At 43.2% G+C, this 288,358-nt stretch overlaps 4 protein-coding genes across 9 annotated transcripts in view; 2 read left to right on the forward strand and 2 right to left on the reverse strand.

Moving 5' to 3' along the window:
• The window catches only part of TRNAU1AP (tRNA selenocysteine 1 associated protein 1), a 13,858-nt gene extending 5,536 nt beyond the window's left edge, over nt 1-8,322 (reverse strand). For all 3 annotated transcript variants that reach the window (XM_055000051.1, XM_055000052.1, XM_055000050.1), the window contains exons 1-6: nt 8,106-8,322; nt 5,933-6,030; nt 4,167-4,266; nt 3,138-3,190; nt 2,258-2,389; nt 1,578-1,697 (exon numbers count right to left, since the gene is read on the reverse strand). In XM_055000051.1, the coding sequence (XP_054856026.1) occupies nt 1,578-1,697; nt 2,258-2,389; nt 3,138-3,190; nt 4,167-4,266; nt 5,933-6,030; nt 8,106-8,132 (530 nt within the window). In that variant the 5' untranslated portion in view covers nt 8,133-8,322. The remainder of the gene's footprint in view (nt 1-1,577; nt 1,698-2,257; nt 2,390-3,137; nt 3,191-4,166; nt 4,267-5,932; nt 6,031-8,105) is intronic.
• A 20,572-nt stretch (nt 8,323-28,894) lies between these two features.
• On the forward strand, nt 28,895-43,255 carry LOC129343189 (CCN family member 2-like). The gene is made up of 5 exons (XM_054999271.1): nt 28,895-28,967; nt 36,541-36,754; nt 37,732-37,983; nt 39,257-39,474; nt 40,592-43,255. The coding sequence occupies exons 1-5, from the start codon at nt 28,902-28,904 to the stop codon at nt 40,901-40,903; spliced, it is 1,062 nt and encodes a 353-aa protein (XP_054855246.1). The 5' UTR covers nt 28,895-28,901; the 3' UTR covers nt 40,904-43,255.
• A 16,038-nt stretch (nt 43,256-59,293) lies between these two features.
• Nucleotides 59,294-200,584, forward strand: EPB41 (erythrocyte membrane protein band 4.1). Of its 4 annotated transcripts, XM_054999015.1 has the most exons (28): nt 59,294-59,386; nt 73,938-74,062; nt 96,113-96,607; nt 132,761-133,229; nt 134,523-134,777; nt 138,027-138,131; nt 140,978-141,020; nt 145,013-145,088; nt 146,036-146,254; nt 149,232-149,319; nt 150,015-150,167; nt 151,503-151,600; nt 152,119-152,291; nt 153,203-153,319; nt 154,966-155,079; nt 156,796-156,921; nt 158,776-158,987; nt 163,379-163,435; nt 163,558-163,599; nt 164,301-164,363; nt 169,162-169,341; nt 170,404-170,460; nt 180,502-180,945; nt 182,116-182,244; nt 186,659-186,760; nt 192,785-192,865; nt 193,615-193,730; nt 195,354-200,584. In XM_054999015.1, the coding sequence occupies exons 3-27, from the start codon at nt 96,501-96,503 to the stop codon at nt 193,708-193,710; spliced, it is 3,606 nt and encodes a 1,201-aa protein (XP_054854990.1). In that variant the 5' UTR covers nt 59,294-59,386; nt 73,938-74,062; nt 96,113-96,500; the 3' UTR covers nt 193,711-193,730; nt 195,354-200,584. The 4 variants fall into 4 exon arrangements, with proteins under 4 accessions (XP_054854990.1, XP_054854991.1, XP_054854993.1 ...); XM_054999016.1 differs by lacking the exon at nt 96,113-96,607 and having other exon boundaries at nt 73,938-74,076; nt 193,615-193,726; XM_054999018.1 differs by lacking the exons at nt 59,294-59,386; nt 73,938-74,062; nt 96,113-96,607 and adding an exon at nt 95,820-95,859 and having other exon boundaries at nt 193,615-193,726.
• Nucleotides 200,585-212,434: 11,850 nt separating this feature from the next.
• On the reverse strand, nt 212,435-241,644 carry TMEM200B (transmembrane protein 200B). The gene is made up of 3 exons (XM_054999487.1): nt 241,146-241,644; nt 240,403-240,548; nt 212,435-214,691 (listed from the first exon to the last, which is right to left on the reverse strand). The coding sequence occupies exon 3, from the start codon at nt 214,637-214,639 to the stop codon at nt 213,323-213,325; it is 1,317 nt and encodes a 438-aa protein (XP_054855462.1). The 5' UTR covers nt 214,640-214,691; nt 240,403-240,548; nt 241,146-241,644; the 3' UTR covers nt 212,435-213,322.
• Nucleotides 241,645-288,358: the final 46,714 nt, after the last annotated feature.

The raw sequence follows: 288,358 nt of genomic DNA on the forward strand, positions 1-288,358 counted from the left end.
AGGCCGAGAGAGAATGACAGGCCCTGGGTCACCCCACTGCGTTTCCATGGCACGATCTCCCAAATCCTAGAGCGGCATTGTAATCACTACACTGCATTGGTTGTCTCTTGAACCATTGGCAACTATTACAGTAAGCACCTGTGCTCTTCCTACAGCATTACAGCATCTCACCCCACCAGCCTTGTGAAAGGAGAAAGAGGAATTTGCCAGGAGGGCATTAGCAGTTTTTAAGCCCAGTATTGTATTTATAAAAAAAAAAAAAAAGATTTGTGGCGATTTTCTGCATGGAGCGCAGGCAATCGATGCAGTCTCCTTCACTGATTTCTGTACCAGAGATCCTGTGGGACTGATGAGGGTTCTTCGTAGTGCCTGGCCCCAAAACAACATCTGTTGCTTTAACTGCTTCAGGGCAGCAAAAAGGCTCCTTAACAATTCCCCTGGAGCAGCAGTGGTACGTTTCCTGGCCCTAGTTAATTGTGCTTCATAATAAGCCAGGCAAGTTCTGCCTGCTACAGCAATAGAATGATCTGCAACACAGCAGAGGAAAGCGTTCCTGTCGCTGAACAACAGTTTTCTGCCCTGGAAGTATTAAAGCAACTGACATGATCTCCCGAGAACTAGGCTGGCAATCCGACACAAAAGGCAAGACTCGAAGGCTGTGTTCACACACAATAAACCAAAGCTTATACACTGCAGATTTCTCACATTCCAATCCACTGTGATATCCCGACACAGAATCACTGTTTGTTGGCTGCCGCCAAGATGGCATTTCAAAGGAGAGCTGGTAACCGGTTTGTTAACCATAATTTGTACAAACTGATTTGTTGGGACATACAAATCCCACATAACACAGTTTAATTAATTTATTTAGATATCGACACCCTGGCTTTTCTCCACCATGGGGATGGACCCAAAGCATTCTCCTCTTCTCCATTCTGTCCTCACAACGATCCTGTGAGACAGCTTGGGCTGAAGGAGAGGGAGAGCAACTGACCAAGGTCACCCAGCAACTTTCCGGGGTAGAAGGGGGAATTGAACCTGCGTCTCCTGGCTCCTAGTCTGAAACTCTAACCACAACGCGCAGGGCCCTGACAAAGAGCACTGCCCCTAGCCACAGAGATAGCTGTATATCGGGGATGCCCTCTCTCCTGTTAAGAGGGAAGAGGAGGCAAGAACCGGCAAACTGGGATTTATGCACAAATTGTGGTTTATTTTTATTCTGTGCCAGACAAGCTGCATCAAGAACAGCTTATTAGGGTGTCTGGATGCAGATTAGTGCTAAACAGTTTTCCTAAGCTTCAGGGACATTCTGCCATCTTTCCAAAAAGTTTTCCTCTCTCTGCTCCTTGTTCTTTTAAATAATGACACTCAATTTCAGCACAAATTGCTGAAGTTTATCGATTATTAAAATTGAAAGGAGTCCAGTAGCACCTTTAAGACTAACTTTACTGTAGCATAAGCTTTCGAGAATCACAGTTCTCTTCGTCAGATACGTCAATGATTAAAGACATCTGTATCCCCCCATTCCAAAAAGAATGTCTGAAGCAGCCATACGCTTAAGGTTAATGTCAACTTACGCTTTTGGTATGGCAACGCTCAAGCGTATTGGTTTGGAACCAAGACCCACGGCCCCCTGGCACTCCACCAGCGCTCTTTTCTGTTCCAATTCATCTGAGAATTTCACAAAACCATAGCCCCTAGTCAAAAGTCAGAAACAGTACATTAAAGAAACAGTAAGAAAGCCCCCTTTAAAAGAAGGTATCTATCCTTTCCCCATTCCAGATGGCTGACCTGTTAAAACCTTATTCCTGGCACATTCCTTAAAAAGATAAATAAAAAGAGGACCCACACTGGGTAGTTAAGAATTCAGCTAGGTGGATTAAGGAGGAGAGACTCTGTAGTGAAGCAGACTTCAAGCTTAGCCCTGGGAAAGTGGTGTCATGTTAAAGTTGAATGAGGGGGGGATAGAAAAGAAAGAGTGATGGAGACTAGGACTCAGGCCCACTATATCCAGAGGGCAGCTTGTGTAACCTTCCGGGAGATCTGCAGAAGCCAGTGATATCTAATTTACTATGTTTCTCTCTCTCTCCACATACACAAACACACAAATATGGATTCTACCACTGCTGCAAACTAAAGTTGCATCTTCCTAGATCTCATTTTTCTTTGCTACCTTGTAAAAGAAACAAAAAAAGCCTCCCCCTCTCCTCCCCACAGCAGCTCATACAATTATCAGGTGCAAAAGTAGAATGCTTACTTGGAAACACCTGTCTGGTCCACAACAACCTTGCCACCCCTGCACGATGGGTACACTTTCACAAAGAATTCATATATCATCCCATCATCCACATCTGGGGAAAGATCTCCCACAAACAGCGAATATTCTGGGCTAAAGAAAGAAGGAATAAATTTCAGAGAATTGTAATCACAGACAGTGTGGAGAAAGCCTGGTGTCAATTAGTGAAACGGTGCGCAACTTGAAAGGGTAAGTTCCCTGTGCCCCACTGAATCAGCACTGTACATGTGTGCAGCTTACAGAAAAACTTGCAAGTTTACAGAAAAAATCTGCAAGTTTGGTCATATTTGATTTGGCTTCCAAGTTAGCAATGCACTCCGGAAACTCTTGCTGCAACACCCAGCCTCCCACCAAAGGTTTACTTGCAAAGTAACAGGCAGCACCACACTTCTGGTAACCACTTTAATGCTCATAATGAAAAATTGTGCAGTTGTTAGATGTTGGAACGAAAACGGGGAGACTTCAGTTTAAGCCCCCGCTCACTTATGTATCTTTGTGCGTGACCTTGCGCCTGTTACTCTCTCCATCTAACCTACCTCACAGCATTGCTATAAGGATAAAACAGGCTGAGGGAATTATCCTTAACTAAAAGGAAGAGTAGGGTTTTTTCCCCAGATTTACCTTCAAGAAAAAAAGAAAAGGTATTTTCTTAAATTCACATACAAGTTTCAGATATGTACAACAAAACTTTTTTCTATATAACCTTTTTTTGTGGCGGGGGATTATCTTACATTCACAGTAGTTTTCCTTAGGGGTAAAAATTATGCATACTACCCTGAACTCCGGAAAAGCAGGATAAAGATATAATGTAGAGGCAGACAGATAATATCATTCAGCTTACCTGTTATCTGGTTGCTTTCCATATGTTGCGTAATTTAATTTAAATCGCTTTGTCTGAAACAGGAAAAAAAACAGAAACTGATAGAGATGTCAGCCCCCGCCCCAAGACATTTTTATAATATCATATATCAAATATGGATCAAAAGGTAAAATATACAACTAAATTTAAAAGTCCAAATGCAAATTAAAACCACATCAAATCCAAAAACTAAAGGGTTTTATCTTTCTACCTGTTTTCTGATCTAGGATACATTTTATGGATTTTGTAAGGGTGCTTAATGGCTGTTATACACCATTTTTATGCCCCTTACTGGTTTTGTTTTTACACTGCTTAATTATGATTTTGTGGTACCAGACTGGGGTCTGAGAGACCTAGGTTCAAATCCCCACTCTGCCATGAAAGTTTGCTGGATGACCTAGAGCCATTCATACCCTCTCAGACTCACCTAACTCACAGGGTTGCTATGTTAAAAGGAGTGCAGATTTCCTATTTAAAGCCTTGTAACCCTCCACCCCAGGATAGGGAGGAATCATGGTCAAATACTTTCTATTCTATGACAATTAAACTAAAATTGTTTAATGCTATTTTAACATAAGGAAACATCCTGGAAGCCTGGAGAGAAACAACAGGCTGAATCCCATCAACAATTTCTGTGCATGAAAGGGTTTCCATACACAGAGGCACAACTTTCCTGCCTCCGCCCTCATGCTGCTCCTAGGGGGTCCCTCAGCCCTCATGAGTTTGAATTACTTATAGCTCACACTTTATCCAGTATATGATCATTTAGGACACCTGCTAATTGTGGGTAGGGCAAGATTTTCACCTAATGGGAGTTTCAAGGTTCCTAAATTTTATTTGAAAGCAACTGCTCTGGCTACCTGTCAGAACAAAGATTCATCAGTTTCCTTTCTAGATCATTCACGCCATCCCAAATCCATGCAAATATGATCCTATACGGAGTTCAACAGTACTTGCTCCCCAGTGCGTACAGGATTAGTGCCCCAAGCTTCCATTATTTAATGTACTTACAGGTGTGGCACCAGGAAGAGGTTTGCCGTTGATTTTATGTAAACACTTTTCAGCAGTGGCTAGATCAGCAAATTCCACAAAGCAATAGCCTGCTGGAATCCTGGAAACAGAGAAACATCTTGTAAGATTCAGGCTTAGAATTGACTTACGTAGCAAAAGTTATAGTTGATATTTGCAGAGGTTAAGGCAATCTTCATTGTATTTATTATGTTGTGTTTATTGCATTGTTCTCTAATTTTGTAATCTAGTTTTATTATATTGTTTACTGTATGTGTAATATGTTTCAGTGCATTGTTCTCAAACCTTGTAATCCTGCTTTACTGTCTACATTTAATGCAATGCTCTTTAATTTTGTTGGCTGGATATATTATACAGTTCTCACTGTATTGTTTTCAGCTATAATCCACATTGAATCAGCGAGAAATGGAGACTATAAATGAACTAAAATAAACAGAATACTCTCGTTGCAAATAATGTACCCAAGGGGGAGAGAATGGGGTCAATTTACTTTAGAAATTACCCAAACTCATAGCCCTCTTTTTCTCCCCACAACAAATGATGGGGCTCAGAATGGGTCTGAAATCATTTTATCATCATGTTGGTTGTATTCAGAGACCAACACAATCCAGTGTTCGTTGTTTTGCCTTATTCAGGTGTCACAACAAATTGCAGTTTTGTAACAAACCAGAAAGCCTTCCATTTCCATGCCATACACCATAGAGAGAACACTGGTGAGCCTCAGGACTTCTGGTCTTATCATCATCATGAACAAAAGACTCTTGGATCCTGCTTTTCAATTTGCTGAAAGCTCCAGTATCATTGAGGAATCTTCCAAAAGAAGTACATTTCTTTTGCCACCCAGAACCCCTTTGCAATGCTCTCTATATAATCATGGAAGGAAAAGCATCAAGATATTCTGTAAGGAACTGTAGACCAAGGTTCTCCAATGTGGAGTCCATGGGCACTCACTAGTACTTCCCCTGGCACCTGCCAAGCTTTTCAGAATGTGGGCGGGGCCACTGTAAGGCAGGGCTTGCTACCGACTCCCCTCATTCAAATGAAGGTGCTTTCCATTTCTGAAATAGCAGCTGCAGCCAGAGGAAGATTAGGAGGCCCAGGAAGCACTTAGGCTGTCCTTAATCAGTGTGTGGCTCTATTCCCCCTTCTCTTTCTCTTTTCTTCACATCCCTTTGGACTTTACTTCATTTCTTATTCCCCATCAGAGATTCTTTAGCAAAGCAAGGAGGCAGGTATTGCATTTGGTTCAACCTCCTACAGCACACATTTTGTGTTTGGCTCTGCCTCCTGTGCCCATCTCTGGGGAGGAGTGCTTACTGCCGTCTCCTCTCAAAATTCCAAAAGGTGCCCCACAGGCTCAAAAAGGCTGGAAACGCTGTTGTTTACAATACAGACTACATATACTAAAAGTAAGTTACTCAATCTACGAGGGGACGTCCATGAAGCCAATAAAAACCATGCAGCAGCTTGGAGAGATGCTAATAACAGTTAATTAGAAGATCTGCTAGCACTCCGTAAACTTGCATTGGCATTAACATTTGTTTCACAAGAGCACTGCCAATCACCACTCCTTAAAATGTGGAGACAAGAAGCTCTTGATGAATATTTGTGGATCCACAGAATTGTACCTATATAAGTATTGCATATATTTCATCCCCACCCCTCCGAACATTTTTACTTCAGCAGTTCTGGAAAACATTGCATCTCTAATTAAGTGACTGACAAATACAACAGAAAGAAATCATTACCCTGTCAATCTATTCCGAATTATTTTGACGCTCAGAACCAGCTCCCCCATAGTGGCGAAAGCTCTTGAAATGAAGTTCTCATCCATATATGGCTCCAGCTAAAGAAAAATAAAATAAAATGAAACAGGGAAAGGTAACAGGACCAAGGAGGGGAAGATGTACAGTTACAACAGCTAGGCTTCATTCAAAAGTGATTAGTAGTTGGTGCTAAACCTTCAGGCACCATGGTCTATAAAGCACGCATGAGTACGCCTGCTGAAGTTTGACACTCTGAGGATGACTGGTAAGGCAGGGCAGAAAAGTTGGATGAACTACAGAGGTTTGGCACTCCCAATCACCACAATGTGGCTGCAGGGTAAGTAGAAAAGAGAAAATGGAGCCGTAATGTAAAGCACAAGCAATTTCTATGGTTTCTGGGAAAATGAGAATTCACATGTCACACCAATAAATAAATTACTGGGTATTATGGCCAACAGTGAAATCCTATGCACAGCTACTCCAATCTAAGCCCACTGAAACCAACTCTGCAACTCCGTTTTGCCCTCCTAACAACCGTGAGGTAAGCCAAGATGGGTGAGAGCATGACTGGCCCAATATTACCCAGTGATGTTCATGGCTGACTGAACCTGACTTTCCCAGATCCTAGTCCAACTTTCTGACAACTAGGTAACACTTGTGTTTCTGGACCAGATCAAAATTTCCATTAAAAGTTCCCTTTCTCCCCCACTAGCCAAGTAGATGCTTCCAAAAAGTTCATAACAGAGAATAATTCCAGACATGTCCTTGTGTTCATCTGCAGCAGAAGAAACAAACATGAGGTCAGGGGCACCTTAAAGACTAACAAAATTAAATTCCAGCATAAGCTTCCATAAGTCAGAGCTCACTTCTTCAGGTAAGTGAAGAATACACTTATAGAATCACTGGGGTGGAAAGGACCTCCAGGGTCATCTAGTCCACCCCCCTGCATGGTTCAGGAAATTCAAACTACACCCCCCCACACACACACAGTGACCCCTGCTCCAGGCCCAGATGGCAAAGCACCGTCTGGATCCCTATCCAAACTAGCCTAAGGGTGTAGCACTCGTAGCATATACATTTGTACTCGGTACCACTCCAGTGGTACCTTAAAGACCAATCAGACTTTCAAGGTATAAGCCCTTCTTTGGTGGTATCTTCAGGGTATAAGCTTTTGATTTTCAGTGTATAAGCTGAAGGGAAGAAGGGAGTTAAAACTTCCCTTCTTCAGTGGTATCTTCAAGGTATAATTTTTTGAGGGTCAAAGTTCCCTTCTTCAGTGGCATCTTCAGGGTATAAGCTTTCAAGAGTAAAAATGTCCTTCCAATACCAAGAGAGCTTTGACTCTCGAAAACTTCTACCCTGCAAATCTTGTTGTTCTCTAAGGTACAACACTGGACTCAGATCTCGCTGCTCTACTTCAGACCAACACGGCCACCTACCTAAACGATATTTACACTTAACATGAAAGTGGGAGAACAGGAGGGGGGAACGGACATTAAAGTGGCCAGTAAATAACTAAAATAGAAAAGAGTCCAGTAGCACCTTTAAGACTAACCAACTGTACTGTAGCATAAGCTTTTGAGAATTACAGTTCTCTTCGTCAGAACTGTGATTCTCGAAAGCTTATGCTACAGTACAGTTGGTTAGTCCTAAAGGTGCGACTGGACTCTTTTCTATTTTGCTACTACAGACTAACACGGCTAACTCCTCTGGATCAGTAAATAACCATAAGCGACACACGCATCTGACCAAGCGAACTTTGACTGCCAAATGCACATGTTGCTGGAATTTTTTTTTTTTTGCTAGTCCGTTTCATTCAATAAAGGAGGAAAGAATCCTGCAGGCGTGTGCCTGAAAAGATAAAACAAGGTCAAGGGAGGAAAGCATCAGTCCTCCCCCAGCACAGTGCCCAACACCCGGAAGGTAGACTGCCCCTACACCGGGAGGCTCCGCTCCCCAACTCATAACATCAGGCTGGCCCTCAAGCCCTCCCTCCGAAGCCATGTTGTGGCGGGGAATCCCGTTAGCCAGCTCACTCGAAGGAGAAAGCGAGCGCGACCCCCGACTGACCCCCTCACCCCAGAGCAAGAAGCCCCCAGCCCTGCCGTGCGTGTGTGTCGGGGGTCCCCCCGCCGCCTCCCTCGGCCTCACTCACGTCGCCCATCCACAGGCTGGCGGCCATGCTGCTCCCGCGGGCCCAGGGCGGCGAAGGGAGGGAGCGGGGCGACGGGGAAGCCTCCCTGCTCAGCCCCGCCGCCGCCTCTTCCGCCTCGTCCTCGCGGGGCCCTCCAGCGCCGCGGCCCCCTCGGGCTCCCTTGCGAGGCCGGCGCTTCCCCGCCGGACGGAGCGAGGGAAGGAGAAGGTGGCGTCGGCTGTGGGTAGGCCTCGACGGCGTCCACAGCGACCCCGGCCTGTGCGGAGGAGCAATGGCAGCTTGAGGGAAAGGCGAGGGGGAGAAAGGCGGGAAAAAAGAGACAAAAATGACAGGAGAGAAAGGAAAGGATGAGAAACTGACAGGAGAGGAGGAAAAACGAGGCGCTCCGCCTTTGGCAGCCCTGCTGCCTTGAGGCTCTCTACTTTACCGGCTTTGAGGCGCCAGGCCAAAATGTGTCTTTTTATCCAAGCGTTTAATTAGGGTTTAAAAAAAACTTTCCAGAGATTATATTTCATGCAATTCTAAACAGATTCATCATCATCATCATCATCATCATCATCAATTTATTAGTCCGCCTTTCTCGCTGAGATCCCAGGCAGATCTCACGGTGCAACTGAAAATACAATTTAAATAAACAGCTAGGACATTCACTGAGCAAAGTACAATAATGAGCAACTGTTAGGATATGCAGGGAAACAGATACAATAGGGAATAGTAGCAGAAAAATTTTAAACAAGCATAAAGAGATGAAATCTATCTGAAACAAAGCATAACTTATTTCCGCTTTTCTACACCCATTGACTTCAATGGGCTTAGACTGGAGTAACTGTTTAGGATTGCACTGAAAATCATGTTGTAAGTTACAGACCTACAGGGCAATCCTATGGAGAGTTACTCCAGCTTAAGTCCATTGACTTCAACGGGCTTAGGCTGAAATAATTCACTATAGGATTCTACTGTTGTCCTGAGCCTTGGATGATTGCCATAAATTATTAGGACTTTTCATTGTTGCTGTTCCTGGTTTGCCCTTGAAAAGATCAGTTATCGACATGGACAGTTCCCTGCACAGCTAACAGATATTTATATGATCAAAATGAATTTTGTTTTCAACAGATTCTTTCTCTGTCTTAATACTGTTAGACTACGGAGGAACTGGTTTGCAGCGTAGAAAAAGCCATGGCAGACCCGCTGAGCAGAAGTCAGAGAGGTTTGGAATGATTGCTCACTTCCTCAAAAGAAAACCATGTGCTGAGAATCTGTTTCCAATTACAGTGTATGATGAAATGCCTTAAACTTTTCTCAACTTTCTCCCCCCACCCCCTCTGGTTTATGACAAGAATAATAGTTTGATGGGCCATATAACTGCCAGAATTTTTTGGTTCCTGTGTTTACAAATGACCAGAGACTTGGCATTGTTTTTGGTAGCAGAGTTGCTCCTTCCATTTGTTATTTTCTCCGCCCTTTAGGGAGAGTATTAAAAACAGTGGAGAAAGTTGGTCATCTGCTAACTTCCTTAGTCATTTGATGCCCCAGTTCATTGCGATGGCAGAGTTGCAATGCCTGCTTACGTAGTGGCATCTTCAGAGAGCAGCTGACAGAATCTCAAAGTGGTGGCAAAGTTCCTTCATCCAGTGGTTCTCAACTAGTGGGTATACGTACTACCAGTGGGATACAGAAGTAGTGGGTTTTCATAACAATTGCTAAGAATTTGCTCTGCCTTAATCTCCATGTCCACCTACAAGAGTGGTGTGCCATCTCTTGGCAAACTTACCTACCATAGATTATATATCTATGCAAGCTTTTGTTTTACAGTTACAGCATCAGTATTATTGCAATGTTCAACTGCTAATGCAATTATTTTTGTTTGTGCGCGTTTTAAAGCCATAGCAATAAATTTATGCCCAACAATTATGCCCACAATTTTTATGTACTTGAAACTTGCTTTAAGTGAAAAATACAGTAACAGAACACTTGATACAGATGCCGTTCTTGGAAAAAGTGGGCTTTTTGTTTCTATTGTGGTGGGACTCATGTTCTTTGATTGAGTGATTGGTGGAATGTAAGATATGAATGTCCAAAGCTAGCCCGAGACAGGATGCTGAACTACATGGACTACTGACCTGATCCAGGAGTCTTCTTATGTTCTAGATTTCTGGCTCTGAGTAGTGGGTTGGACTAGATGACCTAGAAAACTCCTTCCCAACTTAATGATCCCCTACCCCACCTCAGCGCTGAGGTCCTTATCTGTTTATTCCCCTCCCTCAACAGCTGATTTTCACAGTGTATATTGGGAATCACAGTCACAAATCCCCAGCGTACCCCATGTTTTGACTTTAAGGCCTGAAGTTCACTGGGTGACCATGAGTCGGTCACTATCTCTCAGCCTAACCTACCTCAAAAGATTGTTGTGGAATAAAATGTAGGTGGCTTGAGCTCCTCAGAAGGAGGGCAGGAGAAACATGTAAAAAACAATTTAAGCAATAGCTGTCTTCAGACTAAATGCTAACTATGTGGCCAGAACAAAGAAGACTGAAAACAGTTTATCTAGAACGGGTTTGTCTGGCCCAGCACTTCAGAGCTGAGGCATCTCTGGCAGAACATAGTGTGATGTTTTTCCACTTAGTTCCTGTCTGAAGGTAAAATCCTACAAAAGTGAAAGTTTGCATTCTGCTTTGCCCTTTCCTTCTGTTCAGTAATAATAAAAAATGACTCCCTCACAGATATTGTGCAATGAGGGACAATAAAATAATACAAGAGCGGATTTTAAGAGTCACACTGATCCCCGGCTGGCATTGCTTTTCAGCCAATTACATCTTTCACAAGCATCCCGTGGAAAGGAATCCTTTCCAGTTTTCATTGAAAACAGATGGCAAGGTGTTTTTCATGCTTTATACGTCTCAGGGCCCTCGGTCTCGATCTGTGGGCCTTGTCTTGCAAACTGATATCTGAGCTGCTTTTACACTGATAATATCCAGATGACAGCAGGATTCGCTTAGCTTTGTGAATTGCTCTAGAGGAGGTTCTACGAAATTCCAGGCCAGTGGCAAGCAGCACAAATACCATCTATTAACCATCAGTGACTCTTCTGAAATCCTTAGGGCCAACTCCACAGACAACATTCACAACATTTTCAGCGCTGTTACTTTTGCCAGACTGAATGTAGTCCACCATCCATACTATAACATAATAATAATAACATTCCATTTATATGCTGCCCTTCAGGACAACTTAAGGCCCATTCAGAATGGTTTACAAAGTATGTTATAATTATCCCCACAACAAACACCCTATGAGGTGGGTGGGGCTGAGAGAGCTCCAGAGAGCTGTGACTGACCCAAGGTCACCCAGCTGGCTTCAAGTGGATTCAAACCTGGCTCTCCAGATTAGAGTCCTGCCGCTCTTAACCACAACGGGCTGTGAACAGGGTTTCATCAGGACCCACACATATCTGAATCTCACATGGCTCAAAGCATCAAAATACCCCCAATGAACTGTCGGTGATTAACCAAACTTCAAGCTCCTTTCCCCCTCACTGATCTTGATACTTTCTAACTAAATAATTTTTCTCCGCTTTGAACATCCTTGGAATAGAAGAAACGTGCATCAACAAGAGAGGAAATTCCTGGAAATGGCAAGAAACCAGACATTCGCTGCTTTGTCGGCTCTGCGGAGGTTTTCATCTAGGCAATTTCATTTTATTGATGGACCCAATGATCCATAGTTTCTACCCTGCTGGACTTTAACAACCCCATTCAGAGCTGTATAATTTTATTTTTTATATTTATTACCAAGAACAGTGAGGATGGACTGAAAAATACAGCCCCAAGGACCTGAATAATTTGAAGCGTTTTCAAAACAAGCTGGAAACCCAGTAGGGATTTTGCCTTATAGAAGTTTCTCACGGTTAGGGCTGGTTGTGTGCCGGCGTTTCCTGTGAACTTTTTTTGAAAATTAGCAAAGAGAAACTCTCAGTGCAGACAGAGTTTGCACTGTTAAATCTCAGGGCTAGGGGAAACCCTCTTGGGTCAGAAGGTTCCTGGGATGGTTGACTTAAGTAAACACATCAGATGCTTGCTGACTAAGTGCACCAAGAGATGCCTTTCACTTGGATTCTGCTAACTGATGCATGATCTTATTGCTATCACAGGGAGCGACTCAAAAACCATTAACCGTTTTCCGAGATACCATGGAGGAGCTATCGGAAAATGCTGACTGCCATCAAAGGTCTTTAGTGGGCAATGATAAATTCCAAAGACCTGCCTTGCCAGGTGACAAATGTCCAGGAGGACTACCTAAAAACAGAGAAGGAACCTCAACCCAGATCTCATTCAACTGGCAAAAAGATGTTCCTGACCTTGTTCCCTGGTTATTAAAGATACATTTCAAGGCCCTTATGGAGCACTGCCTGATGTGCCAAAGATTCATTTCCAGTTTGGCTGAGATACCAGTTGGCATTTGAAGCCTCAACAAATCTACACAAAATCAACAAGTCTACAAATGCACAACAGAGACAGTGTTGTGTAGTGGTTAGAGTGTCAGACCCAGGAAGATCACTGGGTGGCCTTGGCCAGTTATTCTCTCTGCCTAAGAGCCAAGCTACAAGTGACGAATGACATTTGAACGGCAAGTGATCAAGTGGAGTGCAAGTGGAGCGCAAGTGAACTGGGAGGAATACACGTGAGGGCCAAACTACAAGTGATGCCTGAAACAGGTTGGACACTTGTCAGCTTCCCTCAAGTTTTGATGGGAAATGTAGGCAGCTTGGCGGAATGTTGGACAAGTGACAGTTGAAAAGTCCATTGGACAGCAGTCGGAGAGCCAAGCTGCAAGACCAGGAAGCCTACATTTCCCATCAAAACTTGAGGGAAGCTGGCAAGTGTCCAATCTGTGTCATTTGTCACTTGTAGCTTGGCCCTCAGTCCATTCACTTGCCGTTCAAGTGTCATTCGTCACTTATAGCTTGGCCCTAACCTGCACCACAGGTTTGTTGTGAGGATAAATTGGAGGGGAGGAGAATGATGTAAGCTGCTTTGAGTCCCCATTGGGGAGAAAGGCAGGGGATAAAAGAAGTAAAATGTTAAAAAATCTAACTACAGTTGAGATGCCAATCAATGATGCCAGCTTGTAACCCTGAGAACATAACATTTTAATATGAAAGCTGCCAGGGCAGATTATTGTTCAGTCTCTGGGCCATTCTACCCACTCCTGTTCTGGTTCATCTGCTTACCTGCAGAAACTTTAAAGGGACAAGGAGGAGGAACAAGACAGGAGAGAGATTGCCCACATCTTTCTGCAGCTGCAACCCCCCACCAACGAAACATGATCTTCAAATCACCCGATTTCCAGAAGATATTGTCAGGTCTAACCTCTTGTCAGACTGTGGGAGGAAACAGAATTGCAGTGACTTTATTGAAACAGACTCTCCTGCATGGAAGATTGTGTCTGGAAGAAGTTTATTCTCTAAATGCCACACATGGGTTTCAGAAGGCACTAGCATTTCCTACTGCCGAAGATTCCTTCCTGCTTTATCTTTTGAGGCTCCCCCAATGGCCTGTCCTTAGGACTTTTCCTCAATCCCACCTCATTCCATCCAGTGAATTATCATATGTTCTATAGATGCTCTGGGTCCACACACATGACATGAGAGGGAAATGATGGAGCAAAGATCTAGGGGTCTCCCGGGGTTTCTAAAAGTCCCTTCTCTCAAGTTGTATGAAATTGAGAAAACAGACATTTCATGTAGCTCATGAGGAAAGAATGTCTCTAACTGTCCACAACACCTCCCCCCCTTCTGTTATTCCTCACTGCGCAATGGAGACGGAAGGACAAAAATAAAAAATCTCGAGTCTGGAGGAGCGGTCAATACTTTAGTGGATGCATCACATGGTGAATTTGCACATGGGAGCATCACAGCATTGGTGGTGCACTTGATGCTTTGTGCCAGTGTTGTGCAGTATCATGCTATATCTGGGGAGACCCATTCAAATGCCCACTTTCCCAGTGAAACTCAAAGAATGACCTTGGGCTATTCATTCCTCTCAGCCTAGCTTTCCTCAAAAACCCAAATAAATAAACCTGGATATCAGGAGCGCATTTCATTACTGTTGTAAAATACTTTATCCTGTGCCAGAGAGTCATTTGCTAATTGCTGCATTTTGAAGTGCTGTTAAAGAGATGTTACAGGGGCTAGTTCAGAAGCTGGTACAGTAACTATGATTTGCAATTTTATTCCAGGTCCAAGCTGCAGATAGCAGTTACCCCCTCCATACCCCCCCATTCTTAGCAAGGGGATTCTTTTGATGATGAAGAGAATTAAAAAAGAGCAAGATTCGGGTTCAGTAGCACCTTGATTTTTAGGGTATGAGCTTTTGAGAGTCAAAGCTCACTTCACTAGAAAGCTCATACCTTGGAAATCTAGTTGGTCTCTAAAGTGTTACTGGACTCAAATCTTGCTTTTCTAATACAGACCAGCATGGCCACCCACCTGAAACTGAGTTTAAAAGAATCCCTTTGGGGTTCTGGGGAGATGCTGCCTTCTCCTTGTGGCTGGTGATCTTGCTGGGATTCCCCACAAGGCTGCCCATTGACTGCCAACATCTGCCTCGGGGACTGCTGGTAGGCTATTTTTAATCCCTGTTTATTTGGACTAAGCATACAGCTTGCCAGAAATACCTCTCTGACCTCTACAAAGACCACAGCCAGGTTTTCAGGGGTGAGGGGAGGGCTTCCATCTCCACACAAGATGTTTTTGGAAACTTTTGCCTGGGGTTCAGCTCTGCTTGAAGCAACACTGACAGCCTTAAAGCTGATTCACACATGCACGGAAAAGCTTCAGCTGGCCATTTCCACACATGACGCCTGTATTAAAATGACAGGATATTTTTACCCAGGACTGTTTGGCAACCCTTCTTAAGGGCCAAACATATCACAGGAAGGTCCATGGAAGAATCTCCAGCATGGCTGCCTTGTTTTTATTTCTATAAATAGCAGCCATAGGAGGGTTCCATTTGGGTCAGGGAGGGAGGGGGGGTGTAGTGTTAACTCTCTTATGCTTTTGTCCTTCTCTCAAAAGCCCCACCTCCAGCTGGGGAAAAACATACAGGTTACCTGCATGTTTCTTCCAGTAAGTCAAATACCAGGGCCGTTTTCACACTACTAACCTGCTTCTGTAATATTGTGCAACGTTGTGCAAAAAATGCGGAAGGTAGCATCTTCTTGTGAGAGTTTTGTGCAACATTGTGCAAAACTCTCTCAAGAAGACGCTATCTTCCGCGTTTTTTGCACAACGTTGCAGAAGCAGGTTAGTAGTGTGAAAACGGCCCAGTTCTGGGTAGGGAAGTGACTTGAGATAAGGGCAATATTGTAGGGGAAAGGCTTTGATCCTCTCCCTCTGTTGGTTCCTATGTGAATCAGAGACCCTCATAGTTATTTATTATTTATTTATTTATTTTCGATTTTTATTCCACCCTCCCCACATTTCCAGCAGGCTCAGGGTGGATTACAAAATACATAACGGTTAAAATATATACAACAGTTACTATAGTTAACAATTCTAAAAACATCCCATTTACACAGTTAAAATACAATTATAAATATCAACACAGCGGCACAGAATTCCACTGATCAAATTTAAAACAACTTCAGAGCACCTCTGCATTAAAGAGTTTTTAAAAATGGGGGTATTGGTGGTGGGGAGGGCCCAATTCCTCATCAACCGGCCAGGGGGGCTCCACCTAGCACTGCCCATATGCCTGGCAGAACAGCCCCGTCTTGCAGGCCTGGCAAAAGGATAACAAATCTTGCTGGGCCTTAGTCTCTTCAGACAGAGCGTTCCACCAGGCTGGGGCCAAGACTGAAAAGGCCCTGGCCCTGGCTGATGCCAGGTGGGCCTCCCTGGGGCCAGGGACCTTTAACGGATGTTTCTCACTAGAACAGAGAGTCCTCTGGGGTTCATATGGGGAGAGGAGGTCCTGCAGATACGCTGGTCTCAGTCCACGTAGGGCTTTATAGGTTAATACTAAAAACTTGAACCTGATTCGGTACTCCACTGGTAGCCAGTGCAGCTGACGCAGTGCCGGTGTTATATGCTCACACATCAGCAAGCCCGTGATAACACGTGCCGCAGCATTCTGCACCAGCTGTAACCACCGGATCAGGTTCAAGGGAAGCCCTGCATAGAGCGCATTACAGTAGTCTAACCTAGAGGTGACTGTTGCCTGGACCACTGTAGTCAAGTTGCAGGACGAAAGATAGGGGGCAAGCTGCCTGGCCTGTCGAAGATAGAAGAACAAGGACCTGGTGACTGCCGTGATCTGAGCCTCCATTGTCAATGAGGCATCCAAGATCACCCCGAGGCTCCTGACTCTCGGGGCTGGCATAAACACCGCCCCATCGAGTGCAGGAAGCCGGAGTCCCAAATCCACGTTTCTGCGACTCAAGTACAGGATCTCCGTCTTTGCGGGGTTTAGCTTCAGCCAACTTTGTCTCAACCATCCAGCCACGGCTTCAAAAGCATGCTCCAGGACATCTGGGGTAGATCCAGGCCGGCCGTCCATCAGCAGATATAGCTGAGTGTCATCCACATATTGGTGGCACCCAGCCCGAAACTCCGCACCAACTGGGCGAGGGGGCGTATATAGATGTTAAACAGCAAAGGGGAGAGTATCGCCCCCTGCGGCACACCGCATACTAGTGGCTGGCGGGACGATAACTTATCTCCTAGCACCACCCTCTGTCCCTGACCGTGAAGAAAGGAGACAAGCCACTGTAGTGCTGTTCCCTGAATTCTCATGTCGGCGAGGCGGTGAGTCAAAAGATCATAATGGACCGTATCGAACACCGCTGAAAGGTTGCTATTTACAACCCCCTTCCCCCCAAAAACAGTGCACTAGAGATCCAGTTGTGGCTCTCTTGGGTTGGCCCTTTGAATGCAATATAATGCAAGGGAAGGGGGAATGGTATAGCGTAATTTTATTAGAGCACAGAAGATAAGCAGGGGAGGTACCAGTCAGTATTTGGATGAGAGACCACTGAGGAAGGCTGGGGTTGCTATGCAGAGGAAGGCAATGGCAAACTACCTCTGCTCCTCAACAGCTTGAATGTCCCTTGCTGGGGTTGCTGTGAATTGGTTGCAACTTGGTGGCACATGTGTGATTATGCAACAACATAACAAGTTTGTGCTTAAAAATCAACATAGGGACAACATGCCTTTCCCTTTATATCTCCACAATAAAAGGGGCTAGAGATTTTTTAAAATGAAAGTTGAGAATTTAGAGAGCCTGGAATACATTTTTTATATCGCTATAAAGATATTCAGTTGCTAGTTTTTAAAAAGCCCCTCCCCGTTGCGGGGGGACTGCATCAGGGAAAATGATTGCTATTGGCAGCTTTAGAAAGTTTCCAAAGTTTCTCATCCACATGGCAGCCATTCAGACTTTACCATGATCATTCCCAAAACTTCACAGCCAAGTAGGTTTAAAAAAGATGAGGAAAAGCCAGGGAAACGCTGGGAGGTGCATGACTCATGCACCACGATGCTGTATGGAAGCAGGGGAAAAGCTGCTTCCCAAAAGCATTGAACCTGAGGTAAATAATCAGTCTGAAAATGGCCGACCAAATTGTTGGTTGATTGTGCTATGAAACCCTCCTGCTAGGAAAAGTACCAAACATCTCTTGATTTTCCTTTCCAGCTCTGGTAAGAGCAAATTTCATTGAGCGGACCATAGCCATGATGTACCTATTTCAGTCCTCTTAGGCCTGAATCACACTTTCGGATCCCAAATGACCATTTATAGAAGGCATAGTGGTAAACAAGGCCTGTTCAAACATGCTCTGGGGGAGTAAAGGAGAGAAGTTTCTTAATGAGCAAGAATGGTCTTGTTTTTCTTGCACCAGGTCCAACCAAACATATGGATCTCATCTACTAAAATTGCCCTGATTGAGAAATGTGAGTCTAAAGTGTGGGGGTGGGGGGAGGCACTCACTCATCTTCCTCTGTTATCCTTAACGGCTTCTTGCTCTGGGAAACAGACCCCTTGATACGTCCTTTTAATGGCCTAGTATTAAATTGTAGTGTCAGAAGTTTTTGTCCTGTGATGCCGCAACAAAAATTAATGTGGTGGCTCCTCAAAGACTACACAGAGTGGAAGAAATGCTGAAACAGAGCATAAGCAACTTTAAGACTGACATATTAGACAGCACAGAACTATCCAGTAGGATCACACTTAAAGCAACATACAGTACATAGGAGCATATAGTAGTACATTCTATGGTCCCTGTCTCTTTACAGATGCACCTCTTTGAGTGTGGCAGAAACTTTCAAGGACTGGAGCCCAATTCATCTGAGGCATGATGTATGTGTGCTGTAATCCACAAAATGCTTCTGCCACAACAAATCTTGAAAATGCCACAGGTCATTGCTACTTTTACTTATTTATTCATTTAGGTATTAATATACCTTGCATTTTAACTCAGTGGGGACCAGAAGAAACTTACAGCATTGTTCTCTCCACTTTATCCTCACAACAACAACTTTGTGAGAGGGGTTAGGCTCAGAGAGAGAGAGACTGTAGCTGGCCCAAGGTCACCCAGTGAGCTTCCACGGGCCTCCCTGATCCTAGCCTAACATGCTAACCACTACACAAGGCTATCAATGTGAAAGTTGTCCATCTAGATGCACTTTCTATAGTGTTCAAAGGGCTTCCTATGTATTACCATAATAAATCTCACAACAAGCTGGTAATGTAGGCCAGTATTACCACCATCATCACCTTGTTTCAGATGTGGTGGTATCTGAGGGGGGGAATAAGATTAAGTAATATGTATAAGGAGGGCTTTTTTTCAGCAGGAACGCGGTGGAACGGAGTTCCGGCACCTCTTGAAAATGGTCACATGGCCGGTGGCCCCGCCCCCTGATCTCCAGACAGAGGGGAGTTTAGATTGGCCTCCGTGCCAGTGGCCATTTTTGCTGAGGGCGATTTAAATTTAAAAAACTCCCCCCTTGTTCTGGCTGACCCAAAGTGATGTCCTTGTGCAGTCCTGAGTTCCACCACCTCTTTTCCCAGAAAAAAAGCCCTGTGTATAAGAAGTAGGACCGAGCAAGCTAGGAAATAGCCTGGAGTAGAATACAGGCACATATCCAAAACTGGCACATGCAGAGAACATTTTGTTCAGGTACCCCTTCATCTGTTTCAAGCACTGGGGTGAGGCTGGGTCACCACCCTTTTCCTGGAGGTGCTGTGCTTTTAAGAGCTGTGTCACAGCCAGAAATTCAACAGGTGCATTTTCCCTCAACTAAAGATGCACTGAGTCAAATTGTTAAGCCTTGTGGTTCAGTTAAAGGGCAGGGGAAGCCATTTTAGGTATTGTTTTTCGTTCATGTTGCTGCTGCTATGTACAAAGCTGCCCGTTGACTTTCGGGTTCAGCATCAGGAACTGGCATTGTTGGGCCGTTGCTGGAGCGCCAGGTGCCAAGAAGAGCATTTCCTTGAGACCCTCACTGGAGGGGGTGCTCTGTGACCTCCCGTTCCCTTAGAGGAAGCTCTGGGGAAGTGGTGGGGAGGAGGGAAGCTTTGATGGGGCTTAAACAAATGCAAAAGAGTTACAATCCACTCTCTCCTGACAGGTGTGTAAAGTGCATGCATGCAAGCAAGCCAGTTCTCCACTCAAAAGGTAATTAACTTGTGAAACTCACTGCCACAGGCTATACGGACTACAGCTAGTTAAGTAGGTTTTAGAAACTATTAGGAACATTCGTAAAAGAGAAGCCTTTCTATGGCGATTAGCAATAATGAACGAACGGAACGTCCATATTCAGAAGCAATAAGCCTCTAAATACCAGTGCTGATGGACAACGTGTGCTCTGGTTACAGCCTTTTTGGGGTTATCTAGCTGGCTACTGTGTGAAACAGGATGCTCAACTGGATGGTCCATTGGTTGGATCCAGCACAGCTGCACTTACGCTCTGATGTCCTTAAGAGTGGGGGCTTCATACAGGGGACACCGAAGGTCCAAGCTCCTCCAAACCTATAGCTAACCTATTAACTTTAACAACCTTTCTCTGAGGCCCAAGTCATATTTATTTAGTTACTTCTTTTACACTCCATCTTTCTCTCTTGTAGGAACCCAAAGCAGTTGACATTGTTCTCCTCTTGTCCATTTTATCTTCACAACAACCCTATGAAGTAGGTTAGGCCAAGAGTGTGTGACTGGTCCAGGGTCACCCAGCGAACTTCCATGGCAGAGTGGGGATTCGAACTCACGTCTCCCGGATCCTACTACACTACACAGAAATATGACTCTGGTAGGCAAGAACTTAACAGTGCGACGCTGCACATGCTCAGCATCTCCTTCTACTTGGGCCCCTAACTGATGCGCAAGACGCATGTATTGTTAGCACTCCAGAGATTCATAGCCCATGCTGGTATTGGCACTGGTGCGCTAACGTCGCACATTTAGTGGCTGATGGAGCCTTTTGAACAAGACTTTGGACACATGGAGTGTTGTAAAGAGAAGTTCTTCTCAGCCATCAGCATCTTTCCTATTTAAATCAGCCCTGATTCCTGTTTGCTTAAGCAAGAGTTATAACCGGAGCCAAATAAACACTTGTTGCATGCCAATAAATAAAAACAGAAGTCTTGGAACTGCATTCCAAAGCGGAGGAGAAAACTTATTGCTCAAGAAGACTGAACTTTCCAGTAGACTGTAAAGCTGGTTGCCAGAGCACAAACTGGAGAGCGCTTGTTTCTTTAATAGTTCCATGGCTGTGAAAAAGGACGCAGCTGCGTTCTCCCACTCCATTCCTCCTCAGGCCCTGTCACCCTCTCCCCTTCCATCTGCTGTGGGTTACACAGGAGTCCGGCTTTATGCATCAGGTTCAGCGGTGGGGATACGGGGCTTGTGGTGGGATAAAAGAAATCTGCAACCTGTTCCACAACTGCAGAGGTTACAGATCAGAGAGTTCTTTGTGTCCCCTACTTTGGAGCCCTTCTTAACATTTATGTATACATTTTGCTCAAGAATTTTGAGCATTTCTTCCAAAGGTAGGATTCAGACCACTAAAAATCAACAAAGAATGGATCCGGGATCCACTGCGACTGCAAGCAAAATGTAGATCCTGGCTCTGCTCAGGGTGAAGGAACAGCTAGAGATATGAAAAAGATCTGGAAAAATGTGGGTCAGGAGATCCCCCCCCCACAAGGACTTTCCCCCAATTTTCTTATGGAAAAGTTGTAAAATTCAGGGAAGCAAAGAAAAAAACTTCCCATTCAATGTTTTTTTTCTTTGAAATGAGTGAAATGCTCATAAAGTTTTACTTGTGCAAAATGAAAGTCTAGAGGCTTTCCCCCCAATTTTATCAATGGAAATTTTGGAGAATATTAAAGAAAACCCATGAGATCCCCCCCGCCGCATTTGAATAAGTTACCTGCTTTTTCCATATAGCATGAAAAAATCTGAGCTCCCCCACCCCAATTTTCCACTGGAAATTTTGCAGAGCACTGGGAAAAAATCCTGTGTTTTTTTTCTTTTTGAATGAGTGCAATGTGCTAAAATAGCATAGGGTGCAGCATTTTTCAGCTTTCTCTTGCCTTAGCGTTTTCTACAAGTCTGCTTGTAGAAAATGAAGTCGGTTGTACTTTTCAATTCCATATATACACTACCTAATACAGTTTTATGTACCAAGTTATATGTGCTGCATTTTATGTTGTTAAAGAAGCAGAATGAGTTTAGGTTTGATAGGAAAGTAGGTACTGCATATGTTTCAACTATCCACTTCCAGAAAAAATGGGAGGATGTTTTTTGTCCCCTGGCTTTAAAATCTTCAGAAATTTTACATCTCTAGGAACAGCAGGCAATTTTTACAACCACCACCACCACTGTGTTCTTATAGAGTGATTCTGCACACGTTGGATAATGCACTTCCAATCCTCTTTATAGATCATTTGGAACAGATTTTTTTGTGTGCAGAACAAAAAATCCACCTCAAACGATTGATAAAGTGCATTGAAAGTGCATTATCCAATGTGTGCGGAATCAGCCATATACTGCTCTTCTGGACAGATCAGTGCCACGCTCAGAGTGTTAACAAAGTCAGTGTTACCATTAACTACAACAACAACAATTAATTTATATACTGCCCTTCAGGACAACTTAAGGCCCACTCAAAACAGTTGACAAATTGTGTTATTATTATCCCCACAGCAATCAACTTTGTGAGGTAGGTGGGGCTGAGAGAGCTCCGAGAAGTGGTGACTGACCCAAGATCACCCAGCTGGCTTCAAACGGAGGAGTGGGGAATCAAACCCGGTTCTCCAGATTAGAGTCCCGCAGCTCTTCTTAACTACTATACCAAACTGGCTGGCATTATCCCCACAAGACAGCTGTGGAGCTGGGGCTGTGAGGAGTGGCATATCCAAGGCCACCTGCAGAGTTCATGGCAGTAGTGGAAGTCAAACCAGCAGAGTGCTGACTTGCAGCTCAGCCCCTTAACCACTACGTCCTCACGGCTGGGAGGAATGGGTAAAAAAATTAATTGAAGACATTTCTGCCACACATTGCAAAGGTTGTACGAACCCTTAACAAGCCTCCAATGTGATGCTACCTGAGTACAAAGTATGGCACTCTGGCTATGAAATACAAATGGATATAGAAGAAGGAGGATATCTATCTCGGCAGGAGTTCATATGAAGATCTCAGAATGGCTGTCACTCACAAGCTGAACCGATGGGGCTGCAAAAAGGTGAATGTGATTTTAGACTGCTTTTGTAGAAGCCTAATTTCCACCATGAGAAATAAATAGTTCTACTCCACACTAGCTTAGTATTGAGTCCAGCTCAAACATATAGTGCCTAAGCCCGTCCACCCACCCCCCCGTCCAGGGGAGACAGGAAGATGGCATTCATTCTTCTCCCCCATCCCACCCACTCGGCAGAGGCAAGAAGTTTTAATCTTTTTTCTTTCACTCCCCCTCACCAGTCAGGCAAGGCAGGTGGTGGGAAGGAGGAAGAGAGCTCAGCCTGGCCCTATGCCCACCACTGCCTCGCCCTCATCCCAGTGGAGCGAGGAAGGATGGACAGGCAGTCTCCATGCTGGCCACCAACTGGGGCAGGGGGGGCACCTCTTGGGGCAGACTCCAATGCCTGTAAGCAGCTTTTGGATGGGCAGCAGCCAGCCTGCTTGGCGCCCATTCACCTCTGGCTCCATAGGCAACCAGCCCTGTTTGGGCATTGAGCTTTAGAAAAATGTAGACAAAGTTCACCAAGTTCAGAGGACGACAATGAAGATAATCAGCGGACTGGAAAATGGGACAGATTGAGGGAAGTGGCTAGGTTCAGCCTGAGGAAGAGAAGACTGTGGGAAGACTTGAACCTGCTGTTGACATGGCTGAAGGGCTGTTATAGGGAAGAGGGAAAGACTGGTGGCTCCAGAGAGCAAGATTAGATCTAATGGACTTAAGTTACAGGAGGGGAGATGTTGGTCGAGCATTAACAGAACATCCTAATGCCTTCCTCAGGTAAAAAACCACCAGCATGGCAGGGAGAAAGTGCCAACTCTATGCCTCTACGCTTGCAGTGCTGACTTTCTACTTGCAGGGAGTTAGAAATATAGCAGCATAGCCTTAAAAAATAGCCCCTCCCCAGTCTGTAATGATGCATTCTATTTTACCCCCTCTTCTGCCACCTGTATTGACTAGACATAATATTTGGTGCTTCACATGATACTCAAAACAAGTCTGCTTGGCATTATTGTCCCCGGATCTCTGAGGTGGGGCACTCCCTATAAAATCCCAAAATAGACCTTTTTCATAATAGAGGGGGCAGACACACAATGCATTCAACAAAACCCATTAAACTCATGGTGAACCCTAAGCCCAGCTGATAGCTACGATATTTATAGAGCAAGTTCTTCCTGGGAAGAAGAATAGTGTCTCTGTATTGCCCTGCTCCCCCCTTCTCTCCAATGCATGTTCTCAAAGTCCTATTCATTCAAGAATGACCACGAATCAGATCTGACATGATGTACCTGGGAGGAAATGACTCCTTCTGACATCATTTTGGAGTACCAGGAAGGGCTACTAGCAGTTGCTGGCACCCTGGGTGGCCAAAGAGCAGACCAAAGGTTATTGGGAAAGGCACTGAATTTTTTTTTAAGGTTAATAATAGTTGAAGAATATTTCAGTATTCTTCTGTATATATCTACAGTATAACTACATTTGGAATCCTATAGATTCTTCTGGTAACTGTGTTACGAAAAGGACATTGCAGAGTTAGAAAAGGTGTAGGAAAAGGTAACCAAAATGATCAAGGGATCATGCTTTCCCTGTAATGAAAGGTGAAAGGCTTTGCAGTTTAGAAGAAGGCTGACTGGAGCAGATGAGCAATGGCATGTAGGAAGTCCCTCACTTACTCCAGGCTGATGCAGGAATTCAAGTTCTAGGGACTGACCTGAAGTTATTCAGTCTAGCAGCTGTGTGCTTTTCTCATGGCAGTGAAGACAGGCGTTTTATCTGTTTCTGACCTTGCAATCGTTTGATAAAGAAAACTATTGAAACAGGACAAATACCAGATTCCTGTCAGGTGTGCGCATGTGGAAATAGTTATGAAAGCAAGTTTTGTAAACTTCGTATGTAAATACATATATTGTTTGACATTGCACATTTTGTTATTGGTGGTGGAGAGTGCCCTCAAGTCATATCTAACTTATGGTGACCCCTAGCGGGGTTTTCAAGGCAAGGGACTAACAGAGGTGGTTTGTCACTCTCTGTCTCTGCAACCCTGGTCTTTGTTGGAGGTCTCCCATCTAATTACTAACCAAGGCCAACCCTGCTTAGCTTCTGAGATTGGATAAGATCAGGCTCACCTGGGCTATCCAGGTCAGGACCACTCTGTTATTAGGACTCTCTTGTAGATGGCATGAGATTGTATATTTTATACAGTCACTAATTGTTTACACACAGTGCTTATTAGTGTTTATGTAATCTTTCTTCCCTTCTCCACTACTGGCATCTTTTTTGTTGGGCCTCCTCAAGCAATGGCTTGAGTGGCTTGGACAAAGAACCACCCCTGCGTGGACTATTTTCTGTACCAATCTCTGGCTCATGTTCTTTCTAACCTCTTATTCCTCTATTCCGTATGACTTTCCTACAAGCATCAAAGATTCTGTCTCAGAGGCTCTGTTAGAACCAAAGAAGTTCCCTTTACTTCTTTGTTTTTTTCCACTGTGCAATGTTAAATAATGTTTTGCTGTTCTCCACAGCTGAAAAGGAAAGAAAAATTAATAAAGCCCGTTCAGGAGAAAAACTGCTGGCAAGACACAGAGGTCCAATTCAGAAAAGCATTAAAATGTGAATTAAACACACAGCATTCCTTGCTTCAGGGAGATTGTAAGCAGGTTTGACGTCTTTCTCTCTTTCCTCTCTAAAACTGCTCAGGCAAAAAGAAATCGAAAGAAGCCAAGTGCCCCAAACTTGGGCGTTGCCCCTCTTTGATCAGTCAGAGTCACTCAACCTTAATTTTGGCATCTCTTGGCTGGTAACAAGGAAGGGAGGGGCGTTTGATGTGTGACCCCCATTAACCACACCAAGTAGGGCTCCCTTTCGTGATGCCTTAGAAGATCTCCTGTCTCCAAGGAAACCCTGTTGCTTGTTTGCCCTTCTTTTGATGTCCTTGTCCTGCAGCTTGTGCCTGTTGATCTTCTTCCCTGTTTCAGAGAATAGAGACTGAAAGGAAGCCAAATGCTCAAAAGGAATCCCACCCAAAAGGACATTGAAAAAAATTGGAGAAGGCCAAGCTGCTCTTCCTATATGTTGAGCAAGCAAAGAAAATGCTGCTGCTGGAGTGTAATTAACTCATAGGAGGGAAATAAGAAGAGCCCTGCTAGATCAGACAAGTGGACTATCTAGTCCAGCATTCTGTTTCACACCGTGGTTGTCCAGAGAATCTGTGGAGCCAACACACTGGCTGCTGAAGCTACATTTGGTCTATGGTTGTTGTGGGTTTTCCGGGCTGTATTGCCGTGGTCTTGGCGTTGTAGTTCCTGACGTTTCGCCAGCAGCTGTGGCTGGCACAACAACCCACAACAACCATCATTCTCCGGCCGTGAAAGCCTTCGACAATACATTTGGTCTGTTTTGGGCTGTAGAATATTGGTCTTCAATCTTGTTGAGCCTGTTGATATTACAGGAATTTTCAGGGCAAGTGGCGGCCAACATTATAACACCAGTGCCTTGGGGGCTGCAGTCGAACTGAGAGCCAGTTTGGTGTAGTGATTAAGAGCAGCAGGACTCTAATCTGGAGAGCCAGATTTGATTCCCTACGTCTCCGCTTGAAGCCAGCTGGGTGACCTTGGGTCAGTCACAGCTCTCTCAGTTAAGTTGTCCTGAAGGGTGGTATTTAAATCGAATGTTGTTGTTGTTGTTAAAATATCAGAAGGTTTCAAATCAAGCACCCTCCTGTGATGAAGGCAGCTGTTTCCCAAATCGGTGCACTTTGCAGACACAGTGTACCAGTGATCTGGTGGAATGCCAGGATCGGCTGTCTTCTTTGGGGAAGAGAGGATATGCAGGAGAAGGAAGCGGGCAGCAGGAAAGAGATTGGCAGGCACCATGATGCCCAGGGGCACTGGGGATCGTTGCTGTAGAAGGCCATGAGTTAAGCGGCAGATCAGGCATTTAGGAAGAGGTGGCTTAGTGGTTTAGAACATATTTTACATGCAGGAGGTTCCAGGTAAAAGCCTTCAAACAGCAGGTGTTTGAGTGCTAGACTAGATGGAACATTGGAATGGATCCAGCAAGGCTCTTCTTAAGACTGTACAATTTTCTAGTTTCTCTGACTTCCCAGCTTTCATTTTTAAAGTCTCTAGCCCTTTTTATTGCAGAGATAAGAGGAACAGCACAGGCTGTTTTTGTCCAGATTGCCTGGAACAGAATGGGGCAGAGAAGCTGCAAGACAGCCAGAATAGGGTGGGAGTTTACTGCTCGGCTGATCATGTGGACTCTGTTGCCACTGCGAATGCTACTGCAAAAGCAATCTAGAGAATCTTCACTGTGTGGATACAGCCTTGGTGTAATCTACTTCACAGGGTTGTTGTGAGGGTAAATCATAGGAGGGGAGACTGCTGTATGCTGCCCTGAGTTCCTTGGACGGAGGTGGATTAAAAATGTAGTAAATGAATACAGAACAAGAAAAAAAAACACCATAGAGATGATGCTGTCGATATCCTATGGAATCTTCTTAATCTGCAGTGTTGGAAATAGTATTACTGAACATTCCATGGAATGTGCCGCCTAAGCCTACAATTTTCTTGTGGCTTTCACATCATTGTCTACCAAATATTTTAAACTAGCAACCAAGCCTGTTTTTAAAAAATCAGGCACTAGAAAATGGAGCGCCCTCTGAAGGGATAGGCTGCCCCGCCCAGCCTTCCTGCTGTGGCAGCGCCCTCTGGTGGTGCACCAGGATAAAAGGTGAGTCATCACCAATACAGCTTGCCTTTTATATAATAGGATGAGAGATGGCAAGAACTGAACCTGGGACCTTTGGCCATATCAAATATGTGCCCTTCTAGAGAGCCACAGCCCCTCCCCGGAGGAGTCACCAGACACCAGCACCATAACTGTAACTTCTTGAATGGGCTGGATACGGTGATTCAGCCCTTCTGAAACTCAGCTGAAGAACTTACATAAACATGTCCTTAAAAAGGAAGAAAATTGGACCCAAAGAAGAAAAATCTTTTTTTTAAAAAAAGCCTACTGTAAACGTCCTTTTCCCAGTAAGTCTTGTGATTATGAATGCTCTGAACTACCAAACCTTATGCCAGAATCCCAAAAAACTGTTCATCTTTAAGATGCAGCCAGTCTTCTATGCATTTTGGAAAGTCAGACTGTAGAAGGGATTCCCCCTTTCTTTGGTAGAAATTATATTTGTAACCCCTGCATGGGGACATGTAATGGATCAGGAAGTTGTCCCGTCTTCACGATGCACTTTGCTGTGTTGTCTCTGCATTTACCTAGGACTAGGGTTATCGACTTTAATTCCTGGAGATTTGAGGGCAGTACCTGAGTAGGGTAGAATTTGGGGAAGGGATGGAATGCCATAGAGTTGGCGCTCTGAAGCAGCCGTTTCCTCCAGGGGTACTCTGTAGTCTGGAGATTGGTTATAAATTTGGGAGAACTCCAGGCCCCACATGGCAGTTGGTAACTCTACCCAGGACAGGTGATCATACCCTGCAGAAATATTGGCATCTTTGCAGCTTTCACACCCCCTGGGGCATGTGTGTTGATGCACACAGTTGTTTGTGGTACCTAATTGCTTTCCTGGCAGCTGATCTTCCCGTCTCTTCCCTCCTCCAAGTGGGAGAAGGTGCCTTGCATTTCTTTAACAGTATAGCTCTGACAGCCAATAGAATGAATCTCAGGGGAGGTGGGGATAGAAGGGGAGAAAGCCTGCAAAAACCATTCTGCATAACATGTTTTTGAGATGAAAGAAGTAAAAGACACCCTTCTCCCTCCTTTTTAAGAGGCTTGGCTGGCAGTATTGATGTTCCCTATGTAAAAGGTTATATCTGTATCCCAGAATCTACCGCCAGGCCCGCAGGAATTCTGAAGGGGGGTGGGTGGGATTTTTTTTTCTTTCCTCTGGAATCCAGCACATTTTCTGTTGCACCCACTTTTGGGCTGCATTCCAGGTTGTCATTCATGTCAGGCACACCCCTCGGAGGAGGCTATTTAAAGATGAGCCAGTGTGAGCTGCATCCTCGGAAAGACAGAGAAGGAAATATAAGCAAAGCCAAAAGCTCAGGATGTATGACAGCTTTGGGGGAATCTTAACGTCCACCTTATTTCTCGTCATCCTCAAGCCTGGCTGGGTATGTACAGACTGGTACCCCTCTGCTGGCAGCTGATGGCTTGTGTTGAATGAATGGGCTTGGGGGACGCGCTGAGTGAACTGTGCTAAATGCAGCAGAATTACTGGCCCGGCTTGGGTTTTTTTGTGTGTGTGTAAGCAATTTTGTTTTCTGTGTGCACCAACCAGAGAAGCAGGTTGGATGTCCTTTCCCACTCCCCTGGTGCATTTTGTCATCACTGAGAAATTGATAGTGCAAACCTGAACAGAATTGCACCCTTCTAACTCCATTGAAGTAGCTTTGCTTAAGATTAGCACGGTCGGCTTTCATGTCCTTTTTGCTGCAGTCCGAAAACACTTTCCTGGGAGTAAGACTCATGAGACGAAAAAGGGGCTTACTTCGGAGTAGATCTTTTTAGGGTTACTCCCTCTGTCTCTTGCCTTTTCAACTTGTATTTCCTCCAAAGAAGCAAGGATAGCGCCCTGTGGTTCTCCATTTTATCCTCACAACGAGGTGGGTTGGGCAGAAAGAGTGACTGGCTCAAGATCACTGGGTGAGCTTCGTAGTAGAATGAGGATTTGAACTTGGGTCGCTGCAGGCTTACTTGCTCTGGGAGGCAACGATCAGAGAGCCTCTTTTCTACTTCTGTTGTCTTCTAGCCCTGGATGTCTTGTACATGCAAACACCAAAAACCAGAGTGTGAGAGGCACTGTTGTATTTGTATGTGTGGGACAGGGCATACAAAGCCACCGTGGTGCATTGGTGAGAGTGTTGGACTAGGATTTTGGAGAACCAGGTTCAAATCCCTGCTCTACCACTCACTGGGTGACTTTGGGCCAGTCGTACCCTCTCAGCCTAACCCACCTCACAGGGTTCTTGCTGTGAGGATAAAATGGAGGAGGGGTGAACAACATAAACTGCTTTGGGTCCCCATTGGAGAGAGATGTGGGGTATAAACATCTACCCCAAATAAATGCCCTGGCAAGCTTGGGAGAGAAAAGATTGCAACAGATATCCCTATTAGGGAGTGCAGGCAATAAAAATCTGAAGCTCTGGATTGAGACTCGGCACGCCTCATTTGGAGATTTAACTTGTTGAGCCCCTGGGGAGAAGGGGGGAGAGTTGAGCCCTGAAGCTCTAGCTGCTCACATTTAACAATATTTTCACCAAGGCATCCCCTAAATAGGGGCCATCATTTTCCAGGATAGATTCCAAAACGGAGGGATTGTCCTTGCTAAATTGGAACAGCGGAAGCTTGTTGGCTGTTCATTATAAAAATAGCCCTGTGCACTGGAATCCGTTGCTTGTCCTCTTTGCTTGAAGGAGAATATCTTGACTACCCACTTGGAATGACTGAATGACTCATTGATGAGATGTTGTATCCCAAGAGCCTTTTGTCCTCTTTAGAAATAAGTTTCATTTGGGTTCTTTTAATCTGGATCCAGCCAGTTTTTCTACTGAATCTCACCCAGCTCCCTTCTGGACTGCACTCCCTCCATCCTATATGGCTCTTGTCCATCCATGTCCCATAATCTGCAGCTTAACTTTTTGGGTGGTCAAAAGAGACCCTCTCCTCCCTTGTTCACCAGAGGAAAAGATGGTTGGATCCAACCAAAGCCATTTCACACTGCTTACCTTCCCTCAGAACGACCCGGAACATCGCGCCAAAAATGCAGAAGAGCGTGTTTTCTCGCGCGAGATTTGTGCGACGACGCACAAATCTCACGTGAGAAAATGCGATCTTCCACATTTTTTGCGTGATGTTCTGGGTCATTCCGAGGGAAGATAAGCTGTGTGTAAACGGCCCTAATGTGTTGGCCCTCTCAGCTTGCCTTTTCTAGGCTATGCAGGAATTTTCAAGCTTGGAGCAAGAACAGTTTCACTTTTTACTTTAGTTTGGCTCTTCCAAGCAGCCAGTTCAGTACAAGGTTTCCTACTAATGATGTTCTTGTTGATTATGTACCTTCTGAGCAGCCATCTTGGCGTAATCCTTAGCAGAAGGCCCCAGGTTCTATCCCTGGCGTCACCAGTTAAAACGAAAGGCCTCCACCTAAGGAGGCCTTAGACAATATTGACTTTGATGGACCAAATGTCTGATTCAGACAGCTTCATGTGTTCATAAGGCTGACTCACAAATATACTGCTTAGAAAGCTTAGCCAGAGAACCAGCTCTATGTAGGTCTAAAGCAGAAAGAAACTCTGGGTGCTGCTGGCTGACATCAGTCAAAACAATTTGGGGTTTTATAATCTGTAAAATCTACTGAGTGAGAGGATTGTGAGAAGTGCCAGTGAATGACATAGGATTTTAAGCATTGAGAAGGTTATTTTTTTTAGCAGTGTCAGACTGGGCAGAATCAGGCATGGGCATAACTTCTGCTTCCTGCTTTGTGATTTCATGCCAACCTGGATGAATGAAATTCCCTGTAAAATGAAGTATGGCGCAGAAGAACCACAAACAAACATTGCACATTCAGGTTCTCCACCTCTCCCTGTTTACCAGAGACAGTCCCTCTTATTTCTGGTGTCTGTCCTTTATAAAACACTGCCCTCATTGTGTCTTTTGCAGGAGAGACGTTGAAGATAACTTGTTTTAGCATCTGTAGTATAAATGTTCTAGACTTCCTCAGGTTTCAGCCTCAATTCCTGGGCTTCTAGACACTGACTATCTGACTGGGACAGTTATAATACATCAGTTAATATGGGTTATATGAAAGCTGGCGTGGTTATGGTTGTTGTGGATTTTCCGGGCTGTATTGCTGTGGTCTTGGCATTGTAGTTCTTGACGTTTCGCCAGCAGCTGTGACTGGCATCTTCAGAGGTGTAGCACCAAAAGACAGAGATCTCTCAGTGTCACTCTGAAGATGCCAGTCACAGCTGCTGGCGAAACGTCAGGAACTACAATGCCAAGACCACGGCTATACAGCCCGGAAAATCCACAACAACCATTGTTCTCCGGCCGTGAAAGCCTTCGACAATATATCGAACACCTCTACTGGTGTGGTTAGATTGTTGGACTAAGATGTGGGAGACCAAAGTTTGAATCTCCGCCCTGCCATGGAAGCTTGCTGGGTGACCTTGGCTCAGTCGCATGCCCTCAGTCTAGCCTATTCTCAGGGCTGTTGTGAGGTAAAATGTTGTAAGCTACTCTGGGTTCCCATTAGGGAGAAAAGAGGAGTATAAATGAAGTAAATAAAACAAAAAAACACATTTTTACTTGAGAGGGGTGGGGCAGATGCATATAAATGCACAGACTTCAGCATAATAGTTTACTATTTCCCTTCTGTCCTCTCATAACTCTCTACTGGGTTGGATCCAGCCAACTTTTTCATTCAATCTCACCCCATCCCCTCCCTATTGCAGCCCTCGTCTCACTTAGCTTTTGTCCATGCAGGTTCCATGATCCATTCCCCAGCACAGACCTTTACATGGTCAAAAGGGATTCCCCTTGTCCCTTTTTTGCAGTAAAAAAGCTGAGTGGATCCAACCCACTGAGATGGCACAGTTGCCAAATCTACAAATTGCAGCCATTTTGGAACCAGATCTGCCCTGCAATTAAATGCTCTGTTCCACATCCTTGAAGGAGGGGGGTGAGAGAGAAAACTTTTATGATCAGTTTACTAACATCCTGTTTGAGAAGTCGGTGCCAGGACAAACAGTGTCGAAGTCGGCAACTGCAGATGGGGGGGAAAGAGAGGAACTCAGCAAGAGACGCTTTGGTGCAAACACACAGGCACCCCTGTTCCCATCTATGAAAGACTAAAGGGTAATGTGGACAGATTCACTCCATATTGCAAGACGTGCAAGGGGTTTAGCCATTAGAAACAGGCCAGAGCATAAAAATAAACAAGAAGACGACAGAGCATAAAAAAGCACAAACATAAAAGACAATCTTCAGGCTAGAAAAGCTGGCATGGCATAGTGGTTGAAGTGCCAAACTTCGATGCGGAAGACCCAAGTTCAGGTCTCCACTCTACCCTTCAGACTTGCAGGGTGACTTTGGGCAAGTCACATACTCTTCACCTAACCTACTTCGCAAGATTGTTGTGAGGATGCAGTGGAGGAGAGGGGAGCGATGTAAGCCACTTTGGATTCTCACTGGGGAGAAAGGCAGGGTATAAATGAAGCAAAGAAATAAGTAAAGTAAAACAAGACTCTTTGTTATTTTGGCTGTCGCATATGAACAGGAGGTGTGGAGTACCCCTGTGAGCTTTATTATTTTTTTAAATATATATTTTATTAGAAAAATTGTGTTGTGAAAAACTCACTACAGAAGGTGACAGAATTCCAAAATCAAGTTGCATAAAAATATACATCATGTCAGACAAATCTTAATTGTTAACAAAATGTAATTAAAATAACGATGATTGCGAAAGGAATATGGAGAATCTTTGTTCTTTAAAAGTTTTCCCAATACTGGATACCATTTATTCAGGAAATTTGACTCTGACATAGGATACTCCTATGACCTCCTGACAGCTGCTATTTTGTCGAAGATTATATAATCCCACAGGGTTTATATATAATCCCAAAATTATATAATCCCACTCCTTTATCTCTGGTAACTGGAGGGGGGGGGGCTTCCAATGAGAATGTTGAATGTTTTCCCGGATTTAGACATCCCTGATATACGGAAAAATTTAATGGTAATGCTACTATTGGTAGCTTAAAAAGTAATAGCCTCTCATTGGAAGGCCCCCTGTGAGCTTTATAGCTGAGTAGGGATTCGAACCTGGGTCTCCTAGTCTGACATTCTAATCATCACAATCTGATCCTGTATTTTTAAACATCTTTTATTCCATGAACCTCACCCCAGAATCCCAAAGAGTCTTCAAAAAAATGTACTGAGTTTCATAATAGCGCCTCTGCTAATCCCCCTTGAACACATACAATGAGCCCTCCAGCAGCAACCTGATGCTTTTGACATGGCCTGTGTGTGTTAACACTTTCCCGGAGGTGATCGCTTGTGTATGTTAACACTTTCCCCGAGGTGAGTTCGGTGTGGTTCACTGATCAGATTCAAGGCTTTCTTTACAGCTGCGGAGAAGAGAGCTGCCTTCTCTTCCTGCAGGCTTTGGTGTTGGCGAGGGTTATCTGAAGCAGAAGGAACATTTGCTCATTTAATTTCCCAGGTATCTAGGTTCAGCTTGCAGCGCTAGCGGGTTAGAGGAGAGAAAATCTTGTTTTGACTTGTAGATTGGACAGATGGGAACAGGGAGTCATCCAGCATTCGCAGAGAGCCCCAAACAGTGGGGGTTTGTGTGTGTGTGTGCGCATTAGAATGATTTTGGGTTACACCTGCTGCTCAGGGCAGCTGTGCAAATATGTTGTGCAATCCACATATGAACTGACAGTAGGGAAGGAGGGAAAAGCCCGGGCAGGGGAAGCAAGGCCGCTGCCAAGCGTCTCCTTTTCAGATGTTATATCGCACCTACTGGGAGACCACCAACTGCACATAATGGGAGCCCTTGCTGTCTGCAACCCTTCTGATACATGTGTAGTGCATGCATTTACACAAACCCTGAAAAACACAAAGCACAAACACATTCATGGTCAGGGCTTTTTTTCTGGGAAAAGAGGTGATGGAACTCAGTGGGTTGCTCTCGGAGAAAATGGTCACATGGCTGGTGGCCCCGCCCCCTGATCTCCAGACAGAGGGGAGTTTAGATTGCCCTCCGCGCTGCTGTCTGGAGATCAGGGGGCGGGGCCACCAGCCATGTGACCATTTTCAAGAGGTTCCGGAACTCCGTTCCCCCATGTTCCCCCTGAAAAAAAGCCCTGTGCATGGTAAATATTCATGTCACTCCTGTTCACACAAGATGAGGACCATACATATTAGGAGGATTGTAGTTAGTGCACGGTCCCATTACACATGATTGTAACATCTGAAAAGGTCCATACATGTATATGTTAGATGTGTTCTGTGTGAATGGGCTTGCTTCCCAAACCAACCCAGGCTTCAGGCAGAAATAGCCAAGTGCAAGACAGAAACTTCTTCTCCGCTGGTCCTCATTCTGGAGCTGCGGACTTAGGTTCTAACACTCAGCAGAGTCCAGATCTGAACTTTGAAATCAGATATTAAAACAATCTGTGTTTTACAACCTGTTTGTAATGTAATTCGATTCCTTTGTTAGTAAGCCAGGAAACAGGGCAATGGGCCAGATACTCCATCTCCAGTCTAAGAGCCAAGCTACAAGTGATGCCTTACCCAGGTTGGACACTTGTCAGCTTCTCTCAAGTTTTGATGGGAAATGTAGGCATCCTGGTCTTGCAGCTGTAATGGAGAGCCAAGCTGTAAAACCAGGACGCCTACATTTCCCATCAAAACTCGAGATAAGCTGACAAGTGTCCAACCTGTGTCAGGCATCACTTGTAGCTTAGCTCTAAGATAGGATGGAGCTGGGATTCCGCATTTTTCCTATGTGAGGCAATGCTGATCTGGGAAGCAGCCACGGCTCAGTGGCACAGCACACACTTTGCTTACGGAAGGTTTCCACTTCAATCCCCAGTATCTCCAGTTAAAGGTTATCAGGAGCTGGTAAAGGCCTTTCTCTGCCTGTGACCCTGGTGAGATGCTGAGAGTCAGAGAAGACAATATTGAGTTAGAGGAACCACCTGCGTTACAGTCAGAAGGTCCCAGGTTTAATTCCTGGCATATTCAGTTAAAAAGGATCAGAGAAAAGGTGATGTGAAAGATGCTCAGATGATATTTGGAGAGCTGCTGTCAGTCAAAGTGGAGTCCACACTGAACCATTTAGTGAGGCCACGGCTCCATGGTACAATGCTTCATGTACAGACGATCTTATGTTTATGATCATTTTCACACAATTCTGTTTTAATGCTCCACTTCAGGGCAGGCTGCTGTCTTGTTTACAAATTAGTTGCCTATATCATACTGCCTGTCGGTAGGGGGTAGTTATGCCACACATCAGTTCCCGACGTGCAGACAAATGTGGTGGTGGAAAATGCTGACAAGTCACAGCTGACTTATGGCAGCCCCTGGTGGGGTTTTCATGGCAAGAGACTACCAGAGGTGGTTTGCCATTGCCTGCCCCTGAATAGCAATTCTGGTCTTCCTTGGAGGTCTCCCATCCAATTATTAACCCAGGCTGACCCTGCTTAGCTTCTGAGATCTGACGAGATCAGCTTACCAGGGCTATCCAAATCAGGGTGCAGACAAATGTATTATCTGCATGATCCATCCCAGAGTCTCTGGTCAAACAGATCCTTCATAACTTGTTCATGAAGGAAAGAGAGATGAACTTGCTCTCCTGTTGCAGGATGGTGTTGGGGGAGAAGCTGAACTCTAGATTCTCCTCTCTGGCTTCAGTAGGACCTTAAAGACCAACAAGACTTCCAGCTTTCGAGAGTCAAAGTTCCCTTTGTCAAGAAGATCCTTGAGCTCTCCTAACCCAGACAGAAGGTGGGAGGAGTATTGCAAAGAAGGGAGTTAGTATGCAAAGGTACAATGCAAAATGTAATCAAATGGATTAGAAGAGACCAACACGGCTACCCGTTTGAAACCAGTCCTCTCTGGCTGGTTCTGCAAGGGACCCGCTCATGTTTTTTTTGGCAATATTTTTCATTCATTCCGCAGGTGGCATCCCAAGCATGCTCGTACCCATGCCAGTGTTCCTCACAGCCCCTCCAGTGCCCTGCTGGCACCAGCCTATTGCTGGACAGCTGTGGATGCTGCAAGGTGTGCGCCAGGCAGCTTGGCGAGACGTGCTCCCTCCAGAAGCCCTGCGACCACCATAAAGGGCTGTACTGCAACTTCTCCAAAATCCAGAGCGACGGTGGTATCTGCTTAGGTGAGCTGCTCTTCTAGCATGGAGGGGCAACGTATGGGCCAGGGACATCGGCAGGCTTGCCAACTCTGGTTTGGGAACTTCCAGGAGATTTGGGGGCTGTGCCTAGGGAGGGATCTCTGTGGGAATGTGATGGCAGGGAGCCCACCCTCCCAAGCTGCCATTTCCTCCAGGGGACTTGACCCCTGTAGTCCAGAGATCATTTGCAGTTCTAGAAGAACTTCGGGGGCTGGGAAAGGCAGGCAGTCTCCTTGCTCTGGTGCCCACTGCTTCTCTTCTTTCCAGTGGAAGCAAAAATGGGGGTGGGTGGGAAGCAATGTTGTGCAACATCATGACATAATTTCCAGCTGAACCCCGGAAGTGACCTCATGATGTCCACCCCCTGGTTTTTGCACCTGCTGGAGCCAGGAGGCCAGCTGGCAGCCCTGCTCAGGGGGCATCCTAGGCTAGTCAGGTCAGGAGCTTGTGGATTCAATGGACATAGAGATGCCACTGCCCTGGCAGGGGTGGGGGATCCTTTGCTCCCAGCCTCTGCCCCCTGCTGCCACTCACTTGGCCGGTGGGGGGGAAAGGCCCACAGAATGGGCCCAAGAGGGAAAAAGCCTCCTGGCCAGTGAGCAGCAGTTGCGTTCCCAAGTGCACCAAGTGTGACAACGTCATTTCCTCAAGTGATGTTGTTGTGCCTGGTGACGGACACGCTCCTGTGAAGTGCGGCTCCTGTGAAGTGTGGCAGCATGGCCACCGCTGAGTATGATGCCTTCACTTCAGGAAGTGACATCATCATGCCTACTGGCAGCACATGCAGGCGAGAAGATTTTCCTGTAAGTGCCAGGTTCGGCTCCCTCTCACCAAGAGGGTAAGGGGACCTGGCGGCCATTAATGATTGCCATTTTTGCTGAGTCACCTTTTGGCCTCAATGGGTACCATTTTTGCTGAGTGATCTTTTGGCTGCTCACATGCCTCTTTCTTGTGTCTTACAGCTCACGAAGGGGCTACTTGTGATCTGCTGGGGAAAATCTACCTGAATGGCGAGACCTTCCAGCCCAGCTGCAAGTTGCAATGTATCTGCATGGACGGCGCCATTGGCTGCATCCCCCTCTGCTCTGACGGCGTGAGGCTGCCTTCCCCTGACTGCCCATTCCCCCGCCGGGTGAAGGTGCCAGACAAATGTTGTGAAGAGTGGGTTTGCGAAGGGGGCAAACAGAAGGACCACTCTGGAAAGAGTATGGCAGGTGAGACATGCCGATGATGGATGAGGGACAGCTGGGATATGGTGAGGGGGGAGGGATAAAGGATCCCCTCTTTTTTACCTCCAGAGAATAGAGAGATGCTGGATCATGATTGTGGAAGAGAGGCAGCCAATGAATGAACACTGTAATGAATTCCACTATTGTTTAAAAAGAACCAATGCCATTCACTGGGTTGGACCCAGAGTAAATTTTCCACTTAAAAAAGGCACTTCCATCAGTGGGAACAGAACTTTCCTGCCTCCCGCTGTAGTCCACTAATTACATACAAACACTGCTCTGGCCCAAGCAGCAAGAACGGCCCAAGCAGCAAATCAGGGACCTGCAGCAGGAAGAAGAAATTGGTAGGAATTACACCTGCCATTAGCAGAACATTTACTCTGAATGCAACCCAATGCCTTGCATTTTAATACAGCCCTCCTCCCTCCAGCAACCTCCACCATTCTAGAACACATATCTCTCTCAGAGGGAAACTACACGAGACACCCGGGTGCCTGTCAGGTCCTGTAAGTTTCCCTAGGTAATATAGTCTTACAAAGAACAGCCGCTCCATGCGATTCTCTTTTGGCAAGAGAGATAGATGTGATGTGATTCTCCACTGAGGAGAAGAGTAGTAGTGGGGATTCTCTCCTCTCTCTTGCAAAAAGCCACCCTGGATTTCCTGCCTGCTGTTATGTCTACTTCTCCCTGAGCTCCTGGAGGAAAACCCAAGTGGAGGCATTTTGCAAGAGATAGAGAATGAATCCCCCCACCACTCTTCCCCTGGCGGAGAACTGCATGGAGTGGCTGTTCTTTGTAAGACTACATTACCCTTGCAGGACCTGACATATGAAGAACACGTGTCGGGTGTCTCGTGTAGCTTGGCTCTGAGTAACATGCAAAGTGCTGCACACACACTTTGGAGGCAGAAAGCCCCATATGTGCATGGTGCTCTTGAGCTCAGCTATTGTGCACTGTCTCTTGCTGGAAATGGGATTGTGTGTTTGCACATGTGCAGGATTTGTTGCTGGACCCATTCTTTGCAACCCTTGTTAGTGCATTTAATGATCCTGTTAAGGAAGTCACCTTTATTGCTAGCTTGCAGAGCAGAAACTAATGCTCCATGAGAGCCTTGGTTGTGGCTATGTAGGGGTTGGAACTTGTATTCCTTCATTTCTTCTCAGCCTGACACCTACTGAACCCTCCTAAACAGATCCTCTAAGAACCCTCCTGTTTCGGAGTTGTATATCCCACACCAATGTCCCCTTACCTGTCTCAGTTTACAGGGACCATCCATCCCCCAAACCCAATTTCCAGCTCAACAACCTCCAAGAAAACTGCTTGCTGCAAACCACAGAGTGGAGCCCCTGCTCGAAGACCTGTGGGATGGGCATCTCTACACGGGTCACCAATGACAACCCCCAGTGCCGACTGGAAAAGGAGAACAGGCTGTGCATGGTCCGATTCTGCAATGTCCCTTTGGAGAAGAGTGTCAAGGTATTGTATCAGCAGGAGGGTGTGGAAATGTGGGACGCTGGCATATGGCACAGGGTGAGGGGTGCAGTATTGAGACAGACGGGAGGAAGGAAGCCCGTTTTGTAGTTCTTGCTTCAACATACTGAATGGAAGGGAATGAAAGATCCTTGTCAGAGGTCCTAGATCTTGTTTGCCATGATACTGAAACCATAACGTTTTATTTTCTGTTTTTTCCATACTACGGCATATAACATCTTTGTCGGGTCTGATTTAGATTGGGAAAAAAAACACAAGGAAAGGGCCATTCCCCCTTCCTCCAGCACAGTGTTCCAGATTCAAAGCCCCTGCAATCACTACTGATGAAAAATCGGAGAGATGGGAGATTTAGAGCCAAGCTACAAGTGATGCCTGACACAGGTTGGACACTTGTCAGCTTCCCTTAAGTTTTGGTGGGAAATGTAAGCATCCTGGTCTTGTAGCTTGGCTCTCCAATGGCTGCCAATGGACTTTTCAACTGTCACTTGTCCAACATTCCGCCAAGCTGCCTACATGTCCCATCAAAACTTGAGGGAAGCTGACAAGTGTCCAACCTGTGTCAGGCATCACTTATAGTTTGGCTTTCAGTCACAATTCTCCAACATCTTGTGTAGTTCGGTCCTGATTGAGGAGGCAGACATGCATCTGGGCTGCACATTTCCATTTGAAGGCGTGTGCCTCATATGTGTGTATGCATCCTCCCACACAAGAAACTATAGAACTATTCACAAGTTACAGTGAACAGCCGTACAATCCATGTACACTTGATTTTTCTTTATACATGCATTCATTCTCATGTCATATTCAACACATGTACAGATCAGTGCGTGATAAATCCCATATTTATCGAAGGCACTGGTTCCTGGTTTCATTTGTGAGGTGAACATGCATTGTTTCTTTCTTACAAACATGTGTACTCACATACATGTAAGATGTCATGTCAGTGAGATAGATTATGTACTTGCCTCTCTTCCTGACATGCCTGTTTTCTATGTGCAAGGATTATCGTTTGTAGGGAGGAGCCTTCAGTAGTACAGCCCAGTTGCAGATTCACCACTTCGAGAAGAACTGGGTCGCCTACCACTTTGTTCTCTCTTTTCAGAAGGGGAAGAAGTGCGTGAAGAATCCGAAACCCCGCCAAGCGATCCACTTTGAGTTCACAGGTTGTACCAGCACCCGTGCCTACCGGCCCAAGTTCTGCGGTAGCTGTGTGGATGGGCGCTGCTGCACTCCTCATGCAACCAAAACGGTGGAAGTGGAATTCCAGTGCCCGGAGGGGGACTCCTTTGTGCGCAAGATGATGATGATAAAATCCTGCTCTTGTCATTATGATTGCCCTGCGGACAATGATATCTTCCTGGCTGTCTACCACAGGCGAATGATTGGGGACCACACCAAAACAGAGAGGCAATAGGCTCTTCCCATTATGAGAGGACCAGGGTTCATTGGCAGAACATCTGCTCGGCATGCAGAAGGTCCCAGATTCAAACCACAGCATCTCCAGTTAAAAGGATAAGGTAGTCGGTGATGGGAGAGACCTTTCCCTTAAATCCTGGAGAGCCGTCAGTCTGAGTAGACAATAATGATCTTGATGGACCAGTTACCTGATTCACTAAAAGGCAGCTTCCTGGTTCATGTGTATTCATGCTTCTCATTAAGGGAGCCGATGTTTCTTCCGCAGTTGATCCGTTGGACAAAGCCAAGACTATCAAGTTGGTTCTCAAGCACAAAAGCTTTTTAACAAGGACAGTAGATTGGAAGGGTTTGTGCCGTTGTTCACACCCAGTATTTTGTGTTCTAAAACAGAATCTAAGGCACCAGCCAAGACTCAGTGGAAAGCAAAGACCCATACTTGTCAAATGTTCATGAAGCTTGGGATCCAGCTCTATAAATATCTGCAAATCAGTCACTCCACAGGCTTTTGTGTAGTACGGATAACACACCTATCCCCTCACTTCCCATGATCCCACCGCTACTACCACTTGGTGTTTCTACCACAAACTTTATCTAAAGGCTCCACTCCGGAGGCCAAATTTCCATGGACATAGAAATGAGATCCAGTGCCAGCGCAACACGAATACGTATCCAGCTCTCTCACCTCTGACTTCATAATCCATGCTTGGTTTGAGCATAAGACCACTTTGGGATAATTTGCTCCAAACGTCGTGGGCTGCATAAATTGGAAGTATTGTGTGAGTGCTCCCAGAGTTAGTGGCAAAGGGAAATTTGGAAAGACCAGAAGCATAAAGATGGTGGCAAAACATGAGAAATTGTAACATAGAGTTATCAGTTTCTCATGTCTCTGAGTCGTGAGAAATTCCAAGGGTAGCATTTATCTGGGTTGGTTCTTTTTGGAGGGCACTGGAAACTTTGGTGTTTTTGAAATATTTGCTTTATTTACAAATATATAGTTAGAGCACAGGGCAAGAGAGCAGATATGCTACTCCTTGAGGGGTGGAGAGAGAGATCCTGTATCTGGAAGGTGCTACAGCCAACTGTTTCCATGCTTCTTTCTCTCTTTTTTCTTCCAGAATTTAAGCTATTTCTTCACACAGACACACACATCTACACCCTCACCATATAACTCTAAGCTCTAATAGGTGCTTCAACAGAACCGTCTGTGGAACATCTCTTAGTACAGAAGTCCTCAACATTGTTGAGCCTGTGAGCACTTTGTGAATGTTGAGAACATTGCGTGGGCATCGTCACAGAACTTCCTACTCTAGGAATAGGCAATCACAAAATGGTTGCCTTGGAGGGCTAAGTCCAGCCAATCACCAAAAATTGGAGGTTCCAAGTCAAGCATCGATAAATAAATCGTATCTTGGCCCCAGTAACCTAATTAAAAGATTCCATGTTTGGGCCATTAGCAGTCTATCGTTTAGCAATGGAAGCATGATTATAGGTTGTGGTAAGTTGGTTCTGCTGGCTGGTGTGTGTGCAGGAGAGAAAATAACAAAGCATAAACTTGCTTGTACTTAGAAAGGAAATAAAAGTTCTTTATTGTAGGAACTCCATACTCTGAGAGGAAAGTAGAGACAGATCCTATCTACCTATCTAGTCTAAGGATGGGCATGGATGCTAGGACAAGTCTTGCATCCATGGTTGCAAAATAGAGTGAGGAGAAGGAGAGAGGTGATGCCTGGAACAAAGCCAGGAACAGAAGAGTGAGAAGGAGGAAGTCAGGAGGAGGAAGTCCTGAGAATAGCAGTCTACATATCAAAAGATAGTCAGAGCATAAACAGAGTGTCCTGACCTCTCTATCTTTCTAACTCTTTGGTTTGTCCCCCTCTGAAACCTTAAGAAAGGGACAGTGCAAAGTCCTCCTCTTCCAACAGCATCCTCCTGTGAACGAGGCAGCTGTTTCTCAATGAGTGCTTCCTGAAGATGCAAAGGTGGGACCTCTGATCTTTTTGAAGCACCTCCTGCTCCAGTGAGTTGGAGGAAAGCCAGGATAGACTTATGCTTTATGGAAGAGAAGCTTTGGAAAAGAAGGAAATGAGCACCAGAAATGCTCTGGTGGGCACCCTGGAACCCATGGGCGCCAGGTTGGGGACCACTGTCCTAGTAATTTGTGCCCGGTCAGAAAATATCTATAGCCATTAAGAAACATTACCATACATAGGCCTGGCTCTCTTCAAATATTCCAGTACAGGGCAACTTGGAGCTGTCCCAGGTAATTGTATTGCAGTTCCACCCAGGGGTCATTTCGTAGAAAAAGAGCTGGAGGAACTCATTAGCATAACTTAAGCATCACTCATTAGCATATGCCATGCCCCTTGACAGCGCCAGAAGTGTGTCATTAGCATAACATTTGCATATGCCACACCCCCTGACATCACCTATCCTGGCTGTTTTGGACCCAATCCTGACCATCCAGGGCCAAAATTGGGCCCAACATGGCAAAAAGGGGCTGAAAATGGCCAAAAAGGGGCCCAAAATGGTCAGCATCAGGCCTGACCATTTTGGGCCCCTTTTCAGCCATTTTCAGCCCCTTTTTGCCATGTTGGGCCCAATTTTGGCCCTGGATGGTCAGGATTGGGTCCAAAACAGCCAGGATAGGTGATGTCAGGGGGTGTGGCATATGCAAATCAGTTATGCTAATGACATAATGAGCGGGAAAGTGATCCACCACCCATGAGAGGCCAATCCAGGCAGAAACAGGCCCCAAATGGCCGAGAGTCAGGTGGGAGGGCCACCTGACATGTGACCTCTTTGGGGAACTGCCAGAACTGCGCTCCTGTTCGTTCCCCCTCAAAATGAGCTCTGGTTCCACCACATCCAGAGAAAGCAGAAGAGCATGGCCACTGGCTGTCTTGTGTCTTGTGCACAGGTGCCACATGGTGCTCTCTCCCCAGATGGCAGTAATGCAAACATCACCAGGAAATATTTGCACCACTCTCCACTCATTTTTCATCTCCCTGCCCCAACAGAAGATCAGAACTACCCCTTTAAGAGAGGAGTTTGGCAATGTGGGTTTCTTGTATTCCAATTTCAACTGTAAATACCCTGGAAATTATTATTATTTTTAAAAGATTTTGTATAGTTACACCATATGCACATTTTGAAAAAGCTGATTAACACAGTGAGCATCTTGCTTATTAAAAAATTGCTTGTTTGTGTGACTTGGCAAAGTCATTTTAAGGCAACATTGCATTGAAAGAAGAGGACAATCTTTATTTTTTAAGGAATTTTTTTTAACACATAGGTTATGTAACAGCATCAAGGATCCCATTGCAAGAGTGTTGGAGATCCACCCAAGTTCAAATCTTCACATTTCCAGTTGAAGATCTCTATTTGCTGGAGTTAAGGAAGGCTCTAAAACATCACAGCCAATTGGAATGCTGACAAAGATGGACCAATCACCTGATTGTGCAGAAGGCAGTTTCATCTATCTAGACTTTTCCATCCACATCTTTTTCGTAGGCCCCTCAAAAATATCACATCAACTGTGAGTAAGTTTGACAGTTCTGCAGAACTCTTATCAGGCTGGATGTTCAGGATAAAAAAAGTGGAGAGGAGGGAAGAAAAAAATGTTTCAGAGCATGATAGGAAATCCTCAGTGTGCAGATTGTACTGTTCTAAAATTTAATTGGATTAGATGGTGGTGAGTATAATACAGGGATGTGTCAAGAACAGAAAAGCAAAACAAAGCCGCTACATTTGTTTTGCTGTACCTTGGTGCTTTCTGGCTGACAAAGAGTTCTGTGCAACTCAAAAACTTGCCACATTATTTTGTGGTATTTTGGTTGATCATAATTAAAAGGGATGACACAATGGTTTCTCCCTCCCGTTTTTTCTCCTCCGTGGACCAACACCGCTGCTGATAACTTTATATAGATTTCACCCATGTTCGGTGTGCTGTATTTAAATGTTATCATGAGTCTATCTAGAATTTCCAGGAACTCGAGTTCCCTGAGGATACTAACCAGTCTCTAACAGCGAGGTAATAAAAACTGTTCCTTGGAGAAGGCTGGTCAAAGAACTTGGTTTAAACTAAAGTTTGTAACTTTCAAGTTCTTTCTTCACAAAATGGGGATAAGAGACCCCGCCAGGAAGAATTATTGTTAAGGATGTACACTTTAAAAATGAGGGAAGACCTATTAACTGTGCTATTAACAGTGGCTGTTGGTGCGTCCAAACTAGATGGTAATTTCTGGACAAAATTTATTTATTTATTTTATTTATGTCATTTATAGTCTGCCTTTCTCACTGAGACTCAAGGCGGATTACACAGTATGAGATTAGTACAATCAGTATCAAGTACATTTCAATACAGTATCAAGGACATTTCCATAAACAATGCCATAGGGTAAATAGATACAAGTTTAAAAGACATAGTATTTGCAAGAATCCAATACAAAGTAGAAGAAAATACTGAAACAACGTAATCACTTCTAGGATTGACATTAAACAACTTAAAGCACAGGTCGTACATACGAGTACATATTTAAAGCAGCAGATAATATGTAAGGCAACATAGTGGTGAAGTCTGTGGTCCCTAACTCATTAGTGAAGCATCTGAGACCCCATCCCTACAATACAGCCCTCCTATTTGAGTTTAAAGCCTTTTTGAATAATTCAGGTTTGCATCGTTTGCGGAAAGCTAGGAGAGTGGGGGGTCTCCAGATCTTCTCAAGCAGGTCATTCCACAGGATAGGGGCCACCACAGAGAAAAATTGTGTATGGGCTGCTGCTGACTTCACCCATGTGCAGCCTGGCACCTGCAGGAGACCCTCTTCAGATGAGCGAAGCTGCATGGGCAGGAACATTCCAGCTGTGTTTCATCCCCCTTGTGGCTAGTGCAGAGAATACATTTGATACCACTAGCTCAACATCTTCTGATTTAAAACGATTTCCGAAACAAGCTCAACAATCTAGGAATGTGTCTGAGGCTGCTTCCCCATGCATTGCTGCTGCATTTGCAGTGGAGATAGAGAATTCGCATGGGGCTTTCCCCTGCGCTTTCACCATGGCGGCCATTCACCCCAACCCACTGGAGGGCCTCGTACTGATTTTTTTTTCATTGATGTAAAAATAGTACACTATTGACAAGAGTGCTGGTTTGATCTGGCAGCCACAGACGTAACCCTGATTGCCTCTCTGGAATTGTTACCCTCTAGAGCAGCAGTCAGCAACCATTTACAATTGGTGAGCCAAACAACATTAACATTCAGAGGAAGGGCCAGTAGAAGAAAGCCCATTTGCATAACTGAAAATAGACGTCTTAAGCATTACTGATAATGGGCATGTAGATTAATACTCCATACAGTTTATGCAGCCCAAAGACTGGTCATTGCAGACTAGGATCTAGGAGACCCAGGTTCAAATCTCTACTCTGCCATGGAATCCCATTTTGGGGGAATGTTTTCCAATGTTAAATATACTTTGCATGTAGAAAATTAAACCGGGCTAACTGGAGCTCCAGGTGGGGCAGCCCCACTCTGACTCCAGCCTTTTGGCGACCATGGAGTCATCTTGCTGTAATATGACCAATGCCATCTGCCAGCACACAGGAAGATTGTGGTCTAGATCAATAAATGTCAGATGCATTTTTGCGTAAGCTGTGTGTGACATCAGGGCTCTGCAACCCAATTCCCTGGATATTTAATTGAAGTTTGGACAATAACCATAGGGTGAATTGGGGTCTGTACAGATTGGGGTAGTGGTGTGATGAATGAGGGACATTCCTCCTCCTCCTCCTCCTCCTCCTCCTCCTCCTCCTCCTCCTCCTCTTGTGCTGTTTTCACAGTTGAAAATGCACTCCCAGGCTGCTGTAAGCCTTGGTGACAAAAAAAAGACCAGCACAATAAAGGATGCCTGTCTTTTTCCCTACATAGACATAAAGCAGTTCAGCAGGGGGCATCTTCAATTGAAGAAACAGTAGAGCAGGGGGAGAATTTATATTCTGCCTCCCCAGCATCACAAAGGGACTCTTTGTCTGGGTGAGGGGCTGTGGTAGCTCTCTGCAGTCCTGGAGAAACTGAACCCAGAAAAACCATGGATTTGCAACACAGTGTAGCAGTCAAAGTGTCAGACTAAGCTCCGGGAGAGCCAGATTCGAATCTCCGTTCTGCCATGGAAACTTGCTAAATAATCTTGGGCCAGTCGTGCACGCTCTGTCTCAGCCTAACCCTAGCTCACGTTGTTGCTGTGAAGATAAGAGAAGGGGAGAATGATGCATGTTGTAAGCTACTTTGGATCCCTGTTCGAGAAAACAGTGGTATATAAAGCAAAGCAAAGTAGAAATGAAATGAAACAAGAAGGTTCCTTAAGAAGCCTGTAACTTGACCACAAAAAGGTATTTTTTCTGTCCCTGCTCTACTGGAATTGGCCACTAGGTGACAGTAGGCACCACTCTAACCAAACCAACAGAGCAGGGAAACTGCTAGAAGTCTTGGGCCAGTTTAAAAACCAATACAAAACTTTTAAAAACAAGGGTCTGAGAACCCCTGGCTGGTTTCAGGGTGATTGTCATATAAGGACAGGGTGTGAGTGCCTTCTCCTGCTCTTTTCTTTTACATTAACAAGGAGCCCAGGCTGGGGTTCTGCAGCCCAAGCAGAAGTAGACAGACTGCTTCCTTATCTTTCAAAGCATGAGGAGCAAAATAAATACACTTGCCCTGCCCACAGTCATCCAGCTTCCAGATGTCTTCAGAGAATGGGCCAAAACAAACACACTGCCCAGTCCCTGGGAATTCAGTAGTTCATCCCTAGGAACCCCAATTGGCTGAATGTTGCCAAGGAACTAGTCTTAATGGGGGTATCTTAGTTTCTTCCAATAAAAACTGGTTTTCTACTCTATTTTCCAGTGCAAAGGATTTCAGCAGTGAGACTGGGGAGAGAGTGGCTATTCTGCATTCATAGGCAATAATAACCAATGGCGTTTTTCAACTGAATACTGGAAATTCTGGTTCTGAACACATGAAATTGCTTCTGCTAAGTCAGATGTTTAATCTATCAAGGTCAGCATGGTCTACTCTGACTGTCAGTGGCTTTCCAGGATCTTTCACATTATTTCCTATCCAAGTCCTTAACTGGAGATTAGACTTGAGACAGGCAAAACAGGCACTCTAGTGCTACAGTCTGAGAATGGCTGCGTCATATAACTCCTGTGTTTATCCCCTTAACTCTGCCCTTCGACATACATTTTGTGCTAACAGATATTGCAAGAATGCAATCTGCTGGGAATCCCTGGCTCTGTTGACACCCCCAGTACAGTTCTTTCTCTCTGCCCTGCCACGAAGCAGCTGTTCCCCATCCTTCATCTGCTCTGACACCCACATTTATTCTCCCTGCTCCAGGCACATTTGCTACCCTGGAAGGATTTCGCATGGGACATGTTCTCAGTCTATGCAAGCTGTGATCAGGACATTTGCCTTCCCAACATTTCTCACTATAGGGACCTCATTATAAACAGCTGTATCACTCAATCCCAGACCATTCTTGGCCTGTGTGCATTTGACTGATAGGGCTGGGGCTGGGTGTGTCAGCTTGGCCTCAGCTGCTGCTGCAAGGATAAGAGAACCCAAGAGAGGTTCCTGGTAGTTCCCATTGGGCTCCTGCTTGAGAAAAAAAAGGCAGCACCACTGAGTCCCTGGAATGGTTTCTTGCCTCACAAGTAAAACGGTTTATCAACCATTCCCAGCTACTTCTAAAGGAGAAAAGGGTTTTCAGGTGTACTCCACAACTCTCCCGAGCTGGAAAGAGACAAAAGTTTCTCTGTCCTCTCAACAGACTTCGAAGGACGGGACTGTTCGACACACTTTGGAGGCTGCTCCCCTTAGGAAACACAGGAATGTTCCTAGGCCCCGTAGGGAAGACTTATCTCCGCTCCAGACCTGAATCTCGGCTACTGAGAAGAAATAAAGTCTCAGTAATACCAAAAGGACAAAATTTATTGTAATTAGCTATGACTTCGTGTTTTTTTAAAATTTATTTATTGAAAATTTCCAATTATTTACACGAAGGAGCAGTACAATAATACTGCAAAGTAATATTCTTGTATAACTTGATTATACATCCGATTTAATAACTAATGTAAGTTTCATGATATGGTATACTTGGTTGTCAGGTTCAGCCTGTCATATACATCTTTCCATCTGTCTATAAAGGTTTTGTTATTTTCTAAATTCATAATTGAGGTAAGTCTGTCCATTTCTATACAATATAACAGCTTCTCTATTAATTTTTTCTCATCAGGTACACTTTTTTGTTTCCAGACCTGTGCATATATCAGTCTTGCAGCGGTAATAATATGTTGCAATAAGTATTTTTGTTCCTTTGGAAAGTTACTATCAAACATAGACAGTAAAAATATCGTGGGATCTAGGGTAATATGCAAATCTAGCGTTTTCTTTATGAACAGTGAGACCATATTCCAGAAATCCTTAGCTTTTTTACATGTCCACCAAGAATGGAAGAAGGTACCTCTTTCTACACCACGGCTGATTCCGCACACATTGGATAATGCGCTTTCAATGCACTTTATCAATCGTTTGAGGTAGATTTTTTGTTCCGCACCCAACAAAATCCGTTCCAAATGATCTATAAAGAGGATTGGAAGTGCATTATCCAACATGTGCGGAATCACTCAACGGCTGTTTTCACACGGCCACGCATGCGGAACATCATGTGAAACTCAAAGCATAAAAGCATCTTCCTAGTGCAATTTCCCAGCACGATCCCATTTAACGGCACTTTTTCTGATGTCATTGGGTCATTAAAGGGGATTGTGCCAGGAGATCGTGCTAGGAAGATGCTTCATGCCATGAGTTTGTGCAATCTCCCGGGGCATGTGTGAAAACGGCCAACATTGACTTGGTTCACTGCTCTGAGTAGGGCACTAATCTGTCTAGAAGAGCAATATATAAATGCAGTTGTTATTATTAATATAATAATAATATGCAATAATATAATTATTGTAATTGTTATATTATTATTATTATATTGATATTATTGATAATATAATATTAATAATGGTAGAAGTAGTAGTTCCTCCCCTCCTTGTACAAGTTTCCTGATACGATGATCCTGCCAATGGATTTGCCATTTCGGACTTGTTGTGTTCCAGATGGACACGAGGTTTGTTATGAAACACCCTGAGTTTTGCAACAAGACCTGTGGTATCCTTGACTGCTATGGTGTTAGGCACTACTAGAAGATACCTTGCAAACTGTGCGATAGCAGCTGTTGGTGTGAGAAATAAACAGAAAGTGCTTGGAACAGGAACAGAAGTTGCACATTTTCCTGCAAATTAAAACAACCAACCAAACTGACAGTTAATTCTGTGCAATTAAATGTTGCTAACTTGATTATCTTTTTATTCTTCTCTACATCCAAGGAGTGCAGGCTGGCTTGGCATCCATAGCTCTCCTTTTCCCTTTACCCTCCTAACAATCCTATTAGGCTAATTTATAAGGGAAGGTAAGTTGTGTGTACTCTGGTAGTGCTCCCCCCGTTCCCGCAATGCCAGCACCCAGAGGGGCTGTCCAATGTGCTTCTCCTTACATCCAGCCCTAAGCATGATTTTTTAAAATTTTGCTGCTACAGACTAACACAGCAACCCATTTGGAATGATCACCATGAAAGTGGAGTGGAAATCCATCAACCACATGGAAAAAATCTTGCACAGAAAATGCCCCCCTTCCTTCTGTTGTCTGCAGCATTGATCTTAAATACATTGATTTAATGGTAGATGAAGCAAGATCTGACTCATGCAAGCTGATACCAGAATAAATCGTGCTAGTCTTTAAGGTCGTGCTGGACTCCTGTTTTATTTTGCTGCTATAAAAGAGCTACCCATCAGGAATTACAGATGCTAACAGAAAACCTTTCCAGAGTAGAAAAGATGTCATTTACTGGAGACATCATCTTCTCTTTCAGCATTGCCTTATGTCTGCTGCATCTAATTTCTGCAGATATTTTAAGTCTATTAACTTATTAATTGTAAATGTCTCAAATTTTAATCACGCCTGCAAAGATGCGGGTGTTGGCCTGTTTATTTAAAGCTGCTCCCCATTAAAAGTGATATCAGTGAGTTAATAGTGTATGTTTTTCAGTGCAATCCTAAACAGAGTTACCCTTTTCTAAGCTCATCAGAGTCAATGGGTTTAACAGGGTGTAACTCTGCTTAGGATTGTACTGCTAGCTGGTTAATTGATTACATCTGCATGCATTTGCATAGGAGAAGAGGCATTCCTTCCTGTGTGTGACAGAAGGGGGGAATGCTTCTGAGATGATACTTATACACATTCCATGTGAATACAAAGTACATCTTCTTTTCCAAACTCTTTTTCTCCTATACAGATGGATGCAGATATATTAATTTTAAAAATTGTTATTAAAAGGCAGATAGCTTTCAGAGCAGTACTTTCCCCGTGAGAAAGAGAGGCAGAAGTGGCTCCACCAGACGTCTGCAATTTATACAAGAATATGTATTAATGCATTTTAAAATTCTGCACTCCAGTTAATTAGGGGCACCTTTTTTTCAGTTGACGAACCTAAAATGTTTTTCACGGATTAACTCGAATGATTCATTAAACATTGCTACTCACTACAAGGCATCCCTTTGTTTATCAGTTCCACGCATTCTGAAATGTTTAAATACGATCACTTCCGCAAAATGCCCCAGTGATTTCTTAATAGAGGGCAATAAAAATAGCATCCCCCCTGTCCGACTTGTACTTTCAGAGGCCCAGGTACAGCAGGGGATGAGAGCGCCTGTAGGTCTTTTCATATGAACTTTGCACATGATCTTTTCAATCTCCCGCAGGCATGTGGGGGCCCCATCTTTGGTCACTTTCTGCCATCTCTATTTTGGGATCTAGGAGGGACGAGTGTTGAAGGACAGCATTCCAGGTAAGGGCAGGCCTCTGCTGAATTTAGACAGGCCTGATTTAGCACAGCAGTCGGTGTCCACTCATAAATTAGCAACCTTCCAAGAGCGTTGTGTGTTTGTTGAATTTAATGTGCTGCTCATCTGAGCGCCTTTCATTCCCAGCTGTGCTTCCAACAGCTACACAGATTGCCATAGATCCATTTGTCATCCAAGCTATACTTTCCTAAACAATATTTGTTGGGTGCAACCCCCTGCCCCTCCACATTATTTAGCAACGGTGTGCTGTCTTTTGGAAACCACTCTGTCTTTTTGAAATAGCATCTCTCTAGGGGCAGATCGAAGATGGGAAAACCATACAAAGGGATGGCTAAAGCCCATCTCCATGCACAGTGTAGTCCTGATACGAACTGGGCATCAGTTGAGGAGAGCCTTCAACTTATACCTGTTACGTAGCATGAGGACTACAGATCAAATGTGTGTACTCTGTAATGTGTGAGTGGGAAGTGTGTTGGGTTCAGATTCTCACTCAGCTGTGAGGCTCCCTAGCAAATTATAATGATATAAATAATAATAACATCAACTGTGCTTATGTACTGTTCTTCTAGACAGAAGAGTGCCTCACTCAGAGCTGTGAACAAGGTCAGTGTTATTATTATCCTCACAATACAGCTGGGGATCTGGGACAGATAGGAGCAGCTTACCCAAGGGCTCCTTCTGAGTTCATGCCAGCAGTGGGTTTCAAACCAGCACAGTACTGATTTGCAGCCCAACCACTTAATCACTGTGCTACAGCAGCAGATCTGAGGACAGTTACTCTTTCTCAGCCTAGTCCACCTCACAGGGATAAAACGAAGGCTGGGAGAACAACGTACGAGCTGCTTGGGGGGACAAATAGGTCAGAACTGTGACAGAAAACTCGACCACAATCCTAGGAGCCAAGAAATGCTATCAATCGTGGATTTTTGCAGCCTAACAGTTGTTTCATTGGATCATCCTGTTCTTCTATAACCCTGTCCCGCAGCCCAGTAGCTGTCAGAACAATTACACGGCTTGGTTCAAAGTAGCCAGAAATGCTGACCTATTGATCTGCAGCTTGAGTGGCATGGCCTAGGGGTACAGCCCTCTCTCTCAGGCTCACATACTTGACCATTCTGCGGAGGCTGCATTTGTTTTTGGAAGGAGCCTTTTCAGCACCCTGTCACTGGAAGAGGTGTGACTCAGCTCATCTCAAAGTGCATGCATGTGGCCGATAAGGTCTGAGGGGGTGCCCCCCCCATCAGCACAAGGCGAGCTTCACTTTCACAAATGCAGCCGGCTTCTGCAGGCAGCATGTCCAGGTCTGCTTTGAAAAGGGCACATGGTGGGGCTTCACCCCTCAAAGAGGAAGCAAGACTGAACTTTGTCTCTCTCCAGGACAGCTTGACTGAGTCTCTCTCTACACAAGACATCGGAGAGTCCTTGTACACGAGATGCCTCAGCGCATGTTTCTCAAGTGTCGTGAGATGCAATGTTAGTCAGGAAGCATAATTTAAAAAGGCAGAGCCTGCGGAAATCACTCCTCAGAAGGTTTGTTAATTTCATCTTCACCTCCCCAAAGGGAGGTCTGTCAATTTCACCTCTCCAGTCTAAAACTGTGTGGGATCGCAACTAGAGGGCAGCCAGGAAAGGAAATGGTCTGGAGCTGCCTTCCAGAGCCAAGCTTGGATCTGGAGAGGTTATAATGGGCTGAAGTTTCCCCGCCATCGGCTCTGTCTTTTTAAACTACCCTTCCCAGCTACCATTGCATCTCCAATGTCTTGTGTAGAGAGACTCTCCCATGAGTAGGATTGTGTGAAAGATCTTACACTTGTTCTCCCATTATGGATACACATACAGTGCTAGGGAGACATAGTACACTTGAATATAAGACCATACAGAATGTCACTTGAGCGTCCCCGTGCAAGATGTCTTGTGTAAAGAGACTCTGAGACCTGCAAGGTTTGTAGCCTCACAAATGGGGATGGGATGACACTAAAGAACAAGAGACAGTGTTTGCTTTGGTCTGGAGATGGGGTCTGCAATCATTTACACTTCAAGAGCCAAAATTCAAAATTCAGAGCAAAAGATCCCAAAAGGGGATGCCCATTTGCATCACTGAAAGTAATCAGTTTAAACATTACTGATAATTGCTATGTAGATTAATAATCCATAAAGGTTCCGCAGCCTGAACACTGGTCATTGCGAGTCCTTTATTAGGAAGTGGTACTCACTAAGTAATATATACAGGAGCATCTTGCACAATTTTTTCAGTGCATTGTGATAAATCTTCACATACAGTCCCTCAGTGGAACAGGCTTCCTCGGGAGGTGGTGGGCTCTCCTTCTTTGGAGGTTTTTAAGCAGAGGCTAGATGGCCATCTAACAGCAATACTGATTCTGTGAATCTAGGCAGATCGTGAGAGGGAGGGCAGGAAGGGTTACATCCAGGGCTTTTTTTCAGTTGGAACGCAGTGGAACGGAGTTCTGGCACCTCTTGAAAATGGTCACATGGTTGGTGGCCCTGCCCCCTGATCTCCAGACAGAGGGGAGTTTAGATTGCCCTCCATGCCGCATGGAGGGCAATCTAAACTCCCCTCTGTCTGGAGATCAGGGGGCGGGGCCACCAGCCATGTGATCATTTTTGCTGAGGGCAATTTAATCTTTAAAAAACTCCTCCCTTGTTCCAGCTGACCCAAAGTGACATCACTGTGTGGTCCTGGGAGTGTGCACGCACTTTGCGCATGCGCATGTGGTACCAGGGGCACTACTTCCCACCAAGAGTTGCCCCCTGTGCTGGCAACCCACTCAGTTCCACCACCTCTTTTCCCAGAAAAAAAGCCCTGGTTACATCAGTACTTAGTTCTCATGGCCCCTTCTTACATGCCCATGGTAAGGCTTGGAGTCAGGTAGCAATTTTCCCCAGGTCAGTTTGGCTAGGGATCCTGGTGGTTTTTGCCATCTTCTGGGCATGGAGCAAGAGTCACTGGGTGTGTGCATGCGGAGGGGGGGGGGTGTATTTGTGAATTTCCTGCATTGAGCAGGGGGTTGGACTGGATGACCTTGGAGGTCCCTTCCAACCCTATAATACTATGATTCTATAAGTCTACATATGTCGCACTTGATTTCTCAGCAACTCTTCATCTCTATCAATTCCCTTTCTGAAAAGCATTTTTCAGAAGCGCTGTAGTCCAATGGAAACCTTTGCCGCCTGTGCCCTTCACCTCCTGGTTATTTTAGCATCACACCTACCCCTTCAATATACCTTAACTTAAAGATTTTATTTTCTTTTTAAAAGAGCCATATTTGGTTCCATGTGGAACCACATTTGGGTCTGGAGCTGTACGCTGTAGACCGCTGGTGGAAAGGAAAGATGCTCCCCGAAGTAGCAACGCCCTTGCATCAATTGCCTGCCCTGCAAGGACAGGTGCCAAGACTTCCTTAGGATATGGATTGGGGGCAGAGCACAGGAGAAAATGACTTCAGACTAGAACTTGGAAGACCTGAGTTCAAATCCCCACTCAGGCATGAAGCTTGCTGGGTGACCTTAGACCAATCACACCTTTTTAGCCTTATTCGTTTATTTCAAACATTTATATGCTTCTTCATCCCTTCACACTCAGCTAAAAATTCACCAACAGGCTGCAAGGACCCCAAACGGTCCTTTTTAAATGCACAAAGAACAGGTTTTTAAAAATGCACAGAATTACAAGAGGTACGTAATAAAAATCACAGGCAAAAGGTACACAGTAGCAGAGGTAACAATGCAAAAAAAAAAAGTCCTGGAGAGTGTGTGAATAAATATTATTAATCACTGAAAGTAATAAAAAATTAAACAAAATAAACAGAAATAGATACCAAGATTATAATAAACAATTTTCTTTGTTTAACTTATGTCACTGTATATGATATGTATATGTTTATTACACAGTCAAACTACTGAAATGGTTTACCCTCCACTATTTATTTATATAAACCTAGCCTACCTTGCAGGGTGTGTGTGGGGATAAAAGTGAGGAGGGGAGAACCTTGAGCAACACTTCTTGGAGGATCGGTGAGGATAAAAACACACTAAACAAGGAGTTAAGCCCAGCGATGAGTCCCTGATCTGTATCATATTCTCCCCCGGAGGCTTTTTAGAAGCCACTTGCGCAACTGTCGTTCCTATCATGGAAATCTGGCATCACATGCAGTGCTGCTCTCATTGAATTCCTTTTGCAACCCGGCTTCTCTGCAGAGCTGCTGGGTTGGCTTTTGTGCCTGCAATTAAATATTCTTTCAGAAGGTTCCTGCTGACTGACATAACGTCCTGATGGCGCCACAGGGCAGTTTGGGACGGTTCAACAGGTATTTGCCCGGTGTAATGTACATACTTAAGTGATTCTCTGGGCTGCAAATCGGGCCTGGCTTCTTTCTTCCTGCTAGGTCTGCAATGGAGATAAAAAGAGGCATTATACAAGGGTGGGACCTGGCTAGTAAACTTCAAAGCTCTGTGGTCAGTTTCTGGCTCTTTGATTGCTATCCATTCTACATAATAATGGGAATTTCTCCCACTAATTTTGCATGACTTTCCTGTGATCCTGTCTCATCCTACTGATTGCATTGACTTCCACTGTGTAATCTGCCTTGCGGACTATAAAGTATGCAAATAAATAACTAATACCTAAAAGGCAGAGCGGGGATTTGAACTTGAGCCCTTAGAACCAGTGCTAATGCCACGCAGTGACTATGAGAGCCACCCTTCTGGAATCTGTCACAATATAGCGTCCCAATATAGTGTCACTCAATGACACATAACACACATTCCTAGTACATTGCTCTAACCACTACACTACACTGGTTCTTTAAAGAGGCAAACAGCTGTTGTGCAGGGCTTTGATTCACCCTATTTGCTCTTCTTCGATCAGCAAGCACTGTAGCACCATGGGGGACTCTTGCATGGCTTTGCTAATAATTTCTGACCACTCCTTAGCATTGTTATTAACTGTTGACAGGGGAAGAACAGATAAGGTGTCTGGTTTTTCCCACTTTCCATGTTAGTCCTGCAGAAAAGCAATACATTATGACCACTTGACTAACACTTTTAAAAGATGGATGTGAGCTTTTGAGTTATACAACATTCTGCTTCAGCTGACCGTGTTCTAAACCAAAAAGTATACATTCAAAACTGCAAAAATAGAATCATCCACTCAAATAGAATATTCTCTAAATACAAAACAGCTGTTAATTGAAACAGAGATTACCCCCCAGTGCAGTCTTGCCCCACCACCGTGTGTGCTCTCTCCCACCTTGTGCACTAGGTCCCCACAGCAAGGGCTCTCAGACAGAGCCTCTGGCCCCATCCATACATATCTGGGTTCCTGGGCGCCCCATCCAGAAGCTAAGTAGGGTTAGTGGGGGACTGATTGGTCGCTAGGGAGGGGCTTGGCCATCGTGGGTGCACGAGCTGATTGGTTGCCATGGTAGTCGGCATTCTGTGCTCCATTAGGTCGCTTGGACAGGGCAGGGCATGGAGTTTCCCCCTACAATGGGCACCTATGGGCTATGCTGTCATTTTTCGTGGTGTAACTTTCCGCCGCTGCAGGCTAAGGGAGCAGACTGACTTGTGTCCTGACCCAGTCCGGTCCCCTGGCCTACTGGTGCAGGGATTTACGCCTGGTTATGCCTGTGCCCAGTCGCCGTGGCTGGGCACAAATGGAGGATCTGAGTGGAGCAGCGCTAGGCCGCTACACCATCGGGGTGGGTGGGTGTTACAATGGCACAAGTCCGGGATACGCCAACATAACTCCTAGTCAGCTTCCAGGGCACTTTTGCAAGCCCCCCCCCCAGGACTGCACTGCCCATCAGATCACAAATGCTTATTTTTAGCTAAAAGGACCAGGTTATGGAGCAGCATCTTTCCCAATAACTCTTTAAATTTATTTGATGTAAATATGGTTATGTCCAGGGCTTTTTTTCTGGGAAAAGCGGTGGTGGAACTCAGTGGGTTGCCCTAGGAGAAAATGGTCACATGGCTGGTGGCCCCGCCCCCTGATCTCCAGACAGAGGAGAGTTGAGATTGCCCTCTGCGCTGCTTGGCCTGCCTGCCTGGCCACTCTGCCTGGAGATCAGGGGGCGGGGCCACCAGCCATGTGACCATTTTCAAGAAGTTCCGGAACTCCGTTCCACTGCGTTCCAGCTGAAAAAAAGCCCTGGTTATGTCTGAAAATAGTTCTGTGTCCCTTACAGTATTTCATTGGATGGGTCCAGCAAAAAAAAAAAATCCTGACTTGCGATGTCTACATCTTATTAACAAAAAAACCTATCATCTCAAAGAACATTCTACATATTCTCTTCTGTTATCTCTTCCAGAAAACTTTTCCTAACCAATCACTCTATACAGAAATCACCCTGGCAAACTTCACAGCACTGGTTACACAGAATAAAAATAAGCAGCCAGGAGGAGTTTTGTCTTCTCTTGGCAAGGACAAAGTTCTATTTGTCTAAAGCAAATACACCGTCTCACAACAGCCTGGTGAACCATAAACCCGGGAGCAAGGGATAATCACACATCCTTTGGTGAAACCGGATTTGATCTCAAGGTAACGGGAAAAAATTCAGTGGTGCTACAACCTTTTCTTTTATTGGTGCTCGAGGAAGCCTTGAGTTTAAAGCTGAGCAATGAAGCTCCCATGCAGAAAAGTTCTGGAAAGCACTGTGTACTGGGGTTGCCAACCTCCAGATGTGACCTGGAGATCTCCCAAAATTACAACTGATCTCAGGTGACAAAGATCAGTTCTCCTGGAGAAAATGGCTGCTTCACAGGATGGATTCTATGACATTATACCCCAACTGGGATCACTCCCATCCAATCCCCACCTTCCCCAGGTCCCATCCCCCAAATCTCCAAGAATTTCTCCACCCAGAGTTGACAACCCTAGGCACTAGGATAGCTCATGATGTCATGGCAGTGCCCTGTACTCTGAGCTCCTGTTACATCATGATCCTTCTGAGCCAATCAGAACCCGGAATTATTTAGTCTCCCTCTGTTCATATTTTTGCACAGTGCGCATGTATGCATACATATATGTATACATACATGTATATGTATTTGCATGCATGAACCATTCAGTTTGCAAGACTTGAGCAAATCTCTCAATGTCAGGACGTTTGGGAGGTCGTTAATTCATAGGGTCGCCCTTGGAAGCGACGACGGCAAATAGGACCCACAACCCCGCTTCACCTTTTCAACCACACACAAAAAATTCTTTCCCCCCTGTCCTCTATGACGTCACAGCGCCACCTGCCAGTCAGCCCCTCCCCCGTTTGCAGCCACTCTTTCCCAGGACTTGTCCCTGAGGACGTGATAGGCGGGGCAGGCAGCCAGTGGCCGCCGCGCACGGGAGACGGGGGCGTGGTCTAAGGGACGTCAAAAGGGGCGGGCCAATAGCTCGTGCAGGTGGAAAGGGGAAGGCGAGGAGCGCCTTAAAGGGCGAGGGCGCTTTAACTCTCCCGGGAGCCGCAGGGAGCTTCCTGGCCGGGGCTGCGGAAGGGACTGGCTTAGGTAAGGCTAGGAGGGAGCAATGGGGGGCCAGGAAGAGGGACTCTTGCACCCCTAAAAAAGAAGCTGCCTGGTCTATGGGGTTGTCCGGCAGTGGAGGTTGGAAGGGACCAGTGGCTTGCGTTGGCAAGCCCTTGCGCCCTAAGGAGGCCAGTGGAGGAGCTCCCTCTCCCCAGGCTCCCGAGTCAGTTTGCACGGAAGGGCACAGAAGCCTCTGCAGTGGAGCCGATCACTTTGGGAGGAAGCGGTCTGTGCACGCGCTCGCCCTGCTTCTCCTAAACAAGATCTCCTCTCGGCAGTTGCTTTAGTAGCATAGCTGGGGGAGGGGGGGAGGGAAGGGTCATTTGGGGCGCTTTCTCGACTTGTTGCGTTTGAGCCTGGAACGAGGCTGAGATTTGTTTTTATTTCATGTTTTTGTAGCGCTGGGGCTGGGATGACTTGGCATTTCTGGGCTGGGGCTGCTGGTGACGTTTTGGGCATTACTCAGCAGACACACACAGAGGGAGGCTGTCTGGGAACTAACTTCCTTGCAAGCCTCCTTCTCTTCCCGGCTCCGCTTGCAAAAGACTTCCCGGTTGGGCGAACTTCTCGGGCTGCGTGCGCTCCGAGGGCGGCTGGGCAGCGTGGCGCACGCCTTTCTTGCCCTTGCTGCTTCTCTCGCTCGGGTTTCGTTTGCAAGATGTGCTTCGCTCCCCCGTATTGCAGTTTGGGAAGCGCCTTGGAAGACCGCAGTCCCTTCCCCGACGAGGCTTGAGGATCTCGCAGAGCTGCGAGCCAAAGATCGGCGGAGTTTTGTGCCAGGGGAGAGGCACTGCGGAATTCGTCGTGGCTGTCTCTCCTGGACAGCGGCCACGCTCCTCTCGGCTTGCCAAGCTGCACGCGTTCCCCTGGAATTCGAAGGGCGGACCAGGGCAGCGTGGCATTGCAAACTTTTCCTGCCCGGCCATAAGCTTCCAAGAGGGGAGGAAAATGCGTTGTCTTTAGCTCGTGTTAAGCTTCGGCTAACTTCTCATCAACTGTACAGTAGAATTTGAGTGCAGTGGCACCTTCGAGACTCACTAAATCGTCAGGGTATAAGTTAGCCCAGGTGAGCCTGATCTCGTCAGAGCCCAGAAGCTAAGCAGGGTCAGCCTTGGTTCGTAACTGGATGGGAGAGTTGCGGAGCAGGCAATGGCAAACCACCTCTGTTATCCTCTTGCCGTGAAAACCCCACCAGGGGTCACCATAAGTCAGCTATGACTTGTGGGCATTCTCCACTACCAAGCTTTCGATCGCCCTGAAAATCTTGTTGGTCTCAAAGGTGCCACCGCACTCAAATTCTGCTGTTCTATTGCAGACTAACACAGCTATTAGACAAAATAACAACACACATGGCATCTCATCAGTTGTGGAAACAAGTGGGGATTTGTGTGTGTGTGTGTGGGGGACTTCCAGAGGCTAGAGGGGACAGCAGCTCTGTAGGTGGGTGAAGGGCTTCCATAGCCTGAAAGAGGAAAAGATGCAGCCACTGGCCATGGAGAGCTCTACCAAGTTAGGTGGGGAGGGAGGATGAAGGTTGTTCTTAGAACAGTAGCATTTTGGAGAGTTTAAGGCACTTTGTGTTGCAGGAAACCTTGTCTGTAACCCTGTAAAGTAGGCCAATGTTAGCACGCTCCATACTGGGGAACACCTGAGGCTCACTGTAGGCCCCTGATTGACCATCATGGTAGAGGGAAGGCTTCAACCTCCTGGATACCATGAAGCTGCCTTATACTGAATTCGTCTGTTAGTCTATTAAGATCAGTCTTATTCGACTGGCAGTGGCTCCGTAGGGTCTCAGATGGAGGACTTACTCATCAGCTGCTACCTGGTACTTTAACTGGAGATGTCGGGGATTGAATTTGGGATCTTCTGCATGCCAAGCAGATGCTCTGCCACTGAGCCACAACCCCTCCCCTTAACAAGAACACATGAAGTTTATATATGCTGAGTCACTCCCCTGGTCTATTAAGGTCAGTATGGTCTACTGGCTGGCAGCGGCTCTCAAGAGTCTTAAAACATGATATTTTAAATTGGAGATGCTGGGAATAGAACCCAGGACATACCACACACAAAGCAGCTACCTGACCACTGAGCCACAGCCCCATCCCAGCTCTTCATCCCTCTGCTACATGTTGGGTAGGCGAGTGTGGGACAAGAAGTGGGTCTCTAGGAGGTGATGTGCTGATAACCATTGCAAGAATTAAGCAGTGCAATGGAGTGAAAAGTGCATGTCTTTAACTGCAGTCCCTGTTTGACAGTAAATCACCGCCTCGGATTCAAGAATCTGGTGTTGAAAGATGTGGTTTTGTACAGGTCATCAAACCAATGGGATCCATGGAAAATCGGTGAAGGAATGTGCCTTTAAAAATCAACGTTGAAGCAACCTGTTCTTCCTTCTCTGGCCACACCTCTGTTTTGTTTTAGGGGTGGTGGAGAAGGAACTCTGTGGAATGTGGTATACTAAGTATATTATACTAGGGATGCTTATTGCTGCAGGTGGAGTATTCCATACATGTGGAGAGTTTTGGGATAGACTTTCTGAGAGTAATTATTTCACTGAGAAATTTGAGAGCCCTTCCCACCTAATCCACCCTAATGGCTTGGGTGTGGGTAAAGCAGACCAGTTATTGTTGGCCAACAGTATGCACGGTTTAACGATCCAGTTAATAATTTGCCCTCGTTCCTTACGCAATTGTGTTCACTGGGCAAAATAAAATAAATGTGCACTGAGAGAAACGAAATCCTTATCTGCCACTCCCCTGCCTCTCAAAATTTGCCACAAGTACAACATGGATAACAAAATGGAGGGTTTGTTTGTTTGTTTTAAAAAACACTTGTTAAATGATGAAATGATGGTATACAGGGCTTTTTTTCAGCGGGAACGCGGTGGAACGGAGTTCCAGAACCTCTTGAAAATGGTCACATGGCTGGTGGGCAATCTAAACTCCCCTCTGTCTGGAGATCAGGGGGGCGGGGCCACCAGCCATGTGACCATTTTCTCCGAGGGCAACCCACTGAGTTCCACCACCTCTTTTCCCAGAAAAAAAGCCCTGATGGTATATAAATCTGCCATCAAGTCCTAGCCTTTGAAAATACTTTCTTTCCTTCATTTATACCCTGCCTTTTCCTCCACGGGAACCGAGAGTGGCTTGCATCATTCTCCTGTCCTCCATTTATCCTCAAAACAACCCTGTGAGGTTGGTGAGGCTGAGAGTGTGTGACTGGCCGAAGACCACCCAACAAGCTTCAGTGGCAAAGTGGGGATTCAAACCTTGGTCCCCCAGATCTTAGTCTGACACTCTGTATCCAGTACAGTTCCCTGGCTGTCAGTGATCCATGGAGGATAGGCTACTTCAGAGACAAGAAAGTTAGAGGAATACGCCCCCCCTCCAGTCATAAAGGAAACATATGAGATGGGGACAACTTAGGTTGAGTTGGAGGGCACTCTTGGAATTTTGATAAAGGGCGGCAATCACAGAATGTTGAGAGGTTCCAAGCCGTGCATTCTCCTATAATGGGAGGCAGCTGTTTCTGAATAGGAGCTCCCTGCATAGCCACAGGTTATGCCCTACTCACCACCGGCCATTTCCACACACATTGAATGATGCACTTTCGATGCACTTTAGCAATCCTTTGGAAGTGGATTTTTTGTTCCACACGTGGGCTAATTCCGCACACGTTGGATAATGCACTTTCAATGCACTTCGTCCATCGTTTGAGGTGGATTTTTTGTTCCGCACACAAAAAAATCTGTTCCAAATGATCTATAAAGAGGATTGGAAGTGCATTACCCAACGTGTGTGGAATCACTCATGGAAAAGAAGTTCCAAATGTTCGCTGAAGAGTATTGAAAATGGATTATCCAACGTGTGTGGAAGCAGTCACCCTGTGTCTTTGAATCACCTCCTGTTCCAGCCAAGTGGAGGAAAGCTCTTTGCTTTGGAGAAAAGGCACTATGGAGAATAAGCAATTGGGCACCGGGAATATCATGCTGAGAATCGTGAATCTAAGTGAATGTTGTACGTAGTCAGCATGTCAGGGCATCCGGATCCATGGACTGGGGCCAAGCCATGGAGCTGGAGCTAAAGATCTTTTTCCCAGGAATGATTCTGTGGTTTGGATCCAATCCCATAAGAGCTGGCAGATTTTGCAGGGAAAACAAAGGAAAGGGGAAAAAAGAAAGTAGGTGGAAGGTGTGATTAAATATTTCATAGGTGGAGCGTTTTTAACGATGAACAAAAGAATCATAATCCATTGTGGTGTAGTCTAGGCTTGCCAACTCCAGGGGAACTGATCTCTGTGGCCTGGAGATCAGTTGTAATTCCAGAGGATCCCCAGCCACCATCTGGAGGTTTAGGCTTCCCTCTTTCTTTCTGCTTAACCTACCTCTCAGGGCTGTTGTGAAAATAAAATAGAGGTGGGGAGAACCCTGTCTGCTGTCCTGAGGTCCTTGAAGGAAGGGTAGGATTCAGTGTTTGGTAATTGACGATATCATTTCCTATATTAAAAGAAGCTGAAGAAAATGAGATCTACCATTATAGTCTGTCCTGTTATGACCACTTAAAAATGGTCACTATGAATTCTAGTATCTGCTCAGGGATTTTGAAACCACGGATTGCAGAACGGTGTTGAATAACAGGCTCAGTTGATGAACTCGGAAGTCCACAGCCTGAACTGTGACGTGGCCAAGATCCTAGTTTGTGATGAGTGCCATAGAAGCTCATGCCTGGAGCCACAAGTGTGAAGTGAAGCACTTATGCAGTCAGTCTTCCTCCTAGGGGAACAGTGCATGCTGACCTCAGTGGAGCAGCTCCAAAAGCACTTTTCCCCATTGCATACAGAGCTGAAGCTCTGCTTAGCTGTTAGGCCGCATTTTGAGCTCCCTTCTGTTCCAGCGACTGATAGAAATATAAATATAGGCCGTTTTTGGAGCTGACTTGAAGGTGGTTTCAAATTCTCAGCTTCTGCAATAGCCAATATCACATAACCCCATAGCCTGGCAATGCAAAAAACACTGAAATGGTTTCCCAGAAATGCATCTGCTTGGCCATAAAGATGTGCATCCAATGAAATGGGTCTCACTCCATGGAAGCATATGCTAGAATAAAAACACATCTGTTTGAGATGCCCTATGCATGTCGGGGTATGTGGAGCTCACATTTCAAGTCTGTAGAATTTGCTAAAACCCAAATCACTTGCAAAAATAGAAAACAAGAAACATTAGGCCAAAGTGAGAATTGGCCCGTGCAGTCAGTATGGGATGTAGAACATAAATATGACTAGAAGAGTAAGAATTGGAGCAAAACTGTTTCACAATGACAGCTCAATGCCATGGCCAGTTTGGCAGGGCAGAGCAACAGACCTAATTCATGTATTATTTATTTAAAATATTTATATTTCTGCCTTTCTCACAGGAATCCTGGGACCCAAGGTAGGAAACAACAGCATAATAAATAAATCAATAAAATCAAGTTATGCCATAACCAGCTGGCCATTCCCCCATTGCCCAGATTCAAGCACCCCCTCCTCCCTCCAGAACTCTTCAGAATGGCTCTGTTTTGCAGCGTCGCCAGAAGGCCAGGAAAAAAGGAGCCACTCTCGCGTCTTCTGGAAGTCTGTTCCAGAAGCATTAATATATTACCTTTCATTTTCTCAGCTGCTGCTGTATGTAAAACTATTTTAATGCCACCCCAGATGCTGAAAGATCTACGGACAGATCTCCAGTAGGTTTGTTATTAATTAGTGGAGACTGGGAGGTGTGGCATTCGTGGACTCGGTGTAGGTGGAGGGGAAACAACCTGTCCCTGCCCCTCCCATTGTGCCGTTTTACTAACTTCAAGCATCATTCCATCTGATTGCCTGCAAATAGTTGCTCGTAGGTAGGGTTGCCAGCCTCCAGGAGATCTCCCGCAATTACAACTGATCTCCAGACCACAGGGATCAGTTCCCCTGGGGAAAAATGGCTGTTTTGGAAGGTGGACTCCATGGTGTTATAACCTGTTGAGCACCAGGCCCTCCCCAAACCACTCCCTCCCCAGGCTCTACCCTCAAAATCTGGTATTTCCCAACACGGAGCTGGCATCCCTTTTGCTCAAGGATTAGGAAAGTAGTGGAAGAGGAAAAAGTTGCCCTCTTTCCCCTGTGCCGCAGCTCCTAACCTGAGGTTTAGTAGCTGTTGTTTTTCAATGAAAAAATATACTGGAATCTAAACATGGATTTTCTAACATCTCATGGAGCTGTTTTATCAGTATAAAGCAGATTGTTGGTCTCTCAAGGCCAGTATTGTCTACAGCAGTTCTCGAGGCTCTCATAACTTTTCCATTATCTCCTACCGATCCTTGGAGATGCCAAGGATTAGACCTTTGACCATCTGCATGCAAAGCAGATAGGGTTGCCAGCTCCAGGTTGGGGAATTCCTGGAGATTTTGGGGGTAGAGCCTGGAGAAGGCAGGGTTTGAGGAGGGGAGATCAGCAGGGTATAATGCCGTAGTGCCCTTCTTCAGGGGATCTGATCTCTGTAGCCTGGTAATCAGCTGTAATTTCGGGCGATCTCCTTCCGCCACCTGGAGACTGGCAACCCTGGAAACATGCTCTTCTTCTGAGCCACGACTCTCCCCCAGTTCTAGCAGCTTTGATCTTTGTGTTCATCCGCATCTGCCAGTAAAAATAACGTGGAACTCTTAAGGGATCAATAGCTAGGGCCCTTATATAGAGCGAAAGAGAGTGTGTAATCTCAGTTTTGTCTGCAGGTATATCAGTGCTGATGGGCAGGGACGCCAAAGCATTGATTCTCTAAGCATGCTGATGGTGTAGTTTGAAACACGGACTTCCTTGGGACGAAGCGAGGGATTGAAGAGGATATTTTTTGTGCAGGTTTTTAAAACTCTTGGTTATGTGGCCGTACAATTATTGTCCTGCCTGCTTGCCACTTAGAACTGAGGTCGTCAACCAATAGTTTGGGACCCTCCAGTGGGTGGCCTGCTGGATCATAAATCCTGCTGAAACCACTTTTATTTGCTGCCTTTTGGACAGTCCTACTTAAAGTGGGCGGCCGTAGAGAGCAAGTGGTGCCCATTTGCACGTTCCCTGAAAGGCGAAGCAGCAGGACAGTAAGCCTGGTGCTTTATTTATTTATTGACTTCATTTATGGTCATCCCAGTGGGAACCCAAAGTGGCTGAGTGCCACTGGTGCAGAGTGCTTAGACCTACTTGGCTGGCCCTTTGCCCCAATCGCAAAGCCACTTCCTCTGCCTTGCTTGGAGCAGTTTTTCAAGTGTCATATAGTGACTGGGAAATGTGCTAAACCTGTTCCTAGTGTATTAATCTTTAGGACTCAGGTTACCAGGTACCAGGGCTCATTTCGAGGGGGAACGCGCTGGAACACAGTTCCAGCAGTTCCCCAAAGAGGTCACATGTCAGGTGGCCCCACCCACCTGACTCTCGGCCATTTTGGGCCTTTTCCAGCCTGGATTGGGGCCGAAACGGCCCAGATTGGGCCTCTGACGGGTGGTGGATCACTCTTCCACTCAGCAGTGGCCCGATCCTAACCATTTTGGGCCCCTTTTCAGCCATTTTAAGCCCCTTTTTGCCATTTTGCACCCAATTTTGGCCCTGAATGGCCAGGATTGGGTCCAAAACAGCCAGGATAGGTGATGTCAGGGGGTGTGGCATATGCAAATCAGTTATGCTAATGACACACTTTCGGTAATGTCAAGGGGCGTGGCATATGCTAATACATTATGCTAATAAGTTCCTCCAGCTCTTTTTCTGTGAAATGACCCCTGCCAGGTATTGTTCTCAGTTTCTTTCCTGTGTGTATGAAACAATCTTCGGTTATGGGAAGGAAGGGAGTGTAAATGGTGAGGGTGCCACAAACTCTCACTGGCATTCTGTCAGTGCTGTAGGGAACCAACTGTGTCCTAAATGGATCTGCCTGCAGCTTCTGGTATGGTTGGCACCTCTTGAATTGGGCATTGGCTGTTATTGTGCCTGCGTGGGAAAGCTAGCCATGACGGGAAGAAGTCTGTCTCCCCTATCCAGATAGGACTGGCCGAGCGGATTTAGCATGTTTGTCTTTGGGCCACTGGAGGGACCTCTGTTGTCTCTTAGAGTGGTTGGTGCTGTCCTGCTCCACCACATTAAGGGAAGAGAATTCTAGCTAATTCAAGAGAGGGGCGATTGGATGTAGAGTTTAAGATGCCCGCAGTGCAGGAGAAAACTCTACGTCGTACCTTTTATTAGGGCCAACCAAGTTGACACAAAACATTGTGCAAGTTTTTGAGGCGGCTTAGGTTTGCCAGGTCTGGGTTGTGAAATTTCTGGAGATTTGGGGAGTGGAGCCTGGAGATGGTGCAGTTTGGGGAGGGGAGGGGCCTCAGTGGGGTATAATGCCATAGACTGCACCCTCCAAAGCAGCCGTTTTCTCCAGGGGAACTGATAGCTATCACCTGGAGATCAGTTGTAATTCCAGGAGATTTCCAGTCACCACCTGGAGGCTGGCAACCCTATTTTGAGCTCACTAGAACTCTTCATCAGGTTGGCTGTTATAACATTTCAAAAGAATGTGTGGTTGGAAGCAGATTTTTCAATGATGTAACAACGAGATCTTGCCAGTATCCTCTGTGAAACATGTACAGGCACAACACTTAACTTTATTGCTGGTGTTAGGTTATAGCACATTATCTGGAAAGAAGTGTTCTGTTGGCACCTGCTTTTTTCCACGTTTTGGAAATACAACAGGCAGCAATCCTTTTTCAGGGTTGTGGATCACAGGGTCCGACAGAGCTCTGATCCGTCAGTGGAACAAATGGAAGTTTCCGGAGGAATAGGCTGAAATGGGAGAAGTGTTTTGCTGGGGCTGGGGTGGGCAAAGGAACACAGAGCATGCCTAAGATGCCAGTTAAAGGCTAGGCCAAAGTTAGAACTAGGTCCCGAGAGCTTATGTTTAGATCCCAGCAAGAGGTTCATTGCTGCACTCTCATTTCTACATTTCAGTCGCATCTTTGGCAAGATTAACATTTTCTTGTAAACAGAATATCACAGAAGGAAGAAACAGGTTGCAATAGGGAAGACGGATCACGGTCCCAAGATCTTGTAGGTTAGTTAGCTTGCCCAGTGAGTTCCACTATAGCATTTTGGGTTTAGATCCAGCTGTGATTGAAGAGTTCCAGCTCAAACCAGCAACCGTTGGTAAACTCTGGAATTGGTAAAGTTCTGGTTAATGTGGGAGAACTTGAATGTGATTCACCGTGGTGGCTGACAGGGCAGGGAAGAGCAAGGGAACATGTTGCAACTGAAGCCACGATTTTCGATGTGCTCCCTAGGGAGATTACATCCTAGAGATTTTAAATGAGACTTGCTTCCAAGAAAACATGCGTAGGATCGGGGTGCCAGTGCCAATTGCAAAATGTAAGGATCGTGAAACTTGTGTGAAACGATATAACCAGAATGTGTGGTCACAGCTGAGCTGATTTGGCGTAATGGCTAAGAGACTACAAAACAGGTAGTACTGGGTTTGAGTTTTCCTTCTGATGTGAACTCTAGCTGGCCTGTCTCTTTCGGCCTCGGCCTTCCTTCTGTATTAGTGGCCTTCTATAAAGGGCTCTTGCAAAGAGGACAACAAGATAACGTGTCTGAAATGCATTGGACTCTGAAAGTGTTCTGTGAATATTAAGCATTGTGAACAGGGCTTTGGTATCGTGATTTGAATTTGTTCTGTTTATTCACAGTGGATGGCGCCCTTAGCCTTAAGAATATGGAAGACTAGAGAAACTTCAAATCTGTAAAAATGTTACCTGGCATTAGTTTTTTTCTGATTCATTCTTTTGGGGGCTTGTGAATATATCCCTAAAATAAATGGTATTAAGTCAGGCTTTAGTTCAAGACAGTAAAGTGACTTCTCTGTTTGTAAAAACTGGTTCAGTTTAGAGGTATAGATTTTCAAATAATGATTAAAGTTTTGATCGGTTTGGGGTGTGTTTAATGCCTTTTCCTTTGGCTTCATGTTTAATGCCTTGTCCTTTGGCTCAGTGATTGTACATGGGTGGTTTGTAAAATTGTTTTGTTGTGATCTGAGAATCTGAAGAGATTGCTAGTGACATGTCTTTAAGGAAAGTGGATTGTGAATGTTCCTAAGAGTTACTAGAGCTTCCCCAATACAGAGACATTTTTGGTGTGAGCTGTGCATTTATTGCAACAACATAAGAGTCTCTCTACGCGAGACAGCTGACATGTGAAGAATACGTGTCAGGAGATGCAATGGTAGCTGGGAAAGGTAGTTTAAAAAGACAGAGCCGGTGGCAGAGCAAAGGCTTTGCTATACACTGCAGCTATCTGAAGGGACTGTGACATGCCAGAAGGGAAATTTCAGCCCATTATAACTTCTTCAGGTCCAGTCCCAGCTCTGGAAGGCAGCCGCAGCCCATTTCCATTCCTCGCTGCTCTCTGGTTGCAATCCCATGCAGTTTTAGACTGGAGAGGTGAAATTGACAGAGCCTTTGGGGAGGCAAAGATGAAATTAACCAACCCTCTGAGGAGTGATTTCCGCTGGCTCTGTCTTTTTAAACTATGCTTCCCATCTAACATTGTGTCTCCCTACGCTCTGGAATGGGCTCTGGAAGCCGCCCCAGCCCATTTCCATTCTTCGCTGCTCTCTGGGTGCAATCCCACATAGTTTTAGACTGGAGAGATGACTGAGCCTTCTGGGAGTTGAAGATGAAATTAACAAACTCTCTGAGGAGCGATCTCCGCTGGCTCTGTGTTTTAAAACTATGCTTCCCGGCTAACATTGCATTTCCCTACACTTGACGAACACGAAACAAGGTGTCACGTGTAGAGAGACTCATAGTTAAGCACTTTAGATCCAGCCAGAACTTGTGCACCTGCAAATCTGTTTATTTCATAGTCCACTTTTCAAAAGCAGATTACAAAATATAAAAAGAAAGCAATGAAACAGTGTAAAACATACAATAAACAGGTAATGAGACTACATTACATCCATGGGCTATGCACTATAGATTGTGCATGGAAGTATGTGCTGTGCATGCAGCCCCTCCAGCATTTTTGGTATCTTGTTTTCTGGAATATTGTTGCGGGATTCTTTCTTTTTGGGTACTGATTCATCTCAGCAACCTGCAATCTAGTGAGATGGTGGCCACAGTAAAGAAGAATAGTTTAGACTCAGTGGAAGGCTTGGCCATCTGTGGCTACAAATGGCAGCATGTTGTTGCCATTCATGTGTGGAACTAGGATCTGGGAGGCCCAGGTTCGAATCCCCACTTGCCCAAAAGCTTGCTGGATGATCTTGGGCCAGATGCACTCTCTTAGCCCTGCCTGCTTCTCACAGTTGTTGTTGTGAGAATAAAATGGATGTGGGAAGCTGCCTGGGATCCCTGTTGGGGAGAAAAGCAGGGTATAAATATCGAGATAAATAAAATTGTCTTCTAGATGGCAACCAGACACCAAACACCATGTAATTAATCGAGGGAGTTTGCTATAGAAATGTCGCTGCTTTTCCTGCCTGCTGTGCATCACAAACTGGCAGGGCGAACCAACTCCTCTGTCTGAAGTTACTTTCTCTTGTTCTTCCCAGCTGGCCAAAAGCCTCAGCAGCGCGGCCTCTGCCAGCTGGCCGAGGGCGTAAACAGGCTGCCGTTTCATGGTTCACAATGGATTGGGGCTGTTTTACATAATCTAGGACTTGCAGAACTGGCTCGGGAGCTTGGAAAATCGTGTTTGCTATTGTCCACTGTTCAGAGTTAAGTAAACTTCCCGGACTGCTGTCCAACTGTTTCTGGGCTGTGGTGGAGGAGAGACCAGACTTTACCCCTGCCAATGTGTGTGGGTGGCAGTTGGCCTGATTCTCTCCCAAAGAAACTCTTTTTGTGCTTTGCCAGCGGTTCCAAACAGATTGTCAGGGTCTGTTTGGAGCTACAGAGACTTCTGTCCAATTAGGGGAAATAAACAGGAGTCCTGTGGCAACTCAAAATCTCACAAACTGTGGTTGAAGCATAAGTTTCTGTAGAATAGAGCCCACTTTTTCAGATACAATAATTCGGGTTCTGTCTGAATTGAGTTGTTGTCCATAAAAGCTAATATATATATGTATGTGCTGTCAAGTTGCAACTGCCTTATGGCAACCCCAGCAAGGGGCTTTCAGGTGAGGAGCAGAGGGGGTTTGCCATTGCCTTCCTCTGCAGAGCCTTCCTTGGTGGTCCCCCATCCGTGTTTTGACCCTGCTTAGCGCCAGAGATCTGCAAGATAGGGCTATACCATACCATACCATTCCACATCCCATAAAAACAAAGTCTCTTTGCACAAGACACGAGAACGCTCAAGTGTAAAAAGACGCAATGTAGAAATTCCTTTTTCATCGGACTACTAATTTAAGAGAGAGAGTCACAAATTTATAAGCCCTACTAAATGTTGCATTGTTGCTAATTGTATTACTCAGTTATTTAATCTGACTTCTTGTATCTTTTGAAAAACTAAGCAATTTTTATACTGCTAGTATAACTAATCTATCAAGTTTAATAGGAACTGATCACTAATATTGTACTATCACAAAATTAATAATCTGTTATTTTTACTACATTCACCATTTAAATATGTTATGTTTGTTTATGAAAAATTAATAAAAATATTTTTTTTAAAAAGAGATGCAATGTGAGCCGGGAAATGTAGTTTAAAAAGAGACAGCCGAAGGCTGTCAATTTCCCCTTTCTACAGAGCCAGCAAAGATCCTTCCTCCGAGAGTTTGTTAATTTCCTTGCCTCCCCCAAGGCTCTGTTAGACTAAGAGAAAATTAACAGACCCTCTTCGCCAGCTTGGTAGAGAGGTGAAATTGACAGAGCCTTTGGCTCTGTTTTTTAAAACTACACCTCCCAGCTAGTATTGCGTATTCTTGAGCGTTCTTGTGTAAGACGTCTCATGTAGAGAGAATCTAATACTGGGATAAAATAGTAGGTCCCCAATGCTGTTTCAGGTTGGGAGGGCTTAAACTCCTCCTCATGTGCTGTGATTCTGATCTGAAGGAGGCCCTTGCACGTCAAGGAATTAAATTCTGAACACATTTGTTGATGGGACATGGGGGAAGAGAGGACTTCGTAATGTGTGAATTGGTTCTCATGCTAGAATAAAAATCTGTTGGTCCTTAAAGTACAACTGGACTCTAGTTTATTCTTCCTGCAAGGGTCTATCATGGCTATCCCTTTAGAACGAACAGGGGTGATCTGAGCCAATGAGTAACAGGGGTAGCTGCCGCAAGTCCCACACTTGGGCGGGGCCTACTGGTCACAGCCTCACTCTACAAGGGGAGAGGGCGAAGAACAAGAGCTGGCTCCTGCTGCTACTTCACCTGCCCCATCCGGCGCTTGGGCAACTGGCTTGGCCCTGGTGGTGAGATGGCATGACTCTGGGGCCCCATCCTAGACTTCTGTCCAGAGCCCCAGAATCACTAAGACTGCTCATAGAATTAATACTTAATGAAATGCTTAATGAGCATTTTCTAGGGCCTGTTCCCTTTCTATAGTAGCTCTCACCATGTGGAATGGGCACCGTGAGGGGGTGAGGGGGATTCGATCTCTAGAATTTTCAGCAGGTGCTGTGAGAGCATTTCCTGGGGTGCAAGCATCAGGTGTTTTCTTGGGGAGAGGAGTAAATTGAGTTTGGCTATGTGTTATGTCTTTTGAGTTATTGGACTTGTAAGCCACATTAAGCCATAAGGGAAAGGCAGGGTATAAACATTTTAATGGGTTAAGAAAGCAGCACATATCCCAAAGCATAAACCTAAAACAGCAGCAATGTTAAAAGCATAGTAATAAAATTCAGTGGCAATAAAAAGTACAGATAATGTAATAATTGTACCATCAAACAACCCTTATCAAAAAGTCGAGGGATCTAATCAAAAGTTGCGGTTAAAAAAAACTTTAAAAATAATAAAAACATGTTAGCAGATCTTTGGCAGGTCAAGAAGTCAGTCACTAAAGGGATGGAAGTAGGGGTAAAACAGAAGCTGTTGCTCCGGAAGAGAAGTTCATGTGCAAGCTATAGTGATATTGAATGCATTCAAATGTCCTGACGGGCATGGACTTGGCTTGTGATCACGCACTTCCTCTTCCCCTTGTGTGTAGAGTGTGGTTGAAAGCTTCCTGGGTTGCGTAACTGTCAGTTATCAAGCCCCAGCTTAATCCCACAACTTGGGAATTTGAATAGGTATTAAACTGAGTTAGAATCGTCGTCTTCAGGAAACAAACTCAACGCTCCTGCATTAAGATCTCACGACATGTTGGAGTTTGATAGCTTCCTGTATCAGGAATCTTCTGGCGAGTGAAGTGAGAGGAGAGAGGGAGTGTGTGAGCCCAGCAAAGAAATTGCACATGTGCCTGCCGTGGAGGTGCAGAACTTGTCATGATGCTGGAATGTGGCCGTTGCCTTCTCTGATACTGAATCCAGCACTGGAGACGTAGTCGAGTTATTACGTAGCCTCTATGATGGTAACTGTGCTTTTCTTTTTCTCCTCTTTTCTCTGCTACAGATAACGCTTTATTGGGTCTCAGCAAGAATCATGAGTGAAGCTTAGTTAACCAGATGCACAGACTATGAAGAATGTGGCAGACGTATATGCACGAAATTTGATATACACAAGGTGATATACACAAGGTGATATACACAAGGTGAGCACATGAGCCCAAGATCCCCTCTAGCCTTATTCTCAAGGGAGCAAACCACAGTTGCTGTTGTGTTTGAATCAAACCAAGGGCTGTCGAGACAAAAAATCTTGCAGCAAAGCAATTATTTCTTTAACAAGGTACTGACTTCCTTAAAATAAAACCCAGCAGTGGAACCCTAGTCAGGGACACTGAACAAATTGTTGCTACTACCTAGGAGGTAGGCAGTACATGTTGCTATGCTGCTTTTGAATTACCGTTTTCCTTTTCACCATAATATGCCTCGTCCTGCTAAAATAAGACCCATCGTGTGAGATCCGATCAATTTCTCTTCCTCATCTGTCCTGTTGCAAGTGTATGTTCTTGCTGCACAGGAAAGCAACCTCACACACAGGGCCTGAAGAAAATCCTGTTCTTATAAGTGATTTTCAATTTATTTGGGTCGGCCTGTAGATCTGTAATTACTCTTGGCCGCGGATGACCTCGGTCAGATTTGAGCAAGTGGTCTCGAGGAGGAGTGCTGTGTTTCTCCCTACTGCATCTCTGAGCTGCTGCCCACTGCCGGCGCAAAGAGCTGCTCTGAGGCTAGTACCAGAGGCATGTTGGCATGTTTGTGCGTGTTTTTAAAATGGTCAGCGGTGCAGGGACTGTGGAATGGCTCCTCTGCCTGTCGTGAACGGGGATGCAAGCAGGTTGCCAGCCACGTTTTGAGAACCTTGGTAGCATTTGCGGTAATAGGAAATTAGGGCTGCTTCCAAATTTCCTCCCTGAACAATCTGCGTAAAACAACTCGTAAGAAATAGGCAACCTGTAAGGTGGCAGGGATTTGCTCCAAATTGGCTTTCTTCAAATTAGATGAAGGCCATGGTTCTGTGATAATGCTGGTTTCCCTTTTCCCACTCCATTTCCAATACAGGAAGAACTCCTCTTCCAGCAGAGGAGGAAGGCAAAGTGCCTCAGTATTGGAGGTGTTTTTTAAGTATCCTGGTCCCAAACCTTTTCAGGGCTGACAAGCTCAAAACCAGCACTTTGATTTGGACCTGGGGACCCCAAACGAGGGGCATTGGATCAAAATGTCTGTGATGTGGTTCCAGTGGCCACACCCTCCCTCCCACAACCTCATTCAGAACAAGCTTCCAAGAATTTTTCAAAGGCAGTACCATTTAGACTAATACTGTAGTCTAGGCTTGCATGTGAGAGATTTGGGAAGGAGATACATGCCGGCAGGCGTTGGTTCAATGTCAGAACTTTGGACGACCTCCTGGACTTCTGCAGATGCTCCAAGAAGTGACGGCAGGTACACTCATGAGCTTAACTTTTGCAGATTGTTCAGTCACCCGCTTGTGGGGAATGTGGCAGCATTTACTGACCTTCCAAAGCGCTTCTTGGCAGTAGAGGTAATGCATTTTCCATTTCTCAAAGGCATCTTGACTGCTTGATGGGAGCAGTATTGAAACGGACATTGGTCAAGCAATTGGGGAGGCACCATTAGAGGATGAAAAATGATGAGCTAGTGTAGGGGAGCAGCCCTGTGGACACGGGCGGTATGCCTGCTGAACTTTGCCTTGTGATGCTTGAAGACGTGAAGGTGCCTTATACTGGCCCTGTTGGCATATAACAGTGGATACACATTTGGCCTGCATGTATGTGTGCGTACCTGTTTGTAAGAAAGCGCCAATGTACGTTTATTTCACATATGAACTCAGACCCAGCACCTGGATAGATGTGTGATTTCACTCACACATTCAGGCACATGTGCACTGAACGTCACATGAGAATGACTCAATATATTTATAAATAAAAATCAGTTCACAGATTGTGTGTTCAGTGTAACATGAGAACAGGGCTGCTGAGACAAACCTTTACACTGCCAAGAGTCACACCCTTGGAAGTCCATTGAAGTCAACCACTGCAATCTGTCAAGGTAAGCGTCATCGACTCAGCCTGGGAGCAGCTCTCTTCAGAGTCCCGGGGGGAGATTGTTCACATCACCTACTACCTCCCATGGAGATGCTGGGGATTGAACTTGGGACCTTCTGCATGGAAAATTGATGCTCTACCACTGAGCCTTCCCCTGAAGGGGCAGCACTAGTTGATAAGATTCAGGGAGGGGGAAGAATCAGTGACACCTATAGAAAAATCATCAGGAACCATGTGCTTGAGTTGGAGGATGTAAGTTTTGCCTTGTGGCACAATGTGCCTGGACCTCCTAGAAGTTACAGGGCACATTGCACTAGAAGCCCTGTGGAACACTGCAGTGTGTGGTGAGAAATTCTATGATGTTTGTTTACTTTGGGCTAAGCTTCATGTACTGATGGGAGTTTCATGATCCAGTCCCCAGATAGGCTAGCCCTCAGCCCTGATCCATGCCCCCCCCTCAAGAAATCAAGGAGCTGGAGAAAAATGGTCTGAAAATGGCCTTCATAGTAATGCTTTAGGAATTCCCCATGACTCTATGGTCTTTACCATATGGATTAGGGGATATTCCTAGAGCACCACCAGGGAGCGATGTCACATTCTTCATCAGCTCCACCCTCCAAAGGCACTGCCCTCAAAATCTTCCAGCGTTTGCTGAGGCAGTGCTGGTGACCTTGTCTCCAGATGTGTAAACGATCTGCAGAAAGCAGCTGTGCATGTTTCTACTACAAAGACTGCAGAGCGGGGAGAAGGGGGGAATTAACTTCTCCATGTGTTTTTCACGTTAAAAAATAGTCCCGCTGCTTGCTTTCTGTGTGAACAGGAGGACAAAGATCTGGTGTGATGTACGAGTTAGAATATTGGAATAGGACAGTGGTTCTTCAGCCTTTCCAGACCTGGGATCTGCTTTCCCCCCCAGGCAGAACATGGGATGCATGACATCACAGGCACATGACAGGAAGAGGGCGAGCCAGATTCTGAACTTGCCTGTGCTAGAAGGGAATCCTCTCCCCTGCTAAGTGATTCAGCCTCACCATTCCACTGCTCTGTGCATGCGCAGAGAAATGTGGCAGCAGTCTTCTCACTCTCTGCGCATGCGCACTCTCAGCAGATGCTTCCAGAAAGCTGCAAAAATAACAGCTCTGTAGAGATTCTAGCCCCAGCAGGTGGGATTCTGTGACCTACCTGAGGGTCCCGAGCCATGAATGGAAGATCCCTGGACTCTAGGGAACTTGGGTTCAAACCATAAATGGTTACGAAATTGACTGTGTGTGGACTTGGGCCAGTCGTGCTCTATCTGCCTAGCCAACTCTCAAGGTTGTTGTGAAGAAAAAAGAGGAGATGTACTGTCCTGAAGTTCCTTTGCAGGGGATAAAAATGCAGTAACAGACTGATGCCAAAATAAATACCTGTGTGCCTTGTGATCAACTTGGCTTGTGATCTGTTTATAGTGTAGTCGGACCTTGGACAGCTGAAGCATTTTTAAAAATGTAATGTTAAAAGAGAAACTCTAAATCTCATGGAAAGGGATTTACAACCATTTGAAATGCACTTTAAAAAGCTTTTAAAATGGTGCATATGAAACACTTAAGACTGTATTGTAGCTGTGGATGAGAAGCGAGTTATCAGCAGGTGTCCATTGCAGCTAGAGAGCTGTTCGTTGCTGGTTCCACTTCAAGTGTGATTGGTGCAAAGTTGTTGTCATGAACACAAAATACCATTAACGGCACCATCACAAGCCTCCTCCTTTCCACCCACGGTGACACACCAATGCACAGAAACTGTAACTTACAAAGCATTCAAACAAGATTTGCCGTCTTGCTTGGTTAGAGGCTGATTTTTATTCACCGGGTTTGGCAAATGGTAGCTTTGCAATGTGGCTTTGGTTGTGCAGCATTAGCTGCAATCCGGACAAGTGTCGGCATGCTCACGTGGGCATTTAGCAATGCTTGCTGTCCTAAGACTTACAGTGCAATCCTAAGCAGAGTTACTCCAGTCTAAGGCCATTGATTTCAATGGGCTTAGCCCAGAGTAACTCTGCTTAAGATTGCATTCTTAGTGTGGGAATAGTGGCTGAAGTATTAGACTAGGATCAAGAAGGCACAGGTTCAAATCGGGCAGACTGGGAAGTCAAAATGGCCTAGGAGGAAGACGTACTGAATGCCTTCCCCCTGTTACCACTGCATGGAACTACTCTGCTCAGACCTGAACATTGGTTCACCCCAGGGCTTTTTTTCTGGGAAAAGAGGTGGTGGAACTCAGGACCACACAATGATGTCACTTTGGGTCAGCTGGGGAGTTTTTAAAAGTTTAAATCGCCCTTGGCGAAAATGGTCACATGGCTGGTGGCAATCTAAGCTCCCCTCTGTCTGGAGTTCAGGGGGTGGGGCCACCAGCCATGTGACCATTTTCAAGAGGTGCCAGAACTCCATTCCACCACGTTCCCGCTGAAAAAAAGCCCTGGTTCACCCACTATCTCCTCCTACAGACTAGTGGCCATGCACAAGGAGGCAACTGGTGTGCTGATGCCAGTCAACATTGCCACAGAAGAACCCAAACCATGGTCCTTGACATACTGTCAGAGCAACAGATTCGGGAACTCTTTATTTTAGCTTGGTTTTTAATTTGAAAATGTTTTTTAACCATTATCGTAAGCTGCTTTGAACCACATGGAAAGGCGGGACATAAATGTTTTAATAAATAAATACAAACAGGACTTTGGCTGTACTTGTCTGCCCTGGGTTCAGATCTCCACTTTGCTGTAAAGCTTGATCTTGGACAAGCTGTGTCTCCAAGCCTAGCCTACCTCAGAGGGTTGGTGTGAGGGTAAGATGAGGATAGGAAAACCACCAATGCTTTGTGTTGCTTGGGGGAACGGTGGGATGGAAATGCATTAGGTAGATCTATATTGCTTCTTGTTACGGCGTCTCTTATGAAGAGGCACAATATCTGGCATTTTCCGTATTTGCCCAGAAGTGTGTTGGTGCAGGGACCGACGCAGCAAGGTCAAAAAGATCATCTAGCCCGTTGATTCCGCGTGCCAGGAAAACCACTCTACTCCTTGCTGCTATTCGAACCTACTTGGGGGAATCATATGACCAAACTGGCGTGCACACCAGCTTGGCTTGCCACCAAACCCCTGGGTCATAACATCTGGCTTTGGTGGACAAGTGAATGGGGAAGGAGGAGAGTCATGCTGTTCTTACGCGGATGGGACCTGTTATGAAGGGTTGTGTAAACTGGCCCAGCTCTTGCCACCCTCCCCAGCTGCAGAGACGTTCAGTTCTGAGCAGCAGGACTTTCGATTTAGCAAGCGTTTGATCTAGGAGGCCGTGTTCCCTTAAAGGGCTCATCTGCATCCTTTGGGATTGTAACAGAGCGAAACTGCCGCTGGGAAAAAGCAGAATTGCAGTTGAGCATGCACTTGGAGAGCCTTTAGCTAAATGTCAAAAACTGCTGTAAAATGAGTCATGCCTCTATATTCAGGTAATGCTGTTAGAGCACACATTTTCACTCCAGGTTGATAACATGTTAATTTAACTCAATAAAAGAAGCCACAGCCTCTAGTTTGCAAGATCTGAGCAAGTCTGTGAATGATAGGACGTTTTGGAGGTCTTTCACTCATGGGGTCAACATAGGTTGGGGGCAACTTGAGGGCACATCTCACACACACAGAGAGAGAGAGAGAGAGAGAGAGAGCAATGCTAGAAAGGAGATGTAGATAGGGCCGCATGTCATGGTTCTGCGCAAGTGCAGGAAGAGTGCCAAATACGGCAAAGGGAAGAGAATTTAGGATTCTGGGTATCTTTGCATTCTTGCTTTTTCTTTTAAAGGTTGTAGTCCCAATGGCTTCACAGGTAAGTTTGAAAGTGTAGCCTAAGCATTGTCAAACCTGTTACCAGGTGTGTCTGGAAACACATTTGCCTTAGTTGCGTGTCTGTATGAATGGACCCGCATTCCAATTTGGTTCTTTCAAACTGACCATTGTGGCCACAAGAGCTAGAAACTTTTGTTTTTAAAAAAGGCAAAGAAGCAAGAGACTCCCAGGATCCTGAATTCTCCACCTGGGACTGTGTTTTGCACTTACTTCTCCTGCACTTACCTGTGGAATGTACATAGCCCTCCATACACCTTGTTGCTAGCATTGCTGGCATGCCAGTGTATATGCACACCAGTGTTACTATGTGTACTGTAACTGCATTACCTAAGTATAGAAGCATGACTTCACACTAGGGTAAGCTTGAACATAAGGACGAAGATCTTCTGTCCCCTCTCTTATGCCAAAGAGCTGCTGCCTTGGGTGCTGTACACAGCTTAAAGAGATGCACCCAGTTTGGGTATCACAAGAGTCCTTGATGAAATGGTGAGGCTTTTTTGCAAGTTTGGAAGAAATACTGAGAATAATGAAATCAGAGAGGGGAAATAGCACATGCAAGAAGCCACACTAACAACTGGCATATAACAAGAGTACTGAATATTAGAATGCCCATGTTAAGATGCAGGTATTCCAAGTGCCCACAGACAATACTGAGCAACCTGTATCTAAAGAAGGAGCAAGCAAAAGACCAAAAAGAGGTAAATGAGAAAATGAACTACTGGTTTAAAGCTACTTATCTGCAAGGGCAGACATCGAGATTGGACCTCAAAAGATTAATCCAAGGGGGAAGAGCAATGAAGAGGAGGTCCTACGTAATAGGTGGTGCAAACAGACAAACTTTTCTCACTGAACGCGGGGAGGATGGAACCAACAGAAGCAGCCACATTGCGAAAGATTCTGGCTTCAGTTATAGGGTTTGGGGCTTGAATGCTAACGAAAGATTCTTAGTCCCGTGCTTGGATAAAGGGGAGCTAACAGAAGTGCTCCCTAACTGGTCGAAGGTGAGAAGGGGTGCTGGGAGCATTTCCAGCAAGGAACGGGAAGAAGTGCGTTCCTTGAGCTAGGATTTTCAGAGGAAGTTCCCACGGGCCTCTCGGATGGGTCAACGTGAACCGAGAACCTTTTGATCGAGAATGCTAATGCTAGTCTAGGACTTTGTCAGCCGCAATGGTAACACAGTGGGAGCCTTTGTGTCTGAAAAGACCTTGATTGATTTCTTGGGAGGTGCTGCTGGATGGTGCCTGGGGCTAGGCAAAGGGAGAGGCTCGTTTCTGTCTGGGCCTTTGTGTTCATGAGGGTCATGAAATTATACCTGATGCTGCCCCTTCTTTGCGTGCTTGTGAGATGATAGATAGCTGAAAACTTGTTTTCTGGGTCTCATATGACTGGCAGAGAAGAACTAATCTTGATGGCCATGACTTTGCCTGACAGTGACTCACCAGGGTCCTTTCCCAGACCCTAAGGGCCAAGCTACACATGACGAATGACACTTGAACAGCAAGTGTATTTCTCCCTGTTCACTTGCCCTCCACTAAATCCACTTGCCGTTCAAGTGTCATTCGTCATGTGTAGCTTGGCCCTAAGTGGCAACACCAAGGATTGAACCTGGGATCTTGTGCATGCAAAACAGATGTCCACCACCTTCTTAACTAATGCTGCTGTCTACTGGGCCAGTGAAAGAGATTCCTTCAGCTCAGTGGTCTCTGCACAAACTAGCAACATCTTTTCAAGGTTTCAGTCAGTCCCCTTTTATGATTTCCCCCCCCCTTTGGATATGTCAGGGATTGAACCTGGGACTTTAGATACATAAAGTGGGGAGTTTACTGCTAAGCCAGGTTCCCTAACAGGACAGCAAGCAACAGTTTTCAGGAAGTATTTCTAGGAATCCTGGGGTTCTTTGGCAAGGAAATTGGTGATGATGGATAAACTGCTTGAAAGACAATGTGCCGCTCGCTGCTGCCAAGGGGTGTGTTCTAGGACACACACACAGCTTGAGGCCAACTTCCTACTCAAAGTAAGAATACAACATGCAATTTTCTCCTGGATTATTTGCAATGTGCAGGCATTCCTAGCAGACAGATCTATGTCAAAATCATCCCCTGAAGGTACAGAAGTTTGAAATGATTTCTGAAAAGACATGGGGGTGGGGCCACACAGGCAGAAGGTCCAAGATTCACTTGCTGATACGTCTGGTTAAAAAGATCTCAGGTTGCTGGGTTCTGGGAAAGATCTTTCTTTGCCTCAAACCCTGCAGAGTCCCTGTTGGTCAGAGAAGAATGTACTGTACTAGGTGGGACAGTGACAAGCTTCCTACGTTAACAGAGGTTGGTAGCTCACACACATGAAGCTTCCTTATACTAAATTGGACCCTTGGTCCATCAAGGTCAGTATTGTCGTCTCAGACTGGCAGCGGCTGTCCAGGCTCTCTGGCAGAAGTCTTTTGCATCTCCTCCTAACTAATATTTTTAGCTGGAGATACTGGGGTTTGAACCTGGGACTTTCTGCATGTAAAGCAGGGGCTCTTCCACTGAGCTACAGCCTCTTAAGTGGTGGAGCATATGCTTTGTATGCAAAAGGCCCCAGCTTCAGTCCTTGACATCTGGAATTAAAAAGATCTCAGGTATTGGGAAATCCAAATGGAGACAGCCAATCCAAGTAGACAATACTGAATTTGATAGACCAGTGGTCTGATGGGATTAGGCAGTTTCATGTGTTCTTTGACTTTTGGACTTTTAGGTTTGTGATTTACTATTTCCATATGTTATACAGGCCTTGTGTGCATCATGTGCACAGGGGATTTTGTGCCTTCCAGATGCATGGCGGCCCTTTTCTGCTCAGTATCACGGTGCATAGGAAGAAGTGGCATTGTTGTCCCTCTGCATGCTGCTTTAGTGTCCCAAAGTGCCCACAGTTCCACTATTGGCTCCCTTGCAAAAGTACATTGCTTACGTGGCTAATTGTGGCAGAGCTCATATTTGAGTATATGAACAATGTGTGTGTGTGTGTATGGGGGAGGGACAGAAGCTGCTTCTCCTTATGCTCAGCAGCAGCCACAAGCAGGAAGGCGCCAGTGTACATCTTGGAGGCACAGAACTTGCATTGCACATTTGATATAAAGTCTTCATGGTGGACACGGGGATTTTACAATGTGTAGAAAGACCCCTAAGCTAGCTTCTGGGAAACGAAAGAAACATTACCCTGCATGTTCAGGAGGTTAACTTAACTGCTCACCTTGGGGGGGTTAAGTTAACCATTGGCAGAAGCAAAACCTTTTAAATGACTCTCCTGCCATTTATGGACTACCCTTATAAACTCGTAGCACCTTAACTCTTCTTCCTTTCAAAAATTGTTCTCCTGCAGAGAACTTTGGAGAGGAAGCACTCTTTGGCTGATTCCGCACTTGTTGGATAATGCACTTTCAATGCACTTTATCAGTCGTTTGAGTTGGATTTTTTGTTCTGCACACAAAAAAAATCCGTTCCAAATGATCTATAAAGAGGATTGGAAGTGCATTATCCAGCATGTGTGGAATCACTCTTTGTTTGTTTCTAGTTTTTATTCTTATTTTTGGCAGCTTTGATTTTTTTTTTTTTATAATCTGTGTATTTTTCCTATGTTGTAAGCAGCTTTGAGGCCTTCGGCGGGGGGAGCAGGGAGAATTGCAGGGCCTCTTTAAAAATATTAAATAATAAAGGGACGAGAGAGGAAATGAAGGGAAGATTATTTTTCAGAAATGCATTAGGTAGTACTTGAGAGCAATTTGCAAAAGCCCTCTTGATAAAAGGAATGTGGAACAAAATATATAAGTGGAAGAATTAACTGGGAATAGACAGTGTCTTTTTTTTCCAGCCGGTCCTCGTCACTACACAACAGACGAATGCACTAAGAAACCTCTGGGCTTTGAGCACAGAGCATTCTAAATAGTAAATATCTGATTACAATTCCACTCTCCAGTACAAGCGCTGTTAATTACAGCATTAGACCTCGGCGTAAATGAGGGCGAAATGTGACCCACTTGCTTGCTTTCTGCCCCCTACCCCCACCCCGCCACATGGCAGTGGAACGTGACTTTCCTGCAGGGGTGTTGACGTTGTAGGGATTGCACGTGGCTGTAATATAGAATGTAAAACCTCTCGCTGACAGGACTGGATTGCCTTCTTGCCAATCTGCTGGTAGCCTGATTCTTCGGGCTGGCAGATGGGGTCAGAGCTGCTTGGGGATTTCCTGAGATGCAAGATTCGAGCTTTGAATAGAAAAAAGGAGAGGGCTATGCGCGAGGGAGTTGGAATAATCTGCCGCCCACAAGCCCGCTTGTAATTATAGATACGCATGTGGCTCACCTGCTCGGGCACGTGTGTGTGTGTGCATTGTCCTGCGTTCTGATTTGCTGTTCAATCGTGATGCATGAGAGCCGCTACTTTTATTTGGTTGGGAGGGGTGTTGAAAGTTTGTGCAGTACAGGGCTTTTAAAAACTGGGATGTTGTGGAGTCCAGTGACTAACTGCCTGGATACTGTAGCTAGACAGGTGTGGACAGTGGACCTGATAATCCTGTTGGATGAGAAGTTGCTTGGAACCTCATAGACAAGCAGGCTATAATAAAGTATATGTTTAAAAAACCTGAGCTGTTGCTAGAGTTCCTGTTCCCCTGGTGGGAGTGGGGGATCCGCTGCTCCCACCTTTCATCCCCTGCCACCACTTACCTGGCTAGCAGAGGGGAAGGCGGGGAATGGGCCTCCCTGGTGCACTCCCGAGGCTGGCGCACCAATGTCATTGATGTCATTGTGCCATGCAAAGAGCGCTCCTGTGTTTTGTAGCGGGCTGATTTGGGCCCCAGACAGGCAAAATCGGGCCCGTTTGGGGCCCAAATCAGCCCACTGTGAAGCGCATGCACACTCCCCACCTTGCACAATGACATCACTTCCTGGAACTTCCATGGGACTGTGCACACGCAAAGCTCATGTGCAAGGAACAAGCTAGGATAATGCAGAAGGGTAAGGCCTGGGTGTCCCCCCACCTCTCACCAGGAGTGTAAGGGGACCGGGCAACCCTAACCGTTGCTCTGTTTTGGTGTTTAAAAGCAAAGTTATCAAAAGTGGGTCAGTGTAGAGTAGTAGTTCAAGTGCCAGACTGACATCTGGGATTTGAATCCCAGCTCTGCCTTGGAAGCTCGCTAGGTAAACTTTGGCCAGTCTCATGCTCTCAGCCTAAGCTACATTGCAGGATTGTTGGCGAGGATAAAATGGAGGAGAACGATGCATTTTTGGGTCCCCATTGGGAGAAAGGCAGAGAATCAAATAAGTAAGCAAATAAGTTGTACTAACACCAAGGCAAGCAAGAGTTTTTTTGTAAAATGTACGGGGATAAAATAAAAAGGCTAAAAATATAGAAAGGAAGAAAAAGAGGGGATCATATCCTAATAAAATGGGGAAGGTTAATTTGATAAACTGAGAGGACTGAGAGGAGCGCTTACCCTGAGCTCATGGCAGTAGCGGGATTCGAACCAGTAGAGTGCTGATTTGCAGCCCAACCTTATGACACTGGCCTCTGTTGACATAACTTGGAGCTTGTATGTGTTTGAAAAGAGGTGTATAAATTCTAAAAATGGATACTGTGTTGCAAGAAATCTCTTGGATTTTGCTTGAGGCCCTCGCAAGCCAGGCAGAGCCAATTCCTCTATTTTTAGTATGTTTTCCAGTTTTCCTATATAAGTGTTCATTTGGGGTTACAGTGATTCCTTCCTGTGTAGAGATGGATTGGCTTGTTTTGTAGCAGGAACTTCCTATGGGGCTCAGTCCTAGACATGTTTACTCCAACGTAAGACTCGCTGAGTTCTAACAGACAATCGTGCTTGACTTTTCTACCTTCTGTAAATTTGGGGACAGTCTCTATGATTGCCTGTGCCCACTGATTATCCTAATTCGGTATTTCCTCCAGTTGATACCATTTCTAGTTCTAGACCCTAAGCGACATGAAAATTGTGGAACGATCAAGAGCGCAGCACAGCATAATTCCTTATCCGATTTCTGTTTTAGGGCAACCCTTTCTGTTTCGTTTCTGTCGATTTTTCTGAAGCACGCATGATCACCTGTTTTCCAAAGCCGATGGCCCGGTGTCCTTTCAATGAGCTAATACTGAAATCCTCCCACCTACGCACCCCCAGCACCTGCATCAGCAATCCCAGCTGCAGGTCTTTCATTTACACTTGTGCTGCTATCCAGCTCCTCAAGGCTAGTGTCGTCATGCGCTGCATGGCCTGTTCCCTTTTCCCATTCTCTCGAACTCTATTGTTACCACTCTCCTGTTTGTCTAGTGGCACCTTCCTTTTTTTTTTTCTTGCATAGGCGATCAAGGACCTGTTTCTTCAGATGCTATTTTACCTAGAGTGGGTTAATTGACTGACTCAGGATGACACCAGAGGTAAACATCTTGCAAGAAACATGTCTGGGTACCCGTCTCTGGGAGCACCTCTCCCCCTCCCCCTAGCCGGACGAATGAGGCAGTTCATTTGCACAAGCATGTTTAATTCTTTATATGTTATAATCTCTGGAACCATCTGCGTCCCTGCCTAGGCTTGGGAAAGGGTATAAAGCTCTTGGGATTTATTCCAGGAGGTGAATGTAGAAAGGAGTTGTTTATTCACTGGCTGCCCAGATAATGTTCCCAGGTCAAAAGAGGACAGGTGGTTTTTTGTGTGTGTTTGCTTTTAAAATCGGTTGGCTGATCTGCTCTCATCTAGGCAGGGAGGTCTTTGCAGAGTGAGGTACGTTGTGGGGGGGAGAGGGAGGATGCGTCAGTCCACAAATAAGTCTCTCTCTTTTATCATATACTGCGCTGGGCCTGTTCATGAAGTTTCATTATTTAAACTGCATTGATTGAAAAATGCTCTGGACCCACTCTTCCCCCCCTTTGGGACCTAAAGCCTCTTTCGGCAAACCTTTAAACAACAACTCATAAACCAAAAAGCCAGCCACAAATAAAGTGGAGAGCTAAGGGGTGAACCAATTATGATGTTGTCTTTGCAGATAAAGGGTCTTTATAGGAGTAAGAGGGCTGCATGCTGTGGAATCTTTTAACATACTTTGTAGAAGGGGTTTTGCGTGATTTTTTTTACTAAAATGATGCAAGTCTCCTTGAGCCTGTTAGTGGGAAAGGTGGGGAACAAATAGTTTAATATCCGAGGCAGAGCTGCTCCAGTTTAATCCCATAGAAATCTATGGGTTGCATAGGGTCACACTGTAACAGTGCAATCCTAAACAGAGTTATCCCAGTCTAAGCCCACTGAAATCAATGTACTTAGACTGGAGTAACTCTGTTTAGGATTGCACTTAAATTATGCAGCTTCAAATCCCCTCCTGAGTAACTCAAGTACATAAATCCCTTTTCCTCTACTGTATCTTCCCAACAATGCTGCGATGTAGCTGAAGTGGCCAGTTCATTATAATACATTTCTTCTTTTGCAAGATGTTCTCTGTTCTGAAAAATGCTTGTTGCATGTGACACCAGAGATTGCAAATCTCATGTTTTGTCCAAAACAAGAGAAGCCAAGTTTCAAATCAAACAGACAGTGTAGTTGGATAAACAAATGAACTTGCAGTTCTGATCTGCTCTCAAGAGATAAAGAAAACCATGTGATTTATCACTGCCCTTACATCAGGGTTTTTTTGTGTGTGTCTGCAAAGGTATTTAATGTATGCTGGAAGTGTGTAGGGCACCTTAAATCTCATCAGTTTACTTGGCTGATAGTGGGTCCACCGCTGGGAAACTTTATGTGTATGTATATATATATATATATCTCCTTGTGTCTTTCCCTGTGTATCTCTGTCTCTTTGTGAATTTTTGTTTATTCTGAGGTTTTTCACAGATCCCTGTTTTCAAGTTCCTGGGTTAAAGCTGCCATGGCCTAGGTTAGGCTGAGAGGGAGGACATGTTGATTGGCTCAGCGTCACAGAGTGAGCTTCTGGGTTTATTGGAGACTAGAATCTTGGTTTCCCCTGTACTGTTCCGATACTGTAACTATTAATCAATAGTGGTGGTGCTCTTGTTTCATGCAATTCTTTGAAATCTGTGAGGGCCCATGCATTCCTGATGCTCTCAAGGAGTCCATTCCACACTCTGGAGGCAGCCTCTGTTAAAACCCAGTATTGGAAAGTAAACATTTTTGACCAATATTTATGTCAGGTGTAAAAACACCAAAAGAAAACGAGTTACAATAACACATAAACAAATAATAATGCCTGTATTCGGCGTCCAACGGAACTGTGAAGATTGGTACGACTCTTCTCCAATTATGCGTTAACCAGTCCATAAACAGAAAACACCACAATAGTCCTGGTGTAATTTCTTTTGGTGGTGAAAGTTGGATGATGGTCCCCATGTATGCAGGATGAAAGCAAATGATAATGATATCCCAACAGGATTCTGGATACCTTCCTGTTTCACTGCCCTCTTGTTCATGGGAATTATTTCTCCGCAAAAAACATCAAATGCATAACATCTCATACTAACTTCCAGTGCGGCAAGTGCAATGTGTGTAGTTTGGTGGCCACGGGGCCGACCTTTCAGCTCTCCTCATCGGGCCGAGGGATATCTTTAAATCATTTCTCCACCTGCAGCACTAGCGGGGTAGTGTATATCATTGAATGCAGCTGCCCACGGGTTTATGTCGGGCGCACAAGCAGACAGATTAAAGTGCGTATACAAGAGCACATTTCCAGAATTAAAAATTAATGTTTTGATGCACCCCTCACTCAACATTTTGTAGATCATCACAGTACCGAGAGACAATTTAGATTCTCGGTTCTACAGATAATTAAAAAAGATAGATCCAGGGATTACAATAAGAAACTCATAAGAAGGGGGGCGTACTGGACTTTCGAGCTACACTGTTTGGGACCTTTTGGTCTGAACACTCTCATTGACTATTCGGAGTTTGTATAATAACATCATCCTAAGTTATTGCTGGGAGTATCTTGATATTCATACTGTTGTAACACTTGGAGCCGCAGAAATAGGAACATGTAGCTTTAAGATTTCATTTTACGACTTACTTTAAATACTCGGTCTGTAGAGCATTTACACACCAGCTTTCGACCATGCAAGAGATGTGGTTGTGAAATTTGCCAGCTGGAATCGAGTGAGTAATTATGCATTTGGATTTTATGTTGTAAAAAGAGTGGTTAGTATGAGATGTTATGTATTTGATGTTTTTTGCAGAGAAATAATTCCCGTGAACAAGAGGGCAGTGAAACAGGAAGGTATCCAGAATCCTGTTGGGATATCATTATCATTTGCTTTCATCCTGCATACGTGGGGACCATCATCCAACTTTTACCACCAAAAGAAATTACACCAGGACTATTGTGGTGTTTTCTGTTTATGGACTGGTTAACGCATAATTGGAGAAGAGTCGTACCAATCTTCACAGTTCTGTTGGACGCTGAATACAGGCGTTATTATTTCTTTATGTGTTATTGTAACTCGTTTTCTTTTGGTGTTTTTACACTTTACATAAATATTGGTCAAAAACATTTACTTTCCAATATGGGGACGTTTGTCTTTTTCTGGTAACTTTACCCGTATTTGCCCTTCGATCATTTTCTCTGTTAAAACCCAAGCAGATACTGCTTTCACTGACCCAGAATAGAAGAAATGCAAATCCTTTGGGCCCTAGACACCAGGCCGTATCATCAATATAGCTAATTCTCAATGTAGCTAAATCTGTGGATGCTTAAATCTGGTGACTGGAGCCATGAACAGACAAGATGGGTCTTTCTACAAATCTGAAAAATGCCTCAGGTTTGCAGAAAAATCTGAAAACTATTTGGGTTAAAAAATCCCCCCCCCCAATAATAGAAGTAGTGCTTGTAGCTTTAAGAAACAAATGTCTACTTGGGGGCCATTGCTAGACAGCCACAACAGCATTGCCAGCCTTCATGCCTTGGTTTCTGTCAGAAGAGGCAGGAGGAGGGGCGGGGCCCTTTCCAGGGCTGTTTTGGCCTTTGAGGAAGGACTTATGGGGCTAGGCTTGGCAACAACCACTGGTGAATGGATACCACACAACTTGCCTGATTCACCCAGGACTAGTTGCTTGCGCTGTTCACTAGCAGGCACCCAGCAAAAGCAAGTGTTGTATAGTATTTTGTATTTCAGACTATTATGTGGGAGACCTAGGGTCAAATCCTCGCTCTGTTTGGGAGACCTTGGGCCAGTCACACATTCTCAGCCAAACCTACTTGTCATAAGGATAAAATGAAGGAGAGGAGAATGATGTAAGCTGCTTTGAGTCCCCAATGGGGAGAAAGGTAGAGTATAAATGAAGCAAATAAATAATATACATAGCTGAAGATGGGGAGGGGGGCAGATAAAAGGTAGATTGGTTGGTGTGTGGGAAGGAGTGAAAAAGAGGGGAAAGGTGAGAATATGGGGGCTGCCAGGAGGAAGAAAACAGGAAACAGGTGATACAAATCGTTGCAGATTCCCTACAATGTTAACTGGGCCTGGTGGCCACCTCTCTGCAACTTGGCTAGAGTTTTCCTGGACAGAGGCTACAGGGGGGAGGGAAGGAAAGAAAGCTGAAGATGGTACATTGGCTGGTGGGTGGGAAGACGAAAAAGAATCAGGAAAAAGGGGAAAGCTATGGGGGTTACTAGAGAAGGGAAAGAAGTAGTAGTCAGGGAGGGGAGAGAGGGGGAAATGAGATGCTCCCTGCAAGTCTTCAGTGGTCCCACACTTGTATATAGTTGCCTGGGGCTCCAAGATGCTTGGAATTATTTATTTCAACATTTTAACTTTTTTTCTCTTGGAAAGCAGCTTACATAAAATATATATACACACCCACACACAATTTAAACAGCAATGTACAACTAGACAGTTTGGACATCCTTCTGGTAGGTAAAGAGTCATCCTGGGCTGATGCTGGTAGAGTGGCTTGCCCAGGAGCTTTAAGCCAATGCTAACAGTCTTTTGGCTCACACCAAAGGCCTTGGGACAATCTGGGGTTTAAATAAGGGGAAAGGCAGGTGCTCCATCACTTATTACTGCTGATTCAACTGGCTTTGATGTTTCCAGTTCCCTCCCTTCTTCTTTTAACGCCTTTGCTCTTGTCTGTCACCTCTGAGAACTAATTTTTTCCTTTCAAAACAGACTGGGGCTGGTATGGCATTCTGACTAAGGTCCAAAATACACGATACGTGTAACACGAGTCAGGACATAGGTGCCTGACCCAAGCCGTCACACATAGTGTTGTTTTGCATGGCTCCAAATGTTGAGAGGGGGAGAAGGGCCTTCAGGCCAGCTGTATGAAGCAACACAAGGCTTTCAAAATGAGTTACACTGATCCTTTGTGTGGCAATGAGTTGGGTTGGGCAGTCGTGTCCCAACCTGTGTAACATGCATTGTGTATTTTGGTCCTAAACAAGGCAGCTGTGAAGGTTGCTAATTCAAATTGCTTCTCAGTCACGAACTTAGGCATACCATTCTCTCTCTCCCCACTACAACTGCAGTTCTCCATCTGCAATACAGGGTGATTATAGTGGCCTACCCTATAGGGGTGTTTGTAAAGGACTCTTGCAATCAATTTATGTGGAATGCTATAGTTGTTAAAGATCACCGAACCCTAAGGGGGGAAAGCTCTGAATGGCCCGAAAGACAAATGAGAGAAACTTCTTTTAAAAGGTTCAGGGTTGGCTTCTGTGGGTCCATTTTGCAAACTCTTTTCACAATGCTGTGTTCAGTTCTGGTTGCCGTATCTCAGAAAGGGTATTGCAGAGCTGAACAAAGTAAAGAAGAGGGCAACCAAGATGATTAAGACTTCTCAGTTTAGAAAAGACGACTAAGGGAGGAACATTATTATTATTGTTATTGTTAAAAATTTATATTCTGCCCTCCCCATGGACGGGCTCAGGGCGGATTACGACATACAGATAAAAACACATTGATAAAACAGTACATCAAATAATGATAAAAGCCAGATTTAACAGCATAAAAACAAACTCTGCACTATGTTCTGGCTCTGCACTATGTCCCAGGTTCACTTCACCCTTCCCTGCCAACCACAAGGGAAGAGAGGGGTGGAGACGTGAGTTGGTGCGAGATTAGCCACCCTTCCTACATGGGGCAGATGACTCAGTATAGCCTCCCACTAATAAGAGACAGGCAGGGAGGCCAATTGGTGGATGAGTACTGGTCTCAGCCAAATGCCTGGCGGAACATCTCTGTCTTACAGGCCCACTGGAAGGACACAAGGTCTTGGCTGGACCGAGTATCCTCTGACAGAAAGTTCCACCAGGTTGGGGCCAGGACTGAAAACGCTCTAGCCCTGGTTGAGGCCAGTCGAGCCGCCCTAACATAATAGATATGTATAAAATTATGAGGGGTGGAGAAGCAGATAGAGAGAACTTCTTCCTCTCCCATAATACTAGGTGTCAGGGGAACCCAATGAAATTGATTGGCAATAGATTCAGGACACCCTGACCTGGATAGCCCAGGAAAACCTGATCTCGTCAGATCTCAGAAGCTAAGCAGGGTCGGCCTTGGCTAGTAATTGGACGGGAGACCTCCAAGGAAGACCAGGGCTACAGAGGCAGGCCATGGCAAACCACCTCTGTTAGTCTCTTGCCATGACAGCCCCACCAGGGGTCGCCATAAGTCAGCTATGCCTTGAGGGCACTCTCCACCACCAGATTCAGGACAAGCAAAAGGAAAGTGAGTGATTAAATTGTGGCACTCAATGCCAGTGGACATAGTGATGCCCATGAACATAGATGGTTTTAAAAGGGGGCTAATCAGATTTGTGGAGGAGAGGTCCTTCAATGGCTATTAGCCATGGTTATTAAAAGGCAAGTTAATATTGGAACCAGCCAACCTTTGAATACCTGTGCTGGATGGGGAAGTCTCTAGGAAGGTCTTGTCCTCTGTGCCCTTACCCACAATTCAATGCAATATAGCTTGGGATATGGTCTTTCTTTCACTTCCTATCTAGGAGTTATCCAAGACAAGACTTATGGACCATCCAGGGATCTCTGGAGCATGGGTGGAGTGCATACACGCGAGCCACTGTGCCCTGCATGCCATGGCTTGTCTGAGTGGTGCCATCTATGTTAACTCACCTGTGTTTCTAGTTGCTGCTATCACACATGGAGTTTTCTCATTCTACAAAGATTGCTTTCCCCCCAGTCTCATCAGCCAAGGATCTTTCTTGGTTGCCTCCCTCTGAATCCTGGATTGGGTGTGTCTTTTCCAATTAAAGCTTGCGCCTTGCTGGTGAAAAGCACAGTTACGCAACATACATGCCTCACTCCTTGCTGTTTCCATTCCATCTGATGAGGAAGCTGTGCCTCCCCAGCTAAATAAAAATCAAATATTGACCTCGTGGATCATGATTTATGTCTATGCCACCTCAAAATGTTTTAAACAGGGTTGCCTAGGAGAGGCAATGGTGGGTCTAGGAGAGAAACCATTGTGCAGGAGGTGAAAGGGTAATGTGGTTTGAGTATCCATATCCCTGCCCGTTTAAACTGATCCTGCCTTGTAGGGAGGGGTTGGGATTATGGGATGGTGAGAAGTGTTATTTGATATATATTTTACATATATTTTATCTGAAAAAAATCAATACTCTGGGCATTGATTTAGATTCTCTGGCTAATTCTAGTGAAACTCATATACTCTGAATAATTCACACGAGAATTTGGGACATTGATTCACAGATGATAAATGCTGGAGCAGAGGTAACTTGCTCCCCCCCCCCCCAGGTTTATAGGTCTTTCCTTTCCACACAATGCTGTGGCCCAATATTTCTCAACTCTAGCAATTCTCTCTCAACACAGAGCTTTCATGCTGGCCAGACTTAAAGTATTTCCCTCAGCCGTGGTCACCGGCAGATATAAGAGTATTCCTCATGAGGCAAGATTCTGCAGGTGTCTCCACTGTGAACCTGACTCCATTTAGCATATACTTTTATACTGCCCGCTGTTTACCCAGCTGCGCTCATGACTAGACATGGGCACATGACTAGACATGGGCACGAACTCAAAAAGATTAATGAACCAGCGGTTCACGATTTGGTGCCGACAATGATCGCGAACCACAACAAACATTTTCCGTTGCCAAACCGGTTCATGGTTCGTAGGGCGTGAAACGGCCCCCGTGGCACTTAGAGAGCCCATATTCCCGGGGAGTGTTTTGCAAGCTCTCCTACAGCCATCACCCAAGTTTGGACAAGATTGCAAAAGGGATCTTGGAGTTATACCCTCTTCAATCCAAGGCCCCCAGGAAACTCCCACAAAAATCCAAACTGAATTATACTCTCAGTCTCTCTTCCCAAAGACTAGCAAGTGGCAAGCAAGAGCTCTGTCCCACTCCACTGCTCGCTGAGAGTGAAACCCAGCTTGGGAGCCCACGGCTATTTATAAGCACAGGTCCCATTGAGCAATGCAGGAGGTCTGTGTTTGGCCGTCAGAGCTGCCTATCAGGGTTTGCAGGGATGAGATTGGAGTGCCCATGGCTACAGGACACCCCCTTCCCCCTCCCTCCCCTGGGTGTCTTCTCCCAACTTGTAACCACTTTGCAGCTCCGAGGTTGGAAGGAAGACCTGGCGATCAAGTTAAGCTGGGCTTCCATTCGGGTTTCCAGAGCGACAGAAGGAGCGCAGACAAAGTTCAGGCATTCCCCTGGCTCCGTTGCCAGGGGAAGAGATTGCTGGCGCCTGAGTGTCTGCCTTCCCAAACCACGGCCAAATGCACCGAACCAGGCCTCTTCCGAATGCTGGTTCGTTGACCATGGACGATCACGAACCGCCGGATCGCAATCGCGCGATCGCCATTTTCGTGGGGTTTTGAAGTTCGTAATGTGGTTCATGCCCATCTCTACTTATGACTGATTAGCCTTCTTTTTCAAACCCCTAAGATAGAGACTACTAGAGGCGTGGAATTCTTGTTAGCAGACAGATCTCCTGAAATTACTGAACAGGTGGCAGAGTTTCTGGCAAATGTGCTGAGGGTGAGAGAAAAAGAAAAAATTGGTAAAGGGAATAGGAAGGGAGGGGGGAAGCGGGAGGGAGAGGGTTTACTGTGATTCCTGTGATTATTGTTGGGTTCCTGGGGGGAAGGTTTACCGTCATTCTTTTTTTTTAATTAGTAGTTAGAGTTACAACCACCTGTAATTTATTTTGCCCTTATTTCGACAAATTGGCAAATTGTACTGTATTGCCATTGCTTTTTCGACGCTTTTATTATGCCAATAAAGGTTACTGGAACTGGATATATTTTACACCTTTGCTCAAGGTCTCAATCAAAACCCATATGAAATTGTTGGATGAATTCAGATTACTGCCTTTCCACCGCAAGGAGGTTTACATCATATAACCACCTTTAGTATATCCGTACAAAGCAGTAATAAAGGAATCCTGCCATTAATCTCTTTTCCCTTTGCCTCCAGTTTGTTCTTGCTCAGCTAGAGTCTCTGTTATTTCAAACTTGGGTCTCCCTGATCCTAGTCAGGGAGTGTCAACTCTGAACATGATACCGTTCTGCATGCAGTATTTTGCAAAACATGCCGGTTTTTGAAGCATTGAACCTGTGTTAAATTACACGTGATGGACTTTGTGTGAACACAATATACTCAAAACTTGCCAAAGACTTTTATAACCAAGAAATGGTCTAAACTGAACCCCTGGCTGGCTACCCTTTCTGCAGCAAGGTAGACCAACAGATAACCGGGCTTCTTCTAGCAACTGTACCTCCTCAGAAATGCTGTATGAACCTGTATCTTTTTTCAGTGAAATCCTGAGCAGAGTTACTCCAGTCTAAGCCCATCTAAACTTAGACTCTACTTAGGATTTCACTGTTTGTTTATTAAAGGCATTTGTGCTTGTGTGTGTATTTTAAAGGGAAGTGCCTGACTAACCAATGTGTGCTTTCTCATTCTTTTTCCATGTGTTGCTCACGGATGGATTCTGCTGATTTACCTGCGGGCTTCCTCCCACTGACTCCTCTTTTGGTGAGTACGAGCTTCAGGAACATGGCAGAGACTCCCGTATCCTGCTCCCTGGTTCAGTGCATCTGGCTTTATTCTTCAGCACTTCCCTTCAAATGCAACTGAATGACTATTGCTGTTTTTGCTGGGCACTTGTCGCTTGAGACTAGGAGATGGGAGTAAAATGCATGGCGTTTTTGATAGTAGCAAGTATCTTCACTGCAACTGAATTTTTTTTTTTAAAGGACACCATGTTACCGCCCTGAACTCTGTTCAGGATTATGCTTAACCTTTGAGCGGAAGAAGTACTTCCAGCATTTGGCAGGCGGATTAATATTTGATGTCATAGGATGGGGCTGCATGTAGCTCTGTGATCCTTTTAAGAGAAGCCTTCCCCCTCCTTTCCCAGATGGCAGCTGCAACTTCTGGGGGAACAGAAAACAGCTTTTAAACCCCTTTTCCCGTGCCAGTTGCTTCTGAAAAATTGCTGCTTTCCAGCAGATTCTACTTTTACTGCTGTAAAATTTTCTACAATGTGTGTGTCTAGAAACACTTTGAAGATGGTGATTTACTTACCATCTACGCAAAACTGAGGGGCAATACAAGGAAACGTTTGCAGCATGCTTGGTGTTGTGACACGGGAGCTGTTCAGAATGCTTTTGTGAATGAATCAAGGCAGGGATGGACTGGTGATTTGGAGGCCCTACAGCCTGATCCTCTGTGTGTTGACTCAAAAGTCAGTCTTGGATTATTCCGTGCGCTTTACTCCCAGGTAAATATGCACAGGACTGTTGCTCAAGTTCACATGCCTGTTGGAAAACTGACTGCACCTCTATTCTGCAGTCTAGCATGTGGAAGTGTGTGTTTCAAAACTTTATTAAAAAATTGCCTGAGCGTTGTTTCCTCCTCTGCTTCTTCTTTGCTTGCAGTTACAGTGATGCACTTCAAGACCATTGTAATGGCTGTGATTTGTATTCTTGTTATGATCTTGATCAACGATCATGTTACAATCTGATATCTTACGATCTTGGGCAAAAGCAGAGGGGGAAATGAGAAAGGTCTTGGCTGTGTAGCTAAGCAGTAACCATGAAAGCACCTGGCCCGGTGAGAGGGTGCGTTCCAGAAACACGGAAACTTAATATAGAAGACCTTTTCTTGGGTCACCTCTCAAGAACCAAGGAACCAAGAGATGGTCCAGTAATCTAAGTGAACGGAATTTAGGAATCTTCATTCCCCACTTTTTGGCAAGCTTAGGCTCCTTGTCATACTTGAACACACAGGAACCTGCCTTATACTGAATCAGATCAGGTAGTCAGTCAGTTAGCCTTGATTGGCATCAGTTGGCTCAATGTATATAACACAGAAAACATAGAAAAACAAAGTTACTTCTGAAACCACTCCTGATGGAGTTTTATAGCCATAAAGAGAAACATTGCTACATTCTCGGTGGTTTTAGGCAGGGAGTCATTCAGAAGGTGAAAGACCTTTAAGGAATCTGGGAGGCCCCTCATGTTGAGTTTAAGCATTTGAGATGCAGGTCTGCAAATAGTTGGCAATAGAGCAGAACGTGCGAAACTGTCTCAATACTACCGCGATCGCAGTGGCAAACTCTGTCTGCATAGGGAATCTTCTTATATCTACCGAATAAGATTGCAGATGGCATCACGTTGAATCTTGCAAGGGAGAAAGCTCTGCGAAGATGTGCTGCCTATAGGGAAGATAAATATGAAGCCAGGCCTCCTGTCTAAAGGGGAATCTCAAAGCTTAGAGGGGAACAAGTTTTACTGGCTTGGCTAGATAACTCCTGATATTCAGTAGCCAGTATTCTGTGTTCGATTACCCTGTATGCCTCTGGAAATGAAAGTAGGTATAACGAGTCAATGGATATACCTGTGGTAATTATTTTCTTTTCAATATAGGCTAGCTAATTAGACATGTTAGACTCTGCGGTATAATGCAAGTGTAGCCAGTATTTAATCTGAATTAGACCCTTAGTCCATCAAGGTCAGTATTGTCTGGCAGCGGCTCTCCAGGGTCTCAGGTAGAGGTCTTTTAAACTGGAGATGTTGGGGACTGAACTTCGGACCTTCTGCATGGCAAGCAGATGCTCTACCATTGAGCCATGGCCCCAATTTGATGAACTTCTCTCTGAACTAAAAATGGATTACGGTGTGTGTTGAATGCTTTTGCAAGAGTTCTAGGGTTGCTTCGCTGGTTAGAATCTGCTTGCAATCAAGACATTTTCAGTGTGGTGCTCACACTGAGAGTTTGGCCTTTATACTCCGCATATGATCAGTTGGATCCTATATATGTTTGGAAGCAAAAGTCATGAGGACTTATCTTACATAAGTAGGCATAAATATGCACGCTAAGAGATCTAAAAGTGTTAGGAAATCAACTCTCGGAGATTGTTCTGTTAGGAATATTTGACACAATCCAGCCATTGCCAATGTTTCACCGTACCATATCTATTCAAGAAGTGCATAATTATCCCGCTGAAATCCTCTGAAAAACTTACAGCTTCCATCTGGCTTTTGGCACACCTTTGTAACCCTGTGAGCAAGCCAGTTGCTCTGTTTTGTTGTGGTCATTGTGGTGAGAAGGGGGAGGCATGGTCTTATTCTCTGCTGTGACTGTGTGATATATGTAGGGGCTACATAAGAATGCATCTGGGGAGGCAACAGTTGGAGACATCTTATTGAGGCCTGGAATACATGAGTAGTAAGAGAGAGACTTGTGAGGTGAAGTGAAAGAGAAAACACTCAGTTGTAAATTTTAAAAAGTATTTTCAGAGGTGATGGGGTTGTTCTGACGATGAAATGAAGAGGGGAGAACTATGTATGTCTCCTTGTGTTCCTTGGAAGACGGGTGTCATGTTTGAATGTGCCCATTCGTCCATGCCAATATTAAGTGCATGGTCCAGAGTTGCCTTGGTGTTGTACCTGGTCTTATGTACTAACTGATAAGTACATTCCTTAACTTGCAATAACCACTTTCGTTTTCTCAGTCCCATGAAATAGCTGGCAGCTGCGGACAATCTTTCCTATTGATATTGTTTAGACTGACCTTGAGTGTCTGAAGTGTTGCATTACTTGGTATCTTGTCTGTCTAGTGTGTGAACTTCAGAAGTGTTTCCCATACTGAGTCTGTACTTGTGATCTAGGGGGGAGGAGGTTGGGTGATTATATTGTCCTGTAATAGCCTGAAGCTTTATTCCTTTCAATGAGAAGTTACTAGGCTCATCTGCCTTTTACTTCATGTATTCCTATGGACCTGTGTATATGTACAAGATTGAATTCCTGAATAAAGATCATTTAGCCAAGGACATGTGTCATGCTGAAGTGATCCAGGGATCTGCCATAACCTGACATCCATAGTCTGACAACGGGCACGATAAAAATATTCTAGATACATAAATTTTTATCTAACTCTTTCTCTAAGGGGCATGGGACAACATACATAGTTTTCCCATCCTCTTTGTATACCCAGAACAACTCTGTGAGGTAAGTTAGGTTGAGAATGTGTGACTGGCTCAAGGTCATCTAGTTCCTTTCCCATTGTGTGGCTTTGGCCCCTCAGTTTCTGCCTTCTAAGGTGCCAAAAACCTGTCAGAACCCCAGTTCGATCCGGTAAAGGAGGCTGTGTGGCCACTTACAAACATCAGTGTTTCGCTTGGGGTTGTTTTACCTTCTGAAGAGGCAGCTGAATTTCTTTTCCCAGGCGGCACAGCTTCTCGTAATCAAGCCTCACAAATTCAGGGGCCTAATACATAAAAAGTATTTTCAGAGATGGCTCAATAAATGTTAAAGAAAATTGAAGGGAAGGTAATAGCGAGAGTCCAGTGTGGGCTGTACATCAAGGAAAGCCGGGATGACTTTGAAAAGAGTGACATGCTGGGAGATCCTCCTCAGCAGGTTCATTGCGTACATCTTAAGATGGGGATATTGCTGCGACGTGAACAAGGGGTCCGTGGAACCTGCTGCTAACTGTCTCAATTATGTTCTTGCCAAAGGAAATAAATGGAGCTCAGAGGAGTGTTTTAGCTTGGAAGGAGCTGCCTCGGTTAGGAGGATTGTAATACCGTTTCTTACCATGCTGATACCTTTGGGTACCCATAAAAGTCTTTTCAGCTATCCTTTCGGGGGGCTGAAAATTTCCATCCTTGCTCAGTCTTCAAATGTAAATGTCAGTTGTTATTTATAGCCTCAGAATAAAATCCTTTTGCTTTTTGTGTTCAAGACCTCAAGAGGCAGTCAGATTCAGTTCTCATTATTTTCTCATGAGCTCGGTGGTATTTTTCTTCCCCTCCCCACTAGAAAATCCCAGCACCTCTTGACTGATACATAGCACAGTTTGTTATTGTGGGGAAAACAAAAGGCAAATCTGAAAAAAAACGTATCTTTTTCTTTCGCAAAGAAGAAAAACTGGAGACCAACAATGATTAAAGGAGAATAATAATAATAATAATAAAAAAAACATTTCTTGCTCAGTAGCAAGTTGAAACAATCTCTGGTATATAAACTAGTTGCAATTTAATTTCCAGGGATTTAGCCAGTTTGCATCTTGGTATATTGCCAAAGAGCTTTTTTTTGTCAGTTTAAAATTGTCACCCCAGCCTTACAATTTAGAAGGTAAATGAGGACTATAAATCAAAGTTAATGGAATAGAGCACTCTTCTCACAGCTGGCACAATGTGATAGTTAGAGTGTCAGATTAGGATCTGGGTGACCCAGGTTCAAATGCCTACTTTTCCATGGAAGTTTGGGTGACCTTGGGTCAGCCATCCTCTCTCAGCTTAAGCCTACCTCACAGAGTGGTTGTTGAAGATCTGAGAGAAGAAGAGAGAACAATGTTGTGAGTCTATCGGGAAGAAAAACAGAGTGTAATTACCTAAATAAATAGATGCAGATGTAGCACAGTGGTTAAATGGTTGGGATGCAAATCAGCACTCCGCTGGTTCGAATCCCACTACTGCCATGAGCTCAGCAGGTGGTCTTGGGTAAGCCCCTCCTCTCAGCCCCAGTCCCTGAGCTGTATTGTGGGGATAATAATAACACTAACTTGTTCACTGCTCTAGGTCGGGCACTAATCTGTCTAGAAGAGTAGTATATAAGTGCAGTTGTTGTTGTTGTTGTTGTTGTTGTTGTAACTTTAAAAAGTCTCTCGTATATTTCCAAAGAACAGTGTCTTTGTCATTGGTGGTGGTGGTGTGAGTTGTACCATAAACCATATAAAATTCCATATGGACCCAGGCTTGGATTCCCACTCAGCCACAGAATACACTGCATGGCTTTGAACATTCTCATCTTAGCCTGCCTCACAGGGTTGTTGGGAGGGCAAAGTAGAGGCCAGTGAGTCGTTTACGTTGCCCTGAGCTCCTTAAAGGCAGGTTAGGATTTTTTTAAAAAAGATAAATTATGAATTTAATTTATCTTTCTTACCCCATAAACCTATGGGAGATTTTACCACGGTGGGCACTTGCCTGACATTCTGCTGTGTCAGTTATGGCCACTCACATTTTTCCCTCTTTCCTCTAATGTAGGGATGACCTGTATTTTTTTTTTTAAAACCCAGCCTGATGAAGAATTCTGGAGAACTCAGAAGGTTACATGCTGTTTTGTGACACTTTGGTTGGTCCTATTGAAGGGTATTAACTGGTTTTTGGTTTTGGATGTTATGTTGGTGACTTCCTTTACGCCAGCTGATGCTCAGTTCAGCCCTGTGCAGTCTTCTTATTGAGATAATGTCATTTTGGAGACCATTCTCCTCCCCATCTCCTCCTCACAATATTCAGTGTCTGGGAAATTTGCCTTGGTTTCCAACTGGCTTGAATGGTTTCCAAATGCTTGATAGGGGTCCACAATTTAGTGCTGATAGGAGTTTTCGGCAGGGGAGGATACACGGCTGAATCCCTCTAATGAGTCAGGGCCTCACTTCAGCCTGTTTGTAGCAAGCATAATTGAAGTGAACTAAGAAGGCAGATTTTGCTTGTAATGAGGCTGTGTCATTTTAGAACGTGCTAATAGCCACAGTGAAACCATTTGTTTTTTTTACACACCATCTCCCTTGGGTTGGTTGATTTTTAAAAAAAAAAGATTTGGTGGATTGGGCAAATGGTGGTTAAAATATTTTGCAAATGTTAACTTGGTTAGAACAAGAGAAAAACTTTAGGGCTTTTTTTCAGCGGGAACACGGTGGAACACCTCTTGAAAATGGTCACATGGCCAGTGGCCCCGCCCCCTGATCTCCAGGCAGAGGGGAGTTTAGATTGCCCTCTACGCCGCTCGGAGGGCAATCTAAACTCCCCTCTGTCTGGAGATCAGGGGGTGGGGCCACTGGCCATGTGACCACTTTCACCAAGGGCGATTTAAACTTTAAAAAACTCCCCCCTTGTTCCAGCTGACCCAAAGTGACGTCATTGTGCGGTCCTGAGTTCCACCATTTCTTTTCCCAGAAAAAAAGCCCTGGAAGGTTGTAAAACTGTTTAGGATTATACTGTTATAGATGCATCGGCTTCTGTAGGCCAGAACTAATTTCCTTAGATGTATGAAGAAAAACTCTCAGGATGTGGATATATAAGTACACACACACAATAACAATTATTGTGAAACAACTCTCCTCTTAAAAAAAAAGAGTTACAAATTATTATAACTTGAACAAAGCTTCCAGAAAATGTAAATGATTTACTGAACTGTTTCTCTTTGGCTGCCACCGACTTGATTTTTCTGCTCTTTGTTTCATGGAAAATTATTAGACTATGCTCAAATAGGTGGTCATTTAATTAATCAGTAGACCCTGGCCATTTCCACACGACTTAGTGGCCTCTGGAATGTTGTGCAAAACATGTGGAAGATAGCGTCCTCTCGCGCAAAATTGCGCCAGGAAGATGTGATGTTGCACAAAACTCCTGGATGATAGCGTCTTCCTGGCGCAATTTCATGCAAGAAGACGCTATCTTCCGCATGTTTTGCACAATGTTCCGGAGGTTGGTAAGTCGTGTGGAAACGGCCCCTATTTGATCTGTCACTTGAGTGGTATGCTAACCCTACCTCTAGCATGGTTGTAGGCAAATCTGTGCCAGGGGATGGGATATGCCTGTTACATGAGCAGGGAATGCACCCCCAAATTTGGACTGTGCCCTGGTGTGATGTAGGGGACTCAATTATAGTACAGCAGTTAAAACATTGGACTAGAACTGTAGAAACCCAGATTCAAATTCCCACCAAATCATGCAGCTCACTAGATGATTCTGGACTTAGACGTCTTCTCTCTGCCTCGACTAATTGAATAGTTGTGGAGATAAAATGAGAGATAGCATTGTTTTATACGAGACATCTCACACGTGAAGAAAATGTGTTGGGAGATGCAACATTAGCTGGGAAGGGTAGTTTAAAAAGACAGAGCCGGTGGCAGGGCAAAGGCTTTTCTATACACTGGAGCTGTGTGAAGGGGCTGTGAAATGCCAGAAGGGAAACTTCAGCCCATTATAAGCTCTCCAGGCCCAAGTCTGGGTCTGGAAGACAGCTTCAGCCCATTTCCATTCCTCACTGCCCTCCTGTTGCCAGGCCACACAGTTTTAGACTGGAGGGGTGAAACTGACAAAGCCTTGGGGAAGGTGAAGATGAAATTAACAAACCCTTTGAGGAAAGATTTCCACAGGCTCTGTCTTTTTAAACTATGCTTCCTGGCTAACATTGTATCTCCCTACACTTGATGAACACATACTGAGGCATCTCGTGTAAAGAGAGACTCAGAGAGAACCATGTATGCTGGTCTGAGCTGCTTGGATGGAAAAAAAGTGCCTATAATAATAAATGTGCTTATATACTATTCTTCTAGATAGAGTAGTGCCCTACTTAGAGTGGTAAACAAAGTCAGTGTATTATCCCCACAATACAGCTTGGGAACTGGGGCAGAGAAGAGTGGCTTATCCAAGGCCACCTGCTTAGCTCATGGCAGTAGTGGGATTCAAACCAGCAGAGTGCTGACTTGCAGGCTAACCACTTAGCCACTATGCTACAACAACTCAATAGATAAATAGTTTGATGGAGCATGTCAATTACTCAATATAAAACTGGGTGCCACTAAACAGGCATATTATTGGAAATCTTGTAGAGAGCATTTCCATTAAAAATGTACAAAGAAATGAGCAACATAATAAACAAATCGTAAACAATATTGGTAAACCTGTGACCACAGCTTTGAATGTTGCAGAACTTGGCAGTCAGTCATGTAAGTGCCTCACACTTTTGATGGTTTGGTTGCTGCAGTAATGTTAGTTAGAGAAATTGCTTGAGAAACATTTGCAAGTTGGTTGCATGTAGAAAATGTTTGAAGCTTTTCTGAATATGAGGTATTCGAGCATGCAGGTACTACAACATTTGAAGTCGCTCTGATGCTGTAATGGTGCTATCCTGAGAAAAGTTACCCCATTCTAATCCCATGGATTTAGAATGATGTGACTCCGCTTAGGACAGCACCACAAAGGAGTTATCAAAAGAGACATTTAGAAGCACCCTCCCCACAATTATTTCCCTGAATGACAAGTGCTTACTGAAACCATAAACTAACACCATGCAAATCCTGAGGAGAGAAATTGTAACTGTAGTGCTCCTATAGAGAAGGTGATGGTCTTTATACTTGCAAATCTAATAAAGCAAATAAATAAAATGAACAAGGCTACCTATAAGGGCTTCCAGGGAGAATAAGAATTACGAGTAAGCCTGCTCTTAGCGTTCATGTGACTTCAGTGCTACAGAACTGTTTGTGCAAGTGATTGTAAGGGCAGATCTGAGGAGCAGATAGCCATGGCAGATTGAACTGAAATTGAATTATCTGCCAGAACCTGTGAATGCTTCCATCTCTGGCCCGGGGGCTATAATTGGGAGCTGAAGAAGATGCTTTATGCCAAAGGGTGTGTGCATATTTTCTTTGAGGGATATGCAGGCCTAGTTAAGCTTCTACATGTATAGAAAGCCCAGTTTCACTAACAATGACAGCTATTTGTTGTTTTTCCTTTTTTGCCAGCTAGCATCTGATATCTGATCTGAAAGTGAAACACTTTTACAACTTAAAATGTGAACAAAACGTTAGCTCTGTCTTTTTGAGGTCTAAAAATTCATTATTTTATCATCGTAGTTTTGCTGTGCTTAAAAATCCCCCTGATGGTGGCATGAATGCTTATTTTCTTTTCCTGCATTGTTTCCCTTGCAAACCCAATAAACTTCCTTGATCCCTTTGCTTGGCTGCTCTTTCTTTGCCCTGTAATCCCTTCACCTCTCTATCCACTTAGCTAATAGCTGAAGGAGGAATCGCTGCTCTAATCACGTCATTTCAACTCCACTCTTAATGACCAATGTTTGTTTTGGGTTGGATGACAACTTGAAAGAATCAATGATTCAGACGGATCTGCCGATTCAGATGGCCTCCATTCAAGAAACTGTCAAGCCCGGAGCCTTCTTAGTATAGCCAAATGTCTTTATTTTAGGAAATCTTAGAGTAAGCAGCGAGATATTAATATGCATGACCAGAAACATTTTTTTCATAAAAGAGAGTGGGAGGGGGCTGCATCTGTGTGTTTTTCAGCGACACGAGCGGTCTATTGTTGGCAGTCAGCCTCTCCTGCAGCGCTGTCTGTCTCTACTTCAGAGCCCAAGAGAGAACGGGAAATGTGTTTTAAATTCCCTGAACACAGATTTGCAGGCAGCTGGCTCTTGACACACAAATGAAGGTGGAAGGAGGCTCTTCTGGGTTTTGAATGAAGCACTTTCATTCAGTGTCCTTTTCTTTTCCCTCTAGGAAAGATTTGTTTTTAAAGTTCATTTATGTAGACAATTGCAAGACTTTAAAAACAATCCTCATCTTTTGATAATAGAGTATAGACTCCCCACCATGTAATCAAGGTGAGATTCTCTAATTTGACCATACCACGAGGCTAAGTAATTTTCTCCATTAATAGTTTGTATGCATGTGGGGGAAACACACATGGATACGGTCTTTTCTCTAGAGCAGTAATTAATCAGAGTGGAAATGGCAACTGGTCACTTTCACTAAATTATTTATTTGCTTCGTTTATATCCTGCCTCTCTCCAATGGGGACCCCAAGCAGCTTATGTAATTTCCCTCTCCTCCATTTTATCCTCGCAACAGAGTGTATGACTGGCCCAAGGTCACCGAGCAAGCTTCTGTGACAGAGTGGAAATTTGAACCTGGGTCTCTCAGCTCCTAGTCTAATACTCTAACCACTACGCATACCACCCTCTTGCTAAACCAAATAGTGCCCCCCCCTCAAGTGTCTGCTACCTAGCCTGAAGATAGGGCTGGTGCTTTCTAGGAAGTCAAATGCAGAGATCATGATACAGCATTGCTGGGGAAATAGCAAGCATTTTGCTCAGATTTCAGAACCTGAAACCCAAGAGAAGCTTGAATGTTGGATACTGGAACCTGCACTATTCTGCCTTGGAAATACTCCCATCAGCTTGTTTCTCTCAATTTCTTGCTTGCTCTCTCCTTGTGGTGGATGCTTCCTGCTTAGCACTAATTTACAGATATTACTATCAACTGAGGCGGGGGTGGGTTACCCTAATTAGCATCTTTTAAAAATATTTTTTCTGCAAACCTGACTGTCCCTTAATTATTTACAGAGCCCTAAATGGTTGGCCCTATTAAATCTCTCATCCTTCAGTAAAAATAAATTCAAACCCTCCTGGACTTGTAGAAGACAACAAGAGTCAAAGTGTATAGTGGCGCTTTGAAATAACGGTCACAGAGTTGCTTGGAAATGTTTAAATCTTACCGTTTTTGAGCAAACAGTTTTTCTTGTGCTGACTGACTTGTGCTTTTTGAACATAAACGAAGATCAATCCCACAAAATTGCCCATCTCTGCTTGCTTTGAGAACATTATATATCATCTTTGTGACTGGCCCCGTTTAATTCAGCAGGAGCCAAAGTCTTATGAGAGGCTGACAATGACTTCCACTGAAATACTTGGATTGTAACCCACAAACAATTTTTCTGTCATCACTGCTAAACTCAGTATCTATCACTTATTGGAGCAAATCCTCACAAGAGCAGAGTTGCTTCTCAAGTTACATGGTTAGCTAGCGTACCTCACAGACTGCCAAAGGAACTGTTAGAAGCTATGATGTCTCTTTTAGTGTGTATATAATACAGATACATTCAGTACAGAGCAGTGATTGGACATGACTTCAGATTGCATGCATCTGTAGAGCTTGCATGCTTTTGCACAGGCCCAAAGTTTAATTCGTAAGAGCAACCCTTTTAAATACAGAACAGATTTAAATATAAAGCAGCAGTGGGATTCACAGCTGGTATAATTTAGAGGCTAAGAAACTGAGCTACGACTAAGGAAATTGTTGGTTTTATTCTTACATGGTTTTTAGCTCTTTTTGCTGTAAACAAGGGTGGATTTTGGTATCTAGGGATGTTAGATAGGAGGTGCCAATATTTATTTATAATAGCTTTAACCGGTTTGTATGTGCTGTTATATGTTAAAGGTATAACCATCCTATCCACACCCTTTTCCTTAGCTCTAGGAGTAAGAAGAGTTGACCTCGACTTATTATAAGCCCTGCTCTTAAGATTCTAGAAGAGTAACCTCTACCTGCAACTTGGCTCATAAGGATGCTAGCATGTCTCCTGAAATCACTATCAGTACTGCAATTCCTCCTCAATCTTATAAATTGTGGGTATGGTAGATTCCTTTTAATATGACCTGGATGGAAACTATCTACTGTTAAATAGGAATTAGCATCTGTGGGTTTCCTATACACTTCAGTCTGTATAGTGTTACCCACCCTTCTAATTTCAACTTCCAGGAAATGTACTTTATAATAATCATATGTTAATTCAAATTTAATGGTGTTGAATATGATTTAAGTACTGACCAAAATCTATCAAAGATTCTGTGGTCCCCTTCCAAATAAAAAAAATCAAGGACTCTTTTATAGAAAGTAATGTGATCTCTGTACATTTTATTCTGAGAGACATGCTAGCACCCTTATGAGCCAAGTAGCAGATAGAGGTCACTCTTCTAGAATCTTAAAAAGAGCAGGGCTTATAATAAGTCTAGGTCAACTCTTCATACTCCTAGAGCTAAGGAAAAGGGTGTGGATAGGATGATTATACTTTTAGCATATAACAGCACATAAAAACCAGTTAAAGCTACTATAATTTATAAATAAATATTGGCACCTCCTATCTAACATCCCTAGATGCCAAAATCTACCCTTGTTTACAGCAAAAAGAGCTAAAAACTTTAGGGATATCTTGGTTAGAAGTAGGCTTCCTGAGATAAGTGCCACAAGTGATAGTAGATTACCTCAAGATTTTTTTTCATGTGGCCACTGTGCTCTTTGTGCTTTGGCTGAGACTAAGAGATTCTTACATGGGCCACAAACACATAGTGGCTTACCTCGTGGTTCACACTTGCAGGTGGTAGAATAGATTGCAGGTAGAGGATTCCTGCTTCGAACCTTCCTGTGTATAAAATTTTCCATGTAAGTTGAAAAGTAGCATAGCAGGGGAAAAGGTTCTACCTTTCCCCTTTCTTTGCTTGCTACAGTAGTCTTCTTTTAACAGGAGCGTGTAAGTCTAAAATGTGATTCCCTTTGATCCCTCATTTGCAGCAGTGCAGTACATTCTACCAATTTAAACCTCTGTCACTTCATTGCCCTGCATGTGCAAACCAAGACTTTAGCAAGTCACTGAACAGATCATGTCTGAATGCAAGCAAATTTATGTGAAATACTTTGGATGCCCTAAGCAGTATATAAATATTATTAGCTGTTCTGTTCTTTCTGATGTTAGGTGTTGGTCTCTGTTGAAGTAGCAGATGGGATAAAATGTTAGTTGAACAACAGCACTGAAAAGCAGATTCACACACACCACACCATGAGAGCCAGTGTGATATAGTGGTTAGAGTGTTGGATTAAGACCTAGAAGACCAAAGTCTGAATCACCCGTCTACAGTGGAAGTTCACTGGGTGATTTTGGGTCATTCACTCTCAGGCTAACCTACCTCACAGGGCTATTGGAGGATATAGTGGAGGAAAGGAGAATGATGTAAGCTGTTTTGGATCCACATTGGGGAGAAAGGTGGGGTATAAAAGAAGTAAAGATTAGTGATGTAACTTAGTCTTGTATCCTAAAGAGCTTGGGGTACTTGTCAGTTTCTTACATATAATCAAAATAACCCTGCTATTAAACCAACTGGATTTATCTTTACATGAGAAGTTATGGTGTTGTGCTACCTAGGCTGAAGGTGTGCAAATGCTGGTTTAAATGTGAGCAATGCTACAAAGAAGATTTGCTGCTGGGCATATGAATACTTATAATGCCTTCATGTTTGACTCAGAAAAGGATATCCTTGCATGCTTCTTTTCTGCTTTGAAATACTACATTTAAGGCTGTAGCCCTGTATGACCAAGGCAAGCAACTTTTGAACTACTAACAAGTCCGCTACGCATATTTGCCAAATGCCCTTGTGTTTTAACAGAATATATGCTTTTTGATATGCCTTTGGTATAAAGATAAATTTATGCTGCTGCCCTGAGCTCCTTTGGAGGAAAAGTGGGATAAAAATGTACTAAATAAATGAATTTAAGGTTAAGATGTACCGTACTTTTCTGTAGTGGTACCCAGTAATCTTAAAACAATAATTGTGTTGAAGAATTGTAATAAGGAGCTAGTGTATAATCCAGGACAAGACTAGTTTGTCTTGAATACACAAAACTCAACTCACAAAAGAGGATGCTGGAATAATTTTTGTTAGTCTTTAAGGTACCACTGGACTCATGTTTTATTTTGCTGCTACAGCCTAACATCTAACCTATCTAGATTCTGCAAAATTACTTCCTTGCCTGCTTCAAAGGTCCCACTTTACTGGTATGTGCAGTATATATAAAATACACACACCACCTTTAGGCGAACGATTAGAGAACAATTCCCCTTGATTTTAAAGGAAAGATGGTTCTTCTATTGCTATCCAAGTATGCAAACTATCTCCCTTTAATCTCGTTCCCTTTTAAGAAATGTCATGCAGCTTTCACCTATCAAATCAATCACATTCTCAGAGATTTATTACTCTTACGCTGTGGGAGCAATGCCTGTCCCTCCCCCCATCCCCCATTCCATTTGGGAATTAGCATTACTGACTAGAATCTGTGTAGCAGCTGCATCCCGTTGGATTTGGGAAAGAGCCAAGTCTGGAAAAAGAAAGCTGGCCCTGGTTTCAGTGCTGGACAGAGAAAGAAGGGAGGTGCGAGAAAAGTTCCCCCCTCCTCTAACCCATTGTTGGGGCTGGTAGAACCAGAGTTGCTTCTCTAAAGCCATGGAGATGAGTGGAGTAAGTTGAGAAAGGGGGCGTTTGGGTGGGGGGGGGGGAGGTAGAGAGTGAAGCTTGGGAGATGTGGAGGCAGGAGAAGGCTAATGAATAAGAGCTGGACTTCCCTTCCGCCACAGATACAGGTTTCTAACTACTTTTGAATCATGGTAACCTATTGGCCATAATGACTATTGAGTCAAATCAAAAAGGGGATGCTGTGAGCAGTTAAAAACACCATTAGTAAGGATTATGAGTGTCCCATCAACTTCAGCAAAATTTCCTGTTAGCAAAAGAGCTGAATTTTAACCTTTATTTGAACATTAAATGAAGAGCACCTTGCTGCCCAGACCAAAGGTTTACAAATGTCAGTGCCAAGAGTACTGAGTGCTTGCATGAGTGCATGCATTTTTAAAAAAAACTTTATAATGATGCTGCTGAAAAAAGTAAGGGACTTTGCTGGAGCTGACTGCCTGCCTACCCACCCTCCAAGCTCTAGTGCTATATGGGGAAGTGTGTTAAATAGTCGGGCCTTGTGGTTTCTTTTTAAAGTAGGAGAAGACTGGTGCTAGTTTATACATAGGCATCAGGCAATGAAATCAGTTGAGTCAAGACAAGGCAAAAGGAAGCCTTTTCACAAAATTAGGAAATTTATTCTAAAAACGTGTCTTCTCTGCAATCAACAGAGACTGTGACAGCCCCTAGATTAGATAGTAAAGGTTTATGAAATTTTGTAAGATGTGGAGAAAGCAGATAAGATTTCCAGGGTATGAGCTTTCAAGAGTCAAAACTCCCTTCTGAGCTATGTGGAGTGAGGGGATAGTGGTGTGCGAATAATATTGGGGAGATGCAGGTTCAAAGCCCAGCTCTGCCATGAAAGCTCACTGGGTGACTGTGAGCCATCACTCTCCTAGTCTAGTTTATCTCACAGGACAGTTGTGAGAGGAAAACAGCTGTACACTTTGAGTGGGACAAAAATTATATAAACATCGAGGTGGCCATTATGTTAGGCTTAATGGGCAATCCATCTCTTTTTAAAAATGGCAATACAGTGCTTAAATTCTACCATTTTTTTTAAAGGTGCTGTGTGACAGGAATTTGTGACCACCTCTCAGCTTGATTGTACCTGGGGAGGGGGTGGGTTACAGAGAGAGAAGCTTTCCCTTGCTTGAACCTGACACGATTTACAGGAAAAAATATCCCTCGCTTCTCTTTCCCTCCCCTTGACCCAGATGGCGGGCTTTAAGGTCTCTCGCCTCAGCAAGAATCCCTCTGCGCGCGCGCGCGCCCATCGGCCCTCTCTCTCGCGCTTTTCGTGCCCCATCCCCCCTATCCTTTTCGCGTGCCGCGCGCGCGCCGCTCTCCCTCCCCAACCGCCTGTTTCTCTTCGCTTAATGGTTCGCCCGCCAAGCCCGGCTCCGCCCTTCTCCTCTTTCGGCCAATAGAAACTTACTACTATGTTATGGGGCGGGTGGATTAGAAAACAGGCGGGCGGGGGAGAGATTGGAGGGAGTCAGACCCAAGGCCTTCCCCCCCCCCCTTCTGCTCGGCCACTGGCAACCGCCACTAGTACTATCAACCGTAGAGCATCGCTTCGGAGGGGATGCGCGCGCACACGCCTGTGTGAGGGAGCGAGCGCCAGCGGGGCCGGTGAGGCGACGGCAGGATCCCCTCAGCCGCTTCGCTCCTTCTTGTCATTTCGGGCTGCCCGCTTCCCCTTTTCTCCTCTCAGCCCGCGTTGTTCGCGTCTCAGCTCAGCGCGGCGCCCGACGAGGTGAGTGCGTGGAGGGGAAATGAGGCGGCTGGGCTGGCGGCGGCGCAGAGAAGAGCTGCCCCCCACCGCCTGTTGGTTCTCCCTCCCCGCTGGCAGAGACTATGGGGCTTGGCTGGGCGGTGGGAGCGATATGTGGCGCTATATCGCTGCTCCGGTGGTTGTGTATTGGGCTGCCAGGGGTCGGCTGGCCGGGCTGTGCCTCAGGGTGGGCAGCGGTAATCCGCCTCTGAAGCGCGGGGTGGGGGGGGGAGTCCTGCGTTGTGCCAAGTGGGGCACCCATAAGGGCCGTGTGTGGTGCAGGAAAGGGAGGGGGTGGGTGGGAGGTGACTGCCTTGCCTTGGTCCAGCACTCTTTAATCATCTCCCCCTCCCCTTTATTCTGGAGCATTATGGGATGCTGTGACTCTATAAAGCAATCGAATGAGATTGTGGGGGGAGATTGGTGGGATTAGATGGGGAGGTGGTGGATGCGTATCTATTGAATGCTGGGCGCCTTCCTCCTGCTTTCCCTCACATCACTGGCAGGAATTGCAAGCTTTGGTTGTTTGCTCCCTTGCTCTCTTGATATTAACCTGTATTTTGTTATTATCGACTTGAAAAGGAGGGAGAGCATGGTGGTAGGTGGATATGGTGGTGACATCCTTTGAATGGCGGGGCGGGGGCTCAGCAGTTGTGTAAGCGATGGGGGAGAGAGAGGTGGGGTGACGACAATGCTGCTCAGGTAAAAGAAGATGCGCTGCCAGCTGTTGAGATAGAGGGGATGCAGCTGTTGGGGGACTAACCCCCCTTCCTCTGGCATGCTGCCTATGTTGCTGTTGCCCTCTTGAAGGAATAAAGATTTACAAGCATGGAGTTATTTATAAATACCGCTGGTTGATGTTAATTGTAATCGGGTCAGGCTTAGATTGGTTTCTTCCCGGCATGCTTTGCCTTATATAAATCTTCTGTATGTAGTCCAGAAATATTTCATGGTTTAATTTTACTAGATTACACTGTGCATTTAAAGGAAATCATTGCTGAAATTAATTCCAAAGTGATGTACAATATGTGACTTTTAAACATAGAAAAATTAGAGGAATGCTGATTGTTGTATTTGAAGTTAGGTATACATGTCCTGTTTCAGTGTCAACAGGAAAAGAGATGGGTGGTTTCTTTTTTAGATATGTCTGTATTATTTATGTAAACTTTGAAGTTGATGTGATATATGGGACTACAAGTAACCTAAACTATTTTTATCGTTTTTGTACGTTACGTTTACTTCTGCTCCTTTGAACAGAATAATGTTTCACTTCAGTTACTTAAAAAAATGAATAAACTTAATTTCTAAGGCTGCAGACTCCCATTTTTTTAAAAAAACTTCTCTTTCAAGTAAGCCATTCAGTTACAGATGTGCTGAGATGCAATTTGATGCAGCAGTTTAACTGCATCCATATAGTGGCTGGTATGCATAGTAAACTTATATTTGTCTTATAAAAACTGGGTTTTATAAGATATATTCCAGACATGTTGCATTTACATGAAAGGAAGATGACCCTGTGTAAGATGACCTCTCTAAAAATGTTATACACAAAAAAGTATTACTAGATATAGCTGTAATTGTTATACACATGTAAGATGACCTCTTTGATGGCATACTTGGAAAAAAACCCCAGTCTTGCATCAAGTAAATGCAGTATGTTCTACAGACTCACTCTTGTCTCTGTTAATAAAAAATGGCATGCACAAAGATCTGGAACTGTGAACTTACTATAGTTGTAGAATTGCTGATACCTTTAGCACCTTAAGCTTCAAGTATAAACTGGTAATAAGAGCTATGTATAATAAATAACATATTTCTGCCTTGATAAAATACTGCATCATGCCAAGTTGTAAAAGATAGGCTCAAGAGAGAAACGGTTTTACAGAAATAATTCTCCCCCTAGCAATCTAGTATTCATGGCTTTAGCAAATACCCACTTTATCTTGACTCCACTGGCAGCTTTATCAGTTGTGCCGGCTGTCAGAGTTTTGTTTAATGATGTAATCCTGAGTTAATAAGAGAATTCCAGCTGCTGCATGTGTTGAAGAAGTGTGCTGCATGTAGACTGGGAATAGCCTTTTGTAGGCAGTATCAGTCTGTGAGATCTGGAATGTCATATGTGTTTTTTGTAAATGCCTTTTTATCAATTTTGAAGAGGTGCAAAATATACATATATATAAAAAGCCAAGCAATCTATGGACTTGTAGGGGATCCTTCAAGGCAATCTGTTTGTTGTATCAAACTATATTTTATTGCTCCATTCATCCGTGAGAGTGAGTTGAAATGGGTGGGAGCCATGAAAAGGCAGCAAATTATTAGTTAATTAGTTTATTACTACTACTACTATTTTGGCCCCGACAGGATATACCATTAGAGTTTTCTGCCTTAGCTATCAATGGATTTGGGCTCTGTCTACACCACAGTACAAAACATCAATAAAAAGCTAATACCTCTGTAGAGAGTTTAATTGTTGCAAGTTAGACTTTCTTTTCCATGGCTTGCATTAGACATTGAGAAATCTGGACGACTGTTGTCCTGTTGAATCCCTACTTGGTGTTGCTACTTTTTCATGATTCAGACCCAGCGAAACCATTTTCCTGGTCACGAAAACTGTATGCGGGAAGTCTTTTATTCTGTCACAACCAGCGTGTGTTACTTACCTATCTGATAAAGTGGACTGCGACTCATTAAAACTGGTACTAAAATAAATATTGTTAGTCTTTAAGGTGTCACTGGCTCCTTACTTTGCTACAGCAGGCAACCCCTTTGCAGAGTTCCATAGGCCAGTTGCTCTCACAAAGTGTATGGTGGCTTAATTGAAGAAGTTGCCTGGAATATTTTAAAAGACTGAGCTACATAGATTAATATAGCAGTAGTCTATATAATCATGGTACATTTTTGGATGACAAGGGACTTCTGCAGTTTAGAACCATTGATCAGAAAACTTAGTCATTTCTAGTTTTTAATATCCTTTTATTTGGTATTTGCTACTATAGTTTCTGCTTAGTATGATAAGTGATACACAGTATTTTCAAGAAACCAACATGACATTTTGATGTTGGTACTTTGATCCATCCTACTGGAATGTTATTGCAGTTTGCTGAAACATTATTATGACATTGTAGAAGTATTCTTAAAAGGTGGTGGTGATGTGCTAATCTTCTTATAAACTATGCTGTGGTGATATTCCTGTTTAAAAATATACATGTTGCTTTTAATATCCAAAACGTGATTTCTGCAGCTTCATCTAGGGTTATGAAAATACAACACAGATATGTTCAAGCATGCGTTCTTGTGTACCTGCCAAATTATATTATGATTTGTGGAATATAGTAGAATAATAAGAAATTTCCTTTTATTTGTTCTTTGATTAGTTTATATATCACATGCACTGTATATGTATGTTGGCCATTCTTAATGCACATGTAGTGGTTTTCAAAGTATTCTGTGGTTTCTTTGAATTTGTCAGATTCTTCAATAAGAAGATAAGTAATGACAGTTAAACTTTCCTGAAAGACAGCTTGCTTATCACTGCTGTTTTTCTTTTTCACTTCAGTTGTAGAGGTGAGATGGCTATATTCTAGGCCCCACAGTCACTGAGGCTCAACAGCTCTTGCTGTGCATGAGCATAGTGAAGGCTCCCCCTATCCTCTGAAACACGCTGGTTTTCTGAGACAAATGTTCAGGGATTCCTCAATGCATAAGTTAATAAAAAGTTCTGTGAAGGTAAACAATCTGACAACCACTATTGTGTTTCAAATTATGCACCTTTCTGAGTTATTAGGGTTTCTTTATTTGAAGAACAAAGATGATTTATTTAAATTTCTGGATCTGTCAAATCCATAAATGTATTATAATTTATTTTAGTAGATTACAATTGCATTCCCTAGGCAGAGTCATTTGATATGGTTTGATGTGCTACTTTAAAAAAAAAGATCTGCTGAAAAGGTGGATGATATCCTAAGTTACATATATCTTCTTTTTTATATTTGTAGTGAAAGCACATGTACTGCCCTGAACTCCTTGGAGGAAAGGATAAATATGTGCTAACTTCTCTCATCAGTTGTTGGGAAATCAGTATGTGGTGATATTGCTGAAGTTGCTGAAAGAGCTTCTTATAGTTCATATACAGATCCTAATGCTGACTTGAATGGATACAAGAGAGTACCTGTGCATCCGAATAGGGAATGAAATGCATTATCATCTGTTATGGAAAGCATGAAAGTCTGTATTTGAAAGACTAGGTGTATCAGTAAAGTGATTTAGCTGTTGAATCTGTTTTAAAAATGTTACCTTTCTGACTGGAATGGGTTATCAGGTTATGGGATACTGGAAATGGTTTGGGCATTGACTTAATCACTAGTGGGAGGAAAAAACATTTATGTGGATCTTTGTAGCTGTTTGTGTAAATCAGTGTTATTCTGCAGATCATGGAGAACCACATTCACAATTCATATCAACCAAAAGAATGGCATGATCACTGTATACCTCGTGCACCACTCCACACACACGCAATAACATACGAGTATAATACTACCCTTAAAATTACTTGAGTACCTCTGATCGTGTAGAATTGCCTCACCCTAGTTTGCCTAACCTCCTACTATTGAGAGGAGCCCCCGTCTTGCAGAGCGGTAAGCTGCAGTACTTCAGCCCAAGCTCTGCTGAGTTCAATCCTGGTGGAAGCCAGGTTCAAGTAGCTGGCTCAAGGTTGATTCAGCCTTCCATCCTTCTGAGGTTGGTAAAATGAGTACCCAGTTTCCTGGGGGTAAAGTGTAGATGACTGGAGAAGGCAATGGCAAACCACTCCCTAACAAAAAGTCTGCCAAGAAAATGTCGTGATGTGACATCCCCCCATGGGTCAGTAATGACTCGGTACTTGCACAGGGTACTTGCACCTTTACCTTTTACCTTTACTACTATTGAACCTTAGCCAGCCCTTGTTAGCTAGATTGAGGAGATGGGCTTACAAGTAAAACACAAAACAGTATGAAAACATTTGAATTCTCCAGAATTCATAAATGTTTCTCTATTTTAAAAGTTCCCTTCAAGTTTTACTCTAGTTCTTCAGGAGAGGATGTGGCTAGAACCTCTGTCCAAGCTCTGTTTTCTTCTTGCAAGTACTAGCATTCAACAGTGGTATGCCCCATTCCTCCACCACGTTAACTCAGCCTCATACACAGAACTGCTGTGACTACACCGTTTGATGCCATCATGGTGGACAAGTTGTGTTGTGATTTAAAATAAAACTTAATTTTATCTTGGGCCCATAGTAATGATGAAATTATCCAATTTCTAAAGGAATTGCCCTCTTTCCTGGAATCTTGGATGGGGCATGGTTGATGTTGGCTGGAGTGTGTAGAACTTATAGAGGAACAGAGGCAGGCAGGCAGGTCTAGAGAAGGAGGGAACAGAATCATCATGAGCCTAGGAAAACAGGGTGAAGAAGAGATTCAGGAGAACTGGATTTTCTGTATCACATTTCCAAGTTCAAGATAGTTTAAAGCACAACAAATACAATAAAACAAAGTTTTAAAAGCTTATCAGAAAATAATATCTGGATAAAATCTTAATCAAAATAGCTTCATTAGCAATGTAATCCTAAAAAATAAATCCTTGCAAATAAGCCCCATTGAATACACTTCAATACAATTCTGACCTGCTTAGGATTCCACTTTAAATGTCCAAAGCTAACCAAAAGCTTGTTGAAATAAATATTGAACCTGAGAGCAAGTTGACAGCCAGTGCAGGTGGTATAGATTAGAATATGTATGAGCATACTGTGCAATACCAGATATGAACCAAATGGTGATATTCTATAAGCTTCAGGAACAACCCCCATATAGAATGCTTTACATATGTAGAATGAGGGAAAGAAAAGAAGGCCAGAGAGGGAGGCACATTAGGGACAAGAATGGCTAGAAAGAAGAGGTGCACAGTGCCAAGATGTACAAAATAAGGGAAACTGAAATTTGCATGCTGATTTACAATAACAAATCAAAGCTTTGCCTGCAGGCCTCTAGTTCAATGCCATTTTAGCTATTTTGTTTCAGTTAATGATAATTGTTTTGTGCTTGTTTTTGCTCTACTGTTAGAGCATTAACTTGATGAATCATCTTGAGGGTTTGATTAGGGACAAAAGATGGCATATATACTTATAAATAATATTCCATTTTTATAACATTGGCTGGAAAATAGATACTTTTATCTTCAAAATCAAAAGAAGTTTAAATCTTAAACTTCTAGAAATATTTTGACCTCACTAGTTTGATCCAGAATAAATATTCCCCTAGTGGAAGTGGAGTTGTTGTTTTCTGCCAATTACCCCTTTCTTTTACCCCCTAATTTGCCCCTCATGCCATTCTTAGGGTGTGTGTCCCTGCTGTCTCTCAGGAACAGCATTTCAAGGAGATCAGTGATTTGCAGTAGAGACAGGAAAAGTTCAGTTATATTAACAGAAGTGCCTTCCATTACTGGAAAATTTAGTCTGGATCCAACCCTATGCAGAGTTAACTGCTCTCACAATATGGAAATGATTTACTATAACTACAGTAAAATAAACTTTAGTGATCTGGAAAAAAACACATTTCAGATGTTTAAACACTTTACATACTGACTTTTTGCTGCATTTCACTGGTATATAATTCTCTCTTGTACTACTTTATTCTCGGTGACTGTGCCAAGTAAGGCCAGAGCCATATTTTTGGATCTTGGCACTCCCGTCCTAAACATACTTCTTGAATGTGTGCCATTGATTCCAGCGGAATCTATTTCTGAGTAATCAATGTATAGCATACTGAACAGTCTGCTTCTAAGGTCTGTTGCATGAAGCAAAAAAGATGAATAGGATTGGGTGTTTTTGCTCCAGTGCTGTGTTGCAAGCCATCATCTTGCATTCACCAACTGGGACAAGAGAACTATGGTGGTGTTGCTGGGCATTTAAAGCAATCATTTATTAACTTGGACCAGTTGTCCATGTAGCTCAGTACTATATACAATGTACTCCATGGCCTTAAGAGAAGACTTTCCCAGCCCTGTTTCAGGATCCCTTTTAACTGAAGATACAAGGGATTGAACCTGGGGCATTATGCATGCTCAGCATGAGCTCTGCCAATGAGCTGCTCTTCCATCCTGAACAACTGAACAGCTTGTGCATGTAGTTTCTACAGACTGATAGCTTTTTCTAAAAATAAAAAATAGGGACAACAGGTTTTTGGGAAATGGCACCTAGCTCCTCACAATATTTTTTGCTATGTTCAAGGGAAAGCTGGTGAGGGACACCCAGAAGCAACCAGGGTTATAAAGAAACTGAAGGAAGCTATGGGCTGTTCAGTGGTCTGGGGTCCAATAACCATTTTCAGTGAGGGGTCAGTTTAGCTAAGCTTCTAAGTCCTCGCTGCTTGCAGAAAAAAAGTAAGTTTTATTTTCCTTTTGTGTTTCTTCCGCAATGCACTTGTATGCAAGCATCTCCTGAGTTTGGCAGTCCTTCCCCAATTTTTAAATGGAATCCAAGTTGCCTGATTTTGTTATCCATTCTTTAGGAAAGTGTTCTATTGCACAACAGTAATTGAAGGTTCTTGTATGAAAGAGGTTCAGTCCTTTACAATGAAACGCCTGGTGGTTTCAGGAATCCTTACACCATGCAAAAGTTTGTTTGTATCACCTTGGGAGGAGTGGAACCTTGACAGAAGTGTGGTAATGTTACAAATAAGCCACAGAATGCTAGATGCTTATATTGGTGTAAGTGCTGATGCAGCAGCAGCATTATGCAACATTTATATGAGTAGGCATATAATCAATTACTCTTAACTAGGGCTAATGATTTAGAAACTTTACGGTTACTGATATTTCAGAAGTTGTGTTTGATTTGTGCTCAAAATAATCTCCCAGAGTGGTGCTTTGATTTATTTAATTTCTGCCATTATTTTGGATATCGTCATTGTCCGACTATCTGTGAGAACTTGAATTCTGCTTTGACTGTAATTCTTGGCTTCTCTTTTGTTTTAATGGAATTAGTCAAATATTGTTGAATGAGTAATTCATCCTTACAAATGTTACAGCAATTAGTGTGACTTATTTTGCTTAAGTCTGACAAATAATGATGCCTTTTCAGCTTAAGGGAAATGACTATGGATAAAGTTTGCTTCATTCCTGGTTGTCTTGGTGATCCACACAATGTATTACAAAGGCCAATATACAGATTACCCTCTATTTGACAATCTAGACTCCTTACAGAGGCAGGAAATAATTTTCTTTCATTGAGTTTCAGCAAGAAATGGCTATAAATGAAGTCCTTCTGTCCATTTACAAGAATTGTGTGTTAATGCTTCTTGACTCTGGACAGAGGTACCTGTTTTTCCTGCTTTCAAAGGATAAATGGCAAAGAGCCCCCTTCCCCTTGCAACTTGCTTCACCTATTATTAAATCTACACTGTCCTTCTTTCTCAGATTTTCTGGGTGATGAAGATTTATCCTGTTGTTCCCTCTATCATGGAACACTTGTGATAAAGAAATTTGGCAGAAGCAAGCTCTGTTTTTTAAATGTGTGCATATGACATGATCCTCCTTCCCTCCCTTTAAAATTCTTGCTTTTGCAAACAGAGTTGGGATTTACTATGAGACCCCTGTAGTGTCAACCTTGTAGGCAGTCCCTATATGTAAACAGGATGGGATCTATAATTTGGCTAATCATGATGAACTTGAGGTTTTAAAAACTGATTTTTAAAAACAATTACATTGCCATCAAACATGGGAACATATTTAAAGTGCAGGGCAGCTAGTGCAATTTAGGAGTCTACTACCTCATAAAAGCAGTGAGTGTGAGACATTTTAAACTATTTGTGCTGCCTTATCAGGAATGGGTGTGACCTCGTAACAGTGTTATGTCGCAAAGGTCAAGTGTATTTGTGTATTCTATTCTCTTGCTTTATTGTGTATGCTGTGCAGGAATTTAACTATAGGGTCTTCTCATAGGATTTTTAAAATATGGTGATCAAATTTCAAAGTCTGAAACTAGTATTTGGGTATGCAGTGATATTTCCCTGATGCCACATACTTTTTGAAAACCATATATAATTAATTTGGCAAAATGCATTTGATAGTTTAGAAACCAGAGATCATTTTTCTGGGTAATTAGTTGTAATGTGGCTTGTTCTTAGAATGAGTCAGCACGAACTAACCCATGGATGAAGCTACTTTCATTTCTGCTTATCTATAGAAGAATAAGGGAAACGCCATAGCAATAAAATATGTTGCGGCTCACAGCACTTGTAATATAAAGTGCTTCTTGTTTAGATTATGAGATTTTGATTGAGCTATCATTTTCAGAATTTTAAAGCTCTATTTAATAGTGTCAACCTTCTTTAAATGTCCTTTTGACAAGGAATGCCAAATGTATTCTGCCCTCTTCCCCAACAAAATGCAGTTCTACACTGCAATAGTTTTCGTAGGAATGATACCACACTTTTGTACTATACTATTTATGGGAATAATATTTGGAGAAAGGATACAGGTGGAACCTAACAGGGGGGCTGTTAATTTTTATACAGAGAAAATATTCATGTTGGGAGATGAGAAGGTGTAATTATTAGGAAAATGGAACAAATATCTATAACACATGTTTGGAAATTGCTGCTTTTCAAAACAGTACATGGTTTTAACTATTTCTGATAGTTTATTAACAAGTAATCATTTTTTCATGTCTTCTCCTTTTTTACTATTGGGTTACAATAAACCCAAATAGTAACAAAAGATTAATAAAACCAAGAGAAAAATAAATTTGTCTAATAATAATGTTGTCACAGTAAACCCCGCCCCCATACCTGTCCTTTCAATATGTACTGTGCTGCATAGAACAGCACCAACCTGTTCCTACCCAGTTCACAAAGCACTTTGTCCATAAGCTTGTTGGTTTTGCCAGGTCCCAAGTCCAGGAGCCTCCTGAGTTGTTAGAACCATAGGTTTCTTCCAGTGCCTTTTCCAAACAACCTAACTGCAAACAGAAGGTTTACAATCACCAACTTTATAGAAGATGGTCCTCTCACTGAAGTATAATTCACTTGAACAGACAGCAGGTTGCAACCTTTCTTAACAGCATTGTCAGCTTCAGTTATTAAGAGAACTTGTCACCAGTACTTGCAACCTGTTCACAGAAAGAGTAATTAGTGTCTCCTTATGGCTAAGTTATATATCAGAATGCACTTAGTTTGAATTTTACCTCTGCCACAAGCTTAGTTGTTGACCTTAAGGAAGGCACTTTCCCAAAGTCCCTCTCTGCAATTTGGAGATGCCTTACCAATTGTTGCAAGAATTACGGCAAGATAATGCCTGTGCAGGGCATTGAACACTTGAAAACACTTTACAAACCATGATAATAAGGTATCCTATTATTTGTTTGGATATGGATAGACAAGAAAGATCCATGAACATATGAAACTGGCTTATCCCTCCCCTGCACCATTTTCCTAACGTGAAAGGGCTCTGGTGGCATTATTTGCTATTTGGGCGGCTTCATGTATACTGATGGAATATGCATAGGTTTCAGATTGGGAAAACAGTGCACCGGAATATGTCATAACTCGTTGTCCATGTGCTGTGGTTCCAATTTGAATTGAGTTTCCAGTGGGGAGCTTGGAGGCTTCATAACATTTAGTTTGGTGCTGAGGAGGCATGCTCTTGAAATGTAGAGAGTGGTTAAGGGCAGCAGGTTCCGAACAGCTTATAGTTAGCATGTTCTGGAATGGAGAGGGAAATTTATGGATATTTATCAACCTACCTCAAGGCCTCCCAGCTTTTCCAATGTAGTATTGAACTTCATGTTTGATTGTCACCAAGGCAATGAAATGGAACCTCCTATAGACAAAGGAGGGAATGCAGAAAAGAAACAACTCTGTAATTTTTAAAAAAGAAGAAAATTAATCAAAAATGGCATGCTAAAAATTGTGTTCATTGGGCTCCAGGAAGCATGGAATGTTCAGAGCCATTCGGTGTCAGTTAAAATGTAGTATGGGGATGGAGAGGAAAACAAAGAGGAGAGAGGAAATCAATCTAGTCAAGCCCCTAAGAGCATATAGTAGTATTTAGGGAAAAATTGGGTTGGGGAGAAATTTTCCAACCTTTTGTTCGTTCCCTTTTTATTCCTCCTTAAATCTTAGCTTATTCTCTCTAACTTAACAGTGGGACTTAGATTTTAGAAAACATAGGATTGGGCTGTAAAAATTTTAATGAGCTATGTTTATGTCCTGCTGATTTTAATGGGGTTTATATCCTAGGAAGTCAGTTTAGTAAGGATTGAAGTCTTGGTTATTCAGCAGCTGGACAGCTCCTTACTAAAATTAATGCTATAAAACAACATAGAAAAGTAAGAACAGTGGTCTGTGATTATTGCATATTGTATGAATAGATGACAGGCGTTTAGTGGTCAGCCATGCTATATTCGTACAGTTTTAGAACTGGTCCTGACAAATTTTTGTTGGTTCCAGGAGCCAGCTCCAAAACTTAGGAGCCAGACTGATTTTTCAGTCTTCAAAGTTTTGTATATTAATGATCACATTTTCTAATTATCGCCACCACAAAACCTAATCCTAAATTCTCATAATTTTACTAAAGTTATATTTATTTAAAGCGTTTCTACCTTAAAATGTAAAAAATGATATTTAAAATAGTATAAAAATAATTCAAAAAACACAACACCAAGTACAGGGAGGAGGGTCAATAACAGTTATCAGGAGTATGCCAAATGAAACAATAAAGCCTTCAGAAGTGTTTTATTTAAATAAATAAAGGGATGCCCCGGTTATCATTACTCAAAACAAAACGCTACCCCAAATTTCTCCCCTATTTCTGATAATTCCATTAATTCTTTAAAGTCTCCATTTAATTGAATATTGGGTCCATTATAGAATGCAGTTGGTTAAGAAATGAATTCATCAATGAATTCATTCATACAACAGCACATATTCTGATGTGAAATGATAAATAAACTTTACATTCATCATTAAGAGACATTGCAATAAAGCAATTACTATAAATACTAGGTGCCACAGTAAAATTTCATGGCAGCCTGGTGCCTGGGATTTGTCAAGCCCTGTTTTAGAATATCAATACAATGTTTAGTAAAGTGTATTTCTGATTAGACACTATTGTTAATTATTATTAATATATCTAATTTTCATTGTCGCCAAATCAGTGGATACTTAAATCCAGAGAGTGAAGCTATGAACAGACAAGACAGATCTTTCAACAGACCTGAGAAAAGTCCTAGGTTTGTAGAAAAATCTGAAATCTAAAAAACCATACATTGGGTGTTTTAAAAAAACCTCCAAAATAATAGAAGCTTTAAGAAAAGAAGTCCCTCCGTGGCCATTGCTAGACAACAACAGCAGCACTAGCAGTTGAAGCCTTGTTTTCTGTCAATAAGGGGCAGGGGACAGGGCCATTTCTAGAGCTGCTTTTGACCTTTGGAAGAGGACCTGCCAAGGCCAGCAGCAGCCACCAGGCAACTGGATAGCCTGTGACTTGCATGACTCACCTAGGCCCTGCTGCTTACTTCTGTTCAGTAGCAGCTACCCTATGAAAGCCAGCGTGGTATAGCAGTTAGCAGTTTAGACTAGGATCTGGGAGATTCAGTTTTTAATCTCCAACTCTGTCATGGAAACTCAATGAGTGACTTTGGGACAGCTACACACACTCAGTCTAACCAATCTCACAGGTTTGTTGTGAGGATAAAGGACAGGAGAGGTGAATTTTAGGGTCCTCACTGAGGAGAAATGTGGAGTATAAATGAAGTTAATTATATCAGTATAGTTCAGTATGGGGGGCAGATGAAAAGATTGGTAGGTAGGTAGGCAGGAAGGAGGGAAAGACGAGGATATGGTTGGCAGGAAAAATGAAAATGATGTGGGAAAGGGCATACAGGGGAAAGTGAGGTGCCTCCCACAAGTCCTTGCCACTGTGCAACTGGGGCATAGTTTTTCAAGGTAGAGGCTGTAAGAAGGATGGAAGGAGGGAAAGCTGAAAACTGGGTGGGGCAGATAGAGGTAGCTTGGCTGGTGTAACAGAACAAGAAAAGGAAGCAGGAAAGGAAGAGAGGATATGGGGGTTTTCAGGAATGCAAAAAAGGAAGTGGTGGGGGAGGGGAAAATAAGATGCTCCCTGCAAGCCCTTGCACGTCTCCCTCTTGTTCTCTCTACATTTCATTCCATAATAGTTATTTTGTAGAGGTCCTTTTGATCCCTTAGTTCTTACAATAGTTTGTCAAAGAAAATTGCATCTGTTTGATTTTGAGAAAATTGAGGAGGTTGAACATTTTAGAATGTTTTAATTGCATAGGCAGAAAACTGCACATAAGCCATTTATCTGATTGGGACTGAGTGTGATCACAGCCAGCTTTTTGATTCCTTGCTGTGTTTTAGTCCTGGATTCATTTGAAGTGGTTTCCTGACTGGTTTTATCTCTAACAATGATATTGACCATGCTTGCAGAAAAAAGGATTTGTGTGGGTTTTTATTCTTTTATGCTCCATGAATGTGGATTTTTGAAAACAAAATTGTCTTGTTGATTCTGTTGTTGGCTACATACTGAAACTAATAGGTCATTTGTTTGGCATTATGGTTTTAATAATCAAAATGATTTTGGATTGGGATGCATCTCATGATAGCTTGGAGGCCAACACATTTCTACTAGTAATATACATATTACTAGTATATATTACTAGTAGCACAGGTTCTCTAAACTAGTGCAAAATGTAAGGGACAAACTAGGTCTTTCATGGCAGATGCTTGTAACAGTCTCCTTGTGGCTGTATATGTCAGAGAATAAAAAGCAGCCCATCATAGGCTGCAAATTGATCAGAGGAGAAGAGCAAATTATTTCATCACCCTTTCCCAGTAGCCATTTTCCTGATCAGAATTGCTGTCCATAATCTGAAGGTTGGGGAAAAATAGGTTTCGGTTGGAGAAAAAACACCTTGTGGAAAAAGTGTTAAGCAGCTCCTTGTTTGATAATATTTCTGCTGTTCATATGAAAAAGGAAAATAATCAGAAGACTGTTGTATGTGTACATTCAAAGCATTCAAAGCACGGTCTTGTCCTAAGAGGGGTAAGTTTGATCAGTTGAATCAGTGTTTTGCAGTTTATTTGAGTAAGGGACATGGATTGCAGCCTAAGACATGTCATTTAATATGAAAACTGGTAGTTTTGAAAGTTAATTATGCCTTTCTCAGTCTTTAGCATAGATTTCCCATGCAGTTTGCATCAAATGTATCCTATAGAACAGTGGTTCCCAAACTTTTTCGTATGGTAACCCACAAGTCCAAATTTACTTCTTATGGTGACTCCAGGGCCGGATCTACGGTTGCCGGCACCCAGGGCAACTGAGGACCGGCCACTCTCTCGCGCACGCAATACACGTGTGCTCCCGGCGCTGCGTGATGTCATCACTTCTGTGCGCGTGTGCCACCCACCCCGCAGCAAGCTGGCTGTCTTGGTGCACTTTGGAGCTGGCAGCGCGAGTGGCTGGGAGGCTGCCCGTGCCACTCGCCTGCCCCTCTGATGGGATGGCCGGCTTGCCGCACGCCCCCTGTCCTGCGGGGCAGATGAATGGTGCGGGCGGCCTCCCAGCCACCCACACTGCCTTTCGCCTGTCCTGCCGCCTGCATGCTCCTCGGGCTGGCAGCTGCGTCCCTCTTTGGTGGTGCTGGGGGCAGACTACCCCCTGCCCCCCCATTAATCCGGCCCTGGGTGAGTCTAGTTTCTAGAAAAGCCAAACAGATGCTTTCAAGAAACCAAGAACATTGCACAAAAGACACAAGTGCCACCAAGCAAGTGGCATTCCGAAGTACACAGCCTTTGCATTTCAATAGCTTCCACCAATTGTTCAGCCTTTTTTCTCTTCCTTCCAGCTACTACCATAAAGTACTAGTTGCTTGACAGATTTCCTCCTAGCATTAGAGAGGTGGAAGGTGGGAATCTGAGAAGTTGACAAGGAGGATGAGGAGAGAGAGTATGACAACAAGCAGGAACCTTTAGGGAAGTCATTAGGGAGGGCTGGCCTGCAACCCACTTTCAGAGGCTTTTGGGTTCCGACCCACAGGTTGGGAAATACTGCTATAGAGCTTTCTTTATAATACATAATTCCTGTAGCTAGGTTGTTTGAAATTTTAAGGTGCTGGCATCAAAATTTCTGTCATTTGGACACATGTATTTTTACTAAACTTGTGACAATGTAGTTTCTTGGTAGTATTGATAGTTTATTATACCTTTTAGATGCTGTATTGCTCCAAACAAATCTCTAAATTTAGATTTTAAAAACTACAATGGAATAGCTAGTAGCAAATCTCTGGAGATTTATTGAATCTGCAGTCTGTCATCTTCTACAGTCCTGTGTTTTTGGTAAAAAGAAAAAGATATTTCACGCGTTATTTTCATGTGTCTAGTTTCCCCTCCCTTTTTCTCTTCTTGTTTTGTTTTTGCCTTTGATTGCCCTTATCTAAACAATGATGGTTTTCTGGTGTGTTTTAGTTAATGCTTCCTGTTTGTGTTAATATCTTGAGAACAACTTATATATTAAAAAAGAAAATGGCAGATGTCAGGAGATGTGCTGTATTTGGAAATTCAGAGGTGAGTGGGAAAGACATGTTTAAAAATTGCCCCAGATTTCCATACCATATGCCCTCCCTCTATTTATCTGCCTGGCTACATCTGCATTGGAGGTTCTCTTAAATGGAGTCAAGGATAGTAGGCATTTCCCAGTTGAGTGTTTTTAATACAAAATGAAACAGAAGCTTAATAGGGCAGCTGGTGGGGGCCAGTGAGACTTTGGGGAAATCTTTATCAGCTGAGTCTGAACTGGAAGAGGATGTCCTGGAGGGGGAAGAAAATGCAGAATTAATTATAAGAACAAAGAAAAACACGAACAACTATAGGGTGGGCTGGGAAATGATGACTTGCTAGTGAAAGAGCTGAATTACAAAAGTAGTTCAAATACAGATAAACACAAATTAGCTTCATTATTTTAGCGTAAAGGTAGTGTCTGAGTAGATGAGTCTGTTTTGAGTTGATGCAATGTACTGATGTAAAGAATTTGTGTAAATTAAAGACTGAATAATTGAAACTGTAGAAATAAGATTTGATTCTAGATCTGAGTGGTTTTTGTAACCTCTTAATGCACCATGTATGGATGCCATTCACCCTTATCTAATGAATGCTAAGCTGTACTGTTGGAAGCTGTTTTGCCAGCCAGGTGTTAAGCTTGTCAGTGTGGTCTTCAATATTGCTATACTTGGATGGGTGTGTTTTATAGTATTGTCAAATGATGAACAGCTTTTTAGGGTAGCTAAATGTCACCAGAAACTAGAGAACTTGAATGTGATTGACTGTAGTACTGTTTCCAGAATATTGCAGCAGCTGAACCAGGGTTTTTAACACACAACACAAAACTTGAGACTTTTTTTTAAAAGGCAGGACAAGATGAGATATAAAGTCAAAATCAGAGTTGTTGTGTATTCCCTGTAGATATTTACCATAGAACTGATCTTTGCTTGTGACATAGACCTTGGATTTGAACCCAAATGTAAAAATAACCTACTATACTGTGTTGTTTCTTGCTTATTTATACCTACTTACACAGTCATGTACACATCTTCTGTTGAATATCTATAGTCATTCTTCTTGTATGTCCTTGTTACAAAGGAAATAGATGTTCTACTAATGCTCAGCTGTATGGCAGAATGATGTATTACTATACTGAATCAAAAGTTGAATAATCTAGTTTATGGCACATGTGAAAATAAGCACTCCTGCCAACTATAGTATTGCATCTATGTGGACAGGCAGAAGGGGCCAGCATAATTATCTTGCTTGTTGTATGCACTCTATCAAAGAGCATCAGTGGGATGCCTAATGGCTGAATAATTGAAATTCAGGGATCATTTTTCCCCCTAAGCAGAAATGCACAAATGTTAGGAGATTGCTAATCAGACTGATTTACAATGCAATGTATTTCTTCACTTCTTCCTGTGACTTGTTTGATATTTTCTTTTAATTTGAAAAAATGATTACCTATGAGGAAACATTGAACCCCAATATAATCAAGTATAATCTTGTTTTTTACCTGAGTACCTATCAACATCTAATTGTACAGCTAAATTTTGTTCACTAGAAGGCAGCTTGCCTTCATGTATCTCAGATAGGTTGGTTGAAAAATTATAATGTGCAGAAACCACTGAAAGGTACATATTGGATGGATTTGCTGTGACTGTTTTTCATCTTGCTGAGAGGTAATTTTTGTAAAGATTTCATAGCAGTATGAGCCACATGGGAATGGCTGAGTGAAGGATCCATTAGGCATTGTAATAAAGGGCCAAAGTGACTCTAACAAATGAGATCCCCCCCCACCCGCCATGAAACTATTGGAAATTATTCTGTTTTTAAAAAAAAGAGGGACAAGCTTTTAAAGATACAAATCAGCATGTATAAGTGCTCAGCAATTTAAAAGACTGGGTCAAGGGAGTTTTGTTAGTTCTCCTGTAACTGAAAACAAAAACACTAAATATAGGCAACTGAATAGAATTTGAAGTGCAAATGAGCGTACCCATTATTATACTTTGTGTTTCCTTCCAAATAATGAAGAAAAGATAGCTCAGTTGACTGCCTCTATTAGTGGATTTGAATAACTAGTAGTTGTGTGTTACTTTCTGATAGGGAAGTTATGAAGGCGGCCATTCATTGGTGAAGCAGGCTGTAACTTTTGTAGGGTGTTGATCTGGTGATACAAAGGGGTGTTTTTAAAAAGAAAAACTGTAGTTTAATGAGTGAGAGAGTAGTAGTGAAATGAGTGCTAAGGTTTAAGTTTAAGGGTACTTCAGTTAAATGTGTTGATCAACTTGCTTGCTCTGTGGGCTACCTTTACAGCATAAAGCTCAAGCTGGTGGCTTCAGTGTGTGGTCATGCCTTTTGTGTGATCATGCTCTCTTGTGGTTGCTTCTGTGTCACCTTTAAGGTGCCAGGTGAAGTCTGACCTGTTTATCTGAGCTTTTTATAGTAGAGGTTTGTGTATTTCCTCCTCCCCTTGCTATATATTTTTCTATTGTGCTTCTGTATTACTTTGTGTTCCTGGAGATTCCATGTTTATTTACATGAATTTTAAAATAATAAATGAGTAGCATTTTAACATATTTTAATAATGCACCTCATGTTTATTTTAAAAGTATATGTCTGAATGTGAGGTTTCACAAGGCTGGTGGAGTAATGAGATTTCCCCTTAAGTTACATCTTAGGCTTTGTTAGTATATTGTTACAAATTAGTTACATTTTGTTTTTGCTGAATATGAGAAGCAGTATGACCTGAATGTGCCTTTAAATGACTTACATGGTATGAATGTAAGAATAAACCATATATTAACTTGTTATTAAAATCCTTACTAGTGAACTGGGATAAAGTCAGATACAAGCTATCTGCAGAGATTATTACATCAACAGCCATTATCATTTTACAATAAAAATTCAAGATAAGATGAATTTTAGGAATTTATCATTTTAAGAAAGACTTAGTTGAAGTTTGAATTTTTTTTCCAGTGGATTTCCAGTTCGAATTTTTTTTTCCACTTGTGAATCTAGATGAGAGGGAAACACAGTATTACTATTAATATTTTCATTTTAGATGTCATCTTATAAGAAGATCAAGACAGTGTTGGGTAAATAAATTCAATTTTTAGATAGTAAAGTGATCTATGTGATGGAAATTCCTTTCAGGGTAGCTGCTAGCCACTACAGTTGGAAAACCCCTTTTCCTGCTTATGTTGTTAGGATAAAACTGGTGTCATAAGAGGCAAGAGAATGCCATCAAAACCAGCATCCATGTATTACTCCAGTCTCCCCTCTAACTTGTAGTAACACTTCATGACTTAAGAGGACACCATAGTGTTCTTGGTTAATGCAGGGTAATGATAGTAAAGATGAGCCAAAGAAAGGGAATGCTAGTACGTGCTCAGCTCTACATCCTCAACTTTTTGTGCTATGCTTTATTTGGCTGAAGCGACTAGGACATCCTTGTACAAAGTAGAGTTGTGACGTAATTCCAAGGGAGACAGAGGAAAGCGATGGAGACGTTCATCTCCCTGGAACCCCACCTAAGGCGAGGTTTCAAAGCTGCATAGCCTGTGAACACACCAGGCCTTATAAACAAGCAGCTCTGCAAACAGGCTTTGTTATTCTGATTTTAAAATGGGAAATCTCCCCCTTCCTCCCCCTGGGAGTGTCTTATTTACTTTTCTAAAATAACACACAGGGCTCTAGTTATACATAAACCAATCCTGCATTATCATCTTCAAAGTCTTCAGTGGTTTGGAGAGGTTTTGTAAAGCATGATGCTTTTATTTGTATTTTCCCAAGTGTTCAGTGGAAAGCAGGCTGAGTTATGTTTTGGGCAGAATGCCAAAAAACAAAACAATTATTCCTCATTCTCTCCTTGCTGAATGCCAGTCCTGCACTTTGATTAGTAAACTCACAGAATGGTACTATGATGCATCTGTGCTTTAATGGAGACAGTTGCTTTTTAGACAGTATATAATTCAGGGTTTTTAAAAATTAGCTCTCATTATAGTGTTTATCTTGCGTGGGCTATAATTATGAACAAAAACTATTTAAAATATCACACTTTATAATATGATAAACACAATTGGCTACTAATGTAGACAGAGATCTGAATATTTTTCATTTTGGAGAATTGATTCTGACCTTGCATTTTGATTGAATACTGGTTTTTATTATAAGAAGAAATATGGCAAGTGATGCTCTTCCAATTTGAGGAAACCGGTACTGAAATAACAGTAATGCTAAATCTTTCCACAAGTCCCATCTCAAATGTTTTTGAATAGTAAATGAAAGAATCTTCATATTAGCAATTCCAGTATCAGTGATGTGAAGTGGAAAATTATCCACAGAAAATTTCCTGATCTTTATTTTTCTGTAGAAAATTTTCTGCTCTGCATATGTAAATATAATTTATCTACAGTTAGTTGTGGGATGGTTGTGCTAAATGTGCGGTATGAAGCAAGAATAATCCCCAGTGTTTATACATGACATATTTGCCAGCATTATTTAAATATTCAAATTATTTATTTAAATTTGCATCAGAAAATTTTCCAGAAAATTTAGTGATCCAGAAAACTTTCTGATTCAGATTTCCCCAGAAAACACAGTTCACTGTCCACTATAACATTCAAACTGTAGAGGCCGGCAATCATTCATGTTGGTTGTATAGCTTTTTTACCTTGTGTAACTTATTTACTTGTATATACATACTATGAATCAATTGAATAATTTATATCATCCCTTCTAAAGCAGATGTATGTTTTTGCACTTCATATACAGAGCTTGTGTAGTAGAGATTTTGCTAAAACACAAACTGGGAATCAGGAAGTCCATGATTCAAATATCTTATCGGCCACAATCTGACACAAGCCACTGTTTTCCAGCCCTCTGTTTACAATATGGGATGATATTACTAGTCTGTGTTAATAGGTCTGTTGTGGAGATTACATACACTCAGGTAGCAATCCGAAACACGTATACGCATAATCTTATTCAAGTCTTTTTAATGGGTCTCACTCCCAGAATTTTTTTTTACGATTGCCTTGCCAGTAATCAGAGTCTCTTAATCTTGAACCACACTATATAAAAAGTAGTATTACTTAGCTGGCCATAGATAGCAAATGACCTTTTAAATCTTTGTAACTGACTTGCAGTGGTTTCATATTTATATAGAATTGCTTTGCTTATATTTCTATTAACAGATACATCATGACAACTGAAAAGAGTTTAGTGGCAGAGGCTGAGACTCCAAAACAGCAGCCACCAAAAGAGGAGGAGGTAGCTGCTGAAACAGAAAAACAGGAAACCTCATTGGAGAAAGCATCTCATCAAGCACCTGAGGGGGATAATCAATCAAAGAAGAAGCTGAAAGCATCCAATGGTGATACACCCACACGGGAGGACCAGAGCAAGAACAAAGAACGCACTTCCGAAAGTCGGGGCCTGTCACGCCTGTTTTCTTCATTTCTCAAGAGGCCCAAATCTCAGGTCTCCGAAGAAGAAGGGAACGAGGCAGAAACAAAAGAAAGTGGTGAAGGCCAGAAAGAGACAGATATAGGAGATGATCTCAATGAAGAGATTCTGCTGAAAGCGCCAATAGCAGCTCCTGAACCTGAGCTCAGAACTGACCCATCTTTAGACCTTCATTCACTCAGCAGTGCAGAAACACAGGTAAATAATAAATAAGCTAGTTTTTTGTCTATGTGATGGTTAAATGATCAAACATCCCAGAAGATCCTTAGTGTCTTAACTGAGAGCTACAGGCCATATTCTGCCAAGGACAAGTACCATCTTGCTTTCTCTCTGTCCTGACCACTGTTGTGGGGGAGATAGATGAGGAAGTTTGGTTGAACTCTAGCTGGGGTTCTGAAAAATAAAAGGTTGGGGAGGGATTCTTTAAGAGAATACCTAGCAGTCACTTTAAAAAATGAAGTTGTGGAGCTTTTTCTTCATAAAATATAGGTTTTGAGTTTAGGGCTGAACCTTTATCCAATAAAAAATACTTCTCCATGTACTTGTAGACTATCTAAAATGTTGATTTTGTAGAACAGGCTTATGTTAATTACCAAACCCTGAATTAGTTCATAGTTGCGAACAATGAAATTAAATTGTAAACTGTTCTAATCTGTTATTTATAGCTTGCAATTTAATGCAAATGTAAACTTGTATCGTCAAAAGACTACACTTGTTTTTGGCTTTGGTCCTGGAAACACAGGGATAGTCTAAACAGTTGCAAATTTTGTGTAAACAGAGTCAATTTTTAAATGTGATTATAATTATAGTGCAGGGTAGACAATGTCTGCTGCCAAATTAAACTTCTGTGTGTACACAGTCTCCTGCAGGACTGGTGGTCATGGAGTCTCACTCCTGCCTTTGCTATTGGATGACACCATGATGGAATTAAAAATTAAGTTGCAGTCAAATATTGTTGGATAATCAGTGTTCAATTAACAAAATTGACCAGTGAATTGACTGTTACCTCAGCCTACCTGAATATTCATTTGTTTATATTCTGTCCTGTGCCAAAAGCTTAGGCAAAGCTTATTTGACTGCCCAAATGTATGTTAGATCAAAAATGGCTATTTTCTCCGACCCCCTGTCACCCAGAACTTCAGAATGAGATGCTACAAATGACAGACCATGCAAGTTTTAATTATCAGTGTGCCAGGTGGCATTGACATTACTGATAGCTTTTAGTTTCAAAATTAACACTTAGTTGAAATAACATAATTATAGGTTTATATATTTATATTTATATTACAGTTCATTTTGAAGGGTTTTAAAAACTTCCAATGTACAACAAATTTCGTATCTATCAAATTTTGTATCTATGCTATGCTTTTGTGAGCGAATTCACCTTGAACCATGGAAAGAGACAATTGTGTACAATGTATTTATACAAATGTTCAGACTATTGTAGAGCAGTATCTGTTGTTTGGCTAAATTTTTGATTTGTGGTTTCAGCCTGCTCAGGAAGATAGAAGAGAAGATCAGGACCAAGATCAGGATCCCGATCAAGATCCAGAGAACAGAGATTTGGAGATTAAGGAAGAAGAAGAGCAAGGGGAGTGCTGTGATACAGAAGAGAAAAAAGAACACACCAAGGCAAAACCAGACAAAGAAATAAAAGGTGCTCAGAAGACAGCAAGAAGACCCAGAAACAGCATGCACTGCAAGGTTTCTTTGCTGGATGATACCAGTTTTGAGTGTTCTGTGGATGTAAGTGTGTGTCTGTATTTGGAATGACAAAATACTAAGATTCTGATCAGTTTGCTAAGATTAGCGTTTCTATTGAAGTGCGGTTGTGCTGTGCCTGTCATGAAGGAATGAAGGAAAAGTTTTGCATGGCCTTGCCCCTTAACCAGCCTTGTAGAGTGTGGTTAACCTGTGACTAGAACATGAATTGGCGATGGCGGCGGGGGACGACGACGTGTCTGTCATTCACCCCCAGGTTTCAGAAATGAGGCCTCTTGAGAAAGCTTAGTGTGATTAGACAGCTACCCAATCCTTCTTAAAACTGTTGAGAGTTTTCCCCTTGCCTAAACTTTTGCTGTGAACCAAAGTCAGCTTCTTGATAAGACCAAAATTATTACTCCCCCTGCCCCCCACAGAATACATTATTTGTTCTCAATGGTTTATTTTTATGGTTTTTATGTTATATATTATGTTATATATTTTTATTTTTTACTGTTTGTGTTACTCATTGCAATTCTTGGCATTTGTATGCTGTCTGTATTATCACAACTGGAATTTTGACTTTGGTAGGCACTTGATCTTATAGGAAATAAATGGTTGGCACACATTACAAACCTCTTATGACTGGCTAACTTAAAAGGTGCTGGGGTGGGGGCTTTCAATTACAAGCTTGTCCTGCAACTGGGATTTTATTAAACATTATTTTATTAAAATATTTAACACTGCTTTCCTGAGGAGGCAAAGGGATGTTTCTCAGTGGTAAAGCATCTGATTTGCACTCTAGAGGTCCCAGGTTCACTCCCAGATGTGTCTGGTTAAAAGGATCAGATGATAGATGATGAGAAAGACTTGAGACCCCGGAGAATAACTGCCAGTCAGAGAAGTCAGTATTCACCAATGACAGACCAATGATCTGACTCAGTATAAGACAGCATATGAGTGTTCATGTTAGAGTCAAGACAAATGTGTAGTAGCCAAGGCATGTGAGTGGCAAGTAGTGACCTTTTAAAAAGTGGAAGGTCTGCCCCAGTGAAGTGAAGAAAAGAGATCTGGTAAAAGCAATGTAAGTTAATAATTATGCAAGCAAGAAGAGAATTAGGGGAGTAGATTGCTAAAAGAATGAAGACAAACATTTAACATTTTTTAAAATCCTGTGTGAGATAGGATACTGGACTAGATGAACTGCTGATCTGTTCCAGTAGGACTCTTTTTATGTTCTTACAACCTCTATTATACTCTGTCTTGGGTCATTTGCTTTCCCATCATTTTGACCAGCAGAATGCTGGCCATACGTTGCTAGGGTCCCTACTCTTTTATGCCCAGCTGTTGTAATGTGGATGTTTAGTAAAATTTTTACCCCAGCATGTTGGCTATCAGTTAGTCATTTAAACATTTTACTACTAATAACAGAAGAATTAGCAAAAACTGATTAAGAAGTACAAATCACAGTATTTCTATCAGTTACTATAGAAATGCCAAGAAAACTGTAGTAGCAATGCTTTAAAAATGTATAGCCTACCTGGTCTCAAGTAATCACAGTAAAATCCTGTCACTTCTGCTACCCTTACTTGGGTATGTGGTTGTTACTTTAATCAAAAAATGATGTTTCTGTTCCTGAAATCCTCACAAGCTTTCATAAATTTGAAAATGGGAAGGATAACAAAACTAACAATCATCATAAGAAAGAAATTTTAAAAGTAGCATTTTGCAGGGAGAGAAATGGGATGAAGGATTCAGTTGTTTCATAATTTCTAATTTTCATAAAATGATCCCAGTTCACACTTTACTGCTTTATATTGAACTCTGTGTCTGAAACACAAAGCATTTTATCAGTCTGGTGTTTAATATTGTGATTTGCTAGTGCCTTGAACACTCTGGTTTGGTCTGAGTGCATACGGGTGTTCTTGTTAGGTGTCCATGGCTACTCAGCCAAAATGATAACTTGAACTGATTGTGTAATAGTTTGAATAATACATCTATTGTGTTGCTACATTGTTGCATAATGCTAGCTTCTACACTCTAATACAGTAACGGGTCTACATGTGTAACATGTATGTGTAACAAATAATTTAAATCCTGATTTTATGTGCAGAGCAGAGAACTGATCTTGGCTTATGTCACTAAAGTAGCAGAAGTAATAGCTATTGAAAATCTGGTTTATATTGGAGGAGCCATAGTTATTCATTCTTGGTATAAAGAACATTCCTACACTGATTTATGTGTTTTGAGGGCCTAAGGGAAGCCAGTGATTTGACTTTGAGCCAAACTTGCATGTACAGTACAAAGATCCAGAGAAATGCAGTTGGATTAAACAGACTGTAATTTACCATCTGTTACTAGGTTTGTTGAAAAAGCCAGACTATACCAACAGTGAAATCCTAAGAAGAGTTACTCCAGTCTAAGCACACTGAAATCCATGGTCTTAGACTGGAGTAAGGATTTTACTGCAAGTTTCTTATTTTCCCTTACATCAATTACCTTGCAATATAAAACTATGTAAGGAAAATCCAGAGTTTGCTGCCCCATACTTTTCTTGTAAGGCCAGTGTAGAGAGAGGGTGGGATGTCCTTCCAGTGGAGACTTGGCTGGCAGGCACCTTATTTATTTAGAGAACTTCTATGTCACCTCACTGCCTGAGGCAGCTGCCAATTCTTGTCTGCAAATCTTCCCCTCCTCGCCATTTTGAATTCCCTGCCCCCCCAGAGAAAATCAGAGGAGCACGTGAAAGGGAAAATCCATTCTGATCCTCAGCCTCCACATTTCTGTTGCCACAGCAAATGTGGTTTACCACAGCAGAACATCATTTTGGGAGTGTGCATTTGCCACAACATGGAGTACTATCCTCAAAACGGAAAGAATTTGCTTTCATTCCATGCTTAGTACCCACGTCTGGAGCCACCTGCCTGTGTTCCAAGCAGCCTTTTCTTCTGTTTATATAGGTCACCACCAGAAGTCAAAGGGCATTTCCATTGTTGTTTCATCCGCTTTGATTTATGACCAGCAGCTGTCTATTAGAACCCAAGGGAATTTACCAGCCACATCTTACATTGACTCTTTCATTAGGATTGTCCTATCCTAATGGAAAAGTCAGTGTATGAGTAGTTGGTATTAATTCTCTTTCACAGTCGTAGGCCTTCTAAAGAGTAAATGGGCTATGATATCATTGGCCAAGGTTTAAATGGAAGCCACTTCAGTCATTGTATTGGTTATATGAAGCTAAATAGAAAGAGCAGAAGTGACCTCACAATATCATGTTTTTGTGCTTATGTGCAGAAACATGCCAAAGGGCAAGATCTGCTTAAGAAAGTATGTGATCACCTCAATCTATTGGAAGAAGACTATTTTGGTCTGGCCATATGGGATACCCCAACCTCCAAGGTAAGAACAACAATGCAAAAAGGAATGGGATTGTCCTCAGAACTTACTCTTTTTAATGTAGAAAATATATTCCTTTCCAAATATCTCAACTGTACTGACTGTAAGAACTGAAGAAATTTATCTGAAATCTTTTGCATCTGAAGTGGAAGCTAAGGAGTTGTTGCATCCATTTGTAATGAATGTCCTTACTAAGAAGCTGTTTCAGTAAGTTCCTGTACTCTTCTGGCCCCAGGCATGAAACAGGTCCCTGAACAAGAAATGTTTAATGAAGTATGACCTCATTGCCACTCAACTGTAAAACTTGTGTTAAATCTGCTGTCTTCTACAGAAACATGCCACAGGTTCTGATGAACACTATTTCTCTGCATTTTTGCAAAGTATATGTCACTAGCTTCTCTCATATATTATCACACCTTGAAAGGGGATCCCTCAAAGTACTTACAAAGATATTCTAGATTAAGCCCCCCCCCCCCCGGTTTCTACCTACTTTTCCAAGTACCCACTCCCTTTCCTACTGCTAATATTGATAAAATGTTACAGTCTTATATATAAAGAGAAAAGCTTAAGCAGCACAAAGCATTTAGCTAAAAATTGTTTTTATGTGAATAACAGAGGGGGGCACTCAATGCAAGGATTTTAAAAAGGAAATGGAAAACTTATCTAGTTCAGTTTTTATAGAAATTTGCTGAATCTAGAAAGGTGCTACATTATAGAAAACTCATGCAAAAAAAAATCATTTTCACGATAGGATGGCACCATGGCACCATGGATAGCATCTTGTTCTAGTTGGGTGATTTCTGCTATTCTTCCATAGGGAAAAAAACCACTATTGTAAAAAATTACATTATTTGCAGAAAAGACTATCAGAAGCTCTAGGGTAATCATGCTTGTGCTTCTGAAATTAGTATCGTTTGCAAATTTTGGTCCAGTCAGTGGAGAGAGTGGCTTTAACCGTCCCCTCCTTTAATGTATTTAAATGCAAATTGATATGGGGTCATTCTTATGTGTGCTGACACCTTTGTTTTCACCCAGTAAGCATAGTTATATCTAAACATGCATATAGAGAACAGATATGCTCGTGATAGGTAGTTATGGCAGCAGCAGAAGGTGTTTTCCCAAGCTGAACAGCCAGAGAGTGAAAGTTATAACCTATCTGTTGAACACTGAAGAACTTTATGTAGAACTTCATGCTTGCTTGAAATAGTTTTTGTGATTCATGACATAGTGTTAGGATAAAAGTATCAGTTACTCAGTCTCTTCATTGTCTTTCAGATTAGGCACACAGGATCTATTTTATGAATGCATGATTGCATTCTGAGCCAATAAGGCTCTGTTCGGGATGGTTTGTTTCACTGTGGAATGCCAACAGTTGCAACATCAGCATTTGTATTTTTTTAAAGCCTTGCTTGCAAAATTACAGACCTGGCAGCAGTTAACGTAGATGCCTTTGTGTCTAGCTACATGAATTTTATAACATTAGATCAATCAATTAGAATGCATACTTCTAAAGCGCTGTATATTCAACCTAACCATGGATGTACCAACAACCAAGTAGAATGTAGGCTAAGAAAGATGAGCTAAGGCTAAGAAAGAAAGGGATTCAGTAGGTTGTCAGCTGTATGTTCACCTTGGTAAATCTGGATTCCAAATCCCACTTCTGTGAAAATGAAGCCAGTAAACTTATTCTAGTCCCTACTGGGTTGATACTGGTACTAACCATTTCAGGTTTGTCAGAATGAATTTGATTACTAGTTTTGTATAACTGACTATGCCCAGGAAAGCTCCTAAATGGAGTCCTTAGTGTTCTTCCTTCCATGTTTCTCTTACATGCTAAGAAAAAGTGAACTAGTGATAGGCAGAAGAATTAGGATAAAACTGTTTTCTAAAGATAGCAGCTGAAACCAATTTTGGAAGCAAGCTTTTTGTTCATATCTTGCTATTGCATTATGTGAGCCTATGATCAGATAAATGTTAGTGAGTGAGAATATTCCCAGAAGCAAAAATGTGGCAGTAATAAGGGAAATGTCGAGAATTTATTTTAGGAGATGATACTGTATATTTGGTTTTCAAGGGTGGTATACTAAATCTTATGGCAGTAGTCCAGAAAAACCTGGCATGCATGGGGTTGTCAGCCTTAGAATGGCAAGTTGTGTGAATGCACTGGAAACTTTTCCTACATTCCAGCGCTGGCAGTGGAAAGCCATAATTCCAGTTGTCTTCCCATGGAGGCCAGCTTGGCAGCTTCTTAACTGGGGTTACCTTTTGAATTAAAGCTGCTTTTATTTTATCCAGCCTTTGGTTCTGCTGCTTTAATTCTTGTAAGCAGGTGATTTAAGCTCCTTTAAAAAAAATTGTTCCAATATGGAGTTAAATATGCTGCTGGAATCAATGGATTCCAGTGCTCCTCATTCTCTGTGCTTTTATGCAGTGAGCAAAGAAATATTTTAAAACTTACTGCTGTAATTTCTGTAAAAAAGCAGCATAAACATCCAAAATAAATAAATTTGCATGTGATTTGTCTCTGTTAGATTGAAACCTTATAAGCAAGACCAAGAGAAATTTAGCTAGGGCCTAAGTAAAATCGTAAGTGTTCATCCATAGCTGAGGGTGCTTAACCTCATTGATCAAAATCCAAAAAGGTCTGATCTTGATTAATCATTTATGAAGTGGGATTTAAATTTGTTTACAAGCAGTGTACTTGTTAGCTTTGTTCTGCTACTGCATGCTACAGTACCCAAATTGGCTCACAGCAATTGTTGTTAGCTAATGCAGTGGCAATCCATTTTCATATGATGTTATTGGTAATCCTTGTCATACTCTGTATGTTTTCTGCTGTTTTCTTACAGATATGGTTGGATGCTGCCAAAGAGATTAAAAAACAGGTTCACGGTAAGTGGTTTGGGCCTGCCAACTTTAAAAAAAAATGTAGGTATTTATAGCCTTGGCATGAAGTTGCGAGAAGCACCCAGATGTCATTGCATTTCTGGCATCTTATAGTGATGTAACTGGCTGTTATCTGTCTGTTATCTCAGTTTAGGATGATGTTTAAGAAGAAAATTGTTGCTGGCTTTCTGTCACTGAGATCAAATTAAATTGCTGTGATCATAAGTCTTGACCCAAAGCAGTGCCTGTCACGGGCTGGGCTAGCCCAAGCAAGGTGGTTCCAGTCCAAACCTTAAGGCCAAAGTCAAAAGGGAGTTCCAAGAGTGAAAGCCAAGTCAAACCAGTGGTCAGAGCACGAGATAATGTCAGGAGTGAGTCCAAGAGCGAGGTCAGGCGCAATCCAAGGTCAGTCACTGATGGCGTCAGGTCCAAAAGCAGGCACGGGCAAGGTTCACAGAACACGGAGTGGTTGCAGACAGTAGATACGTTGCTTCCACACCTGGCAGTTGCTCCTGACTGGCTTTTATAGCCAGGCGTGGTTTTCAGCCAGCTGCTGGTGCTCCATCCTGATGCTACTCATTGTTGCTCTCCAGCAGTGGGCATCGGCTCAGGAGACGAGCACTGTGCCGTCTCTCCTGCAGTTCCAGTCTCTGGCACTGTCTGCGGCGCTCTCTAGGCGTGGGTGAACCTGGAGGGGTGGAAGCCCCTGGCTGGGCTTCCCCTGTGGTGCTGGCAGTCCCTGACTGAGCTTCCCCTGTGGAAGTTCCTGGTTGAGCTTCCCCTGTGGTATTGGGGCTAGAGGGTGCTGGTGTTGCCGACTTCTGCTGAGTCAGGGCTAGGGCTGGCCACACAGAACTCTTCTTCTCCTGAGGAGTCCTGGCTGGCTACACGAGGCTCCTCTCCTCCAGAGGAGACCTCACTCTCAGACTGGGCCATGACAGCCATTACCTGGAGAGTAGTTGAGCCAGTAGTGCTGCCAGTGCCAACCATTTTTGTTACTGAGGAAGATGCAAGAGTGGAAAGGGGGGAAGGAACCAGGACAAGAAGAATCTGAACACAACTGCTACTAAGCAGCGGGTGCCATTTGAAGGCTGGATTAAATGTTGGTAGGCCATGAAGCTGTCCTATATCAAAGCAGACCTGTTGGTTCACCCAGCTTAGTGTTTATTCCAAATAGCAGCAGCTCTCCAGGAAAGTATTTCCTATTTCTGCTACTTTAGATCCTTTAACTGTTGATCCCTGGGACCTTCTGCAGGTAAAACATGTGTTCTCCTGCTGCACTATAAAGATTCAGATCTTTAATTAAATAGCACTTCAAATTATTGTATTTAAAAATTCCATGCAAAGGTCAAGTTTAATTTCCAGATCTTTAACCGTTGATGTTGCTGAAGAAGAAGCATACCTGTGCCCTGTCTCAAGACCAATTAATAAATAATCCCACTTCAAATGTTTGCAAAATTAAATCCTTCCGTTGTTGCAAAAGGACTGACAAAACTTTTCTAAAATAGGTAACCCAGAATCAGACCTCTTGAACAAATCTCAGTTAGTCCATAATGGGTTTGAGCCTGAATAACTGCCAGGTCTCCTTGCTCCCTCTCTCCCTCATCTCAGACAGTGTGTGGAGTTTGAAGATAGAAGCCTTCAGTGAACCCTAATCAGTTGTGCCATGTGAATGCTGACACTTGCACTGATCGGGGTTAGTTTCCTTCCCAACAACCAAGATTTTTAAACACAGTTAAATCTTGGTTAGGAATTCCTGTTACTTGCAAGGAAACTCCTCAGATATTCCAGGCACTTGCATTTGGGCATCATAAATAACTGGAACTGAAGATTTCCATTGTCAAACTCTGCGTGCTGTGTGTGTGTGGGTAAGGGGCATGCAGGTCTGTCAGTTACCCAGATTTGTGCCAGTTGCAAACTGAAGTTAGTTCATTATGTTTGATTGCTATGTGTTCTGTTACTAAGCTCAGTGACACTGAATGGAAATCAGGATGAAGAAGCAAAAATTTGAGGTGAAGAAACAATAAACAGTTACACAGGAGTGGCATATTGCTTCTAGGTATACAATTCAAATGCAACTTTGAATGTGATTTAACAGTTTTCTTCTTGTGAAATAATGTTGAAAAGATGCATGCACTTGATTGAGTGGAATTGTGGATTTTAGGAAAGCTACACTTGATAATACTTTAAATGTAGAGTAGGTGTGTGCAATTTGAAACACTTTGAAGACCACTTTTCCATTTTTACGAACATTGCTACATTAACAGCAGAAAAACACTTTTGTTACCCAAGTATATTTTAATTGTAAATAGAAATATGCACTGATCTAGTGCTAATCACACTAAAATATACATACGCATGTAATATACATGCACATGTAAATATTCATTCATATTCCATTAATACTAGTGCAGTGGTGTTCACTCCTTGGATCACTGAGAGCCACATTCGTATTTACTATCAACCAAAAGAGACACATGCCCTTGTGCACAACCCAACCAAATACACACATACAACAAAATAAAATATAACTAGTACTATTAACTATAACCCTTTTCTCTCAGCAAGAGACAAAGCAAGCAGTACAGCAAGAGGCAAAGCAATACAGGCAAGAAAGTGAAATGGCTGAAGTGCCTGGAGGAGAGCAAGCCAGCTGTGGAGAAAGGGAAATAAAACCAACATCATCCCACTGTGACCTGCTTGCTCTTTTCCTGTGGTACCTCTGGTGTGGCAGTTTTACTCTCTGGCTAGCTTGCTGTCCTCCTGGCAACCACTTCGGTGCTAGGATAACAATGCAGATGCTGTAGAAGGTTTGGGGGGTGGTTGGAGAGGACAGGATGTTTTCTTCTTTCTCTGGCTTGAGACCTGCAGCTCAGGGCTGTGGCAGCTGTTTCAAGATGAGAACCACTTGCCATGCACATGCTTCACAGAGCATTATTCTTGCTAACCTTCCTGGAACTCAAGGTGGGTACCATGTTGTGCACAGTTCCCAGAAGAGCTACTGGTGGCATGTCAAGGAGCCACATGTGGCTCCCAAGGCACCAAGTATCACTTTTACTAACCATTCCCAATCCAGAACAGAGGTCCTGCACATGGAAGCCTGCTTCTGCATTTGGATTTCTTTCTCTGAATTTGGGGAGAAATGACTTAGTTTCATATGATGCATCCCTACTGATTCATACATCACAAGAACTCTAGTAACTTCAATGTGTCACAAACATTAGAACTTACTTTAAAGGCTAGAGATAGACAAATCTTCCACTTTTTCTCACTTCATTTCATAGATCATTCTATACCTATATTACACCCTCCCTTTTCTGTATAATATGCTCTGTTTTCCTTCTGCATCCCTAGCTTTCACAAATAGCTCTTTTTGTTTCCTCATCCCATACTTTTTCTTCTTCAGTCTCTATTTCAGCCTCATATTCATTCAACTTACATACTGAGGGAAGTTCAGACAAAAGAGGTCCCATACAATCTAGAAGCTTGGCTGCAATAGGCTGGAGTTCTTTTGGTAGTTCCACCTTCCCTCTCTGAATCTAGGGAGCAGAGGACCAGTGCATATGCACTGTTGTAGTTCTTCTGTCAATACCCTACTGCTGATGGGCTGGGTAGGCTGCAGATATTCCTACCGAGTGATGTAAGCTGGCCAGAAGAAAATGGATATTTGGGATTCCAGGAAAATAGTGGTAAAGATCCATGGTTGGATTGCATGTTGTATGTTACAGAGTCCTGCACTAGACAGACAGACAGACAGACAAACCAGGAAACATATAGGGGCAAAAGGAAACTATCTTTCCTAAAACAAGAACTTGTCTTTATGCCACACTCATTTACTTTGTGTTTATTTTTCTGTATCTAAAGGGCAGGGGTGAAGATGCAAATATTAGCAAGCTAATATATATTTCTCCTAGTCATTTTGTGTGGTTATTTCATGTTGCTTGAAAGCAATATTGGTAGTGAGCTTTCACATTACCATCTTCTGTTTTTAATTGCAGGAGGCCCATGGGATTTCACTTTCAATGTTAAGTTTTATCCTCCGGATCCAGCACAACTGACAGAGGATATAACGAGGTTTGCAACATTATTAAGGGAAAATTAACTTGATCAATCAACAATCAAGTAGTAGTATGATCAGGAAAGACAATGAGAGGCAGAATAGAAATGTGACAAGTAATACTTGTAAGATGAAAATACCAGTTAAGCACACAAGCCCAGGATCCAAAGAACTGTATGACTAATTCTGCGGGTGGGCAATTTTTAAATTGTGTTTCTCCAACACCAGGTCTTGGACCTGTTGGCCCAATCGGTTCATTTTCAGCTATATGATACTACAAAAAGACACCTATAAGAACTCACAGGGGAAGGGAAGTCTGATTCCCCCACCACTTTACTCTTTCCCTTCCTTTATACAACTGCCTTCCCCTGTTTGCCTCCCCTCTCTCAATATCCTTGTGTCCTCTTCTTCCTTGATCTGGCTCCCTAGGATGTTCAGCTAGAATTGGGTTTTTTATAAAATATCTACATTTATCTGATGTATTGTCGAAGGCTTTCACGGCCGGAGAACAATGGTTGTTGTGAATTTTCCGGATTGTATAGCTGTGGTCTTGGCGTTGTAGTTCCTGACATTTCGCCAGCAGCTGTGGCTGGCATCTTCAGAGGTGTAGCACCAAAAGACAGAGATCTCTCAGTGTCACAGTGTGGAAAAGAAGTGCCAGCCACAGCTACTGGCGAAACGTCAGGAACTACAACACCAAGACCACGGCTATACAGCCCGGAAAATCCACAACAACCATCTACATTTATCTCTTTATAATTAAGATTTTTCTGCAGTTTGCAGAGCCTTAAATGGTAGCTGTGGCTGGGCCTATTGTGCGTATTTCACTATATGCAAAGGAGTCAGCTGTTGGCTAATAGATCTAGTGATGGTTGAATTGTTACACTAACATCTTAGAATAATGAAATAATTTTGCAATTTCATAATTTAAGCCTTTATGATTTTTCCTTTCTTTCCTTTGCAGGTATTATTTGTGTCTTCAGCTGAGGAAAGACATTGTCACCAGCCGGCTTCCTTGCTCCTTTGCTACACTAGCTTTGCTGGGTTCTTACACAATCCAGTCTGAGCTGGGAGACTATGATCCAGATTTGCATAGCATAGATTATGTCAGTGAATTCAAGCTGGCCCCAAACCAGACAAAGGAACTTGAAGATAAGGTCATGGAACTACACAAGACATATAGGTAAATATTAAATGTCAGAGGTAAACTAAAGCAAGTTTTTTGTAATTTCAGTTGTAATAAAGTCTGCATAGAAAGGAGGAACATGTATATCAGTGTGCAGGGATATAAAATCCCCCAGTTGTAACTGGCACCTAAAATAATGAATCTGATGACTAGCACCTGGGTTGCTGCAGAGATCAAGTAGGATGTCTTGCTGTTAAGTTTAGGGGGTGCGGAATCTGTACCCTTGCTGATACCACTGTGTCTGAAGATGTTAAAGGTGTGATGGTCTATTGTATGGAACAGTTCCTAGCCGCACAGAAAATAAATACTTATTTTGCCTTCTGATATAATGGTTGAATATCACTTGTTCCCTCTCAAGGATTGTTTCTGTTTCACATGCCAAATATCCTTTAATTGTGCTTAAGAATTCTCCACTCTGAATTGTCAAACCTGTTGCGAGTACATTTTCTTTCTTTCATTTGTAGTCCACCTTTCTTACTGAGACTCAAAGTAGATTACAGAGCATGAGATTAGTACAATCAGTATCAGGAACATTTCTATACAGTATCAAGGACATTTCCATACAATGTTAAGGACATTTCTACAACTATGTCATAGGATTTTACAAAGACGTAGCATTAGCAAGGATCCAATACAGAGTTGAAGAATTGCTGAAACAGAACATAATCAATTCTAGGACTGACATTAGATAAACATGAAGTACAGGTAGTATAAGAGTACATATTCAAGCAACAGATAATATGCAAGGCAACACAGTGGTGAAGTCTGTGGTCCCTAACTCATTAGCGAAGCATTTGAGACGCCTCCCTATAATACTTCCCTCCGATCTGAGTAAAAAGCCTTTTTGAATAATTGGTTTTGCATCATTTGCGGAAAGCCAGGAAAGTGGAGGCTCTCCTGACCTCCTCTGGCAGACTGTTCCATAGGGTGGGGGCCACCACAGAGAGAGCCCGTGTACAGGCTGCTGTTGATTTCGCCCATGTGCAGGCCAGCACCTGCAAGAGACCCTGTTCAGATGAGCGAAGCTGCCATGGAGGGACATAAGGAGTGAGGCAATCCCATAGGTATGCTGGGCCAAGGCCATGAAGAGCTTTGTATGTAATAACCAATACCTTGAATTGAGCATGGTAACTGATAGGTAGCCTGTGGTGTGACTGTAGGATGGGAGTGATGTTCATGCTCCTGTTTGCTCTGCTAACAGTCGAGCCACAGCATTTTGCACCAATTGGAGCTTTCTAGTTAATTTAGAGTGTGACTTCAAGTGATTTTCTTTATGTGAAGAACATTAGATTTTTCTCACAAGGTTACCTGGGAAGTGAAGTCCGAGTGATCCTTCCCCTCTCTGTTAGAATCAGTGCCTGAAGAGCCACAAGAGGGCTTCGTTTGGGAGTGGGCAGCTGCTACTTTCTCCCAGGGCATCCTGCGGGCTGCCTGCTCCCGGGGAGCTGCTCTGGAGAAAGTGGCCACGTCAGTGAAGCTTCAGCCACAGTGACAGTGGAAGGATCTACTGCAGATTCTTCTGCTGTTGCTGCGGCTGAAGCTTCACTGATGCTACCACTTCCAGAGCAGAGCTGGCCGCCCCCTGTCCTGCGGGGCAGGCGAAAGGCAGCGTGGGGGGCTGTGAGGCTGCCCGCGCTGCTGCCTGCACCCTCTGGCAGCTGGCAGCTGCTCCCAGCGCCCCCTCCCTGGTGGTGCCGGGGGCAGACTACCCCCCCTGCCTCCCCTCGATCTGGCCCCGCAGACAGATCCAGAAGGAGCAATAAGGAAGCATGGCCTTTGTCTATATTCAGACGGAGATCATCCACTAATGCTACTAGTGCTGTCTCTGTTCCATGCCCTGGTCTGAATCCAGACTGTAAAGGGTCTAGAGCGCTAGAGTTTTCCAAGAAGATCTGTAGTTGGTCAGCGACTGCTCTCTCAATCCCTTTGCCCAGAAAGAGCAGGTTAGAGACTGGACGATAATTGGCCAAATCAGTTTTGTCTAGGGATGGTTTTTTAATTAGTGGACGGATAACTGTTTGAGTGGCGGGGGCCTGTTTGAGTGGCCGGGGGAAGGTGCCCTTAGTGATTGATTTACAATAGATCTCAGAGATTCACTTATGTGATCTTTACTTGATTTTAACAACCAAGAAGGGCAAGGATCAAGCACACAAGTAGTGGCTTTCATAGATGCCAGGATCCTTTTAAGGTCTGTCATTGTAATTGGTTCAAAGCAGTCTAAATGTAGGCCAGGTGATGTATTAAGCATTTCTCCTATCTCGTTTGCATTGCATCTAGCATCTAGATCAGAGAGTATGCATGCTATTTTATCAGCGAAAAACTTAGCAAAGACCTCACAGCTAATTGTCTGTTCTTGGGACTGTAAAGGTTCAGATTTAGGAGTTAGATGGTGTTTAGATATCCTGAACAGTTGGGATGGTCCTGAACTAGCCAATGCAACGGTTACCGAGAAATAACATTTCTTTGCTGCTTTCACTTCTGTTTCGTAGATCATCCGGTGTGTTGGGCTTGGAGGGGTTGACAAGGAGCAATGGTGTCAATAGCTATCTAATAGTTATTTAAGAGCAAAAGATTATATGGACTTCCTCCACTGAGTGTGATTCAGGCTAGCTTCAAAGCATTTTGATACCTTGCAATACTGAATTATAAAATAATTTGATATAGCAGTTCTTATACTTGTTAAGAAAATCTGCAAAACTTAGTATTTTGAAATGCTGATCTCTGTGTTGAACTGTGACTCAATTCTAAATAGACCATATGGCTGGAAGAGAATTTTCATACAATTAGAAGTTTTTGGAATAATTGGTGTACACATATTGACCCTTCTGTTCTATTTTGGATATGCCCCAGGTTGGAAAAATGGGGAAATTCAATACTGAAAGCAAACACTATCTTGGTGTATTACTGAGGTGGAGTTTGCTAGCACAGTCCAAGTGCAATAGCTTAATGTATTCTTTGAATTGTACTTTTATAGATCAATGACTCCAGCTCAAGCTGATCTGGAATTTCTTGAGAATGCCAAAAAGTTATCAATGTATGGAGTTGACCTTCACCAAGCAAAGGTAGAGAAATATTTTAAGGGGTGGGCATTCATATTGCATAACTTGCATTTTTACTGTTCTGTATTAAGGTCTGGGTTTTAATGTTGGTGTTTTTACATTTGAGCCAAATATCCCTAATGAAAACCAAAGCACCAATTTTATGAATAAAGAGTGTTTTCCTTTCCTAGAGTTGTAGAAGAAGGAGAAGCCAAGAAGTTTCTCAGACAGGGAGGCCACATATTGGTGACAGATTTGTATTGATGCAGCTCAGCTAGCATTTCCAATAAATGATTTTACTCGTTATCTTCCAGTTAAGTTTATTTTATTGGGTCAATGATTCTCACTGGTTGTGCCAGGTCCCACAGTGTTCCTGTCTTTACAAGGAGATACTTGGGTGACAGGCAGCACAAAGACGCTCTTAGAGAGCTAAGAGGTATTTATTTGGCTGGAATAAATTAGACAGTTCATGGTTTCTGGCTAGCCTCCATTGTGTTTTCCGGCAAGTCATCCTGCAGTAGTGATCCCTTCTGGAATCTAGCACTGACTGCTTCCTCAGTGAAAATATTAAAAGTGACTAACAGGGAGAAAATTTGGAGGACTGAGTGGAGAGGAGGTGATTTTGAATGTAACCTGTTGGAATGTGGATCTCATAAAATGTGCTCTAATTAGAATGTGGATTCTGTAAAATGTGCTCCAATGTCTGTTCACTTTTACAGGACTTGGAAGGAGTGGATATCACTTTGGGAGTCTGTTCCAGTGGCCTTCTTGTCTATAAAGATAAACTGAGAATCAACCGTTTCCCTTGGCCCAAAGTATTGAAGATTTCTTACAAGCGAAGCAGCTTTTTTATTAAGATTCGACCTGGGGAGGTAGGCTGTAGAATCGAACGTTATTCCGCTCCAGTTTCCTAATGAATGTTCTTCTAGCTCTGTAAGATATTGACTTTGCCAGGGCCCCCCCACCTTTCTGAGGCTGTGGGCACCTTTTGAATTTTTTTGCATACATTCTGCTTCAGAGATCCAGGGAAGATCCTTGTGATGTGGTAGCAGCTGCTGCCAAAGCACTTATAAAAAAACTACACAGCCAATCAGATATGTGATGTCCAGTTAGAAGCCCTATTGGGCAAAATCTCCACCTGGCTCCACTCACTTTCTAAAGATGGGTCCCAGAAAAGGTGTTGAGGGGCACCATCATTTCCATGGTCAACACATTGAGGACCCCTGAACAAAGCAAATTAGCCACTCAGTAAGCAACAGTACCAATCTGTTCACTGCCATACACACTTTGGTAACATACTAGCTTAATTCTTTAAGGTACTTTACATAGTATTATTGGTGAACCTAGTTTCAATCTAGTATGTGATTCAAAATGTTGCTGACCAACTACTAGCTGGCAGGAGCTTCAGGGAGCATATTATATCACATTAAATGAACTTGATTCCTATAAAGCACTAAATGGCCATGGGCTTGGATACTTAAAGTGCCTTCTCCTTCTTGAGCCTCACTCTGCATTCATCCAGAGAGGCTCTGCTTCATACTCCTTTACTGTCAAAAGTAAAACTGGTGACTATAAGAAGCAGCACATTTTTTGAAATGGACCCAGCTTTGTGGAATCTCTGTCCAAAAGAGGCTAGCCCCTAAGATTCAGGTTTTCAGGAGATTGAATAGCCACTTCTGTTTTAGGTGACACAAACTGAAGTATTTCATGACTTAGTCATTACTTGTGGAATTTGGTGTATTCTACCATTGGTAGTCAGAATAACAGATTCATCACCAATAAAGTTTTCACCAATATTGGTGGCTGTTCAGAATTTTTATTTCAGAATATAGGAGAATGATGAGACTGTGTTTGGACACTATGTAATCAGCAGATGCATCTTCGTTGATTTTTACTATTTTGGAAAAGTAGTTGAAAAGTATATGGTAATATTTTTGAACAGTCAGTGGAAATGTTAATGTTATAATGAATGGAGGTACCTGTTCAATAAGACAATGACACCTGTTGAATTCTAATGAGGCATTTCACCATTATCTGTATATGTATGACATCAGCCAGGTGATAGTCTTATCCACTATACTTATGAACACTTATTCCATACTGTTATCTGATGAAGGGAGATTGACTCTCGAGAGCTAATACCCTGGAAACTCTTCGATCTTTAAGGTACTAATGGATTTGAAACCTTATTCTGTTTTTCTCTGTAGCATGAACAATATGAAAGTACAATTGGATTCAAACTTCCTAGTTATCGCGCAGCCAAGAAACTATGGAAAGTCTGTGTTGAACATCACACATTTTTCAGGTATGTCTCTTTTTTCCCAGTGTCTTGTTGAGTTATAAATGATGTATGTTCTTTTAAAGCACTCTGACTTTATACTCCATTGACATTGCGATGTATGCACACATTTAAAACTGACTAGGTAAGTTCCAAAATATAGCAAATAAGTTGAGATCTGTGAAAATTCATGGGGGACAAGACCATATAAGGGAATAAGGCATCTCTGAGTTTACAGTGTATGTTGCACTATCCTCAGGGCCCCTGATGATAGAAACTGGGCTGTTTACTGTTAGTAACATTGGGTGAGTTTTTGCCCTATATTACTGCAAAGTGCAGTGATTTAATTTTTTTCCACACACAAGTGAATGGCACTAGTATAGGAGGAATATTGTGGCACCTGGCCTTTAAGTGGCATAAAGAGTGCTGTTGGCTCCCGTTTTGTAAAACGCTATCATCACAGCATGATGTTGAATTTTATATTGCTTTGCGTTGTTGCATTGTTGGTTGAAAATTAATAAAACTATAACATGTGTGCCGTCTAGGCTAACATCCACTGAAGCAATTCCCAAGAGCAGGTTCCTGGCACTAGGCTCTAAATTCCGCTACAGCGGTCGGACTCAGGCCCAGACAAGGCAGGCTAGTGCTTTGATTGACAGACCTGCACCACAGTTTGAACGGACAGCAAGTAAACGGGCTTCTAGGAGCCTTGATGGGGGTGAGTATCTAAACTTTCTCTACTCTGTTCTGGGATCCTCATCTATACAATACTTATTTGTAAATGTATAGTATGCAGATTCTGCTTAGTGCTTCAAGCTGATTTCAGATACTCATAAAAGTTGTATCTTACCAAGTGATTAATTCCACTGTATCTGACAAGAAGTGCTCCAGCCCTCAAAACCTATACTACAATGAATATATTTATCTTTAAGGTGCTGTGGCTCCTTTCTTTTGTTTTTGCTTCAGCAAACTAATATGGCTACCACCCTAGAAAAATATGGTTATTGAAATTACTTAGTTTCATAAAGGCATATTGTGTGTGTGTAGGGTGTGTGTGCAAAGGAGAGGAAGGTTCAGGAGGGCTGATGCCAATGATGTGAGCTTCTCTGGAATTCTGAAATGATCGTTTTGAAAAAGCTCATATGTTATTTTAAAAATTTTATTCATATCTAAACCTTTGTACTATGAGGAGCTCAAGGTCACTTAACAGCCAATAATTAAAACACAAGCATAGCCTTCATGTTTCTTAGATCGATATAGCATAAAACCAGTATGGAGTCATCACAGTTAAATCATTATCTGTCTAAAAATGCAAGATGATCATTTAAAAAGGGTACTCTGAGTAGTCAACAGGTCCGGTCAGTTTAAACAGAAGCACTAATAGTTGTTACGTATAGGCTGCAATCCAGAATCTCATGTATAGAGGGGTTACCAATTCTCACCCATGGGAAGAAAATCAACCTTTTTATTTAAGACAAAGTTTGACTTTCTTAACTACACAGTTGAAAGTCAGACTTGAAAAACTGGCAGCATAGAGGGCAAACAGTTCTTGTGTCCACACTGAAATCTGTAGCCTCTTTTTATACACTGTATTCTGTACATTCTGTAACATGTGCACAATTTCTTCAGCTAAACGTACCTCTCAAAAAATTGAGTTCATACCCGTAGAGGAAGAGAAGCAGGAGGATGTGGTGTTTGTTGGGGTTCCGAAATCAGAACCTGTGGAACAATTTCGAGAGAAGCCAGGTATCGCTGTGGATAGCTCTGATTCTCGCTCTTGCTCTCCATCTCTCTCTGCCGTGTCTTTTCTGTCCCTTTCATGAGCTGAGACATATCTGATTCTGAAGTGCTTCACATGTTCTGGCCCAGTGTTTCCCTTTTGCAAAGAGATAAAAGCAGAGTCCTAAACCAGAGAGTAGAAAGGTGGCCGCTTCCATACTTTGGTTCTCAAGGCACTTTAGCCAGTAATGGCACTACAGATTTTATCAGCTCAGACCAATGCTTTGAAACTTTAGACTAGTTGTCAAATGGCTACAGTGGAGACATCTAATTAGTTTATATTAGGATGAACTCCCTGTAATGGAAGAGAGAACTTTCTTCTCCCCTAGTGTTCTCTAATTTGAGTGCTTTGTAACTGCTAGGCCAAAAAATAAATTAATGATGAAATCCTAAAATTATCTTCTCTGAATTTATAGGCACGTTTCCTCTTTTTAGGTGTTACTTGTTCATGGCATCTTTTGAATTTTCTTTTCAGGGCTTAAACCTATCTCTAAAAGCATGACTTTTTAAACACTTCCTTTCTGAAATAAGTCCAGAGGAGTTAGCCGTGTTAGTCTGTAGTAGCAAAATCAAAAAGAGTCCAGTAGCACCTTTAAGACTAACCAATTTTATTGTAGCATAAGCTTTCGAGAATCAAGTTCTCTTCGTCAGATGCATAGTACAGAAACTGGTCAAATATAGAAGAGTACAGTATAGAAGAGTACAGTTTCTGTACTATGCATCTGACGAAGAGAACTTGATTCTCGAAAGCTTATGCTACAATAAAATTGGTTAGTCTTAAAGGTGCTACTGGACTCTTTTTGATTTTTCTGAAATAAGTGACACTTAAAAGCTGCACAATATTTCTTTGTGATACCCCTTTCAGAATACATTTATTGTACCCTTAAGGAATCTTGAACTAACTTTAGTCCTCATGTTAACCCTTTTTATGCTGCAGTTCTTAGCAGTTGGATTTACTTGCCTCAAAGGAAGCTCTTATTTATATTCAAATGAAGTATGATCACTGTGTGCTCCAGTTTGCCTGAATCCAGCTTTCCTTCAAAGCCTTGTACTTGAACACTGGTGTGTTAGTGTTGCACACAATAAGGTTGATTGAAGATACTTGACACTGCTGAGCATCCCAGCCCTGGTCAGAATCAGGTTCTTTCCTTTGCAGTACCTAACCGTACAAGACAGTAGAATTATGATCAGTTTTTAAGTTCACAAGGGTCTCAAGAGAAAATTGCAGAGTACTGTCCTTACATTTATGCATTTTTATGGGAAAGTTAAGGCCAACTTTTAACATTTGTATAGCACTTATTTCTTTATTTCATTCATCTCCATTGGAGAACTAAAGCAGCTTACATCTTCCCTCCTTCATTTTATCCTCACAACTATCCTGGGAGGAAGCTTAGGCTGAGAATGTGTGACTTGCCCATAATCACCCATCGAGCTTCCAAGTTAGCATGGGGATTCAAACCTGGGTCTCTCAGACCCCAGTCCTGGGTGCCTTACATAGGGTTAGATTGTAATCCTGCAGGCACGGAGTCTTGATGATTATGTTTCAGCTAACATTATAGAAATGGGTTTTTTTTGCGGCTTTGCTGATAACTTTAACCATACAATTCTTTTAGTAAAAGATGCTCTTCAGGATATTGAGAAGAAGCAAATAGTAATCAAGGAGGAGGTCAGCTTGGAAGTTCCTGTTGCAGAAACAAAATTAGTGGAACCATTAAAAATCCAGCCAGGTACAAGTGTGACTGATGGCCTTCCACTGTAACACTGCTGCTGCTTCTTTACACCATCTCTTGGGTTTCAGCAACACTATATCATAGAATATAGAGGCATTATCCAGTGTAACTTTTTCCCAGTGCTGCTGTAAACTGCATTCAGCCAGAGGAGGCATTACAAATCAAAAGGAAAAAAGTAAACTGCTGATTCATGCTCTGTAGGTGTCAACAACAATACCCATTGCTAGAAGTAACAAACTTTTAAAACAAATTAAGAGAGCCAGAATCCAGGTTTCTACTTCTTTGTGCCAAAAAAGGCATCTGCATGTAGAACAGCTGTTTGTCTTGCACAACGACAGTACAGAATCTCTTAGTCAGAGGAGATTTCTATTTTCATTTTGTGTATTTGTAAATGTTTGTAATATGTAACTAGACCCCAGAATATTAGTGTGTTTTCAAATAAGATCAGAATTTTAACGCAGCATGTTCAAAGAAGAAACTAGTGAAAGGTGATGGCAGGATTAGCAAGTTACAGAAAACAAACACTAATTTATTGCATGATAAGCTTTTGTGAGTCAATCCACTTAGTCAACTGCACGTTTACAAAGTGGGCTCTGGCTCACAAAAGCTTATGCCAGAATATATTTGTAAGTCTTTAAGGTGTCACAAGGTTCTTTCTTTAATGGCAAAAGACTATCATAGCTATCCTACCGGAGTTTATCACAAAAATTATTACTAGACCAGCTTGAATTTCTAAATTGAATCATAATGAAATTCCTTCAACTGCATAGTAGTCTCCTGGAATTTAAAAACCCTTTAAACTGCCAATAGTTTCTATCTGGAGGCTTGTTTGAATGTTACTGATTCACCATCTTTCCCCATGGCAATATTGGAAGAGGTTCCTCAGGTTCGTGTGTGTCCTTTTTTCCTTACTTCCCCAGCCCCAATCCGTGAATAAAAGGTAATACCTGAATCAGGAGTTTCTTCAGTTGTTGCTATGCAGAACTACCTTATGCTGGAGTAGTGAAACCTTATACTCTATCAGTTTTGGTATGCAGTGTGGGAGAAATCCTTTATTCAGATAACTATAGGATCTCCCAATTTGAGCATTACTGTCTATACATTACAGAGAGAAAGTCCAAGGAGGCATGTGAGTCTGAGTGCTTATGTGTTTCACTGCATACATAGGTGTGGGTGAGAAGTAACATGGAAACTGGTCTTAGGTTACTGTAGTTAAGCTTCTGTTTTTGAACCACTTCCCCAAGGATTGATAGAACTCAGGGAGGCAGTTATGTGTATTGAATGACTGTAGAGTAGCAGGTGTGGATTTTTTTTCCTGAATACTGTCTCTTAACTTTGCTTGAACAAGTTTGATCCCTAAAAAACAGCATGTGAATGCATGTTAACTCTTTCATTTCTTACAACTAACAGATGGCTAAACTTCTTAACCACACATGAAGTACACAACTTTTATAGAGAAGATAATCACGCTTTCATCGTAACATTTGCAATTTTTAGTTAAGCTGTTCCTGCCTTTGTGTAGTGTGTGATTTACTGAGTGTTATATGGCGCTGTTTCTTGGGCACTACTGAATCTTGTTTTAAAAACGTAAAGGACAAGCAATAACTCTGAAATGCTGGCATTCGGGCAAGGCAAGTGCCTTCAAATGTATTGCTAGTAATTTCCCCCTTTTTCACTCTTTGGAAATTTAAATGCATGCCTAACTTTTTTTAGCTATAGATGTTCTTGAAAAATTTGACGTAAGTACAATAAAAGAAGAGGAGAAAGAAGAAAAAACAGTTGTGGTGCAGGATCTAGAACAAAAGCCAGTATTACTTGAACCAATTCAGGAGGAGTCAGGTATAGCAGTAATGGCTTCTCCCCCTTTTTGTGGCTAATATGTATTAAGTCTGGCTGCGTGTGCATTTTCTCACTCACCATATCAGAATTCACAAATGCTCATTTCAGTGAGCAACCCTTCCCTGTGGCATGGCACTAACAGATCAGAAAGAGTATGTCCAAGCATCATTAGAAGCGTAATGCTGCTATTGCTTTATGGAAGGCCTGACATGATTTCTTTTTGACACTTCACGACACTGTGAAAGTTAGGGAACATCCAGAAGCATTGGCTTTGCAAGGGCTCAGATATGGATTGGATGCATTTCTAACCTTTGCAGTATGCATGCTCTGAGGTGCTCATTTTGCACTTGTTCCCTGCCTAGTCACACCGTAGTCAAGGGCAAATGCATGATCAGCATGGGTAAGCATGTTTTGATCTTGCAGTATTGGCATGGAGTAGTTCCATGACATGGGAGATGTCAGGGACAGACATGGTACAAATGGAGAGAAAATGTCTGATCCTGCAAGCTCCTGACTCTGTTTTGGTGCTTCTAGATTAGAGTTAAGGGTCAAACTACATATTAGTTATTTTACAAGTTGGATCCATTTTCCCCAGACCAACAAGCTTTCCTTACAGCAGCTGCAGGAAAGGGGATTTTTAAAGTTCCCAAGGAGCTTGATTGGGCTTGGGACAATGGCAGTGGGATAGGAGGGGCTCCTGCCTCCCCTCCACATCCTTTTCCTGAGCCAAGGATGAGTAATTTGCCCATCTCCAGAGCTGCATGTGGAGGCTTGAGATCTAAAATGTAAGAATAGTTGATACCTGCAGGTCATGCTTTAGTTTGAGTAGTTTAGTGTGCTATTAGTCAAGTATATTTAATTGGTTACACACATACTTTTGTTTCTGAATATCAGCTTTCTGAAGACGTAGTCATTTTATACAGAACATAAACATTAAGGATTGCTAAGAACTTTTGCATCATCAGCTTACTAGATACCCTTTTAATAAATCGCTATTAGTTGTGTCAGTGGCAGGAATAGTGCACCTATGGCATGCTTTTTCATTGCCTCTGAAGTTGTCACTGAACAGGAGCTGTTCCACGTGGCTTCTTCCTGTACTGAACTATACCAGGAGAAGCCCATCCCATAGTTGCTTCCTACAGTAGCTTGCCCTAGTATCTGAGGAGAGAAAGAACTATGTTCTGGACATTCCATGTGGTCCAGACTTTTTTTCTTTGCCTTTGAAACACCGTGAGGAGCCATGCTGCAACAATGTCCACAATACGAAGACCTTCAGTGTTGAGACATGGCCATTCTCATGTACAGGCCATATGCCTATTGGTTTTCAGTTAACTGGCAATCCTTAAAGTATGTTTGTAGCTAGGGAGGATGCATCTTTCAGAGACTCAGGTGGCAATTTTATACTCACTTATTAGAAGACAAATCCCTCTGAACTTACTGGAATTTCCTTCTGCATATACAGAAGGATTGCATTGTAAATTTTCTGGCTTAGGTGTCCCATTACATGATTATTAATACTAGTAATCAGTTTACATAATTTAATGTAATATTTACAGTATTATTCAGTTTGTACCAATGACTCTTGAAATAGAGAACCTCTTTACACAGTGTGCTGTTGACTAGCATTTCCTTTGTGATACTTCTGCAGTTTCTAATGTTGCTTTCTTAACTTTTTTTATTCAATACTTGTTTGAAAGAAATTAAAACTCCAGCATTCTGCTCTTTATATGCCACTGCTTTGCAATTTTTTTTTGCTGTGCTGTGACTTGAAAATACTTTTTTCTTTTGGTGAGCTGGGATTTTGAAATGATTTTTTTTACTTTGTTACCTTAAAAAAACCCTATTTCTACTCAGCAGTAGCAGTGGTTACACCTGACCGAAGCCCACGCCCTACATCCGCACCGGCTATTGCTCAGAGTCATGCAGTCGAGCCCACTCCACCAGCCGTCTCTGATAACAAGGAACCAGCAGTTACTAAAACAGAGAAGGAGACACAGAGAAAAGAATTAAAACGTGAAGAAACATTACCAGAGAAGCCCAAATCTGAGCCTTCTGAAGATTTCCAGGTATGTTAGACTGCAGTTATTAACTATATAACATTGGTTTGAGAAAAAGAAGTGTAATGTCGCAGTATCTTGTGTGGGATATGATTCCAGTCAGTGCTGATTACCACTTTTTGCAGGAAGCTGCAGCCTTTGAAAGTATTCCCTGAGTTTACTGAGAGAAGGACTGCCATCACTTCCCGCTTGTATGTTAGCCTCAGAGTAGAGTTACAGTACTCACACAGTGCTGTTGCTGGCTCCTTCTACAAAGGAGGAGGCTTGAGCCCAGCTTCCTTCAGATTTGGTCTCAGTGGCCAAGTATTTCCCACCACTGTTAATCAAATTCTCCTTCTCACTGGTCCTTTTCCCTTTCTTTGCATATCTTAAGCAGGTCTATAGACCTTATACTGTTATTTCATGTAGCATTTCTTATCTCCCATTTTTTCTCCTACCCAGGTCACTCCCTACCTTTCCCACCCCCCACTCCATGTAGCTTAACTGTCTAGTGGAGAGAGCTGTCCCGCTTCCTTGGCTGTTTTTTTATAGCTGCATAAGCTCCTTGATGAGTTTCCCTTGCTTGGATTCCACTTTGAAGTGCCATCAGAGGTACATCCCAGGATCTCCTGCAGCATTGCATGGAATACTGGGACGTGACCATTGGGTTGCACAATGCTTCATTGGTGTCCGAAGCAGTTACTTAGCTGTGCCAACTGAGGCTAGCTCGGTGGCAACCCAAGAAAAGGCCGCCTTGGTTGTAGTGCCAAAACTTTAGATTTCCTTCCCCAGGGAGATTCATCTGTCTCCCTCTCTTGTCTTCTGCCAGTGGGTGATGACTTTTTTTGGTTTTGTTTGCATTACCCCCAATAACTCCTATTGGCCCTCCTCCCTGATTGTCTTATGTGTGTTATGTGTTTATATGTTTTTATTGAATTATTTAAATATATATACTCTATTTTAAATGTTTTAATGTCTTAAATGGTTTAATGTTGAATTGTTTTTTTATATTTTGATATTTGCTGCTTTGGAGACTCTCTTTGGGTCGAAAGGCGACATGGAAATGTTTTTTTAATAAAATAAATAAGCGCAGAATGAAATAAATGCAGAATGCATAACTCCCACTGAGATTTGGGTGTACTTAAAGTTGTTTTTATGCCCTAACTGTATTCATGGAGATTAATCTGATTAGAGTTGATAAGAGATTCTTCTTGAAGTAAATAAATAAATAAGCCCAGTGCAATATGAGATTTTTCACCCAGCCAGAAGTTCTCTGACATGTGCTAGATACTTGAAGACGAGTGTGTATGTGTTAAGTGGCACAAAAGCTTGCACAATGTTTTGTGTCATTATGGTTGGACCTAATAAAAAGTATTTTGTGAATTTTGTTTCAGTTTTGGACTTAGAGCAGGCCAGTATGGCTGTTTACAACTTTTTTTGGTAACAGCAGAGCCAGTCATGCTGATCTATTAGGCACAATTTAGTCACTTGGGCAATTCAGCTGATTCTTGTCAGTAATGGTTCTGGCTAACCCCTGAGGCCACTGATGGGGCTTTAAAAGCATTTACAAAGCATACATATATTGGCTTATCCTGACAACAAGAGTTAAAATGTTGGCTTCAGAGTTCAGATTGCTATTCTTCATGGGAAACAAGGTAATCAAGGCCCCAATTGTATAGAGCTTTCAAGTAAAGTGTTATTTTAAGCAGTCTTATGTTTTTCTCTTCAGAAGATGTATTTGCATGACTTACAATAATGTACATGATAAACTGCATGCATAATTTTTTTTTGTAAGTTCACTTTGTGGACCTGTGGCTCAGTATGGTTGCCCCATCTCAAAGGCAGAATAGCAGAAGATGCAGCAAAAGGTGGCGAAAATGACCAGAGCCTTGTAGCATCTATTCTTTATGAAAGGTTTCAGAGGATGCAAAGTCTAGCTTAAACACTATCTAGAGAGGGAAAACAAGTATGAAAGATGTTTTAGGGAGTTATGAGCAGTGTGAAGAGAGAGTGTGTTCTCTCTTGTATAAAATTAGCATTTGGGGCTGGGGCATCCAGTCAGAAAACCATTGCTAGTAGGTTCAGGACAAAAGTATGCATCTGTGCATCTTCAGAATTCATTGCCATCAGTTGTAATGGTAGCTGGAGACCCTCAGCAAGGGATGAACAATACTGTACTTCATGTCTGTCTGAATTTCTTAGAGCATGTTGTTGGCTTGCTGAATGGATCTTGGGTCTGATCCAGTAAAACAGTTTCTATGATGTTACAACTCAACACACAGTGAATCTGTTCTCATGGTCCATTTCATCTTCATATAATGCTCTCCAAATGTCTTTATGTAGAGGGCCTCATATGAACTAGGATCTCCATGGGTACGTGTTTTTCAGCTTAAACATCTTCTATCTGTGGAGACATTTTCAGCAGGAGTCAGAATTGAAAGCGTAAACCAGCCCTTGAGTTGTTTGTGTGTGTAAAGAGCCATTAAGTCACAGCTGACATAGGGAGTTTCAAGGCAAGAGATGTACAGAGGTAGTAAACTTCCTTGGTGGTCTCCCACCCAGGTACTAATCAGGGCTGATCCTGCTTAGGTTCCAACATCTGATGAGATTGGGCTACGAATGATAAAAAGTTACATGGCATCAGTGATTAGATGGTGATAAGAGAGAAATACTGACTTAAAATATTTCTGTGATGTTATCTGAAGAAATCTACAACTAGTTTATTACTATTGTTTATTTAGAAAATTATGCTGCTGATGTATACTTTCCCCTTGTTTTGTTATGATTATAATATGTACTTGTTTTTATGAGTTTGATTGCTTTTGAAATTTAATTGGAAACTGATTGGAGAGCTCCACTATGAAGTGGTATGCAAGATAAATAGTTCTGCTTGTCAGAGGGACTTTTGGTTTCTTGAACAGCTGTTCCCTGTTTTTTGAAACTCCTCTGATTGTTAGAAATTGCTTTCTATATGAAATGAGGATATTCTCTCTTAAATATGAGGAGCCTGCAGCCCCCAAATTGTCTGGGTTGTTCAAATCAACATGTGAAATTAATCCCTTCCCCATTTGGGTTGGGGGGATAGAGGGTTGCTTGTTTTGCCTTCATTACCCCTTTAGGATTATTATGTCACAATGCTTCATAGCTGGTAAAAGCTGACAGTCTCCCACCTCCAAACTCTTCTTATCAGCCTAAACATTTGTTCCGCCTCTATGCCATGTAGTGGCCATGACTATGTAGTTTTCCACAGATCTGTGTTCTCCTTGGCTTCTTTTTTCATTTCTACAAGCTGGATCCAAAGATGTTCTTTCCCCCACAAAGAAGTGTTTCACACGTGGAAGGGTTGTCTTATATCTTGTGATAGAGTGTCGTATGAGATAAACTTATCAACTGATGTTTGAACAAATTTTTATATAATCATGAGAACCGCTGTAAACGTTATCTATGCATTATGCAGCCTCACTAGTGCTTGTATGAACGTTTTATAGAAAAGTGCCAGAGAATTTTTTCCTCCTTCTCCAAGCTCTTTGGATCCAGAAACATATTTTCACTAGTCGTTGCTTTTCAGGCCAGTGTTTGCTTTGTACCATTTCTTTTAGGCATTGTTCCTTGTACACCTTTCCAGTGTTGTTCACATCCTCCTTTCTCCTACACTCATTAGTGTCTCTGAAACACATACAGACATTTTCATTAGCTGCCTTTTGCTTCAGTTCCTTGTTTTCACATTCTTTTCTCAAGCCTTCTTGACACTACTTCTAGATTCTTCCTTTTTAATGTATTGCCTCCTTTTCACCCTTCCATTAACCTCCTTGCCTCTGAGTTTCTTGTTCCTTACTGAGTTCATATGTGCCAGGAACTCTTCTCAGTCTCCCCTTTGTCAACAATTAAATAACAGTCAAACTGACTACTTTCCTTTCCCTGACAGGAGTTGGACTGCAAACTGCTTTGTTCTTTGAGTAGCTGAACATTCCAAATAATCGCATTAGATCCCTCTGTCTGCTACTAGAGCATTCACTATACAATATAGATTTCTCATAACATTCTTTTTGTTTTCTGTATTTGGTGAAATGATTACCAGAAAGTTTATTTAGCCATTTTTCAGGTGTATACGTCTAAAATATGTATTTAATGTTTAACTACTTAGTAAGAAGCATTGTTACTGTAAAAAAACAACTTGTATGGGAAGCTTTGGGAACATTTTAGAATATTGAGTTCAAAATGACTTTTCTTATGTTGAACTAATAATTTTTTGTCACTGTAAGGTATAGTGTCAGTTATTTCTGTACGTCTTCAGAGATTGCATGTTAACTGGTGCATGTTTACTCAGTGTTTCAAAAACACATAGCTATGTTTTTGAAACGAAGTTCTCCAAAACCCTACTAACACACAAAATGTTTTTACCACTTTATTTCTTAACTTAGGTGGGGAAAGTGCATATCGAAGTGTCAGTACCCACCAGAAATGGTGACCAAACTCAGGTTTGTCTGGTTAGGTTGCTTGTATATATATTTTTTTCTTTTTGAAAAAGAAGATTGAAACAGTTTAGATTAAAATAAATGAACCTGCTTTTTTGTCTTTTTAAAAAATTGTCACAAAACAGCAGCGTGCAGAAAAAGAGGAAGACCCGATAAGAATGAGGAAGGTTAGCAGGCTTTTTTTAGTGCTATCAAGTAAAACTGCCATATCACTCATGCATATGTCACATATTTAAAAAGACAGAGTTCCAGTTCGTTCACGAACTTTTATTTGAATGAGTAGATACTGTTCATTGTCCAAGCTGAACTGGTGATTTTTAAAAAAAATCCTACAAAGATATTGATTATACCTTAAATTTCCCAATAATTTTTTTTAAAAATAACAACATTTCAGAAAATGTGCAGTGCTTGACTGCAAAAATTATTTGGCAAGAAAGAGGTATGAAGGTATTTCAGATTGTATACGTATATATTTGTATATAATATATTGCAATAGTATTAATAAACCAGTCAGCTTTACTGATGTTCTACACAACTGTGTTCAGAAATGGCTTTTACTGAAAGTTTTAGATCCTGTCTTGTTGAAGGACAGTTGGCAATGTAAATAAGTCAGTGAAGCCCTGGGAAGCTGTCTTTTTAAAGGGAACCATTCCATTATCCCATGAATCACGAGCAAGATCTTCCATTTCCTCATATCCTTCACATGTTCTTGTGGCTCCATCCTCCATGCCCCATTGGCATTTCACTGCTCTCCAATTTGTTTATTTAACTTTTTTTCGCTTTCCAATTTGCAATTCCTGCAAGAACAACCTTTTAATTTTTTTTGTGCTTTTTTTGTTCTCCCCTACCCCTTCTTTCACTTTCACAGAAAAGATCAAAGAGACTAGATGGTGAAAACATTTATATAAGACATAGCAATTTAATGTTGGAGGTTTGTATGAATTTGAAGCTTTTTCCAGTTGAGTTTGCCTGGACCTTCTGCATTCTTTGCTGAACTCTTTTTCCTCCTCTACCACTGCATTTGTTCTTTTTTGGTTGCTTTTTGCATGCTGCTGCATGAAGATGTTAAATATGCCTTTGCACGCCAACAGTAAACATGACACTATGCAACCATTTTTCCTATCTGTTTTAGACTTTATTATCTCTTAACTCGAAAATATGTGATTGGGATAGTTCTTCACTTATGTATATGGTAAACAGTCAAGAACTTGATTACATGGTCATCCACAAATTGCAGTCTCCAAGTCAAGGCCCTCAAGACTAGACTTACACCGACAGTAACAGCCAAGAATTTGTACAGCATTCAATTTTGTGATATATCTCTATTGCCCATAGCCCCTGTGCCATTCTGAAAATGGATGATTAATCTTGGCCATGTTCAAGTGAACCCGATCTGTTCACTTCTCTTCTTGTCAGTGCCTTTTCACTTAAACTTGGGTGAACAGTTGTTATTAAAAAAGCTTCTGCAGCAAGTTAAACTCAGTAGGTTTAGGGGGCCATAATAGGTCTAACAGAATATAACTCTGTTTAAGGCTGCACTGTAAATGTTTTTACCTTGGCTGTTGCATGCTGGGGGGAGGCATAGTCACACAAGCCACTTGGTAATGCCTTTTAGCTACGTTTACTTCTTTCAGTCCATTGAACTGAACAGAAGATAGACCTCTATCCTGTGTGCATGTATGGAGTTTGTAGCCACTCCTTTCTAAAAAGGAACAAGGCTTTGTTTAAATGATCAGATAATATGGAGGGGGGGGGGAGGGTTGAGCCTTGGGAAGCATGCTTCAAGGTCATAATTTGAGGAAGATCAGCTCTTGCCCAGCCTTATATATATGTAGCATATTGTGATATCTTCTCAGCTATGCCTATGAAACTGGAAAAGCCCACAGTAAATGTACCTTTTTCAGTGGGATGAGGAGGGATCAAAATAGTTGAGTTACTTCTTAGCAAAACTAATGTAGCTGTGCTATATTTAGAGGTGTCATCCCAGATTCTTCAGCTGCATTTAAAACATTGGTATTAGAATAGTTTCATTCTTGAGAATAGAATACAAGAAATAGAATGTGATCACAATAGAATTTTCTCTGAATGATTATTTTAAAGAAATGCACACAGCTGTTTCCTTGAATAGACCACAGATACGTTAAGGCTTATCTTCTCTCCCTGCATGTTCCTCTGCCTTCAAAAGAAAAAAGAATAGAAAAAATTGGCTTTGAAAACTAACTGCAAGTACATTACTTATCCAAAAGCATGAGACATTTTATGTAACAAAATTCTTTATATCAAAATTCATTTTATAAAGTGCATTTTTATACAATTTCTAAAGTGCTTACAAGTGCAAAATAATTTTTGAATCCTTTTTCTTATATCCAAAAAATGGAAAGACATCAATTACAGTCCCCCCGTAAATTGTAGAAGTTTGCTGCTTGATGTTACATCCAATCAGGAAGTAGCCACTTGCCAGAGAAAATTGATTTAACATAACACTGTAATCAAATCCTTGTTATATTTACACTATGACCAGTTTTCTGATACAAAATTAATTATAAGTTGTAAGTGGAGGAAGTAGTAGACTTCTGATTGAAGTGTGGTCTGGATGTATAAAATGTCTCATGCTTTTGGGTAAGTAATGTACTTGCAGTTAGTTTTTCACGACCAATTTTTTCTTTTGACTTCCATTCTGTGCTCCTCTGCCTTGGTAGAGTGCCATTCACCGCACTTCTTGGACATATAAAGACATTGATTTGTTTTTGTCATTATGGCTACATGAATATATTTTGGTTACATTCCCTTAAGATGAATAATTTTTTATTTTAATTGGATCTCACACCTACTTGAAGTGCTGAACGTGCCAATCATATATTTATTCTGGGAAAATGTGTGGCTTCTTATACTAACTATGTTCCTATGTGTTACATGTTTTATCCACAATTACAGAAACAGCAGCTAATAGGAGTTTCTTGCAGTATCCTCTTTCTGTGTACTAACTACGTTTTTGACATTTTTAATTTGGTGCTTTGCAGTTTTTGGTTTGATTGCTACATTGCAGAGCTTTTCGACACCAGTAAAATGGTCTGTAATCCAGTCAACAGGAGATGAATGGGCAAGAAGCACTGAAGATTTTATCCAGATTTTAAAAAATCCATCCTTGAAACATATTGTTTAATCTATTATCTACTCCTCCCAGTAAAGGTTTTTAACTTGTTGCACTTGTCTGTTTTCAGTATTGTTATCCTTTTGTTGTGTAAAGTTCTGTTATATGGCACATGTGGCCCAGTGCCTATGACTAACTTTTTCTTCATATGCCTGGTCTGAACCTTAAAATATTTTGTTACAGGTGTTCAGAGGTTCATCAACAAAAACTTGGCTAATCAGAGTTTGGGGTGATTGCTTGCCTTTTTTTAGCACTGTTTGTTGGGTAAATAAGATGGGTTCCATCTGATTATGTTTAGGAGGAAAAAAGTGATCCACTGAAGCAGCTCAGCTAATCAAATTTAGTGAGAGGAGCGCAACAATCATCTTGTGATGTATCTTGCTACTGTTCCTAAATGGTAGCTTATGATGATATAAAAGCATGCTGAAAGCAAAGCTCTGTACAGTAGTTCAAGTTTGTTTTTAAACCCTTGCTGCAAGCTTATAGTCTCTTAAAGAAATACCTTTAGGAAAAGGGAAGAACTTTACAACAATGGGGAAAGGAGAAGGAGAGTTATTATTTATTTTTTTCTTGATTGATACTCTACCTTTCTCCTCAATGGGGACCCCATGCGGCTAATGTTATTCCCCTCTTCTCCATTTTATCCTCAAACAACCCTGTGAGGTAGGTTAAGCTGAATGTTTGTGACTGGCCCCAAATTTAAACTAGCCTTCAGAGAAGTAGCACATTTGCTGAAATCCCGCCCCCCCCCCAAGTCAATTCTAGGCTTCTTTTGTGTATTATCTTGCTACAACACCAGAATAGGTTTGTTTTTGTGGCCATTTAAAATGGGTGTCTAGAATTTTCAAGGGGGTACCAAGCTGTCTCAGTTAATACTCAAATCAGCATCTTATGAATAGTGGGTTTTTTCTGTGTACACACTCTTTTGGAATAAAATAATCTGAAATTAAGGCTGGAACTACACCACCTTTCTTCCAACTGCAGTTGGTAACCCAGTTTAAAATGTTGTTAACCCACACAGGTGTTGGACCATGAACCATCAGCTACTCAGTGGCATTGTCAGCACTCAACTGTGATGTTAGTTTCAGGACATCAGTCATTGTGTCCCCATTTGCTCAGGGGTGCTTTCCAGTTAGCGTTTATTGCATTTTTCTTCCCACAAGCTGTTTGTATTATAACCTCTGCCCTTTGCACATTTATTGACAATCTTACATAAGGTCTAATTTACATGTTCAGAAAACATACATAGGGCCAGTGTCACTTCAGAATTGATGTAACTCAGTCTTTGAATGCCGCTTCTCAGGCAAAGCTCCTACAATTTCCAAGACTGTCCAGAATATAGTTCAAGGATTCACTGACTATATTAAAGACAACAGTGTTTTGCTGGGCTCTGTTCTAGAGATGAATGATTTGGAATTTTCTGTTGCACAATGTGCATTCCCTTCAGTAATCCAGACAATCCAAGGTCACATTCTTTCAAAATGTCCTTATTTAAAATGACAGAGAGCAAAACTGGAAGCCATGTAGTAGCATTATAGTAGAAGGCTTCAAGGCTGATCAGTATCCCTTTACTTTACTCTCCTCAGCTGATGAGCAGAGCTAGAGCAGACGTTTGTCCTACACCAGCATGTCAGGGCTAAGTTCAGTTTTGTGTCTTTTCAGAACAACATCTTTACTACTTCAGAGTTGACCCTGCAGATTGGGCCTCTTGTTTCCCACTAGTCTGCTTCTCTTGAGTTCAGTAAACAAGACTGTAGGTTGGGGATAGCATGGCAGAATATTCCCTTATATAAAAACTTTCCAGCCCTGCTAGCGTACAAGGGATTTCTTGGATATATTTGATTTTCCATAAGCAGTGTTTTTTGATGTAGGGGAGCAGCGACCCATGCAGCTCCCTGCCTGCATTTTGAATAACCCCAAGAGTATTTTTCTATATGTTCATTTTTCTAAACATGTAACTGAAGTCACCACCAATGTAATTACATTCCATGAAGTATGCAAGGAGGAGGTAACGATTTTCAAAATTTAAGTTCGGCAGCAACCTTTTTACTGATTTCCTCCCTCCCCTTGTAACAGTCCAAGTTTCACTTTTAGCAGCTTAGAAAATATTGGTGTAGTTTAAACCAATTTATGCCTATGCTTTGCAAAAAAAATGTGTATGTGTATAGATAACTGCTTTTTGGTATGTTCAATAGTATATCGTAAAATATAGCATCAGATACTGTGACCATTCTCTTAAAAATGCTAACAGTATTTGTAGTGCATTGGGGATTTATTATCTCTTTTAAATTCAACAAAAATTCACATCTTGAAATAATAGCTGAGTTTATCTTGTTCATCTGTGTGACAACTTTTGAACTGAAAATTGTTTAACTCATTTGCTGGTGGAGGGGGAATGCTTTTTGCTCATTAGTGATATGTCTTCTCTCTTAGTGTTAGAGGAGAAGAAAGTATGTTCCCAATGCATGTTTGCTGATAGCAAGACAACACATGTGATGTCATGAGGGACTGTTAGTACACTTTTAATGAAGTCTTCTCTGGTTTTCTGTTTTGGATTTTTTAAAAAAAAAAACGATAGGATCTAGATAAACCTCAAGAGGAAATAAAGAAACACCATGCCAACATCAGTGAGCTGAAGAAGAACTTTATGGAATCTGTTCCTGAGCCACGGCCAAGCGAATGGGACAAACGGCTGTCCACTCATTCTCCCTTCCGGACCCTGAACATCAATGGACAGATCCCTACAGGAGTAGAAGGAGTGAGTACTTTCAACAGGAACTGGTGATTTTTCAGGCTTTGCTGAAGGAAACAAGACAGCTTAATTTAGGCAAGAGTGTTACTGTTTCGTTGCCAGTTAGTTCTCTGTCTTGTAAATGGGAATATGTTTTCAGTTCCTTGATGACAATTTTTGTCACTGTTTTCAAACCACTTCATTCTAAAGCAAACCCTACTCAGCTCTGCTGCAGAAGTCAGGGAGTTGAACATTGTGGCAAATAATTATTGTGAGTTAGACTCCTTGTGTTTAGCAGGTCCCTTGCAGCCTATGTATGGAACTCTTTTGCTGTTTGTTATCATGAGGGCCACTCCCCCCAGTAGTATTTGCTTTTTTCCCTCTAATGGTAATATAAAACATCAGAATATATCATTTACTGTCATTATCTAACTTCATCCTGAACTTCTAATTGCACTAATGGGATGCAACATTAAACAGCTCTTCCTTAAATGTTTAAATAGCAGTTGATTCTAACTCAGTCTTCAAGATACTGAAATTTTGAATATTCACAGTATATTCAGAAATTACTATGAGCCCATTGATTGATGGGGAGATAGGACGTTTTATTGCAATGAATTAAATTTGCATTTTTGTCCAATAAAAATGCAAACTAGTGAATTTTTGATGATAGTGAAACTTAGTAGAAGATTGCCTCTGATCAAAGCCACCTTTCAGCTTGATGCTGTTGCAAGTGTTTTATTTGTTGAGCAAGGAGAATAGTTTAGATATTCTCTTCCACAGCTGTTGTTACAATTATCTTCTGCCTTCTCATCAGCAGTCTCCACTTCTCAAGTGCCATTTCCTGTGATCTCTGTGCAGGGGTTAGGTTCAATAATAATTTAGATGAAGAAATTAACAGTCACAATAAGACAATGCATTCGTTTTATGTGGAAGAGAGAATGTACTATAATTTGCTGCTGTTAGATGACAAATATTTTGCTGAACTTAGTATCAGTGATCATTTGTAAATTGGGTGGGGAAGAGTGGAAGCGTTCTGTTTTTGTATTCTGCATCACAAGACCTCTAAATTTTACATGCTTTGTGTAGGTCCAGGTCAAGAAACCCACATTTCAGTCCTGTGAGAGACAGGTTGGTGGGCCAGAGGTAAAGCTGCTGTTTTGATATGTGCTTCTGAAGCAGACTTCTTTGCTACTGTTATGGCACTGAGCAAAAAAAAAAAAAACACCACCCAAACCTGAAAACCCTCAATGACAGCTGCTGATTGGCATTTTCTTTTGGCTGCATTTCTAAGTAGTTTCATCTCTCACAGCCTTCTGATCTAACACCTTGAAAGGATTTGCACTGTTGCAAGCATTTGCAGCTTTCAGTTGCTTTGTTTCAGCGCATGGCTGGTTGACCAAGCTGCATGAAGATGTTGCCATGTATTTGGAGGGAGAGAGCAATTATGAAAGTTTAACTATACCCTGTGTTTTTATGTTGTCTTCCCTTCTTTTTTCTGTTTTTTTTTAACTCTCATGTGACTCTTGCATTCTATATCATTTCTTTTGCTGCCCAGCCTCCCAGCTACTTTCTCCCTGATACCCATCACTTGGTGGTGTGCAAAGACCCTGTCCCCAAATATTATGCCAATCAAAGAAGACTGAGTCAATTGAGAGAGCTTAGAGCCAAATTTTTCCTTTCCTAAATAGCCCTTTTGTTTCTCTCTGTATGACAAATTAAAGAGAGAGGGAAAATACTTTGTGATAGGATTGAAGCAAAATTTTCTGCTAGGGTTTTTATTTTCAGTCTAACCTCAGGTTTTTTTCCCACACAGTACTGCAAGTATAGAATTATACATTTCTTAAACATTAACACAGATGAAGTAAAATGTGAAAGAAAATTCCATACTTTAACTTCAGTATTAAAAACATGAATATTGCATATTTTTGGTTTTGAAGGAATTGAACACTTTGCACTGTAACTACAATATAGTTTTGATGTGGAAATTTTGATACTATCTTCCATGGTAATATCCAGAAAAACTCAAACTATTATATTTTGTACTACAATTTAGGTATCAAATTTAATGAAGAACTATTGCTGTTTTAAAGATCAGTGTAGTATAGGAAGTTATGGAAACACTTTGTATTGGCTTGTTTCTTTTTGTAATGTAAAAATATTAATCTTTCCCAAATATTTCCATAGTTTAACTCTAAAAGGTGTATCTTAGCACATAAGCAGAATGAATATGAAATAGTTCTGTAAAGAGACTTATTATTAGCTTTGAATCAGTTCACATAGTCAGAAAGTAGCTTGTTTCTCCACAAAACCTAGTCCCCTATACAGGACTGAATGAAGAAAAATACTGTGTGGGCACCAGCCATATATGCACTCTGACCACTCTGCCAATTTTTGTTGTGATTTTGTCCTTGCACATCTCCAAGTACCATTGGAGCATTTTCCATCTGTCATTTTGTTCATCTCTCTGTCTTTCTTGATCTTCTACCACGAAAGCAGACACAGGAACATCCTCTGTTAGTGCAGAATGAAGACAATATTAAAAAGCAAGTGACAGCTCCTGAGGGAACTTTGCTCCAGCAAGGAAATGAAGAAATCCAGACAAAGATTTCTATTCCAATTCCTGAGGAGCAGAAATCACTCAAAATGTGCCACCTGTATTCTGGCACTTTCCGTTCTCCACACATTCGCTTTATGATGTCGTTCTTAGTGGTCCTCGCACTGACTGTATGGTGGCTAGTCTTTCTGTGATACTGGAAATGAGGGGGTGGTGTGTGTCCTCGCTTGAAACATCAGAACTGAACTCCAGACTGAAGCTGCTGGGTCTCTTGCATAGTCATTTTCATTCGCTCTAGTTTAATCTCCTAGGGAGCCTCTTGAAACACATCTTTTAAAAAAGTATACAGTTTTGCTGTTTGACTACTACTTTGGGATACTTGGAAGGGGCACAGTGGTTTACGAGGAAAACTTCACTGCAAGAAAGTCTGAAGTTTCGAAGCCCCTAAGCAAAATAAAACTGTGTCAAGCATGTTGCTGCTCAGAAGCTTTCTAAAATGTCTGCATGCAGTTAGTAAATAGTTTGGTTTTTATAATTAATCCTTCAAAAGGTAACTCAACAGCTTTGTGAGACACATTCTCTTTCTCCTAAAGTCTTTTAGCCTCCCCTCCTTTCCTTTTGGGATTTGAAAATAGTCAGAATCAATTGCAAAATGTGTCTTACTGTTCATTGCAAAGTTGATAACACTGCCTGTTCTGAGGAAGCAGAATAAGTATATAACTGCCACCTGTGATTAATCAGAGCTTTATGGCTGTGGCTGTCAGGAATAATTCAGCAAGTATGTTTTCATACATGTGGTAGAGGGTGGAGAATTAAAATCCATTCCCTTAGAATAAGTAAATATCAATCTAAAGATATTTCCTGTGTTAATCCTGAGGTCAGTATTTGAAATTATGCCCTGCTTATCAATGTGACTTAATGGGGGTGGAGGAGGATAATGGGAACAGCCTTGGCAGGAAGTGGTGGGATTTGCACCCATAACCCGGCATTAGCTGGTTCTAATCTGTGTCTGTTTGCCTTGTGTATAAAACACTACACCAGTATTCATCTATGTTTATTTTTCTTATCTGTATTAATCTCCTCTGGGCGAAAAAGATGGTAATGTTTGGCTTCTCTCTTGCGGGAGAGGGGTGCTGTGGGATTAGAATGATAGAAAAGCTATAATCTTTTTAGAAGCATTGCTTAATAATTATATACTTAAATTGCTCTCTTGTCCCAAGCTCAGTTCTTTCTGTGCTTTTATGTCATTGTATCTCCTTACTGTGTCATTCTTGTTCGATTGTGTTTCACTGTAACAATTTTATGTGTATGGAAGTAACATAAGCATGTTACTCATGGGTGTGAATCCTGGGATTTTTGCACGTTTTTTTCTAGTGTTGCAGTTAAGTTTTTTAAAAAAGCATTGTAATATATAATATGTTCAGATTGTAGTTAATTACATTTGTTGTGTGATTTTTGCAGCACTGAAATGTAACCTTCTGGATAGCTATCTGATATTAACATTCTTTATATAATTTTAAAACATAATTATAAAGTTCAAGCTTTGTCTCGTCACTGATGTAGTGTGCTAATCTAGATGGAGAGGGAACTTGTGCCAGTAGTATATGTTGAAAATTTCACATATTATTTGCAAGCAGACATGTAATATTCAGCTAATGAATGCCAGAAAAGAAGAATGTGTTTTGGCCATGTGATGGTTTGATGTTCTGGGCAAGCTACTGTAAAAGAAATAATGAGAATTTTCTAGGAGGAATTGCACTGATTAATATTTGTGAATATTCTTAGATGAATCTGCAGACAGTATGAAGTGAGATGGTGTTGTATGCTGTCTCCAGGAGACTGCAGAAGGAAGAATTGTGTGCATGTATTTTTATTTGCAACAGTATTAAGTTGTAGACTAGTTTGTCATGTAAAAGCTTTGAGGGAAGACGAATTTGCCCATGGCACATTACTTACTCATAATAATGCTCATTAATTTTGCTTGTAACAATTAATGATTCTCCTTATTTTGCCCCTTAGAACTCTGTACTCAAAGTAGATTACTTTGACTGAAAGCAGTATCACTATTAAGAATACTTATATCGATCATGAGCATCCCTTGTTAAGCTCCAACTACAGTACATACTGTGTCTGTCTTAGAACTGAAAAACTAGACTTATCCTATAAGAGTCTGCTGTAGTGTAGGATGGCTTTGCTCTGTTAATCTTGGGAAATGAGGCTGTTAAGGCAGAAAAAAATTGCATGCTTTCACCAGCGTAAGCTGATTTTTCCTTGGAGAGATCACAAAATATCTGAGAGAAGGCAAACAGAATAGATCACAGGAGTAAAACCCAATGGAACAGGAAGGGTAACTCTCATGATACCTAGGGGTAGCCCACAAAGAGGCAGGGAGAAATGAGGGTCCCGTAAGCTGAGGAAAAATGCACAGAAGTAGAAATTTCTAGAACTGTTACTTGACAACTCTGTTCATTTACTTATTTATTTAGGATATTACTGTGTCTCTTCAGAGTCCTGCTCAAGGTGGCTTACAATTAAAACAAGCTACTGGACACAGACAGTTTGAAAACTATCCATAAAACAGAAGGAGACCATTAAAAACTAGTATGATAAAATCCCTAGTTAAAAGCCCTAGTAAAATGATGTGTTTTGGCCTGGCAAGTGCCAGGTGATTCTCAAGGGGGAAGGTGTTCCATAGGCAAGGTGCCACCACAGAAAATGCCCTGTTTGTAGTCGCGCCACCCACTCACCTTTGAAGGCAGGGGCATAGAGAGCAGGGCTTGAGAGGCAAATCTTAACTGGCAGGCTGGATAGTATGGAAGACTTCATACTTAAGCTTGTTTGTTAGTTGTAATTAATAGGAACCGGATTTTTAAAAATCAGTCTCAAGTTTCATTTTCTAGCCCCTACAGTGCACTAGTGGTGTTGAAGAGGAATGGAGAGGGGAGGCATCAAAGAGACTGGTCATGGAAATGTACTGATTACAAATTTTGTCATTTCTGGACAATTGCTGATGTGAAACTAGATATGATAAGTGTTAATAGAAGATGAAAAACCAGTTATCGAAAGTTTTAAGGGATTATCTTATTTTAAGGGGTTATCTTAATGAAATCTTGTTGCTTCTGCCCCAGTATGTTTTGCACTAAAAGGAGGGAATAATAATACATTTATTAGCTAGCTGTTTTCATATTAGTGATGATCATGACTGTGCAGCAAATATTCATATTTGCTTTAATAAAAAAGTAGAGACTGCACTTAATGTTTGAAATATATAGAAGGAAATGAAAGATCAACTTTACAGTTGAATATTTCATGAGAACATAGGCTTGATAAAGCCTATGCTCATATTTATGATTCCAGTTTTGTCTGTGTGTAATTTCTACATTGCCCATTCCAAGCATTTAGTGTGGGTAATTATCCCTCTAATAATTAAATGCCCCCAAATTTGCAGGGAAATTTTTTTAAACCATAATTTATGGCTAACTCTCTCTTTGGGTTAATGTAGCATCAATGTTTGATGACACAAAAAGCCATGAGTTCAGGTAGCATTTTGATTCACTTGGTGACTCAAAATAGCATGCAAACACAGTAAATGAGGGGGTGGACAGAAGAGAGACAGTGGAATGGCAACAAGGGTGGAAGGAAGGAGAGCCAAGAGTGGCACAGGGGAAGCTGAAGCATTTGACAAGGGGGAGGAGAAATGGGATTTCTTGTCTCTTCCAAGTCTTTAGAGATTCTCCCTTGTACAATAAAAGCCCACATTAAAACAGTTTAAAATGAACAAAATAAATATTTTCAAACTTTTAAAATATGTATCTGTTAAACACTTTTCAGCTGCCAAAATCATGGCATATGTAAAAAGACCTTGTAATATTTTTGAACTGTTTTTGTAGTTGTATGTCTAATGAAAAGCAAATTCCACAGCTCTAGGGAAGCTACTGAGCTGCTCTTTGTGCTCTAGCTGGCCCAGTTTGGTGCACAGATGGTACCTTCAAGATAGTGCTTAATCGGTGATTTATTTTCGGAAAAGTTGGATACTCTGTAAAGGGTAATGCATGAGAGGAATTATTGCTGAATCCTTAAAAGTTGAGTTCTTTTATCCTGTATATAGATGCTTTAAAAAAAAAGCAAACCTTTATTAATATTATCTAGCTCAGTTGTTTAGAGTTTTGAAAGATAAAGGTCTAATATCTTCTGCAACTAATGGAAATTGTGCCTACTGATTATTCTTCAAAAATTACTTGTCTTGGGGTGTCTTAATTGATTTTAGTGTAATATACTTGCAGTGCCAAATGAAATTGCAGTGCAGTCCTAAACAGAGTTGTACCCTTCTCTCTGAATTCAGTGGTTTAGAAGAGTGTAACTCAGTTTGGGATTGCACTGAGTGAGTGTGGCTCACAATCTTTGAATGAAGACCACTGTAATCAGTGCAACTGCGTAGCTAAAACTCAATTCGCTATTTAAATTAAATCTTTTCTTTGGCTGCCTGATCCTCAGAGAGGATAACTTCTTTTTATTTGAAGTCAATTAAAAATCTGCCCAAACCTCACACATCTACCAATCACAAATATAAATTAATGGTAGCTCTTGCTACAAAGACTTACCCTTTCTGTAGAAAAACTGGAAACATGAAAAATTGGGGGGGTCTCTGTTTTCTGCTTGATAATACTTCTTGCTCAAGTACTTTAGCTGCCATGTTGAGACTGAAGGTTGTCCATCAGTTGGTCTGTGGAATTGTCACTGGTGAGTGTGGTGTATTATAATACGTAACTCCTCCTCAATTCCTGATTGTGCACTTTTAAAGCTCCTTTTCAGTGTGTACGCTTCTGCACAATACCGGGGATAACCTAATATTAATGCCATATTCCACGAAATACTTATACTATCAGCTGGTTAGGGTTTCTAAATTAACATCTTTTTTTTTGGTAACTGTGAGGATTTTACCGACTAATCAAAGCGTTTCTGAGGGGCTCTGCTTTTCTTAGGCATTCCTTTCAGGATTCTCTTCTTTCTTTACATAATTGAAAATTATGTGATGGGTGCGGCAGAACTCCTAGATTATTTTATCATAGCATAATAATAAAGAAATGCTCATGTTGCAGGAATTGATCCCACCTATTAGTTTATCCCCTGTGTGTTTTCTTTTTAAAAAATTCTAGTGCTACTTGATAACACAATTGCAGGTCTGATCCAGATAGTCACCAAGGATAACTTCCCTCATGCATTGTGATGTCAAGGACAGCACTGCACAGTTTTTGCATGCAGCTTCCAATACCAGTAGCAGTGATACAGTAAACCCGTACAAACTTAATATTTTCATGTACACTTTAGAACTCTATGCACATGGCGTCTGTGGGTATTAATCTGTCAATACTGGTATTCAGTTGCCCACAGATGGCAGCTTGCAATGCTGGTTAGAGAACCCTGCATCTTGGCTTGTCTTCTTTCTAAGCAATATCTGTATGGCTGTATAAGACCAATGGACTTATACTACAGAGCCTGTCTAACTAGTGGAAGCTGAATCCCTGGTGCCAAAATTCAGGCCATTTTGGTTTTAGCAGGATTTTTTTTTAAGCTTGGTAAGATCAGATATTTTAAGTTCATGCATCAGTATTGTTCAGCAAATAATACAGATGTGTTGATATAAAAAAGAGATGACCAACTGGTTGGTTTGTGGATCATGTCTGGGCCTCAGGTTTTATATGTTCCTAAGAACTGGGGGTAGGGTGTTGTATGCTGCCTTTGGGTGTATTAAAGAAGCTTGTTTCCCCAGCCAGAGTGGCTAGCCTCTAACTGCACTAAATTATGCTCTAAAAAATAAAACACCTGAGCATTTCCAGTGGTTAGAATAGTGTTCCCTTGCAGTGTACAAATCAACCCCGGGGCAGTTGAATGCCTAAAGTAAGCTAGCCCATCCATGATCAAGAGGCTTGCTAGCCATGATATATGAAGTATCTAATTTTGTGTTAGTTGGGTTGGCTTTCCTCTTGATGAAGCTGATACTTGGCTTGTAGAATCAGCTATTAAGAATAAATTATTTCTACCAACTGATCTTATCAGGCTTTTTCCATCCTGTGGATTTGCATGCAGCCAACCATTTGAAGATGTTCTTTTATTGAAAATATTGGCATTGTAAATATAATTTGAGCTTTTCTGCAGTCATTCCCAAAGTTGCATGTTTGTAAAATATATTATATTGAGCTAAGTTTGTTCAAAGTTTCGATTTCAGAACTGCATGTTACTTTCTGACTGATTTTAAATATAAGTCAGTCAACTAGCAAAAAGTTTCCCCAGCACGTTCCTTGGGAGAGCTTGTTTATTTTGGTAGTTACTTGGAACAGAGGCCAAGCACAGAGTTCCCAGCACTGGAGCAAGGAAACCCCTTGCCCACTGAGACCTAGACTTGCCTTAGAGCTATTGACAACAGTTAGTACAACTTAACTGGGGGGAAGCCACTGGGAAGCACAGATGCCACACAACGTGCTTGGAAAGGGGTAAAGTTGAAGGCAGGATCATCTACATGTTTAATATGTGATTGAAACCGCTTTGAGGACCCACTTTTCTAGCAGCAGCGCATGTTTGGAATGGTGTAGTGAGGGTTACAGGAATACCTTAGAGGTTTTAGAAGTAAAATCTGTATAGTCCGACTTCGTCTTACCTGGAACAGGGTCTTGTTTTCTCTTTTACACTGCAAGCAGAGATTTGTATCTCAAAAACTAGAACCCATGGTCAAGTCAAACTGCTAAGGTCAGAATCCTGGGTCACCAAGGTTTCTCATGTAAAATGGGTAACTGGCGATATTTTTTTAATATGTTTTCTGTCCAGTGACTGATAAGTCCAAGTTTAATTGATATCTTTAACTGTATATAGTCTGTTGAAAGACACTAATAACTAGATCTTGGGTTATTTAGAAGTAAATCTTGCTGAGTTCAATAGCACTTCCTCCCATGCAAGTGTATACAGAAGCACAACCTAAGTAGTTCTTAGCAATGAAGAGATAAACAATTCTGAAACATATTAGCAGTGCACCAGAAAAAAAAAGATAATTTAAAATGTAAACTAAACACACCCTCCAAATATTTGGCAGGGACTTGGACTGGGTATGTGCATTTGCTGATACTAATAAGCAAGTAGTAGGGCCTTATAGAAATAAGTGTCCCTCTCTCTGTTTCTTAATTTATTTATTTTCCTTCCCCTTATTGAATAAGGGCTTACCCAGTGGGCAGTTGGGGAATGGCTAATTTTGTGCACATCTTCTAATCGTGTGCATGTTTTAACTCTTGTCTTTTCTTCTATCACTATTGCTTTCCTTCAAGTTCTGACTAGCGGGCTCGCAGAGATGTACGAAGACCTAGTTGAGAACTTTCTAACAGGCGCGTGATGGAAGACAGAATAGCACCAGCCTTGGTTAAATCCTCTGGCTTGGCACAGTCTTCCAAAGTATCTCAGGTGCTATGGACACACTTTGCCTTTTTTTAGGAAGATTGGATATCTTTTGTTATTGCACCATTTTTTGTACTGTCACTGACTTCACTGTAAAGAAAAAGAGATGATGTTGCAACGGTTTTTACACTTAAATTATAGCATTTCTGTAGTCAGATATGATACCCAAAGTTCAGACAGACAAAGCTGTTAGTTTATTGAAAAAAATTAATTGGCATCTGGTGCGATTTATGCTTCACATCTCTTATGGCCTCAGCGCAGGTGTTTTTTTTTTAATGTATCTGTTTGAGATTCTCTTAGTATCAAATTTGGTAGCTCATGTCTCTTGGAAAAAGAGGTACTGTTTCCTTTAAAGCCATGCCTGTTCTTCTGTTCTAGAAAATTCAACAGCCAAGATGGCTCATAGAGTTGTTCCCCAAAATGGGAATTGTTTCTCATTAGAACTTTGGCCATGGGGAAATTGTCTCCCTCCACTCAAGGAATTATTTCAAGAGAGAAAATCTTTAGGTAGCAGCTCTCTAAAGTATTGTACAATATAGCTTCTGGGTGGGCATAGTGATGTTTCCAATCACACAAAAAATTGATTTATTTTCCCTACAAAAGGATCTTTTTAAAGGAATCTCCATTCATAGCAGGAGAAGGACAAACCTTTCACATTTCATTTTAGAAAGAATGAAAATGAATCTGGAAACTGATGAAATATAGATGTAGAGAGATATCAGTTTAGCATATGTTGCTGCCATGCTTCCTGTGCTACTGATATTTGTGGGCAACATGGCCCCAGTTCCGGCATTGTTCCCTTGCTGGCTCCAAGAACATGATCAAAGCATAGTTGAGGGGGTCCATCAACAGCCCAGACCCCAGTTCCTTGTCTGTCAAAAGGCATTTCTGTTGAAATGCTGTATTACTGCATAGAGGGATGCTCGTTCTAATGACAGTTGGACCTGTGAAGGTCTGTCCATCAACGAGAGAACCTTATGCAACTGCTCTTCTCTGGCTGCAGAAGACCTGCTCTTGGGTTATGCAGGACTGTCAATTTCAATGTGTCTACCAGCCCATAAAGTAATCAGTTTAAAAACGTTCGAAGACCAGAGACCTGGTGTTATTTTTTTTTCCTGTTTCCAGGTCCAATACACATTGTTCCTAATTCTTTCTGGCCTTTTTTTTTTACATATCCATTTTCTTTTTAGACTATGAGTGGCTCTCCCTTCAAAGAGGATATGGATACAGTGGCAGAGGGGAAAAACATTGCCTCCGACTTTGAATGGGAGGTCTCGAAGCACTCAGTAGGCTTTAGTGAGAGCCAAATGTCGGCTACCCAGGAGTCTGCACAAATTCATGAATTTGACACTACTACTTCTATAAGCAGCGAGGAGGAGGAGGGTGCTGCTGCTCTCGCTGAGAGTGAGGAAGACCTAAGGAGTGAAAAGGGATTGTATTCAGATGTGGAAAAGCAGATAGAAGTAGAGATCTCTGTAATCCCTACTTCACCTCCACTGCAACCCCATGAGCAAGAGGAGGCTTGTGATGCGGAAAAGAAACAAAATTCAAGACAACTACTTAGAAAGCTAAATGAAAACTGTCACAACTTAAACAGTGATAATGAATTTCCTGACCTCATTCGCTGCTTCCAGGTAGTAAATGTCGGCTCAGAACGTCTCTTAGCAGTTTCCTCCGCATCATTTTCTGGAATTGATCCCCAAACACTGCAGCAAGCATATGCCACAAATCCATGAAGAAGGCTTATGCTTAGATGGCCTGAAATTGTTCCCCAAGCTAATCGGCTACTTAAACGTGTACAGTCCATACCAAATGAGTCCCCTTTATTTCACCCTTACATTGAAATGGTTTGTTTTAAAAAAAAAAAAGGAAAAAAATGTTTTCTCTTGTTTCAGTCGTCATGTATTGCCAAGACAGGGAAACCTAAAATTGAATTTTATCAGCTACATATATGTGTCTGCTGTGTATTGTGAATAAATTGCAGAAAATACAGAACAAAAGAACTAGAGTCTCAGGTTTTATTCTTTGGGTCATTAGTCATCAGATGTGGGAGTCTTCTCTCTGTGTGTCACACACACACACACTCACACATACCCCTGTCCGATCATGATGAATATCTTGCCTGCTTCAGTGTTTCTGACCATTAATGACATCTATTAAGATATCTGAGCATTTAACATACTAATAAACAAGGTGATAACTTAGATTTTGGAAAGGTGAAGGGAACTTAACTGAATGGGTGAAGCCTCATAGTGGTGTTACTAATATTACATTCTCTTTTGGCTAATTGTCAGGTGGTGGCACAGCTGATTTTTCTGTTACTCTTGAGATACGCATATCAAACAATCTGACACTGATTTAATAAAAGTCTAGTGGGCTTCACATTTTGTCTTTTGCACTCATTTAAATATTTTCCCTACTGGGTAACTTAAAACTGTTTGTCTCCTGTAGGCTGACTTGAGCTCCTCTAATCAATAGATGTCTATACCCACATATTTTGTTTGGCTTATTTTTTAACCTTGAAACAGTTTTGTACGTCTTAGTTTGCAGAAACAGTCATGTGTGGCAAGGAAATGAGAGAAAAAATGCATTAACGTTTGCATTTTGTCACCCAACTTTTATCTTGACAGTAGGAATAGTTGACCACTTTTGATGTGTAACTTGAGTGCAAATGAGATTAACACTGACAGTTAGCAAGTGAGTCCATTGTGCTTTTGTCAGATCAGCATCAGATTACTTCTTAATGAGAGCAATGGTATATAATGATGCTGATCATGTTTTGTTTCTAAAATCCTATTTTGTAGCCACCCCTTGTGAAGACTCAGACTGTTACTATTTCTGACGTGTCAAGTACTGTGAAAAGTGAAATCCCAACTAAAGAAGTTCCAATTGTCCACACAGAGACCAAGACAATAACTTATGAAGCGGCACAGGTAGGAAGTTCTGAATATGGTGGTGCTGTATTAATGCCGTTTGTTTGAACATTCTAATGCACATTAAAAAAGAGAGATTAAAATGTTTGCCTAAAATGTGAATTCAAACCTTTAGACTGGCACACGGTTCCTAAACATATTTCAGTAACTCCAGAGCAAGACTGCACATTTAGTAACGCGCCTTACTTTTGGAGGGTCAGTAGAGACACATAATTTCCCATGTGGCGCCAGCTATGTATCAACCTAAAGGAAGTTTGTCTTAAGCAGTTACTCTATGCACTGTTATTTCTTTAGAGCCAAGCTTATTGAGACATTAAGAGGTCCATGAAGGAAATCTGCATTTTAAACTTCTTTTTAAAACTTTGGAACAGCTGTGGGAGACTGGAACTAGAAGCACTGCCAGGGGAGAGTATGCCTAATTCTTCCCCCTGTGCCATTTTTTCTGGCTTAAAGGCCTCTGCTGATATGAGGGTATGTTTTTCTCCTGTGTAGCAAATATCCCTTTTAGGGAGGCCTTTTAGATGAATAAAATGACTTGGAGGTGAGTGAAAAGAGCTTCCACATACCCTTGTTACATTGCCACTGTTCTGATCCAGTTTAGGCTTTCTGAGGTTACTTTGAACTTGCTGACCCATACTTCTCCAACATCTGGAATGTATTGCCATGGCAAACTGTGAGCCTTAGCAATTTTTAGGAATACGTGCAGAAGTTTCCTATTTCACAGAGCTTTCCCAGATTTTTTAAAAATAATGTCTCTGACTGGGATCCGTCAAGAGTTTTATGGACTGTTCTGTTGTATTATTTGGTACACTGATAAGGCTTTAACTTTGTATTGTAAGCCTCCCAAAACATGTGGAAGGGTAAGATACAAATGGACAAATAAACATTTGCTTTCCAGTTCAAAATGCTGGTCCTGATCTTTTAAAGCCTGCATTCCTTATGTTGAGTTTGCTGTCATGTGTTCCTCCTTGTTCCCTGAGATCAGAAGGAGATTTCTTGCTCTGTGTTCTGTCCTTGACTCAATTGAAGTTGACAGGGATACAGGGCAAGGCTTTCTTAGCAGGAATACCCACTTCGTGGAATCCTTGGGAGATCTACCTGGCTGTTGCTTTTCTGTCAGCAGGTAAAAAACATGTTCACAAAGAAATGCCTTTAAAAGTAACAATAACAGCAGTGTTAGAGCAGACCAAAAGTCTGTCTTGTACTTATTTATTTGCTTCATTTATACTTCACTCTTCTCCCTAGTAGATCCCTAGGTCTTCTCCCTAGTAGGGATCCAAAGTGGTTTACACCTTTCTCCTCATAACCGCTACTATCCTATGAGGTAACTTACGGTGAGAGTCCAGGATCACCAGCAAGCTTTCATGGCAGAGTGGTTGTTTGAATCTAGGTCTCCTACATCCTAGTCTCACACTTGAACCACTACCCCATCTGCTTCTGAGAAGAACACAAGCAGGGCAAGAATTCGCTGTGTCCCCCCCCCCCTCTCCCAGTAACTGCTATTAGATGGCACATTACTTCTGAACATGGCAGTTCCGTTTAGCTGTTGTGGACAGGGCTATCCTCCGAACTTGTCTAATCCCCTTTTAAAGCCATATGTGCTAGTGGGTGTTTTGTGTAAATATTTTTAGCCTATTCCAATTTTAACATAGCAAGATTTTTGTTGTTAGTGTTCTAGGACATTAGGATTATTGCTTTATTGGTTTTTTTTTTAATTGTACAGTGTTTCAGGTACCTTTTAGTAGATTCCATGAATTATAAATGCATCCAATACCAGTAATACATGGATGACTGGGGGAGGCAGTGGCTACTAGAAAGAAGTGTATGAACTTTTTAAACTGGCATTTGCCTGGAGTTATGTATAGGCTGATACAGAGAGCACATTAAATACAGCAACTCATGTTCAACTGTTTTTAGACATAAAGGTTAATTTACATTTTTTAAAAATAGATTAACATGTTAAAAATTCCAGGGTGTGATTTTGTCACCACTCACTCAGAGATTTATGGCTGAGAGAGAAGTTTTGTATAAAGCTGAGTGATACTTCAAAAAACAATGATACGTTGAAGGTTTGAAATACTTATGTGGAAGCTGCTTCCACCTAGTGGTTACTTTGAAGGTCTCACATTTGACATGTCACAGAGTTTTTCATACCCTCTTTATAGTTTATTTTTTAATATAGTAATGCGTCCATTAATGTAATAATGAACTGGTACATCAGCTGGTACATGAGCAAACAGTTCAAGCAAGCTGTGGTAACAAAGATGTATGTTAAGTTTTGAAAAACTTGGCATTTATTTGCTAGTATGAAGTGGTAAGCCATGATACTTAGGCCTATGCAATGCTAATTGTAGGTCAATCTGTTCTGGCATAACCAAATGCATTCCTTTTCTCCGGTAATACAGCTTTTTCTCATTTTAAAAAACATTTTATATTTTTAAGGACCAACCTTTCTCCACCTTTAGTAGCAAGGCTTTCCCCTCTTCTTCATTTTGACTGTTGAAGGGGAGATTGGGCTACAGCCACCATTAGGGAAGTTTTATATCAGTACATAGTCTAAGAAAAACTCATTTATCAAACAGACATGGATGTTCCAATCTCATCTGATAAAGCAAAGTATTCCTGTTCAGTTAAGCCCGAGTGCTGAGTTAAGGTGTGCTTGGTGTATGTGTTTGTGATTCTATCTCTGTTAGAGATGGGTACAAACCGAAATACGAACCAAAGTTCGGCACGAACTGGGCCAGTTTGTGATTCGCGAACCAGCAGTTCGTCAGAGCCCATTTCTGACAAACTGCCACAAACTTTAGGCCAGTTCAGTTGGTTCGTTTTTTTGGTTCATCACTGCAGACAGGCTGGTGTTGATCAATCAGTTTCCTAGGCAACGGGATGGGTTTTCTGCAGACCTTCTGCTGACCCAGAAGTGACAATTTGCTGACCTGGAAGTGGCGTTTTCATGAACAAAATGAATCAGTTTGTGAACCAGGGCAAGTTTGTGAAAGTTCGTGGTTCGTGAAACATGACGAACTATGAAATGCATGGTCCATTTTCCCCCGGTTCGTGCCCATCTTTAATTTCTATACAGTGGGCCTTTGAAGCACTGAGTACACGAAGGCACAATAGCTTCAGCGCATTTTGCTGAGCATAGGCTTTATTTGTGCCAAATTATTGAAATGCTGCACAGTGCTCTGTATGCATATTCTAGTTCTCTGGTTTCCCTAGCTGGAGAGATTAGTTTAAAATGTGGCTGTCATGTGGTCTTCCTGCACATTTATATAGCCTGAGCCCAGGATCCCATTTGTATGGTGGGCAGGTTGGTTGGGCTTGTCCCTAAATGCCCACTGTGTATTCTGCTCATCTACCTGGTGTTCAAAATTATGCTATCAGCAAAACAGGGTAGTGGTGGTTTTCAAAAGCAAGCCTCCAGAATGCTTTTTATTGTTTCCAATTGGCCTATCTTGTTAACATTTCCTTACCTCTACATTTCTCTTGCTAGTAACTTTATCTTCTGTGAATGTACATTACAGGCATCTGAGAAAATAAATTCTAACTCATGAAAGTTTATACTGAAACAAGTTAGTCTTTAAGGCACCACTGGGCTTTTGCTGTATTTTTTCCAAAACGCATCGTTAGAGTTTCTGATGTGAGAATATAAATGCAACATATTCATAAAACGTTCCCTGATACCGTCCATGGATCTGACTTAACTTTAAAAAGTATAAAGTTGACCTTTTGACAAGCTAACTCTAGATCAGTGTAAACCAGTTGCTTGGAAAAAATGTGGACATCCTGAATTTAAGAATACGGAGTTTGCATATATTGCCAATCAGCATATTTTGGCAAGGTTGCCTCTGATCAAGTCATCTGAATAAATCTTACTTATTTTACTTCATCTATACCCCACTTTTCTCCCCAATGGAGAACTAGTGGGGCTTGCAACGTTCTTCCCTTTTCCATTTTATCTTCACCTCAACCCTCTGAAGTAGGTTAGGCTAAGAATATGTGACTGGCCCAAGGTCACTCAGCAAGTTTTCATGGCAGAGTGGGGATTTGAATCTGGATTTCCCAGATCCTTGTCTGACACTCTAACCATTATACCACATTGGCTTTTGAATCTATATTTGTATTACTAACCAATCTGTATTTATGATGTGTGAAGTCTGTTCATGTTTGGTCTTCTCTAAGGAGGGAATCTGGTGTTGGATAGCTCTGCAGTTTAGACCATAAAAGAGGGAGCCTTTTGCTGACTAGCGGTACCTACCATTTCAATGCAGATTTTATTAATTTTTTAATAATGCAGATTAGCAGCATTCTGTAGCTTATTACACCTTATCAGTATGGCCTTCTTTGCTGAACAGCCTACTCGCCATAGGTGAGCAAGGATATGATTTATACTTGTTGTGTATCTCTGCCATAGACTGATGATGGCAGTGGGGATTTAGACCCTGGAATTCTGCTAACTGCTCAGACCATCACTTCAGAGACCACCAGCACCACTACCACTACCCAGATCACAAAGGTAAAAGACATTGCTAATAAAAGTGTGCCCTCACTGATAAACTATCTGCTGTGTCGAGGAATAAATTGTGTCCTGCTGCTGTCTGTGTTTGGGTGACCCCACTAATGGGACTGGTAACATGTGCAGGCCTCCATTGGCCCTTAATGAGTATGGTTTTCCAGAGGGCTTGTATGCCTTTCTTCTAGATAAGACAGTGGAATTGATGAGGGTTTTCAAATTGAACTAACACCCAAAATAAGATTTTTCCTTCTACTTTTAGCAGAGATGTTTTCCAATGTAGGAGATAAGCTCTGTGCCATTAAAACTTAAAGAACAGGCACCTGCCTGTTAGGTAGGATTGATTTTCCTTTACATCCTCAGGTATAATAGCTTTTCTTCAGCATGACTGACTACCCAAAAAAATGGTGTCTGAGCGCATGTGTAGTTCCTAGTGTTGGGGCTTATCCTTTCTAACAGTATTTTAAAAATCAGTATGGGTGCAGGAAATTGTCCAAAAGCATAACCTGGAGTCAGACTACAATTCTGGATACAAAGTGGAACAGAAAGCATCTTTTGTACCAAGTTACCCAAAAGCATCAGCATCTACCCTGAAGATTAAATTTAATCATCGTGGTCCCCATGCGGAAGATGTTGAAAAATTTTTCTGCATGATGGCAATGCTTCATAAGATGGCTTTAGAATCTGGTTCACTCAGCTTAATTATGTTAAAGAATCTCCATGCAGTTAAGGTGATCACTGAGAAAAATTGTTTTCAAATATTATAGCTGCTAATGAAATACCATCACTTCCGGCAGGCATGATATGGGAGCTGAAACTTGAGTAGTCGTTCTTCATAATAAAAGCTTCCATTCTGGTGGTGACCCACCAGATAAGCCAGGGTCTTGGATGGATTCTGTAGGAAATGTGTGTGCTGTCTAGCAAAAAAGACAAAAAAAAGGTGCAAGGTGTAAGAATTTGTTGAGGTTATTGAGATCCCTGTGCAAGGTGTAAGAATTTGTTGAGGTTATTGATATCCCTATGCATTTCACTTTAAGGCTTTATCAGGGGATCTGTTCTAAAACACCATAAAAACATAATTTATCAAATTAGAATAACTACATTATAAAATTGGAAACATTAAAATGTAATACATAAATACCTATCTGAGCATGTTACAGGTTTATCTTAAAAAATCCTTCACAACATCCATAATTACAACTGTGTGTTATTTCTAAAATGGAAAAAACACACAAAAATATTTACATACATAACATGATTCAAGACAGAGCACTAGGAGACCCCATAATAACATACCTTCTGTACAGCGTTTCAAGTATCATCTTAAGCAATGAAATAGATAAGATAGAGCTGCCTGTATCTTATACTCATGTATGATGCAATGTATTTTCAGTTCTTAAAGGGACAGTGATTTTAAGAAAGGATACCTCTATTAAGAATGACACTCAATCACTTTTACCAGGTACAGATCTATCTTTGGGGCATTTCAAATATGGAAATTGCACTTACTGCAGGTTTACATGTAACTTGAAAGAATTTTTAAATCATGTTGATGAATGAAAATATGAGTTAAAACTTCACGAATTGTAATTCAAAAGGAGCGATATATGCCATCAGATGCCCATGTAATAAATTGTATGTTGGAAAAACTTTAAGATGTTTAAAAACACGCATATGTGAACAAAGGAGTAACATATTGCTGAAGAAAACAGGAGCACCATTGGTCTCACATTTCATGGAATACAGACATTCACCAAGAGACATTATTTTCTAGGCTATACAAAGTACCAGGCCAGAATGACAATTTACTAAGGAGAAAATAAGACGAATGGATACTCAGTCTCTGGTCCCCTGTGGGTTAAATGAGAGCCTAGATCTCCTTTGCATATCTGGCCATGGTGACTAAGCTCCTTTCTTAAAATCACTGGCTCTTTAAGAACTGAAGATACATTGCATCATACATGGGTACAAGATGCAGGCAGCTCTAGCTTAATCTATTCCATTGCTCAAGGTGATACTTGCAATGTTGTATAGAATGTACTGTTATTATGGAATCTCCTAGCATTCTATTTTGAATCATGTATGTAAATATTTTTGTGTGGTTTTTTCATTTTGGAAATAACAAACAATTGTAGATGGTTGTTGTGTACCTGCCAACATCTTTTCCACACTGTGACACTGAGAGATCTCTGTCTTTCGGTGCTACACTTCTGAAGATGCCAGCCACAGCTGCTGGTGAAACGTCAGGAACTACAATGCCAAGACCACAGCTATACAGCCCAGAAAATCCACAACAACCATCGTTCTCCGGCCGTGAAAGCCTTCGACAATACAAACAATTGTGTAGTCTTGGATGTTGTGAATGAATTCTTAAGATAAACTTGTAACGTGCTTGGATAAGTATTGCTGTATTATATTTTAATGTTTCCAATTTTATAATGTAGTTGTTCTAATTTAATAAATTATGTTTTTACAGTGTTTTAGAACAGATCCCCTGACAAACGAAGCCTTAAAGTGAAACACGTAGGCATCTCAATAACCTCAATAAATTCTTGCACCTTGCACCTGTTTTTTTTCTTTTCTGCCTACTGGTGTGGCCATTGTTTCTCCAGCTGAGTTGTCTAGCACCAATGTAAATGATTCTGTTAGAAAAGGATGGTAGCTGACCACATCAGAGTTGCAGTTACCTGCTTCTTGAATGCAGCAACCTATACACAGTTTTTGTCTAAAGGAAATGCTTTCATTGAAAAAAACTAAGCAAGCCTTCTTTTGCAGTCATGTAAACACAGCCACCTCTGAATCAGTAATCTGGATTTTGCATGATTCCTGGTTCATGTTCCAGAAAAAAGATTTTAAAGTTTGTACATCATCCAGTAGATCACTCCAGCATAGTCTTCAATGTTGTCATTTAAAGTGTGTGGGTGAAGGGCCTGTCTTTGTTTAAAGAATTGTCATCACTACCTGGCTTTCTTCCCCACAAAGAGCCTCAGTCTGTAGTTGGCATCCTTGAAACTCAGCTTCTAAATAGGTTTACTAATTGGGTACCTTCATACCATTTACCTTGTGTCGCAGAATAATTACAATTATCGCTTGGTAACTTGAATATGTGAAGTCATCATCTGTTATCACAGGATAATTCCCTATGGATCCTGTCTTCTTACTTCAGATTCTTGGGATTTGGGAGCCAAGATGGAAGGTGGAAACAACCTGACTTGATTTAATGAATATGTTAGTCCCCCACAAGACATTTTGTTGTTTTTGCAAGAGCTTTGGAATCTGTGTCTTGGTGATTTATGGTACTGGTTTGAATTTGTGAAGTGAGGTAGCAGGAGTAACCAGATGAACACTGTTCTTATGTAGGATCTGACTACTTGAAAACACATAATGCATGAATGTGAACAGGGTCAGCTCTGTCTTTAAAAATTTCTGCCACAAGTAATCTTATGTCTGTTTTCTCTGCCATTGATTTTGCCATCTGCTGTCTTCAGAAAAATAATAGTTTTACTTCCTTAGATAACCATTTATCCAGGGCTTTTTTTCTGGGAAAAGAGGTGGTGGAACTCAGTGGGTTGCCCTCGGAGAAAATGGTCACATGGCTGGTGGCCCCGCCCCCTGATCTCCAGACAGAGGGGAGTTTAGATTGCCCTCCGCGCCGCTGGCAATCTAAACTCCCCTATGTCTGGAGATCAGGGGGCGGGGCCACCAGCCATGTGACCATTTTCAAGAGGTTCCGGAACTCCGTTCCACCGCGTTCCAGCTGAAAAAAAGCCCTGCATTTATCTTAATTTGGGGGGACATGTGGCTCTAACTCCACCCTGTGTTCCCCATTCTCATTTTTCAGATAATCATGAGTTTTCTTTGGTGGGTTTTTGTGATGTATATAAAAGCTGGAATCCTACACACAGGCTGTATAAATATCCCACTGCCTTCAGTTTAGTTTAAGCAAGGTAACAATGCATAGGACTGCAGCAAAGGTAATTTAAATTAGCCTTCAGAAGTAGTATATTCTATTAGGAAGTGTGAATCTTGTTTGGAGACCAGTAATTCAAAGTATAATAAGAAAATATAGACTGGATGGTAAATTGTTTTCTATAACTTAAATTTCTTGATTCATTGCTGAATTTGAAGCCCAAATGCTCAGGGTTTCCAAGAAGTTTTAACTGGTACAGTAACTGGATTGTAGTATGGGCTTAGATCCTGCCTAGACTTCTGTGGGTACAAGGAGGTGGGGACAATTTTTGCCAGCCCCCCCCCCCCCCAAGCTATTGCCTACACCCTCAGGAGCAACATTTTGTGGTGTGTTTTCGGCTGCTACAGGAGGGAGGAATCAGCAAGAATTCTTTGTGCCCTTTCTCCCATGGAAATCCAGGCAGGATCCAAGCCTGGGAATTTTAGAAAACAAACTAATCTTGCAAGGAGATTAGCAAGAAACATCTTTCTGTGTACTGTGCTGGTGAAACTGCCTATAATTTTTTCCTTCCTATGCACTGCATATTCCATTGCAGAAGAGAGTTGCGTTCACTTAGTCTTGCAAAGCAGTGAAGGCACGCAAGCGATCATGTCAGTATAAGAACCTGCTGACATAATATTGTAAGTGCAAAAGAAGATTTTTTTTTTAAATGGAAGGGACTCAGCTACCAACAGTTCAACACTGGGTGATGTGTTTGTCTTCATCACTTTTGTTGACAGAAACCACATAGCTTGCAAATCATAAAAAAAATCATAGGGCTCATCAGTATTTTCAGGCTGTCCCTGTGAACCATAGTAAATTTTCCCCAGGGGCACTGAAAGCAGTCATGAAGATGGGACAGGATGCCCTGATGCTGACACCATTCCCGTCATGCTTTGTGGATGAGTGCGGGGAATACAATGTGGAGTGAAACCTTGGGCTTGCATCAACTAAATGAATGCCCCTGAATCTTCAAATAAGCATACCATACACATGACTATTATTGTGTAAGAAATTTTTTACCTGTAGCCTACAGGGGCCTACTGAGTGCCTGGCTGGTTGGTAAGTGCTTACTGAGCAAGTAGACTTTTCCAATCTCCAAATGAAGATTTGCAATTACCATGCTTTCTTCCTACCATCCTTCTTTGGCCAAGTGTGTGCGCTTAAACGAGTTACATTGTGTACATTTATTATTCCATTGTTAGGAAATGAAATGTTAATATTATTAGAGTGAATCTTCTTCATTTAATAAAGTAGGAGCATACTTGTATTAACAGAAAGAACTGTCCCATACTTGCTTTTCTTTCACAAGCATCTCAGATGATAGACAAGATCAAGTTTTTGGATTATATTTCAGTCAGTCTAACAGAATAGGAATAAGGATCAGTTTTCCAGTAAAATAGGAACTGTATATTAGTACTGTTAACTGATTCTTTTCATGTCAGTTAAATTACTTTTTTAAAGTTACCAACTGCTTATATATCTCTGCCTATGTCTTCCTTTGGATAAAGAGGATTAGCAGCAAATCTCTTGGCATATGAGGAGTGCATGCATCTGTAAGAGATTAAATTAAAATACATTTAAAAGATTTGTCAGAAACTGGGATAAAAGTCTCCTAAATAAATACATAAATGTCTGCTAGTGTCAATTTTGGTAGAAAATCAAACCGCAGCAAGGACTGCTTCCAGCGTTTTCTTTTCCTGTGCTTACTTCTTAGAACCAGTTCCAACCTGCTCTGTCTGTAGATGTGAGCATTCATCCTCATAAAGAATTCAGGATATAAGACAAAGACTCATGTTCTTGTACATGATTTTTGTTTCTGTTAAGTACAGTACCCAGATCATTCAAAACTGTCATCCTGGCAGTAATAGAAATAAGGGGACTGGACTGCCAAAGGAAACCTTTTGCTACCTTCTTATTATGCTCCAGTTTACTGATTTTTCTCTTCTCATCAGCAGCATATTTAGCTTTGGGTCTTCCCTGAGCCTTTGCAAGACTGGCTGTCTTGCAGGCGTCTTCTTGACCCTTTGTCTTCGCAGTTGAAAGCTTCACTGTTAATGGTCATTTTCTCATAACAGACGGTGAAAGGTGGAATTTCAGAAACACGAATTGAGAAAAGAATTGTCATTACGGGGGATGCAGACATTGATCACGATCAGGTAAGGAATTTTATTTTTAGTGACTGTTTTGAATGTTTGTGAACTGTTTCTGGCATCTTTACTAGTAGAGCAGCTGGGGGGGGGTGTCAAATGTGATATATTGTATGTTCTTTCAGTCTCCAGAAGGATATGGAGTTCCTCGGCAGTAAGACCAGAACTTAAAAGCCAAATTTGGAACTCATTTTAAAGCCATAAAAGTCCTTTTTGCCATACACTTGCTCCAGAAATGTGTATTTTTCCACTTCATGGAAAAATGAAAAACTTCAGAATCAAAACCTAGCCAGAATGAAAGAGGAGGCAGTTACAAAGGGTAGCATTTATTTCATTTTGAAAATTTTAAGACCAAAATTAAAATTTAGCAAAAGTAACTTTTTGTGTCTTTTTGAGGTGGTGAGTTCAGAAGCTGGTAGTAGAGAATAATACTCTTCTTTATCTAGAACACGTAAGCTATCAGCATTGTTATGCTGGAAGTGCAAGTTGGAACTAAAGCATGGTACATGTGTAGTGCAGTGTATAGGGCATGGCTTCAGATCACTAGTCAGCAATGAATCTCACTAAGTAACATTGGGTCAGTTAGTCTCTCTCAGCCTAACCTACTTCACAGGGTTGTGAGGCTGAAACAGAGGAGCAGAAAATCAAACATGCTGCCATGTGCTCCTGGAGGATGGGTAGGATAGAAATGCAGTCGATAGAAAGATTGCAGGTTCCCCTGAAAACAATTCAAATTGGTTTACAACATCATTCTTCAGGTTCTGGTTCAGGCCATCAAAGAAGCAAAGGAGCAACACCCAGACATGTCCGTGACGAAGGTGGTGGTCCATCAGGAGACGGAGATAGCAGAGTAGCAAGACCCGTGTATATGTATGTATGTATGTATGTATGTATGTATGTATGTATGTCCAGGTAATAGTCTTTTTGAGCCATGGTGCATTTTGAAGCTCAACAACTATTCACCTCTGTTGTAAATAGGGACTGTTAATTTCTAAGAGTTTTGCCAAAACAGCCAGTGCATTTTTGAAGCCTACTCTAAATATCACAATACTGTGAATTTATTACGACAAAAACTTGATGCAGCATGGATAGGCAGTTGGTGGACCAAGGGCCAGTTCTGAACTTCTAGCTCATTTTTTAATGGACAAAAAAACAGCCGTGATGTAATGACTTGACCAATTTGTTATTAATAAGAAGAAAGTTTGGTTCTGGGACTTCTTTCTTTCCTTCCTTCCTTTCAGTTTCACATTTCCTGAAAAGAGACCGTTGATGTCATGACTTTTCAGGCCAGCTTGAAAACTCTACTTCCCTCTACTGGTTTATAGGCTCAGTAGCAGGTAGGTTTTCAAGCACCTAAGCTCTGCTTGAAAACCTACCTTATGGCACAATGCACTGGCTTACATGGCCCTTTAGAAGCAGACTTGGCCTGCACAAGGTACAGCCTGAGAGTACAATACATCTTGCCAGTTTTTGCAGCTGGCCCAGGGCTGCTGCTGCTGTCTCCATTATATATGCTGGCCCACCAGCTACAAAATGGCCAGGTGAAGTCTTCCACTGAATACTTGTGGGGCTCATACCTGAGTGGAGTGACATTGCTGCGGATGCCAGAGCAAGCTGGAAAATGTGCTAAGGGATCCCCTGCAGTCTGCGTGCCCTGCTGTATATCTTTTAAATACGCTACGTGCAGCCTGCATTTTATTACCATTAATAGTTAATGTTAGTTGCAAGCAATGTGTAGCCTGCATTAACTATTAATGGTAATAAAGTGATCCCCAGAATTGTGAGTTGTGCCTTCCTGCAATAGATGCTCACTTCCGTTCAAAATACACGATTACAAAATTCCGGTAACTTACAGCGGTCCTAGGACAAAGCCAAAAGTAATTCTGACTTCTGCACTGTTATAATGCCGTCCTATGCAGATGTGGGAACGGAGGATCACAGCAACACCTAATCTGAGATATCCATTGCAAATTGCACCTCCTCTCTGAGTTAGTTATAGGTATACACAGATTAGTCTCAACTGTGGGACTGACTTTCAAGTAAGCAAGTGTAGGATCATGGGTGCATCTGCCATTTTTGAACAAGTATTTTATTCTAGACAGCAGTAATGGAAGTATCTTTGGATGGTTTGATGCCAGCACTGGAGGCTGCCTTCAGTCAGACCTGAGGTTTGAAGCTTACGGCTTGTTCTGTTTCACACAGTCTTGTGTGTACCAAATAAAATGAGCTTTAGTCAGTTACTATTTTTCTTCTTTGAATTAGAGTCATCTCTCTCCTAAGGGCTTGCATTCTGTACCTCATACCCCCAGTTTACTCAGTGCAGGAATCACTCAGAGTATGAGGGTGGGAACATGTGTGCCTGTGTATGTATGCATCATGTGCATATGTTAGTATGTGTATGTTGGTGCACCATTTACTGGGCTATGCTGGCAGGTGTTTTTCAGTTCTCCCAGAATGTCTAAATCAATTAATAACATAACCGTTGTGTTTTCCTTAGGTGATATCTATTTCAGTCTTGAGAAAGGCCACCTGAAATATACCAGCAAAACTACAAGGAGAAACTACCTTGGAGCACCATGACCTCAAACTTGCCAGAGCTACTTTATCAGACATTCTATCACTCACTACTTGGAGTTGTGCTTTTGATGTTTACTTGAGATTCTCCTCAATACAATGGATCCTTTTTTGATTATCATTTTGATATATTGTGACTGACAGTATGCCATAATTTTCAGTGTATCAAAGTATTTTTACAGATTTTCTTTTTGGCATTCCTTTCCCAGCAACATATTTTTTTCAATCTGTATCATGAAGCCAGAAGGCTCACCAGGCAAAAATACAGGGCTTGCTGAAGGGGGTTTCCTTTAATTGTATTGCCATTCATAATTATTGTCCTTATCCTCATGCCCTTGCAATCTCGCAGTGAATTCTCACTCATTTCCCTTATACTTTAGTGTGGGGATGTCAGTAATCTAGAAGTGGCCCTTCTTACTAGAAAACAGCAAATTAGAGTCCATTTTGTGCGAGTTTTTTGCTCTCCTCTCATAATTGGTCCTGGAGTTTTTCTACCAATACATACACATATATACAAGACACATGTAGGTGTGTCTACTCTTTTTTGGCTCTGGATTTTCTTTGTGTTGTGAGCCCAAAGATGCTTCAACATAACAGGAAGCTGTGGAGGAATACAGTCACTGGTATTTCAGTAATATATCTGTGTTAAGAGAGAATGGAAGTTGCTTACTTTTTATACTGTGAATTCTAGAGTTTTTCAGTGAACTGTGACAAGGAACCTTTGCCTTCATCCCCCCCACCCTTCCTCTCCCATATTGCATTGGGCTTCTTAAAAATCTGCATCAATCTTATCAGTCATTCCCCCCCCCCCCATTAAATCAAACCTATTAGAAAAGAGTTTATGAGAGTATGGACTCTGAATGCTATGAAGTAGGGCTGTAACTTGCAGGAATAGGTTTTTTTTTCCTTCTCCCTCCTCAGTCCATTTGTATTTTCTTTTCTTTTTTTGGTAGGATAAGCTTAAAAATTTTGCTGGGTTTCTGAAGCACCACTTAAATTTAGCACATTGGTCGGCTGTCCACCCAAGAGATATATGATCTTTTATCACAGTTCAGGTAGTCCCTTAGAGAGACAATCCAGTAGTCCTACGGCTGTATTCTAAGCATGTGTGATGTCAAAAACTGTCTCTGATTTCCACCGATTGCTGTTAAATTGAGGCTGTTTGGAGATCAGTGAAGTGAACATAATTCCATCATTTTAATGTTCTTTTGCGAGATGATCTGCAAGTTCTGGTGGGATGCAGCCAGTGGAGCCTGCTGCTGTTGAGTGTCCTTCCTTCATTTTAATGGGATTGCATAGAGTGCCTCACATCAACCTTGCAGAACTGAACGGAAGGTGCAGAGCAGTGGGGCTGAGTGGATTGCTCCCTCAGGCTCCGTCATTGTCGTGCTGGAATGAAATAGCCGGGCCCTGGATTTTCTGCTGCAGCTCTCGTTCACTTAACACAGATGTGTGGTCTGTTTTATTAACACTGCAGAATTTTGTATGGCGTTTTTAAAAAATCAGAGCAAGACCAACAGTAGACAGAGGAGATTGGAGGTTTTTTTAAATTGAAGCTTTTAACTTACATTTTTAAGCAAATCATGTTTTTAAAAAGTTAGCATGAATATTCTAATTGGATACAAGGTTCAATTCTTATGTACGCTGCTGCCATTTGCACAATGGACGAGTGGAATCAACACCGGGGAGGTGGCATGCTCTTCTGGCTTGGCTGCATTTTCTTCCTTTACTGAGCTGGATGATATTTTCCCCCCAATGGCAAAACTAAAACAGCAGGCCTGACTTTTCCTTCCAGCAGTATTTGAAAACTGTGTAAGATATACACCGTAAGAGTTGTGGACAATACTATTTCTGAGAGAAGTGTAAAGTTGAAATTGTGTTGAGTATGCCACATAGCAGGAGCCATGGAGGGACACGGTCTGCTTCTAAGCTTAATTCTAGCCTGGGAGAAGTGGAAAATAAATTATTTCTGTTCTTTCAGCTATTAAAAACCCCCAGATGCATTGTTAAAAGAATTTTACTTCAATGAACTGAAAACTCCATTTTACTATTTTGACTGTAACTTTGCTTGCTACAATGTCATATCACATTTAATTTTTTCCCCTAGACTTGAATGTATTTTAATTTAAGTAGTCAGGGCTACAGGCTTTGTTAGAGCTGTGAGGATTGGTTTGGCTGGGCAGGGGGAGAGAAGAATTCAGCACTGCTTAGATATCTTTTGCTTTGATATGCGGTGGGGCACTGGCAGCCACAATCAGCTTCCAAAGCTGGCAACTGCCACTCAAAAGCTGTGATCTTGTGCACACTTAGCTATGGCTAAGCCCCACTGGCAACAGTGACAATCGCATCAGTCTTGAGGGGGGGGGGTGTTCTATAGAATCTTCTCTTAATCCCCCCCAAGTAGCCTACAACCCTGCCCTAGACATATTTTCTAGAATTTTAGACTTAAAAATATCAATCCATAGCACTTAATAATGTATTATGGAAGAAGAACTTGGATGTGCCACTTTCTCTTTTGCTGGCTCTTTGTATTTCTGTAGGTTTTTAATAGTTTTTTTACCTCCAGTATTAAAAACTTAAAGCAGCAGTTTTGCAAAAGAAAGGAGGATCAAATCCTCCCAGGTTCCCTGCTTGAAATCATCTGATTTCTCCTCCTTGCTGCAGTCTCCATCCTCTATGGCTTTTGTCAATGTGATTCCTGTGGTCCCTGGCTTAGCTTTTTGATGGTCAAATTAAGGCCCCTCCTTTCTTTCACCAGTGGGGGAAAAAGTCTGCTAGGCTCCAAGCCAGAATCATCCTTCTAGAAGGTCAGCCCTTATTAGTGTAGTTCAGCAACGTCTCATTTGAAACTGCCTTAAACTGAACCAGACCATTGGTCCATCTAGGTCAGTATTGTCTCTCCGACTGGCAGGAGCTCTCCAGGATCTCAGGCAGAGGTCTTTCACATCACATCCTGCCTGGTCCTTTTAACTGGAGATGCCAGAGATTGAACCTGAGACCTTCTGCATGCCAAGCAGATGTTGGACTACTGAACCATGGCCCCTCCCGTAACAGCTCCCCTGAGCTGTTTCTTTCCAGTGTTTTTGAAGGGTATGGCTTGTCCTTCCTTCTGCTCTTATTTCAGTAATCCACAAACAGCTGGGGGGTTGTTCCCCACATACTTGCCCTATCCATTGACCCACCTGCTTCTCTTTCAGAGTTCTCCACCACCTTTTTGGATCCCAGAACCCTCCAATATAGTATGCACCATTAAGACCTCCCCCTCCCCTACCCATGGTTTCTGATTAGGGTAGGTTTTCTGACCAAACACAACCTAGGCACAACTGTTTTCTTCGAAAAAGGCCAGCTGAAAAGCCTCCCACCCTATTTATAGCTTCTCTTGCATGTGTGTACACAAGAACTCCCCCCCCCCCCAATACAGGTTGTATACATGGTTGACTTATGTAAATATGTAGTGGCATTTTTTTTTAATTAAACTGATCTCATTAAAAGTTCCAAATCTCAAGAGAAGGGATCACACCATTGTAAAAGCCCTAAGGTCAGATGCAACAGCAAAGGGACTTTATATGTGAAAGAACTTATAGAAAATTGCTAGTGTGTGTGCATGTGTGTGTGTTTCCTGTATGTTTAAAACTGGATTTGTTCATCACAGCTGTACTTGAGCAAAAGTTAGTTTTGAAGAGTTGAAACAATTCCAGTGTAAGATTTTCATCTCTGAAAGAAGATGCTCCCACTTCATGCATTAGATGCATGGATTAGAATACATTCAGGGCTATGTCCACGCTATTACTTCTGTGGGAGAAAAATACAGAATTCTGCTATGTATAATTAATGCAAACAAATTAGCCTGACTTTGTAATTTGAATAATTTGTTTTGCTTATCCTGGGAGAGAGGCAAGGAGCTTTAGGAGGCATTGAAACATCTTCAACTGGTGAAGATCTTATTCAGCACCTCCTCTGGCTTCTAGATTGCCCGGGCAGAGCCACACGCTTGACAACCATAAGGGCTGGAAACTTGATTTTAATGCACAGCTTTAAAGATGCTGTAAGGGGAGATCTTAACCATTAGTCTGTTTGTAGAACTTGTGAACAGTCCCCTGGGTTGTTTACCTGTGGCAAGTAAAGATTGTTTCCTGGCAACCAGACCAGAAGATGGCATTACTTAATTGAGCAAGCGTTGGTGGGGTCTTTCAGGTTGTTGATGTGCCACAAGTGATTTCACATAAGTATGTGGGCAAGCGGGCTGGTAGGGGGGGAGGGAAACCTGTTTCAGGCCGATAACTTCTTTTGTGCTTTATTTGCCAGCTGGTTTAGCAGACACTATGAAAACATCTTACATTTAAGACAGCAGGGAAGAATCTTCCTGTCTGCTCACTAACAAACGTGCCGTACAGCCATTTCTTAGAAGGTGGGATCTTAGTTGCATCCTCGAAAGTGCTCCCCTCACACTGAAGTCCACAGAATACATTTGACTTCAGGTGCCCCTCGAAATGTCTGGAGACCAACCCCACTGTTACTGGTGCACATTAATGAAATGTGATCTCTATAATGCGGAGAGATGTCTTCAGTTATGTCCTTCCTAATTTATGGGGTGATCCAGAAACTGTCCTGACTGTATAGTAAAAAGAAGCTATTTATATATGAATGTTTGTACAGAAGGAAGGCAGGAGCACCGTGAGTTATACTGACCAAACTGGGAGAAAGAAAATACAGCTTCACATGCCATACACCAGCATGAGGCCAACCATTAAAGTACTGATACATCTTAGTCATTTGGGGTTTTCTTAAACGGTGGTTTGCCATTTTCATACAAAGAAAAATTAACCCTTGGTGTACTTAACATTGGGTTTGTTTTTGTTCTGGTTTTTTTTTTTACATGATCACAAACTATTTCACTGCACATATGAAGGAGCTTTGTAAATTTTTTAAGAGAATGGTGAATTGTATAGAATAGCAAGTTACATCTTTCTTTTAAAAATAGGAAATATTGCAACAGAGTAAAAAAGATAATCTTTATAGTTTAAGTAGCTGTTATTTTGGACTTTTGTAGTTAAAAGAAAAGTGGATGTAGCATTTAGATATAAGTGTTCAATCTTGCTACTTGTATTGCATTTTTTCAATAAATTTTCAAATAAAAATAGTATCTTGGTTGTCTGTGAAGCTCTCCTTTTGTCTTTACAACCTGTGGTTTTGAAGTTGCTGAGCCTTGATTCATAAATCAAGAGTGCATACAGCTCAAAGAGCGAGGTTTGCTCATAGCAGCCATAGTAAAGTCTGAGATTTCTTGGAAGTTGAAGTAACTCTCCCTACAGGGTGTGGTGAATTTGGGATCCTGGTTTCAGTTCCCTTTTCAGCTATGGACTTGGCTTGCTCAAAAGCCCTGTCTCTTGTGTTACTTTTGACGTGGGTATTAACAGACATGTATAAAATGGCAGGAATACCAACCCACCCCATAGCATTGTTTGTGAAAGACATTTGGCTTTAAAAGCGCTCTCCAAAACAATATTGATTGGAGCCTCAGGCAGTTTCTTTTGCAACCATGGTTAGCCTTGGGCTCTTTACCTTTCGAAGCCCCACACCAAAAAGAAGTCGCCCTATATAGACATTCTGCCTGAATGTGTGTGTATACCCAGAATCTGCTGAAGTCCACCATCTGAGAAGAATGTATGTACCTACTCATTGTGTATAGAGGGTGTCATCATACAACTGTTGTACAAAGCCGTGCATTTCTCTCCAATGTCTGCTTGTTGCTTATAGCCAGGCTGTTACCCAGAGCGTGGTTTTAAGTAGGCCGTGGGGTTGCTTGCTTTCCATCCACTCCTCTCCCATGTTAATTTTGTTTCACCTTTTAGCCACGATGAGTTATGTCTGCACCCTTGTCAGTGTTAATGAGGGTTCACTCCACTAGCATTTGGAATCAAGAGTTGAAGAAGTTAACACTGATGAGGCCAGTTCCCCTCCGCTCAGTTTGGAATCAACTGGATTTCTCAGTTTGGATTTCTCAGCTAGTGTGCATGCTGATGATGCTTGCATACATGTGTCTTTATTGTATCACCACCTTGAATTGCCCCCATGGGGAAAAAGCCACTTGGAAATTCTACTGCCAAACAAACACAAAGGGAGTTTTAAGGGTTGGATGGGGCAGGGGAGAAGTAACCATGCAACTGATTGCAAGGAATTTTTGAAACAGTTACCTTAGAGAAGTTACCAAACAAAATAAAAAATGGCTGATATCAACAGTGAACAGTCTCAGCCACCTATGGTTGATGCTGATGCGTACATTACAACTAACCACATTTAAATTTGGAGGTGAGAAATTAGCATAAGAAGGGTTGGAGGGAAGGAACAATGCCCACCAACTCTTCAACTTTATTTATTTATAGTCCACCTCACTGAGACTCAAGGCGGATTACCTAGTGTGAGATTAGAACAGTCAATATCAAGGACATTTCTAAGAGCTGGAGTTACCATTACACCACCTCTTTTCTGTGTCCAAAGGCTGCCCTAGAAGAATAACTCTGTGGGATAGTCCCACAAGTGATTCAGTCTGTCAGACTGCAGTATCCATCACCAGTTATGCAGTTCTGTCTGAAAGCAACCGATCCTTGCCACTTGAGCCATGTGTGTTGGAGGTTTGCATGCTAACCTCCTTTTTCTTTGATTAGACTGTGGTGCCACTGCAGAACTCAGAACTACTCATGTCTGATTTGCCAACGGGTGTCACTAGAACATGCATAATAAATTTGCATGGTGTCCCTCTTTCTGTACTAGAAGAGTTCTACAAACTCACTGAGTGTTTTTACACTGCAGAACCAGTGGAGGGAGCATGTAATGAAGTTTACCCAAGATCTACCAAATGGATACTGTGACATCTTTTGAAATCTTAGAAGTATGTGTTGCTGATAGCATGCACGTGACAGATCCAGCTATACCAGTGACCTGTCTTTTGAAAACTATCATTTCCATATCTAAACTTGTTCCATGAATTGAGCTTTTCCTGGAGGTAGTCTTTTCCTGGGTTGCTACCAGAGATCTCCCCGCCCCACATTTTAACTGGAGATAGCAGGATGCATGCAAAACTCGTGCTATTTAGTTCATTCTCACATGACAGCTACCTGTAGACCAGGATTCATGGTGACTCCCTGATGACAGAATGTTTCCATTACTGTTGCAGTAAATCCCTCTGGTGTGAGCCAATGGCTGAGCTATCTAGGATGGAGAAATGGTTGGGGCTGATCACCATATCATTTTTGCTCATCTCTCTAACTCCAGCAACGTCTCTCCATCACCTGCTGCTCTTGTGTTTTTTTAAAAGCTGCAGCAAAACTTGCACGAGCGCTCCACTTTGCCTTCTCCAAAGTGGAGAGGCTCAGTCCAACTATCCATCTTGGTTATTTTCAACGGCCTTTTTATGACTCTGAAGCCCACTCCCATTAGTGACAAGATGATACCGGTGATATGCTGGCCAAAAGCCAAGTGCTGAGGGGAGGGGGGTCAGCTCACCTTACCAGGACCTGCAGCAGATGTGCATGGAAGTGCCTCCCAGGCCCTCCACACTTCCCCACCCCTCCTGCAGCATGGCAGCTGCCGTGCCCTCCTCGCCCTCCTCCCTGCACGGCCCGCAAACTGAGCCCCAGGTGAGTCTGGGGACCAGTGCTTTTCCCTCCACTTTGCTATGAGACCCGCTCCCCGCCAGCCTTCTGAAAAGTGCAAAGCTTGTTAGTTTCCCCTGGCTCTTTGAACTCTGCTGCAGTGTGGGACCTGTCAGTTGTGTTGATGTTTTAACAAATGTGGACAGGGTCTCATCTGGGGCTGAAAGTGTCTGCATTCTAGGTTGCACGGTAAAGTGGAATTAAATTGTCATTAAATAGGGCTAGCTCGAGTCCGGAGCTAATCCCAAAATATATATATTTTTGGAAGCACCCTGATAAAGTTCTGGGCTCCTTGGTGTTAGGGGAAGATGGCTACAGGCATACATAGATAGCTGAGGGACAAGGGAGTGATACGCAAAAAATTCACTAGTACATGAACTGTGTGATCTGAACTGTCTTCTCAGTCTCGGCTGGGGGCAGCTCTTTTTCCATATCTTTGTAATGCATCTAAAACTTCTGTCCAGAAAAGAAGCTGCATGGAAAGGGGTCTTTTATACTACAAGAGGGAGAATACAATGAATAAAAAAGTCACCCTGACCCTGTTGATTTTTTGCCAATCAAGTAGTTGTTAAAGGCATGGAGCCTCGGTCTGTAAAAAGGAGGTTACTTTACATTCTAGAGGTGCCAAAGAAGGCAGGAAGGAGTTGTGTAAACGAAAGCGGCTCCTTCACCCTTCCAAGCTTCAGCATCCCTCTTTGTGAGCCACGAGTCCATTGCGGACAGGGTTTTTATCACCCCTGCAAGTCATTGTCAGCCTAAGCATCAGCCTTCTTGTTTCTGGTGGCATCGGACTAAAGCCTGGCCCCCCGAGTGAAGTGCTTATGCAAGCAAAACAAATTAATCAGCTTCTCCGGTGAGAAAGAAATGCTTTCTCCTGCCAAACTGCCTATGTTGCTTGGCAGGGTGGGGAAAATCTGAAGTTAAAAAGAGGTAAGATTCCAAAGCTGGATATTTTTAGTTTATTTCCACTCTGCAGAAATTAAAAGTATCTAGCCTGATTTGTGGCGGGTCAAGTTTATTTAACCGGGAACATGTCAAAAGGTGGGTTCTGTCCCTTAGGGAACTTTGGGGAAAAGATCAACAGAGCAATAACACTTAAATGAGGCCAGCAGCCCAAACTCTCGTTTCCCAGCAGAAGTTTGTTTGAGGGCCTGGCTATTTCCACTTGAGAAAGGTTGGTGTACGATAGGATGCAACTACAGAATGAATTTGTCACTGATATTTGTATTTACCTGGTTAGGAATAGAAACGTCTCCATCTCATAACCTTTGGGTGCTTTGCAAATCAGATGATGCAAAGCTGACAATGAAGCTTCCCAATCATCAAATTCAAACAGGAGAGGACTGTGCAGGAAGGTCTGCTTTTCCTTCGCACAGATCCTTGCTGGCTCAGTGGCCCTGGGGGAAAGCATTCTTGATTCTGTATCACCAACAGTGTCTCCTCTCTTCTTGGCCTGAGATAGTTCTCTTTAACACTCGGTCTTTTCAGGTTAGTTCTACTGCTCTGATAATTTAGTTTGCTCTCCAGAGAGGCGGAAGTAATACATTAGAGAGAACGAAAGAGGGAAAGGGGCTGTTGCTCTGAGATCAATGGTGCTCAGCCTGTTATGGAATTGTTCTGCAATTTTAGGTAAGGATTGAACTAGATCAGCATTGGATCTCTTCCAAAACTGAATCTAATTCTTTGATGTATGAAAACCTGATTCCCTCTGTGTGCCTCTGTTGGAGAGCACAAGTTCTCTGACTAAAGTGAGTGGTTTATCCTTGGCCAACAGCCAGGCACACAGAAAAGGAAAGGAGAGAACAAACACATCTCTTTCTCTCTCTTTCCCTCTCGTGTTTTAAGATCGGTGGGAGGAGGCATTGCATGGAAGAGAAAGTTTATAAAAACTAGCAAGTTTATAACACTCGCAAGAGGCTTCACTGATCCCCAGTACTGTTTATATAAGGGATGGAACACAAGGTCTGTCAAACCCAGACTGTGAAAAGAATTGCACAGGCACATGAATTTAAATCAGGCGGCTTTCCCAATCCCAGCACAGGAGTGGGGGGAGAAACTGTAGCTAGTAGGATTGTCTATTACACTTTTCTCCTGAGGAAATGCTAAATTGTTATCTGTCACCATTGTTAAAGAAGAGTGAGATGTACAACCAAGGCATGAAGCTTTCGTTAGGAAGATATAAGCTGATCCACCAAGGAGAGGATGTTCCTCTGCTCCAGGTAAGGAAGACTGTCAGATGGATTTATTGATGTCGATCCAGGGAGCACGGAGCTTGAATCCACCCTCCACCAGCCATAGGTAGAGAGAGAGTGGTCCAAGATCATCCAAGTAAATATTTGAACCCAAATCTTCCCAATCCTAATTCAACACTGTCAGATCAGTCTGCACACTACAATGTGTGCTATTTGTGCATTTCTTGGAAGCATCTGCACATAGCAACCATTGATCCAGATGCAAGGATAGTGGATCATTCCCGGGTTCCCCTCCCCTCCCCTCCACTAAAGGGCTCTTGCAGATGGCAACTTTGGCCCCTTTGCCTTCCCTGCTGCAGCCTCCAACCCACATGGCTCCTAAACTTTCCCAGAGTTACATAGGAGTATGTAGAAAAGACTGTCAGGCAACTTCGACTACTGGATTACCGGACCCAACCTGTTTGGTTGAACGCAGGTCTCTAATCTGGAGAACTGGGTTTCATTCCCCACGCCTCCACTTGAAGCCAGCTGAGTGACCTTGAGTCAGTCACAGCTTCTAGGAGCTCTCTCAGCCCCACCCACCTCACAGGGTGTTTTGTTGTGTTAATAATAATAACATACTTTGTAAACCGCTCTGAGTGGGTATTAAGTCATCCTGAAGGGCAGTAAATAAATTGAATATTATTATTATTATTATTATTATTATTATTATTATTATTATTATTATTATTATTATTATTACCCTTTCTCTATATATGATTTCCAGGCTGAACACTTGAGAAGCTGCCTCACACTGAATCAAACCAGCAAGTATCAATATTGTCTACTCAGACTGGCAGTAGGTTTCGGGTAGAGGTCTATCACATCACCTGCTGCCTGAACCTTTAAACTGGAGATGCCGGGGATTGAACATGGGACCTTCGGCATGCCAGGCAGATGCTCTACCACTGAGCCATGGCCTCTCCCCTAATTTGAAATGAGTTCCGTTTAGCATTCCTCCTCGTGGTTCACTTAGGAAAATCAGTAAAGAGCCAGAAAGAGAGTCACACTTTCGATACAATGGGAATACCTCAGAGAGCCTTGGGAGAGGGCTGGTTTCGAGGTTTGGCATGATGAGTCATCTGTTGAGGACCAGCTGTGTTGTAGGAATTCATTTACATGAGACATTGTACACAGGGATGCTCAAGTGTAGGGAGACACAATGTTAGCCAGGAAGCGTAGTTTAAAAGGGCTGGCTGATATTGCTCCTCAGAGGGTTTATTAATTTCATCTTCACCTACCACAACGCTCTGTCAATTTCACCTTTCTACAAGAGGGCAGTTTAAAAAGACAGGGCCATTGCTCAGCAGAGGGTTTGTTAATTTCATCTTCACCTCCAGAAGAGGAGGTGAAATTGACTTCAGGGAGGTGAAGATGAAATTAACAAACCCTCTGAGGAGTGATCTCTGCAGGCTCTTTTTAAATTACAGTTCCCGGCTAACATTGCGTTTTCCCTACACTTGAGCATCCCTATGCACAATGTCTTGTGTAGAGAGACTCTTACTTCATAGTAGGAGGAGGACATGAATGTGACCCTCTTTATCTCCTTGTGGCCTTGTTCGCACCTATGGGGCTTACAGGAGCATGAATGAGTCATGCTTATTCCTGCCTCCAAGACGTTCTGTGTGCACATGCACAACAAACTTAGTTGGAGGGGGGGAGCATCTGAGGGCTCAGCCCTCCCCATCCTGAACACAATGGGCAACCAAAGCACAGAGTCAACTAGCCTCATCCATGAGCTTTCCAGCAAGGAAGAAAACAATCATCCATAAAGCTAATCTAGGAGAGTTAATACTCTAGGCATTCGGCCACCTGGGCTCTTCTCTTTTGCCTGCATGCCATGTGATTTGATTTCAAGACTGATTCTGAATTATGTTGAGCCCTCGCACCAAAGGCTAACCTGCCTGGTTTGCTCAACTGGCTAGTGAGTGTGCAAGACTTTCAGAGCTCTTCCAGGTTCTTAAAAACAGATTTTCCCAAGCACCATTTTTGCACTAGCTTGAGCCAGTACTGCTGGTATGGTATTCCATCCCCAAATGATGGGCGGGAGGGGGTAGCCTTGCTTTGAGGGTAATAGGGGCTGGATTCAGGATCATTGCCCTACTTGTTCATAAAAAATGTGATGCATGCAGCATCGCTAGAAAGGGGTATGTGCAAGTGGCTCTGTGAAAGAACATCTGCTTGGCATGCGGAAGGTCCCAGGTTCAATCCCCGGCACCTCCAGTTTAAAAGACCAGTCAGTAGGTGATGTGAAAGACCCTCTACCTGAGACCCTGGAGAGCTTCTGCCCGTCTGAGTAGACAATCATGACCTTAATAGACCAAGGTCTGACTCAGCAGAAGTCATTTTTACATGCCGAACATCCAAAGAATGATACAGAAAAAAGGATAAGGGAATTTACAGGCAGTAACCACGACGACGACTACCAATTTATTTCTGAGTCCCACTCAAGGTGGCGGAGGTCACCTTTCAAACATTCAGTGGCCTTCTCCCATCGTACTTTCTCATCATTTAACATCTCCTGGAGATCCTGGTGTGTCCCCACTTTAGAAATCAGGTTGGAAGGGCCTTGTCAGCTGTAGTGCCTCACTCCCTACGCTGGACCAAAATTACACGTGACACATGAATTCTGTTTTCTGGAACTCCAGATGGGTAATTGGGCGCTGAAAAGCAGCTTCCAGGACATAATGTGTACCAGGACTGTGACTGGGTGTTAACTCTTTCCCCAGCCATGCCATTTCCTCAACTGAATCTACTCCCTCCTCCCCGCTTCCTTAATACCCAGCAAGATAGAAAGCTCTGCACAATATGGGCAGTTGTCTTTTTCCCTACTGAGGCTAAAAGCAGCTTGGGGTGGGACATTTTTGATCAGTAATATAGCACAGGGATTCGGACCTGGATTTCCCAGACACCGACCACACCGGAGTTGTGCACAGAACAAAGTTCATTTGCAAGTCAACAGTCACCAAATTAGAGCTCTCTTCCTTGAAAGATCACTTTTGAAAGATTCTTTGAACTTGACGAGCAGAAGAGCCACAGCACCACTTGCCCTTAGGGCCAACCCCGAATGCATTTCATTGACTATGTGATCATCTTTTTAATGAATTCTTGACTCTATGGAAAGAAATCCCTGCAGTAGTTCTTATAAACAATTGTGCAGCCCAACAGGGAACCAGCCATCATAAAGAACTTAATTTTTTCAGACTGAGTCAATTCCTTATGTATTGTTTCACCACAAGGCATCACATTTTTTTTTAAAAAATGGCCATGTGGCATATTATTTCGAGGTCACAGCTCTGAGTGCAGCAGGTGAGCCTTTTATGTTCCTTCTCTGTTCCAAAGTTCTTTTTGGTATGCACAGCGCACATGCAGGTGCATGCGCAGAGGGTTTCCGTTGCATTCGTTTCCAACCTCTAGGTCTTTATGAGCATAATTGTATCCCACTTTTCAGCCTAGGAAACAGCTCCCAAAGTGGCAAATGAGACATAAAACCCAGTACAAGTGCCAATGAAAATGTAGTGCAAACAGTTGCTTGGAGACTGGTTCTCAGCAAGGTCTGGGCCCAGGCAGGGTGGAAGGGTATTACTCGGTGCCTCTGTCATAACAGCTTCAGGTCTGCTCTCCGTCAGAAGTTCCAAAAGGTGCAGACTTTGATGTGCGCAACTAATGTCCAGATTCACCCTTGGGAGCTTGTTGTTCATATTGCAATTAAGAGAAAATACTCATAACTATTTCTAGAGACAGAAAAGGGCTCCTAGGAGGTTTCTAAGTGCCTGTTCTGGGGAGGGAGGGAGGGCTTGACTGCCTTCGTGCCTTGTTGGGCTTCCTGGCAACACCTAGCTGGCCACAATAAAGACGGTACACTGAAATAGACGGGTCTGAACCTGCAGCATTGCATTCGGACACCACAATAAATCATGGGTTGAATCCACCAAGGCATACTCTGTCTGAGCAGCTCTGTCTGCACAAGCAATAGCACAGAGGCAGCCGCAGTGCAAGCCACTTCAATATAATTTTAATCGAACAATATGCATGCAGCTTGCAAAAAGTGAAGTGTATGTGTTTGGGTCCTAATCTATTCTGCATTGTGCTTGTGGCAGTGAAGCCTTTGATCCTGACTGGCTGAGGTGTTGTGATGGCACGGAATGTTCATAAACATTCCACGCACACTGGGAACAAAGCTGCTGGAATGGTGGTCATCCAGTTTTGGTGAGATTGTCAGCTCCATCCACACAAATCCTAGGCTGAGTGCTGGAAAGGAGGTAGGGAGGTAGGGAGGCACAAGAAGCCCCCAAGGAGGAAAGCTAAAGATGGGGGTGGTCCTAGTGATTCTGACGTTCTGGGCAAAAGGCCAGGATGGGGCCCAGAATCTCTTTCTTCTGCTCTCACCTTCTGCAAGAAGCACTGCGAGAAGCCAGCTGCCTCAGCCCCAGATGGGGCAGGTGTAACCGGTGGCAGAAATTTGCTCTTTTTCCCCTCCCTCTTTTGAATGAGTAGAGCTGTGGTCATTGCAGGGCCCCCAAGTGTGCCGATTGGCTAAGACAGCCCCCAGCTAAAGAAAAGGGTGACAGACTGACAGGTAACCGAAGGGAAGGTGAAAGAGAGCCTGCAGAAAAAGGGCAAAGGGTGTGAATTTCAGATATTTAGTTAGAGGAATCAGGCAGTTCTCTGGCTGCAAGCTTTTAGTTCTTATTACAGTTTCTATGCACTATGTGGGAGATTTATAAGCAAAAGAGTTCTTTGTGAGGCTGCCACTCATGGACTTCCCATGTACCCAGGGAGAGTTACACACCAGTATTATTGATTTCAATTAAGATATTAAGTTGGAGTTTCATCCACTGGAATTTCTGCTGCATTATTTGGCCCCTGACACTGTCTTTCATCAGGGCCTTGGCCCTGGGCTTCCTTTAAATCCCCCCCCCCACTACAAGCCTTGGTGGTGGTGGGGAGACAGAACTCTGTATAATACTAGTCCTTTTTCCTAGCAGAGCTTACAGCAGCAAGGGTGGAGGCTTGTTGATCAGGGAAATTGTACTCTGCTCCTCTCCACAATTCTGATTTGCATCAGTCCCCTCTTTGCATGTCCGACGAACACGTTGCGAGTTCTAATCCTGGTACTCCAGGGTCACAGGCAGTTGGGTCCTTAAGCATTCCGAGGGCCTTGCTGGTGGTATCTGTGCCTTTCCAAATTAAAAAAAGACTACAGGAAGATCGTCTTGTCACTTTCCCTTGAACGAAATCAAAAGGGGGGGGGAGCTTCAGTTTGACATGCTTTTGCACAAGAGGGTAGCTGAGGTCCTGGCAAAAGAACTGGAAAAATATGAAAGGAATCTGAAACAAGACATTCCAAACCTAGCAGGGGGAAAAATGAGAATCAGATGTTTTCCGCTCCTTGGAGGCCAAGTTTTTCTTAAAATCAGGCTGGTGTCACACTTAGGGTCAACGCACACATTACAAAAATCATCATTCCCTTCCATACTCCTGACCTTAATTCCCCGCTGTGTTGGGGACCAATTTGGATCGGTTCACAGTACTCAAGGGAAACGGGGCTTCAGCCTCCCCCCCCCCGCACTGTCTTCCTCACCTCAGACCCAGGCAGGTGCTATTTTCCCCTCTAGGGCCAGACGTAGGCTCAAGAAGGACATGTAAATTCCCCTAGTGAGGCAAACGGTAGCTCCTTGGTGGCATTTCTGGTTGAGAAAATGGTGCATGGGGAAAGTTTAAGCCTCTGGGACTTAAGCACTGAGCACAGACCTCCCAGAGAACGTTGGATAGATACAGTCTGTGGAAAGGAGATGAGGCCTTGCAGCTGATGCACAATAGTGGTGACAGAATGAGCCATCATACAGGTGGGTCCTGCCACAAATCTCAACACAGAAGGGCAGTGCAGTGTAGTGGTTAGAATGCTGACTAGGACCAGGGAGACTAAAATCTCTGCTCAGCCCTGATACTTGTTACCTGGCGATTCGCTCTCTCTCAACCTAGCCTACTTCACAGAGTTGTTGTGAGGAAGAAAGAGTCATGGACAATGATCTGTGCTCCCTGGAGGAAGGGTGAGACAAAAAGTGTTTTTAAAAATGTTTTGGCCTCTATTCTGTGGTTTGTTTTCATAGCTTCTTGTTTTAGTTGTGAGTTGCCTTGAAGAGGTCCCAGAAGAAGTGGAATACAAGTTTACTAAATAAATAAATGTTACTGCTGGGGCCCCTCTGGCCACATGTGACTGGTCAAGTCAATGCCTCCAGGAAGCTTACAAGCAGGGCGCAAGGACTAAAGCTTTCCCTTCTGTTGTTGTCTCCAGCAACCAGCATTCAGAAGTACACCAGATATGGAGGTTGCATTTAGCCAATCGTAACTACAGGCCTTCAATGACCAATCCTGTATGACTTTGGCCATTTTCACGCGTTCTTATTGTAGCGCCATAAGATTGCAATTGTTCTGCTATACTCACAGCTGTACACACATCCTCGTAATTCAACCGTGAAAACCTGTCATCCTCCCGTAATCGTTGCACTTTCTTCAAGAACACAGATTTCCCATTTATTCTGCTGTATAACGCTTCTTTAGCACTTTTTTTCACTTGCATGAGAATGCTTGGAAATGTTTCTCCAGAGACTGCCCACTCAACCCCTCCTCCTTTTTCATTTTCTGCACCCTAGGAAGGTATTTTCCTGCCCACAACCAGGAATCCCGCAAGCCTTTGCGGGCTCCTGACAACAATGATGCCAAAAAAGGGCAAATGACAAGAAGGTGCTTTTGTCAACTGTGACGCGAGCTCATCCACTGCCCACAATTGCACTTTTTCTGTGGAATGTGAATTTCTGAAAGTGCAACGAAGCAGCACAAGTCAAGGCAATATGAACAGTGCATCATGATAGTGGGACACCAATTAATGGAATCATAGCGCAAAATTATTGGAAAATTTAGGACATGTGAAAATGGCCAATGTCTAATCCCTTTTAAAGTACTCCATACCAACAGCTGCTTCTACATCCTGGGGGAATGAGTTCCACAGTTAATTGTAAGAAATACTTAAAAAAATTTTTTTTACTGCCCATCAGTTTCATTGGTTCTAGTATCACAAAACAGGATGAAAAAAAGAAATCTCTATCCACTTTCACCACATCACACGTAATTTTATAAACCTCTGACTTGCCCCCTCTTCAGTTCTCTTTTCTTTCCTAAACAAACATCTCCATGAACTAAACTAGGGAAGATAGGAGACAATATCTGCTACTGCCAGCTAGTAAGTTTGGATTGGAAAGAAGTAACACATGGTCATTTAACTGACTCAAGACCTTGGCAGCAGAGAGACAATCATTTAATATCCCTGTTTGGTTGTACATATCCCATGATTCGCTAAAAGTCCTGGAAGATTCACCAATTTGCAGGATTTTACCTAGAAATGTTCAGCTTTCTCATAGCCCAAATTAACAGATTGGCACAAATACATTTTTTTTAAAAAATTCTTTAAAAAATCTCACTCCTCAACGTGGAGAGGGAAAAGCCCACAAACACTGACTGTAAAAGCTTAGAAAGAAGAATCCATTTACAAAACATTATAATCTCATGATTTTCCAAAATCCAGTCTTCATACCTTAGGAAGCACTAGATCTTTCTCAGCCCAGGGGGAATGGTCACAGCTCTAGTAAACGTGTTTGTTGAAAGAGGAGATAGTGGGCGCTTTACCAAGAATTAGCAGTTCCCCACCTAGATCCCCCCTCAAAAAAGTAGGACTTGTATTTCCATTTCTTTATCAAGGATTTTCACAGGCAAAAAAAAGGAAGGTAGGTTGAAGTGGGTTCATATAAGGCAAGAAGGAAACAGCCCCTTGAGAAAATCAATCCCTCAAGGAGCATTGGATGCATTTCTCCTTGACTGAACAGCCATTGCCGCTAAATTAATTTCAAAATATACTTTTGTGCGTACCCATCCACTCTTGGAAATGCTCGACATGACCCAGCAGAATAACAGTTAGATATCAGCAACATCCACGAGCCCCTGCAGCTGAATCAGACCCCGGCACCTGCTTCCTTTTCAACCTCCTGCAAATTCTGTCCACTGTCACCTCCAGTAAGATCCCTGGCTGCCTCCAAAAGCCGATCAGAGGAGTCGCCTCTACTTCCCAGTTTCGCATAGTTGACTATCCCAATCTGGTCAAGCCTAGGCCAACTCCTGTGTTTCCTTTCTTTGACTGGGGCCACCAATTGCACACCTGGCTGGCCGAGATCCAAGGATTTGGAGTGACCCGAAATAGAGATCTGAGTGTCTGAACTAAACTCTCTCTTTGTGCCTTCGGCACACAGAAGTTTTTTGAAAGAGGCAGCAGAGGGAGAGCCGCTATCCATATCAATAACGATGTGGCTGCCGTGGAGGTCATCTCGACTGGAAGTGATGCTGCTGCAACCGGGTAAAACAGTCCACGAGAGCCTTAGCACTTCCTCTTTCTCCTCTGGCAAGTGAATGCAATTGCCATCCAAGGCCTGGGCTGGAGAGACCCCCTGGTTTTCAAGAAGACAGTTGTTGAGCTTAATGAGAGGCAGCGACAGGGCATTGACTGCTGAGGAGATGACCGACTCTGGTCTGTGAGCGAAGGACAGACTGGCATTCCCTCGTGCAGAGTTGCCAGAGTCTGAGCGAATGCTAACCAGGGAAGCGGAAGGTGAGACGTGGTGAAGAAACTGAGCCGTTGTCTGGAGCCTGTTGGCTCTGTAAGCATTAGCCCATTTCTTCACAGGGCTGGGGCAGGACTGGAAGCCACTGGACGAGAGGTCCACTTCATAGCAACCTTCCATGCATTCTGTGTTGGCCTCGAAGGTGGACGGGGTGAGCCTCCGCTGAAAGTAGCTGCTGACCTGGCTTGTGTCCTGGGGGAGTCCCAGGGTCAGGGAGTAGAGCTCCCTTTGCATTAGCAGCCGGGTCTCCATATCCCTGTTCTCGTACAGCATGGTGTTGGCACAGATGAAGATGAAGAGACCAATGCCCATAATAACGGGGCCAATCAGTTTTAGCTTCTCACTGTGTGGGAAGAGGCGGGGGTGAGGAGAGACTTTCACTTCCTTCTTGATATCCTCCGCAGCGCTTGTGTTCCCCGGCCGACTTCCGGACCTTGCCCCGTACGGACCACGGTGAGGCCAGTACCCGATCACGGCTATGGTCATGCCAACCAGGACCACCGAGACACCCACCATCACAAAGGCCCCCGAGGGGGAGCGCATCCGCAGCTGTCCTTTCACAGTCACCTCGGATGGTACCTTGCGCCTGAACCTACGCCGGCGCCATCGGGAACGTCCTCCCGGCTTCTTCCCTGTAGGGTTATCGTTCTTCATGGCTCTTGCAGCTTGACCACCTCCCACTGCCTTTAGGTCATCCACAGGTCATCTTTCAACAGTGGTAAGAGAAGAGAAAGAATTAGTTATGCAAGGCAAAAAAGGGAAGATGCTTCCATTTATTGAGATAATTGACACTCAAAGTCACCTACAACATTTTTCTCCTGTCTTCCTCCCCTTTCATTCAAATGCAGAGAAGGAAGGAAGGAAGGAAGGAAGGGAGGGAAGGAGGGAAGGAAGGAAGGAGGGAAGGACATCACACTCTGCCTGAAACATCTCCCAGAAACTGGGTGCCGGCTTCCTAGCTCCATCCACAAACCTACATAAGGAGAGCTCAGGCCAAAGGGCTGTCCAACTCAGCATTCTGTTTCCCACACAGGTCAGCCTCTGAGAAACCCACAATGTGGCCAGGAACACTACAACAGGTATTCAGCAGCACACTGCCTCAGAACGTTACCCCCTCTTGGGTCATACCTGTTGACAGACCTATTCTCCATGGTTTCTAATCCCCTTATGAAGAAAGAATGCTTCATCAGCTTTCTATTGTGACTGTAATTTGCTCACAAAGTGTAATCAGTACTTTCAGACACTAAGAAAAAAAGTTCACCCCCCCCCCCACATGAATGTTTAAAAAATTGTCTGGAATGGGAGTGTGGTGTAGTGGTTAGAGTGTCAGACTAGGATCTGGGAGACCCAGCGAGGCCTAGGTTAGAATCCCCGCTCTGCCATGGAACCTCGCTGGGTGACCTTGGGCCAGTCACACTCTCAGCCTAATCTACCTCACAGGGTTTGCTGTAAGGATAAAATGGAGGAGAGGAGAATTATGTAAGCCACACTGGGTCCCCTCTGAGGAGCAAGGCAGGGTATAAATGAAGTAAATAAATAAATAATATTCTGCACAAGCAATGATTTGCCATATCTATAACAACAACAACAACAAATCAAAGCACCAGAGAATTTTTTTCTGAAGAAAAACAATTTTTTACTGAAAAGAAAAAAAAATGAAGAGGCAGCATTTCAAAATAGATGAGCTCTTCACAGCCAGGAGTATTTTCCGCTTTTATTGTTCCACATTTCCCCAAAGCTAAAAAAACCTTGGATACAATGGGGAAAGGAAAACTCTCTCTACTGCCCTGAACTCTTTGGAAGAAGGGTGCATAGACACTATATAGGCAAATCTTTTGAGTTCTCTTGTAAGAAGTTGCCCTTGCATGGTGCCTTGAGCCTCTGTGATTGGTGGGAACTGTGGCGTTCGCCTGCATGTGTGCGTGCACACACATGCAAGTATTCTAGTACGACCTGTCCGGAGTGTTGTAGAAAGATGGCAAGGGCAGGGGTTTATGAACAAAGGAAAAATTTGCTACACAAAGAAAAATTGTTTTGATTAAGCCAGCATGCTCCTAGCCCTCATGGTTACAGAAATCTAGCATGGTGTAGTGGTTAGAGTGTCAGGTTCGAATCCCCCCCCCCCTTTGCCAATGAAACTTGCTGGTGACCTTGGGCCAACCACACACACTCAGCCAAATATACCTCACAGGGATGTTGTGAGGATATAATAGAGAAAAAGAGAACAACGTAAGCCGCTTTGGGTCTCCACTAGGGAGAAAGGCAGGATATAAATGAAGTTAAATAAATAAATATTTCTTTAACAGTGCAAATTCTGTCTGCACAAGTCTCAGTTCAGTCTCAGGTGTGGGGAAACGGCGCAGGGCCATTAAGGGGTTCACTTGCTGCAAAGGGAAACATCGGCCTTCTTGGAAGTGTGTGTGTGTGTGACTGGGATTGCTCAAGACTCTCAGGCCGACACGCAAAAGAACACCGGCAAAGCCAACCTTTGGAACTCCTCCCTTCCATTTTCACTGTTTGAAAGGTATTATTAGTTTCCTGGTTGGGGGGGGAAATGAAATGTAAAAGCTTGCTTATGAAAAGTGTGGGTCTGAGCCAGACTGCTAAGCTATGACAATTTCCAGGAGGGAGACAGGGGGTGGGGGAGACATTTCAAAGAAGTCTGGGGAAAATTTCGCTAATCCTTTTGTAAGGTACATTTCAGTCGTGCCTGATGATGGAGCCACCCTTGAAGCGCGCCTTTGTCTCTTCTAGGTGCCACTGAGCGAAAAAGACCAAGCGTTTTAAGCTCCCCCTTGCGCATTCAAGCTTGTTTTTGTCCCTTCCTTTCAGCCTACAATTGTTTCTGTCCCCCAGATCTCTGCTGAGAAGAACTCGTTCTAATTGCCATCTCAGATGTGACCGACCTTATCAATGGGTATTAAAGCTGCCCAGTCTCCTGCTGGCTATGTGGGTGGTTGCAGCCCTACCGAGATTTTTTTAACAAAAATATCCACTTGGTGCCGTGCAAAACTTTCGAGTTTTGTGAGTGTGTACAGATATCAACAAGAAGTCATTTCTCTTGATGGGATTTGTGAGAGTTTCACAGCCATCCTTACTGATTACGCTGCACAACAGCTACGGCCCGGTTATCGTAGTTCTGGTTATCAAGACATTATTCTCTCTAGTTCATGTTACATGGCTCATTGAGCCAGTGTACTGCAATGGTTAGAGTGTCAGATTAGGATCGGGGAGATCCAGGTTCGAATCCCCACTCTGCCAGGTAAGATTGCTGGGTGACCTGGGGCCAGTCACACGCTTTCAACCTAACCTACCTCACAGGGTTGTTGTGAAGATAAAATGCAGGAGGAGATCAATGTAAGATGCTTTGAGTCCTCGCTGGGGAGAAAGGTGTATAAATGAAGTAAACAGCTTGTTTATCTTTCACTGATCCTCTTGCAATGGCAGCTAGCTGCTTTCAGGAGGCCTAATCTTCTGCCTTCCCAAATGGCCTTAGAGCAAAGGGAAATGCCCACCAGCACTGATCGCCACCCTCTCTGGCCCACTGTAACCCAGCTCCTTAGGTTATGCTCACAGAAAAGTTTCCAGCAAAACGAGATTAAACTCCAGCTATGTGAAAGACTCTGGATCTAAGCTGCTCTTTTAGTCTTTCTGCCCCGGATCATTTTAGTCAATAGGAGATGAACAGTAGTAGAACTTCTGCTTTGCATGCAGAAGGTGCCAGATTCAATCCCTGGCATCTCTATTAAAAAGAGCAGGAAAGAGATAAAGCAAAGGGCGTCTGTTCTAGACCCCAGACAGCCACTGCCAGTTCAGAGGACACAAAACTGACCTTGATAGGACAAGGGTCTGACTCAGGATTTATTTATTTCTGAGATTTCTATGCTTCTTCAACAGAGTCCCATTTAAGGCTGCTTACATCCATCCATCCATCCATCCATCCATCCATCCATCCATCCATCCATCCATCCATCCATCCATCCATCCATCCATCCATCCATCCATCTCTCTCTCTCCTCAATGGAGACTCAAAGCAACTTACATCATTCTCCTGTCCTCCATTTTCTCCTCATAACAAACGCTGTCGACTAAGAGGCTGTGACTGGCCCAAGGTCAGCCAGTTTGCCACTGAAGCCATCGACGACAGCACATGAACTGCTGTGTGATATTCCCAGCGGTTCTTCCTCTCCCTGTTGCCCCTCAAAAGTTGATGGAAACGGCTATCAATGTTGACAAGTCTATCTACTTCCCCGTAATTTCTTGAGGGAACAGCAGTGTGATTAAACTTCAGAGAAAGAGGCCTGGAAAGCTTTAGGCCTCAGCCTGTCAAAGGGCCTCCCAACCTGATATGAGTGTCTAGGAATGTTAAATGCTTCTTCTATCCTGCAAAATCAAAAAGAGTCCAGTAGCACCTTTAAGACTAACCAATTTTATTGTAGCATAAGCTTTTGAGAATCAAGTTCTCTTCGTCAGATACAGGCATCTGACGAAGAGAACTTGATTCTCGAAAGCTTATGCTACAATAAAATTGGTTAGTCTTAAAGGTGCTACTGGACTCTTTTTGATTTTGCTACCACAGACTAACACGGCTAACTCCTCTGCATCTATCCTGCAAGAATTCTTGAGCACCACTTCAGGCAGAACCAGTTTGATGTAGTGGTTAGGAACGGCAAGACTCTAATCTGAAGAATCAAGTTTGATTCCCCACTCCTCCGCTTGAAGCCAGCTGGGTGACCTTGGGTCAGTCACAGCTTCTGACAGCTCTCTCAGCCCCACCCACCTAGGGTTGCCAGCTCCAAGGTGGGAAATTCCTGGAGATCTGGGGAGTGAAACCTGGAGAAAGTGGGGTTTGGGGAGGGAAAGGACCTTGGCATGGCATAATTCCATAGAGTCTACCGCCCCATAGTAGCCATTTTCTCCAGGTGAACTGATCTCTGTGACCTGGAGATCAGTTGTAATTCTGGGAGATCTCCAGCCACTACCTGGAGGCTGGCAACCCTACACCCACCTCAAGAGTGATTGTCATGAGGATAATAATAACACACGTTGTAAACCACTCTGAGTGGATGTTACGTTGTCCTGAAGGGCAGTATATAAATCGAATTTTGCTGTTATTATTATTATCCAAAGAAGGGATCGGTCCGCACAAACACTTTGTACATTCCCTTTTGTGCTGGATTAAAACAGGTTTACTTTTTAATCTGTCTTGAAGGGGAAAGCCCTGGGAATGCCATGAGTCGTGTTTGGAATGAACACAATGTCATGTGGATATTCCCGCTTAGGGCAGGCACTTCTTGCTTTCCATGTTGGAGAAAATCCCCATGCGGAAACAGCATTTGTTCCTTCTATCAGGAACCACTATGGGGAGGTATGCGGAACGGAAATCCGCTTTCTGTACCTTTTAACCCTTTAAAGAGTCCCCCCCTTTTCTCTGCCAAACTGTGCACAGCACGGCTCAGTAGAGAAAGTGAGAAAGGGTAACATCAAGGCCATGCAGGGGATGTCCCAGCAAGACTGCAATCCCTCTGTGCTTTGATGCATATGTGATGGGGGAACAGGGGTCGGGAGCAGCAGCAGCAGCGAGCGATGCAGGGACAGGTGTTTATGGACACTGTTCTTTCCCACCCCTGTTCTACTTGCTGCTGCCAGGAAGGGGGAGGCAACCCCGTCATGGATGAAGGCAAAGCTGAGTTAGATGCTCAGCGATCTAAAGCAGCTTCGTGTGTTCAGGATCAGAATTACTTGTTCTCTTCTGGTGCATACTGCAAAATGCACAAGGTAGTTTCATCTGTGGCTCAGCGGCAGAGCACCTCTTTGCATGCAAAAGGTCTCAGGATCAATCCACTTAAAAGGATCAAGTAGTAAGTGAGCTGAAAGACTTCCGCCTGAGACCCTGGAGAGCTGCTACCAGTCAGAGTGGACAGAACTGACCTTGGCAGATCAAGGATCTGATCCACTAGAAAAAGGCTTGGTGTATTCATACGCGTTCATTCTTCAGGGTCTTGGCAGTAATAAAAAGAAATCTGATATATATTTTTTCACAAAAAGCGCCAAAGACGTCCTGAGCTCAGGAAGGCTGTTCTTTGTATGAAGTTCAAGATCACTACTTTATTATTAGAATTCCCAAGAAAGGTTACATAAGTGTTTTTGGTTTAAAAAAAAAAATCTAACATTAACTTCTAGGACTCGTTGACATTGTCACTCAAGCTAATTGATTAATTCCATATTTTAGAGAGATACGTTCAACCTTGTGAAATACAAAGTCAGTAGGTGAGGCTGTTCTCTCTTGCTGCTGCTGAATGCCATCCATTCCCCAGTAGCAGTTTCTTGACAAGCTGAGCACACCGGGGCCTTAACAAAGCTGTTTGCTTTGCACTGCCCATTCCTGCATTTTCATTTATTTGCGGTCTGGGCTCCTGATTTTAAGAGACTGTGAAGAAATGTAAATGTTCTTAGCATCAGAGAAAAAGAGGGAAAACTTCATTTTCTTGGCTGGGGACTTTGAGAATTGATGCTTTCAGGTATTGTAAGAAATGCTGTTCATTAAAATATACATCACCCTATGATTATTTTTTTAATCCCTCTAATTTGTACATTAAACTGGAGAGGATCATGCATAGAACTTGCGAGAATGGCACATGAGCAGATGAGAAGAATTTAACACCTTGCTCACAGATCTTTTCCTCTTAAATAAAGCAAAGCATTTTTAATTCCAGTGCTCCCATGCATATTGTTCCAAAAGCAATAAAGGTGCCACCATGTAAGTGGGTAAGATGGGCAGCTGCCCGATCACATGCATTCTCAGAGATGCTTGTCCCATGGTCTGCCTGAAGAATCTGGAAGACTCCCACGCTTCTGTCATTCCACAGACTGTGGCCATTTCCACATGCTCTTAAAGGGATGGCCCACTCACCAAATGCTGGTAGCTTTTCCCCAGGAATCCAGACATCTCTGTTTGCAAAATTGTTGCGGGCTGTTTGGCTTCCGTTTCTTGGTGCCTTTTCTAGGAACGCACGTTCTGTGGTCATAGAAAAGAAGCTGAAAAAATGGAAGCCAAACGGCCCGCAAACGTTTTGCAAATGGTGATGTTGTCAGCGTTCCGTGAGTGGGCCGTCCCTTTAAGGGCGTGTGGAAACAGCCTGTGCCAAAAACATAATGTTCAAGAGGGTGTTTTTAAAAAATAAATTTAGAAGTAGATTGAACAGCCCAGGAGGGTACACTTAAACTGGAATAGACTCCTGCAATGATTACTATATCACTTGCTTTTACTCCTTGTCTTTACCTTGTAATCCTCTTTCTGTATTATTTATAGTTTACCTGCCTTGGCCTGTTTGTTGTTTGCATTGTTTTCTAATTCTCTAATCCTAGTCATGTTGCATTGTTCACTGGTTGTCTTATGCTGTATGTATGGCTGCACTGTTTATATCCTATAATCCATCTTGAGTCTCAGTGAGAAAGGCAGACTATAAATAAAGTAAATGTAATGGGTCAGGAGAGAGGGCAGGATGTTACAGGGGAATTGGCTCAGGCCAGGTTCATACATTAACTGGGTGTAGGGTTGCCAGCCTCCAGGTAGTAGCTGGAGATCTCCCGGAATTACAACTGGTCTCCAGGCCACAGAGATCAATTCACGTGGAGAAGATGGCTACTTTGGGGGATGGACTCTATGGAATTATGCCATGCCAAGGTCTTTTCCCTCCCCAAACCCCGGTTTCTCCAGGTTTCACCCCCCAGATCTCCAGGAATTTCCCAACTTGGAGCTGGCAACCCTAACTGGCTGCAAAACAGACATTTCCAGATTTCATGCCGAAGTCTCTCTCTCTCTCTCTCTCTCTCTCACACACACACACCTCTTTCTCATTGTATGTTCTTCACTGTGTATCTTTGACTCCCCAATGGACTTTTGCCCAAGATGGGCTTCCACTTTGCTTGGATGCCATGTATTTTCATCCTCCAATCTGCAGAAAAAATTCTCCCCTTCCTAATTGGCTGCATTCCAGTGGAGGCCAATTTGGTGAAAGGGACACCAATTGAATCAGTGGCCCAAGTGGTGGTGGTAGTGGGGGAATTCTACTCTTCTGGCTTCCCCACAAGACTGTAAAACAGAGTTAATCCAGAGAGCTTTTGGGGCAACCTGAGCATAGGAATAAAGGGCTACCCTGCAGATAGACGCACACAGTGTTTTTACTTTTATGTCTCTTTATATCTGTTGTTTTAATGTTTACAGTTGCTTTACTGTTTTCTGTTGTTTTTATGTTTGCTGTTTTATTTTTTTATATTGTTACCTTCCTTGAGTCCAAGGATGTCCAGGAGAAAGGTGAATATATAAATAAGTAAATATTATCATCAATACTGCTAAGCAGAGTTGCTCTTCCTGCCTTTATCTTTCTTGAAAAATCCCCTTCCCCCATAAACACTGACTTGGCTTTCACAAAACAAGCACTGAAGTCAAACCACTCCCCTTGAGGCTTTGCAAAGAAACTATCACTTCTGGTTTTGTCTGTCGGTCTATATGATTCCCAACTTCCCAAGTAGCGGCTAAATCCCTTTTACCTATGTATCATTGTCTACAGTAAACATGTAAGTTTTAGGGAAAGGGCTGCAATTCAGGGGTAGAGCATCTGTAAATTGGGAAAGGCCAATTCTGCAGTTGGAAGAACACCAAATGAGCACTTTCCTAATGATATTGTCTTTGGCAGACAGATCACAAGAGTGCTGGGATTTCATCGCAGAGCTGGTAGGGGAGTGGCCCACGTTCAGACGACCACGCAAAGCATGGCTTCAGGTGATATCTGAATCAAGCCCTAGTTTCCCATGCAAACTACCCCCCTGAAATAAAAACTCTGGGATCATCTGTATTCTGCATTGCCCAGCAGCTGGATTCTCTATAAACTGCATACTTGGTACATCATTAAGCCAATATTTATGTGATCGCTTGAGCAGGAAGAACTGTGACATCCACCGTCCTTCAGAATAAAGATACTGGCTTCGAAAAATAGGGTATCTAAGGAAAGAAACAGCCTGGCTTTCTCTCTTCAAGCAAAATCCAGGCCACAGAACTCAGACTCCAGGTGCTTAAATATCCATCTCTCTCTGCAGCAGTTTCCCTGCCGGTGAAGAAAAATCTGTGACAGAGGCTGACACAGTAAGGCGTCTTGATATCCCACAATCCTATTCCTGCTTTCTTATGAATAATCAGAGCTTGCAGCAGTGGAGCTTCAAAGCATCTGAACACGTTGCTGCCTTCTGCTGAGTTTAGACCCTTAATCTGTTAAGGATAGTAGTGTCTACATCAGTGGTACTCACTCCACCGCTTGCAGAGAGTCACAACTGCCATCAACCAAAAGAACCACATTAACTTCCATCTCTGGCACGAAGCATGCACCTCAGGGAGGCCCGCCGTTTAACCATTCCTCTGGTGGCAGCTGTTTCAAAGTGGGGACTACCTGCCAATGACAAGCCCACTTTGGTGAAACACGGAGCATGCACCACACCAGGGACCAGTGCTCAGAAGAGCCACAAGTGGTGTGTTGAAGAGCCACATGTGGCTCCTGAAAACCCATCCCTACAGAAAACTGATGGGGCCAATTATTGCTCAGTGATTGAGCAAACAGCACCAGATAAACTCCAGGTTTTCTTGGGTAACTCATCTGCTCTGGACCCTTTTCAGTCCAACTTCAGGCTGGGCTAGGGGACAGAGATGGCCGTGGCTTTAGTTGATGACCCCTGTCTGAACATAGAGGCCCTGCTTCTTTGTTGTTCCTATTGTTATTATCTGCAGTCTTTGATACAATGGACCATGCCATCTTGTTGAGGTGATGGAGACAGAAATAGCTATCATGGGTCACATGGCCCTAACCCGCACCGCTCTGCGCGGAGGACAATCTAAACTCCCCTCTGTCTGGAGATCACGGGGCGGGGCCACCGGCCATGTGACCATTTTCAAGAGGTTCCGGAACTCCGTTCCACCGCGTTCCAGCTGAAAAAAAGCCCTGTCTGATCCTTTAATGTAATTTCCACATCATTTAATATGCCATGTTAATGCTTATGCTTTGCTTCAGTTTTGTTCCAGGTGTTTCACTTGGTTTTTAATTTCCACATTCTGATCCAATTGCTTATTGGACATCTCATCCTACTGACTGCATTGACTTACATTGTGTAATTCGCCTTGAGTCTCAGTGAGAAAGGTGGACTATAAAAATGTAAATAAATTAATTAAAATAAGTGAGTATGATTTTCCTGCTATTACCTTCATCTTAGGCAGCTTTCTTGTTTCTCAGAAACTGCGCTCTCCCTGTGTAGTTATCTCCCCCCCCCCCCCCAAATGGTCTGGAGAAATAACTATTTTGGCTCATTATGGAAGATCTCATGGTAAGTTGAGATTCCTTCTACGCATCCCCCACCCAAAGAAATTAGCAACTATGGAGACAGGACAAGCTGCATCGAAAGCTGCCAGCTCATTCTCAAGAGTCACCTCCCAGCAGGGAGAGACAAGTGTCATAATCATAGCTTGCTCTGAGATAGGATATTTAAAAATAGTTCCTTTCCAACGTCACGTCCATGGGCCACCTACATGGAGAGAACAAGGAGGTGGCACTTAAAGCTCCTTTGCCAAATTGCCTGCTTTGTTAGGCATGGCAATAATTCACCTTTCTATGCTTCCAGGCCTGAAAGCCAAAGGCCTGTCCAAAGCACAACTCCTGGGGAAGCCAAACCCTGCTGTCAGCTGCTAAAGTACACGGCCAGCCTAGTCCTCTTAACACGTAAAGACAGATAACTCTTTCCTTTCCACTCCCCAAATACTAGAACTGGAAAGGGGGCAGAAGATACAGGCAAAAGAAGGCACTTCTTCACAGAAACGTGTTCTTAACTTGGGGAACTCAGTGCCACTGAATGTCATCATGGTCATTGGCTTACAGGGCTTTTTAAAGGGGATTAGATTCATGGATAACAGGTGTCTGGTTAGGATAGCTCAATGGAACCTCAATGTGCAGAGGTAGTGTATCTTTGAATACCAGTTGCAGGAAGGCAGCAACAGAATAGGCTGTGTTGCCATTCTTGCCCTGCTTTGTAGACTTTTGGGGGGCATCTGGTTAGCTACTGGGGAACCAGGATTATGGACTAGATGGGCTTTTGGTCTGATCCAGCTGGGCTCTTGTATTCTTAACTTCTGACATTGTCATCTGGGCACGAGGTGGTAAACCTGTGTTTGGGCCGCCTCATTTCAGAATATTAGAAAAAATTCCCTGTATTTGGAGAGTTAGCATGTCAGGAAGAAGGTTTCTGGCCTAGCCTTGGCCCTGTCATGCTGGCTTTCTAGGAGCAGGGATCTTCTTTTTTTCCGAAGGGAAGCATTCAAGCATATGAACTCCAATCTCAACCTGGTGCAGTGTTCTCATGACCCAGGTTTCCGATCTGGTCTGCTGCTACTGAGAACTAAGACCTGTGACTGCTGCACATTCAGTTTGAAACCAGATTTGCTGATTTTCTCTTGTCTAGCTCTCTCTATAGTGTTCTGGGCAATGCCAATCAAGAACTAGGCAAGAAAACTTTACAATTCTTTCCCTATTGGCCCTGAAATGAATCTGTGTATGGACAGATGGGGCTGGTTAATTTTCTTTGCTGCGCAACCAGCATTTGCAGAACTGGTTGAATACAATTCATTTATAAACATACAATAAAACTATTACCTATGTACCTATGTACAGACAGAAAACTGCACAAGTACTTAGCTGGAATTTAAAAAGAGAGAAAGAAAATACTTTTAAACCTTATCTGTCAATCAGATAATATCTAATTGCTTTATCCTATCCATTGGGTTATACAAAACACAACATTTTACAGGGGCCAGTTAATCAAGACCAGGTTTATGGCAGCCCTTCCTCTGTACGTCATCTGGCAGGAGGATTTTGTACTCTGGGCTCCAAATCAATGAAAGTTTTTTTGAATTGATTAAATTGCTTTTGAGCAATTAAATCAAGGCATTTACCAAGTACTTTTAAATACATTTATGTTTCATAAAACCTTCACAAAACCTTAGCGAAGCATTCTCTTCAGGATACACATTCCGTAAGTACCTGCTAAATACAGACCAAAAGGGATAAATCTTTTTTGTTTCAAGTTCCATTTTTTGCCAAACCTGAAGGTGTATCCAGTGCATCAGAACAGCCTTTCAAGATCCACCATTCCAGAGCATTGCTTATTTTCAACCGTACTGCTTAACTAAGAGGCAAAGTTTAATCTTTAATTAAAACACTAATTAATCACAGTAACGAAGTGACTAGGCCATGCAGCTCTGCCCTTTGCTAAGGAATTATTTATTTAGATCTCTGTCCAACATTCTTCCAGGGAGATCAGAGTGATATACCTGCCTGCCCCTAGGGTTGCCAGCCTCCAGGTGGTAGCTGGAGATCTCCCAAAATTGCAACTGATCTCCAGGCCACAGAGATCAGTTCCCCTGGAGAAAATGGCTGCTTTGGAGGATAGACTCTATGGAATTATATCCCATTGAGGCCCCTCCCCTCCCCAAACTCCACTCTTTCCAGGCTCCACCACCCAAATCTCCAGGAATTTCCCAACCTGGACCAGGCAACACTGCCTGCCCCCCATTTTTATTTTCACAACCATCCTGTGAGGTTGGCAAGGTTAAGGGTGGGGTGGATCCAATCACCTTCCAAGAAGCCTTCCTCCAAGTGGCTCTTTTGTTGCAAGAAGCGTCACTTGCCTATAGGTTGAACAAAGACATCAACTTTGTTTAGTGGAGTGGGAGGACAGAGGTAAGATCAGCGCTAACTGTTAACCTCAATAAGCTCCCTGTCAAGGTAGGGACTTGAAGATAGTCAGTGTGGCATATTGGTCAGACTATGCCCAAAGAGACCCAGTTTCAAACTCCGCTTGCCTGGATGCTTAACAGCTGGATCTTGGGCCAGATTGCCTTCCCTCTTCTCTCTTCCTCCCTGTCAACCTAACCAACCTCACAGGGTTGTGGAGGAGGAGGAGGTATACCTCTCTGAGCTATGAAAGGAGGATGGGATTTTAAAAGAAAAAATAATAAACATGGGTCTTCCCATAGCTAGTCCAATGAAATGACCATTACATGACGCTGATTCCCAAACTGGCTGCTGCATGTGTCCTACCATAACATTTTGTGACCAAAATCCCTCTTCTAGGAAAGCATACTTAAATCAGAATGTAACCAGATTGCTCAACCAGCATGCATGGAAAAGAAAGCTCTCTGAGTTTCGTTCAGAAAGTAACCACAAAAGGTGCAAACTCTTTCCGGCAGAAGCCGGTGCCATACCTCCTGTGGACTGCAACGAAGCAGGTTGCTGTTCAAAACCCTTGGCACACCCTGGAGTGCTTTGAAGGCTTTTTAGGAAAAAAGAGAGATGCCCCCACCCCGCTTCGCCTGCTGTCCACTCCCTCTCCTCATGCTGCTGTTGAAATATTTTTGGACAAGAAATTACACTGACTTTGCAAAATCGTTTTAAGATCACAGACTCTCTTAGATTTTGCTAGAAAGTTCCCAAAAGCCATATCCTTTATTAGGAGTTGGATCCTGGGGATTCATTCCAATAAGCCTTCCCAAACACAGAATACTTGTTTTTTTTAAGCGCTGTATATTTATACCCCGCTTACCTTCCCAACGGGGACACCAAAGCAGATTACAACAATATTTGCCTCCATTTTATCTTCACAACAACAACTCTGTGAGGTAGGCTAGGCTGAGAGTGTGTGACTGGTACAAGGTTACTTAGCAAGCTTCCATGGCAGAGTAGGGAGTTCAACCCAAGTCTCTCAAATCCTAGTCTGGCGCACTAGGGAAGGTTCTTAAAAATAAGGATGTCTCTCTGGGGACCAAGATCAACATAATCCAAACTATGGTATTCCCCATTACTATGTATGGATGTGAAAGTTGGACAATGAGGAAAGCTGACAGGAAGAAAATTGATTCATTTGAAATACGGTGCTGGAGGAAAGTTTTGTGGAAACCTTGGATGGCCAAAAATACAAATAAGTGGGTTCTAGATCACATCAAGCCTGAATTCTCCCTAGAAGCTAAAATTACAAGACTGAGGCTGTGGTACTTTGGTCACATCACGAGAAGACAAGACTCTCTGGAAAAGTCCATTATTCTAGGAAAAGTGGAAGGCAGTAGGAAAGGAGGAAGACCTAAAACGAGATAGCTGGACTCAATAAAAGAAGCCATGCCCTCCAGTTTGCAAGATCTGAGCAAGTCTGTTAACAATAGAACGTTTGGGGGGGTCTTTCATTCACAGGGCTGTCATAGGTCAGAGGCAACTTGATGACACATAACCAGGGCTTTTTTTCAGCAGGAACGTGATGGAACAGAGTTCCGGCACCTCTTGAAAATACTTGGCAACAGCGCATGAAAATAATATTATTTCAAAGAATCCCGTGTGTTTCTCCCTCATTTCCCTCTTGAGAGTTCTGCCACCTCTTTTCCAGAAAAAAAAAATCCCTGCACATCACACGCACAACTCTGCCAATACATGCTCAATCATGTTAATGCCCTTTCTATGCAAAAACAGGCATCCGTTTTCACTTTCATTAGATTTCATTACTGGGCTCGGGAGAAAAAGAGAGCAGCAATTTCATCCCAAGCAGGGAAAACTTGGGTCTGAACGTGGAACTTTCACACTGAAATGACACACATTAAAAATTTGGTAACATTTCTAGCTATGACCAGGGTGGTACGCCCATGATTGTCTCGTAGAGGACTAATAGCAGCACAGAAAACTGGTGAGGGGTCGTGGTTAGAGTGTTGGCCCAGGGTCTGAGACACCTTGGTTTGAATCCTCCCTCCATTATGGAAGCTCACAGGGTGTTCTTGAGTCAGTCACTCTGAGCCAAGCTACAAGTGACACCTGACACAGGTTGGACACTTGTCAGTTTCCCTCAAGTTTTGATGGGAAATGTAGGCATCCTGGTCTTACAGCTTACAGAAGGTTACAGAGTGGCAGTCTATGGGAAGGAGAACATGCGGTCGGGAGGGGAGTGCAGGTGTAGGGCTCTTGCCGGGCGCCCCCCTTCCCCTCTGCTGGGTGTGTGTAGGGGCGGGGAGTTCTATAAACTTCAATTAAATGGAGAGCCAAGCTGTAAGACCAGGACGCCTACATTTCCCATCAAAACTTGAGGTAAGCTGACAAGTGTCCAACCGGTGTCAGGCGTCACTTGTAGCTTGTGAGTCTCTCAAACTAACCTACCTCACAAGATTGTGAGGATAAAATGGAAGAGAGGAGAACAATGTCTTCTGGTTTGGGTCCCAATACGGGAGAATGACAGGGTGTCAATGATGTAAATAAATATTGGGCCATGGAGAAAACTGTCAGAGAATTATGCTTTCTGTGAGCGCCCATTAAGCAAAAGCAAGATAATAAATGCTTTATTTTTAGCACCTGTAATGTGAAGGCAACCTCAACAGACAAACACCCACAGCTCTGAAGCAAGAGACGGTGTTCAAGTGAGTTGCGATGAGACTGGGGGATGGGGGGGGGGAGAATTGGTTTGCAGAGACGGCTGCCACACAAACAGCCCTGTTCAGTAGACCCGCTTCAGTTTCTTGCTCAGGCGGCTGAAACACCCCAACCGGCTGCTGAGAGGAATAAAGGCTGCCGAGACTCAGAGAGCTAAGAACAGCTAGAAATAAAAGTGTAGCCTGCTTTCTCGCCTCTGGCACTGAAACCCCAAGCTTTCTTCCCCAGCCCAGATTCCTCTGAGTTTGCGACTTCGTCTACTTAGCATTCCTCTCACTTCAGACCTGCTGCAGGCTCCACGCCATTCCAGCTCACCAGCAAGGGGCATCTTCAGGTTTTGGCACCCTATGGTGTGTGTGGGGGGGGGGGAGAGCCCTGTTTTAAAAGGGATCTGAATAGCAAACCTAGAGTCCCAGAGGAAACCAAGTGTGTCTGTGTATGGGGGGGGGGATGAAATCAGTCTGGGCTCTGCTGCTTCTGAACTGAGCACCCCCCCCCCCCACCAAACCCAGCTTCAAAGATACAGGCCACAAAAGTTCAGTTTTCTAGCCAATGGCAGATGAGGGTTTTTCTCTGTGACTATTCAGAGATTTTTTAAAAGAGAATCACAGAGGATTTTTCTGCCTCCCCCCTCCCTATCCCCCAGTAACAGGATGTGGGGGGGGGGCATTTGGAACTGCTGCAGGAAGGGGGGAAGGTGAAAAAGTTGTGCTCCACAGCTGGAAATCTTTGTTCCCGTAGAAACGCTCATCTGGATCCAAGCCTAGAGACAGAACCTAGGATCTTCTGCACTTGTTTCGCTGCAAAGATAAATGGGACAGAGCACCCCTCCTCCATTGTCCCCCCATCCCACCCACAACGTCCATGTGCATGAACGCAAAGTCGCTCCAATCCCTGAGCTCTGTGCAAATCGGAAGCAGGAAAACAAGAGCAAGCAATTGCACGAATTAACAGTCACGCTGGTAGGTTCTTACAATTTAAGATAATGATTTAAGAAATGTAGAAACAAGTCTTTGATACACAGCCATCGCCAGACAGAGCCAGAGGGGGGACTACACTATCAAGAAGAGCACTGATTTGGTCCACCTAAGAATTGTTTTTAAATACAGGTGTTTAAATGTTAACATTTTCTTCTAAAGAATGAGTGCTTCCTTTTAGAATAAATTCAAGGGGTTTTTTTTACAACTGATCTCCAGGCCACAGGGATCAGTTCCCCTGGAGAAAATGGCTGCTTTGGAGGGTGCACTCTATGGCATTATACCATTCTGAGGCCCTCCCCTCCCCAAACCCCGCCCTCTCCAGGCTGCACCCCCCCCAAATCTCCAGGAATTTCCCAACCTGGACCCCTTTAGCTACTGAGAGCCAGTGTGTCTATAGTGGTTGGAGTGTCGCACTAGGATCTGGGAGACCCAGGTTCGAATCCCTCCTCTGCCATGGAAGCTCAGTGGGTGACCTTGGGTCACTCAAAGTCTTTCAGCTTAAGCTACCTTGCAGGATTGTTGTGAGAATACACAGAGGAGAGAATGAAGTAAGCAGCTTTGAGTCACAATTGGGAAGAAAGATGGGGTCTAAATGACATAAATAATAAAAATAATACTGTAGCTGAGAGCATAGCAGAACATTTGAAGAGGGAGAAGGGATAGAGATCCATTTAAGGAAGCCCATATTCAGATTATTACCATTTATTTAGTACATTTTCTCCTATTTCTTAAAAAAAAACCTCAAGGAATACATTGTTTCTCCCCCCCTCCATTTTATCTTCACAACAACACTGTGAGGTAGGTTAGGCTGAGAGACAGAAACTGGACCCAGGTCAGCCAGGGAGCTTCATTGCAGGGGGATCTGAACCTGGGTCTCCAGACCAATAGCCTACCTGCTACACCAGCCCTCCAAAACACCCTTCCTCTCCAAAAAATCTTGTCCAAGGCAGCCAACAGCAAAATAAAACAATAAACAAACCTGTTAATTTAAAACAACAAAAACAACAATCAATAAAATTCTCAGCAGCAAAGCAATAACCACTACAATCAGTGGTATAAAATTTTATTTTTTGTTTGTTTGTTTACTTTTATCACTTGCATTTCTCCCTGAGACTCAAGGCAGATTACAAAATATAAAACAATGCAATCAGACCTCATAAGACATCCGATACATAATGCACTAGGACAAGGATTACAGTAATCCAATGAGGGGGAACACTCTAAAACATGATGTGCCACAAACAGTGAAGAAAATGGCATTACAGAAGTAGAAGATGAGGCCCTAAGAGCAAGTTAATATATACATTGAGCAAAAGAAGATATTACTGTCCTGTTGCTGTTAGCAAAGCACCTTCTTGAACAACTCTGTTATAATATAAACCTGTTCCCTTTATAAAAATGCCCTTCTGAAAAATTTGCAGAAAGAAGCCTTCCTGGACTCCTCTTGTAGGCCACTCCACAAGGTGGCAGCCATAACAGAGAATGCTCGTGTATGGGCATCTGTCGATTGTAGCAATTTGCAGCATGGGTCCTTCAGAAAGCTTTGCTCAGATGAGCGCAAGCTGATGTGGTGAATAGCAGAAGGCAGTTCAGCAGATATGTAGGTCCAAGGCCACGATGGGTTTGTAGGTGACAGCCAGTATCTTGAATTGAACCTGGTAACTGATGGCCAGCCAACTGCAGAATGGGAGTGATATGCACAGTCTGCCTAGCTCTCGATAGCAGGGCTTTTTTTCTGGGAAAAGAGGTGGTGGAACTCAGTGGTGGAACTCAGGACCGCACAATGACATCACTTTGGGTCAGCTGGAACAAGGGAGTTTTTAAAAGTTTAAATCGTCCTCAGCGAAAATGGAGCGGCACGGAGGGCAATCTAAACTCCCCTGTGTCTGGAGATCAGGGGGCGGGGCCACTGGCCATGTGACCATTTTCAAGAGGTGCCGGAACTCCATTCCACCACGTTCCCGCTGAAAAAAAGCCCTGCTCGATAGTAACCAAGCTGTGGCATGCTGCCTCCAGTTGGAGCCTATGAATTGACTTTGAAGGGAGAAATGTTTCCACCATGTGCCTAAAGGCCAACAAGGTAGATGTCAGGTGATCTCCAAGGGGGATGGTATTCAGCAACCAGGGAGCCACCACTGAGAATGCCCTGTCTCAAGTCACTACTACCCGCCTGTCTTCTGTGAGCCTCTCCCTTATTCAAATTGTTCACAGACTTCCTCTATGATGCATAAAGAAGCCTTAACAACATGACTGGGAAGATGTGTTCTCTTCTCCTTTTTTTGTTAACATCTAGCCTGATGAAGAGCTCTGCAGAACTCAAACGCTGTTCAGGGCCATTTTGGTTGGTCTTATAGAATGTATTGTGTGGCTTTTGGTTTTTTTGCTTTGGGCCAAAGCGGCTATCTGTAACCAGGTCATATATAATCTGACACTCTAACCACTACACCACACTGGTTCTCTTTCATTTCAAGTTGTCCCTGGCTCACATAAATGGTGATTCTTGAGCCCTGACTGAGGCATACCACCTCCTCCTTATTTCAAGGAACTGTCCTGTATTACTTTATTTTGAAATACTTATGGAAGAGGAGAGATGCACAGTAACGACAAAAGAAACCCCTGTAATTTAACTCATGGTAAAGTGTATTCTACTGTTTTGATGCAAAGAATGCATCATTTTCTTACAACAGATTTCTTATTTTGGAGATCTTCAGGTGACAAACCTAAGCATGGCCCAACGGAGCAAGAGCAGCCGTCTACAGCACGGTACAGCCCAATGAAAGCAATGCAGAAAAATCCATTTCCAAAAAAACAATCAGGAAGTAGGTCTGCCTTAACGGGAACCGCTCCAAAGAGTTAGAGTTGGCAGGGCTACGTGATTTGTGAAAATGCCCTTTACTAACCAGTACAATTGTTTGCTCTCCCCTGGAGAGTTGTCAACGATACTGTTCTTTTATGCAGTTGGATCTGGGCCACAAGACACAACACCACAATAACCAGCTGCAGGAGGAGGAGTGGAGAGTGTTATTCCCTGAAAACAGCCAGAATTCCTAGGCTCTGTTCCCTGTTCTATCACGTCTTGACTTGGAGACTTTAGGCAAGATTTGTTATGCAGCCTTCTTCTGAAAGCCTACTCAGAGAGCTCGCATACATAAATGAATTCAAAAGGCTGATGGAATCCCACAGGCATTCCAATGCCAGCTCTCGCTTTTACAACCCTGTTTTCTCACAGTGCTTTTTAACAATGAAAAGCTCACTGAAAACCAAAGAATGGCTGCTTCGTCCAACCCCAGGCTTCAAAGTCAAGGCCCCACCACTGCCTACTGCTTCTTGCCCCTCTGTTGCTCACACACAGTTGCCCTGTCACTCTGCCCCAGTGACACTGGAATTCCCCTTTATGAGCCAAGACTTGACACCTAGCAGCCCTTCACTCTTTGAATCTTTCCACCAATTCGAACACCCATTCTTTCTTCATCTTGTCCCACTTTTTAAAGCTCCTTTTTAAAGCATCCACTTTTTAAAGCGCTACCTTCGCTAAATACTCTGCTCGACCTCCCTCTACAGCACTACGCCATTCCTGATATTAAGTGCTGCATGGTTTCTTCAGAGCTCCTATCTGCCTCGGTTCCCTGTCTCCTATGCCCCTTTTTTCAAGCCTCTCTCTCTACCTAAAGACTGTTTTCTCTGCCTATCACCCACTTTGCACCCTTCAGTCTCTTTGCCTCTGACTTCCTGTCCCTCCAAGTCACCTCTTCCCAGTCCCTGCTCCTGTGTCAGGTTTCAATCCCAGCCAAACAGACAATGCTCCCTCCCCTCATAGAAAGTGGATCACAAACCATTTCTATCCTTGAGCAACTGAACATTCCACAGCATCATCAGCTCAGCCAATCAGAAGCTCCATTGCCATAACAACAACATGGTGCAGACCACACACTGATCATTTCAACAGCCATCCTGCATTATGTTGTGGGCATGCAAGTCCTACTGAAAACCACAAGATGTGACGTACACACAGCAAACTGGGTGCAGGGTTGCAACTTTTGTCATCACAATGAATGGAAGGGGCAGCCCATTTTTCTGCAGTATGTTCAGCTGGTAACATGACATACATACACACAAACACTTCCTGCCTGTTGCAGTGATATCCCCTTCCCATTGTGTGGCAGGCCATTACTTTATCTCTGGAAAGAAAAAGATTGTCTGTGTGCTCACAATCAACAGATTTTACTGCATATGTGGCAAACCACAGATGGTACAGGTGGTATTTTAATATCCCTGGACATGTCTGGTTGTTACAGATAAGATGTTATTTAGGATATAAATGGCGGATAACAAAAGAACGAGGGTGGTAAATTAACTGTAAACTGAGAAAGGAAAAATGTGTGCATAGAGGAAGATCAATTGCCAAAGAGAAAAAATGTACTTGCAAGAAACGTTCCCTGAAGATTTGGAAAGTAAGGACCCCTGATTTCCACCCAAAGGAACTTTGCCCAAATTTCCCATGCCCAAAGAAGGCCCTGTGACCTATCAGATGTGTTCTTTTTTTTCTCTAGCCCTTTGCTAATTACAAAGCCGTCTCTTCTCAAATTGCCACACGGCTAATTAAACTCATCTCTCCAGCTGGGGAAATGGAACCATCGGCTTCTCCTAAGCAGGAGGTCACCTAAAACGTTAATTCAGGGCGATCCAATTTGTAGAAAGACCTCACAAACACCCCGAGCACATTCTCAGTATGTTAAAAGAAAAAAAATATTCAGGAGAAATGCAGTGTTCAGCTTTTTCTGATAAGCGTGCATGCAAATAAAGTGTGCATGCAAATAAAGTGTGCATGCAAATAAAGGGTGACAAATCAGATCCTCAAAAGCATCCTAGAAGATCGTTTCAGGTGGCTTAGCCATGTTGGTCTGCAGTAGAGCAAAATTCAAATCCAGTAGCACCTTTAAAGACCAACACGATTTCCAGCATATCAGTTTTCAAGAGGCAAAGCTCTCAAATACCTGACAAAGGGAGCTTGAGCTCTCAAAAGTTTATACCCTGGAAATCTTGTGGGCCTTTTTAAGGTGCAACGGGGCTTAAACCTTGCTCTTAAGAGCATCCTGATAGCTAAAACCTACTTGTAGCTTGATGAAGCTTCAGTTCGAGGAATGATTTGAGAGCATTGGAAAGCTGGCCTTCCCAACTACACTTACAAAGTCCTGCATGAATATAATTGGCTAAAGAGAACATGGTAAGGGAGCGTATAATAAAACTCAGTGTGATATAGTGGTTAGCAGGGCTTTTTTTCTGGGAAAAGAGGTGGTGGAACTCAGTGGTGGAACTCAAGACCGCACAATGACGTCACTTTGGGTCAGCTGGAACAAGGGGGGAGTTTTTTAAAGTTTAAATTGCCCTCGGTGAAAATGGTCACATGGCTGGTGGCCCCACCGCCTGATCTCCAGACAGAGGGGAGTTTAGATTGCCCTCTGCGCTGCTGGAGTGCCGTGGAGGGCAATCTAAATTCCCCTCTGTCTGGAGATCAGGTGGCGGGGCCACTGGCCATGTGACCATTTTCAAGAGGTGCCGGGACTCCATTTCACTGCGTTCCTGCTGAAAAAAAGCCCTGGTGGTTAGACTGTTGCATTGGGACGGGGAAGGTCCAAGTTCAAATCCCCATCCAGTCATAAAATTCACTGAGTGATCCTGAGCTAGTAATTCTCTTTCTTAGCCTATCATTCATTCATTCATTCATTCATTCATTCATTCATTCATTCATTCATTCATTCTAAAACATTTATTAGACATCTTTCTACCTTGCAGGAACTGAAGGCAGCTTACAAAAAAAACCCACACACACAACCATAAAATGAATAACACAAAGTTTAAAAACACAGTTTAGGACTTCCAATAAACATAAAAACAACGTTAATTAACAGCACTCCTAATTAAAAATGTCTTCAGCTGCCTCCTGAAGATTGGGGGTGAGAGGCCAGGTGCACTTACTTGGGGATAAAGGTAAAGGTAGTCCCCTGCACAAGCACCGAGTCATTACTGACCCATGGGGGACGTCTCATCATGACGTTTTCTTGGCAGACTTTTTGTTATGGGGTGGTTTGCCATTGCCTTCCCCAGTCATCTACACTTTACCGCCAGGAAACTGGGTTCTCATTTTACCGACCTCAGAAGGATGGAAGGCTGAGTCAACCTTGAGCCAGCTACTTGAACCCGGCTTCCGCCAGGATTGAACTCAGGTCGCTGAGTCAACCTTGAGCCAGCTATTTGAACCCGGCTTCCGCCAGGATTGAACTCAGGTCGTGAGCAGAGCTTGGGCTGCAGTACTGCAGCTTTCCACTCTGCGCCACGGGGCTCTTCTCCTTGGGGATGCTGTTCCATAATAATGGGACTGCCACTGAAATGGCCCTCTCTTTAAAATCTACCAGATGAGCTTCTTTAGCTGATGGGAGAGTCAGGACAGCATCTCCCTGTGATCTTGATTCCTAAGCAGGAACGCTTGGGAGAAGATGGTCCTTCAGATACCTTAGTCCCAAGCCATGTAGGGCTTTAAAGGCTAAAACCAACATCTTGAATTGAGCTCGGGTGTGGCTTGGTAGCCAGTGTAATTGCTGTAATATTGAAGTCACGTATTACAAGTTCCAATAGCCGGCCCCAGCCAGCAGTCTAGCTGCAGCCCTCTGCACCAGCTGCAGCTTCCAAACGCTCTTCAAGAACAGCATATTGCAATAGTCCAATCTAGATGTAACTGAGGCATAGATCACTGGGGCTAGATCTGACTGAGCCAGGAATGGGAACAGCTGATGCCCCAACCAAAACTGGACAAAAGCTCTCCAAGCTACCCACCTGAAAGGGCTGTTCTAAGGACAAAATGAAGGAAGAGCCATATATGCTACACCAAGTTCCTTGGAGGAAGGGTGCTATAAAAATGTGATTAATGAGCTCCGTCTCCAAATTCCTAGTTACACACATTTTACAGTTCTACAAATCTCCCAGCTATTTTCCCTGCTGGTTTCAGAGACAATAGGTTGGAATAAAATATGAGAGGTAAAGATTGCCTCTTCTTACATGGACATCAATGGTGTATCCTACATGCAGAGCTGAGGGAAAGACATGGGACAACGTGGTCATTTGGGCAAATAAAAATGTTGTTCAGGATAACTGAAGTTGAGGAGACAACAGCGGCACATAAAGTCAGACGAGCGGTCCAACTAGCCGAGCGCTATCTTCTGGACTGGCAAGGAAGATTTCACCGATCTTGCCCCCAGTTTTAGCACAGGCCTTTCCCAGCCTCTAGCCAGCAGTTTAGAATACTCCACTTGTTTGCACTGACAGTATTTCTAGAGAGTCAAACCATTAATGTTTTTCTCCCCTAAGCTTTCTGCTGATTGTGGTTTTACAGCCGCTGATCTCTTCTTTTCCACCGGCCTGATTTTCCGCAGTTGATTTTCTTCTCCTCGACTGCCCTACTTCTGTTTTTGGATGGCTTGCTGGCTTGGAGGAGTTTTTTTCTGAATTTGTTACCAGTTTTAATCTATTTGCTGGTTTCCATAGTATATTTGAATGCTGCTGTGGTGTTATTGATTTTAATGCTTTTTTATCATATTATTGTTGCTATGATGCTTTTGGGCTGGTTTTATTATTTTGATCTTTTTCAGGCTTCAAGGCTGCTCCTGTTAAGACCAGTGGTCTTCAACCCATAAACTGGGATCCTCAAGTGGATTGTGAGCCCCTATGGAACTACCAGCTGTTTCTTTTAGAAGAACCCACTACTACTGTCCACAAGAATGTCCTGCCCTGCTTCTTTTTGCATGCACACTTGACAGGAGTTGTGGGATAGTCAGGTGATGCAAGTCAGTGTCAGAGATCATTTCTTTTTAGCACAGGCAGGTTCAGAGACCATGTCTCCTCCTCTTCCTGTCACATGACTGTGATTCATGTGACTTCTTGCCACATGCTTGCAGCTCAGTGGGCCCCATGCTGCCGCCCAGGTGTCAAGACTAGTCAGGAAAAGTTTAAGAACATTGTGCTAGACTAGGTCATTTTTTTAAATGTTAATTTAAAACCTTATATGCAGGATTTGAGTCCCATGGCCCCTTACAGACCAACAAGATTTTCAGAGTGTAAGCTTTCGAGTCAGAGCTCCCTTCTTCAGACTCTCAAAAGCTTACACTCTGAAAATCTTGTCGGTCTCTAAGAGGCCACTGGACTCAAATCCTGCTGTTCTACTGCAGGCCAACAGGGCTACCCACCTAAAATAATCCTCATGGAAGACATTGTGTATGCAAATTGGGGAGACTGCAAGCGTTTTAAATAAATAAAGGCTCCCCATCACATGGAACACATGCATGCCACATAAGATGCTTAGGACTGCCACGCTAAGGCTGAAATCCTACATAGCTGGAGATGAAGCCCAAATTGACTCTGACGGACCATAGCTCAGCGGTATGGCGCATGCCCTGCACTCAGAAGATCCCAGAGTCAATCTCAACTTAAGGCCTTGCTCTGCCAGAGACTTTAAGAAAACGACTCTCAATCCAAATTCCCAGTACTGGACTAGAGGAACCCAGTGGTCTTACTCAGTATGGGTTAGAGTCAAGCGGCAATGAGACGGTGTTTCTGAGTAAGCACTGATAGGTTAAGATTGCCCAGCTACAATTCCTTGCACGCTCTTCAGTGGGGTTAACTTCCAAGGACAAACTCTTAGAGCTGGTTTCTTAGAACATTCTGGTGAGAAAAGGTCTACTATTCAATGCATTCCCCAGTCCACGGATGGGCCGGTCCAAATACCTGCCACACACAGAGGGCCTAACAACTGCATCAGTTCCACAAAAGGAAAGGCGAGTCTCACGATGACAACACAATGGCACAAATCATGTTGATGCCAATGCTAACTCTGAACATGACACTTTTAAAATCTCAGCTGCAAAGTGTGCCTGCAGAAGAACAAACCGCGTTGTAAATTCTGTCTCAACAGAAGAGGCAATTTAAGGCTGCAGATGACCAAATTAGGGAAGATGCCCGATTTTATATTTGGAGGTCCGGTGGGTTTAAGCAGGGTGCCCTTAGAAACCACCTTGCTCCTTCCTCTGGTCTCCACAGTCCTTAGGGCTTCCTTTCTCCCCAGCCTTTAAATCTCTTTGATCCAACAACAGATGGATTACTTGCCAAGGGTTTTGTGCCCAGCACATCCGTACCTACAACACAGCCGCCTCCTTTTCATTACAGACAGCAAAGAACGTTGCAAGCACTCCTCCGTTCCCACTAGCCCTATAAAACTCTCTTTATTTTGACTTCCAGCCAAGAATCGAGATTTATGACTGTTCTGCATCCACCCCCTTGCATTTCTACCAACAGACTTAAAGTGGGGCCTCAACCAATCTCTTTTCCCCGCCCCCACTTCCCTGTCTTTAAAGGGGAGAATAGGGGGGGGGACACCCCATTGGGAAAGCATTCTCTGCCCTTTAAAAGAATCTCTCCCATTCTCTGAGCTACATCTGAGAACAGCATCGGGCAGAGTTTAGTGGCACTCCTTCACCACCAACGCAACGGGGCTTACTTCTGAGTAACCACGCAGCAGCTCCCTCTGAGTCCAGCAGAAAATGCTTATGTAAGGTCTTGAGATTTGGAACCTGCAATGAAAAACACACAGCCCAGCTCCAACCACCTCCCCATCTCCACAAAAAGTGCTCCGCAACAAGATCTCCGTCTGGCTTTCGAATTTCCAGCTCTCCTTGCCTTTCCTTTTACACGCTTGCAGGAATCTCGTTTGGTAAAAAAGATTGCAAACTCAACGAGAGGTGGGAGAAAAGGCCAGTTGTTTTCCTCCCCCTCCAACACAGCCGAGTGTTTCTGGGCCGCAGTCTCTCGGAAGTGTTCAGCCCACAAAGCACAGGGGGGCGATCCGCTCGCCCCAGTCCAGGCACACGAGAAGCGGCTCGCCGGAGCGACTCACCGTTAGCAAAGGCGCCGCCATCCGCCGCAGTTGGCTTCGGGGTCTTCCAGTCTTTGCCCAACAACCACCTGCAATCTGCCCTCCTTTAAGAGAGAGGCGCTCCGAAGCGCAGCTCGCCGATTCGTGGGCCGTCGGAGGGAACGCATCTAAGGGAGGGAACGGGCTGTTCAAACTGCAAACGGGGAGCTCCAACGGAGAGACCTCGCGCAAGTTGAAAGGCGGCGCAGGAGCAACCCGGCGCTGCAGCTCAGCGCGGCCGGCGGGCCTCCCTCCCCAGGCGCGGGGCGCTCCATCTCTAGCTGGGGGTGGGGGGGGCATTCAGCAGTTCCAAAGGGAGGGCTCCTCTGGAGCAGGCGGGCGCGTCCCGCCTGGCTCTCCGAAACGCATCTGGAGAGGCCTCTTTTGCTCAGGGTTTGGGGGACAGAATCCGATCTATGGAGACAGGGGGGCTATTTATTGGTGGGGTCCTTCCGAAGCCAGGAGCGGAGGCCTTTCTGTCTGATGGGACTCTGCAGGACGGCTCTGAGCGGGACCCCCGGCCTCGCTCCAACCCGTTTTGGGGAGGTGGCGAAGCGCAGAGGCGCGCCTTGAGGCTGGGTGGCCACGGCCTCTGCAAAGCCCTCTGCCCGCGGCTTCCTCCCGCCCCGGCCCCCAGCGATAGCCACGAGGTCCCGAAGGAAGTTGGAGGCGAAATTGGAGCGCCGCCTCCCGCCCGTCCCCGCTCCCTCCCGGGGCGCGTTTACCTTGCGCCAAGCGGTCGAGTTCCGAACGGGTCGGGCGCCGGGCTGCTCCGCATCGGGGAGTCCCTGGCTCTGGCCTCCGTCCGTCCGCGCTCCGCAGGCTCCCCGCAGCGCCTCTCCCGGGTTCCTTGCTCCGACTCCGCTTGGCGCAGGGCGCACGAAGCCGCGACGCGTGGAGAGGCCAAGACGGGAGAGGGACGACTCTGTCCCGGGCGCCTCGGCGGGCGGGCCGCTGCTTTCCCGGGCTCGCGATCCGCTTTGCGCTCCCGCGCCGTCTGCGCTTCTTGCAACTCCTCGTCCTCCGCTCCGGCGCCGGGATCGGGTTTCTTCGCTCCCCCGCCGCGCTTTGTTTGGTTTCACGGCTTGCCCTTCTCCGTCTCCGCGCCGAGCGTCGCTTGGAGGGTTTACGAGCTTCCCTCTCCTCTCCCTCTGCGATCTCCCTGCGAAGAGGAGAACTCCTCCTCCCACTTCGGGGCTCTCAACCCGCGTCTTGAAACTTGGAGAAGGAGAGTCGGTCGCGCAAGAGGCAGGGGCTGGACCGCGCTGCTGGGCACCGAGATGCGCGCACACGCCCTCGGCAGCAGTTGGCGGCCGGCGAGAAAGTGCGCGGCTGGGGTGGTTTGCTGTGGCCGGGGGCGGGGGATGAGCCCCAAACGCTTCTCGCCGACGTTTCATGGGGCGGGGGCGGGCGGGGTGCACTGCCGGCGGCGCAAAATGTAAAAGGGACGAGAAAGTGCAACTTCCCTCGGATAAGCAGGGTTGGAGTCTTGGGGCACCTGAGAGAGCGGCGAGATTTTCAGGGTGTAAGAAAATCTTATTGCTCTCGAAAGTGCCACTGGGGTCCAATCTTGCCCTTTCTACTTCAGACCGACACTACGACCCACCTGAAACGTCCCTCTGAACAGGATTAATTCTGCTGAAATACCAAACATAGACGTCCCCTTTCCATGCCCGTGGTATTCTCAGTGCTCCCGTTAGGCTTGCCAGCTTCAAGGTGAGACAGTTCAAAAGGCTGGGTTTTTCAAATCAGCACCGTTTTCTTTTAAACTATGTCATAATGAGTCAAGGGTGCCCTGAGTCAGGACAGATTGTTGGGGGAAAGGAAATACATTGCTCTACCTTATCAAAAACATAAAATAGATTAAAATGTGGCTGGAACCATAAATCTACTCCTAATACTACTAAAAATAATAACAATAACAATAATACTAATGACAGTACATATTGACATACAGTTCTCTTGTTTTTCTCCACATGAAGCATAATTATTTAATGCAAGGTCTCCATTGTGTGGAGAGGGGAATTGAGAACCACATTATTTGGGGAGATGTCTGTTCTGAGATGTCTTACATAAACCAGTGTCTCTAGTTTTATGCACAAATTAGCTAAGTGACTGAGACGGCATGGAATGTTTATGAATATTCCAAGTTAAGAGATAATAAAGCAGAATGTTTGCATTCCACTTTGTATGAGGGAAGGGGATGTTGTCAGGTTGGCTTGGAGAACCTCACACAGTTGTGGGCCAAACTGAGAATGGGAAAGGGAGCTTTCACAAAAGGGGATCCAGAGGCAAGGAGTAATGAAGCCAAAAATCTGATAAACAGGAATATCAGCGACAGAAATTTGAGGGAAAGTAGGCAGGAAATGTTAACAAGAAGGGGCTAATATAAGAATAGAAGATAAGGGGACATCATAATGACTGGAACCTGTTTTTTTAGCTGCAGGATTTGCACTGGTTAAGAGTGTTTGGTTAGGTTCAAATCCCAACTCTGTCCTGAGGCTTACTGGGTACCGCTACTGCAGAGTTGTCGGGTGGATAAAATAAGGATGGGAGCTAAGTTTACCAGATTCCAGGTAGTGGCTGGAGATCTCCCAGAATTACAACTGGTCTCCAGGCCACAAAGATCAGTCCTCATGTTGATCCTGTGCTGCTGTAGCATCATGGTTAAGTAGTTGAGTGGCAGGTCAGCACTCTGCTGGTTCGAATCCCACTACTGCCAAGAGCTCAGTAGGTGGCCTTGAATAAACCAGTCCTCTCAGTGCCAGCTCCCCATGTATATTGTGGGGATAATAACAAAACTGACTTTGTTCACTGCTCTAAGTGGGTACAGTTTAGAAGCACAGTTGTTGTCATTATTATTATGCAATTGCTGCTACTTTCCGTGTATTCACAATGGCAATGAGAGCACAACAGAAAATCATATGGAAACTACACTCCTCTTCACGAACATAAGAAGGGTAGCAAAAAGCAACTGCTTTGGTCTTGCTCAACAATTTGGAGAGTGGTTGAAAAGCAGATTAATTTCCTATCGGACCATTTCATGTGGCTCTGGAACTGATGCTTGAAAATGACCTTGCTTCTGACCAGACCTTGAGAGCGGCGGTGAAAAGGAAATACTTTGTCTTCCAAAAATGAAAGGCAGTGAATACCCCACTGGAGGAAGATTGGATTGAAGAAGTGCTAGGCCTGGCAAATGGGAAAAAACTGCCTCACTTCTAATACAGAACGAGCAGGAGAAAACTTGCCGGCAGGAGGTCCACTTCTTTGGAGCTGTGTGAAACTGAAAAACATCCCAGTTGTGCTGTGAATGAATCCTGGAGCTACATTTTGTTATACCCACTCTCCAGCCCTTTCTTCTCTTTCACCCCCTTTGCAGTTCTAAACCCTCTGATCCAGTGCGGTATACTGGTTAGAGTGTCAGACTAGGATCTAGGAGAGCCAGGTTCGAATCCACACTCTGTCATGGAAGCTTGCTAGGTGACTTTGGGCCAGTCACTTTCTCTCTGCTTATCCTACCTCACAGGCTTGTTGTGAAGAGAAAATGGACGCTGCTTTGGGTCTCCACTGGGGAGGAAGATGGGGTATAAAAGAAGTAAAATCAAATCATGAAAATAAATAAGATAAATCACAGGCACATCATCCGTCATTTAAAAGCAGCGACATTTCAAGTGTGCCTTGCTGTTTTTTATGCATGCATAGCTGGCATTCATGAGTCAGCAGCATCCATCAGAATTTGCTAGACTGAAATGCAATTTCCAGGTGGCACTGGGAGAACATCCTATTTAGAACATTCAAACAATAAGAAACAAAGGAGCATTCACTCTCCATTGTTTCATATTGTTGTTATAACAAGCCCAAATTGAAAAATAATAACTGTAATATTCAAAAACACTTCTGGGATTGGAGTCTGGCAATCCAGAATGCAACAAAGTAAGGCACACGGGTGGAGGATGCGATCTCCTCCCGTTGCCATGTGCTCTTTTAAAAAAATAAATAGACTTCTGTCCCCTGCTTGAGACATGAATGGATGGACTCATATATGAGGGTACCCTTATTATATATTATTTATGTCTCTGTAGCACAGTGAATAAGTAGTTCGGCTGCGAATCAGCACTCTACCGGTTCGAATCCCACTACTGCCATGAGCTCAGTAGTGGGGATTGTGGGGATAATAACAACACTAACTTGTTCACCGCTCTGGATGGAGCACTATCTAGAAGAGCGGTATATAAGCACAGTTATTATCTTAGTGCTTTCCCTTGTGCATTCTGCGCAAATGAGATTTATAATTTGCCTATACAAAAGGGATGCCTTGGGAGAAGGATACAGTCTCTGTGAATTTCATCCCAGTCGGAGGTCAGGGATATTCCTTGTGGAAATGACTGAAATGTGTTCCTTATGGAAATGGACATCTGTGACAATGACAATAAAGTTAATTTCAGGTGGGGTCGCCTGGTTGGTCTGCAGTAGAAGAACAAGATTTGGGTCCTTTTGCACAGAGACCAACTACATTTCCAGGGAATGAGCTTTCGAGAGTCAAAGCAAAAGAATAAATATTACAACTAAAACAACCTCAAAGTGAAAATGGGAAGGGCAGGAATCTGCACTTCCATAATTACTACTCCCAAATGCAAAGTATAACAGAGTCCTGTGGTAGAAGGTGGGTGTGGATGCAGCTTGGTAGTCTGGCTTCATTAAGCAAAGTGTTAAATCCTGATGATACCTGAAGAAGGGAGTTTTGACTCTCAAAAGCTTATACCTGGAAAATTTCATTGGTCTCTAAGGAGCCACTGAACTCAAATCCTGCAAATCCAGATGTGTTAAACTGGATTAAGATACATGTTGAGGCTGTAATATACAACAGCATGTCTCTAAGTTCCTTGAAGAGGCGGTTCTGCAATGAAGTGATTTGAGTTGGTCGCCTCATGGCCAAACTAGATGTGGCAGTGTCTCTGGGTCCAACCTGCGGATGCCGCCACCATTGTAAAGCCTAATGAGGCGATTTAAAAATGACATGCAGCCCCAATCCTGATCAGGCCTGCAACATGGTGGGATGAGGAGCTCTTTCCTCCCACCCACGCATGTTTCAAATGCTGAAATGGCCACCGCTCAGTGGCTGCTTTGGCTCATGAAAAGGCACCGGGGGGGGGGGGGCTTAGGGAAGCAGTCCGTCTGACTTACTGAGGAGTGACATCCATGGCCAGGGCTTTTTTTCTGGGAAAAGAGATGGTGGAACTCTCGAGAGGGAAATGAGGGAGAAACACACGGGTCCCCCCCTTACAAAACGGCCATTTCTTCCAGGGGAACTGATCTCTGTCTGGAGATTGGGGGTGGGGCCACTGGGCACAAGAGGTGCCGGAACGCCATTCCACTGCATTCCCACTGAAAAAAAAGCCCTGTCTGTAAGCGGAACTACAAGTGACAAAAGGCACAGATTAGACACTTGTCAGCTTCCCTCAAGTTTTGATGGGAAATGTAGGCAGCTTGGCGGAATGTTGGACAAGTGACAGTTGAAAAGTCCACTGGACAGCAGTCGGAGAGCCAAGCTGCAAGACCAGGATGCCTACATTTCCCATCAGAACTTGAGGGAAGCTGAGAAGTGTTTAATCCGTGCCTTTTGTCACTTGTAGTTCCGCTCTGTGATTGTAGACTGCAGCTTGAGGAACCCCTGAGGAAGCTCAGCAAAACGGACTTTCTACTAGCAGCCTGTTGGGGCCTGGGTGATACACCACAGCTTCTCCAGCTTCTCCGGGACCTGGGGTGAACTGAAAAACAAGAAACAATAGCTGTTTATTCCAAAACACTCTAACACTTATAATTTACCTCAGATCCAAGAAGATGCCTTAGACTGGAGAATATTCCTATCCTGCAATAGGAGAGAAGAAACAATAGTCGTTTTGTATATTTTATGATTCTTTAATCTCAGCTGAGATTGTGGCTGGTGTGTGGATATGTTTAGTACATGTATTGATATTTTGTATCTTGGTCATCATAACTCATTTATTCATTATTTATTCAATGTCTGTAGTATTTGGTATTTATAAAGTAGATTGACTGTATTTGTAGCACTTTTGCACTTTTTACACTGTTTGAAATAATCTATATTCATATTTGAGATTGTGATTTATTGTATACCACAGAGGGAATACCCCTCTTTCCAACGGGCGGCTGGCAGGGGGATCTGACCATCTTTATTGGGCCCTCACAGGTTTTTAAAATCTCCTCATTAGATTTTCAAATGGCATCATTGTCCATGGGTTGGACCTGGGGACGCAGTCGAAGAGTGAAGGGAGGTTCAAAGAATCCACAAAGTAAACATTACATTTATTTATTCTTTATTCTACCACTAATTTTGTTGGTCTTATAAGTGCTACTGGACTCTTTCTCTTTTCCACTGCTACAGACAGACTAACCTGGCTACCCATCTTGATTTATTCTTTTGTTACACTTGCAATCAGCAGAATAGTAAAGAGTCCAGTAGCACCTTTAAGACTAACCAACTTTACTGTAGCATAAGCTTTTGAGATACTGAAAGCTTATGTTACAGTAAAGTTGGTTAGTCTTAAAGGTGCTACTGGACTCTTTACTATTTTGCTACTACAGACTAACACGGCTAACTCCGCTGGATCTGCAATCAGCACCGATTTTCAAATAAGCATGCAAAAGGATTGCATATATGGAACCTGTTGACAGGATACTGGGACGACTTTTAAAAAGGGATCTTTCGACTGCTCTATTCGTGATTGTCGCCATGCCAGTCAAAATGGTGTATCCTTAATTAGAGGCAGTATATCTCTAATAGAATTGCCAAGTTTTCCTGAAGAGGTCCTATATCTTGAACAGCTGCCTGACACGCAGCGATTTAGAAGGTGATCCTTTTCCAGTGTGCAGATACAGGAATACAGAGAGTTGTAAATGACTTGCGGCAACCCCATCCAGGGATTTTCAAAGCAGAGAGGAGCAGAGATGGTTTGCCATTGCCTTCCTCTGCAGAGCAATCCCAGCTTTCCTTGGTGGTCTCCCGTCCAATTACTGAAAGATGCAGCGATTGGGAGGAAAAAATAACTTAGCTACTTTCCCCCCAGCCAATAAGCCATTAAAGGCGTAGAATACCTGCCAGAAAAAAGTTGGCAACCTTAATCTCTGATTACCAAATGCCAGGGATGATCAATAAAAAGAATGTTGCCTCTTTCATGCCCTGTTTGGGAGCTTCAATAAGTCATCCAGCTGGCTACTGTTGAAACAAACTGGCATTGGGGGAGGCCATATATTTACTGACACCAGTCCTTCTACCTTTAGGCGAAACTTGATTTGGAAGCATGAGCAAATAAGAATGCTTGTTTCTGGCCGTTTCCACACATCTTGCCTGCCTGTGGAACATTGCGCAAAAGACCCGGAAGACAGCGTCTTCTCGCCCGAAATCTCCCAAAACTCCTGGATAACAGCATCTTCTTAGCAAGATTTTGCGTGAGAAGATGCTGTCTTCTGGGTCTTTCGCACAGTGTTCTGCTGGAAGCTATGACATGTGGAAACGGCCTCTGACTCATAAAAAAAATTCACTTACTGATTACTGCAGACCAAAATACTGGTTTTGTTTTTTTCTGGTCATGGGGCATCCTTCCATTGAAAACAAGAGCAGAATCCATGCAAGAATCTTTATTAGCACCAACCAAACAGACACAAAACATTGTGCAAGGTTTTGAGCTCACCTGAACTCGTCATCCGGTTAGATATTACAAAATGTAAAAAAAAAAAAGGTGGAAAAGCAGAGCAGGTAAGCTTGCAAGCTTGCACAATGTTTTGTGCCAATCTGGGCCTCGTAAAAAGTATTACTTGATTTTCCTACTGTTTGGATTTTGTATCGACCAATATGGCTGTATAACTTTATCCTGCTTCTAAGCTAAAGTTGCAGTTCTTTAGTTTTTAAGTCAAGTCATTTTGCTGACAGCTAACTGTCTAGGGTTGAAGCTGATCATCAGTACTGCTGTACAAGTGGTAAGGAATATTTCTGCATGTATCTGGTGAAGAGCCCCATGGCGTAGAGTGGTAGGCTGCGGTACTGCAGCCCGAGCTCTGCTCACGACCTGAGTTTGATCCTGGCGGAAGCCAGGTTCAGTTAACCAACTCAAGGTTGACTCAAATGAGTGCCCAGTTTCCTGGGGGTAAAGTGTAGATGACTGGGGAAGGCAATGGCAAACCACCCATCGTGATGCGATGGGTCAGTAATGACTCTGTGCTTGCACAGAGTCATTACTGTACCTTTATCTGGTGCACCTTTATCTGCACCTTTATCTGGTGCAGATGGGCCGTAGAATTGCAACCGTATAAACGCACTGTCTCCTCCAATGGAAGTGATTGAAAGTTGCAGCTGCACTGTGATTTTTTTTGCTTGGCGTTGTAAATAGATAAAAAGCATATCAACTTGCCTGGTCTGAACTTACAGTACAGTTAGCAACAATCTACAAGTCAGAACTGCAGTTAACAAAATATAGTCTGCGAGCTGTGTTAGTTTACTAAGAAGTAAACCCCGTTGGATTCAATGGGACTTACTTGCTAGAAAATGTACTTAACAAGGGCAGTCCCAGACCTATACATGGTGGATATCTGTTTATAAAACATATCAAAGGGACCCTTTCTGCTTAAAACATGCCCACTGTATTGTGCAATTTTATCTGGAAGGTTGTCTTGGGTAAACGTGCTTAAAACTATCCGGCTTCTACTTTTGTTTCTGTTTCTCCTACAACTTAATGGGTCCCATCTTGGCAAAGTCCTTTGATCTCTTGCTCTCTTTTTGAAGTAGTGCTTGGCGGAAGCTCTTTGAGAGATTTTGCAGCTGACATTGTTTATATACTGTTTAAGTGATTTACATTCTGAACCTTTATTTATCCGCAGACCAGCTTGAGAATTGCTTTGATGGGTGGGCCAAAAGTCCACCGGTTTATCAGTCTTCAAAAGTGGTCAGCCGCTCAGAATCTCTCTACACAAGGGTCAAACCACACGAGACAAAATACACTTGAATTATACTCGAATTACACTCAAATACACTCGAATTACAAAACACACTCGAATTACCCGTGGAATTCAAGTGCAATGTGTCTAGTGTGGTGGTACTCCAAGACATCTTACACCGAGACACTCAGTGAACAATCTTACATTTGTTCTATCATTGTGGACACAGGAGCACTGCTAGAGAGACAGAGTACACTTGAATATAAGAATGTAGAAAGTAAGTCACTTGAGCATCCCATGTAAGACGTCTTGTGTAGAGAGACTCTCAGTGCTGAGACACAAACTGCTGAATTAGAATGTATTCATAGATTTAATTGTATTAACCGGGGAAGCAGAATTCCATTGGGGTGCATGAGAATATGCCTGCACGAAAAGTTGCTTGACTTGTACTGCATTGTTAAGAAGGGATATGTTAAAGCAACATGCCGAACAGCCCCGAATGGATCCGTGGACAGCTGAACCGATCAAAAGTCGACTGCCTGATCACAACTAGCAAGTAGTACATGAATCAAACCAGTGGGTGTTCAAACACCCCAAGTGGCAACCCTAATTGCTGGCTTCATTCCGGGGCCCATTGCTGTTAGTGAGAACTGCTTTCCAACCTTGGCCAACTTTCTGGAGACGTGACAATTCCCAGCCTCACATTTAAAATGCTTAAGGTCGCATTAAAATCCCCTTTCCGCTGCTGATCAGTCCTTTCTGTGTTCTCCATACGCTGGGGATAGAAAATCCACATCACTCTGTTCTTTGAAAAAGAATATCTGGTCAATATCCAGGGTCACTAAGCACGTGGCAGACGAGACCTCCTCCCCTGCAACATGCAAAACACTTCAGACCGGATTAAATTCCATGGTGCTGAGCTTCTCCTGTAGCAATGGACAGAGCAGGATGCTTGGTTGTCTTCAATATCTGCCCTTGGCTTTCAGCCTGTTAGCTGGGATTGGCTTCAGGCTACAGGTGAGATACTTGCAGGTTGGCCCTCAAATGGCTTTTGAGTGTGTGTGTGTGTGTGTTGTGTGCTAGCAAGTTGCTTGCAACTTATGGTGAGTCTGGTGACCCTATGAATGAATGCCCTCCATAAAGTCCCAGAATTGATCGCCTTGCTCAGGTCTTGCAAACTGAAGGCTGAGGGTTCCTCGACTGAGTCCGTCTCATGTTGGGTCTTCCTCTTTTCCTACTACCTTCCACTTTCCCCGGCATTATTGACTTTTCCAGAGAGTCTTATCTTCTCACGATGTGGCCCAAGTACAATAGTCTCAGCCTCGTCGTTTTAGCTGCAAGGGAGAATTTGGGCTTGATTTGATCTAGAACCTACTTATTTTTCTTTTTGGTGGTCCAAGAACAAATGGCTTACTTGCTCAGTTTTTAAAAAGCTTTCCTCTCTCATTAGCCAGTGGTTCTCAAGGTGGCTTCCATCAGATTCAAAAAAATAAATTATAATGATAAAACACAGCAACAATATCCCAATAGCCCACAAAGCTGTGTGCACTTGTGCAAAGTTACTCCACTGATTTCAGTGGGCACGGAAAGGAGTACTCTACATAGGACTGCATGACCCGTCTAGCAGCTAAAAAGGACTGCATAAAACAGAGCAACTGCAGGAGGCAGAGGGCCTCTTCTATACCATGTTACCTGTGGTCGATTTCTGAAGGTAATCAGAAGCAGGTATAATTTGGGCTGTCTATCATCTGATTTTGCAAGCCCTTCCTCCCATTTGTTCAAAAGTTGGTTAATACCTGTAAAAATAGGGCAATACCTTATTACAGTGAGATTTGCTCATAAAGAACTTCCGCCTGGGTCGTGTGGCTTAAAGAGCTGCCATTCCGCCCCCCACCCCCAGCCTTTTGGAAGGGCCTGTTGCATAGAGAATATATAGTCTTGAATGGAGGAGGGCACAGCTATAGAGTCTCCTTCAGCTGTACGTAGGTTCTGTTACCCTTCTGTCTGAGCCTGGGAAAACATGAATGGCAAAGGGTGTGTGTGTGTTGAATTACCTATACACCTATCCTATAGTTGATGTAACAAGACATTTGCCTTGATACAAAAGGAGATCCATTTGCAAAGTCTTTATTTTTCACTTTTGCAAAACGGCAAAAGTGTTCGGCTCAGTGTCACCTGCTGTGAGTGCAGAGCACCAGAATTCTACCCCCTGACCTTGTATAGCTCTTCCTGGACTGCACCACTCAGAATGCACGTGGAGGGTTGTGTTTCTGAATTCTCCTCCGGGTAGGAAAATACCTACATGTATAAAAGCTAGCAGGTGAGAATGAAAAACTGTAGTTACAGACTGGCATGCCAGGCAGGGAGCCATTTTTTTTTTTAAACGGCACGTCCAGTTCTGTAATCCCCCTTTCCAGAAATCTGAAGTGGTACAAGCCGGAGGCGAGTATAGCATGCACATTTTTTGAGCCTGCAGTCCAGCTGTGAGCTATGTAAGCTTCTCAGTTTCTAGTGCCTCTCCTGACAGAGGGGTCCTGTCAATCAACAGGAGCTAAGCATTTTTTGTAGTCCCCGTGGGGAACAGGCTACAGCCATTAAGCTTCTAATCTGCAACACCTCGTTTTAGGAGCCGGAGGCATCCAGCTTGCAAAGGAGGGAATGTGTGCAAGGAAGGCGCTCTGTTCCAGCCAGGACCTTAGATCAGGGAAAAGGAATGTGGTTCTGGAGAGGCACCGAGCTCGGTGGGGGATGACTCACACTAAACAATATACAGCTGGAATTGTGCATTGGGAGACAGCAGAGATGACAATTTAGCTGGATCTGTATTCTTGGATTCTATTCTAGGATGAGGGGGCTGGCATGGGCAGCTGCTGAGACCTGATGGCCTTGGGACAGAAAGCATGTTCAGTGGTTAGCAAGTAAGCCACGGACCTGGAAAACTCAGGGACAAATCCTGCTCTACCATGGAAGCTCATTGGGCTCATCGGTCTATCAGACGACCTTACAGTCTACCTTACATACATACAATCCATGTACAGTGTATACGTGGTTTTTCTTTATATGTGGCTTAGTAATTCTTATGTTACACTCAAAGCATGTCCCACTGAACATGCCCTGACCTGGATAGCCAAGGTGAGCCTGATCTCATTAGATTTCAGAAGCTAAGCAGGGTCAGTCTTGGTAAGTAATTGGATGGGAGACCTCCAATGAAGACCAGGGTTGCAGAGGCAGGCAATGGCAAACCACCTTTGTTTGTCTCTTGCCTTGAAAACCCCACCAGGGGCCACCATAAGTCAGCTATGGTTTGAGGGTACTCTCCACCACCACTGGACATGTGATTAAAACTCCCCCCACCCCTCTGGTTTCACATATACAACGAATGCATGTGGGCTGTTTCTTACAAACGCATGCACGCATCTACAACCAGGATGTAAGATGAACAGGGCTAGTGTGGTTTAATGGTTAGTGTTAGACTAGGATCTGGGAGAAATCGTAAACAGAGTTATTCCAGTCTAAGCCCATTGAAACTCTGCTTAGGATTTCACTGTAGATTCTCCACTCTGCCATGAAGCTCAATGACTGATCTTGGGCCAGTCACTGTCTAGCCTACCTCACAGGGTTGTTGTGACACACAGTGGGGCAAGAAGGACCAGCATGCTACCCCGAGCTCTTTAGAAGAAAGACGAGATAAAAAGATTATAGATAGAAATCAGGGTTGGAATATGTTGTTCTTTTCTAAAATTGCATCCATTCTATTGTCATTGTCTCTCCCCGGCCCCGCTTCCAGTTTTCTGTATCTGGAGCAGCAGCTTATATTGATTATATAAAGCTAACTTTATTAGTGACTCGTTGCCCGGAAACTTCAGGCCACATTAAGAAGAGCAGTGTTCCTGGGACTGTGTTCTGTAAATTGTATTTTTAAAATTTCTGTAAAAGTCCCAGGAGATTGGGAGGGAGGGGGGCAACACATGCAGCCAGCCTTGAGACTCTCGACTGACAGCTGCTGGTCCGATGGCAGATGGTAATATAATCAGCTATGTGGAGTCATGTGAAAAAAGGAAAAACAGAGTACAGCGAGGAGGAGGAGAAGGAGGGACACCTACCATTCAGCTGGCAGCCTGGCCAGGGCTTGTTTCTTGCGGTTATCCTGGGTCTTGTGTGCCTGCTTTCACACCAACGTATGCAAACAAGGTTAGGTGCTCCTGCAGAGATTGCTGGGGCCCACACATCAGTTCTTCAAGTCCAGTGGAAACTTATAACACGACGGCCCTCCTTCTTGTTCCGGTTACATTCATACAATGCAAAAGAAAAAAAAAAGGCTATTTCTAACATCCTGTAAATAAACCATAACATGAAAGCAGTCTTGCAATCTAGAACAAAAACCATGTAATACAGTTTCTTAGGAGCAACCAAACTGATTCAAAACACCGTGGAACTTTCAAACTCAGTGGAACTCTTAGTCGGGCTGGACGTAACGCACATTCCCCACTCCGCTTTGTGCGTGGTCCGCAGTCGGTACCTTAGGGATATGACTCGTGGTTCCCACACTCATATTAAGAATAGGAGTTCTTCCTTTCCCCATGACTTTTGGGGAGCAACTTTCTCTCGGTCGAGAATTTGAAAAATCTAAAGCAAAATTTTGTGAACTGGGCGGGGGGGGGCATCATGAAGCATGGTAGCAAATTGGATTTGGCAGTGTGATGATGTCATCCAGGGCAACGGAGGGCATTGGAGGGCAACTGAAATCAGTAAGTGAACCTTTTCAAGAAGCACTGATCATCAAAGCAGGCACCGTTCAATGCTTCCAAAACAATTGCCAAAAAGGGGGAGGAGTTTCAATCAGGCCATGCCTACAACTCATCAGAAACCTAGGAAAGCAGAGAGATGGTGAAATTTGCCTCCTTACCTGGTGAGATTCTTCTTAAGCTTGACACTGTCTGACACTGTCACAGAATAACAGAGTAGCCAATGGTCATTTCTACTCCATTTAAAGAGTCCCCCCCTTGATATCAGGCCTGCTCTTCCCCAATGCATTTCATTTATTTACTGTTCATTTATTTGTAAGATTTATAACCCGCTTTTCCACAGTAAGGCGCTCAAGGCAGCTGTTTAAAGCACAGAGCTGCAAGATGACAATATATTTCCTAGAAACAGACATAAGAATCCAGCAGAAATACTCAGTCAAGATGTCTAAAGAAGCAGAAACCCTTCTGCCAAGTGAAGAACCTTCCACTTCAGGAAGATGCCTTCCAGTTGAAGGATTTCTTCCTTCTCTGGACTTGTTCCTCCAGTGGGAGATTTCATACTTCAGGAGAAATCTAACCCATAATTTGTATATAGTTAAAAGCACGGGTGAACAAGATGAAATTTACCTGGTGACAAAAAGATGTTAATGTAGGTGCCAGAGGAACTTGAGTACAGTTTCACAACTATGACGCCACCACAGAAAAGGCCCTGCCCCACTAACCGCTCGCCTAACTTCAGAAGATGGGGGTGCTCAGAGAAGAGCCTTTTATAAAGATCTGATGGGAAGCTTCTTTGAAAATGCTTGGTCTAGAAATACAGAGCTTTGCAGTCTACATTTTGCTTTTGGCTCACTGGCTATTATTTGGGAAGATGAAGATCCATCCCAGCCAAATCAGCAAGAAAACGAAATATACATTATTAATCGGAGGCATAATTGAGTCATGCATTTTCTCCAGGCAGAATAAAAGATTTCATTCTTGTTTGGCTTTATAACATTCTATTATTTATTTGTAGATAAATTTTAATGCTACAGCCAAAAAGAAAGGGGGAGGGGTGGACATGCACTCATGCACACAAATGTCATCCAGATATTGAGACATACCAAAGATGAGATTAAAATGATTTGCTCCTACAAGCTTTAGGGGGAGGGCAAAGCAGTTAATATTCTGTTCCTGCCCAGACATTTACCATATGTGTATTTCCAAAGCTCCCACTAACCTTCATAGCGGGGGCTGTATAACCCAATAAGAGCTCTAAAACATAATTCATCTACACCATATTTAATCAGGAGCCTTAACAGTAAGAGCCCAACCATCCCTATAGCTGGGATGGGGATGGTGGAGAGTGCTGTCAAGTCATAGCTGATTTATGGTGAACCCCTGGAGGGGTTTTCACATCAAGAGACTAACAGAGGGGGTTTGCCATTGCCTGCATCTGCAAAGCAACCCTGGACTTATATGGAGGTCTGCCATTCAATTACTAACTGAGGCCAACCCTGTTTAGCTTCCAAGATCTGATTGGATCAGGCTTGCCTGGCTGGAATTGCATACTGTGTAATAATAATACTGCTCTTCTAGACTGATTGGTGCCCCACTCAGAGTCATGAACAAAGTCAATGTTATCCCCACAAGACAGCTGGGAACTGGGGCTGAGAGGAGCAGCTTACCAAGGCCACCTGCTTAGCTCATGGTAGTAGAGGGAGTTGAACCAGCAGAGCTCTGATTTGCAGCCCAACCACTTAACCACTATGCTGCACTAGCTCTTGCCAGTTACCTGTGCTTCAGTAATTTTTCAGGCTGGACAACTGTGATATATTATACATGGGGCTACTTTTGGAGATGTTGGGGATTGAACCTGAAACCTTCTGCATGCAAGGTAAGCGCTCTACCCCTCAGCTGCCGTCCCTCATGAAGGATATGTACATGAAGCTGCCTTGGGTGGTGGTAAAGAATGCCATCAAGTCATAGCTGACTTATGGGGTGACCCCTGGTGGGGTTTTCAAGACAAGAGACTAACAGAGGTGGTTTGTGTCAGGCTCTGCCCGTTAGATCCCCATTTACTTCACTGAAGACACTTCAAGTTAAAGTTTCTTTATTAGAGATCCATCAGTATCAGTGCTCTCACCCAGCAGCATTGGCAGAAGTGACGTAAAGGGGTAAAGCAATGTTAGTTATAGGGCAAGGTTTCTGCCTTGGGCTAAAGACCGTTATAATTTAGGCACGCGGGGCCTAGAAGGATGGATGGGGTAGGGAAGGGGAAGACAAGGATGAGCTCATTTCATGTCTCAGGGAGATACGGCTCCGGCCGGCATTTCAAGGACACGTTCCCATGCCAGTCGAGAAAGTGAAAGCAGACACCTGTAAGATAAGCGGCTCATGGCTACACAGTTCAACAGATACACAGATAGTTCTTTATACATTCTCAGAGGCCCCAAATACAGTATAGAGAATAATAGGCACACATGGCAGATAAGCAGGCCGCATCTGACAGTTTGCCATTGCTTGCCTCTGCATAGCAACCCTGTCCTTGGAGGTCTCCCATCCAGTTACTGTCCAAGGCTGACCCTGTTTAGCTTTTGAGATTTGATGAAATTGGCTTGCCTGAGCCATTCCGTTCAAGGCAAATCAGCCTTATAGTGAGTCAAATCATTGGTCCATCAAGCACTCTATTCCAACTGGCAGCAGCTCTCCAGCCAAGAAGGAGGCCACTGTCCCATCTCTGCCATCTGAGGCCCTTTGACTGGAGCCAGCAACTGAACCTGGGATTTTTATTTTATTTTTTGCATTCACCAGTGAGCCAAAACACATAAGCTAATGTGTAGGAGGTGAGGGTTCTAGCATGTCTTCCATGCCAAGTTTGTTTCTAGTAAGGTATTTCTAAGTCTTGTCTATCTGACAGCCTGATAAAGGAGTGACTCACATGTGTGGATGGCGCCAGATGAAAGTGTAAACTGCTCCTGTCAGTCTGAGAGCGCCTGTCCTGTGAATCCAGAGGCACCTTCAGTTGATGTCAGAAGCTACAGAAGTTCTCTCTGTGGTGTTTTGACCTGTAGTGGCTTTTTTCCACAGAGGTAGACCATCAATGTTTTAGTCATCTATGATGTTTTGCAATGCGAGAGTAAATTTTTAAAGGAGGAGTCCCCAGTGTGGTGCCCGTGGGTGCCATTGCCCCCACCAACACCTTTCCTGGCCCCCAGCAAATGTTTTTTGAAAGTGGGTGGGGCCAGGTGAGGCTTTTTCCCAGGAAGATTTCTGATGGGCCATTGGGGATTTGATGGGCTGGACAGAGATTTTAAAACATTGCTTTGGCAGCAGCTGTCACATTGTACAACTGATGGTAAGCTGTGGCAGCCATTTTATAGCTGGCTCCACCTCCTGTAGCAGCCATGTTGTGGCAGCGCCCATCACACTGTGTCAGAATTCCAAAGGTTCCCACAGGCTTAAAATGGTTGGGGATCCCTGCTTTAAAGGGATTTAGGGGAACCTGCTAGTTTGGCTGATCCATATAGTAGAAGCTGATCTTGTACTCTACATTAGAAAGTCTTTCTCATAACGGGTTGGAGTCAGACTAACATTTCCACAGGGTCAAGGAATTCCAGCAAGAGAATGTGATTTTTCTGCCCCCTCCGCTCACAGCAGCCTGGAGTGACCCTTAAATCCTGTTCCTGAGGCTACAGCTCTCCAATCCAAGAACAAGATATTGGGGGCATTTTGGGCTACTGGAGGAGAGGAGAGTTGCCAGGCTCCAGGTAGTGGCTGGAGATCTGGAATTACAACTGATCTCCAGATGACAGAAATCAGTTCCCCTGGAGAAAAATAGCTGCTGTGGAGGGTGGACTCTAAAGCATTATACCCTGCTGAGCCCCCTCCCCTGACCAAACCCTGCCCTCTTCAGGCGCCACCTCAAATCTCCAGGAATTTCCCAACCTGGCGCTGGCAACCCTAGCAAGGGAACAGGAAACTCATGCTCCACAGACAGAAATCCTAGTCTGGATGCATAATACACTTATGGAAAAATGGAATGTGTGATAAATGTATGGAATTTTCTCTAACCCTCTCAATATCAGTTGCTAAGAGGCAACAGTGGGGAAGAGTTGCTATTCCATGTCATCTTTGTAGCCTTCCCAAATATATCGGCTTGGCCACTGTGAGGAAATGGAACATTGGTATGAGTAAAATGGTTCCCAGTGGGGCCCTGCCAACCCCCTACCCTGTGACTACAACCACACCTACAACTAGATCTATCTACACTAAACGTCTCCAGCCTGCTCCATCCAGGGAAGTCCCACCCGTCAGCCATGAATGCTAATTGGAGCCTCCATGTTCAGAGGCAGTATACCTCATGACATGCTGGGGGAAATCAGAGAGCAAAGGAGGAATGTGGCTTTCTTAGACTGCTTATGAACTTCCCAGAAGTACCTGGCTGAAAAAATGGGGTGTTGGAGTAGGCGGACCTCTGAGAGCCTGCAGGTTGCTTCTTTGGTTCTTAATGTCTGGAAATGGGTGTATACGACCAGATTTCTCAAATCTTGTTCAGGCAGCATCAGATTCCTCACTCCAAAAAAACCCCAAACATCTATCATATCCCCCATCAATTGTAGATCCAGTTTGGTGTAGTGGTTAAGAGCGGCAGGACTCTAATCTGGAGAACCGGGTTTGATTCCCCACTCCTCCGCTTGAAGCCAGCTGGGTGACCTTGGGTCAGTCACAGCTCTTTCAGAGCTCTCTCAGCCCCACCCACCTCACAGGGTGGTTGTTGTGGAGGCATACATTGTAAACCGCTCTGAGTGGGTATTAAGTTGTCCTGAAGGGCAGTATATAAATCGAATGTTGTTGTTGTTATTAGTATTATTAACTCTTTATGATGCCTTATCCTTGCCTGTGGCTGCTCCAAAGACATCTTTTTGATGTCTGGTTGCTGCACCATCAAAGGAAAAGGTGGTAGATGGACAATCACTGCAATTCTATCCCAAGAGATAGTGTCAGGACAGAGCAAAGAGTTTTTTGAAAAGCTTGCTTGATGGGTGTAAGGAGATCTAGCATGACCTGTTGACTAAGCTCTCTTCTAATGACGGAGCAAAAGTTCAAGCTAAGAGGGAACAGATGTCAGCCGAGTTGGAGGAGGATAATGATTTTTTTATGAATATCCCAGGGCCTTGAGCCAAGTAGTGTGAGCCTTTAAATACAGCAATCAGATGGCCTTTCAGAAACTAGTGCACAGAAAAGCAGTGTGGGGGGGGGGGAGGTGAGAAATAGGGATAAATTTCCACTGAACTGTGGTTTTGAGGAAAAGGCCTCAACAACTACATTGGAAAAACCATGAAATGGAACATCTGCTGAAATTTGCAGTAGACAGACAAAGAGAGGAGCCCACAGTATTTTATTTTATTTCATAGAATCATAGGGTTGGAAGGTACCGCCAGGGTCATCTAGTCTAACCCCCTGCACAATTCAGGAAACTAACAACTCCCTCCCTCCCCCCCACCCCCAGTGAGCCCCCGCTCCATGCTCAGAAGATGGCAGAACACTGTCAGGATCCCTCGCCAAACTGGCCTGGGGAAAATTACTTCCTGACTCCAAAATGGTGATCGGTATTACCCTGGACATGTAAGAAAGGGCCACGAGAACTAAGCACTGACGTAAACCTAAGCACGAATGTAATGTAATTTACATTATTTATAGTTCACCGTTCTCACTGACTCAAGGTGACTCACTGACTCAAGGTGGCTTACACAAAGTAAGTCAATACAAACAATATGATGGGGCATCCAATAGAAGTGCCGTAGGGTTTGGATTGTAGGAATCTGGATCCAACCAGAAATATAAACAGAACTGAAGCAGAACTTATGAAGTAATATGACACATTATACTGTGCAAAACTTAGATAATAGTATCCTACTTACAATAGACCGTGCACATTTTACCTCATACAGTCCCTAAACCATTTACCCAAGTAACTTTTCGGACTGTTTGTTACAGTACAGTCTTTATCTGTGTAGAAAAGCCCTTTTCAGGTTTTTTTTCCAGCCCCCCACCCTACCCCCAATTATCAGTTTTGCTTAGTTTGTAAAAAGCCAGGAAAGCGGTCGCTTTCCTGACCTTCTCAGGCAAGCCATTCCGTCAGGAGGGGATCACAACAGAGAATGCAGATGGGTGGCAGTTGTCAATCTTGCCTTTTTGCAGATTTGCTCTTGAATTATAGCTGGAGGAGCCATGAACTGGGGCATTTTTGTGCCCAGCTGCTCAAGAAATTGGGAAGTTAAGAGTTCCTTTCCTTGCCCTATATTTTATAACTTGCATGTCTTTGTATACAGCCCAATAAATGTCCTAATTAGATAAGTCCTCCAGGGAAAGAGGGAGATGACCTGCAGATTTATTCCAAATGTAGGCATGTGATGAGATTCTTATAGCATTGCCCTCCCCCAACCTTGGGCATCTAAGCCCAGAGACATGAGAACCTTATTTTAAAAAGTTAGAGCACTGCCTTAAAAGGGAAGGAGAGAGAAATGGGAATGGAGGTCAAATCACAGATCCAACTTTACACCACAAGTTGATCTTTGGGATCAAGAACAGCTGATCTGTCGAATGCACCATTCTGCATGCAAAAGAAAAATACAATAAGCCGCTTGAATCGCTTGAATTTCAGTCATCTATGCATATGAAAGCAATCAGGTGTTGCTCTGTTTGCATTGAAGTGTTGATGTTTTTCACCCCATACAAGGCTAAGCTCTGTTGACTCCGGGACACAGGAGGTCTGCTGAATTAAACCACTGAAGAACAGCTGCCAAGGCCATAAGATGAATCTCTGTGATGGATGTACAGAAGTAATTCCAGAAATGATGCCCTACCAGTGAGCCAGAGAGAGTTCAATGTGCATAATCTTTTTCAGAACTCAAGAGGCTGTCCCATTCAAAAGGGGACTTTAACTGTTTAAAATTTGTCAGAATGTAAAGGAATGAGCCCCGTGGCATGGAGTGGTAAGCTGTAGTACTGCAGCCCAAGCTCTGCTCATGAGCTGAGTTTGATCCTGGTGGAAGCCGGGTTCAGGTAGCCGATTCAAGGCTGACTCAGCCTTTCATCCTTCCAAGGTCGGTAAAATGAGTACCCAGTTTCCTAGGGGTAAAGTGTAGATGGCAAACTACCCCATAACAAAAAGTCCGCCAAGAAAATGATGTGATGCCACATCTGCCCATGGGTCAGTAATGACTTGGTGCTTGCACAGGGGACTATCTTTACCTTTAAAGGAATGAAAGGATGTGAAGGTGAGAATGAGAAGAATTATGCTTCCATCCTATATTGCATTTTTTTAAAAAAAAATCCTAAAGGAATCCTACTATTTAATTGGCAGGATTTGAGTCAAGTGGCACGTTAGAGACCAAGAAGGTTTTCAGGGTGTAAGCTTTCGAGAGTCAGTCCAAGTGAGTCAGTCAGCTTTCGAGAGTCAGTCAGGCCAAGCTACAAGTGACGATTGACACTTGGACAACAAGAGAACAGACTCACGTGTATTCCTCCCTGTTCACTTGCCCTCCACTTGCCCTCCACTCGATTGACACTTGGACAACAAGAGAACAGACTCACGTGTATTCCTCCCTGTTCACTTGCCCTCCACTTGCCCTCCACTCGATCACTACGCCGTTCACTTGCCGTTCACTTGCCGTTCAGGTGTCATTCGTCACTTGTAGCTTGGCCCTAAGGTGCCACTGGACTCAAATCCTGCTGTTCTACTGCAGACCAACAGGGCTACCTACCTGATACTACTTAGGCAGTCTTACTTTAATCTCTATATTTTGAGAAATGGAAAATAGTTGGAAAATGGCTACTCAAAGCAGTCAACAAATGTGTTACATTTCTTGGGTCCCTTTGTAACTTTTAGAGCACTCCTGCTTTCTTGGTGAATATTTTGCCGTGTGGCCTCTGGCGTGTAGTTGGGTAACAGAGCAAATTCCTTCCGTGCATGACTTCTGCTCAAATAAATGTGCCCAGGATTAAGCTGTCACTTCACATTGGTGTAAGTTGTGGGTCTATAGGAACACCCGAATTACTTCTGCTTCTGCCTGCTCATTAAGAAGAAGGAACTTGTCTAACAGAGTCACACAGATATCTGCACTGAGAGCAGCATGTGCAGAGCAATTCTCAAGGGTAGAGGCAGCTTTGGCAGACGTGCTGTGGTTCAGGTCCAACCACTCGGCATGAAGAACCGACAAGGCATAGCTATGAACAACCAAGCCAATGTAGGGCGCCCTGCTGTCTTCCTAATTGAAACTAACATGGGCTGGATTAACTCCTTACAACAGCTAGTGAGATAAGTTAGGGTTGAGAGAGAGTGATTGGTTCAAATGGAGATTTGAACATGGGTCTGATGGCCTGCAGTTTGACCTGGTCAAGTCCACTAGCCTACCTCAGAATTCGACCACCTCATTCTGATTCTTGGGTAAACCAGACCTTAATAGTTTGCCACCCCCAAAGGGGAAAGGAACAGATCTTTGAACTTAACAGAGTTTGCTTTGTTTTTCTATAGGATGATTTACTTGGCACAGCTAGTCTCCGAAAGCACATGAAAATATTTCCTGCAGGGCAGAGTCTATGAAAAAAAAGCCATCCCCGCAGTGTGAAATATAGTTTCCATCGCTCCCAGAGGAGGAAAAGAGGCGATCACTTATCTTCACACATGGATTTATTTAAATCTAAAAAAGGGTTTATTCTAAGCTCCTCTCTCCTCTTTGAGCAACTACCCCTCCACCTGCAAGCAAACACCCTGGAACTTTTTCTCACTGAAAGAGAGGGAAATAAAGAAGGGGAAACGACGAAGGAATGAAAGAAGAGTGATAGAGAAGAAAAGAAACCGGAAGGAAAGAAGACAGAACCGAAGGCTTTCTTTATTCTTTATTTCATGCTCACAGACCAACAGGTCATAAGCAAAACAGGTTCAATACTTTAAAATACAGAATGGTACAATTCAATAAAATGGTTGGTCAAATAGCCGAGTACTAATTACAAAATATAAAATATGTCGTTAAGAGAGAAAATCATTAAAAACCATAGATAAAAATTTTGCCACAGCAAGAGTTACACTCGGGTCTGTACCTGCTAAAAGCTTTGAAACTACAACCGGGTCTATATCTGCTAAAAGCTTTGAAACTACTTCTGCAGAACAGAAGAAGGAAGGAAATTTATTTTCTTATGCAGTATTTATTTTCATTTTCTATTTCTTCTTATCTTCTTTTTTCTTATCTTTTTAAAGAAGCCACCTGGCTCCCCACGCCGTACCGCATGGAAACGTCTTTTCCACCACCCAGCCTTTTTCCTCACTGTCCAAAAGGTGTCCAACTGCACGCTGGAATTCACTCGTGTTGTCTATGCCCATTTGCAAGTAACCATACAGTCACATTGAGGCTGATTTTTTTTCAAACCCAGGCAAACCACCCAAACTGCAGTGAGGAGGAAAATAAGGAAATCGCCCTGCGACATTCCAGAGCACATTCCCTCCAGGGCTGCTCTGGTATGTGCCCGGTTTGGGTGCACAGAAGGAGGGCAACCCTAAAATCTAGGGCCAATGCTTGAGCGCTGTCCTCCTAACTTCAATGTTTCTGATACTCACAGTTCTTCATCACTCACTGAGAGGGGCTATGCAGGGGGGAAAGGAAGGGGGAGGCTATACAAATCCTCCCCCATCCCTTCCCACAGCCTACATCATGGAAAATGTTTCCAGGCTCCAGTAAAGCCCACTGGCACGCCTCCCGTAACACAGCCGATTCCCTGTTGCTCATGCCAGCAGCAGAAGTGAACACAGTGTTCTCCCCCTTCCCTCCACTGGCTCAGCTGGTCTGGTCCCCTCCTTTCTCCTCCTCTCTTGGGCCAGTTCTTTATATCTTTCCCCCTCCTTAACAAGTTGGGAGATACTCAGAAACTACAAACGGAGAGCCCTGTCAGCTCACATCCCTCCCTCTTGGCATGTTACTGTTCCAATCCCAAGAAAAGATCCATTGCCATCTTGAGAGAAAGACTCAGATTTGAGAAGTCGCCATCACAATCCATAAACAGCCAAGTCTTGTGGCACCGTAAAGACTCCCATTGTGGCAGAAGCGTTTGTGGATGCGAGCCCAAATCTAAGAAAATGGCCAAAAGCTTATATACTCTCAGGGCTTTTTTTCAGCTGGAACGTGGTGGAACGGAGTTCCGGAACCTCTTGAAAATGGTCACATGGCTGGTGGCCCCGCCCCCTGATCTCCAGACAGAGGGGAGTTTAGATTGACCTTGGGCAATCTAAACTCCCCTCTGTCAGGAGATCAGGGGGTAGGGCCACCAGCCATGTGACCATTTTCTCCGAGGGCAACCCACTGAGTTCCACCACCTCTTTTCCCAGAAAAAAAGCCCTGTATACTATAGTCATTCTAATGGTCTTTATGATGTGGTCAGGGCCCAAAAACTGGGAGGGGGAAATGAGGGCACTTGGCCGGGGGGCCAATTTCCCAAAAGATTGTCCAGAGTGCAAAGATGCTGGAAAATATGCATTTGTTTGATGGGTGATACAGCAGTTATGCAGATGTTTCATCATAGGGGTCAGATTGACTTTACAGCCAAGGGAGACATGGAACATGTTACTTGCCTCATCCTGTCCTGAAAATCGATTTATGCAGACTGGACCAGCCATTGAATCAGGGCCAATATTTGCTCATTGGCCCAAAGGTAAGTGGTTTCACCCCCACCCAAACCACTGTTCTGCCTTTTTGTGACTTTTTCGTAGAAGCATAGATCTGTAACAAACCCTGAAGGATCATCTAGTCTTACTCCTTGCACAGTGCAGGAAGTTCATAGCTACCCCCCAATGACCCCCGTTCAATGCCCACAGGAAGGCAAAAATGCTCCAGGATCCCTGGCCAATCTGGCCTGGAGGAAAATTCCTTCCTGACCCTGAAGTGGTGATCGGCTGTGGGCACATAAGAAAGGGCCCCCAGAGCGGAACGCCAACTCATCCCTTCTTGCCCTCCCTCCCACTATTTTTGTCAACAATCAGAATTTTAATTTGTAACTTGGCAGTTTCCATGTAGTGCATTATTTTTAACAGTATGACAATTCCTGTTTGTTTGTTGTAACCCCGCCCTCCCCCATTTAGATCTCTTGTTGGGATTCAGCTTTTTGTTCCATCATAGATGCGAAAATCTCTGCAGGGGAACTAATTGCTGGTTGGAAGGGCAGGGAGCTTAAAGGGAGCAAGAGAGATCTTCAGTTCGGGACTCCAAACTTCTTTGACCCCGCTGCTGCTGGATCTTCCCAGTCGAGGGCCATTTCCACACTGCTTACCTCCCCTTGGAATGACCCGAAACATCGCGCAAAGAATGCAGAAGATTGCGTTTTCTCGCATGACATCGCGCAAATCTCGCGAGAGAAAACACGATCTTCCGCATTTTTTGCACGATGTTTCGGGTCGTTCCGAGGGAAGGTAAGCAGTGTGGAAACGGCCATGGTGTCATTGCTCCCCCACCTCCATGCAAATTGGCGGGGGGCCGGGGAAGCCTTGCCCACATAGAAATGTAGCAGCCCCTGTTCATGAGAAAAGTCAACTATGGCCCTGTGGTTCAGGCATAATAACATTGATTGTTGGGTGCAGCAAGCTTTCAGGGCAGCTCAGGAATTCGAACCCTGGTCTAGTATTTCCAAATGGGTTAGTTCTGTTAAAGAAGTCATATTATGCTGCATTTGCTTTCTTTGTTTATTGTTTATAGTCTGCTTTTCTCACTGAGATCCAAGGAGGATTACATATTATATAAGTGCATGCAGTCAACAAGTGGGGCATTCAATAAACAATAATAGCAAAAACTTGAAAAAGAAGCATATAGTTCCAAAACAGGAATACAGAGAGGAAACATCGTTGAAACCAAAAACATAAGTAATTTGATGTGATCTATTTAAACGACACGGAAACTACCTAGTCAGATCATATCCATATCCAAAGAGTAGTATAGTCTGCAGTTCCTATCCCTTTACCTAATCTCTCTGAACCATTTCTTTACATCACAGCCCTATTACCTGTGTAAGAAACCCCTTCTGTATAATTTGGTTTTGCATAGTTGGCATTTGTGGGGGAAAGTGCTGAGGCTCAGGAGAACACACACTTTACCTGCAGAAGGTCATATTCTGAATGATATTGGGAAAGATCTTTGACTGCCTGGAGCCTTAGCCAGATGCCGCCGGTCCATGGAGATAAGTCTGAGCTAGATGAACCAATCACATGACTCAGTATAAGGTAAATCCATTCATGTTAACAAGCATTTTCACTGGGGAATTTGCAAAGAACTCTCATCTTTTCTTCTGTGCCCTTGAAATGTTCTGAGTTCAGGCCCTCCCATTTGTATATGTAGAGGTCCCCTGATCTGAATGTCCTGCCCATTAATGTCAGTGCAGGGATGCTTATCTCTGAGAGAAAAGAATATATGGAGAAAAATTCTGGACACAGCATGGACAACCTATGAAGCGTTTTGAGATGTTGACCTGTGTGCAAATGACATAAACACACACTTCCCCCCCCTTCAGAACACAAGAACTTCCCCTCTAAACCACGCCAAAGGTCTAGGACATTTCCAACAGCAGTACATGCTTGTGGGAAGCATAAAAGTGACATATCTCTCCTGTTGCCCCTCACAAACTGGTATTCAGAGATCTGAGTCCAGTGGCACCTTCCAGACGAACAAGATTTTCAGGGTATAAGCTTTCAAGAGTCAGAGTTCCCTTTCTTCGAAAGCTCCCTTTCTCTGTCTCTTGAAAGCTTACACCCGGAAAATCTTGTTGGTCTCTAAGATGCCACGGGACTCAAATCCCCCTATTCCACTGCAGACTAACACAGCTACCCACCTAAAACTGGTATTCCAAGGTATACTGCTTCTGAACAAGGAGGTTCCATTTAGCTGTCATGATGACTAATAGCTGCTGATAACATCAATCCTCCTTTCTCATTCCTTTTAAAGAGCTGGCAGCCATTGCTACATCCTGAGGCACATGGCAGAGAGTTCCACCAACTGATTATACATTGGGTGAAGAAGTACTTTCTTTTCTATGTCCAATATCCCATGCCCATCAGTTCCATTGGTTGACTTTGCTTTGTCCTACAATGGAAGAGAGAGGAAAAGTTTTCACTATTCTTTTCTCTACACTGTAAATAATTTTATAAACCTTCTACTATGCCCTTTACACACCTTAGGCATCTTGTCTGGTAAACGGAAAGCCCTAAATACTTCAATATTTATCCGTTGGGAGGTTTCTACAAACCCTTGACCATTTGGATGGATTTTCTGCACCTTTTCCAGCTTCACAACAGCCTTTAGTTTGCAGTGGGCCAAACAGAACTTTGCAGAATTCTCTTGACGGCAGCCAAAGAAATAAATAGCATGGAAACAGCCCTGATTGACAGCTAGTAATGGGAGTTCAACATTATGTGGCTTTCTGCTCTGGGACCAACCCCTTGTGATTCTCTGCAAATTAAGTGTCATTCTATCCTGCAGAAAATTGTGTACAGCTCTGGGATTCAGAAGAATGTACTGGGGGGGGGGGCATTCATTGACACATTGCACACTTAGCAATCGACGAGTTAGTGGTTGAATTGCTAAGAAAAACAGAATTGCTAGCGACTGATGGTTTAATAGTGTGTTTCATGGACTTGTTTCAAAGCTGCATTGGCGAGCAGAGCATGCAACTCACGTTTGCTTTAGGCTATCCTATCCAGGAAGCCTGCCCTGTGGCACTGAAATGTTTGTTCTGAACGGGAGCTGCACTGCACACATGGAGCTCTAAGGGGGAGCTCTATGAATTCCAAAGAGGGATACCACTCAGAAATGTTCTGTTTGCTGTCAACCCTCTGCTAGCCATTTTGGGAAGTTACAGAGGAAGCAGAATCTTCCATCCAGAAAAGCCCAAGCGGTGGTCAGCAGGGAGTATGCATGAAGAGGGGGCTCCAACATATCTTAGGGAGATGATCTTAGGTGGGGGATAGCAAGGGCATGGCAGAGATGAATAAATCGGGGATGAAGTTGGCAACACATCCGGCTGAGACACACAAAGAACGCCGCAGGTCGATCAGGATGGGTAGCCGTGTTAGTCTGTCTGTAGCAGCAGAAAAGAGCAAGAGTCCAGTAGCACCTAGAAGACTAACAAAATTTGTGGCAGGGTATGAGCTTTTGTGAGTCACAGGCTCACAGCTCACTTCTTCAGATACTGCAGGGTAAGACTGGGCAAGATCTGTGCTTTCAGGAGCCCTGCTGCATCAGACCAACAGTCCATCGACTCCCACACGCTGTTTCTCTGGGGCCGTAGGTCCACAAGCAGGGGGTGGAGGTATTCAAAGATATACTGCCGGTGAACATAGAGGTTCCCTTTGGCCATCTTGGCTATCTAAGGTCTTATCTTTTATGAATGGTTCTAATCCCCTTCTAAAGCTATTTAAAATAGTGGCAGTAAATTCCACAAGGCAATTCCTTGTTAAGGTGCCTGTCCTGAATCTTCTGCCCATCAATTTGACCTGTGAGTTACAGTATTTAGGGAGGGGGAGAAGCAGGTCTCTCTGTCCAGCCTACACATAATTCTCCCCTCCCCTCTGCAGTTTTCAGATCCTCAGTCCTCCCTGTGGAGCCACTATTGATCCTGTTGCAAAAAAAATGGTCATGCTGGGAACATGATTTTGTCATGAGAGCCAATAGTAGCTCAACTGCCCCCGTTTGAGAAAGTTAAGATAATGCGGGCCATGGTCACAACCAGGAAGGACCTGCGTGCACCTGGAAGTTTGCCAGTCCAGTGCTGATAACCCCTGAGAGATGTGGGGGAGAGGAGAGCAAAGTCCAGATGATCAGTATCGTGCCAATGCCATGATGTTACTTCCAGTGTGACCCCCGGATGTGATGTCACTGTGCTGGGGTGACACCCTAGGATTTACCCAAAACTCTATGGGTTTACCATAGAATTTTGGGTGAATCCTAGAGCTTCACTCCAATGAGGTGCCATTACTTTGGGGTTGCAACTTGTCTCCAGATTTCTCCCACTATAGTTGGAGACCTGGTGTCCCAAGAGGAATGGGTCTGCAGTTGTCCCAGGATTACAATTAATCTCTCTGCTACAGAGATCAGTTCTCTGGAGGTAACGGCAACTTTAGAGGGTAGATTCTATGGTATCATATCTTTGCTAAGCTCCCTCCCTCTCCAGCCATCACCCCCAGGAATTTCTCCAAGCGAGAATCGGCAGTCCAGCATCTGATTCTGATACAAAGTTCTTGTGATGTCCACCAACAGACTGGAGAACTTTGGAATGTGTAGTGTGGTCCTGAAACCTTCCGGAAGCCCCTCAGCTTTAAATTATGTCTCACAAAGTGGCTTCTAGACTGAAAGAAACTAAAAAACAAAAAAGGTGCTATCAAACATGCTTCTTTTTATCAGCAGCTGCTCTCCCCTTGGAGAAGTCTCCTACCAGTTTCATCCAAGGCAATCTCCTACGGCTAAATGGCCCCATCTGGCAGCAATTATGGGCTGTTTGGGCTGCCTGAAACGGCTTGTACCATGTGCAGTAACTTGGGCAGCCTTTGATGCCTAATGAACCACACATGCAAGAACTAGTAAAGTGGGTCTTGCAAATCCAACTAGCCTTTGTCTGTGGAATCTGTGTGCATGCATATTTCTGCTTGCAAACCCAGTAAAAGCAGGCTTTTCCTTGAACAGGTTCGTAGAAACAGAGGAATGGGATGTTTTAGGAGTACCTTTATACAGGGCTTTTTTCTGGGAAAAGAGGTGGTGGAACTCAGTGGGTTGCCCTTGGAGAAAATGGTCACATGGCTGGTGGCCCCGCCCCCCGATCTCCAGAAAGAGGGGAGTTGAGATTGCCCTCCACGCAGCAGTCTGGAGATCTGGGGGCGGGGCCACCAGCCATGTGACCATTTTCAAGAGGTTCCAGAACTCTGTTCCCCTGCGTTCCCCCTGAAAAAAAGCCCTGCCTTTATAGCAGAAACAGGTCCAGATAGCCATCTCTTTTAAATAGATCTGGGAAAGTGAAACCAAGCAAGTCCCAGACTACCCAGATTCACCGCCCCCTTCGCCTATTGTCCCATACTCAGATGGAACCAGAAAGGGCTCTGTAGATAGGCTGTGTTACTCCACCGTCAGTCTGTTTGTGGGAACTCAGCCACGCCATGGCGATCTCAAAGCAAAAGGAATCTATTTTTTTTTTCCTGACAGGTCAGCCTTCTGTGAGTGTGGCAATTAATTGCCCCTGGAATAATTAATTGCAGTCTGGAATAACAGACTGGCTCCAACTGCTTGACAAGGACCACGACCAAGACATTTCCAGAAGGGGTAGCCGTAGCAGCAAACACAGACAGCAATCTTGTGACACCTTACATTTGTATTCTAGCATCAGCTTTTGTGGACTAATGTCTGCTTTGTCAGATACACATACCGAGTTATGCCTTACTAGGCAAAACTTTATATGGGAGGTTATGAAAAAGATTGTAGACAGCTAGGTCAAAGGGAGGCGGAATGTATGATGTACAGGATTAGATGTAATTATGCAAGATTCAGGGCCAAGCTACACATGACGAATGACACTTGAACGGCAAGTGGATTGAGTGGAGGGCAAGTGAACAGGGAGAAATACACTTGCCGTTCAAGTGTCATTTGTCATGTGTAGCTTGGCCCTCAGATGCATGGAAGAAAAGAAGAGACCGTTCAAAATAGCAATAATTGGCAATCTGCCTAGTTCTACTAAGCCACTTCATCCCAGCAGTGGCTGAGGAAGGCCAGATCCTTGTTAGGTCCTTGAGAGATGAAATCGACCTTCTTGATGAATTCTAGTTCAACAGTTTCTCACTGGAGTCTCCGTTTGAAGTCCTTTCGCTGGTGAACAGTGACTGCTTGTCCTAGCAAGCTGAAACCTTGGCCGTTTCCACACTACTTACCTTCATCCGGAATGCTGCAGAACATTGTGAAAAAACCGTGGAAGATAGCATCTTCTTGCGCGAGTTTTGCATGACATCGCGCAAAACTCGTGCGAGAAAACACTATCTTCAGCGGGGGGGGGGGGGGTCGCGATGTTCCACAGCGTTCCGGATGAAGGTAAGTAGTGTGGAAACAGCCCTTCTCCAAATGGTTTCTAAATATTGCCACTTTCAATATTTGATTCCTGTCCATTACTTCTTTTGCATAGGGGCTGACCTCTTTGTCCTATGTAGAAAGCAGAAGGGCGTTGTTGACACAGGGTAGCCTATCACATAGGAGATGGATGAGTATGTGGTTGAGGTCAAGATGGTACAGCTGATGGTACTGGGTCCTGTGTTTATTTACTTCGTTTATACTTTGCCTTTCCCGCCAATGGGGACCCAAAGCAGCTTACATTATCTTCCTCTCTTCCATTTTATCCTCACAACAACCATCCTATGTGAGAGAGGGACTGATCCAAAGTCACCCAGTGACGATCTGTGGCAGAATGGAGATTCAAATATGGATCTCTTTTTTGACACTCCAACTACTACATCCCATTAGTTCTCCAAATATTGTCCAAGGGTGAGGAGGGACAGACTTGGGTCTAACTCTCTGACATGTCCCAGACTTTAGCACCTACTTTTCCCAGCTGCATGCTCTATTCATTTCCTCTGCAATTTCCTGTCCAATGCTGTTTTAAAAGCCAAGAGATTGTTTGAACTTTAGGTTCTAGATATAAAACATAATGAGTGTACAATCTGTCAGAAACCTTTCAGTATGAGATTTCCCAGACATTTGAAATAAGATCCTATGCTGTAAATGATGCCCAGGGTGGTGTAGTGGTTGGAGTGTCAGATCAGAGCTTTGGAGACCCAAATTTGAGTCCTCACTCTGCTGTGGAGGCTTGCTGGGGGACCTTGGGTCAGTCATACACTCTCAGCCTAACCTACCTCACAGGGTTGGTGTAAGGATAAAATGGAGGAGAGAAGAACAATGTAAGCTACTTTGTGTCTTCATTGGGGAGAAAAGCAGGATATAAATGAAATAAAATCAGAATAAAAATAATAACGTACACATACATTTGCATGCATTGTGCATGGTGACAGGCTGTGTTGTGTAGTGGTTGGAGTGTTGTACTAGGATCTAGAAGATCTTGGTTTGAATCTCCACTTTGCCACTGAAACTTACTGGGTGACCTTGGCCCAACTATTGTCTTTCAGCCGCTGGATCCGCATTGGGGAAGAAATGCAGGTTGTAAATATCTAAATAAATAAAATGATAGATTAAATGCATCAGGCTTTCCCACTTGGAGATGTAACTTCTAGAGATCCTGCAGAGAAAGCTGAAAGCCAAAGAATGAATTGACTCCAGCGGCTGACAACATTTTAACACAGTGCTTCTCAAAGGGAAAAATCAGGGCACTGATTTCCTGGGAAGAAAAACCAGAAAACAGGGGCGGTACCTGATATAGCAGAACAGTTAAAACAATAACTACAGTGGCAAAAGTTGCCAGCTTAAGTTTATTTATTTACTTATCAAGCTTATTTTTTACTAGCTTGATACCCGTGCTTTGCTATGGTATTTAACCACTTTAAATCCAGTTATAATACTTATGGGTATGTAACTTTTTTTTTTGAGTTGGCAACCCTAGTGAACTTTTAGGGGAAGACTGGGAGGTGCATTTTACCTCAGGACACATTCAATGACTCCCAATAGCAACTGCAGACTGTCTAGAATGTGGGTGAGGACCAATCAGGCCACATATGCAAATGACCTCTGTGTTCCAACTTTCTCTGGGAGGGGGGATGAGGTGTGGGATATTGTGAGCCCCAATCAGCACGCAGATGCAAATGACCTTGAAAGGCTGGCCCAATCAGGGAAGTGTGGCCGAGCTGGCAGTGGGAGAGGGTGCTAGCAGGCAGCAGCCTGCCAGCCATACAGGGAAGCTGTATCCCTTTGAGAAAATACATTTTACTCTGTTTTACCTCCTTAAAGGGTGAATTTCTTAAAATCCCTTCTTAGTGGGTGTTTACATCATGAAAGGAATGTTCTCCCCAAATTTCATGTTTCTAGGTACAGGGGTTTGGGCTGGGCTTTGACGAGTCAGTCAGGACACTTATCTTTATATATATAGACTAGCTTGATGCCTGTGCTTTGCTACGGTATCTAACTACTTTAAATCCAGTTATAATACTTTTGGTTTGTGGGGGTTTTTTTTAGTTGGTTTTGTAGTATAATAGCATAGTACCCAAGCTTCACAAAGGTGTTTGAATAAAGCGAAGTGTGTTGATGCCAAAAACTGATGAAGTGAATTTCAAAATGTAACATTTATTGAAGAGATTTTAAAAGGAAAAGATTGTAGTGCAATAAATAAAGTGAAAAATATGCACAACCTTTTTTTTTCTACTGAAGGACCTCTTTGTAGATCTCATTGGTGGTTTTACCCTCAGGTGCTAGGATCTCCAGGCTGCTGGGTGAGCACACTCTGGATCAGGCCATGTAGAACTGCCCATGTGAGAAGCAGTCCTCCCTCAAGTCAATTCCTGTCACCTTCAGTGTCTGGCCCTTGTTGATCTTCATAGCAAAGCAGACCTTGAGGGGGAACGGCAGTCTCTTGAACTCGAAGGGGTTATCTGATGGTATGAATGGTATGCGTGGTATGAACACCGACTCCCCCCCACCCAGCACTGCTGGAAAACAATGTGGCCTGAATGATGTTCCTGTGGAGGGCTTTCACTCGTAATCTGGTGCCATTGCAGAGTTTGGGTGAGTTTAGATTCTGGAGCAGCATCACTGGAGCCCCCACTTTGAGGAGAAGCTTGTGGTCTGGGAAGCCAGGAGGTTTGAGCGTGTTGAGGATCTCCACGGGGTAGTGGAATGCATCGTCCATTTGCACCACTGAGTCTACAGATCTGTACTCCATTTCTGCCCCTTCAAGGGAGTTAAATTGTGTTTCCTTAAAAATGGCAGCCTTGTCATTCCTGGGGGTCAGAATGGCACACTTGCACAGCCAGGCCATGGATTTCTCCATGATAGTGGCGATATCAGGGTATATTGTGGCTGTTAGGTCTGCTAGAGTCGTCACTATTGTGCCCAGGCCTGCAGAGATGGTCACCTTTCCCGTGGACTCAGGATACTCTCCATCCCCTATTTTTAGTAGGAGTTCAGAGAATTCTCCAGTGGACACCTTGCCTCTTAAGTGGACCTTCATGTTCTTTCTTAGTGAGAGTTTCCTGATAAGGGGCCACAGATATGATGCCTTGACACACATGGTAACCTTGTCAGCTCAAGTTCCCCTTCGGACTACTGGCAGAGTCTGCCAGAAGTCTCCAGCCAGCAGCACGGTGACTCCCCCCATCACTCTCTTGTTGCCCTTGACGTCTTTGAGGGTTATGCTCAGTGCCTCTAAACACCCCTTAAGCCCCACGGTGCTCTCATGCCAAACAATGAGCTTACAGTTACACAGCACTTGGGCCATGTTACTTTGTTTTGAGATGCTGAACAGGGGTGTTTCTGCATGGATGAAGTTAAGAGGCAGCTTGAAGGTTGCGAAGGGTCATATGCCATGCCTGAGTGAACCTTGACCTTCCATGGAAGTGAGTGCCTCTCTACTTGTCTTCCAGGATTGCTTTGCTCATAAAGAGACTTTGCACCTCTGGATGATCTTGCTGGTACTTGGTCACTGCTGTTCGGTGCACCACAGGAGTAGGATGTGCATATTTCTTTGCCACATCTCTAAGTTGCTTCCTCCTTTTAGCGTCGGTGTATCTTGCAGGACATCTGCCAGAAGGCTTCTTGGCAGTAGTAAGAGGTGATGGCTGCAAGAGGTGTGAGGTGGAGTTGGACTGAGGGGGGGTAGTGTGGTGGGCACTTCGGCAGGTTCATGTGAGAGGTTCACATTGAAATGCCCCCTAGAAAGATCATACACCATTTCCCCATGAACATTTAAAAACTCAGTTGCCATACTGACTTTTATATCCCTATTCAGGAGTCTTATACTGTCTTTCTTCAACTATCTGCAGTTTCCTTTACCTGATTTTTACCTCAAAACACAGAGTTCCACAGCTGACCCATCAGCCAGTCAGCCACACAAGAAATCCAGGCCCCACAGGGAGATTGGCAACCCTAGGGGGGAAGACTGGGAGGTGTATTTTTACCTCGGGACACATTCAATGACTCCCAACAGCAACTGTATACTGTTTAGAATGTTGGGTTGATGACCAATCAGGCTGCATATGCAAATGACCTCAGGGAAGAGTGGCTGAGTTGGCAGTTAGTGGGGTGGGGGGAGGAGCACCCTGCTAGCCACACAGAAAAGCTGCATCCCCATGGGAAAACACATTTTACCCCTTTTTACCCCCTTAGGGGGCAAATTTCTTAAAATCCCTTCTTAGTGAGCCTCTACAGCATGAAAGGAACGGTCTCCCCAAATTCTAGGTCCAGGGATTTGGGCTGGGCATTGATGATGATGAGTCAGTCAAGACACTTGTCTTTATATAGATAGATTTATATCCCACTTCTTCTCTCTGATTGTTCCCTGCTCCTCCATTTAATGCTTACAACAATTACCTTGAGGGGGTAGATTTGGATGAGACAGTGTGATCGGCCCATGATTACCTCTTGGGCTTCCATTGCTGAGTGAGGCCTTTGAATCTGGTCATCCCAGGTCCTCGTTTGACACTCTAACCACTATACACACCACCCCAGAGTGTTACAACTGGATCCCAGGCCTTGGATTCTCACTTGCCACCAAGCTAAGGCCAAGAGGAACCCTGTCCTCATACAGAGAGGACTCCTAAAGACTTGCTACCGAAAACAAAACTCTCCTGGCCTCTGCAGCTGTATAGCAATGTTTTGATCTGAATATTCACCCTTGGAAAGAGAGTGTGTCAAGAATATATTAGCTCTTGGGCTAAAGACAATCACCGCTGCTTAAATGAATGATGCTGAACTCAATTCAGACTGTGAATGAAAAGGAGGACATGCTGCTAATATGGGTGTGTGTGGGGCGGAGGGGTAAGCAAGCTAGAGGAAAGTTGTATCGAGCCAAGAAGAATCACCGGTGTGTGTTACATGCCAAGAATACTATCTGAGAACATGATTGTGAGAGGACTAAAAAATACAAATCTGGTTCCTTGTTGCGTGTTTTGGTACTCAGCTGGCTGCTTGTAAGTCCTCTGGGATTTGAACACTGAAAACACTCTATAAACGTTAAATCCAATTATCAGGGATAGTTTGAAAAAATGCAGGCCTCGCATGGAAAGTAGGAAGGCCCTGGATTAAAGGGGAATATCCACATGGCGTAGAGCACATTTGGAGCAGAACTCCTGGAGTTCCTGTTTATAAACAAACCTGTTTTTCCTCTGGTTTAAAGGGGTGGTGGCAGGTAGTGTCCATCTGGATGTCTCACGCATGGCTACTATGGTGAGCAAGGGGCGGAGCTAAGCGCCACTTGCCACACGCCCTTTCCATTTTAGCCATGTATTTATTTTTTAATATTTTTATTGTTTTTCACATATATATAGAAGAGACAAGAGACAGTTATCATTACGCGTGCCTATATCCGTTATCTGGTTCTTCACCTCCTGTATTTCATCCTACTACATCATTAACGGTAAATTCTATTGTATCATATACTATTACCCTTAGTATTATATTACATTTAACCATTATATTTATTTGTCATCCATTTGTAGAAGGGATCCCATGGTGCAGAAAAATCTTCCATTTGCCCTTTCATTAGCGAAGTTAATTTGTCCATTTCCGCAGTTCCCATTGCTTTCACTGTTAACTCTTCTTGTTGTGGAATTCTTTAAAGGGCTTTCCCCACTTTCCCAGCCAAGCTGTGCTGCAGCATTACTGCACAATTCATAGGGACGCCTGACACAGGTTGGACACTTGTCAGCTTCCCTCAAGTTTTGATGGGAAATGTAGGCATCCGGGTCTTGAAGCTTGGCTCTCCATTTAATTGAAGTTTACAGAAAACCCCCCCACACACACACCCAGCGGAGGGGAAGGGGGCTGCCCGGTGAGAACCCGACGCCTGCAATCCCCTCCCAACCGCATGTTCTCCCTCCCATAGACTGCCGCTCTGTAAACTTCAATTAAATGGAGAGCCAAGCTGCAAGACCAGGACGCCTACGTTTCCCATCAAAACTTGAGGGAAGCTGACAAGTGTCCAACCTGTGTCAGGCGTCACTTGTAGCTTGATTGATCCACCCCCTTCAAGAATCAATGGTCACATCAGCAGAAGAGAATTGACTATTGCAATGGGAACGGGAGTGGAGGAATTCCTGAAGGCTAGCTACTGGGTGGCAGCAGTAGCATCTGCGGGACCGCCTCTCCCCATATGAACCCCAGAGTACACTTCGCTCTAGCAATAAGCATCTATTAAAGATTCCTAGCCCTAGGGAGGCCCGCCTGGCATCGACCAGGGCCAGGACTTTCTCAGTCCTGGCTCCAACCTGGTGGAACGCTCTGTCCGATGAGACCAGGGCCCGGCAAGATTTATTAGCTTTATGCCGGGTCTGTAAGACAGAGCTGTTCCACCAGGCATATGGTTGATGCCGGGCAGTGCCCCCTAGCCAGGGGAGTACAGATATACCCTCCCTAGTAGTGACACCTCCATCTTTCATATTTCCCTGCCAAAATACTCCAGAGATGGCTAAAAAGATGGTTGCCTAGATTGTGTGCCGCTGTGTTTACATATATATTTATATGTATTTTAATCCATGTCTTCAAGATGTTTTATGGTTTTAAACTCTATATACTATGAAATATGATTTTAAACTTGGTTGTAATCTGCCCTGAACCTTCTGATGTGGGGAGGGCGGAATATAAATAAATAAATAAATAAATAGTAGAAGGTGACACTGGTGGAGGATTTTTCACAGACAACGGCAGTATCACTTCAGCTAACCCTGGTTAGTAGTGCACAGAAGAAGGCAATGGTAAACCACTTTTGCTAATCTCTTGCTTTGAAAACCCTATGATGAGACAATACGAAATGAAAGAAAATATAGTGCTGGAAGACAGGAGCCCCAGGTCGGATGGCACTCAGTTGGCTACTGCAGAAGAGCCGAGGACAAGTACGAATAGTGCCGTTCTCACTGATAGGACTGGATTAATGCCAAAAGGACATCCAGTTGCGGATGTGAATAGATGCAAAAGGAATATCCAAAGCTGTGTGACACACATAAGAGGAACATGGAACGTGAGAAGTATAAAGCTAGGTATGCTAAAAATTGTAAAACAAGAATTTTTTAAATATTGGAGTGTGAGTGGAATAATGTGGACTGACTCAGTTAGAAAACCATAACGTGTTTTACTGCAGAAATGACAAACTCAAAAGAAACTGTGTTGTTCTAATAGTGAGGTGAGACATAGCACAAGCAGTCAAGAGCTACAATGCAAAGCCTGACCACTCAATATCAATCAGACTTCATGGAAGGCCTGTTAACATAACCATCATTCTAGTTTATGCCCCAACTAGGAGGAAGGAGGAGGAAGAAGTTGAACACTTTTACACAAGTGTCCAAGAAGAAACTGATCATACACCTGAAACTTGGACAATGAAGAAAACTGACAGGAAGAAAATTGATTCATTTGAAATGTGGTGCTGGATGGTCAAAAAGACAAATAAGTGGGTTCTAGATCAAATCCATTCTGAATTCTCCCTAGAAGCTAAAATGACAAAACTGAGGCTCTTGTACTTTGGTTACATCATGAGAAGACAAGACTCTCTGGAAATGTCAATAATGCTGGGAAAAGTGAAAGACATAGGAAAAGAGGAAGACCCAAAACGAGATGGCTTGACTCAAAGAAGCCACATCCTCCAGTTTGCAGGATCTGAGCAAGTCTGTTAAAGATAGGACATTTTGGAGGTCTTTCATTCATAGGGTCGCCATAGGTTGGAGGCAACTTGATGGCACATAACACACACACACACACACACTGAATCGCCATCTTTCCTTTAAGAAAAAGTGCAAATCTCTAGCTCCTTTCATTGTGGAAGAATAGTGTAAAAGGCATAACACCACAATGAAAATGGCTAGAGACTGACTTTCTTTTTAAATGTAAGTTGGGAATTTAGAAGTAGTAGTAAATATTGCTATTATGTTATAATGCACTTAACAATATGTGACTTACCAGTTTTTAAAAATGCCCTCTGGTAGTGGTGGTGGAAATGGTGGCACTGGGAAGGGCAGACATGGAAAATGGCACTGATGCTGTTGGAACAGGAAGATTTGGACTTACACATCCACATAGGGGCCACCTTGGATTTGCTGTGATCATTCCTAAAACATCACAACAAAGCAGGATGAATTACACTTGAGTTGTTTGCCCCAATTCAGAGGCGGTTCAGTGTGCGCGCGTGTTAAGTGCTGTCAAGTCGCCTCCAACCTATGGCGACTCTGTGAATGAATGATCTCCAAAACGTCCTATCACCCCCTTCACTTTCCCCCAGCATTGTGGTGTTTCCTGGATTTCCCCTACATTTCCTGTCCCCTTTCCAAAACCTGCTTTGTGGCTATCTCTTTTACTGACCAAATGCATTTAATGTCGTCGTGTGCAGGTTTTTTTTTTTTTTGGAGTGTCACAGAACTCTTGGTCATGTGCAGGGCTTTGTTTCAGCTGGAACCCGGTGGAACAGAGTTCCAGAACTTCTTGAAAATGGTCACATGGCTGGTGGCCCCACCCCCTGATCTCCAGACAGAGGGGAGTTTAGATTGCCTTGTCTGGAGATCAGGGGGCGGGGCCACCGGCCATGTGACCATTTTCTCCAAGGGCAACCCACTGAGTTCCACCACTTCTTTTCCCAGAAAAAAAGCCTTGGTCATGTGGAAAGATGCTCTTAGGCAAGTTAGTTGTCGGATATAAATGTTGGAGGGCAACCCCCTTCTTGTACAAATATATCCCACCCAAAGTTGGTTTTAATAATGTGGCACTCAGTGCAAAGATTCAAAAGTTCCAGCTGGGAAACTATTTGGCCAGACCTACATGGATGTTTTCGCAAGAGAAACAGATCTTGCTTTTCCCTGACCTGGTTTCAATTATATAATAGCTTATATATTTATATAAAAAGATGGTGATATAATTATGTCAGCATTGTGCAGCTATGGAAAATACAATAATGTGATTATGTTTGTTCCGCATTTTGGGGGGAGTTTTTCATGACAGATGCATACTCTTGGCCCAACTTCCAGCAGTCTCTGTTTTTTCGAAGATATTTGAGGGTGGTTTCAATAGATTTTTAAAATGGCTAATTGTGTTGCAATTAATTGGATGGAAAATGCCCCAATCCAGGGAAAGAGAGCCATAAAGGGAAGAAGTTTTCCGTGCAATACTTGATTGATCAGGAGTGGCTAGACTTAGATGGCACGTCTTGAAATCTGCTTTGCAGTTGGTGCTATCTAATCTAAAGCTGGCAACATTTCCTGATTTTTCTTACAGGAAGGCTAACAAGTAGCCAACTCTAGAATTTTCTACCATGCCTTGAAACATCTCCCCCACCGTCCCTGCACCCCGGGGGCTCATATTGAATATGCATTCTGAGGAAGAGTTCTGAGCGACTCAAAAGCTTGCTCATTACTTTGTGACAATTTTTACACAAAACTGCTTTCATCTGTCAAGGTCAGTATTGAAGAAAGAAGAAAAGCAGTGCCCAGCTCTTCTGGGATTTTATTTATTTATATATTTATGTCCCATTGTTTTCCCCAGTGGGGACCCAAAGTGAATTACAGGATTCTCCTTCCCTCTATTTTATCTTCACAACCACCACCCTGTAAGGTAGATTAGCCTGAGAGAGAATGACTGGGCCAAGTTCATCCAGAGATCTTCTGTGGAAGAGTGGGGATTCAAACCTGGTCTCTTGGACCCATACCTGATGCTCTAAGCACTGCACATCACTGGGACGATATGCTAGGGCAGTGGTTTTAGACTGTTTTGAACTGAGATCTGTACTATAAGCTGGCAGAGGGTACGTGAGTGGGGCTTGGCTTGTGGTAGGGTTGCCAACTCTGGTTTGGGAAATTCCTGGTGATTTCGGGGTGGTACCTGGGGAGGGCAGAGAGTTCAGCGGCAATGTGATGCCGTACAAGTCCAACCTCCATAGCTGCTTTTCCTGCAGGGTAACTGATCGCTGTAGTCTGAAGATCAGTTATCATTCCAGAGAAACTCCATATGGAGGTTGACAACCTTCGTTTGTGGGCCTTCTGCAGCATCTGCGTGGCCCCCTTGCAGGGAACAGGATTATGGCCTAGGGGGTCTCTGGGTCTGATGTACTACGGCTTTATTTGAAAAGCCCTCTCTGTCCTATAGGGCAGGTGGAGGTTTTTAACTCCATGAAATCACTTCCGTAGCCTCCCTCCTTCCGTTTGAGCTCTACCACACAGAAAAACTAGTTGGTCTATTTAAAGCCAGAATATGGAAAGGTTAATGACTAGTACTTTTTTCTAGCATGGAGGTTTATCAAAACATAAACAGGGGAAGAGATGCAAGGAGAACTTCCTGGGAAATTTGCTTGGAGATGACTGTGTTGCTGCAGAATGAAAAGAAATTAAAATGAGAGAAAATTCCCAAGCCTGATTTCTGTTCCCAGTGCCAGTTGCATAATGCTTTCATCTAAATTTTATAAGCAAAACACAAAACTTGCCAGCAAATAAAAAAGTGACTCAGTAGAAAATGTTGACCTTTGTTATGGTTTCATCCAGAGCTAAGATGCCTCACTTATTGGAAGCGTAAATTACCCTGCTATCTAACACCAGTTCAGGAGAAATTTAAGGCCTTTTTACTATTTAAATAGAACTCTAATTAAGACAACAAAAAGGTCTCTGATATAAAAGCAGAATAGCTGACTAGTAGCTGCCAGTTGACAAGCCCATCTTTCATTTCCCCACCCCCTTTCAATGCTGTGATTCGCTGAACTGCTGTGATGTCATGGAATGTTCACAAATGGACTGCAAGTGATAGTAAGTGAGCTCACCCACAGAAGTGTGTGCCAGAATAGAAGTATGTTAGTCGTTAAGTTTCCTGCTTGTTCTTTGAGGATTTTGTAGGTTTGGGAGATGTCATGAACTTCCCAATTCATGCTGTACATACAGCTCTGTGTGAGATGAAGAACTGGAAACTAAGAAGTAACTTGGAGCCATTCTAGAAGTGATGGAGTGGGTTGCCTTTTGCATTTGCAGTGGTGCAGGAGCGCCACCCAAAGACCCTTGAAGACACTGCAGCTAATGGTCAAAGGGTATTTTTACATAAGGAATCGGGTTGCAGTTATCACAATTTGTTGAATGTATTGTCCCATTTGTACTACATTGATTTAGAATTTTTGTTACCCAATGGCTCCATTGTTTATGGGATACCATACACTGTTTGCTGTGATTTTGTAATCGGTTTTGAATCTTGGTGAAAAAGGCAGACTGTAAGTATAGTAAATAAATACATTAAAAAGCTATTGAGCTTTTTGCTGACCTTTGACCCCTGCTACCCTTGCCCCAGCTGGCAGGCACCAGGTGCCTGTTCAGGGGACAGTCATAGAATCCATAGTTTGCAATGCCGCAGCTTTAAAGATTATACAGGACGGGGCTGATTAGATCAAAGAACATGAGGGACAAAGAGCTTAATATGTCAGTCATCACCATATAGCTTGTCACAGCAAACTACGCTAGCTGTGGATTTTAAAACGTTTGAACGAGCTCATAACTGATAACCCCATGGGAGCTATCAAGGATGCAATGTCTAGACAGATGGGGAAAAAAGCCTCTTCCATTTTGGATGAAAGCCTAGCTTCTTGGAGATCTACCAACAAAACGTCTATGGATGCAGACAGCTTTTCGTTCAGGAGGTATCTGCATCATTTTCAAGTGTCCCTATTTACCAGGGACACGCCTTACTTTGTAGAACTCATCCCTGATCAATCACACTGATCTGTGTTTTTGAGGACTGCCTGGTGAACATTTTGCTAGAATTGTCCTTTTTTTCAAGATTCAGCTCCAGAATCAATGGAAGTCAGAGATTGGGGGGAAGTTGATGCATCTAGTCTTTGGTGTGCGTGTATAGAAACATAGCAGCAGCATGAAAGAGCACACCTCCATTTCTCAGGCTTGGAGAGGCTATTTTTGAAAGGTTGTTAATAGATTGTAGGATGCTGGTTTCATGTTAGCATCTCTTGACCTGAAGACAAAAGTTTCTTTTTTATTGCTTTTCACGTCTCTGCAATTCTCTCCAATTGTATGATAATAATGGTTGTTGTGGGTTTTCCGGGCTGTATTGCCGTGGTCTTGGCATTGTAGTTCCTGACGTTTCGCCAGCAGCTGTGGCTGGCATCTTCAGAGGTGTAGCACCAAAAGACAGAGCTCTCTCAGTGTCACAGGGATCTCTGTCTTTTGGTGCTACACCTCTGAAGATGCCAGCCACAGCTGCTGGCGAAACGTCAGGAACTACAATGCCAAGACCACGGCAATACAGCCCGGAAAACCCACAACAACCATCGTTCTCCGGCTGTGAAAGCCTTCGACAATACATTGTATGATAATAGTGCCTTCTTCCTTATGGATAACACCAGGCTGCCCATAGAAACAAACTTCCTTAGAAACAAACTTCCAGGGTTGGTTGCATTCTGCTTCAACTCCTGAAGCATGTTGGGAAGTCACAATCCGTACTGACAGCTTGGTTGCACTTACCTGTAACTGATGGTTGTCCAGTGGTCATCTGTGCAGTTCCACATGGGATCTGGGCATGCACAGTCCCTTTGTGGAACTGTACAAAGGCCACAATGATGAACTTATTTCGTTAGTAAGAAGTATGGTTGGGTAGCTAACGCTGGAGTAACAAGCAATGTCAGAGCACAAGCAGCTTCAATGGAGAAGGGCCAGAGGAACTTGAGATCCACCTCCAAACAAGCACAGAGATACACTTTATTCACATTTTCAGATTGAAGCACGGGTGGCAAACATTTCAAGGTCTTTAAAAAATGTTAAGAAAATAGCAAAAATATTTAATGCTGTAAACCAAAGTCCCACCAAGACCTTCTCTGTTTTGCACGTGCCTCCAGTTCAAGTAATAGGGACATTTCAAAAATAAACTTGCTCGTCCCATGATGGACAGCATGTCAAAAACGGTAAAGCTCTCTCTGGCATAAATCCCTTTTCAGGGCATGGAAGCGGCAAACAGGAAATGTTGCAGCCAAATTAGCTTATCCCCTGGGCCAAATATTTTTGTGCTTTGCTCGTAAAGGGTATCACTGTCACCGAGTGCTTCTGTACAGCAACTGAGATGATTCATTACCCAGAGCTGAAGTCTACTACTGTTAGATTACAAGGATGATAGTTTCTGATGGCATGGAATTTTTTTTTCAACTAAGATTTTCCACTGAGAGGAAAAGGAGACAGGGAGGGGGATCTCTCAACTAAATAAGGTTAGGAATGCAAAGCACTGCAGATAAATAGCAGAATTATTCAGAATGAAGATCTTCTCTTTGCTTTGCTGGTCCATGAAGAAGAGTTCTTAAACAGAGTCACTTATGGAGTGGCTGATTCTCTCACGCGTACATATGGATTAATAATAATGGCTGTTCTTTTAGGCAGATATTCAATCTGATGGACATAAATCCCTTGGAATCTAGCAGCATCAGCTTAAAAAAACACAGATAGAACATATACATTGGGGCTTTCAAAAATGCGTAACGGGTTTTATAGGTTTTATACTGTCAAAATATGCATTTCCCTACTGCCAATCCATCTTAGCAATTCAGTTTAGCAATTTAGTTACTGCAAAATAGCAGTAACTAAAATGACAAGTAATAAGTTTGTATTTGGGGATGGGGGCAGCAATGATACAGGCAGAGTGGTCCAGTTGGTTAATCCCCATCTCTCGCATGTGGGGTAAGCGTCTTTCTAGGGTCTGGTTCACCCATGTAGGAGAATGAATCAGAGCCAGGAGGTGGAAGAATGGGCCACACCAGCCTGCAGATGGGGGATTCCAGCATGGGATGTTCTTTTGCATAAAATCTTCCATGCCAAGAGAAAACGCAGCACAACAGGGAGAAAACATGCTAGTCCCTCTCTTGGCACATCAGGCTGGTTTTCTGTGTGCAGTAAATTAATACAGGAGAAGTATAACCCTTCACCTCAATGTTTTCCCATCTCATTCTGTTTTATGTGTGAACCAGGATAAAGTGTCTTGATGGGAATTTTAGTTTTCTTCTAAACTGTGCTAAAATCACAGTGACAGGAAAGCCTTGAAGTTATAGCAAAAGTATAATTTAATTCAATTCTGTCTAAATACGGGAAGAACTACATAAGAGAGAGGTATTTTGCAAATTCATGCCCAGCAGAGTACCTCAGGAGTCTAACGACTCCCCCCCCCCCCACAAACATTCCCCTCACCTAGGCTTATAAGCTGCTCACTGGCATGTACATTTTGGCCATAGGTTATCTGTCCCAGATTTAGTGCTAATGGAAAATGAGGTGTTTTTAAATCCCTGCTTCCCCACTGTATTGTGGTATATGGAAGCTACTTTCCTTGTGACTGCCTCCACGCTAATTGCATTCTGTCTCCTTGTGATATATGTCCCCTTCTTTCTCCCCTCTCTCCCCTCCTCTTCTGTATTTGACCAGTTCGGATCATGCATCTGACGAAGAGAACTTGATTCTCGAAAGCTTATGCTACCATCAAATTGGTTAGTCTTAAAGGTGCTACTGGACTCTTTTTGATTTTCCTTGACCCTATGGCAGTCATTTACCCATCCTTGACCACCAGGGGTTTTAAAAAACTGGCACTTGAATCTCATATATAACTTGTATCTCTGCAATGAAAAGGGTTAGAGACGCGCGCCCCCCCTTTTTTTAAAGGAAAGTTGGGAACTCAGAGAAAAGATCCATGTAGAAATGGCCGCCAGAGAGACAGGGTTGGAACAATGACTTCCATGCGGCAGGAAAATCTGAACTATATATAAGGGAAAGGGGGAAAAAAGGGAAAGGGAAAGAAAAGAATGCAAACAAGCTAGGAATCCAGGGAACCTGATACACATATTGGTATGCGCCACTTTGAAAAAAATTAAATATCCCTAGCAGCACAAGGGAGAGTATAGCCAGTGCCAGGGACTGTGGGGAAAACTGTCATGTTGAACCCCTTTTAGTGCTGTGCTGTATCACCAGCCACAGAAGCTACAAGGAAACCACACAAGGCTGCCTCCGTGTAGAAACCACCTTTGTCTCTCCTGCTACCTGCTTGAGTTTCCGTTTTTCTCTCAGCTGGTGAAGTTTTATACCAAGATTCTGGCTGCTGTTTTGACCAAGCTTCCATTAAATTGAAAGCCAAGCACTTCCCCTTTTAAACACAGGGCCTTTTTTGGGCTATAGGTACAGGGTCAACCTAGCTGAGACACAGGGGTTGGAGCACTTTCCTATATAGAAAAACTAGAGATTGGGACTTTGCAGTTTAGAAAAAAGATGACTGAGGGGAGACACTCCAGAAGTTTATAAAATTATCCATGGGGCAGAGAGAGAGGATAGAACTTTTTCTCCCCCCCCCCAAAATAATAGAACTCAAATGTACCTAATGACACTGAAGGGTAATAGATTCAGGACAGATAAAAGTACTTCTTTGCTCAATGAGTTATTTAATTATGGAATTCACTGCTGAATGATATAACTATGGCCACCAACATGGATGGCTATAAAAGGGGATTAGACAGCTTTATGCGGAAGAGGCTGACCGATGGCTACTAACCGTGGTGACCTGCATGGGTCACCACGGAGACCAAGGGAACCTCCACATTCATAGGTAGTGAACCTCTGACTAATGGTGCTAGAGGGCAGCAGCGGGGAAAGGCCCCGGCCTCTATGCCCTGCTGTTGGCCTTCCAGAATAACTGGCTGGCCACTGTGTGACACAGGGTGCTGCACTAGATGGAGCACTGGTCTGATCCAGCAACACTGTTCTTACGAGACGTGCAATCAGGTTTATCCAGCATGTCTTAAAACTTTGAGGGACTCTGGTTTGGTTTGAAAGAAAAAAAAAAGGTGGGCAAAGGATGGCTGGCTGACTATTTGCCTTTCAATGGCTAAGAATGGTGTGGGGTGCCAGCTAGGATTAGTGGAGCTGTATGGAGATGGAAGGGTTAAACCTGCTCTCCCCTCTCTGTACGGGCCCCAATTCACAGCAGGGGCCTGTCAGGCCATAATTTAGCTTTTAAGATCAAGGTCCATGTTCTCCATCTTCCCTCCATGGAAATGACTTTTGGGTTCTTCCTGGGATGCATAGGTCACAAAGAACAGAAAAAAAGCACAGCTGCATGTCCTAAAATTGGGATTTGGTTTTGTGGCCACCATATTGTATCACTATGATTTCATTACCACAACCTCTGTGAAAGGATGGTGGGTTGTGGCACTGGAAACAGAAATGGTCTTTTGGTGGATGGCCACGTCTCCTGAGACCTACAGAAACAAACCGTGGCCCAGGCTCGCGCATGTAATTAACAGAGCAAGATAACTTCCCCATTATCTACTTCTTCTAATATCTGTGCCCAGCTAGATATGGAGCCGAATCAAGAACAGCAAGAGCTGCCTTGCTCTTGCATTCCAGTAACTGATACAGGCCTGCTTCCAGAGATCAGTTTAAGAGAAACATCAGTTTAAGAGGAGAGTATTCATTTTTCCCAGTCACGCTGCATTTCCACTTGTAGGTAACTATACTGTGGAAACTATCCTGAGAACAAAACCTCCTTGCACTACAACTCCTTGAAGTAATCTGCTTTGTAAACAGAAATCTTGAGCTGTGTTAGCATGTGAATGTGCTACCAGTGGTTGCTGTTTGCAAATATGCAGCTTTCATTGTTAACCATCAGAATGTCTCTGCCATTTCCCCTTGCCTACCAGAAGCATATGCAGAGGAAAGTATGCTGAATATGCCCTTGGGCAATTATCCTCTCTTACCTCTTGAGAATTTTTAAAAATACGTCTCTGACCCATATAAGTTGGGTTTCACTGATGTGCTTTAGGTAAGTCAGTGGCCTCTCCTGATTACTAAGAGAGATTCTCTCTACTGGCCTCAAATCAGCAATGGCACTTCTGAGCAGAAAACTAAAACTCCTTAACTCCTCATACAAAAACAGGAGGCTGTGAGATGAATTGGTTCTGCATACTTATCGAATACTGTTCAGATTCAGCAGCCTGGATAGTACACTAATTTAAGAGGTTTGCATCACCTTGACTCACGGTGACTTACAGAGATTGGGGGGAGGGGGAGGGATGTGAAGGGGATCTAACCAAAAGCCTCCCTTCATGAGTGA

The sequence above is a fragment of the Eublepharis macularius genome, chromosome 15 (genome assembly GCF_028583425.1).
Source record: "Eublepharis macularius isolate TG4126 chromosome 15, MPM_Emac_v1.0, whole genome shotgun sequence".
In the NCBI taxonomy this organism is placed as follows: domain Eukaryota; kingdom Metazoa; phylum Chordata; class Lepidosauria; order Squamata; family Eublepharidae; genus Eublepharis; species Eublepharis macularius.

What these genes read in the sequence shown, in the direction of transcription:
- LOC129343189 (XM_054999271.1), top strand. Translation starts at nt 28,902, where the DNA reads ATGTATGACAGCTTTGGGGGAATCTTAACGTCCACCTTATTTCTCGTC. An exon ending in TCATCCTCAAGCCTGGCTGG is followed by an intron (nt 28,968 to 36,540) that starts GTATGTACAGAC and finishes TTCATTCCGCAG; the next exon opens with GTGGCATCCCAAGCATGCTC. An exon ending in CTCTGGAAAGAGTATGGCAG is followed by an intron (nt 37,984 to 39,256) that starts GTGAGACATGCC and finishes TACCTGTCTCAG; the next exon opens with TTTACAGGGACCATCCATCC.
- EPB41 (XM_054999015.1), top strand. Translation starts at nt 96,501, where the DNA reads ATGAATCAAGGCAGGGATGGACTGGTGATTTGGAGGCCCTACAGCCTG. An exon ending in GAAATGGTGACCAAACTCAG is followed by an intron (nt 163,436 to 163,557) that starts GTTTGTCTGGTT and finishes GTCACAAAACAG; the next exon opens with CAGCGTGCAGAAAAAGAGGA. An exon ending in CAGACATTGATCACGATCAG is followed by an intron (nt 192,866 to 193,614) that starts GTAAGGAATTTT and finishes ATCATTCTTCAG; the next exon opens with GTTCTGGTTCAGGCCATCAA.
- TMEM200B (XM_054999487.1), bottom strand. Translation starts at nt 214,639, where the DNA reads ATGAAGAACGATAACCCTACAGGGAAGAAGCCGGGAGGACGTTCCCGA.